This window comes from Scyliorhinus torazame, chromosome 5 (genome assembly GCF_047496885.1).
Source record: "Scyliorhinus torazame isolate Kashiwa2021f chromosome 5, sScyTor2.1, whole genome shotgun sequence".
NCBI classification, from domain to species: domain Eukaryota; kingdom Metazoa; phylum Chordata; class Chondrichthyes; order Carcharhiniformes; family Scyliorhinidae; genus Scyliorhinus; species Scyliorhinus torazame.
Genome location: NC_092711.1, coordinates 216446096 through 216734453, shown reverse-complemented (window position 1 = coordinate 216734453; position 288358 = coordinate 216446096). Strand labels below are relative to the sequence as shown.

The 288358-nt window shown below is 47.6% G+C and overlaps 2 long non-coding RNA genes across 2 annotated transcripts; one reads left to right on the top strand and one right to left on the bottom strand.

Moving 5' to 3' along the window:
- Positions 1–51139: 51139 nt before the first annotated feature.
- On the bottom strand, positions 51140–75233 carry LOC140420944 (uncharacterized). The gene is made up of 3 exons (XR_011946642.1): positions 75133–75233; positions 52079–52277; positions 51140–51350 (listed from the first exon to the last, which is right to left on the bottom strand). It is a non-coding gene; the product is annotated as an uncharacterized lncRNA (long non-coding RNA).
- Positions 64664–190067, top strand: LOC140420943 (uncharacterized). Its single transcript, XR_011946641.1, has 3 exons — positions 64664–64876; positions 188471–188618; positions 188815–190067. It is a non-coding gene; the product is annotated as an uncharacterized lncRNA (long non-coding RNA).
- Positions 190068–288358: the final 98291 nt, after the last annotated feature.

Here is a 288358-nt window from a genome sequence, read left to right as displayed (position 1 = left end):
TTGGTAGCTGGGGAGGAATGTTGTCCATGTGCCTCCTGAATCAGGATGGAGGTGAGAAGGTGGAGGGGTCCACGCCCGCCTGATTAAATGCCCCTCCCCTCCACCAAACACACCTTGATTGAGGACATGAAATAGGGCCCGATATTTCCACATCTTTAATTTCAATTTCTCTGAGTTGTGCGAGACAGTTTTCTCACATATTGAGATGTTTAATGAATTAATTCATTGGAATTGCACTGCACATTTTCATCATGCCTACAGTAAGTGGAGGGGAAATGACACCTTCCACAGGCTTATACTTGTATCCAAACTGTAAGGTCTTTGATTTTGTTACATTTAGCACATAGAGGAAATCAACCTGCCTTTATCATCAAGTGACACAGGATTCCAATATGTAAAGTCTACCCTGCAGTACACATCCTGTGCACCTGAAACTATAACGTTTTAAAGTGCTGCATTTCTACCTTGGCAATAGATAAGGGAAAAGAAACATCCATTCTGCCATGGCTTTCGTGATCTCAGGACATTACAAAGAGATTCACAGCCAGTGAAATGTAAGTGCTATTGTAATGCAGGAAATTTGATCACAAATTTACACACCTGATAGTCTCTCTAGAGCAACAATAATAATAACAAGAAGAATCTTTATTGTCACAAGTAAGCTCACATTAACACTGCAATGAAGTTACTGTGAAAATCCCCGAGTCGCCATATTCCAGCGCCTGTTCTGTACACGAGGGAGAATTCAGAATGTTCAATTCACCTAATATCACGGGCGGGATTCTCCAATAATGGGTAAGTGTTGCCACCGTCGTAAACGTCGGAGCGTTTTACGACGACGTCATCTGGCCGCTAGGAGCAGCAATCCCCCAACCCACAGGGGGCCAGCATAGCACCGGAGCACTTCACGCAGCTCCAGCTACTGAGACGTGCCACAGCACGGACGGCGCGGGTCAGCTCTTGCGTGTGGGTTGTGTTTCCACGCCGGTCCCCATGCAACATGGCGGAGCCCTACAGGGGCCCGACGCGGAGGAACATAGCCCTCCCCCCCCCCCTGGAATTAGCCCACTGGCCGATCGGTAGCCCCCGATCGTGGGCCTGGCCACCGTGGAGGCTCCCCCCAAGGAGTCGGGTCCCCCTTCCCCCCCGTAGGACGGTCCCCGCAGCCAGAATGCTGAGGTCCCACCGGGTAGGACCACACGCGAACGACGTTGGTGGGACTCGGCCGAACTCAGCCGGCCCGTCGAGCGCAGAGAATCGCCTGGCTCCGTGTGGGACGACCGGCGCCACGGCGACCGCGCTGGCGCCATTGGCGCCGATTCTCCAGTCGCCGGAGAATCGGCGGCCCGGTCTCGGAGCAGTGTCGTGGGATTTGCGCCCCCCCCCCCCACCCCGGGATTCTCCATCCCGGTGTGGGATCGGAGAATCTCGCCCCCGATCTTTTGGGACTTGTGGGAAGAAACCAGAGCACCCGGAGGAAACCCACGCAGACACGGGGAGAACGTACAGACTCCGCACAGACAGTGACCCAAGCCGGGAATCGAATCTGGGTTCCTGGCGCTATGAAGCAACAGTGCTAACCACTGTGCTACCATGCCGCCCACCATCCCAGGGATAAATTAAGGGATAAATATTAACCAGGGTACAGGGCAGAACTCCTCCTCTCTCCTTTGAAATAATGCATTGGAATTTTTATGTCGATCTGAGAGAACAGGGGCGAAGTTCTCCGGAAACGGCACAATGTCCGCCGACTGGCGCCCAAAACAGCGCAAATCAGATGGGCATCCGCCGCCCCAAAGGTGCGGAATGCTCCGCATCTTTGGGGGCCGAGCCCCAACCTTGAGGGGCTAGGTCGGCGCCGGACTAATTTCCGCCCCGCCAGCTGGCGGAAAAGGCCTTTGGTGCCCTGCCAGCTGGCACGGAAATGACATCTCCAGGCGGCGCATGCGCGGGAGCGTCAGCGGCCGCTGACGGCATTCCCGCGCATGCGCAGTGGAGGGAGTCTCTTTCGCCTCCGCCATGGTGGAGACCGTGGCGGAGGCGGAAGAGAAAGAGAGCCCCCAGGATGCCGCCTTGTCCACTAGGTGGTTTAATTTACGCCGGCGGGACAGGCATTTTAGCGGAGGGACCTCGGCCCATCCGGGCCGGAGAATCGAGCGGGGGGGGGCCCGCCAACCTGCGCAGCATGGGGGTCGGAGAATCTCGCCCCAGATTTATATTGATGTGTTTTTTTTTAACGATTGATTCCTTTCACAGGATACGGATTTCGCTGGCTCAGCCAAAATTTGTTGCAGGCCGCTAACTGAAGAGGTGTTAGCGAGCCGCCATTTTGAACCGCTGCAGGCCATGTAGTGCTCTTAGGGAGGGGGGGACTTCCAGGATGTTGGCCCAGTGACAGTGAAGGAACGGCGATGTATTTCCAAGTGAGGATGGTGAGTGGCTTGGAGGGGAACTTCCAGGTGGTAATGTTCCCAAACATCTGCTGCTCTTGTCCCTCTTGATGGTAGAGGTTGTGGGCTTGGAAGGCGTTGTCGAAGGAGCCTTGATGAGTCATTGCATCTTCAGCCATCAGGGAATTCAACGTCATAGGAGAACTGAAGTTAAATCTCCAATCTCAAGGGACAGAAATCACAAACCATTTTATGTGATTCAGATTCAGGGGGCGTCATTCTCTGACCCCCCAGCGGGTCGGAGAATGGCCGTTGGCCGCCGTGAATCACGCCCCCGCTGGTTGCCGAAGTCTCCGAAGGGAGAAAAGACGGCGGGGCGTTAATGGCACCGCTGACGTCGGAGAATGGCACGGGTCTGGGCAAGGCAGCTGATTTTGGGCCTGTCGATATTCTCCCTTCCGGATGGGCCGAAGTCCCGTCGACGTGATGACCGTTCACGTCGACGTAAATCAAACCTCCTTTTCATCGGCGTGAACCTGGGCTCCAGGTTCACGCCGACCAGCGTGGAGGTGAGTGACGGCCTGGGGGGTTGGCTGCTGGGCAGGCGATGGCGTGGCCGCAGTCTGAGTGTGTGAGGAGAGGTGTGTCTCGGGTTGTGTGTGTGTGTGTGTGCGGCGGGACGGGGGGGGTTAGAGTGGGATGGGCTCCGGGGGAGTGCCGGGAGGGGGGTCCGTGCCGGGGATGGGGATGGGGGGTGCGTGCCGGGGAGGGGGATGAGGGGGGGTCCGTGCCGGGGAGGGGGATGGGGGGGTCCGTGCCGAGGGGGATGGGGGGTCCGTGCCGGGGAGGGGGATGGGGGGCCCGTGCCGGGGAGGGGGATGGGGGGTCCGTGCCGGGGAAGGAGATGGGGGGCCCGTGCCGGGGAGGAGGTTGGGGTCCGTGCTGGGGAGGGGGATGGGGGGTCCGTGCCGGGGAGGGGGATGGGGGGGTGGCCGTGCCGGGGCGGAGGTTGTGGTCCGTGCCGGGGTGGGGGATGGGGGGTCCGTGCCGAGAAGGGGATGGGGGGTCCGTGCCGGGGAGGGGGATGGGGGGTCCGTGCCGGGGAGGGGGATGGGGGGTCCGTGCCGGGGAGGGGGATGGGGAGCCCGTGCCGTGGAGGGGGATGGGGGGGGGTCCGTGCCGGGGAGGGGGATGGGGGGTCCATGCCGGGGAGGTGGATGGGGGGGGGGCCGTGCCGGGGCGGAGGTTGTGGTCCGTGCCGGGGAGGGGGATGGGGGGTCCGTGCCGGGGAGGGGGATGGGGGGTCCGTGCCGGGGAGTGGGATGGGGAGCCCGTGCCGTGGAGGGGGATGGGGGGGGTCCGTGCCGGGGAGGGGGAGGGGGGGTCCATGCCGGGGAGGAGGATGGGGGGGGGGCCCATGCCGGGGAGGAGGATTGGGTCCGTGCCGGGGAGGGGGATGGGGGGTCCGTGCCGGGGAGGGGGATGGGGGGCCCGTGCCGGGGAGGAGGTTGGGGTCCGTGCCAGGGAGGGGGTTGGGGGTCCGTGCCGGGGAGGGGGATGGGGGGTCCGTGCCGGGGAGTGGGATGGGGGACCGTGCCTGGGAGGAGGATTGGGGAGGGCCGTGCCGGGGTGGAGGTAGGGGTCCGTGCCGGGGAGGGGGATGGGGGGTCCGTGCCGAGAAGGGGTTGGGGGGTCCGTGCCGGGGAGGGGGATGGGGGGTCCATGCCAGGGAGGGGGATGGGGGGCCCGTGCCGGGGAGGGGGGTGGGGGGGGTCCGTGCCGGGGAGGGGGATGGGGGGTCCATGCCGGGGAGGAGGATGGGGGGGGCCCATGCCGGGCAGGAGGTTGGGGTCCGTGCCAGGGAGGGGGATGGGGGGTCCGTGCCAGGGAGGGGGATGGGGGGCCCGTGCCGGGGAGGGGGGTGGGGGGGGTCCGTGCCGGGGAGGGGGATGGGGGGTCCGTGCCAGGGAGGGGGATGGGGGGCCCGTGCCGGGGAGGGGGGTGGGGGGGGTCCGTGCCGGGGAGGGGGATGGGGGGTCCATGCCGGGGAGGAGGATGGGGGGGGGCCCATGCCGGGCAGGAGGTTGGGGTCCGTGTCAGGGAGGGGGATGGGGGTTCCGTGCCGGGGAGGGGGATGGGGGGCCCGTGCCGGGGAGGAGGTTGGGGTCCGTGCCGGGGAGGGGGATGGGGGGTCCGTGCCGGGGAAGGGGATGGGGGGTCCGTGCCGGGGAGGGGGATGGGGGGTCCGTGCCGGGGAGGAGGATGGGGGGGGGCCGTGCCTGGGAGGAGGTTGGGGTCCGTGCCGGGAAGGGGGATTGGGGGTCCGTGCCGGGGAGGGGGATGGGAGGTCCATGCTGGGGAGGGGGTGGGGGGGTCCGTGCCGGGGAGGGGGATAAGAGGTCCGTGCCGGGGAGGGGGATGGGGTGCCCGTGCTGGGGAGGAGGTTGGGGTCCGTGCCGGGGAGGGGGATTCGGGTTCCGTGCCGGGGAGGGGGATGGGGGTTCCGTGCCGGGGAGGGGGATGGGGGGTCCGTGCCGGGGAGGAGGATGGGGGGGGCCCGTGCCGGGGAGGATGTTGTGGTCCGTGCCGGGGAGGGGGATGGGGGGTCCGTGCCGGGGAGGGGGGGTGCGAGGGCAAGTGAGTTGGTCCATCTGGCCAGGTGCCAGCCTCCAACAGTTGGACCCATGCGGTCCATGCCACCTGGCTGGGGGGAAGGAGGGGATATGGGCAATGATGACATGTCATCGTTTCCCCCCCCCCACCCCCCAACCAGGCCGTCATGTTTTCCGATCATCCAGCGATGTTGGCCGCCGTGGCGGCAGCCGCTAATGTCCATGTTGCCCTGGATGAGGAGGAGGAGCGTGCCAGAGAGGCGGCGCAGGCTGCCGCAGTGGGGCAGGCGGCAGCCGCCCAGGCTGGAGGGACACCTGACCGACAGGACGAGGAGGGGGAGGAGGACATCGCGGCCGCACGGCAACGGAGGCCCCCGAGGGCGCCCCGTGTGTACCGGCCCCGGCAGTCATACCAGGACCTCACGGACCGGGAATGCAGGAGGAGACTCCGGATGAGGCGGGAAACCGTGGCACACATCTGCCACCTGCTGGCACACCTGTCACCGCGTGGCACTGGCGGGGGACACCCTCTCCCCGTGTCCGTCAAGGTTACGGTGGCCCTGAACTTTTATGCAACGGGGTCATTCCAGGCACCGAGTGGGGACCTGTCCGGCATATCGCAGACATCGGTGCATCGGTGCATCCGGGCAGTGACAGATGCCCTATATGCCATTGCGCACCGCGACATCCGCTTCCCTGTGGACCGGGCCAGCCAAGATGCCCGGGCCTTGGGCTTCTCTGCCGTGGCTGGGTTCCCCATGGTCCAGGGCGCGATTGATGGGATGCACGTCGCCGTGCGGCCACCTGCAGATAACAGGGCCGTGTTCACCAATAGGAAGGGGACCTATTCGATGAACGTACAGGTGGTCTGCGACCGCCGCATGATGATCCTGCATGTCTGCGCCCGTTAACCAGGCAGTGTACACGACTCATACGTGTTGTCACGGTCATCCATCCCCATCATGTACGAGGGACGCCATTCCCGGCTGAGGGGCTGGTTGCTGGGCGACCCATTGCGATCGTGGCTGATGACGCCTATACGGAGGCCACGCAATGAGGCGGAGAACCGCTACAATGATGCCCATGTAGCGACAAGGGGAGTGATCGAGAGGTGCTTTGGCGTGCTGAAGATGCGTTTCAGGTGCCTGGACCTCTCTGGGGGTGCCCTCCAGTGTCGGTCAGATAGGGTCGGCCGCATCATTGTGGTGTGCTGCGTCCTGCACAACATAGCCCAGCAGAGGGGCGATGTGCCGCAGGCAGAGGAGGGCGGAGTGGAGGAGCAGCAGGAAGAGGCCCAGTCCTCCCCAGATGAGGGGGATGGGGGCAATGGTCAGGGCAGACGGGGTAGACACAGGCGGGTGGCTGTCCACCGTTACCGGCTGGCCCAGCGGGCACGGGACAGTCTGATAGCCGCCCGCTTCACTGACTAGATGGGCGTGGGAATCGGGTTGTATGGCCACAGACCGCACACCATGGCAACAGCCGACCACCCACATCTCCCACCCATCCACCCACCCAGCACCCTCACCCTCCTCCCTAACCCTACCCACCCCACCCGCATGCACACCACCCCCCCACTTTGCCGATCCACCTGCGGCACAACGGGCCGGGCTCACACAGTTGCGGGTGGACGCGTGTCTATTGCAGGCCATGGAGGATGATGACAACCCGCCCTGCGGTGAGCTCCTGGTCCACATCGTTGGACTATGTCTGACCCATGGCCACAGTACACCATCCACCCGGACCATCCCTGCATGCGGCTGTGACACTGCAGCGCACGGTCCCGTCCTCTGCCCGGGGGGATGTTGTTGGCGGCCCAGGGGGAAGGGGGCAGACTCACCTGGGGCTGAGGTAAGACCACCCCTCACACACACACTTGCGCTCAACGTACATGACACCCCCGCACACTTTGGACAGAGCACAAAGGCAGCTTCTGTAGGTGTAACATTGACTTTAATAACCAAAGGAGTTCATGCACGTGCCCTAGCCCCTAAAACTCATCTGTGCCCTGCACCCGTGCCAACTTACTCAGTGTCTAATTGTTTGGCCTTACGGGCCCTTTGACTACGTCTACGTGGTTCCCCAGACGGTACAGCAGAACTGGAGGTGGACTCCTGTGATTCCTGCCCTCTGACACTGGATCCCTTTGGCGGCCATTTCCTGGGGCGTCCTGGCCTAGATGGGCCAGGCTGCGGTCCGGGCGACTGGGATGGCGAGCTGCCAGCCTGTCCTGCCCATTGCCCACCCGATGCACCTGGGACGGAAGGGGGGAGTCCGAGGTGTCGCGGTGTTCCGGGATCTCCCCTACAGGGGGAGCCGGGACGGACCACACCACCTCCTCCTCCCTCGGGGTGCCCGATAGCCCCCAGGCCTCTACATGGGTGGGGGATGCGAACGGACTGGCCATCCGACGCCCCCCCGACATCTGGCGCTGCCAGTCCTGGAGGCCCGTGCTGGTATCGACAGGGGTCTGCAGGTTTGCAGCCATGGAGCCCAGGGGGTTGGCAAACCCTGTCTGTGACAGTGCGACGCCGGCTCGCACATGGCCACTGGCGCCGATGCCCTCAGCGATGGCCTGGTGAGACTGGGCCATGGCCTGCAGAGACTGGGCCATGGCCTGCAGAGACTGGGCTATGGCCTGCTGAGACTGGGCTATGGTGTTGAGCGCCCCTGCCATCTGGCGCTGGCACTGGCTCATGGCCTCCTGTGAGAGGGCAGCCATTTCCTGGGCCACAGACGCCGCCATGCAGGGAAAGCCCCAGGCCTCGCAAACTGTTCCCCATGTCTGACACCGTCGCACCCATTGCCTCCACCGCGGACGCCACCCGTGCGGTGTCGGCCTGGGTGGCACGCATGACCGGCACCACTTCCAGCTCCTGGACGCGGGTGGACTCCTCCACCTGCGACTGCAGCCGCCGCAAGCCAGCCGTCACCCTCTTCGCTCGTCTCCGGGTCGGTGGTTGCATCGGATCTATGTGTGGGTGTGGAAACTCCAGGAACCCGGGATCCATCTGGGCAGCAGATGTTCGCTTGGGCTGTGCTACCCTCCGACCGACCGGCCCCTCTGCTGCTCATACCTCCACCTGCTGTACCGGGACGGCTGTGTTGTGCGCACCAGTGAGCGTACCAGACGCTTCATGCGGTCCTGCGATACACAATGAAGCATGCATGGTGAGGCACGCAGGCAGTGATCAGGTGATATGGGGGAGGGGGGATATGGGGACGGGCTGTCGGTGGCTCACTTGCTAGTACGCCCCCGACCTCTGCATCAGCAACCTCCCGGTCGTCTGGTCCGCCAGCCATTCCAGGGCCCTTTCCTCGTGTTCGGTCAGTGGCCTCTCATCAGCGGGGCCTCCTCCAGTCCTCACATGCTCCCTATTGTTGTGTGCGCGCTTCTCCTATGGGGGGGGGGGGGTGGGTGGGGGTGGTGGCAGGGGTAAAAGGCAACACTGTTAGGCAGGTATATGAATGCACGCCATCGGTTGCGCGTGCATTGCAGAGGTTAAGGTTAGGGCTGGATTCACTTGGGGATATGGGGGATGGGGGATATGGGGAAGGGGGATATGGGGGAGGGGGGATATGGGGGAGGGGGGATATGGGGGAAGGGGGATATGGGGGAGGGGGGATATGGGGGAGGGTGGATATGGGGAGGGGGATATGGGGAGGGGGGTTATGGGGGAGGGGGTATATGGGGAGGGGGAATATGGGGGAGGGGGGATATGTGGGAGGGGGGATATGGGGAGGGGGAATATGGGGAGGGGGGATATTGGGAGGGTGATATGGGGACGGGGGATATGGGGGATATGGGGAGGGGGGATATGGGGGAGGGGGATATGGGGAGGGGGGATATGGGGGAAGGGGGGATATGGGGGAGGGGGATATGGGGGAGGGGGGATATGGGGGGAGGGGGGATATGGGGGAGGGGGATATGGGGGACGGGGGATATGGGGGAGGGGGGATATGGAGGAGGGGGGATATGGGGAGGGGGGATATGGGGAAGGGGGATATGGGGGAGGGGGGATATGGGGGAGTCTCACACTGCCTGCTCTGACGAGGTCGTTCACCTTCTTGTGGCACTGGGTGCCTGTCCGTGCTGTCAGGGCCACAGCGGTGACGGCCTCTGCCACTTCCCTCCACAGACGCCGGCTGTGGCGCGGGGCAACTCTGCGGCCGTGCCCGGGATACAGGGCGTCCCCCCTCTGCTCCACCGCGTCCAGGAGCGCCTCCACATCCCGTGACTCGAACCTCGGGGCTGAGCGGCGGCCAGCCATCCAGTCGGGTGTTGCGGTCGGGTGTTCCGGTCGGGTGGGGGGGGAGCAGCGCGGCCTTATGAGCCGTCACGCCGTGCGGCGCGTATGACGCTGCACGGCGTGAACCACTGCGCAAGCGCGGATCCCGTTATGTCGCTGCTAGCCCATTTCGGGCCGGAGACTTTTGACCCATTTTTCCGACGTGACGCAAGTCGGATTTGCGCCGTTTTTTGCGCCGATCGGCGGACTTTGTGCCGATAACGGAGAATTTCGCCCCTGGTTACAAACTTTGTCCTGTCTTGAATCAGCTGCGGGATTCTCCGCCGGCGGGATTCTCCATTTTGCCGGCGCCTGGGGGTTTCCCGACGGCTTTGGGCTGCCCCACAATGGGAAATCCCACTGACTGGCCGGCATAACGGAGACTCCCGCCGGCCAGTCGGGGCAGAAATGTGGCGTGGCGGGTAGGAGAATCCCGCCCCAGGTTTGCAGAGCAGATGCACTGGAAAACAGAGAAAATCAGCCCAAATGCTTTAAAGTTGTATTCTCACAGATGTTCACAGCACCATGAAAACTGAAGACAGCAACACCACATTACTGCATGTCCTGAAATGTCTATTTACACGCAGGGGCGTTCCTCATCCCCTCCTGTCAAAGATACAGAAGGAAATTGTCTCCATGTTGAATGGAGAAGCAAGGGATTATTTCACCTCTGACGGAACCAACAAGTTAGGATGGTGCCAATACCACAGTGCGCTAAGTAGCTGACTTGCAATGCAGAACAATGCCAGCAGCGCGGGTTCAATTTCCGTACCGGCCTCCCCGAACAGGCACCGGAATGTGGCGACTAGGGGCTTTTCACAGTTACTTCATTGAAGCCTACTTGTGACAATAAGCTATTATTATTATTATTATTACCAAAACCTGACAGATTGGTCAGAATGTCTGTAGATCACACCCAGTTTCACAAAGCATTTGAAAGTGAAGTTTATGTCATCTGTCGATGGGAACGTAGCAAAAGTCGGAACAAGTTCAATCTTCATGAAGCTCGATTCAAATCGTGGTTTTTGGTAACTTCCCCTCCATGGAAAGCCCATATTGCTCGCAACTTTCATGACTCCTTTTGGGAGGTTTTGTTTCCACAGATTACCCTTCGGCATTACATCAGTGCACAAAACCTTCCAGAGTAAAATGTCAAGTATCCAAGAAACACTGGATGGAATATGATGATGGATGATGTCCTGATCCAGGCAACCACTCAGCCCACTGTGGGCGGGATTCTTCATTGCCCGACGCTGAAATCTAAATCAGCGATCGGGTGGAGAACCGTTTCTGACGCCGGAATCGAGGCTGGCGCCGGTTAGATGGCAGTTTGCGATTCTCCGCCCCCACTAAACCGGCATCATCGTGACGTGCGCCACGCGCAGTCGCAAAGCCATTGTCGCTTCATCGGCCGGCCCACTCGCGATGCTCTGCCCCCGATGGGCCGAGTTCCCGATGGCGTGGGACATGTGCGCTCACACAAATCATGAACCCGGTGTGGCGGCTGCGGACTGTGTCCAGGGTCGCCACACTCAGCCGGCATCCGTGTCACTGGCAAGGGGGGCATCCGCGAGGGCTGAGCGGACTGATGGGAGGAGGTGGCCAGGGAGTGGGCTGTGGGGTTGAAGATGACGGTTTTGGTCTGCGCACTGTCGGCACCATGTTGTACCGCGTGACCTCTGCAGGTCATCAGCCACGCGCATGCACGGCCCGGGACCCGGCCATTCTCCGGCTGTTTTCGGTGCGGGAGGCGGGTGTTTTGGTCGGCGCAGGTGCTAGCCCCTCAGCGGTACTGGAATCAGTGAGGGAATTGCGCCAATTTTTTTCATGTAAACCTCCCGCAGATTCCCCGTTGGAGCTGGCACTTAGCCGCAGAAATGGAGAATCCAGCCCAGAACATTTTGCTGGAGCATCAGCACTGCTCCACCATCTGCAGGGAGCAAGATACACACTCAACAACTAATGTGAATTCTCAAAGCACTGTCAAGTTCCTTGGGCTTTGTAGCGCACAAAGACTCCCGAGAGACGAATAGAGGTGAAGTCGATGAGGTTTTATTAAGCGTGACTCGTTCCCCGCAGTTCAGCAACAGACTGGAGCTGCGGGGAGAATTCCTGGTTCTTATACTCCGCCTTCAGGACAGAGCTAGAGATCAACAGCCAACCAGGACCCGGGATCTGTCAGCCAATGACATCACGGCTTCACAGTCCCACATGACCCCTAATGCATACTACCACATTCAGCCCTTGTTAAAAATGAACCCGGCGGGGTGGTGCTTCGCATGGTGGTAGGGGTTTACAAGGCTGGTCCTGGGAGGAAAAAAACTTTTGCATGTCATTACAGTGCCCTACACTGGGCTATGTACAGGGTTTTTTTGTTTTGAACTATTTACAGTATTCATAAGAGGGAAAAGGAAAAAAAACCCATTCTCGTTAAAGTCCACAACATTCTAGTGTTACACCGATGCCACGAGTCGGACGGGCGGTCTGGTCGTCCTTGTCGATCGCCTCAGCCCCGGTGGTGGTGGTGCTTGTTCCAGTGTTGTCGCCTCCGGGAGCTTTACGGTTTCTGCTTCAGCTTCACTTCTGGTCGGACCTGGGAGGAGGACCGATCCTCCCGGGAAGGGGGCTGTCGCGGGGTGCGCCGGTGGCAGGGAGGGGGTGATTGGTGTCGAGGGGGTGTGTGTGTTGCCGGCGGGCGCCAGATCTCGCAGGGAGACCGTGTCCTGTCGGCCGTCGGGGTACTCCACGTAGGCGCACTGCGGGTTCGCATGGAGGAGGTGAACCCTCTCGACCAACGGGTCCGACTTGTGCGCCCGCACATGTTTCCGGAGCAAGATGGGTCCTGGGGCCGCCAGCCAGGTCGGCAGCGACGTTCCAGAGGAGGGCTTCCTGGGGAAGACAAGGAGGCGCTCATGAGGCGTTTGGTTAGTGGTGGTACACAGTAGCGACCGGATGGAGTGGAGGGCGTCTGGGAGGACCTCCTGCCACCGTGAAACTGGGAGATCCCTGGACCGTAGGGCCAGTAGGACGGTCTTCCAGACCGTGCCGTTCTCCCTCTCTACTTGCCCGTTCCCCCGGGGGTTGTAGCTGGTCGTCCTGCTCGAGGCTATACCCTTGCTGAGCAGGAACTGGCGCAGCTCGTCACTCATGAAGGAGGACCCCCTGTCGCTATGGACGTATGCGGGGAAACCGAACAGTGTGAATATGGTGCTAAGGGCTTTAATGACTGTGGCCGCTGTCATGTCAGGGCAGGGGATGGCGAAGGGGAAACGGGAGTACTCGTCCACCACGTTCAGGAAGTATGTGTTGCGGTCGGTGGAGGGGAGGGGCCCTTTGAAATCCAGACTGAGGCGTTCAAAGGGACGGGAAGCCCTGATCAGGTGCGCACTATCCGGCCTGAAAAAATGCGGTTTGCACTCTGCGCAGATGTGGCAGTTCCTTGTGACTGTACGGACCTCCTCCACGGAGTAGGGGAGGTTGCGGGACTTTATAAAATGGTAGAACCGAGTGACCCCCGGGTGGCAGAGGTCCTTGTGGAGGGTTTGGAGACGGTTAATTTGTGCGTTGGCACATGTGCCGCGGGATAGGGCATCGGACGGCTCGTTCAGCTTTCCGGGCTAGTACAAGATCTCATAGTTGAATGTGGAGAGCTCGATCCTCCACCTTAAGATCTTGTCATTTTTAATTTTGCCCCGCTGTGCATTATCGAACATGAAAGTTACCGACCGTTGGTCAGTGAGGAGAGTGAATCTCCTGCCGGCCAGGTAATGCCTCCAATGTCGCACAGCTTCCACTATGGCTTGGGCTTCCTTTTGCACTGAGGAGTGGCGGATTTCTGAGGCGTGGAGGGTTCGGGAGAAAAAGGCCACGGGTCTGCGCGCTTGGTTAAGGGTGGCCGCTAGAGCTACATCGGAGGCGTCGCTCTCGACCTGGAAGGGGAGGGACTCGTCGATGGCGCGCATCGTGGCCTTTGCGATATCCGCTTTGATGCGGCTGAAGGCCTGGCAAGCCTCTGTCGACAGAGGGAAGGTCGTGGTCTGTATTAGGGGGCGGGCCTTGTCTGCGTACTGGGGGACCCACTGGTCGTAATATGAAAAGAACCCCAGGCAGCGTTTTAGGGCTTTTGAGCAGTGAGGGAGGGGAAATTCCATGAGGGGGCGCATACGTTCGGGGTCGGGGCCTATTATCCCATTGCGCACTACATATCCCAAGATGGCTAGCCGGTTTGTGCTAAAAACGCACTTGTCCTCGTTGTATGTGAGGTTCAAGGCTTTAGCGGTCTGGAGGAATTTTTGGAGATTGGCGTCGTGGTCCTGCTGATCGTGGCCGCAGATGGTTACGTTGTCGAGATACAGGAACGTGGCCTGCAACCCGTGTTGATCAACCATTCGGTCCATCTCCCGTTGGAAGACCGAGACCCCGTTTGTGACGCCAAATGGGACCCTTAGGAAGTGGTATAATCGCCCGTCTGCCTCGAAGGCTGTGTACTTGCGGTCACTTGGGCGGATGGGGAGTTGATGGTAGGCGGACTTGAGGTCCACGGTGGAGAAGACCTTATATTGGGCAATCCGATTGACCATGTCGGATATGCGGGGGAGAGGGTACGCATCTAGCTGTGTGTACCTGTTGATGGTCTGGCTATAGTCTATGACCATCCTTTGCTTCTCCCCTGTCTTTACTACTACCACCTGTGCTCTCCAGGGACTATTGCTGGCCTGGATTATGCCTTCCTTCAGTAGCCGCTGGACTTCGGACCGAATAAATGTCCGGTCCTGGGCGCTGTACCGTCTGCTCCTAGTGGCGACGGGTTTGCAATCCGGGGTGAGGTTTGCAAACAAGGATGGGGGCTCAACCTTGAGGGTTGCGAGGCCGCAGATAGTGAGTGGGGGTATTGGGCCGCCGAATTGGAAAGTTAGGCTCTGCAGATTGCACTGGAAGTCTAATCCCAGTAATGTGGGCGCGCAGAGTTGGGGAAGGACGTAGAGCCTGTAGTTTTTAAACTCCCTCCCTTGCACCGTTAGGGTCACTATGCAAAAGCCTTTGATCTGTACGGAGTGGGATCCTGCAGCTAGGGAAATCTTTTGCGCACTGGGACGGATGGTCAAAAAACAGCGTCTTACCTTGTCGGGGTGGATGAAGCTTTCTGTGCTCCCGGAGTCGACCAGGCATGGTGTCTCGTGTCCGTTGATCAGCACCGTTGTTGTCGTCGTCTGGAGCGCCCGGGGCCGTGCTTGGTCCAGCGTCATTGAGGCCAGACGTGGTCGTAGTGCTTCAGCGTCTTCCTCGAGCCCCGTGGAGCCGTCGATGCTGGAGTCCATTGTTGCCGTCCAAGATGGCGGCAGGGGTGAACAAAATGGCCGCCCCCATGCATCGCACATGGCTGGGGGGTCACAGGTTGGCGGCGGGGGTGGACAAAATGGCCGCCCCCATGCGTCGCGCAGGGCTGGGGGGTCCCAAGATGGCGGCGCCCCTCCTCCCCTCGTGGTGGCCGGGACCCAAAATGGCGGCGCCTGCGGGTCGCACATGGGGCGCTGGGGGGGTTGGGGGGCGTTTGGAACGCACAGGACTCCTTCTTCTCCGGGGACAGCGGCGACCCCCCGGAACCGGCACACAGCCGCGAAATGGCCCTTTTTCCCGCAGCTCTTGCAAATCGCTGCGCGGGCCGGGCAGCGCTGCAGGGGGTGTTTCGCCTGGCCGCAGAAATAGCAGCGGGCTCCCCCGGGATGACTTGGCGTCTGAACCGCGCAAGCCTGTGGGGGGGGTTTGTTGCGACGGGGGTCCACGGAGCCCAAGGGGCTGCCGCGCGGTCGGGGCCGTAGGCGCGGGCGTTTCGCGCGGCCACATCTAGTGAGGCTGCAAGGGCCCGTGCCTCTGAGAGTCCTAGCGACTCTTTTTCTAAAAGTCTTTGGCGGATTTGGGGAGAGTTCATACCAGCCACAAACGCATCGCGAATTAACATGTCCGTGTGTTCAATCGAGTTTACCGGCGGGCAGCTGCAGGCCCGTCCCAAAATTAGCAGCGCGGCGTAGAATTCGTCTAGCGATTCTCCGGGACTTTGCCGTCTCGTTGCGAGTTGGTAGCGTGCGTAGATCTGGTTCACTGGGCGAACATAGATGCTCTTTAGTGCTGCGAACGCCGTCTGGAAATCCTCTGCGTCTTCTATGAGAGGGTAAATTTCCGGGCTTACCCTCGAGTGCAGGACCTGTAGTTTCTGGTCTTCTGTGACCCGGCCGGGGGCCGTTCCGAGGTAGGCTTCGAAACAAGTCTGCCAGTGTTTAAAAACTGCTGCTGAGTTCACTGCGTGGGGGCTGATCCTCAGGCATTCCGGGACGATCCTGAGCTCCATAGTCCTTTAAGCATGCTTAATAAATTGTAGCGCACAAAGACTCCCGAGAGACGAATAGAGGTGAAGTCGATGAGGCTTTATTAAGCGTGACTCGTTCCCCGCAGTTCAGCAACAGACTGGAGCTGCGGGGAGAATTCCTGGTTCTTATACTCCGCCTTCAGGGCGGAGCTAGAGATCAACAGCCAACCAGGACCCGGGATCTGTCAGCCAATGACACCACGGCTTCACAGTCCCACATGACCCCTAATGCATACTACCACAGGCTTATTGTGGATGTATCGGGTGTCAGAGTTCAAGGGTAATCAAGGAATTTCCACCTCCTTGGAATATGACTGAGCTCTGCAGATTGATGAGTATGGGGTAAGTCAAGTTGGAAAGATCCAACTGTCGTCAATGAGGTGCTAAGTTAACTGTTACGACAGGACAATACACGGTGCTGGTTGAAAACACAAGACAGGTCTTTTGAGAAATTCAAAGAGATGCAGAATTAGCTGATATTTTGATAAGCAAAACACTTGAAGTGGTGGAAGTATGAAACATCAACAGCAAATTTACATTTCGAGTGCATTTGACTCTTCATCAAGACTAAAGAGAGGGAGCAATGTGTTGGATATGAAACAGTAGCTGGGAGAGATTGCAACAAGATGTATCAAACTTAAGAACAAAAGACAGACGGCCCAGTGTCCGGTGTGGGTGGGGGGGGGGGGGGGGGGGGCGTTGAGGGGGTGGTTTGCCTTGAGACAAAAAGTGTATAGGATATTAAAGAAAGGGTTTAAGAGGGAGGAAAAGATCCAAATCTAAAGTGGTTGAGTTCAACATTGAGTTCCGAGGGCTGCAGTGGAAGCGGAGATGCTGCTCCTTCAGTTCATGTTGGGCTACACTGGAGCATTGTAGCAGGCCAAAATGTGGGCATGAGAGCAAGGTGCTGAGTTAAAATGGCAAGCAACCGGAAAGTTGGGGTCATGCTTGCCGACTGTGCAAAGGTGTTCCACAAAGCTGTCATCAACTCTACGATTGTCTCCCCAAAGTAGAGGAGACCACATTGAGAGCAATGAGAATAATAAAGCCCATCAATCAACGTATCCCTCTCCTTTGTGAATACCGATGCAAAATACTTATTAAGGACCTCACCTACTTCCTCTGGTTCTACACATAATTTCACTCCTTTCGTCTTGAGTGGCAGCACGGTAGCATAGTGGTTAGCACAATTGCTTCACAGCTCCAGGGTCCAGGTTCGCTTCCCCACTGGGTCACTGTCTGTGCGGAGTCTGCATGATCTCCCCGTGTGTGCGTGGGTTTCCTCCGGGTGCTCCGGTTTCCTCCCACATTCCAAAGACGTGCACGTTAGGTGGATTGGCCATGATAAATTGCCCTTAGTGTCCAAAATTGCCCTTAGTGTTGGGTGGGGTTACTGGGTTATGGGGATGGGGTGGGATTGTGGGCTTTGGTAGGGTGCTCTTTACAAGAGCCGGTGCAGACTCGCTGGGCCGAATGGCCTCCTTCTGCACTGTAAATTCTATGATATGAAATTAAAGGAGATGCAAGTAAAACACTGCTCAACTAGAACAACATGGCCGCACAGTGGTTAGCACTACTGCCTCACAGCTTCAGGTGACCAGGTTCGTTTCCGGCCTTGAGTGACTGCCTGTGTGGAGTTTGGGGGGGGCGATTCTCCGAGCCCCCGTGCCGGGCCGGAGAATCACCGCAACCGCGCCCCGACGCCGGCGTGCGATTCTCCGAGGTGCGGAGAATTGGCGCATTTGAAGCGGCGCTGGCCGCTGGAATCGTCGGGGCCTCCGATTCTGTGGCCCGGATGGGCCGAGCGGCCGCCCCGATACGACAGAGTCCCGCCGGCGCCGTTCACCCCTGGTCGCTGCCAGCGGGAACTCTGTGGGAACGTTTGGGGGGCGGCCTGTGGGAAGGGGAGGGGGGCTTCATCACCGGGGGGGGGGCCTCCGATGGAGTCTGGCCCGCGATCGGGGCCCACTGATTGGCGGGCCGGCCTCTCCCCCCCCCCAACTCCCCCCTCCCGGGCGTACTTTCTGGCGCAGCCGGCCCCTGACCACCGACCCCATGTTGGGTCGGGGCCGGCGCGCGTAAGACGTTCCCCGCGCATGCGTAGGATTGAGCTGGCCCAACTGCTCATGCGCGGGGTGGCACGGCACTCATTTGGTACTGCGTAAGGAGGCTGGAGCGGCGTGAACCGCTCCAGCGCCATGTTGGCCCCCTGTGGGGGCCAGAATAGGTCGTGCCCAGGCCCTATTCGCGCCATCGTGAAACGCGACAGCGTTCACAGTGGCGCGAACACTTGGCCTCAATATCAGAGAATCGCCCTCTACATGTTCTCCCATGTGTCTGGCTGTGTTTCCTCCGGGTGCTCTGGTTTACTCCCACAGTCCAAAGATATACAGGTTAGGTGGACTGGCCATGATGTGCTTTGTTACGGGGATTAGGCGGGGGAATGGGGGAGTGGGCCCAGGTAGAGTGTTCTTTCAGAGGGTTGGTGCAGATTCAATGGGCTGAGTGGTCTCCTCCTGCACAGTAGGGGTTCTATCAGAATGGCGAGCAGGTAAATGAGTAGTTGTTGCACCTTCTGCGACTGCAAGGGAAGGTGCTGTGGGAAGGGGATGGGGAGTCGGGCATGGTTAAATAGTGGACAGCTTGTCACAGAGGGAGTGGTCAGTGTGGAATACCGATGGGGAAGGTGTGTTCCGTGGTAGCATAATGTTGCAGATGGCGAAATGGCGAAGGGTGATCCATTGAATGCGGAGGCTGTTGGAAAGTGAGGATGAGGGCGGACCCTATCATGGTTCTGGGAAGGAGGGGAATAGGTGAGGACAGAAGTGCGGGAGATGGGTCAGGCACGATTGGGTGCCCTATCAGACACTGTCAAGAAAAATGCAGAGGCGTTCGAAGCACCATTTTCGAAGGTAGCTTCATCAAAACAGATTCGATGCAGGCAGAGAAACTGGGAGAATGGGATGGAGTTTTACAGGACGTGGGGTGTGAGGAGTAGTCGAGATAGCTTTGGGAGTCGGCGGGAGGGAAGCGAAGTGTCTGAGATGGACCACATGAAGGTTAGAGAGGTGTGGAAATTGGAAGCAAAATTAATAAATCTGGGATATACAATGCTCTTTGGACTGTTGTTCTTGCCGAATTCTGAGATCCACACTCAGTGCAATACACTGCCATATGTAAACACTCAACCTTTCATTTCATTTTCAACCTCTCTCTCCAGCAGCACTGACGCACCCTCTCTCAAACCTGTCCTTGCACCCAATTCCTTTTTACTCTAAGGATTTGGCAAAGTTGCCTTCATCAGTACAATTCGGACTGAGGATAATAAGATTTGACGCAAAGACAGAGTATGTTCCAGGAAAGTAGTAGTATATATCAGATGCTTTGCCCGTAATCCAGTCGCAAGGCCCAAACAAGGTGATCTAGCCCTTAAAGAGAAGATAGAAATGTTTGCCTTAACAACCACAATTTTACCAGTAAGAACTCAGTGACGAAATCAAATCGGAGAGGCACAATCTGATGAGGAATGTACTCAGAGAACATTGTGTCACAAGATGGCCAGCATACATGCCGCACAATCCCATTCCTAACAATGCTGTGAACAGAGAGGACACCTCAGTGTAGTTGATCTTTTCCTCATCTCTGAAAAGGGAGTGGCCATTCCGACAATTCTGAGACTTGACATGCTACAACGGTTGCACCATAGATATTTGGGCATTGCAAAATATCGAGCCAAAGCAAGATGTTCCATTTGGTCGCCAGCTCGCTAGATGTCACTGAAGGAGATAATATCCTCCTGTATTACTTGTGCTGTTCATAGCCAGGAGACAAGGGAACTGTTGATTTTAGCTTTCTTTCCCATCAAGATCATCACTATCGTGGGATGGACCACAGGGGTAAGATGTTCTTGCTTATGGAAGGTTACTACTCCAAGTGGATAGAAGTCAAGCAACCGCTGGGTCACACTTCGGAGCAGCGAATACACCAGCAAAGGAGAAATTTGCAACACATGGGATCTCAGATCTTGCAATTTTGGACAGTGGAAGGCAGTTTGCCAGTGAAAAATTTAAGAAGTTAATGACATTGTATAGATTTGTCCATAGTACCATCTCACCAAGTGTAGCTCAAGCCAATGGTAAAGCTGCGAGGAGCTTGTGCAGTGGAAGTATTACAGAAGCAGAACAATGACATTGAAATTGTACTTCAAAATGGCTTCGCACATGTGCATGGGAAGATAATTGAGAAGTGAAAGATAACACACACACGCATGCACACAGGCACACACACACATACATGCAGGCACACATTCACACCTCGGACAAGTAGTTGAACACATACCACATCCGCAGTTCTACCTCATCCCAACTGAGCACGGTATGGGAAGGCAGAACATGCATGCATTGATCGCCATACGCAAATCAGCTTTCTACCCCGCGGAAGCAGTCTCTGACCAGCCAGGGATGCTGCATTCATCCACCAATCTGGATGACAACCTGCCTGGTGAACTTGAGTCATCTACCATTTCCCCCTGCTGTCCTCCTGGAAACATCCATAGGATTCAAGCGCCCAATCCCCTCCAAAGGAAAAGAGGGCCCTTTCTATTAGACTCGTCAAATTGTCACAGAGATTGCCCATATAAAAACGAGGAAGGTAAGAAGAAACCTGAGAAGAAAACAAGACTAAGGACACCAGAAGTTAAAGTTGTGCTTTGTTTGATCTCCACAATATAGAAATGGGAATCAGATGGGGGGAGATGTAGTGTAATATGCTAAATTGGATACAGGGTGGTTAATGGGTTAATTTTAAATGTTTAAAATGCGAACCAAAAACTGCATCGATAATAATAATTTTTATTGTCACAAGTAAGCTTACATTAACACTGCAATGAAATTACTGTGAAAAGCCCCTAGTTATTCACAGGAAGTGATGCAACATCACATGATTTGGTCTTTCATTCATCCTTGTGGAAGATGCAAGCCAGAGGAGTAAGATATGTTCCAATAAGGCCTCTGTTTCATATACCTCTGAAGAGCCATTAAATATTTTTTATTCCTCTAACAAAGCAAGAATATTGTATCTGGTTCCTGAATCATTTCCTGATAGCACAAAGAGTGAATCGAATTTACCAAAAATTGTAATCTGTGATGCTGGGCACCTCAGGAGTAGGCCGAGATAGATCAACCACACGGCACTTCTTGCTGAAGGTGTTTACAAATGCTTCAGCCTTTGTATTGTACACAGAATTCAGGGCAGGATTTACTGGTTGTTTACGCCGGTGGAAAATTCAGTCCCAATCCGCCGCACGGGTTTCCCACCGACGAGGGGGTGCCGTCAATGGGAAATTCTGTTGAAAACAGCGGGACTGGTAGATCCCGCTGGCAGGCCGCCTCCAACACCGACAAACATGCAGCAGAGTAGTGGGAAAATCCCGCCTTCAGTTTATGCTGTGGAATTTGGACCAAATTCTTCAAGACTCCAGAATACAAGATTTAAAACATATATCAAAGACATATGTGCCTAAAACATTCAATGCAGTCTATTATTCAGTGCATTTATGAAGTTAAGAAAATGCATTGGAATAGTCCAGAAACATTTATATAATAATAATAATAATCTTAATATTGTCACAAGTAGGCTTACATTAACACTGCAATGAAGTTACTGTGAAAAGCCCCAAGTCGCCACATTCTGGCACCTGTTTAGGTGCACAGAGCTGGTACAGAAATTGAACCTGCGTTGCTGGCCTTGTTCTGCATCACAAAACAGCTGTCTAGTCCACTGAGCTAAACTGTGACCTACAAAAGTAATTTTTATATGTTAATTCACTTTGCTGCAGGGGCAGAACGGTGGTGCAGTGGTTAGCACTGCTGCCTCACAGTGCTGAGGCCCGTGGTTCGATCCCAGCCTCGGATCACTGTCCGTGTCAAGTTTGCACATTCTCCCTATGTCTGCGTGGGTCTCACCCTCCCAACCCAAAGCTGTGCAGGGTAGGTGGATTGTCCACATTAAATTGCCCCTTAAAAAAACAATTGGATACATTAAATTAAAAAAAAATATTGTTGCATATATAACATATTGTGCCACACCAGAGGAGTGTAAGACAAAACTGGAACTTGTAACACAGAAACCTAGAAACCTAGAAACGTAGAAAATAGAAACAGGTGGAGGCCATTCAACCCTTCAAGACTGTTCTGCCATCCATTATGAACATGGCTAATCACCCAACTCAATACCTTAATCCCGACTTCCCCTCATATCCTTTGATCCCCTTCTCCCCAAGACCTATATCTAACTGTTTGAAAACATACTGTTTCGGCCTTAACTACTTCCTGTGGTAACAAATTCCACAAGCTCACCACTCTCTGGGTGAAGAAATTTCTCCTCGTCTCTGTCCTAAATGGTCTATCCCATATCCTCAGACTGTGACCCTTGGTTCTGGATACACCCACCATCGGGAACATCCTTCTTGCATCTACCCTGCCTAGCCCTGTTAGAATTTTGGAACACTGCTCTCACTTTGGGACAGTGCTTTCTTGCCTGACTTTGAGGGGATCTTGCAGGTGTCTACTGCCCCTGTCCTCCTCGATAAGATGCAGGTTTGAAAGGTGCTGCTGAAGAAACCCTGTCAAATTACAGGAGCTTTGACAAAGAGTCATTGGACTCGAAACGTTAGCTCTTTTCTCTCCCTACAGATGCTGCCAGACCTGCTGAGATTTTCCAGCATTTTCTCTTTCGTTTCAAATTACAGCAGTGCTTCTTGAATATGAGACACACTGCAGGCACTGTGTAGGTAAGCGCATGTTTAAAATGGCAGATGGGTTGCCGATCAAGCTGGGCTGCATTGTCCTGGAAATTGTTGCGATCCTTCTGTTTTGTTGGAGCTGCACTCACCCAGGCAAGTGGACAGCATTCCATCACCTGCCCTGCATTCTAGATGGTGGAAAGAGGTAGGTTTTAAGGAGGAATGAAAGTAGGAGAGAGAGGTAGGGGATAGAGGAAGCAGAGGAAGGGAGTTCTGGAACCTAGGGAGTAGAAAGCTGAGTCAATGGTGGAGCAAAGAATGAGCAAGAGTCCAGAATTGGAGGAGCACGGATACCCTGGGGGAGGGGGGAGGAGGGGCTGCGGCTATAGGGCCGGATGAGTTCATAGATATTAGGAGGGGTGAGGCCACAAATAGATTTAACACAATGAGGCATTGCCAGATTGGGAGACAATGTCAGGTAGCAAAAGCAAGCGTGATAGGTGAACGGGATTCGATGAGTAAGGGCACGGATGCAGAGTTTTGATGAGTTCAGATTTATGGAAGCATAGAAATACAGAAAATAGGAGCAGGCTGAGACCATTTGGATCTTCGAGCCCGCTCCACCATTCATTAAGATCAAGGTTGATCATCCAACTCAATAGCCTAATCCGCCTTCACCTCATATCCTTTTATCCCCTTCACCCTAAGTGTTATATCTAACTGTTTCTTGAAAACATACAATATTTTGGCCTCAACTACTTCCTGTGATAACGAATTCCACAGGCTCACCACTCTCTGAGTGAAGAGATTTCTCCTCATCTCTGTCCGAAATGGTCTACCCCATATCCTCAGTGGCAGCAGTGTCTACCATCTCCAAGATGCACTCCAGGAACTCACCAAGGCTCCCTCGGCAGCATCTTCCAAACCCGTGATCACTACCATCGAGAAGGACAAGGGCAGCAGATATATGGGGAACACCACCACCTGGAAGTTCCCCACCAAGCCACTCACCACCCTGACTTGGAAATATATCGCCGCTCCTTCACTGTCACTGGGTTGAAATCCTGGAACTCCCTCCCTATCAGCACCATGGGTGTATCTACACCACAGCGACTGCAGCAGATCAATAAGGCAGCTCACCACCACCTTCTCAAGGGCAATTAGGGATGGGTAACAAATGCTGGACTCATCAGAGTCGCCCATATCCTGTAAAAATTATTTTTTAAATTAAATTACGAGAATTTCAAAAATGAGCATTGTTACATACAGTAAATAGAAAACGTTGTGTGGTGTTAAATAGACATTTTTGTCATAAATGGATGAGGTTAGGTGGATTGGCCATGATAAATTGCCCTTAATGTCCAAAATTGCCCTTAGTGTTGGGTGGGGTTACTGGGTTATGGGGATAGGGTGGAGGTGTTGACTTTGGGTAGGGTGCTCTTTCCAAGAGCCGGTGCAGACTCGATGGGCCGAATGGCTTCCTTCTGCACTGTAAATCCTATGAGTGTGAAGTCAATTGGGAAGTAAAGCAGATTTTCACATTTATAGTTTACTGAATTATATGTAGAAGGCTGAGTCTTTTTCTAGAAATGTAACTTTGTACTAAAATTCATGGGTTTGGGCACTTAAATATTTATTTGTCGATGATGAATGGTTTCTGTTTTATGTTGAATGGTACCTTAATATTATTAGAATTCAGACTGGAACAAAACAGAAATAAAAAGAGTGAGGATAGCGAAAGAGGGGGGAAGAGGGGTGAGAGGAGAAAGAATTGGGGATGGGAGGGAAAAAGAGAGAGTGTGGTTAAGGGAGTGAGAACTCTAAACTTTTGTGAAACCACACTTCAATTTGGCCGAGAGATTTCTTAGCTACAAAGGCCAGCATCCTGGAAGAGAGGGGGCTGGTACTTTGTTGCTGCTTCAACCTAGATCAAGCGAGATTAACTAAACTGCTGAAAGGCAAGCCTACCACAGCAGCCTTGTCAATCAAGCAGATACTACAATGGAGAGCTGGCCTTTTTTATTCAGTTCAAGTTAACCTCGGTCAGCGTGTCTTTATTAACATTAATTGTGGTCAATGAAATAAGAGAACGAATAGAAGTGTCACCTTCTTGGTTATCAAAAGAGTATCAAAAACAGACGTACATTGTTGGAGAAAGAATACAGAGCATTCGTAACTAATACCTGTACATGGCTGATTTACACTAAGTATAATTTCACCATTTCACATTACTGCATAAAATAAAGACCATGCGGCAGTCTGGCCAAGCGGTGCAAAACAATCTGCATTGAGCAAACAAAAACAAATCGTACCACTGTTCATTCAACAGGCACCTGCTGTTTATCATGCGTGGGCATCCTGTTGTATAGTGTGCATTTTAAAAAAATATTGTACATGTTTATTTTCCTGGGGGCTGAGAAATAAAAGGTTTAAGTGCAATTGTTCTGTCGATCAGAGAGTTGTGCTATTGCCTGAAACTCGTGGGTGTTATTGGAAAAGGTTCTGGCAGTTTCTGTTGCCTGGCTATACTTTGTTGAATTTATGTTAGCTGTGTTGCTTTGCAACCCACCTACCATGTTCAATAGCTGCGTTGTTGCCGCTCAGGTAATGGCAAATTTCAGGTCAGGTTTCAGTGCAGCCGCACTTTATATTCTTACCACTTAATTCTCAGCTTACAAGAAATAAAATTGTGTTACTTCCACTGAATTTCATGGGTCAAGTGTCACCAAAGGCACTTAACTGGACCATGGCAAGTGTCCCCCGGGGAGAAGTCGAATGTACGCTCGCAGTGATCTTTATCTCAGCTGCACCTGAATGAAGTGTTCAGTGGGAAGTGGTTTTCACTTACAAGAATTATATCAACTTTTACAAGGGCCCTTTTATTACAGTGTAGGCAAAGTACACCCCCTTTGGTTTGCAGACCAAATACAATATGGTGCATAGTTTTGCTCCTTTGATAAATTCAACAATGCACAAATATCTTTTACATCCTTTCGATTTGTTTCCCTGATTTAACCAATGGTAATTCAGGAACGAATGATTCTACTTTTAAAAACATCTGATTTTGGCTTGAATGTTTCCTACCGAATAAATGAATGCTATCAGCATACAAATCGGTGATCTTAATTTGTGGCACACAGTCCAAGGCCTATCGATACCCCTTTTCGTATGTGGAGTTGGCAGACTTCTCCCCTTAATGGCCCAATAATATCACAGTGATTATAATTTAGATTGGACTGAAGCACCCAGCATTTACCCAGCATAGCCGCTTCACTACAGATCCTTCTGTTACTGTCCAAGGTGTGAGTTCAGGATTATGCTGGTGTTAAAATGATTTTGAACTTTAGTTGAATGCCAATTGCCTCCTTTAAGTTCTGAACTCCAATACAATCTAGAATGGTAATAAAAGAACACACAAATACCGGAGCATTTGGCAAAATATAAAGATGAATTACGCAACTGAGGGCAGGGGCTGGAGGTCGCTGCAGTACTCTGAATGAGCATCCCCCACTTCTTTTTCCCACCCTGTCCCCACATCTCCCTATGCCCCTTCCCTCATGAACGCATCAAGCTTTGCCGTAACCCTGTCAATGCTACCTGCATCAACTATTCTATGTGGCAGTGAATTCCACATTCCAACCACACGCTGTGTCAAGAAATTGTAGAAGGCTCCTTCCGATTTATTCCCTGATTTCCCCTATCTTTGATTTTCGTCGTTACATTTTTTGATCCATGGATGATTAATGGGCCTGCCACTTTAAGACAAGAAGCCTGTAAGAAGCCTATATCTTTAATTCAAACAGAAGAATGCTGAAGCCTGTGTTGGTTTAAACTGGTGATTGCAGACTGGCCGGCAGCAGTGAGGACTCGGTTTGATTGACTCCGATTTTCTCCAGAAAGGCTGTGTTTCTGAACTGGCAGAGAGCCTGGATGAATCTATGTACAGGCAGAACCCAGAACCGACCAACTCTCTCTCCTGAAAGGCAAAAGCAGAACTGACCAACTCTCTCCACAGAGAGATACAGGCCTGAATGTGAACCTCGAACCAAAAGCAAAGTTTGAACAGTAATCAGGCAGCGGGATTCTCCGGCGCCGGGGATTTGGTGGGGGCAGGAATCGCTCTGGTCGGCGGCCGCGAGCAGCAGCCCCCCCCCCGGCGATTCTCCAGCCTGCAATGGGCCGAGTGGCCGCCTGTTTTAGGCCGGTCCCGCTGGCGTAAATTACAACAGGTACTTACCGGCAGGACCTGGCTGCCCGGGCGGCCTCCGGGGTCCTCGGGGGGGGGGTTCTGGCCCCAGGAGGTGTCCCCATGGTGGCCTGGCCCGTGATCAGGGCCCACCCATCCGCGGGCGGGCCTGTGCTGTGGGGGCACTCTATTCCTCCGGGTCGGCTGCTGTGGACCTCCGCGATGGCCGACGCGGAGATGAACCCCCCCCCCTGTCGGGAACTCGCTCTGGTGGCTGCGGACTCAGTCCAGCGCCGCCACAGTCGGGGGAGGGCCGATCCGCGGGCAGGGGGGGACTTTATTAAGGGCTTGGGGCACTGTGGGGGTGTGGTCCGGGGCGCGCGAGCCATCCAAAGCGGGGGCACTATTTTGAAGGCCGGGTCCGCGAGCAGCCTCCGCCATGTAACAGCATGGTCACTGCAGATTGACGCGTGCGCACGCGCGGCCACGGACCCGGCAATTCTCTGAGCCATATAGGCAGCTAGAGCCGAGTGCTGTACGCTGCCAGCATGCTAGCCCCCAGCAAAACGGGGAATCAGTAACCGTTTTACGGCATTTATTCTGACGTAAAACGCCACTGTTCTTACTCTGACGTGGGAACATAGCCCCAGAATTGGAGAATCAAGCCCAAGAACTTCACAGTACTCCAAAGCCAGAATTCTCCAGCCGTTCCCTGGGGCAGAATGCTCTGGTCCCACTGGCAGCGCACCCGCATCCGTGAGTTTCCTGGCTATGTGGGGTGGCTTCAATGAGAATTCCCATTGACAGTGACGGAAACAGAGAATCCCGCTGCCAGTGAACAGCACATCTCCCCCCCATCGAGAAACAGGTGGCTGGGAGGTTGGAGAATCCCGCTCCAATTGTGGGATGGCCAAGATTCTATATAAATGTAACATTACTTCTCTCCTTTTGTATTCTATTCCTCTTGAAATGAATCCGAGTACTTTGTTTATCACTCCCCATAGCTTTATTAACTTGTATTGTTATTTTTATTGATATATTTAACTGTATTTCTAGATCTATTTGCTTCTCTTCCCCATTTAATGTCTTACCTTCCAAGGAATAACTGGTCTCCATATTCCTCCTCCCAACAGCCCCAAACTTCACCATATTGAATTTAATCCCCATTTACCCGCTCACTCTTCAAATTTATTTATTCATTGAAATATTCTGGCACAGTCTAGCACATTATTGGCGCTAGCCCCTAATTTAGTTTCAACTGCAAATTCTGACACTATTCCTGAGTCCAGGTTATTTATTTGTATGGTAAAACAGCATTAGTCCCAGCACAGATCTCTGCAGGAATCATTATTCAATTAAATCATTAAATCACAAAGAAACAATGATAGCATAGGATAACTTTGTATTTTTGACACAAATTATTAAAATTCACATGATTTTTCTGTCCTGGTTCATTTTGTGCAGATAAATATTGTTAAATTTTCTAGTTGTGCCTTTGGGCTAAGAATGATTTGTTCGCATAAATTGCAAAAACTACAGCATGAGTTTATATGGCAACTGTACCACAGGAAAATGTCCAAAGGGACTTCGCAGATTTGTAATCAAAAAGAAAAGTAATGCATTTTCTGCCAAAGAAAGAGATAGTGATCAAAAGTTTGATCAGAGGTGGGCTTTAATGTGAGTCTTAAAGGAGGAGGAAGAGATGGAGGGTTTTTGCTGCTCACTAGCCAATGGGTATACATTGGGATAGGACACAAGGTCCTCTGTGGTCAAACAGCCTACCAGCACTAGCCGGTGTCATGATATTCAGGTAAACATCAGCACATACATACTGATGGACAGATCAACGGACCAATCAACACACACACAACACCACAGCCAATCACAGGCAAGAGCATACACAGTACAAAACAGGGAACACTACACTTCCTGGGCATTCCAGCAGGAGACAGTTCAGGGCACAGAGCTCATAGCAAGCCACTCAGACATCCACCATGTGCTGAGTGCCACTACAAGATAGTATTAGGAATAGGTCCACAGATTCTAGGGTTATGATCGAACCTCAGTAACCAGTTTACCACTGTAAATAAATGTTATCAATAAAACTGAGTTGTACCATTCGCAACCGTGTTGGTTCGTCTGTGTAGCAGAGTACCCAACACATCATAGTACCAGGAGTAACTGTGGGACCTACCTACGGATCCTCCAGAATCTGCCATCCTGTGCCATGGACACCGTCAGCACACCACAGCCGCTACAAGTCGCTGGAAACCTCGGCGTAAATTGGAAGCTGTTCAAACAGCGCTTCCAGCTCTTCCTGGAAGCCAACGAAAAGGAGAGCACTTTGGACACCAGAAATATCGCCATCCTCCTCTCCACAGCAGGTCAACATGCCATCCATGTCTACAACTCCCTGGTTTCGCGGAAGGTGAGGACAAGACCAAGTACAAGACGGTCCTTCTCAAACTCGACAAACACTTCAACGTCGAGGTCAACGAGAGTTTCGAGAGGTAGCTCTTCCAGCAGCGCCTGCAGGGTAAGGATGAGCCTTTTCAATCCTCCCTTAGGCATCTCCGTATCCTCGCGCAGTCCTGCGGTTAAGACACCACCTCCGATTCCATGATTCGGGACCAGATCGTTTTTGGAGTCACCTCGGGCACCCTACGCCAGCAGCTCTTAAAAATAAAAGGCCTCACTCTAGCCTCCGCAATCGAAGCCTGTGTCCTGCATGAAAACGCGACTAGCCACTATTCCCAATTTCAGGCGGCCGAATCGGCGCGGCAGGGGTCCTACGCGGCCAGATCGGCGAGGCAGGCGTCCTACGAGGCAGAACGGGTCCAGGTGATCAAGTTCCGCCTGGACGAGGGCGGCCATTTTGCGCGCTTTTCGAGGCCTCCCGTGTTTGTGCGTGCCAAAAACGACGTCGACACAGAGGGATGCGATGCGCTGGCGCGCTCAATGCAAGACCGAACTGCGCATGCGTGGTGGCGCAACGAACTCCATGACATCACGACGTGCAGCAACTGCGGAGCCGCACATTTAAAGCGGCAATGTCCCGCAAGAAACCGACAATGCCTCCACTGTGGCAAGATGGGCCACTACACTGCCTGCTGTCGAGCAGCTCAACCTGCCAATGTTCCCCAATTCCGACAACCTCGCAGGGACGTGCGGACCATTCATCCTCCTTACTACAAGTCGTGCCCAGACGATATCCAGACCAGTGACACAGATGACCGGGATGCCTTCCGTGTTGTGGTCATTGATGGGAACCAGATGTCTCCAGCCAGGACCCACCAGCCGTTGCAAGTGAACACTGTCAATCCGGGTGATGAATGGCGTGCCACCCTAACGGTCAACCCAAATTCGTCGCCCACCTACTAGACTGCACTTATGAGCCTGTCTGTACATTGAACTCATAATACTACTGTGTTAATCTGTTTCTGTTCTTCCTTGTCGTTACAGGAGTTCGTTTTTGTCGTTCAACATTTCCCCGTTCTTTCTTTATGGTACAACCTCGTTGTTATGTCGCACCCGACATCGCCCCTTGTATATAGTTTAGCCCCATGTACATGCTGTAGATATTGCAGACACACACATTCAGCTGCACTCAGTACACATCTCTATTTATAACCACATAGGCACATGTTCTTGTACAAAAGGGGGGAATGTCATGATATTCAGGTAAACATCATAGCACATACATACTGATGGACAGATCAACAGACCAATCAACACACACACCACACCACAGCCAATCACAGGCAAGAACATACACAGTACAAAACAGTGAACACTACACTTCCTGGGCATTCCAGCAGGAGACAGCTCAGGGCACAGAGCTCATAGCAAGCCACTCAGACATCCACCATGTGCTGAGTGCCACTACAAGATAGTATTAGGAATAGGTCCACAGGTTCTAGGGTTATGATCGAACCTCAGTAACCAGTTTACCACTGTAAATAAATGTTAGCAATAAAACTGAGTTGTACCATTTGCAACCGTGTTGGTTCGTCTGTGTAGCAGAGCACCCAACACATCAGCCGGGATATCTCATACCTGAGCAATTGTAACTTTGGTAGGACGCAAGAGGAAAATGACCCAGAAAAAGGTCAATACCTTTCGGAGAGGGAAGATGTTATTAACCAAAGTATAACATCTAACTATCAATGAATACACCTTCAGCAAAATGAAACTTAACAACAGTGGTATATCAATGCTAAGATTCCTTCACGCCTTCACATATATTATGGGAAGAAAAATTGGATTTGGACTTCAGGTAGTTAAAGGCAACTTGGGCAAGGGCGAAAAAACAGGCAACAATGAGTGAAACACACATTATACATGCTATCTGCTGGTTCTTTCTATTGAAGCCAATTGAAAAGAAAGTCAGGAAGCGTGTACAATGGTCATCTGATCCTCTATTGCCTGTTTAAACCCTCCTTCCTTCAGAGGTCTAGAGGAATATCTGACTATCAGGATTTGAATAAAATTTCAGTCTGAAGTCAAACCACAGGTTTGCGTTCCTTAAGCACATCACCCGCATATGGCTCATATGCAGTTACACTTAGAGCTCATGGTCAGTTTATACGCTGACAATTCTATTTCATTTGATCTACTTAATAAAGTATCATAACCAAAAGTCCCTTCTTCTACCGAAGAATATTTGGAAGTGTAATTGCCTCTACCTGGATGACAATGTAGAAACACACAATGTCGTACAAGCGGCACTTGAGGGAATTCATCAGCCTAGGTTTGGAAATTGGAGACCTATCTCGATGTCAATGCATTCCAAATTCAATTTGCTAAGCTGTAATTAAAAGCTATAATTAGTCACACCTATTTTACAATTCTTTGAATGATGTTTTAATAAATGCGGCATTGTTTAAAGGAGAATTCTTCTTGCAAGCAATTCCAGAGGATTAGTCTGACAATTTATTTCAAATGCTGATTTTGCTTTCACATCTCTTTTGAGAGCTGGCAGGTTTTTTTCCCTCTCTATTTGTATCTCTCTATTTGTAATCAATGGGAAATGCAGAGAAGCAGGTCCCAGTCAGATTGCAGACTCCATCTGTAACTTTGGACAGCAAAGCTATTCATTCCAGGAACAAGAGAAAGCACAAGTACACTTTCTGGCGAGTCACAGTCAGTGGCCCCGATGGACGATTTAGGAATTTGCAGGACAATTTCAAACTGATGAATTACGGCTAGTTTAAAGAGAGCAAGTCATTACTTGTGCTCCAATTCATAGTCTCATGATGCAGGCATTTTAACTACCGAGCTACGAAGGTAATTAAAAGGTGATTTTTTTTTTTGTTACTTTAATGCGGTCCTTTTTGTCTTTGCTTTCTGTAGAATCGCTGCGTTTCCCAAACTACAGCAAATTTTGTCAGTGCCTTCCCTTTCAGAGTTCTGATGTCAGAGCATGGGAAAATGCCCGGTCGTCTATTACAGCTCCCACCCTTGTCCATTGGAGTCAGTTAAAATGACACCAACACTGACCCAAACAGCACACCAGTCTCATGTTCCCCACCACTGTGACAGGCTGTGTGTGGCTGGAAACTGTTGCCGAATCATTGTTCAGCTCAAATGATCTATAAACTGCAAGGAATGAATGCTGAACTATGCAGAACAAGAGAAAGGAACTATTTAGAGGTGACAGGGCATCAAAGGCCAGCAATAGAACTCACTATTTGTGATGAATGGGGAATAAAATGGATGAACTTATAAGATTCTGTGTGGTGAACTTTAATTCGTACAAAGTTTCCTGTTTCATGTATTATAAAATCAGGCGATTGTTTTGAAGGGAGAGTGAATATTTTAATTGTTTTAACAATGTGGAATCAGCACAACTGTAAAATAGTTTCAACTAGAAATGAGATATATAATACATTTGCATTGAGGTTCAATTTATGCGTCCTATAGTTTACCTTAGTAAAGTTCAAAGAATCTCTGGAGTAAAATCTCTTACTTTTGCATGCTACTGCAATGCAATTCCTCGCTTCTTCAATGAATTATTTTTGTCGGGGAAAGGTGGGTTGAGACGTAGCTCAAAAAAGCAACAAGTATTTCAAATGGCTTAGTCTTCCCCACTGTGCTAGAAAACTCAAGTTTGTACAGGAGACTGAGAGTAATGTTTGGGATCAAGTGTTCAATTGGCCAGGAGAGTTCAAAAGGACAATTAAAAAATTATCAACCTAAAACTTTTTGTTCATCTGTAGCTGGTTCATTTGGTTATATTTTTATCTCAGTATGTAGCAGTTAATGATGGTGTTCAATTATGGCTTGTGGGGAGGGAAAAATAATGAAGAGTTGAGCAACACCGCGTCTGAACATATCACCACAAAGGATCATTGACATTGCTTCTTTTTTAAGCGGGTGGAAGAGGAAGATTGGGAACATTGATGCAGATTTTACTAATGAGCAGAGGTTCATGGAACACGGATTTGTATGTGAAATTCAAATATGGATGTCAGCACATCCAGTCTGTTTTCTAGATATTAATCAGCACCTTCCAAACCCCCAATCTTTACCACTGAGAAGGACACAGGCAGCAGACACCACTTGCCCCTTCAAACCACACATCATCCTGATGTGTAACTGTATCGTCCTTCCTTCATTGTCACGGTGTCAAAGTCCTGGAACTCCCTCCCTAACAGCACTGCAGGTGTACCTACACCACATGGACTGCAGCAGTTTAAGAAGGCAGCCCACCACCATCTTCTCAAGGGCAAATAAGGGTGGGACAAATGTCCGCCTAGCCAGTGATGCCTACATCCCACGAAAAAATGTGTTCATATTTTAGCAACGGAATTCAGAGAAGTGTACAACACAAAAGGAAGTCATTTGGTCCATCAAGCTTATGTCAGCTCCTTGAAAAAAGCTACCCAATTCATCCAATTCCCCTGCTCTCTTTCCAGACTTGCCTTTTGTAAGTTGGTGTTGAATCTGCTGACTTGATCTTTTCAGACAATGCACTCCAAATCATAACAACTCACATTGTAAGAAAAAAATCTTCCCAGAACCTTTAGAAGTAATTTTGCCAATTATCTTAAATCTGTATCGTCTGGTTACCAACTCTAGCAAAAAAACAATTAAATCTCAATCAAAACCCTTTATCATTTTGAACACCTCTATTAAATCTCCCCTTTGCTCAAAGGGCAACAATACCAGTTTCTGTAGACCCTCCACATAACTGAAGTCTTTCATTAATTCCTGATGTGTTCAATCATTGCACAAAGCTCTCTGGTGTAAAATTGACCCTGATACTTGGATGAAAAGGAACACCCAGTTGCCATATAATGCATCAGGTTTGAGGCCAGACATATACTTTGGAGCCTGGATTGCTAATACGTGGTCTTATCTTTAAGGTGATAGCATTTAATGATCACAAATTGCTGGAGAGTTTGAACACTTCTGGAGACATGTTTATTGGAGCTGCGCTGGTTCATTAAATATGATACCACTGCTTGCAAATTGTAATCGACAGAAAAATTAAACAATTGACTAATCAGCTTGTTAACAGTTTAAGGGATGCAATACTGCTTATACCTCATTTGGGCTTTAAGAAAACCAATTACATGATTTCAATAACACAACAGTGAAATGCACGGTTAGTAGCTGAACCTGACATGGGTATTAGCTGGGAAATGCATACTGAATGAGAATGAGCCAGGGCCTTTTTAATGTAATGTCAGCATCCTTTAATTGCAAAACAAGAAATAACTGGTATACAAGTAATTTTTTAAAATTAATTTCTGGGATGTGGGCATTGCTGGCTGGGCCAGCATTTATTGCCCTGCCCTCATCACCCTTGAACTGAGTGGTTTGCTACACCATTTCAGAGGCGATTTAAGAGTCAACTACTTTGCTGTGGGTCTGGAGTCACATGTAGGCCAGACCAGGTAAGCACAGCAGATTTCCTTCCCCAAAGGACATGAGTGAACCAGGTGGTTTTTTACAACAATCAACAATGGTTTCATAGTCATCATTATATTTTTAATTCCAGACTTTTTCTATTGAATTCAAATTTCACCGCCTGCCATGGCGGGATTTGAAACTGGGTCCCAAGAGCATTACCCTGGGATTTTTATTACTAATCCAGTAACAATAGGACTATGCCACTACCTCCCCCAAATGCATTTGGACAAAACAGGTCAAGGCACTGCTGAGATATTACATTAATACTGCAATGAAGTTATTGTGAAAATCCCACAGTTGCCACACTCCGGCGCCTGTTCGGGTACACAGAGGGAGAATTCAGAATGTCCAATTCAGCTAAAAAGCATGTTGTTTCGGAACTTGTGGGAGGAAACCGGAACACCCGGAGGAAACCCACGCAGTCACGGGGAGAACATGCAAACTCCAGACAGACAGTGAGCCAAGCGGGAATGGAACACGGAACCCTGGCGCTGTGAAGCAACAGTGCTAACCACTGTGCTACCGTGCCGCCCATACTTATATCGTATTTAATGGGCGGGATTCTCTGATCCTGAGACTGAGTGTTGACGCCGTCGTAAACGCCGTCGCGTTTCTCGACGGCATCAACATGCCCTCAGGAGCAGGATTCTGACCCCTACAGGGGGCCAGCACGGCACTGGAGCAACCCACGCCGCTCTAGCTGCCGATGCCGGCGTCAGATGGGCGCCACGGGTCTGCCCATGTGCAGTGGGACCGGTGCCAATGCGCACATGCGCAGTGGCTCCCTTCTCCTCGCCGGCACCGACGCAACATGGCATAGGGCTGCAGGGAGCGGCGCGGAACAAAAGAGGCTCCCAGCCTGAGAGGCCGGCCTGCCGATCGGTAGGCCCTGATCGCGGGCCAGGCCACAGCGGAGGCCCCCCCCCGGGTCGGGCACCCCTCCCCCCTCCCACCAGGCCACCCCCGGATGCATGCACGCCGAGGTCCCGCTGGGTAAGACCGGACGGCCGCTTGGCCCATCGCGGGCGGAGAATCGCGGCGCCGATTCTCTGCCCTCTGGCGAATCGGCAGACCGGCGTCGGGGCGGCATCACGTGATTCGCGCCCATCCCAGTGATTCTCCGTCCTGGCCTGGGCTGAGAGAATTCCGCCCAATGTATCTAAACATGGCATTAACTTATTTCCCAACTAGTCAAGTTTCTCAGCATGGTTCATGAAGGTGCACAACGCACAAATGTTTTCATTGGAAAATGCTGAATTATCTATCACTGGTCCTTTGATACCTTTTGCTTTGGAACCTATACCCCACATTACCACCCCCACCTTTCCTTCACCAATATCGTGGCACTCCTCTAATTCTGACCTCTTACGCAGTTTCAATTTTAATCGCTTTACCCATTGATGACTGTGTCTTCAGCTACCTTAGCCTTCTGTTCTGGAATTACCCTGCTCAACCTCTGTCTCTCAAACTCTTTCTTTTCTTTGAAGATGCTCCGAAAACCTATCACTTTGAGCAAGCTTTTCGCGTCTGCCCTGATATTTCTCCATATGTCGATCTTTGCCTTGTAACGCTCCTGTGGAGTGCATTGGCTTGGTTTCACTTGGAAACATCTCAAGACATCCAAATAAAAGTTCCACCTAAATACAAGTTGTTGCAGTTGAATTGTAGAATGCGAATTGTGATCAGGCTTTTTAGTCTTGTGCGAATACCCTGCTGCCCGCCGCCAGTAACAGAGTTCCCACCCATTCACATCCTATTTAAGTCTAGGCGACTTAAAACTGATGAAGCTTTGGAGGAATATCGAGAAAGTAGGACAAATCTCAAACGCGCAATAAAGAGGGCTAAAAGGGATCATGAAATATCTTTGGCTAACAGGGTTAAGGAAAATCCCAAAGCCTTTTATTTGTATGTAAGGAGCAAGAGGGTAACTAGAGAAAGAATTGGCCCACTCAAAGACATAAGAGGGAATTTATGCGTGGAGTCAGAGGAAATGGGTGAGATTCTTAATGAGTACTTTGCATTGGTATTCACCAAGGAGAGGGACATAACGGATGCTGAGGCTAGGGATGGATGTTTAAATACTCTAGGTCAAGTCGGCATAAAGAAGGGGGAAGCTTTGGGTATTCTAAAAGGCATTAAGGATGACAAGTCCCCAGGTCCGGATGGGATCTATCCCAGGTTACTGAGGGAAGAGAGGGACAAAATAGCTGGGGCCTTAACATATATCTTTGCAGCATCCTTGAGCATGGGTGAGGTCCCGGAGGACTGGAGAATTGCTAATGTTGCCCCTTTGTTTAAGAAGGGTAGCAGGGATAATCCAGGGAATTATAGACCTGTGAGCTTGACGTCAGTGGTAGGCAAACTGTTGGAGAAGATACTGAGGGATAGGATCTATCCACATTTGGAAGAAAATAGACGTATCAGTGATAGGCAGCATGGTTTTGTACAGGGAAGGTCATGTCTTACAAACCTAATAGTATTCTTTCAGGAAGTGACAAAGTTAATTGATGAGGGAAGGGCTGTAGATGTCATATACATGGACTTCAGTAAGGCGTTTGATAAAGCTTCCCATGGCAGGTTGATGGAAAAAGTGGTCGTATGAGGTTCAGGGTGTACTAGCTAGATGGATAAAGAACTGGCTGGGCAACAGGAGACAGAGAGTAGTGGTGGAAGGGAGTGTCTCAAAATGGAGAAAGGTGACTAGTGGTGTTCCACAGGAATCCGTGCTCGGACCACTGTTGTTTGTGATATACATAAATGATCTGGACCAAGGTATAGGTGGTCTGATTAGCAAATTTGCAGATGATACTAAGATTGGTGGAGTTGCAGATAGCGAGGAGGACTGTCAGAGAATACAGCAAAATATAGATAGATTGGAGAGTTGGGCAGAGAAATGGCAGATGGAGTTCAATCCAGCCAAATGCGAGGTGATGCATTTTGGAAGATCTAATTCAAGAGTGGACTATACGGTCAATGGAAGAGCCCTGGGGAAAATTGATGTACAGAGAGATCTGGGAGTTCAGGTCCATTGTACCCTGAAGGTGGCAACGCAGGTCGATAGAGTGGTCAAGAAGGCATACAGCATGCTTGCCTTCATCGGACGGGGTATTGAGTACAAGAGTTGGCAGGTCATGTTACAGGTGTATAGGACTTTGGTTAGGCCACATTTGGAATACTGCGTGCAGTTCTAGTCGCCACATTACCAGAAGGATGCGGATGCTTTAGAGAGGGTGCAGAGGAGGTTCATCAGGATGTTGCCTGGTATGGAGGGTGCTAGCTATGAAGAAAGGTTGTGTAGATTAGGATTGTTTTTGTTGGAAAGACGGAGGTTGAGGGGGGAACCTGATTGAGGTCTACAAAATTATGAGAGGTATGGACAGGGTGGATAGCAACAAGCTTTTTCCAAGAGTGGGGGTGTCAATTACAAAGGGTCACGATTTCAAGGTGAGAGGGGGAAAGTTTAAGGGAGATCTGCGTGGAAAGTTTTTTACGCAGAGGGTGGTGGGTGCCTGGAACGCTTTGCCAGCGGAGGTGGTAGAGGCGGGCACGATAGCATCACTTAAGATGCATCCAGACAGATATATGAACTGGCGGGGAACAGAGGGAAGTAGATCCTTGGAAAATAGAAGACAGGTTTAGATAAAGGATCTGGATCGGCGCAGGTTGGGAGAGCTGAAGGGCCTGTTCCTGTGCTGTAATTATCTTTGTTCTTTCTTTGACAAAGGTTCGGGCATCATTTTTAAAAGAAAGCTGGACAGAATGTAGCCTGGAGCTCTGCACTGTTCTTGGTGCCTTCAGCATTGCCTTTCGCTCAGCTCTAGATAAACCCACAATACACCCATGGCAGGGCCAATGCTCATCGTTGCAGTAATCAATGTTCGCCAACAACTTGACCTTATCGAGGCCTGCTGACTCTTGCTGCTCAGGCCCTTGCTCCTCCTGGCACTGTGCCAACCAACAACGGGCTCTCCTTCTCATCTGGATGAGCATCATAATGGGAGCCACGTTTACCTGCTGCCTGCATCATCAACCCCTCTGTGGATGTGTGAACAAAATGAAGTGATAAATTAAGTGAGCATGTCCTTCAAGGGTTTCCTTCCATCTCAAAGCCAGCAAGTCAGTGCTAAGCCCTTCACCTGGCCTCCATCTGGACATCACATCCCCAGCCTGTCCCTTCCAGATATAGGACATCCTGGGGGACCAGATATGGAGTCCTCCTTTTCAAATGGGAATGCATATGGAAGCATTTCCCTTTGATCAGGGTGATGAGAACTGAGTGTAAGAAGCCTCACATGGACATATTTTCACTTGTCTCCACTGCTCTCAAAACTCTAAGGGGAGACCATTGCCTTGACAGCAGAGAAAAGGATAACTGCGTGATCCCCTGTCAGCCATGACCATCCACCAGGAATGATGGTGGTTTGGAGTTGTGAGTTGGCAGCCGCCCATCATCTGTGCCCCGTGGAGGCATCCCCCAAGAGAACACCTCGGAGGACAGCTCCAGGAATGCTGCCGTTATCGCAGCACAGCTGTCATCCCCACCCTCCACCAGAGCAGAGACACACACCTCGGTGGGCGACAGTAGTAGTCAGGCTTCTGGGGCACATTCTGGTGAGCACCACACAATTGCAGATGCACATCAGGCGGAGGTAGGAATGCCCAGGCAAGACAGCAGTCGGAGGTCTGCTGGATCCCAGGACCCAGTTCGGTACCAGTCCAATGTCGAGCTCTGGACTAGGTATATCCGGAGTGATGCAGATGATAGGGTGCAGCCGTGAGATTCAGAGGGGGGGGATGTCAGTAACACTCCAGCCGGCCCATAGCCGATTGGAGGAGTCCCAGGAGCTCTGGACATAGGAGATGGCGACGGCAATTGGTGGCACTGAGGCCAACACAGCTATGATGGTGATGGGAGTGGAGAGCCTGGATGAAGCATGACATCGGTGACATGAATAGAGGTGTTCAAGGCGTGGCTCAGTCAGTGACAAACATGGCTGAGCGCCTCGACAGCATGTCCGAGTCGCTAGGGGCGTCACCCAGGTGGACCTCGGAGCATGTCGTGGTCCCGGGTGGGCATTGCCGAAGTGTTGCAGAGCAGGTCCCAGTCACAGGTTGGTATTGCTGAGGCATTGCCGAACATGTCACAGTTACTGAAGAGTATCGCCGAGGGCATTAACACAATGCTGCAGACATTGGGGAGCCACCAGGCCTGGCAGAGCCAGATGATGCAGGGGCAGCCGGGGCTCAATCCAGCTGCCCCTCTGTCCAAGGTGAACCCCAGGGGCCGATGGGCACCGACAAGGAGGAGGAGGTGCTGGGGGTCGACACGGAGCCATCCCCCGAAGTGGCGATGGTGGCCACCAGCTCCCCCGAGTTCCACCCCACTGACAACGGCACGTCTCGGAGTCAGCACAGTGGGACATGTGTCACCAGCAAGAGCACCAGAGCCCTCCAGTCCCAGAGCTCCCAGAGGATGCTTACCAGGGGCAACAAAGACCATGGGATACAGTATGCAGCTGGCTGCCTCCACCTCTGACGTGCATCCTTTGGACACACCTAGACGCAGCGGTAGAGCACGTAAGGCTAAGCACGTTGAGGATCAGTAAGAGGGCACTGGGGGAGGGGGGGGAGATAGAGGAGAGCCAGAGAAAGGGAGGAGGGAGGATCTGGGAGGGATGGGGAGAATGGGGCGATACCATCGGGAGATTGGCCCAGTCAAGGACACTTTTGTACATCATTAAAATCTGAATCATTAAAACCAATATGACGCCTCTGGCACTTTCGTCCGCAATGTGGGTTGAGCAGCAATCCCATGCCCATCTCCCATCCTGGACTCCTCCCACCCCCAGCCTCTCCCACGGCACACCATGTGTAGATGATGGGTGTGAGGGAGCACTCAGATGGTATCGCCCCATTCTCCCCACCTCTCCCAGACTGTGGCATTGAATGTGGCGCACCAGTGCTCAGCTCTCTGCAGGTTATCAACCCCCTGCCCTCGACCATGACCCACGGACAGGGTGGATATAGTCCCATCACCCTGGAGTGATGAGACACAGACCCTGGGAGGGTGGTAATTGGGTGGGGGAAGGTGAGGACGGTGAAGTGGGGGAGGGGGAAGGCAGAGGTATGAAAGGGTGGCAAGGGGGTGGCGGGGAGAGGGGGAATGACGGACGAGGTCATGTCCTATGTGAACCATCAGTCACCAGCCTCTGTACTGGTGTCATTAGTCAGGTCCTCAGTGGGTATCCCTTATTCCCCAAGAGTCAACCAGCCATCCTGGGGTGGCCCTCGAAGAGGCTGGGGATCTCCGACTGCCCCAGGATGTAGCTGTCGTGCACACTCACAGGGAAGTGTGCAAACACATACATGATCTTCATGTGGTGGTCGCACATGTACTGGATATTCAGGGAGTGGAACACCTTCCTGTTGATGTAGGGAGACGGCTCGGTACACGTAAGGCCATCTATTAGCCCTTAGACTTGGAGCATTCAATCAATTGCAGAGAATCCTGCTGCCCAGGCATCTTGTTGAACAGGTTATATGGTTTTCTGCCCAGGCAAACAGGGCATCTGTGACCTCACGAATGCACATGTCGGCTGTAGCTTGTGGGATTCCGCAAAAGTCCCCGCTCGAGCCCTGGGATGATCTTGAGGCATAGAAGCTCATGGCCATTGGGAGTGGGTATCCTTTTCCTCGAAGTGATGCCAGGTCTGCAAGGACATGGCACAGGTGCCGCACTGTGCCCTTGTTGAAGTAGAGCCTCTTGCTGCACACACTGTCCACCATCTGTTCGAAAGGCCAGTGACACCTGTACACCAGGGGCCATCGCGGGCATCCCCTCTGCCTCCCTCCTGGCCAGATGGGTGCCCGTGTCCTCAGGGTTTGGGTCCCTCCAGGGTCTGGCCACCTGACCTGCCAGCAGCACCACAACAGCAAGTTCCGCCAGGGTCTAAGATATCGTCCATCCCGATACGGCTACCCATGGGGATCCACTTGGGATGTGTGAAGTGCTTACTTAAGATCGCCATTTCCCAATTATCAATTCCCTTCAGCCGTGCGGCCAGAGGCCTCTGTGGTCTGTGGGAGTTATGGATGGTTTATGGGGCAGGCAGGCAGGCAGGCAAGGGCTGGGGCTGTCCTGGAATGTGACTACACAGTCCAGCGATTGGCATGGCAGACCCCCCGGGTGATGGGAGACCCATCCCCCTCCAAGCCTAGCCTAGACGATGGGCAGCCACCATCCCACCCTACCCATGCTCTGCAACCACTTCCCTCCCCACCGAGCACCTGGGAAGCAACCCAGTGTTCCCAGGCTCTTTGTCTATGAGCAAAGATGGCTACTCTCCTTGTGTCCTCGTAGCAGCCCGTTTTTAAAAAGGAGTACTAATTGGCACCCATGCTGGGGAGGTCATTCGATCACGGGGGTCCGTTGTCACACCTGTTAATTGTATGGAGATTGCACTTAAGTGTCGATTATTGGTTTTGTCATGTTATTCACCCTGGAGTAACATGGACTGCAACACAATGCAGTTAAATGATCAAGCATACACCAAACGTAGGCGTTGGTTCAGTAAGATTTATTGAACTTCAGTAACGAAGCACACAGCTGCCTGTGGGTTGACTCTCAACTACTCTAAGTAAACTATCTAGATCAGGCTAGCTCTGATCCACGTGTAGAAGGTGTTGAATGATTTGTACACCCTGACTGTCACTCCAGTTGTCACCAGTGGAAAGAGGCAGAACGCTGATGCCTCGTGTGTTTTATAGTTGGAAGCCCCCCTCTGGTGTTCTGTCTGGTGATTGGTCGTGTTCTGTTCTGTGTGTTGGTTGGCTCACCTGGGTGTCTGTCACTGCCTGCTTTTACCTCATGATGTGCATGGGTGCATATTATGACATCCCCCCTTTTTAAAAAAAATTATTGGCTGCTTAGAGCATAGAATCATAGAATTTACAATGCAGAAGGAGGCCATTCGGCCCATCGGGTCTACACCGGCTCTTGGAAAGAGCACCCTATCTAAGGTCCACACCTCCATAACCTATCTCCATAACCCACCCAACCCAATACTAAGGGAAATTTTGGACACTAAGGGAAATTTATCATGGCCAATCCACCTAACCTGCACATCTTTGGACTGTGGGAGGAAACCGGAGCACCCGGAGGAAACCCACGCACACACGGGGAGAATGTGCAGACTCCGCACAAACAGTGATCCAAGTCGGGAATCGAACCTGGGACCCTGGAGCTGTGAAACAATTGTGCTATCCACAATGCTACCGTGCTGCCCTCGACACATGCTCGGTGGGGAGGGAAGTGGTTGCAGAGCATGGGTAGGGTGGGATGGTGGCTGCCCATCGTCTAGGCTAGGCTTGGAGGGGGATGGGTCTCCCAGCACCCGGGGGGTCTGCCATGCCAATCGCTGGACTGTGTAGTCACATTCCAGGACAGCCCCAGCCCTTGCCTGCCTGCCTGCCTGCCCCATAAACCATCCATAACTCCCACAGCATATACGACATATTTACAAAAGTAACTATATACAGCAATTGGTGAGTGAATGGATATGTACATGTAAGATGTCTAGCGTGTAGAAACATAACAGTATATGTACAAAGGAACTATTTATAAGTCCAGTCACTGGGGCTGTCGCCAGATTCTTGTGGACCGCCTGAGAGGTGGAGGCGGGGATGATGGTGTCTTGACAGGTTGGCATGCAGCCAGATCGGTGGCCTCATGGAGCGAGGTGTCCGGATAAGGCAGAACGACATCTGGGAACGTGAGATCCGGTGGTGGGCAGGCAAGTTTGCGTCGTGCCCTTCTGTTGCGCCGGACAATGGATCCATCAGCCATGCGAATCACGAACGATCTGGGAGCAGCCTGTCGAACAACAGCTGGAGCTGACCAGCCTCCACCAGGCAACTTGATGCGAACTGGGTCCTTCGGAGAGAGCACGGGCAGATCAGTAGCATGAGCATCATATGTCAGCTTTTGCCGGGTTCTGATCTGCTGCATCTTTTGCAGCACTGGAAGGTGATCCAGGTCAGGTACATAAATGGCCAGAACAGTGGTCCGCAGGTTACGATTCATAAGGAGTTGTGCCGGAGACATACCGTTGGACAGAGGGATTGCCCTGTACACCAGAAGAGCCAGATTAAAGTCCGAAGCTGTGTCCGCAGCCTTACAGAGCATCTGCTTCACGATATGGACCCCTTTTTCGACATTCCCATTAGATTGCGGGTAATGCGGGCTCAAGGTGATGTGCTGGAATGTATTGCTTTGCGAAGTTGGACCATTCATGACTATAGAAACAGGGACCGTTGTCGCTCATAGCCGTGAGCGGGATTCCATGCCTGGCAAATAAATGCTCACGCAGATACAAGAGGGACACCTCGGTATTGAGAAGTGTAGGAGCATACCTTTCTGACAGTCCTGGATGTTAGGTCAGACAGTTTCACTACCTCGGGTAACTGGAGACGTAATCAATTATCAGGATGTAGTCACGCCCGTTGGTGTGAAAAAGGTCAATGCCGACCTTAGACACGGAGAGGTCATGATCGCGTGCTGCTGGAGCGTTTCTTGGGGCTGAGCAGGCTGGAAGCGCTGGCATGTCACGCAATTGAGGACCATGTTTAATATATCCTCATTGATGCCGGGCCAATAGACAGCCTGCCGGGCCCCGCTCCTACACTTCTCAATACCGAGGTGTCCCTCTTATATCTGCGTGAGCACCAAGCTCTGAAGGCTGAATGACGATGCGATCCAATTTCAGGAGGATCCCCTCGACAACAGTTAGGTCATCCTTTACATTATAGTATTGGGGGCATTGCCCTTTCTGCCAGCCATTCGTGAGGTGATGTATGACCTACTGCAGAAGAGGGTCCTTGGCGGTCTCTTCCCGAATGATGACGAGGCGTTCGTCGGATGTCGGGAGGGTGCTGGAACACAGTTGCACCTGTGCCTCAATGTCATGTTGAGGTCTACCTGCTCACATGGCGAGGTGATGGCACGCGACAGGGCATCCGCGATGAATAGCTCCTTTCCAGGTGTATAAATCATACCTGCGGAGTCGAAGGAGAATGCGCTGGAGCCTGGGTGTCATGACATTTAAGTCCTTGTGTATAATGTGCACGAGGGGTCTGTGGTCTGTCTCTACTGTAAAGGTCGGGAGACCATAGACATAATCGTGGAATTTCACGATGCCAGTGAGAAGGCCCAGGCATTCTTTCTCTATTTGAGCATATCGGTGCTCAGTGGGTGTCATGGCCCTTGACGCGTAGGCCAGTGGGGCCCAGGACAAGGTGTCGTCCTTCTGGAGAAGCACCGCCCCAATGCCATCCTGGCTGGCGTCTGTGGAGATTTTAGTCTCCCTCGCTGGGTCAAAAAAAGCTAGAACAGGAGCGGTGGTTAGCTTCGCTTTCAACTCGAGCCACTCTGCTTGATGTGCGGGTAACCACTGGAAAGTGGTGGGCTTCTTCACCAGGTGTCTGAGGGCCGTGGTGTGTGACGCGAGGTTGGAAATGAACTTCCCCAAAATATTTACCATCCCCAGGAAGCGGAGGACCGCCTTCTTGTCCTCTGGGGTCTTCACTGTGTTGATGGTCTTGACTTTGTCCGAGTCTGGTTGCACACCCTGCTGGGAGATCTGATCACCCAGAAACTTAATTGACGACATGCCAAAGGAGCATTTGGTTTTATTTAATTTCAGGCCGTTGGCATGTATGCGCCTGAAGGCTTGCTGCAGACGAGAAATATGTTTCTCCGGGGTCATGGACCATATGATGACGTCGTCAACATAAACCCGCACACCGTCAATGCCTTCTAGCATTTGCTCCATTATTCGATGAAAGACTTTGGAGGCTGAAACATTACCAAACGGTATGTGGTTGTAACCGTACCTTCCGAAAGGTGTATTAAACGTGCAGAGCTTCCTGCTGGACTCGTCCAGTTGTGTCTGCCAGAAGCCACGCGATGCATCCAGCTTTGTAAAGAATTTGGCATGTGCCATCTCACTCGTCAGCTCCTCCCGCTTCGGGATCGGGTAGTGTTCCCTCATAATGTTGCGGTTCAGATCCTTAGGATCGATACAAATGCAGTTCTCCAGAGGGCTTCTTGACACAGACCATCGAGTTGACCCAGTTAGTTGGTTCTGTCACCTTGGATATTAATCCCTGGTTTTGGAGCTCCTGCAGCTGCACCTTTCGACGGTCTTTTAGGGGCGCCGGCACCCGGCGTGGCGCACGGATGACAGGCATGGCAACAGCAGAATTTTATAGCGGTAGGGCAGCGTACCCATCCCACTGAACACATCCGGGTATTGCAATAGTAGCTCCTCAATGTCGGCCTGAAGAGTGCTGTTGGCAGAGGACATGGCATGTACACACTGGATGAGATGGAGTAGCGTGCATGCATGGGCACCAACCAGAGAAGCCTTGCCGGGCTTGACGATCTCAAACCGCAAAGTTCCTTGATGGCCTTGTTCGGTACATGCAGGTGACAGGACCTAATGCAGTGATGGCATTTCCATTGTAGTCGAGAAACTGGCAGGCCGGCGGAAGAATTGTTGGCTGCCTTTGGGTACGAGCAAGATCTGCTTGGGATATCAGATTGACCGAAGCACCGGTGTCCAGCTTAAACCGGATGCTACAATCGTTGACTTGTCCGCATAATCTACATTGAGGATGGGTGTGTGTGTTGCTGAATGCGAGGAGGCCTTGTCATGCATGGTGATGATGCCTATTCGATATGGGGACTCCGGGCAGTCGTCCTCTGAAACCGTGACGGGATCAGGTTCCAAATCCAGCAGCCCTTGCTGCTCACTTCGAATGCGTCTGCGTTGGAACTGGGATCGCTGGCCCCCTATCGGAGGGGCAGACCTGCGCAAAGCCGCATAATGGCCAAGCTTCTTGCAGTTGAGACATCGCCTGCCTCTTGCAGGGCATTGCCACTTTAAATGGGTGGTGCCGCAGTTGGGGCACGCCATCACGTTGACGTTGTGACGCTCGGTGCATCGTCGCACATGCGCAGTGCGGTCAGCCACTGCTCGCCCCTGCGCAGTGTAGTCTTCTGCCGCTTCATTCTCCCGACCGTGTTGCGCATGCGTGGGACCCCTGGAAAAGCACGCGAAGTGGCCGTGTTCATCGATGCTCAGTGTAGCCACCTGGGTTGGCCAAGTCCCGATTTAAAATGGAGAACAGCAAAGGCTGAAGGGAAATTCAGCCAACACAGGCAGAAACCAACAGGTGAAGTTACTGTGTACTAAACTCTGCAAAAGCCCAGACAGCAGCCATCTGCATATTAATGTAGCAGCCATCTACATACTAATAAGCGATCCCCGGGAACAATCGCAACATTTGGGTCAAACAAAGCTAAGCCATACTCCCCGGCGCCAGCAGGAGCCAACACAAAAGAGGTTGACGGACACCTCAAGACCGCCCATCGATCACGGGAACCCCTCCAGTATTGGAGAAATCGAACCAAGCGATTGGAATGAAGTCCAATCACCTGGAACCAGGTACAGGGTCTGCACTGAAAGGCGGAAAGCCCCTGGGGACTATAAAGTTAAACCCCCAAGTTCAAATCGTTCTTCTTGACCGGGTCACTCAGCAACGCGAACCAACCTTGACCGTGACCGGTTCAACTGCCGCCAATATCCAGTAAGTCTTAAGTCAACGCTCGCTATGAGATAGGTGCTCCTAGCTACCAATCCGTACCAACTTCGAATCCCGCAGACTCAGAACCCGAACGAAAGGCCATTTGTTCCCCTGACCTGGTGGGCCAGTCCGAAGCTAAGTATAGGCCTGTTAGTCGTAGAAGTAGCTTAGACGTAGAATTTGTGCATGAGTAGCGATTACTGTGTATAATGAATGTGCTTTGATTTGAATCGGTGTATTGAGTTATTGATCATTACTTGAACTTGAACCTCGTAGCGGTATCATAAAGATACCTGGCGACTCGAGAGCAAAGTTTATAAAACAGAGCCAATTGAACCAAACAAAAGTTAGCAACACTCAGGCTCTGCATTTGGGCAATGGCCTGTACACTCTCAGCCTCGTGGGAGGCTAGTTGGTCCTGCTCTGCCGACTTCAGGCGGGAATAGCGACTTTGTGCCTGTTCGATGGCCACTGGCAGGGTCATATTTTTTATTTTTAGGAGCTGCTCCTGCAGGGCGTCAATGCCAAAGTGGATGCCAAACACGATCTGATCCCTGAAGAGGGAGTCAGCAGTGTCACTGTAGTTGCAGGATTGCGCTAGAATGCGAAGATGAATGAGAAAAGACTGGAAAGGCTCATCCTTACCCTGAAGGCGCTGCTGGAAGACATAATGCTCAAAGCTTTCGTTCGTCTCGACCTAACAGTGACTGAGCGAATTGAAGATTTGGATGGCCTGTTCCCCTGCAGTCGACAATAGCAGCGCGATTTTTCGGGCATTGGACGCACTTTCAATGGCCCGAGGCCTCAAGGTATAGACTGAATTTCTGCTTGAAGACCTGCCAGTTGGCGCCAAGATTCCCGGAGATCCGGAGCTGTGGAGGGGCCTGGATCTTTTCCATGCCGCTGACAGGCAGTTGCTGGTCGTCAGTGAATTTTCGAAGGTAAATTACTTAGAAGCAGTAGCCACTCCTGGTATCATGTCGTGTTATTCACCCTGGGATAACACGGACTGCAACACAACGCAGTTAAATGATCAAGCATACACCAAACGTAGGCATTGGTTCAATAAGATTTATTGAACTTCAGTAACGAAGCACACAGCTGCCTGTGGGTTGACTCTCTACTACTCTAAGTAAACTAACATTAACTATCTAGACCAGGCTAGCTCTGATCCACGTGTAGAAGGTGTTGAATGATTTGTACATCCTGACTGTCACGACAGTTGTCACCAGTGAAAGAGGCAGAGTGCTGATGCCTCGTGTGTTTTATAGTTGGAAGCCCCCCTCTGGTGTTCTGTCTGGTGATTGGTCATGTTCTGTTCTGTATGTTGATTGGCTCACCTGGGTGTCTGTCACTGCTTGCCTTTACCTCATGATGTGCATGGGTGCATATTATGACAGATTTCTCGCCACACTACAGCAAGACCCTGATTTCACCAAGTGGAGCGGGCCGGTTAGATTGCAAACAGATTGGTGCCCAGCGCAGTTCTCGATTTTTCCCTCTTCCACGACTTAACGGCCTCATCGCACTCTCGTTCAGTGCTACATGGCCATTCAATCATACCCTTGATCTTCCTGCTCATTAACATCAACTTCTGTTTCCACATCTATCATATGCACATTCATGGATTTCCAGCCTCCTGCACTAGGTTTCAATCTCCCACAACCTTGACCTGATTTATGGCTGTGAACTGTTTCTCTACCATGCATTACTGTTCCCTCTACTTTTACATGTCACTTAGCTATGACCAATTTTCCCACAGGTTTCCCACTTGGCAGTGGTAGTATTTAAATAGTTGGTGGCTACCATAGCAACCATAGCATCTAAACTTCTGACTCTGCGCCTGTGAATTTGGTTGCCGTGTCAGTATCTTGCTGTAATCCAGTGGACCTCCACTGCTGGCTCAAGGGCTTCCTTACAATTTGCATCTATCTCTCTTCTGGCATTTCCAAGACTTTGACCTCTTTGCAGGCCTCCTTCCATATCAGCTTATCATCATGGCTCAACATGTGGCTTTCAGAATAGTCCATCATACTGGGGTTTCACAGGCAATAGCAGTTAGATGCCACCTCAACAGTGGCTGACACCATCATGGCGAGGAAAATATTGACTCTAATTATGCCAGTCTTCTTTGTTCGAGTTGAATTCCTCCATTGTCCCCAAATATGTTTTCAATGCACATTCTTGTTCATAGCGGTAGAATTTGGATATTGGTTCCTTTTCCTGAGGTACTACTCTCATTTCCAAAACAACCATCATTGGTTCATTCCTCAAAAGATTTAAGCCTTGCTAATGATTGCCTCCATCTCCAACCTCTCCAGTGTCTCTGAATGTATCTATTGACCCTGAAATGCCTGATTTCCATTGCTCCAAAATTTACCCTAAGAATGACCTTGATTGATATTCCCATTTCTCTCACCATACCATGCTGCATTAGTCCTCTTCGATCTCTCTGCACTGATACTACTTATTGCACAGTGCTCCTCCAATGTCCCACTTCCATTATCTAGCTTGGTAAAACTGTATAATTTGATTCCATTCATACATATTTATTCACCATCAAATCCCCTTCAACAATAGCTTCTCCTCCCACCCCTATCTCATCACCTCAAGAATTCCTGAAGCACATATCCTTGACAGATTGCCCTTTAGACAAGGAAGTCTGCCATCCTTACCCGGTCTTTCCCACACGAGATTCTGGGTCCAGAGCATTGTGGTTGACTCTGAAAGGTTTAGCAAGCCAGTCAATTCTAGGGCAATTAGGGATAGGAAATAAATGCTGACACAGCCAGCGTCACCCACATTCCATGAACAAAAAAAAACATTTCCTCATCTATGCGCTTCCTCTTAGTGACATTATCATGCAGACACAGAGTTAGCAGAAGGATAACCAAAGTGTCTTATTTTATGGGATCATCTCATCGCTCAGTCTGCTGTCTCATGTCCCTGATTGCATGCTGCCAAGTCACTGTTTGCCCTGTAATTAGGACCTCTACATGCTGCACAAGCGTAGTACCCGCTCTCCACCTGTTTGTGCCCTCCAACAGGTTAGATAAACGCACCCGCCCTGCTTTTATTTCTCTGGAACCGACCCCCAACTGTGGTAACCTCTTCCTCCTAAAGACTATTCCTTACTATTTTCCGCAAAAGTCGATCGCCCCGGTCAGCGGCCACTTGTATTCTGATGAAATCCAAATCCGTCAGCACTTCCATAAATCTTTCTGCTGTCTCCTTGCTGTATTCCAGCTAAACATTGGAAGATTCCAGCTCGACATTGGAAGGTCCAACCTCATTGTTTTTAGCCCCCCAGTACAAACTCCATCCCCTTACCACTGGCTCCATTTCCCTCACTGGCCATTTTCTCAGGTTCGAGGAGACTGCAATTCCAGCATCCTGTTCGCTCCCAAGAGGAATTTCCAATCCTATATCCTCTCAAAAACAAAGACCCTTCACTCCCGTAACATTTCATGCCTCCATTGGTACCTGAACCCGAAAATCTCATTCATAGATCTGACACCTCCAAACCCAATTGTTCCAATGGTCTCTTACTTACCTTTCATTCTATCTCAAGCTTTAGCTGATTCAAAACTCTACTGCCTCGATTCCATTCCATACCTAGTCACAGTTGTCCATCAGGCCTCGCTGTTCTCACCCAGGTTGTTCCCAGTTACATAACAGTTCAAATTTAAAATTCATATTCCCGTGTTGAAATCCCTCTCACATTTCACCCTTCCTCATCTCTGTTACTTCCTTCTTTTCTACAGCCTCCTCTCTGAACACTCAGTCCTGTTGCATTTGCTTTTTATGCATGACTCCAGCTGCACTGGACTGAAATGTCAACTTAGATTTTATGCTGAAATCTCTGGTATATGATGTGACCCTTCTGATTCAGAGGTGAGAGCCTTAACAATGAGCTAGGGCTGACATCACAAGAGAATGCTTCTGTTTGGACATTCAAAGCAAATTTAATTAAATTTTTTCTGCCATTACAATGTTGCGATAAGTGTCGCATTTCAGGACAGTCGCCACACGATAGCTGCACTGGATCCAACTAATCTTCGTTAATGTGTTTTTCTTCAGGAACTGTCCAAATATTTCCAGGCAAAACAATGACTGAGTCAAAGGCCTTGACTTTAGACCCTGTATTCATTCATCCAAAGTTATGTAGCACTGTGGTATTTATCCTCTCTTGTTGAAGACTCCAGCTGTAAGATATAGATGATCTCACACCATGTTCCAGGAATGAAACGTCAACATTTACTCAGCTCTTAAACTGTAACAGCGTGTGATAGTCAAGTAAAATTTATACATTTCAATTTCACCAGCAATTAAGCCATCCTGGCACAGTTCCTTTGAGCAATTTACTATTATGGTTTTAATGTTAAACTAACAGAGCGGAGGTAATTGCGTGAAAACTGTAGAACTTGGATAAACTTTTAATGGACGGTCAGGTTAACAATAAACACATTTGGTAGGAGGCTTCCCACTGGAAAAATCCAATGATCGCCAGCAGTCAATGATACCAGGCATTTAATTCTAATTTTGGGACTGAGATGGAAATTGGCCATAACTTTACAGTTTTATGGAAACTACTGCCAGGTTGCGGCAGTCACCAAGTGCAGGAATTCACCATCGCACATGCCCTTTCCCGTTTTCCAGTTTCTGAATACATGTTCCAGGGAAAAGTCGGCAGTGCTTCTCTTTACTATGCTAAAATATTCAATGTTAAGTATAGACTGTTTCATCGGCATTTTACTTCATAATTCATATTCTAAACCGCTGGAAATGGTAATAGAAAGAGAGTAATTGTGGTAAAATTTATAAAACCCAGCTATTGTTTATTCATGTCAATTGAATGTTGGCTAATATTGTCACTCCTATCACGTATCTCTCTTTGTTTGCAAAAATACACAGGGTTTGTGTAGATACTTACTGGTCAGGCAGTTATAATATTCAAGGATGTGCAAAGATAGCTTAACTCCTTCCAATCCTTGTGGCTCAAAGCTCGCATTTCAGCATAACAAGCAACAAAGATGTTCTTTTTTTCTTAAACAAAGCAAGGGTCTTTCATCAGTGGAATTCTTTTGTCACAACAACACTTCTTTGTATCAGATGATAATGGTTTTACTGACCTGCAGATGAAACGGAAAAAACAAATACAGTTCCTGTAGCGAGTCAAGCTCAGCAGCACAAACTTTCAGTCATGTTGCTATGCCGGAGTACAGTTGAACCCTGAGATGGTGTGGCTTTGATATTTTGCTGTGAGAGACTCTTATGGGGGAAGTGGAGCCCAGAGACTGAAAGTATATGGATCAAGTATTTCACAGAATCGCAGAAAATGTTCAGCGCAAAATGCCATTTGGCCCATTGAGTCTGCACTGGCTGACTGAAAGAACATTCTACCTAATTCCACACCCCTGCCTTGTCCCCGTAACGTTACGCATTCTTTTTTTTCAGATATCAATCCAATTCCTCTTTGAATGCCTTGATCGAACCTACCTTTACCACCATCTCAGGAAGCTCATTCCAGACTCCAACCTCCCCCTGGTTAAAAAACATTCCCCTCACATCATCTCTGCTCTTTTTGCACATTATTTTGAATCTGTGCTTCTTGCTAGTTCTTACTGCTCCCTTGAGTGGGAACAGTTTCTCACCATTTACCCTGCCCATACCCCTCAGAACCTTGAATACATCTATCAAATCTCATTTCAGCCTTCTTTTTGATGTGTTGGGTACTCTGGATGTGTGGGGACTGCGTTTACCTTAGCAGTAACATAGACAGGCTACCAACACTTGTAATAGTACAACTCTATTTTATTTAACTAAGAGCTGTTAAACATACTTGCACTGTGGGTCAACACTATGTTAGATTGACTGAAGACCTATGCCTAACCTGACCAGCCTATACTGCTAGCACATGGTGGATGTTTGTGCTACTGACTGCGGGCTCTGTCTGTCTCAGAGGCTGCATCCCGAATGAGTGGGAAAACTAGTGCCCTCTGCCTTTATAGTGACTGTGCCCTAACTGGTGATTGGCTGCTGTGTTGTGTGTTGATTGGTCTTGCAGTGTGTGTCTGCACCATCATATACTGATGTGTATATTATGACACTTTTCTCCGAGGAAAACAGTCCCACTCCCTCTAATCTAATTTCATAGCTACAGTTGTTTAGCCCTGGAGTCTTTCTTGTGAATCGCCTCTGTACTCTCTCTAATACCTTCACATCTTTCCTCAAGTATGGTGCCCAGAACTGGATGCGGTCTCCAGATGAGGGCAAACTAGTGTCTTACACATGATCTGCTTACTCTTGTACCCAATGCCTCTATTAACAAAACCTAGAAAACCTAGAATACCATATCCTTTGTTAACTCCTTTCTCAACATGTCCTCAACATTAAGGTTTAAGTGTCACAAATTTTGACATGAAATGGTACAAGATACTATCTTGCAAGATCTCAGTCCTGATGGAGGCCATTCTTGTTAGGATGAGAGACTACAGGTGTTTACAGCACTGAAGGAGGCAGTTTGACCCAAGGTGGTGGATTTTCAGTTTGCAGATCTGGAAGTACGACTGGCATTGTGGATAGGTCAAGTGTTATAGAAAGCTTTTGGATGATTCATGTAGGAGTGGCCAGTTCACAACTTCATTGTGTCTGTGTCAGACCGATGTAAAACTAATCCCATTGTCCCATCCTCTTCACTTGCATTCTTCCTTTATCATCTTAGGGTTGAAAATATTTGTTGATTTTGCTCTTAAATATTGCAGCGCTCCCCACCTTAACCCCAATGCATTTTGTGTCCTGCAAACTTCTGCGCAATTGAAGTTTCTTCTAACTTAGTAACCATTTTAAAATGATGATACCGTATCACTGACTCCTCAGCCAAAGTAAATAGTCTTCGCCTAATTGCTCAGTCAAGATCTGGATCTGAACTGGAATGAACACTCAAAGTTTATTGCTCTTAACTGATTTATAGGCAACATGTAAATTATTGCAAGATCATTTACATTAGGCAAAAGTTGACAATTACCATTTCCGAATTCAAAAGCATTTGCCAAACATTAGCGATAATGAGAGACAGTTTGTTTTTTGAAAGAGCTTTTTGAAAATGAATACTATGGTTCCATTATCCACATGGTTTGTGAGGTGTTCTTCAGTGCAAAAGGTTTGCAAAATAATTTCCAGCACCGTTCACCCCAAATTCTCGACTGACGGTGTTTAGTGGCTTTAATCTTGGAAAATAAAAAGTTTTGGCATCAAGGGATTTGGCAGGTAAGCAAATTGTGGACCTTATTCTGTTACATTTTCCTAAATTCAAATATAGTGGAGTGCCATTTTCTATCACAATAAAACTGGCCTCTTGGTAAATAATGGGCAATCAAGATCCACAGGATTAAAGCAAATTACTGCGGATGCTGGAATCTGAAGCGAAAGAGAAAATGCTGGAAAATCTCAGCAAGTCTGGCAGCATCTGTAGGAAGAGAAAAGAACTAATGTTTCGAGTCCGATGACTCTTTGTCAAAGCTTTGACAAAGCTAATCCGCAGGATTAGCTATGCTAAATTGCCCAATGTGTCCAAAGATTTGCAGGTTAGGTGGGGTTACGGGGATAGGGCAGAGGAGTGGGCCTAAGTAGGGTGCTGTTTCGGAGGGTCGGTACAGACTCGATGGGGTGAATGGCCTCCTTCTACTCTAGGAATTCTATGGTTCTAGGAGGTCACAAATTCTGGTGCTACACGTATCCTGAAGCAGTGAAGACAAAACCCCTCAAAAAACAACAAAAAACATACTCTGGATGCATTAAACCTGAAATAAAAACAGAAAGTGTTAGCAATGATCAGCAGGTCTGGCAACATCTGTGGAAGGTGAAGCAAAGTTGACTTTATCAGAAATGGTAAATGTTCTGTTGTTTTATTCATCAATTAAAGCCTACATTCTGCATTTGCCGTTCATACCACCAAAATGGCTGTCCTCCCCGATTTATTATATCATCCATTACAAGTGGTAGCCTAATCAGTGAGGAAAGCAAATTTGTAAACATCGCCAACAACTGAATGTCTCAAAGTACACTCGATGAATTACTTTTTATAAATGTTGTAACTTTGTAATGTTGGAAAAAAGGTGATATCAAGAAATGGCTGAAGGCTGGATACAGCAAAGAGTATGGACCCTGACAACATTGTGGCTGTAGTGCTAAAGACTTGTGCTCCAGAACCAGCTGTGTGCCCTAGTCAAGGTGTTCCGGTACAACGGCAACACTGGCAACTGCCCGGGAATGTGGAAAATAGTCCAGATATGTCCTGTCCCCAAAGAGGAAAATCCAATTCTGTCCCATCAGTCTACTCTCAATCATCAGCAAAGTAATGGAAGGGGTTGTTGGCAGTGCTAGCGAGAGGCAAAAACCTGCTCAGTGATGTTTCGTTTGGGTCTCATTTGGGCCACTCGGCTCATGGTTTCATTACAGTCTTGGCCCAAACGTGAACAAAAGAGCTGAATTCCAGAGGTGAGGTGAACTTGACATCAAGGCAACATTTGACCAAGCGTGGCAACAAGGAAACCTCACAAAATTGAAGTAAATGCGAACCAGAGAGAAAATTCTCCACAGATTGGAGTCAAATCTAGCACAAAGGAAGATTGTTGTGGTTGTTGGAGGTCCATTAATTCAGCCCTGGGACGTGATTGCAGCGTTCCCTCAGAGTAATGTCCTCGGCCTAAACATTTTCAAGTGCTTTCCTCCATCATAAATTCAGATGGTAGGGGATGTTGACTGATGAGTGCACATTTACGACTCCTCATATAATGAAGTAGTCCATGTCCATATGCAGCAAAACCTGGACAACATTCGAGCATGTGCTGATAAATGGCAAGTCACACAAGTACCAGGCAATGACCATCTCCATCAAGAGAGAATCTAACCATCATCCCTTGATGTTGAATGGCATTACCATCCCCTATCATCTTGCTACCATTGGCCAGAAACTGAATTGGACCAGTCATAAAATACTGTGACGACAAAGGCAAATTCTGCAGTGAGTAAATCACCTCCTGACTCCCGAAGCCTGTCCAGCATCTCGAAGACACAAGTAAAACAAATCTATCTCAAAAGGTGAGAGTTCTATGCTTTGAGTCATGACTAATACATGTCTTTACAAAACAACAGTGACTACATGTCAAAAGTATTTAGTGGCTTTAAGCGTTTCAGTGTGACCCGAAATGTGTATGCAAGTGCAATTTCTTACCTTCTCCTTTCTTTAGAGGATTCGCCAGTGTTATATTGCGCGATGGTGTTAAAACATAACAGAGATAGATTGAATGAAGAACTATATACGCAGAACAGCACAACTACTCCACTGGTCTTGTTCTCTGGAATCCCGGACTAACTCTAGCTAAGCTCCAGCAACCAGAACCACACCTAAACCCCTCATAGACTAACATTCGAGCACTCAGTCCCCGTAGGCTCTAGGCCCGTCACGTGGCCCTTACATTATCGTTCCTTAAAGGGGTCACTCTACCACATTCCTCCCCCTAATGTTCCCTGACAGATTCCTGAAATGCAAAACAGAACATCTCCATTTACAGTTATATACAGTTACAGAGAGTTAAAGTGAGGGAGCTCAAAACAAAGTTCATAAGGTAAGTCGATCCAGTGACTTCCTAACTCTTGCTGAACATCTCAACTTGGCAACTGGCTCTTCCAGGCATCCGACTCGACAGCAAGGGTAGGCTGTCCTTATGTGCTGGATTCCATTAGGCTTAACCAAGAAACTTAAGCTGTGAAGGCAGTACCATTATCTGAGATGATCACCTCTGGAAGATCATGAATGGCAAAGATTTGGTGCAGCTTGTCCACCCTAGCTGCTGCAGAGATTGAATGCATAGGCTGGACATCTAGCAGCTTCGAGTGGGCATCTATTGCAGTCAAAAACATCAAACCCAAAAAGGAACCTGCAAAGTCTATGTGGAGTCTCGGCTTTGGTCGCCCAGCCACTCCCAAGGGTGCAAACCTGTTGCAGGCGAAAGTATGTGTTGAGACTGCCAGAGGTCACACCAATTGACCATGCTTGTCAATCTCTGGCCAGTACCTTCATTTTAGATTATCCCATTGTGCAATTCTTGAAGAGGCTGCCACCCAGGGTGTGGTACCATTATTCTGCAACCCCGTCTTCGCAAGTGATTTTGTCCACATGTTGCATACACAACTAATCTGTTCTGATTTCTCAAAATATCAGCCTTTAAGAACCATCCTTTTGGTCTTGACAACACATGTCTCTGTTGGTCCACGCATTAATGTGGCCGGATGAAATAGGAAAGTTATCACGAAAATTTAGAGCTAGGATGATGTCCTGTAGAGTGGAAAATTGTTTGTGGCAGTGGAAGCCTGCTCAAAGCATCCGCATTTGATATCTGGGTCCCTGGTCTATACTGAAAGGTATACAAGTATGCGGCCAAGAGCAGTACCCATCTTTGTACATTTAGGTCGCTGCTATTGACGTGATGGGTATATCTTCACAAAAAATCCCAAGTAATAGTTTATGGTCTGAGACGAAAATGAAGTATTGACCATAAACATATTGAAGAATTTTTTTTAACAGCATAATGACCGCCAGGTTTTCGTTGCCAATCTGAGAATATTTCCTTTCAGCATTTGTCAGTGTTGTGGATGCGGAAGCAACAGATCTTTCCATGCCAACTTCCATTTTGTGTGAGGGTACTTCATCGGTACTATAGCTAATGCACCACAGGCAACAACGATGGGTTTATCTGGTTTGAAATAGACCAGTAAGGCTGCCAACTGCAGAGCCTGTTAGACCTGATCAAAAAACTTCCTCTGGGAGTTTTCCCGCTTCCAACGTTGATGCTTTTTTAGCAGTTGATGCAAGGGTGTCAAAATGGTCGACAGGTTGGGCTAAAAGCGGGCGTAATAATTGACCATCCGTAGAAAGGACTTCAATTCCGATGCATTCCTTGGTTCTGTGTCCCCTTTTATTGCCTTTATCTTATCTTCGAGTAGGTGCAATCCCTTCCCACCAATCCTAAAACGTGACCTCATCAGCCTGAAACGTGCGCTTGTCTCGCTTCAACCGAATACCGACTTCTTTAAATCTCTTCAGGACTTCTTCCAGTTTATCTCTGTGTACCTCTGGTGCTGCCCCCGTCATCAGAACATCATCGAGATACATGACAACCTTTGGTATTACAAGAAAAAGGCTCTCCATTGTAGCTGGAAAATCGCACAAGCCAATGATTCTGCGGGAATCGGCGGGCGGGCAACTACGGCGCGAAGGAGTGGCATGGGCCACTCCGGCATCGGGCCACCCCAAAGGTGTGGAATCCTCTGCACCTTCAGGGGCTAGGCCGGCGGCGGAGAGGTTTGCGTCGCGCCGGCCGGTGGGGAAGGGGCTTAGCGCCATGCCAACCGGCGCCAAAGGGCCTCCGCCACCAATGCGAGTTGGTGCATGCGCGGGAGTGCCAGCGTGTGTTGGCGTCATCCCAGCGCATTCGCAGTGGGGGATCATCTCCACGTCGGTCATCGCGGAGGACCACAGCAGCCGACGCGGAGGAAGAGAGTGCCCCCACGGCACAGGCCCGCCCGCGGACTGGTGGACCCCCGACCCCGATCGTGGGCCAGGCCACTGTGAGGGCACCGCCCGGGGTCAGATCCCCCCGCGGCCTCCCGAGGGCCCCGGTGGCCGCCCGTGCAGCCAGGTCCCGCACGTAAGTACCTACTCTAATTTACGCCGGCGAGACCAGCCAAAAACGAGCGGCCACTCGGCCCATCGCGGGCCGGAGAATCGCTGGGGGGGGGGGGGCGACCGGCGCGGCACAATTGCTGTCCCTGCCAGTGAATTTGGCAGCCGGTGGGGGCGGGATTCACGCCGCCCCCCCCGCCGGCGATTCTCCGACCCGGCGGGGGTCGGAGAATCCCGCCCAAGGTGTCTGGTGTCTGGCGCGAAAATATTTTGGTGTTGCTTCCAGCGCTACATAGACTTTGCCTTCATACCTTTGATGCATCCTCACTCTCTAGAAGACCTTGTGGTATTTCCGCAGAAACTCCTGCAAATGGCTAAGATAGCTGAATACTGTTGAGATTCACAAACAGCATCCCTCCCTGCAGGTACTCATATGTCTACTCATCCACTGCTGTGACAGCCGCTCCTGTGTCAACCTCCATTTTAAGTGGACGGCCATTGGCGATGAGGATAATCTCACCATATTAAGCTAGGATACTTCTGATGATTTTTCAGGGAACCCAAGCTTGTTCATTGGTGCCAAACTCATTTTTTGGGAAACTTGTAGTAGGCTGTCTGCCTTTGCATCTCGCTTGCAAATGACCTTTCTTATTACATCTGAAACAGCTGAATTCATTATACCTGCTTCTGTCCTTGGAGTGTACTCCCCCACAAAAGTAACAAACCTCTAAGCCTTGTGACTGCTGGTTACTTTTCTTCTTTTCAGGCTCTGCTGCTCCCTCGCTTCGGGAACCTTGAGCGGCCATCGCTTCCCACCATAATTGCTTCATCTCGGTCTGCACACTTTGCAATTGGAAAGCGCTTTGCTCAGTGCTTTCAGCCACTTGAGCAAACTCAACCTGTTTCTGCCAGAAACTGATGTGTTATGCAGGTAGGTTCGATGTGGACTGCACTCGATGCAGGGAAACTATAAATAGATGTCCAACACTGTAGAAGATCCAACACTGTTTTATTCAATGATAAAACTGATATACATATTCAGCTGTGGGTCGACACTATACTGAACTGACTGGAGACCTTTTAGTAGCCTGACCAGACTTACTAGCTACCGCATGGTGTTTGCACTTGCTAGCTCGTGGACTCTGTGGCTGGGTCCCGAGAGAGCATGAAACCTAGTGCCCTCTGTCTTTATCGTGGTAGTGTCTTGTCTGGTGATTGGCTGCACTGTGTTGTGTGCTTACTGGTCATCCTGTGTGCCAATCACTGCCTGTCTGCATCTCATTATATACATGAGTGGCTATTATGACATCTCCCCTTTTTTGTTTTCAGATAAATAAATACTAAGGTGTGCGTGCGTATATATACATATATATATATATGTATATATATATATACATATATACATATATATGCCTGACTATATACAAAAGGTGTCTAAATGAACGTATATACATAGGAAGGTGTCGATAGTGCAGATACATGTCAAATAAAACAATATTTACAGATGTTAGATCGATGAAGTCACAAAATGTACAAACGTTCAGTCTACAGATTCAGTCTTTGTGGTGGGCACCTGCACGTGGATAGGCAGGATCGCTGCCATCGCGATGGTTACATGGGCCGGCAGGATTGCTGGTAGATCAGTGGCCTCGTGGCAGGGTACGTCTGGAGGAAGCATCGTAGGCGGCGGGGCACCTCGGTCAGGTAGCGGACGAGGAACACTTCGCAATGCCCGTCTGTTGCGCCATAGCAGGGAGCCATCAGCCATGCGGACAAGGAATGATCTTGGGGCCACTTGTTTGATCACAACAACTGTGGCTGACCAGCCGCCTCGAGTAGCTCCGTGGCATGAGCATCGTATGTGGCCTTCTGTTGGGCTCGTGACTGCTGCATTTTCTGTAAGACTGTGAGGTGGTCAAGGTCTGGAACATGGATGGCTGGAACTGTGGTCCTCAGAATGCAATTCATAAGCATCTGCGCTGGAGACAACCCAGTGGACAGTGGGGTTGCCCTGTATGCCAGCATCGCCAGGTTGAAGTCGGTGCCTGAGTCTGCAGCTTTGCACAGCAACTGCTTTACGATATGGACCCCTTTCTCGGCCTTCCCGTTTGACTGCGGGTAGTGGGGACTGGAGGTTACGTGAAGGAAGTTGTAGGACTGTGCAAAATAAGACCATTCCCGGCTGTAAAAGCAAGGACCGTTGTGGCTCATTACCGTGAGCAGAATCCCATGCCTGGCGAACGTTTCTTTGCATTCTTTGATGACCGCCTGATGCGCTAAGCGTCAAGAACCACAAAGACATGTGAGACTTTAACTCAGGCTTTAATATACTACAAGGGAGGCTTACCCGACACAGACGACCCCAGAAAGAATGGGGGCTGTCCCAAAGAGGTTCTTATACTGACTCCCGGGGGAGTGGCTAAGGCGGAGCTCTCCGTGGCCAGGTCGGGTTACCTACCAGTGACCGAACCTCTGCAGAGTTACAGTACAATACACAGTATTACAGGGCCACGTTACGCACAACTATTATATACTATGTACAATGGTAGGGAGGTACAGTGGTGTATCACCACATTCACCCCTTGTTTAGAAGGAAGTCCGGTGTGAAAATTCGGAGCAGTGAACAGAGTCCATCAGGAGGTTCCGTGTCGTCAAAGGTCGAGACGAACGATGGGTTTGGTCGATCTCTTTGAACGTCGGAGCTGCGGCGCTGAGGTAGTGTCCGGCGGTATCCGTGCGGTCGGTGGTGCTGGTTCGCGAGGCGGCATGACTTCCCCCACCGCTTCGGCTGGCTCGAGGCGAAACTGCGGGATGACAGCGGCTGGCACGGAGTAGTAACAGGCCGAGGGATCGAAGGGAGCAGAGAGGGAGTGGGGTGGAGGTTGCGGGGCGAGGGCGGCAGGGGCCCCAGAGGGGGCCAGGTCCTTGATGGAGACGGTCTCCTCACGCCCGTCGGGGTACGCTATGTACGCGTACTGTGGGTTGGCGTGGAGGAGACGGACTCTCTCCACCAGTGGCTCCGCCTTAGAGGTCCGCACGTGCTTGCGGAGCAGGACGTCTCCCGGGGACAGGAGCCAGGATGGAAGCGATGTCACGGATGCCGATCTCCTGGAGAAGAGAAACATCCGCTCATGAGGGGTAGCATTCGTTGCAGTACACAAAAGAGACCGGATGGAGTGGAGTGCGGACGGGAGGGCCTCCTGCCAACGGGAGACTGGTAGGCCTTTGGACTTGAGGGCTAGCAGCACGGCCTTCCAAACAGTCGCGTTCTCCCTCTCCACCTGTCCGTTCCCCCGGGGGTTGTAGCTGGTCGTCCTGCTCGAGGCAACGCCCCTGGCGAGCAGGTACCGACGCAGCTCCTCGCTCATGAAGGAGGAGCCCCGGTCACTGTGGACGTAATTGGGATAACCGAACAGCATGAAGAGGTCGTGCAACGCTTTGATGACGGTGGCGGAGGTCGTGTCGGGGCAGGGAATGGCGAAGGGGAACCGCGAGTACTCGTCGATGACGTTGAGGAAGTACGTGTTGCGGTTGTGGGTGGGGAGGGGCCCTTTGAAGTCAATGCTGAGACGTTCAAAGGGGCGGGTGGCCTTGATTAGGTGCGCCTTGTCTGGCTTGTAGAATTGCGGCTTGCACTCCGCACAGACTTGGCAGTCCCTAGTCATGGCCTTGACCTCCTCGACTGAGAAGGGTAGGTTGTGGCCCTTGATGTAGTGGTAGAGCCGCCTGACGCCCGGGTGGCAGAGGTCATTATGTAGTGCCCGCAGCCGGTCATCCTGTGCGTTGGCACAAGTACTACGGGACAGGGCATCAGGAGGATCATTGAGCTTACCTGGCCGGTATAAGATAGTATAATTGTAGGTGGAGAGTTCGATCCTCCACCGTAATATCTTATCATTTTTGATTTTACCTCGTTGTTTGTTGTCGAACATGAACGCAACTGATCGTTGGTCAGTAACGAGGGTAAATGGTTTTCCGGCCAGGTAGTGCCTCCAGTGCCGGACGGCTTCCACTATGGCTTGTGCCTCCTTCTCAACAGAGGAGTGGCTGATCTCGGGGCCTTGGAGTGTGCGGGAAAAGAAGGCGATGGGCCTGCCCGCCTGGTTGAGGGTGGCACCCAGGGCAAAGTCGGAGGCATCGCTCTCGACTTGGAATGGTGCAGACTCGTCTACCGCATGCATGGCGGCTCTGGCAATAGTAGTTTTTAGGAGGTGGAAGGCCTGGCAGGCCTCGGGCTGGAGGGGGAATGAGGGGGAACGGAGGAGGGGTCGGGCCTTGTCAGCGTACTCGGGCACCCACTGGGCATAGTAGGCAAAGAGTCCGAGGCATCGCCTCAGTTCTTTGGGGCAGGTGGGAATGGGGAGTTCGAGAAGGGGGCGCAGACGGTCGGGATCGGGGCCGAGGACACCGTTCTCCACCACGTAGCCGAGTATGGCGAGGCGGGTGGTGCCGAAAACACATTTTGCCTCGTTGTACGTGAGGTTGAGGCGTTTGGCAGTTTGGAGGAATTTCGTGAGGTTGACGTCATGGTCCTGCTGGTTGTGGCCGCAGATGGTGACGTTGTCCAGATACGGGAAGGTAGCCCGCAGTCTGTTCTGGTCCACCATTTGGTCCATCTGCCGTTGGAAGACCGAGACTCCATTGGTGACGCCAAAGGGTACCCTAAGGAAGTGGTAGAGGCGGCCGTCCGCCTCGAAGGCCGTGAAGTTACGGTCCTCCGGGCGGATAGGGAGCTGGTGGTAGGCGGATTTCAAGTCTATGGTGGAGAACACCCGGTACTGTGCAATCTGGTTGACCATGTCAGATATGCGGGGGAGGGGATACGCATCAAGCAGCGTGTACCGGTTGATGGTCTGACTGTAGTCAATGACCATGCGGTGTTTCTCACCAGACTTGACTACCACCACTTGGGCTCGCCAGGGGCTGGTGCTGGGAGCAATGATATTTTCCGAGAGAAGGCGCTTAATCTCCGCTCGAATGAATTGGCGGTCCCCGAAACTGTAACGCCGACTTTTAGTAGCCACGGGCTTGCAGTCGGGGGTGAGATTAGCAAACAGTGAAGGGGGGGGGATCCTGAGCGTGGAGAGACTACAGGTGGGACCCGGGGGGGAATCAGGGAAGAACTGGGGGTTGGAGACCGAGAGGGGGGGGAGGGGGCCGTTAAAATGCAAGGTGAGGCTGCGCAGGTGGCATTGGAAGTCCAGGCCGAGGATCGCGGCGGCGCAGAGGTGAGGGAGGACCATGAATTTGAAATCCTGGAACACCGCGCCGTTCACTGAGAGGGTGACGACGCAGTAGCCCAAAACCTCGGCCGACTGGGAGTTGGAGGCCATGAAAATATGCCTGCGCGTGGGTAGTACCTTGAGGGAGCAGCGGCGCACGGTGTCTGGGTGTAGGAAGCTCTCCGTGCTGCCGCTGTCGAAGAGGCAGGTAACAGTGAAACAGTTTACCTGAACCTCCATGGTGGATCTGGCGAGCTGATGCGGTCGGTCCTGGTCGAGGACGATGGATGCGATGGTGGAGCTGTTGGAGAAGGGTTCCGGATCCGAGGAGCGGCCTGTGGGAGAAGGTGGCAGCGCCCAGACGTCGTAGGCTGCTGCTGGAGGCCAGGTTGCTGTTGGTGGCTGCATCTCCTTTGTTTGCAGCATTTCGGTCCAGTGCGCAGGACCGGAAGTGACGAGCGGCGGTGGACCGGAAGTGACGCAATTCGGTGACGGAAGGGACCCGGAAGCGACGATCGGCGACGGACCGGAAGTGACGATCGGCAACGGACCGGAAGTGAAGAGCGGCGAACCGGAAGTGACGATCTGTGGACCGGAAGTGACGATCGGCGAACCGGAAGTGACGATCGGCGAACCGGGAGTGAAGTGAGCCGGGCCGGGGATGATCAAAGATGGCGGCGCCCTTGCGTCGCACATGTTGAGCAGCGAGCCGGGAACGGAGGACGGCGGCACCCCGGAGTAGCAGACCGCGGCGTTGGACCCCGAGGCAGCAGTGGAGCGGCAGACGTTTGCAAAGTGGCCTTTCTTGCCACAGGCTGAACAGGTAACATCTCTAGCAGGGCAGCGTTTCCTGGGGTGTTTTGCCTGGCCACAAAAATAACACTGGGGCCCAGGCATTAGTTTTACTGCTGGTGTGGCTGGGTGGGCCCTGACTTGCAGGGGTTGTTGCTGGGAGGTAGCGGCCACGTAGGGAGCGTGGACAGGAGCAAAGGAAGTTTGTGCAGGCGTGTAGGACGCATTATTGTCGTAGGCTGCCTGTTGGGCCTCTGCCATAGTGACTGCCGTGTCCAGAGTCAGGGTAGTTTGTGTCAGAAGGAGTTGGCGAATCGGGACGGAAGCAATGCCAGCTACAAAGGCATCAAGCGCCAGGGCCTCAGTGTTCTGCTCAGCGGAGACTGCTGGCGCGTTGCAGGTGAGCGCGAGGGCACGGAGGTCCCGAACAAACACGGATAGGGGTTCACCCGGCTGCTGGTGCCGGGAGGCAAGGCGGTGGCGGGCGTAAATAGAATTAACAGTTCGTGCATACCGGCTTTTGAGCTTCACGATGGCATCGGCGTAGGTCGTTGTTCCCGTGATGAGGTCGAAAAGCCCGTAGTCGAGCCGTGAGCACAGGAGGTTGAGTCGGTCGGCGTCCGTTTTGGCGAAGGCGGAGGATGCTTCCAGGTAGGCCTCGAAACACCGGAGCCAGCAGTTGAAAAGGTGATCTGCGCGTGGAGCGTGGGGGTCGAGCGAGAGCTTGTCGGGTTTCAGAGCAGCCTCCATTATAACTGTAGTATATTAAATTGATGCGCTAAGCGTCAAGAACCACAAAGACATGTGAGACTTTAACTCAGGCTTTAATATACTACAAGGGAGGCTTACCCGACACAGACGACCCCAGAAAGAATGGGGGCTGTCCCAAAGAGGTTCTTATACTGACTCCCGGGGGAGTGGCTAAGGCGGAGCTCTCCGTGGCCAGGTCGGGTTACCTACCAGTGACCGAACCTCTGCAGAGTTACAGTACAATACACAGTATTACAGGGCCACGTTACGCACAACTATTATATACTATGTACAATGGTAGGGAGGTACAGTGGTGTATCACCACACCGCCTTCGATGTGAGGTCGGACAGTTTCACCACTTCTGGGTAACTGAAGAAGTAGTCGACCAGGAGTATGTAGTCACGCCCCTTGGCATGGAAAAGGTCCACACCTACTTTGGACCACGGAGAGGTCTTGATCTCGAGCTGTTGCTGCATTTCCTTGGGTTGAGCTGGTTGAATCTTCTGACAGGTAGGGCAGTTGAGGACTGTGTCGGCCATGTCTTGGTTGATGCCCGGCCAATAGACCGCCTCCCGAGCTCTGCGTCAGCATTTCTCAACCCCAAGGTGACCCTCATAGAGTTGGCCCAGCACCATAGCCCACATGCTCTGGGGAATTACGATCCTGTCGAGTTTCAGAAGGATTCCCTCCACCACCGTCAGGTCGTCTTTTACGTTATAGAACTGGGGACATTGTCCCTTCTGCCAGCTATTGGTAAGGTGCTGCATCACGCACTGTAGCAGAGGATCCTAGGCCGTCTCCTCACGAATTTGGACCACCCATTCATCAGAGGCACACAACTGCACTTGCGCTTCAATATGGCAGATGAAGTCACTTTGTTCACATAGTGTGGTAATGGACCTGGATAGGGCATCTGCAACGATCAGCTCTTTGCCTGACATGTAGACAAGTTTGAAGTCTTGGCGGCGTAGCTTAAGAAGAATTCGCTGTAACCGAGGTGTCATGTCATTTAAATCCTTTAGATTATATGGACTAGAGGCCTGTGGTACGTTTCTACCGTGAATTTTGGCCGGCCGTAAACGTAGTCGTGAAACTTGACTGTCCCTGTCAGGAGGCACAGACACTCCTTCTCAATCTGAGCGTACCGTTGCTCAGTGGGCGTCATGGCCCAGGAGGCATACGCCACTGGAGCCCAGGACGAGGAGTCATCTCGTTGAAGGAGCACCGCCCCAATGTCGTCCTGGCTTGCATCAGTCGATATCTTGGTTTCCTTGGTTGGTTCGAAGAATGCTAGAACCGGGGCTGTGGTGAGCTTTGCTTTCAGCTCACGCCATTCCTCTTCATGCGTGGGCAGCCACTGGAATTCCGTCGACTTCTTGACAAGATGGTGGAGGGCCGTGGTGTGGGATGCCACATTGGGAATGAATTTCCCAAGGAAGTTGACCATCCCGAGGAAGCGGAAGACCGCCTTCTTGTCCTCCGGGGTCTTCATGGCGTTGATCGCCGAGACCTTGTCGGCATCTGGCCGCACACCCTGCTGCGAGATGTGGTCACCCGGGAACTTAATATCTGATTGACCAAATGAGCACTTGGCCCTGTTGAGCTGGAGACCATGTTCATGAATTCTCTGGAATACCTTCTTGAGGTGAGCGATGTGTTCCTGGGGTGTTGTGGACCAGATAATTACATCGTCAACATATACTCGCACCCCCTCGATGCCCTCCATCATCTGCTCCATGATGTGGTGAAATACTTCGGAGGCAGATATGATCCCAAAAGGCATCCGGTTGTAGCAGTAGCGACCGAACGGGGTGTTGAACGTGCACAGCTTGCGACTGGACACGTCCAGCTGTATTTGCCAAAAACTCTTGGAGGCGTCCAGCTTAGTAAAGAATTTGGCATGAGCCATCTCACTGGTCAACTCTTCACGTTTTGGTATTGGGTAATGCTCCCGCATGATGTTGCGGTTTAGATCCTTAGGGTCAATGCAAATGCGAAGCTTCCATGACGGCTTCTTTACGCAGACCATGGAGCTGACCCGGTCTGTTGGATCTGTGACCTTCGATGTGATGCCCTGATCTTGGAGATCCTGTAATTGCTTCTTCAGATGATCCTTGAGGGGTGCCGGCACCCGGCGTGGTGCATGAATTACAGGGGTGGCGTTCGGCTTGAGCAGGATTTTATATCGGTATGGGAGCGTGCCCATTCCATCGAATATGCTGTGGTACTGCGTGATAATGTCATCTATGTCGGCTTGCAAGTTTCCATCAGGCGAGGCCGTCGCCGGTGATGGTGTGGATTCGCTGAACCAGGTTCAGGAGCTTGCAGGCTCGAGCACCGAGCAGGGACGCCCTGTCAGGCCCGACGATTTCAAACCGCAGTGTTGCCTTGATCGCCTTGTTGGATACCCCTAGTTGACAAGATCCCCTGGGAGCTATGGCATTGCCATTGTAGTCAAGGAGCTGGCAGGTCGGTGGAAGAATGCTTGGTCTGGCACGGATGGTGTCGAGGTTGGATTTTGAGATGAGGTTCGCTGATGCGCTGGTGTCCAGTTTAAATCGGATGCGAGCCTTGTTCACTGTGAGGACAGCAGACCACTCGTCGTCGGGATCCACACTAAGGATTGAGAGGCGTTTCGCCGTTGTGGTGGAAGGCAGCGCATGTGTAGTCATGATGCCCACCCAATCTGGGGACTTTAGGCACTCAGCATCAGGGTCTGTTGGGCTGTCGGGATCGGAATCGGGCATGCCTTGTTGTATTGAGCGGACATTTCTGCGCCGCAGCTGGGATCGCTGGCTGCTGAGCGGTGGACCAGATCTGCAAAGGGCTGCGTAGTGGCCAAGCTTGCCACACTGTACACACCGGCGTCCTTTTGCCGGATATAGCCGCTTTAAATGGGCGGTGCCACAATTCAGACACGTCATGACGCCGACGTCAGCGCGTTCTGTGTGCCATCGCGCATGTGCAGTGCGGTCGGTCGACGTACGCACCTGCACAGTCGGATTGTCAGGCTCGTCGTCCACTCAGCGCATGCACAGGGACCCGGAAAATGCGTGCGAAACGGCCACTCTCCTCGATGCTCAGGCCCTGCATTTGTGCAATGGCCTGCACCCGTTCCGCCTCGGGGAGGCCAGCTTTGCAGTTTCTGCCGCCCTGATGTGGGAGTAACGATTCTTGGCATGCTCATGGACAATGCACGTCTCGATAGCGACAGAGAGGGTCAACTGTTTGACTTTCAGGAGCTGCTGCCGAAGGGAGTCGGAGTGGACCCCGAAAACCATCTGATCCCGGATCATGGAATCAGCCGTCAAGTCATAGTTACATGACTGCGTTAGGATGCGGAGATGGGTCACGAAGGACTGAAAAGGTTCATCCTTACCCTGAAGCCTCTGCTGGAAAACGTACCGTTCAAAGCTCTCATTCACCTCAATGTCGCAGTGGCTGTCAAACTTCAGCAGGATTGTTTTGAATTTTGTTTTTTCGCTGTCAGGGAGTTGTAGATGTGGATGGCGTGGTCCCCCGCGGTGGAGAGAAATAGCGCGATCTTCCTGGCATCCGATGCTGCTTCGAGGTCGGAGGCCTCGATGTACAAGAGGAACTTTTGCTTGAAGATTTTCCAATTGGCGTCGAGGTTGCCGGAGATGCGGAGCTGCGGAGGAGGCTGGCTGTTTTACATTTCATCGGATGGCTGCTTGCTGGTCAATGCTGATTCACTCGAGGTAGGTCCGTTAAGATCAGTATCACTCTGGTAACATGATGTGTTAGGCAGGTAATTTTGACTCGATGCAGGGAAGCTAGAAACAGGCGTCTAACACTGAAGGAGATCCAACACTGTTTTATTCAATGATAGAACTGATATTCATATTCAGCTGTGGGTCAACACTATACTTAACTGACTGGACACCTTTTAGTAGCCTGACCAGACTTACTAGCTACCGCATGGTGTTTGCACTTGCTAGCTCGTGGACTCTGACTGTCTCAGTGGCTGGGTCCCGAGAGAGCATGAAACCTAGTGCCCTCTGGCTTTATAGTGGTAGTGTCTTGTCTGGTGATTGGCTGCACTGTGTTGTGTGCTTACTGGTCATCCTGTGTGTCAATCACTGCCTGTCTGCATCTCATTATATACATGAGTGGATATTATGACAGAAACTTCATCTGAATATTTCGGTTGTTGATCCCACAGGCTAACCGGTCATGCAGCATGACATTGAGAGATCTACCAAATTCACAATGTTCAGACATTTGTTGAAGTCTGGCTACGAAAACAGATACCGTTTCACCCGGACCTCTGATAGATGTATGAAATTTAGAGTGCTGCATAATGATGGAGAGTCGGGAATTATAATGGTCCCTCACTAACTATACCAATTGATCAAAGGAATTGGAGTCCGGAACCTCCGGGGATGTTAAACTTAGAACAAGGTTTGTTTCTCTTCTGCCATTATTTCATTGGCAGTGAAAAAGTATCAAAGCATATCAACATATTGGTCCCAACTTCCAACCTCTGGATGAAATGGATCAATTTTTACAAATAATGGCATCGCTATTCAACTGCAGACGATCTTTTACCTTTTCAGTATTCTGAGAGACTCTTGCCCCCATTCCAAATTTTCGGCGAGTTTCCTTCGACTGGCTTGATTTATTCTTGTTGTCAGTGTTATCTTGTGAGGTGAGTGATGAGGCAGTGCTAAACCACAACAGGACTTTATTGAACTAAGAAAAACTATAAAGACAGGACAGCACAACTAGTACACAAAGCTTGTTCCCACGACTCCTGGACTAACTCTGGCCAATCCCCAACAGTCAAAACCGCGCCTAAACTACTGATAGGATAAAGTTTGCACGCTCTGCCCCCAAAGGCTCTGGGCGCATCATGTGGCGCTCGAAGTATCGCCTTTTAAAGGGGTCTTGCTGCCACATTCTTGGATATCTCCCTGATCTGAATGATTTTTAGCATTAACCTGATTGGTTCCTTTGCTGTCTTCTACACCTGAGTGCTGCCTGCTGTATCGGTGCAAAGCAAGGGAGCATGGCAGCATTGTTTGCACACCAGGTGTTAATGTCAGCCTGCTCTTCTTAAAGACAAGCTATCCGTCTGCAAGGAACATTAGTGCTTTAATTTAAATTATAACAAACTGAACACCAGGGCACAGAAAGGATTCTAAAGTAATGGCTGCAACACTGGTGGCATTCATGGTAGGGGAAGACAGGAGGAGAAGTGTCACAGTTGCATAGGAGGCTAGAGGCTAAGGAGAATGTGGGATAAAAGGCTAAGGGAAAGATAGGGTGAAAGAATAAGGGAATGTGGCATGGGGCAGGGCTATGGGATGGAAGGGACAAACGGCAAAGAAGGGAGGGTGAAGATGGTGATGGAGCTGCCGGTCTTTTGGCCTCCTAGTCGGCAAATTGGGAGCTGATCAGGTTCGACAGCCCTGAAGATCTTGTTCCGCAGCCAGCTCCTGGTCCTTACCTGGCTCATCCTGACATAATCCTCGTCCGACACGGTCTGCTGCCCTCATCTAGCATGTCGCCCCGCTGCCGCACAATGTTGGGCAGGACGGAGCAGACTACCATGATGCGTGCGACCCTTAAGGGCTGTACTGGAGATCCCCACCAGAGCAGTCCAGGCAGCGGAAGTGCATCTTTAGAAGCTAGATGCATGCTCGATGGCGATGCTGGTTGTTGAGTGTGCGTAATTATATTGCCTCTCCGCCTCGGTCTGCAGCCACTGCACAAGCATCATCAGCCATGACCTCAGTGGGCAGGCCCTGTTATCCACTCGCCAACTCCTCACCCGAGGGAGTACCTCAAAGGTGCCGGGAACCTCTGAGTGCATCAGGAAGAATACATTGTTCAGGGAGTGGAACCCCCTCCTGTTAATTTTGAGCCAGTGCTGTAAGGGTGAAATGAGTGCCATCAATAACCCCCTGGATCGAAGGTATGCCAACGATGGTCTTGGTGGGCCTGGTCCTGGTTAAAGTGGATGTAGATAGCTTCTTGGACATCTTGGATGCACCTGGTCATGGATGTTTGCGAAATCCCACAATGCAATGTCCCTGTTCGAGCCCTGGAATGAGTCAGAGGCATAGACTTTGAGGGAAGCCTCCTCCTAACCCAGCATGACTCCCGGCTGGGAAAAGTGGACATGGAGATTTGGGCTTCTGGCCCTTAATCGCAATCAAATAAATGCAAAGGAGCGAGGAGCGGTCAGCATGTTTCTGCCCGTCCGGGGTGGGGAGCCCGCTACAGCCAATGGGGGCGCCAGTGCTTGGCTCCAACCCTGTTTTTGGGCTGAATCTGGGTTCTCCGGTCAACATGAATTTCCGATCTTAATGTCGGGGAGCGGAGAATCCCACCTATCCTGGCATTGGAGGCAAGAAGGGTCACTAATTTGATCCAGGGTATGGAGGGAGGTTGAGTAGATTGGGCCTGTAGTCATTGGAGTTCAGAAGAATGAGAGGCGGCCTTATTGAGACATATAGGATTTTCAGAGGGCTTGAGGTTATTTCCCTTTGTGGTAGAGTCTAGGACCAGAGGACATAATCTCAGAGTAAGAGGTCACTCATTTAAGACAGTTCAGAGGGTAGTGAGTCTGTGGAATTCTTTACCACAGAGAGCTGTAGAGGCTGGGTCATTAAGTTGTTCAAGTCTGAGATAGACAGATTTTTAATCAGTAAGAGAACGGAATAGTTATGGGGATAAGGCGGGAGAGTGGGGTTGAGGATTATAGCAAAGCAGTCATCACTGTAGAGTTTGCAAATTCTCCCCATGTCTGCATGGGTCTCACCCTCACAACACAAAAGATGTGCAGGGCAGGTGGATTGGCCATGCCAAATTATTCCTTAATTGGAAAAATTAGAAAAACATATATGATCTCACTGAATGGTGGTGCAGATTCGATGGGCAGTCTGATGGAACACAAGGCAAGTTTGTACAATCTGCCCTCATAATCTAATGGTCTGAACTCAGAATAATTCTGGCAAATCTGCACTTTGTCCACTGAGATGCTTGTATACCCTCTCGGAGGTGGGATGCCCAGAACTGCCTCGTGCCACAAAACTCATGGCCATTATGAACTCAGCCAAACAATTTAGCTTCCACATCACCTCAAGTAACTCCAACTCAACAAAGAGTCGCATTCTTACCCCATCAGTTCGAGTTTCTTCAGGGGAAAACAGCCGCTTCTTTTTCTGCAATGCAATCAAAAATGACTTTGCAAGCAAATGATGATTTTTCCATACAAAATGCCACCAGAGAAGGGAGGAATCTGGGAAGTTTCCATTTTTCTACTGGTTTTTCTGCCAGTTTTTATGTCCATCATGAATGTTCACTTCCTAGTGTGAATGAGCCCAATATTTGCTTTCTCAATAACGGCAAGGCGAATGGTGTGCTTGGTGTTATTTTTGCCTCGATAACAGGGCAGAAGTGAGATTAAAGATGGAATTCAAAACATTACTGTCTGAGTTTCCTTTTTCTGCCATTGCTTTTCGAAAATCTTGCTGTGTGGCTTGTCACTACACCATATGACACTGCTGGACTTGCACAGTAGATATGAAACAAACTCGCCATTAAATCTTACCCAAATTGACATTCAATTTGCATTTCTGCCGTCCTTGTGCTTGTCAATTTTATAATCCCTTAATTTGGTTGGTTAAAGAGATATTCTGTTGCTTGCCCTGTTCGTTTTGATAGCAGGTGTCCTGTGAAGAGTGCTACACCATCTCCAATGCCCACCTCCAGGGCTGGAGAGTAAACATACAAGGGCAAATCTAACTAACGGCATGCACATTAGGGTCACACTAATTTGACTCTAATTAGTTTGTTAATGAACTAATTAGTTTGTCAAATCAAGGCCATGGATTTATCACCATCTGATTGGCATCTAACTTCCTCCACAGGCTCCATGGTAAACAATTCAGCCACATGCTCCGCACTTGGAGATTTTAGCACCTTTCCTCCATATTGCCTTAAGGTTAAAGGTCATTCCTTCCTTCACTCTTTTCTTTGTGAGGTAATCTTGTTTTGAAGATACGAGGCAAAATGGCCACGCGGCTGTTTTGTGTGTGACTTGTACCAAATGCACCTCAACACCTTTCCTATAGTGGACCATACAGTGAAGTATGCTTTTCTGGTGGTTCTGGCTGGTTTGTCACTGTGTCCAAAACTGGGATGGTGGTATCAAAATGCATAATGTCGAAAGTCTAAGTTGACCATTTGGAACTGGTTCAGTTGCTAAATATTTGGAAACGTCAATCATTAAATGCCTTAACTTACTTCTAATTATGTGAATAAACAGTTACTATTTTTGTTCCTTAACGGGATATGGGCATTGCTGGCTAGGTCAAATTTTTTTTATTGCCATTCCTAATTGCCCTTGTGAAGGTGGTGGTGAGCCACTTTATTGAACTCCTGCAGTCCTTGTGCTGTTAGGGAGGGTGTTCTCGGATTTTGACCCAGCAACAGTGAAGGAATGGCGACATAGTTCAAAGTCAGGATGCTGTGTGGCTTGGAGGGGATCTTGCAGGTGATGGTGTTTGCATGCATCTGCTGCTGGTGGAGGGAAGATCAATGATGAAGCAGTTGAAGATGGTTGGGCCAAGCACACTACCCTGAGGGACTTCTGATGTCCTGGATTGAGCTGATTGACCTACAGCAACCACAACCATCTACTTTTGAGCCAGGCATGACTCCAACCAGTGGAGACGTTTTCCGCTGATTCCCAGTGTCTCCAGTTTTGCTAGGGCTCCTTGATACAACATCAGGTTGAATGATGCCTTGATGTCACTCTCACCTCACTTCTTGAGTTCTGCTCTTTTGTCCATGTTTGAACCAAGGTCAGAAGCTCAGTGGCCCTGGTGGAACCCAAACTGAGAGTCCATGAGCATGTTGTTGCTGAGTCAGTGTTTTTAACGACCCCTTCCACCACTTTGCTGATAATCTATAATAGACTCATGGGGAGGTAATTGACTAGGTTGGATTGTTCTTCTTTTTGTGGACAGAACATACCTGGGCAGTTTTCCACATTTCCGCTTTGTTCATGATTGTGGGCAATAACCCCATGTCTTTCACCCACATAACTACAATACATATGGACAGGACGATTCCACTCAGAGTGATTTTGTTCACTTCATTGATCCATGAGCAGCAATAAGCTCCTTCAGTATTTGAGATCCATATCTAGGTTACTGTGTTAATTTATTCATTCATCCATCAAAGATTTATTCATTGTATCACTCTCAGGCAGCGTGTATAGTCCATGCAAAATCTCTTGCAATTATGATTACGCCTCAAGTGAGGGGAAATGTAGAGAGAATGTTAAAGAATGTGTCCAGCTCAAAAACAACTTGCTTGGGTTCACCCACTCACTCAGTTGCAGAAACTGCACTCCAGGAAAATTAAAGGGCCCACTCTTAGTCCCCTTTCCGAGCTAACTGTGCTAAGGCACTTACATTGGGTGGGTATCAATTTGTTTCCGAAAGGACTGTACTTGAAAACTAGACCAAGACACAGGATTTTTAATTTAAATGTAGTTCTACCTTGCCTGTTGAAGCTGCGCCTATTTCCTCAGACATTTCTGCCGTTGCTCTACCAGTGTGAGATTGAGATTGCTTCCGATCTGCCAGTGGACTCCAGGCACTCCTGCATGATGCAATATCTTTTCAAAAGAGAACCCATGGCGCAGTGAGAAGGTCAATGAGAAGGTCAATCAGAGAGACAATGGAACAATGAAGTTGAGCACAAACCATTTGAAGCAAAGAAGCCAATAATGAGTCACCTTCAGGCAAAATAAAGAATCATTGGTAAATATGAAATTGCACAGCCCACCATAAGGATATAAAGTCAGATACGTTGACTGTCTCCTCTCTGTGGGAGTCAAATATGTTTCTTTTCTTTCAGTTCCAAGAATGCTCTCTGTCTGTTTGTGCCATGGGCTCAAGGTCATGCTTCACCATTGATGGCCGTGCCTTCAGCTGTCTGGGTCACAATCTTTAGAATTCCCTTTCCAAACCTCCCTGACTCTCTTTCCTCCATTAAGACCCTCCTTAAAATCTACTCCTTTGATCAAGCTGTTTGCCACCTGCCTCAAGATCTCCAATGGATTCACTGTCAAAGAGCATTCCTGTGAAGCACTGAAGGAGCCATGTTAAAGGTGCTGTATAGATGCAAGCTATTTTGTACTAGAACATGCTAAAACACACCGACTGTCAACGTGCAGGATTAGAAACATTGCAGCCATGTGTGGTTCAACCACTACGTGCAGCGTAGTAATGTGTAGTCATAATGGATTCATTCAGGTAGTGGCTTTATCAGTGCGATTACAGACAGGTTTAACAGAATGCTTTATCCCCTTTCTTGGATGGGTGTTTTGAATTGTATGGAGAGAAAAAAAAGCAAGCTTTAGCCTTTCAGAACCCAAAGACTAATCATCTGTCATTTTGGACTAAAAGCTCTCAAGGTAAACAGCAATGACCCCAAATGAATTTAAGTGCAGTAACTCACTTCGTTCCTGTAAGCTTTAAGTGCAATTAATGTGTTCGCTGATACTTATGAGTTAATCATAAGTATCATTGAATAAATAGCTTAACTTCTTATAACTGTAACCATTAGCAACTTTTTGTGTTTAATGGGTCCCCTGTAGTAATCTTACTGATTTATTTAATTATATCAGCGTTTGATCTCTGTTGGTGTCCTTGAAAAAAGCATGTTAAGGAGACAACATTCTGGAAAAAGTCCTTTTATTCCTTTAACAGTGGCAGGTCACATTAACACTGCAGATGTATCACAGCAGACATTAGGACAGACTCTCAGATAATTGCTCATTTAAATCATTTAACTTGTCATATTACAAAAAGTCAAAGGTGCCAGTTTCCATTACTGGCTAGAAATAAAACCAAAATTACAGAGGATAAAACATATTTATGATAGAAATGACTTTCTGTACTTAATTAGTGTATGATGCAGTGTTCAATGATTGCCAATTAACCCAATCTCCGTTGAGTTTTTCTCTCGTCGTCACTGATATTAACACCACCATTTTGGATATAGAGAACCATTTTCCCTTTGGACTTCTCTTACTTGGTATAAAATTCACTAACGATTTATCCCTAGTAAAATATTAGACTGCAGTTATGTGAATCAGAGGAAGATTTTAATCAGAAGTCCACTAATATCGTTAACATTTGTTGATACATCACAGACTCCAGCAATAAAACTTGCATTCTAACTCATAAATTCTCACCGTTCCACCTCAGGATATATGCAAAGCCTTGTGTATTGGGCTAGAAATAAACCAGTTTTACAGTTGAAGGCATGATTTACCTTCCTTATTAGCATTCAGTCTCGTATTATTATAAATGTGTGCGAGGGAAACGCCAACTGATTTTGCTCGAGGTACATTCCGAACATATTTTGCAAAGCTGCACCAAAGGCATTTGAGTTTGAAATAATGTAACACATTCCTAAGTATATGGTTATTCTTGTGTTCATCGAGGAGTCCATACAAGAGGCATGAAGAAATTGGTTATTTATTATTCAAGTAACTGTATACATGGTGTACGCAGGCTCCCACTGGGGCCGGGCCTTTATACGTATTGTCATTGCTCCGCTGATGGGGCATCCCTTTGCCTGTGACTGAGCTTCATGCACATGTGGAGCTGGATCAGATGGTCTCTATCTAGATGGCGAATGCCGTTTCCTCACTGATCAGCGTGGCTGGATGGCCGCTTGTCGATCCGTTTGTCATCGGAAACGTCTGATGCCTGGGTCTCCATGTCAGAGTCGGAATCCTCGACCTCCTTCATTTCTGCCAATGTTGGCCCCTGTATAATATTATATGGTGAACTTTGGACAACAGGGGGTCAGTTTGTGTCCACTCACGTGGGCTTCCATAACTGGCAACCTATCCATCAAGTGCGGCTATAACCTCATCGGTTCTGGGGAGGTTTTGCTGGTCTCATCGACTCCGGGACTTGACTCAACACATCCGCGTTTGTGATCTGCATCGCCGACCAATGCTCCGACGTGTATTTGTATGCCACCAGTAGGAGGGCCCATCTCTGGATTCTGGCCGATGCTATGGGTGGAATGGTCCACCTGGGCGATATCTGGACTGATACCTGAAGAGACTGCCTCAGTAAGAAAGGTAGTGCTGAATTCTGACTAATTATTCCTATTCAATAGTTTAGTGGAAAATTCCATTTGCAGGTGGCGGGAACAGAGAATCCCGCTAACAGCGAGGACGCGCGCCGAGGAACACGCAGTAGGCGGACCGGAGAACTCGCCGACCATCTTTCAGAGGAGATATTAAACCATGACCCTATCTGCCCTCTCAGAGGGATGTAAATTTGAATGTTCCTTTTAAGGAAAGGAACTGCTTTTCTGCCAACACCAAAGGAACAGAAATAATCTTTGCAAGACACGAACAGACAAGTTAAGAGCAGGCTAGGCCACTCGGCCCCTCGAGTCTGCTCCACCATTCACTAAGATCATGACTGATGTTATGGACTAAGGTTTATAAAACTCCAAAGTATATCATGGAGTTTATCTGACCTACAACTGTTTATAGATTTTGGTTATGAAGAGCATAAGTGCCTACCTTATTCAACAAAGGCCTTAAGCACTTTTAATCAAAAACAAAGTTTATTCTATGAATTCAGTTAATATTTCTATAAACACACACAGTAAGCATTTTTATCAACTACAAACATAAATACCCACACAGCTGCAGTTCTCTATACATATAACCCTTACTAACTTCCCTTTCAACTGTTTCAATTTGATAACAACATCCAATAAACCAGACAAACCCTTTTTACCAAAACAGTAGGTTTGAATTCTTTACAGAAAACAGTTATCACTTTTAAGTTATCAAGTGATCTGGACACCTTTTAGCATGCAGAGAGAGAGAGAGAGAGAGATAAAGATAAAGAGAAGCCTTCTTTGTCTGAATCCAGCTTCCAACTGTGTAAATCGAAAGTAAAATTCAGAGCCACAGCCAGATCCCAGCTCAAAACAAAAGTAAAAGCCAGAGCCACAGCCCAGCTCCACCCACACAATGACATCACTGAAGCCATTTGATAAACACACATTTCTTAAAGGGACACTCCCATGACACTGATCTGATTGTAACCTCAACCCAACATTCCTGCATCACCTGATTATCTTTTACCCCGGTTGCTTATCAGGAATCTATCTGGCTCTGCCTTAAAAATATACAAAGTCTCTTTTTCAATTGCCTTTTGAGGGAGAGAATTCCAAAGACTCATGACCCTCTGAGAGAAAAGAATTCTCCTCATCTCTGATTTAAATGGGTAATGCCTTATATTTAAACAGTGTCCCCTAGTTCTAGATTCTCCCACAAAAGGAATCACCTTCTCCACATCCACCCTGGCAATACCCCCCACGGTTTCAATCAAGTCAGCCCTACTCTTCTAAACTCCAGTGAATACAAGCTAAGTCTGTCCAACCTTTCCTCATAAGACAACTTTACTATTCCTGTTATTAGTCTAGTAAACCGTCTCTGAACTGCTTCCAAAGCATTCACATTTTTCCTTTAATCAGGAGCCCCATACGGTACACAGTACTTCAGATGCCCTGTACAACTGAAGCATAACCTCCCTACTTGTGTAATAAATTCCCCTCACACTAAGCAATAGCATTCTATTAGCTTTCCTAATTATTGCTGTACCTGCATACTAGCCTTTTGTGATTCGTGCACTATGACACCCAGATCCCTCTGCACCTCAGAGCTCTGCAATCTCTCACCATTTAGATAATAAGCTTCCTGCCAAAATGGGCAATTTCACATTTGCCCACTTTATACTCCCAATTGCCAGATATTTGTCCGCTCACTTAACTGATCTATGTCCCTTTGTAGCCTCCTTATACCCTCTTCACAATTCACATTCCTTCTCTTTTTCATCAGCAAATTTAGCAACCATACCTCCAGTCCCTTCATCCAAGTAATCTATATAAATTGTAAAATCGTGAGAGCCCAGCCCTGAACCCTGTGGCACATGACCCATTACACCTTGTCAACCAAGCAAATACCCATGTATACCAACTCTCTGTTTCCTGTTAGCTAGCCAATCTTCTATCCATGCCAATAGGTAACCCACTACACCATGAGCTTTTATTTCCAACAATAACCTTTGAGGTGGAACCTTTTCAAATGCCTTCTGGAAATCTAAGTTTAGTATATCCTCCAGTTCCCCTTTATCCACAGCACATGTGACTCCTTTATGAACTGCAATAATTTGGTTAAATATGATTTCCCTTTCTCAAAACCATGTTGACTCTGCCTGATTGCCTTGTATGTTTCCAAGTGCCATACTATAACATCTTTAGCATCAGCTTCCATCATTTTCCCTCTGTCAGATGGAATTCTAACTGATCCACAGTTTTCTGCTTGCTGTCTCTGTCTCTTTTTGAATAAAGGAGTTACGTTTGCTGTTTTCCAATCCAATAGACCCTACCCCAAATCGAGGGAATTTTGGAAAATTAAAACCAAGGCATCAACTATCTCACTGGACACTTCAAGACCAGAGGCTAAAGGCCATCAGGAACCGAGGATTTGTCAACCCACAGCTCCAACAATTTGCTTAATACTAATTCCCTGGTGATTGTAATTTTCCTAAATTCCTCTCTCCCTTCCTTCTTCTTTTCTTCATCTTGGGAAGTCCCTTAGGGTCGAGGAGGATTTGCTTCCACTCTGGTTAGGTGGGTTCCCAGGTGGCTGAATAGTCCAATTCTGGATCCGCAAATTCTGCCACAGTTTTGGAAGGTGGTGTTTGATGAGGTGGGTGGGTGGGACACTCTGCATTCTGCGCTTTCATTCCACTGTTTACGCATGGCCTTCGCATGCTCTACCCTGCGACATTTGAGGTGATGGATACCTTCGCGGATGCTTTTTCTCCAGTTTATGCATTCTAAGGCAAGCGATTCCCATGTCGATGTGTCAATGGGGATGTTTGCATTTATTTAGAGACACCTCCAGAGTGTCCTTGGGCATTTCCTCTGCCCTCCTAGTGATCACATGCCATTGCGGAGCTTGGAGTAGAGTACTTGTTTCGAGATCTTGTGTTGGGCATGCCCATCGCAGCTGGCTGAGGATGACCAGTGCCTCAATACTGGGGACGTTGGCCTAGGAGAGGATGTTGGTAAGCCTATCCTGCCAGTGGATTTGTAGGATTATGGGGAGGCAATGTTGATATCTCTCTATGGATTTGAGGTATCTGCTGTACATTGTCCATGTTTCTGATGCATAGAGGGCAGGGACCACGGCTGCTCTGTAGAGAATGAGCTGGGTTTGAGGTCTCAGTCTTTGAATACCCTGCTCCTCAGGCATCCAAAGACCGCACTGACACACTGGAGTCAATGCTGGGTTTCATCGTCAATCTCTGCTTGTGCCGAGAGGAGGCTCCCGAGGTATGGGAAATTATCGACATTTTCCAGGGGCTCACTGTGGATTTTGATGGCTGGGGGGAAGTTTGTGTGGCAAGAGTAGGCTAGTAGTAGGCTAGTGTTTTCTGGATGTTTAGTCTGAGGCCCATTCTCTCATATGCCTCGGTGAATGTGTCGATGATAATTTGTAGATCAGCCTCTGCATGTGCGCACACACAGGCATCATTGGTGTACTGCAGCTCAATGACAGAGGTTGAGGTGATCTTGGTTCTGGCCTGGCGGCGTCGGAGGTTGACCAGTTTCCTGCTTGTCTAGCAGGTTAGCTCTAATACAGCAGGGAGCTTCATGGTGATGGGTGGAATGTTGCAGCAAGGAAGATGAAGAGCGTTGGTGCGATGACGCAGCCCTGTTTGACCCCAGTTTGCACACGTATTGGGTTTGTGATGGTTCCGTTGGTGAGGATCTCGGCTTGCATGTCATCATGGAGCAGGCAGGGAATGGTGACGAATTCCTCCGGGCAGCCGAATTTGAGGAGAGTGGTCCACAATCCCTCACGGTTGACAAAGTCGAAGGCCTTTTTGAGATCGAAGAAGTCCATGAACAGAGATTGATGCTGCTCCTGCACTTTTCCTGGACATATCCCATGATGAAGATGATGTCCATTGAGTCTCTTGATTGGTGGAAACCGCACCGAGTCTCAGGGAAGACCTCTTCAGCCATGGGAGGAGACGGTTTGAGGAGTATTCTCTCGATGACCTTTCCTGTAGCAGAGGGTAGGGAAATCCCTCTGTAATTTCCGCAGTCGAACCTGTCTCCTTTCTTGAAGGTGGTCACAATTAAGTTGTCTCGGAGATTACCTAGCATGCTCTCTTCCTTCCAGGCAAGGGTGATGAGGTTATGGATTCTTGTCAAGAGTGACTCACCACTGCATTTTACTACATCTGCGGGGATTCCATCTGCGCCAGAGACCTTGTTGTTTTCAGATGTCAGATGGCTATTTAGATCTCACAGCTGAGATGGTAGCGGGTAGCATATTGCAGGATGGTATCGAGGGTACTTGTGTCGGAGGCTGTGACTTGGTTGAAGAGGTTCTCAAAGTGCTCTCTCCAGTGGGCATTGACTGCCTCTCTGTCTTTGATGAGCGCCTCCTTGTTTTTGGCTCTCAGTGGGGTGGATACATGGTTACTTGGACCAAAGATGGTTTTAATAGCGCTAAAGAAGCCGTGCAAATCGGGGTTGGCAGCGAGTTGCTGAGTCTCCTGCATTCTTTCCACTGTTTTTAGGTCACGAGTTCTTCCGTTGCCTGTAGGTTTGTTCCCTCTCTCCTAAGTTCCTCTCTCCCTTCCTTGTGTCCTCTATAATGAAGACCGATGAAAGCACCTGTTTCTCAGTGGGCACACATTAGCACAGTGGTTAGCACTGTGGCTTCACAGCTCCAGGGACCTGGGTTCAATTCCCGGCTTGGATCACTGTCCGTACAGAGTCTATACGTTCTCCGCGGGTTTCCTCCGGGTGCTCCGGTTTCCTCCCACAAAGATCTGGAAGGCTTGTGAATTGGACATTATGAATTCTCCCTCAGTGCATCTGAACTGGCGCTGGAGAGTGTCGACTCGGGGCTTTTTACAGTAGCTTTATTGCAGTGTTAATGTAAGCCTAATAAAGATAATAAAGATTATTATGATTATTCAATTGATCTGCCATCTCCTTACTTCCATTATTAATTCTCACACCCACTTTCTATAGGATCAATGTTCACTTTGTTAATTCTGTTCTTATTCAAATATCTGTAGAAACTCACATGATCCGTTTTTATATTTCTAGCTAGCTTTCTTTTGTACTCCAATTTTACCTCATTGATCTTTTTGTTATTCTTTGCTGTTCTTTATTCTGTCCAATCTTCTGACCTGCCATCTGTCTTTGAGCAATGAAATACATTTTCTTTAAGTTTGATACTGTCTTTAATTTCTTTGGTTAAACACGGATGGGGGGTTCTCCCCTGTGGAATTGGTCTTTCTCATTATAATGTGTATAGTGTGTATTCTTAAATAACCCTATACATGTATGCCACTGTATCTTTATTGCTCTATCCCTTAACTGCATTTGCAGTTTAGTTTAGCAATCCCAGCTTTCATGCCCTCATCTGCCCTTATTCAAGTTTCAAATATTAGTCTTGGACCCACTCTTCTCTCCCTCAAACGGAATGTAAAATGCTTGGCCATTGTTGAATGGGTGTGTATATCATCTCTGCGCATTGCTCAGCCAGGCAAGGTCTTTTTTAAGAGAAGAATTAAACTAGGTAGGCATCTGCACTCTTTAGAACGAGGTCAACTGCTCGGTGCCTACTGGCTGACTATGGCTAAATATCACACAACAACTAGTCCAAATGTTTAAGTGTCAGGTGTGGCCTCTATGTTAGAATGCTATAGCTTCAACTCCAACATACAAAATCTAGCCTGATAGTCCAATGCAGTATTGAGAGAGTGCTGCACTGTTGGAAGCTTCATTTCGATGAGACATTAAAGACATAAAATACCTCATGTGAAAATAGAACAGGGGAGTTCTCCTGGTGTGTATTAGATTTTGAGTTCCATATTTTTATTGAATTCAGTTTTCACCATTTGCCAGGGTCGGATTCGAACTCAGGTCCCCAGGGCATTATCGTCCAGTGACAATACTTCTAGGTCACTGTCTGCCCATTTGAAAAGTAGGTACAAGTATCATGGGATGACTGGCCTCCTTGTGTGATGCATTATTCCACAAGTCAGAAGGGATGATGATCGTACATTACAGTGGTCTAATCAAGTCCACTTTCAGTATTGAATACAGTTCTGCTTGCCAACAAATAAGAGATGCTCTTAGAAACATTGCAATCAAGAATCATAATGTGTTATGACCCAGTTATGGACCAGTAGGCAAAGTTGGAAATCCAAGTGACCCACAAGGAGAATTTAGACACCAGCTTCCGCAGTTTTAAACATGGAAAATAAAATTTACAATACAAAGTCAGAAAAGTAAAATAGCTTACTACATCTGTCGTATAATCTATAATTTAAAATTAACGTGGTAATCGTGAATTAACAGGCGAACTGTAGTCAAACAAATCACACTACAAATTAAATGGCAGATGCAACCAAGACAGACGGCACAATTTTGTCCGCTACCCACCCAAGCTTCAGTGATCACTGTGAGTCAAAAAACCTCATTAAAACTATGTCTACCTCACAAAGGGTTTCAACTCCTCATTTTTGAAGCTATTCCAATTCGGACTGCCTCAACAACTGCTCACCCCGATGGTTCAATCTCTTCTTCTGAGATTACATTCGATGGGATTCGCACAGCTGCACTCCCGCCTCTGGTTACTTGCTACATTTCAGCTCTTTTGTGGACTGCTAACTTCACGAAGGTGTCAGTGTCCTCCGGTTTCTCTGAACTTCAGTCTCCTGGCGGTGTCAAGCCACAAAAAACTCCCAGGATCTCCTGATCACTAATTGCTTCCAGCACAGCACCAGTGATCTTCAACTCCCTTCTCAGCTCCCCAGGATTTCTCTGAGCCCTTACTATCTGGAGCCTGTTAACAGGAGCAGCTTTTTTGTATGGAGCTTCTTCCCCTGCTGCACTTGAAATCAAAGAACATTCTTAGGCTCCACCCACCCCCATGGCGATGTAGCATTTCAGGATTCACGGAAAGCATTTAAACTAATTGAGCTCTAACTCGTAAAATAAATCATCTCTCTGGACTGTACTCCTTTTCAAGCAGTGCAGACATCATGCCTCCAGTTCTCCAGCTAAGTAAGTCCACCTGCTGTTTTATGGCTCTCACCTCTCTTGCTATAGGCTCCTTATGTGGCCCCTACCTTTTAAGTGTAATGGACTTCAAGCTGCTTTAACTGCCTCTATCCCAATTCCTACAGTTAAACTTTAATCTTCCCAGGACTAAACTCAAGTGTGTGATTGCAATGCACTTACCTCTCTTTAATGTGGTCAATATTTGTAAACATCAGTGTTTCACCACTTAAAGTCACTGATCCATGAATGAATCAAAGCTGCAGTTGGTTTGTGGAAGCTGTCAATCATAGCTCAAGACCAGAAAGTTTTAAATGACTTGCAGCTAACAGTGTGTAGCATGTGGAAAATTCAACTGCCTTGCTTGTATTTAAACACCATCACCAAAAATCAACTGCTTATACAATTACCAGCAGAAGGATGTCATGTTTGCATGTCACAGCAAAAGTGAGAGGATGTAGCCAATGTCGAGGTGGTGACCCTGAATATACTGGGTGACCACTTTGCGAACACTTTCACTCAGTCCACAAGCGTGACCCCAAACTTCTTGTTGCTTGACATTTCAACTCAGTATTTTGGACTCATACCCACAGGTCCGTGGCCTTCTGCAATAGAACTTGGAATTCTTACAGTGTAGAAGGAGGCCATTCGACCCATCAAATCTGCACTGACCCTCTGAAAGAGAATCTTACATAGGCCCACTCCCCTGCCCTATCCCCATAATCCTATTTGACTTGCACATCTTTGCACACTAAGGGGCGATTCAGCAGAGCCAATCTGCCTAACCTGCATATCTTGGGACTGTGGGAAGAAACTGGAGCACCCGGAGGAATCCCATGCAGATACGGAGAGAATGTGCAAACTCCACACAGACTGTCATCCAAGGTCGGAAATGAACCTGGGCACTGTGAGGCAGCTGTGCCACTGTGCTGCCCTGACCAAAACTGTACAAATTGCTCCAGGAGCGGCTCTATACAGCTGCAGCAAGATGTCTTTACACCGGTACTCAAATCCTTTTGCAATAATGGTTGACATACCCTTCATCCTCCGAATTGCTTTCTGCACCAATATGACTTATGAACATGGACACCCAGGTCCTTTTGGACATCCAGACTTCCCAATCTCTCACTGTTTCAGAAATACTCTGCATTTCTGTTTTTCCAAGCAAACTGAATAACTTCGCAATTTTCCACATTAAATTCCAGTTGCCATGATCTTGCCCATTCACTTAGCCTGTTTAACTCCTAACTTCACTCTCCATGTTGTGTCAACACCAGACTTGGAAATATTGGCTGGGATTCTCCGATCCGAGTTCACCCTGCCACCAGCGAGAACGGAGAATTTGGCGCACAGCCAAAACTCCCTTCGCTTCAGCGGGACCAGAGAATCCCCTTGGCATGAACAGACAGAAAATACCATTTGGACCCCACATCCAAAGCATTGATGTAGCATAGATCCTTGCGTACCTCACAAGTCACAGCCTGCCAACCTGAGAATGGTTCATTTATTCCTATTCTCTGTTTTCTGCCCATTAACCAATTCTCAGTCCATGCCAAGATGTTACCCAATCCCATGGGCTCTAACCTTGCATGTTGTGTGATACATCACATCCACTGGTTCTCCCTTATTTATTCTGTTTGTTGCATCCTCAAAAATTTCTAAGTGGCTTGTCAAATAAGATTTCACTTTCATAAATCTATGTTGGCTCTGCCCAAACCTACCCTCATTTTCGAATATCCAATTATTACATCATTTGTAATAGATTTTCCCCACTACTGATACCAGGTTTACAGATCTGTAGTGCCTCATTTTCTCTCTCCTTACTTAGTTTTTGTCTTTATAGGGACATAGGAATTAAGAGCAGAAGTAGGCAATTTAGCCCCCCCAGTCTGCTCTGCCATTCAATCAGATCATGGCTGACCTCTTCCTGGTCTCAAATCCACCTCCCCACCTGTTGCCAATATCCCTTTAACCCGTTTTTAAATCAGAAATGTATCGATCTCCTTGAAATCATTTAATGACTCAGATTCCACCACATTATTGGGCACCTCTGCGCGAAGTAGTTTCTCCTCATCTCAGTTCTAAATCTACCGCCTCTCAACCTATATCCATAACCTCGCATTCTAGATTGCCCCACAAGGGCAATTTTGTCTATGTTTACTTCAACAATCCCTTTTAATATGTTATATACCAGATCCCTTCTCATCCTTCTAAACTCCAGCGAGTATCAGCCCAAACTGTTTAATCTCTCCTCACACGTCAACCCTTTCATCCCTGGAATCTATCTGGTGAACCTTCTCTGTACTGCCTCCAAAGCCACCGCATCCTTCCTCAAATAAAGAGATCAAAACTGGATGCAATACTCCAGGTGTGGTCTCACTAATGCCCTAGACAATTGCAACAACACTTCTCTACTTTTATACCCCAGACCTTCTGCAGTAAACCCTAACATTCTATTTATGTTTTTAATTACATGCTCTACCTGCATAATGACTTTCTGCGATTCGCGAACAAAGACATCCAGATCCCTCTGCCCAGGTGCATTTTGAATCTGCTTTCTATTTCCATAATAATTTGCTTTTCTATTTTTTGGCCAGAATGGATAACCTCACAGTTATCCACATTGAACTCCATCTGCCAATTTTTTGTCCAATCTCCTAGCCTATCTACCTCCATCAGTAAAATGTTTATCTCCTCTTCACTACCTGCTTTTCCACCTATTTTTATATCATCCGCAAATTTTGCTCTGGTACACTCTGTCCCTGCCTGCAGATCATTAATGTAAATTGTAAACATTTGTGGCCCGAGGACTGACCCCTACGGCACCCCGCTAGTTACAGTTCACCAGCCAGAGAAGGACACATTTATCCTACCCTCTGCTTTATGTCAGTCAGCCAATCCTGAATCCAATCTAATACTCTAACCCCAACCCCTGCGATATTGTCCTTAACCTCCTTGTTATGGATTTTTAAAAAAATCTCTCTAACTCCTTGTCTTCCTCTCTGGAATATTTTTTAGTTGTGAGGAATTGAGTGTCTCCTCAAACAAATGCCACTGCTCATCAGCTGTCCTACCTTTTAGCCTTCCTGCCCACCCTACTTGGGACAAATCTGTCCTCAGGCCTGTGTAGTAACCTTTGTTAATTCCAGAGCACTGGTGTGGGATTCCACTTTCTCACCCGCAAACTGAATTTGAATTTTATCATACTATGGCTCACCAAATTAATCCCTCCTCATTCCACAATACCAAATCCAGAGTGTCCTGCTCCCTGGTTAGTTCCACAACATATTGTTCCAAGAAACAACCTCTAATAAATTCAATGAACTCTCTCTCTCGAGACTATCCTTGCCAATTTGATTAATCCAGGCTATGCGCATATTAAAATTACCCATCATTATAGCTGTACTTTTCTTACAAGTTTCCAGTATTTCCTGGCTAATACTGTGCCCCACTGTTGACTTACTGTTTAGGGACCTATAGATTACTTCTACCAGGGACTTCTTCCCTTCTTATTTCTTATTTCCACCCAGACTGATTCCTCATCTTGATCTCCAGTGCATATATCATTTCTCGTTACAACACTGATTCCTTTCTTCACCAGTAAAGGTACACCACCTCCTTTTCCTTTCACTATATCTTTCCGAAATACTGAGTGCCCTTGGATATTCAATTCCCAAACCTGGTCTCCTTGTAACCATGTCTCAGTAATCGCCACCAAATCATACCCTTTTGTCTCTTTTTGCACCGTTAACTCATTAATCTTGTTCCAAATGCTTTGCGCATTGAGATACAAATGTTTTTAATTATTTCTATTGTCAAATTTTCCAGCTCTTTTATAGCTCCCCTTTTGTCTCTCACCTTTATTTCCTGGTAACCATCCGCCACATTGCGAACCTGCACTCCTACCTCCTCCTTTGATTTTGGTTTTCTAATTTTCCCTGTAACTGAATCGTCCCCCTACCCCCTCCCCCTCCCCATTCAGTTTAAAGCCGAGTCTACAGCCTTAGTTATGCAATTCACCAGGACCCTAGTCCCAGCATGATTCAAGTAAAGACTGTCCCATCAGAACAGGTCCTTCCTCCTTACCCAGTACTGGTGCCAATGTCCCATGAATTCGAACCAATTTCTGACACATCAATCTTTGAGTCACGCATTTATCTTCTTTATCTTATTGACCCTGTGCCAACTAGCTCTTGGCTCAAGTAGAAATCCAGAGATTATTACCTTCTTCGTTCTGCTTTTTAATTTAGCCCCTAACTGCTCACATTCCCTTAGCAGAACCTCTGTCCTTGTTCTACCTATATTGTGGGTAGCAATGTGGACAATGAAACCTGGATCTTTACCCTCCCACTCCAGGTTCCTCTGCAGCCCAGATGAGATATCCAATCCGGGGCACCAGGTAACACAGCCTTGCGGGGTTTCGATCCTGTTTTCAGAGAGCAGTGTCTACACCCCTAACTATACTATCCCCAATTACAACTACGCTTCTTTTCTCTCCCCCACTTGAATGGCTCCCTATACCGTGGTGCCTGCAATAATAATAATAATCGTTATTAGTGTCACAAGTAGGTTTACATTAACACTGCAGTGAAGTTACTGTGAAAAGCCCCTAGTTGCCACACTCCGGCGCCTGTTCAGGTACACTGGGGGAGAATTCAGAATGCCCATTTCACTTGTGGGAGGAAACCGAAGCACCCGGAGGAAACCAACGCAGACACAGGGAGAACATACAGACTCCACACAGCCAGTGACCCAAGCCAGGAATCGAACCTGGGACCCTGGCGCTATGAAGCAACAGTGCTAACCACTGTGCTGCGGTGCCACAGTTCCCGGACCTTGTGTACAATGGCTGAGGCTACTGCAACCCTACCTCTTGGATCCCTCTATCTGCTTCACTCGCAGCCACACTCTCCTGTCCCTGGCCACTGGCCAAATTCACGGTAATAAGTCTAAGAATGTTTACTTTCATGTCCTATTTCTTCTTTCCTTATCATTTGCTTGGTCCTTGTTTGATGAATTCTAAAATGCTCCCAATCATAGACCACCGACAGTGCGAAGGAGGCTATTCTGCCCATCAAGTCCACCGACCCTACCTCAGCCCAATCCCCCACCCTATCCCCATAACCCCATAACCCCTAAGGGCAATCTAGCATAGCCAATCCACATAACCTGCACATCTTTTGACTGTGGGGAGAAACCGGAGCACCCGGAGGAAACCCACGCTGACACGGGGAGAGTGTGGAATCTCCACACAGACAGTCACCTGAGGTTGGAATCGAATCCGGGTCTCTAACTTTGTGAGGCAACATTGCTAACTGCTGTACCATAATGCCACCCTCTGTGTTATGACCTTTATTGTAATTTTATACGCCTCTTCCTTTGATCTAATACAATTTTTAACTTCACTTGTTAGCCACTGTTGGATCCCTTTTCCTGCTGGGTTTCTGTGCCCCAAAAGAATGTAAATGTGTTTTAAACCACATAGTAACTCTTTAAGTGCTACCCATTACTTGTCTGTTGTCATATCTTTTAAAATAGTTTCCCAATCTATCACAGCCAATTTTCCCTTCATACAATCATAGTATCCTTTGTTTAGATTTAAGACCATGGTTTAGGATTGAACTACATCACTTTCAAACTGCTGTATAAAATGCCAAAATATTATGATCACTCTTCCCTAAAGGCTGCTTGACAATGAGATTATTAATTAGCCCTTTCTAATTGTATTACACTAGATCTAAAGTAGAAATATAAACATAGAAAATAGGAACAGGAACCAGCCATTCGGCCCATCGAGCCTAGTCCATCATTCAATGTGATAATGGCCGAGCCTTCATCTCAATGCCGTTTTCCTACTATCTCTCCAGACCCCTTAATGTCTTTAGTGTCAACAAAACTCTCTTTTTTAAATGCATTCAGTGACTTGGCCACCACAGCCTTATGTAAAAGAAAATTCCACAGGTTCACCACGCTCTGAGTAAAACATTTCTCCTCATCTCAGTCCTAAATGGCCTATCCCATACTCTGAGATAATGGACCCTAGTTCTCGACCCTCCCGCCAGAGGAAACAACATCCCTGCATCCAGTATTGTCAGAACTTTATACATTTCAATGAAATCCACTCTGATTCTTCTAAACTCCAGTGAATACAGACCTGGTCATTCCAATCTCTCCTCATAATACAATCCTGCCATCCCAAAAATCAGTCTGGTGAACCATCACTGCACATCCTCCATGGCAAGAATATATTTTCTTAAATTAGCCCCTTCTCTAGTTGGTTCCTCAACATCCTGTTCCAGAAATCATTCTCGTGTGCTCTCCATCTCAGTGCTACGGAGAGGGGGAAGGGAGCGATATACAGGTTACAGGAGAGGTGGAGGATGAAAGGGGGATAGAGAGAGAGAGCGAGATGAAGAAAAAGAGTTTGTTGGAGAGAGCAAGGATTTGGGAGAGAGGGAGATGGAGGGAGGGGGGCTATGATGTGAGGGAAAGGGGAGGATGAAAGAGAGGGGAAGAGTGAGGGAGAGGGAAAGAGAGAAAAGATAAGAGACAGGGCAGATAAGAAAAAGGTAATGAGGTGAAAGAGCAAGAGGATGATAGAATCATCTTTGGATAGAGGGGGGACAATGTGAGAAAGGAAGTCTGAGAGAGAGGGAGGAAGACAGAGAGAGAGAAATGGAGAATGTGGGATAGAATGACACAGAGAGACAGAGAGACAGAAAGAGACAGAGAGAGAGACATACAGAGACACAGACCAAATGAGGGGGGAACATTGAGAGAGGGACGATGTGGGATGAGAGAGGGGGATTGAAAGTGAGAATATAAGACTGAGAAAGAAAGGTAAATGATGAGAGAGAAGATGGATTAAAAGATATGGTTGTGAGAGAGGAAGACTGAAAGAGAGTAAAACATTGAGAGAGGGAGGATTTGGGATCAGAGAGGGAGATTGGGAGTGAGAACATAAGACTGAGAGAGGAAGGGGCATGATGAGAGAGAGGGCGCATTAAAAAGATGAGGATGTGTGAGAGAGGAAGAGGGAGGCTGAGAGAGATAGGAATGATGAGAGAGTGAGGGAGAACAAGGATGATAGAGAAAAGGTCAAAAGAGTGAGGCAAGGGTAAGAGAGTGAAGGTGAGGAAAGCAGGGAGAAAGGAAGAGTGAAAGAGTAGAAGGAGTAGAGACAAAGAAAATTAAGGGGGGAATTGAGGGAAGAGCTCAATTTACTGTAACATGTGTTCTAATGCAACAGCATCCTAAGAAGCGTCAGTCCTGGCCATGAGAATATCTATTCATTTAGCAGTAGTAAATTTCTGGATGCTTGACTCCATGCTTTGAATGTGGCCCTGACATTGGGGAGTAACATCTGTCTATACATCATTTAAAAAAAATACATTCCCAACAATAGACTAACGTGCAGCTTTGTAATTTACTGTAATAATAACACTGAACGTGCAGCAATTGGAGGGTGAAATCAGATCCGGAATTTGTTCCATCTTCTGGTTAACAGAAGCCAGACATGTGAGCTTTTTAAAATCATTACATCTTTAGAGCAATTTATATAATTGTAATTACATCCACTTTGGAAGACAACAATCAAAGCTTCTACATTTTCAAGTGGGAAAACTATGGAAAACTTATGGTTCTTGACTCACAAATTGTATTGCAACCTTTGATGATATCTTAAAAGTAGATCATGCCAGCAATTAGTAATATAAACAATGTGCATAAGCACAAATCTTAAAACCTTCAGCACAATTTCACTTGCTGATATACTCCAAGCACTGCTGTCTGAATAGCTCCTCTTGCAAAGCAAAATAATTCTTGGAATAGTAATTGCATGCATGTCAAGAGCTAATAATCACAATCTTCACATTTTCAAGCACAGCATTATGAAAATATTATAAATGTATTATTCTTTAACTGTTGAATTATGCTTCTGCCTGTGATGGTGCTTTCAAAAAGATTGAAGAAGGAAGTTGCTTTTTAATTATGAAGTGCATTCAAAGACGATCAGCCAGGAAGTACAAAACCTTCAGCAGAATCTCACATTTGTATAATACAGCTTTCAGATGGATTCAAAAACACCATTTATTATCGCTTCTTCAACTTATTTTAATATTGCATTCCAACAGCAAGCTAATTGCACTTATTATGAAGGTCGTGAGATTTTATTTTATCAGAAACTTGAATGTCATCGTAACTTTGAACAAACTTTTCATTCGCGTGTCTCCGTGGTACATGGCAGTGGTGGGTAAACCTTGGCCTGGGATTCACATGCGGCCCATCAGGGTTCTGAATGCAGCCCACAAGACATTGCAGGGTTGTCACACTCCGTTGGTTACCATCCGTGTAGTTTTGTTTCCTACCGGAATGACTGAAGTGATCCACACATAAAGCAACGGCAAATGAAGTGACGTGCGTGCTGATTGCCCACAACATTGACTGTAAGAGTTGTCCCTCTGTGTCCAAAGTGAAAATATTTGTTTTCGCCATTTCAAGTTGATGATAGTTCTATTAATATATAAATGATTAAGCATTTTCTGTAATTTGCGAAATATTTAGGGTGTATGAAATGTATTTAATCTTACTGATGGGGTCACGGTTAGTGAACAAGCCCGATTTCAATCTTGTGGCCCACTGAGATTAAGGAGGGCCACTCATGCGGCCCACTCACAGACTAGATTGCCCATCACTGTATATGGCGATTACTTTGAAATGGGAACAAGACCTTCCAAGATTGAATTGGAGGCCAAATGAACAGGCTGTGAAGGCTATTCACTTTAGTTGGGCTGTTATATCTGCCTACCGAACACAATACCACAGGCGTGATTCATAATACCGTAAGACATAAGAGCAGAATTAGGCCATTGGGCCTATCATGGCTGTTATGATTCTCATCCCCATTCTCCAGCCTTCTCCTCATAACTCCTGATCCCCTTGTTAATGAAGAACTTATCTATCTCTGTCTTAAAGACGCTCAGTGATTTGGCCTCCACAGTCTTCTGCAAGCAAAGAGTTCCACAGATTCACCACCCTCTGGCTGAAGAAATTCCTCCTCATCTCAGTTTTAAAGGATTGTCCCTTCAGTCTGACACTGTGCCCTCAGATTGTAGTTTCTCCTACCAGTAGAAACATCCTCTTCACGTCCACTCTATCTAGGCTTTTCAGTATCCTGTACGTTTCAATCAGATCCCTCTTCACCCTTCTAAACTCCAACGAGTACAGACCCAGAGTCCTCAACTGCTCCTCAAATGACAAGCTCTTCATTCCATGGATCATTCTTGTGATGCTTCTTTGGACCCTTTTCAAGACCAGCAGATACGGGGCCCAAAACTGCTCATAATACTCCAAATAGGGTCTGAGCAGAACCTAATGCAGCCTCAGAAGTACATCCCTGTCCTTGTATTCTAACCCTCTCAACATGAATAGCTAACATTGCATTTGCCTTCTTCACTGCCAACTGAACTTGCCGGTTCATCGATTGAGAATCTTGATCTAGGGCTCCTAAGTCCCTTTGTGCTTCTGATTTTCTCAGTCTTTTCCCATTTAGAAAATACTCTATTTCTCCATTCCTCCTTCCAAAGTGCATAACCTCACACTTTTCCACATTGTATTCCATCTGCCACTTTTTTGCCCACTCTCCCAACCTGTCCAAGTCCTTCTGCAGCCCCCCTGCTTCCTCAATACTACCTGTCCCTCTGCATACCTTTGTATCATCTGCAAACTTAGCAACAGTGCCTTCAGTTCCTTCTTCCAGATCATTAATGTATATTGTGAAAAGATGTGGTCCCAGCACAGACCCCTGAGGCATACCACTAATAACCGGCTGCCAGCTTGAAAAAGACCCCTTTATCCCCACTCTCTGCCTTCTGCCACTCAGCCAATCCTCTATCCATGCCAATATCTTACCCTAAACACCTATTATTTATGGGCTATTATTTATTTAACAGTCTCTTATACGGCACCTTGTCAAAGGTCTCCTGGAAATCCAAAGAGATCATGTCCACTGGTTCTCCTTTGTCTAACTTCATTGTTAACTCCACAAAGATTTCTAACAGATTTGTCAGACATGACCTCCCCTTGACCTCATGCACTTCCAAGTAGTCCGCAATCGCATCTTTAATAATGGACTCTTAAAATCTTTCCAGTGACCGAAGTCAGGCTAACCAGTCTTGTGCCTCCCTCCCTTCTTAAACTGGAGTGTTTCATTAGCCATTTTCCAGTTGTCTTGGACCCCCCCTGCCTCCAGTGATTCCTGAAAGATCACCAGCAATGCCTCCACAATCTCCTCAGTTATCTCCTTTAGAACCCTGGGGTGTAGTCCATCTGGCCCAGGGGATTTATCTCTTCAGACCTTTCAATTTCCCCAGAACTTTCTCCTTCGTGATGGCCACTACACTCACCTGTACTCATGATTATCCTGGAGTTCTAGTATCCCACTGGTGTCTTCCACCATGAAGACTAATGCAAAGTAACTATTCAGTTCCACTGTTATTTCTTTGTTTCCTATTGCTACTTCTCCTGCCTCATTTTCCAGTGGTCCAATGTTTATTTTGCTTCTCTCTTACATTTCATATAATTTAAAAAACTCTTACTATCTGCTTTTATATTACCAGCTAGCTTACTCTCAGATTTCATCTCCTTGCCCCCTTATTGTTTTTTTTGTTGTCCTCTGCTCGCTTTTAAAAGCTTCCAAATCCTCTGGCTTCCCAATAATTCTCGCCACCTTGCACACTTTTTATTTTGTGTTCATGCTGTCCTTAACTTCCTCCTCAGCCATTGATGCCTCATCCTCCCCTTAGCATGTTTCCTCCTCCTTGGGATGAATTTCTGTTGTGCCTCCCGAATAACCCCCCAAAACTCCTGCCATTGCTGTTCCACTGTGTTCCCTGCTAGGCTCCTTTTCCAATCAACTCTGGCCAGCCCTCCCTCATGTCTTTGTAGTTCAGATCTGATATGGTTTAATAGTGATCATTTTAATGTGACAGATTTCCATTCCATTCCCCTTCTCTATGGAAAGTGACCTCACCAGTGCCCCCACTTTGTGCTCCTCACTCTTCTTGGTCGTCTGTGGTCTCCTGCTACATCTAAGTGTGTCCCCAGGATGCACATCAGGGGCGTCATTCTCCGACCCCCCCCCGCCGGGTTGGAGAATCGCCGGGGGCTGCCGTGAATCCCGCCCCCGCCGGTTGCTGAAGTCTCCGGCACTGGATATTCGGCGGGGGCGGGAATCGGGCCGTGCCGGTTGGCGGGCTCCCCCGCTTGATTCTCCGGCCCGGATGGGCCGAAGTCCCGCCGATAAATTGCCTGTCCCGCCGGCGTGGATTAAACCACCTTTTGAACGGCGGGACAAGGCGGCGTGGGCGGGCTCCGGGGTCCTGGGTGGGGCGCGGGGCAATCTGGCCCTGGGGGGTGCCCCCACGGTGGCATGGCCCGCGATCGGGGCCCACCGATCCGTGGGCGGGCCTGTGCCATGGGGGCACTCTTTCCCTTCCGTCTCCGCCACGGTCTCCACCATGGCGGAGGCGGAAGAGACATCCTCCACTGCGCATGCGTGGGAAACTGTCAGCGGCCGCTGACGCTCCTGCGCATGCATCGCCCGGAGATGTCATTTCCGTGCCAGCTGGCGGGGCAACAAAGGCCGTTTCCGCCAGCTGGCGGGGCGGAAATTCCTCCGGCGTCGGCCTAGCCCCTCAATGTTGGGGCTCGGCCCCCAAAGATGCGGAGCATTCCGCACCTTTGGGGCGGCACGATGCCTGTCTGATTGGCGCCGTTTTGGGAGAATTTCGCCCCAGAAGTGGTGGCAACCTGCTGCCTTCCACGCCCTGTGGCCTTCGATGCCCTTGGCGAACGTCCCCTGGAGGGCCTGGAGCCGGAGGGCCCCACCTGACTTATCAGTGTCACAGGCGTTGCCATTCCACCCTGCTCTGCCTGCTGCCCTTGGAATGCGGGGCGTCAGGAGGGGACGAATTGGAGACCACCATTGTCTACTTGGTGGCAAGCCGTAGGTTGGCTTCCAGCGCTTCTTCCTCCCTGAGGATGCCCATAGGGTCCTGGGGCACTCCATAGGATGGAGGGGCATTTGAAGTGTGCACCATAAGCCTCTAAGCCATCTGGCGCTGCCAGTCCTGGAGGCTCACCATTGTTTGCACCTCAACGATGGTCCTGAGAGGTTGGAACAATCTAGAATGCCTCGGCAATGTCCTTCTGCGTTTGACACATGTACCTCAGCGACTGGGGCATGAGGCCCCCAGCCATAGTGATGACAGACTGAGCCATGCCTTGGAAACCACTACTCATGGTGCGGATGTCGTGCTCCAGGTTTTCCATGGCGGTTGCCACCCTAGCAGTGTTGGCCTCGGTGCCATGTATTGTCAACGCCATACCTTTGGGACCCCTCCAATCGCCCTTTCAGTCACTGGAATGTCGCTGACACACCCGCCTGATTCTCACATCTCTTGCCTTTCATCTGCATCAGATCTGGGATAACCTTGTCCAAAGGCTTTGCATCTGTTTGGGACCCAGCTGTGTCCTGGGATCCAGCAGATCTCCGGCTGCTGACTCCCTCGGATGCTCCTGCCTCCACCTGATTTGCATCAGAAACTGTGTGGTGCTCATCAGTTAGCACCTCGAAGCTGTCCACTAATGTAGCACATTGAGGTGTGCGTCTCTACGTTGGTGGAAGGTGTGGGTGACAGCTGTGATGCCTTGCCAGTGTTTTCCTCGGAGGCCTCCTTCAAGGTAATCTCTTGGGTGGCGGGGGGCAATATGATTCTGGATGGCCTGGCCTCATCAGATGGTGATCCTGCAAGAAAATGGACATGTGGTCAGTGAAGGGAAAGATTAATTTTGTGAGATAGCAACAACAGAGACAGATCATCTAGGTGAAGGGGCAGTGGAACCTCACCTCTCTCGCACAGACCAACCTCGCTGTCGGTCACTGCTGTCTCCTTGGGCAACCCCATGAATTCCAGGGCCCGTTCTTCATCGGGGGCGAGGACTCATTTCTTTTGGAGACCCCCGTCTTCACCCTTTCCCTCATAATCTGGGCTATCTTCTCCTGTGGAGACAAAGGGAGGACATTGTGAGCCACACACGTGATCGTTCAGGGGGTCTATTGCAGGTGGATGGGTGGGCACCGCACCTAGGCATGAGGTGGTTGTGCTGGAAGGTACTAGGGTGTTCTGAGGAGCAAGCTTGAAGATTGGATGTTGGGAGAGTGCAAGGTGTCAGTCAGTCAATTTGAGCAGGGGGGGGAGTGGTGGCGGTGGCGGGATGGATGTCAGTGGGGGTTGGGAACTTGAGGATGGCAGGCGGGACTGATGCCAGGAGAGAGGTGGTAACTTACCCTTGCAGCTCGTTGGAGGTGATTTGTCTTCTGACATTTGATGGGGTCCTCTGGTCATGCTGCCCGCACTGTCAGCAGCTGCTATTGCCTCCCAGGTGGCATTGCTGACCCTGCTCCTGGTCCTCCGACCCCCTCAGATGAACAGGGTGCCCTCCCTCTCATCGATGGCATTGAGAATCCTTGCCAGGTTGGCACCCCCAAGGCAAGGAGCAGCTCTGCGCGCTGCGATGCCTGTGTGTTGACTCGGAGTGAGTGGTGACGGCGCGTTTAAAAGCAGCTCCCCCTTGGTGACAGGGAGCAGCTGAGGCACAAGTCGGGCGAATCAGACAGCGAGGGAGCCAGGAATGGCAAGATTCACGAGCGGGCTAATTTTTGGCACTAAGTGCCTTTGAATGCGGCCCGCGATCTCGCCAACGCGGCCACCGAGGGACACCCTGCCAATCGTGCCCAAATGCGAACTTAGAATTGTTTCTGCTGAATCGTGCCCCACATCTTTTCAATTGTTCAAAGGATTTGTGCCAACAATATTTCAGTCGAGGTCAGTAGAGCTTCTATAAATTTGACCATTTAAAATGAGCTTGGTCTTTTTTTTAAAAATGTCAATAAGTTTAAAAAAAGGTCATGCTTCGCAATCCTCATGGTGGCAAGCATTGACCATCAAACGTTTGCAATTACTTAAGCTTCGTAAAAGAAAAAGAAAATTGGCAATGTATACCAGCAAGAACTGAATTCGGGCATTCAACCTTAAGGGAAAACAAGCTCTGAATATGAAACATAAAATCGGAATTGTGTGCAGATGTGCGCTGGCCTCAGACACGGTACCAGGTTGGCAGTCCTCTGTAACTCTTGGCTGCGCTGTTTTGGAAGCTGGCCGGCTGTTCTCTGTGTGAGTCAGGTTGCATGTCACAGGCATTCTATTCAATTACCAGAATACCCACACTGTTTATAAGCCACTCTGTACCACTTCTGTGCTGCAGATGGCCTTTGCATCTGGCAAGGGCTGGATTTCTGCAGACAAGACGATAATTCAGTTTGAACAGCTGTCTGTTTTGACAAGCTCGCAGTGTCACACACACTGAAAAGACAAGTGGTGACAGATTTTCTGTCTTGTAACACTGCACAGATTAATAATAAGATGGGGGACTGACTAACACAGTTTTCAGAGAAAGGAAAAAAAGCCATATTGATCTGAGGCGTCCACTTACATTTTTACGATTTGTATTGTCCGTGGCATACGCCGCTTATCAAATCATCAATTTCCAAACACTTTAATCAATCCTAAACCATGGACAGAATGTTTTATTAAAGTCAGAGGAATTCTGGCATCTGCATCTTCAAGCATTCACTCAAAGAAGTGTGGTTGGTAATATTGCAATTACAGGCTGCATAAAATATCAACTATTCGGCAGTGACAAGATTTCGAAAATACTTAATTGGCTATAAAGAGCTTTGGGGATATCTCAAGGTTGTGAAAAGTGTATTACAAATCCAATTTTTTTTTCTCTATCTCAATGTTTAGCCGTCAACGGGGAAAGATTCAATGGCCCTTGAGTAACTGTGGGAGAGCTAATAAGCAATGCAGCTTAATGCAGTGGGAGACTGACGTGACTCAGGGTCACTGTGAATGGTGTAGTCCTAGTTCTAAGTCAGGTATTATGAAACAAGGTCAACCTAACCATGCCACTGCCGGGTAATTTGCTAAAAGCAATCTTTAAAACTGGTGGGCCCACCGTAAAACTAAAACCTTGAATATTTCACCAACCTTTTAATATGAACAGACAAACTCCTCATCCATCTATTGAGCAACAGCAGCCCTTACAATGTATGGGTCAAATTAGCCCTTAGCAAATAGACCCTTAAACACAATTACATAGAATTACATTGTATTTACAGCACACAAACAGCATTCAATTTAGCTGATTCATGTCAGTGCTTATACTCCACAAAACCTCCTCGCAACTTCCCCTCATCATCATCTCCTCCTATTCCTTTCTCCCTCAAGTATGTACCAGCTCCCCTTTACATGTTTCCATGATTCTCACCTCATACGCTCCATTTGGTAGCAAATTCCACATGCAAACAACTCTCTAAGTAAAGTTGCATTTCAATATTGGATTATAATTTCTATCTTACATCTACTTTCGGACTCTGTATCTTAAATGTCCGCCCAACAGAATCCCTTGTTAATTTTAAAAACCTCTTGAGAAAATAGACCCAGCTTGTTCAGTGTTTCCTGATAGTTACAACCTCACACACCTGGTAATTCGCTTTGGTATCTTTGTGCCTTCTTCAGTGCCACTATACAGGCTTTGTAATATGGAGACCAGAACTATGCATGCTGCTCTAATGCGGTTTCCCTAAGGATCTATATCAGTGTTTTTAAAACTTTGTTTCCTGTTTTCTACTTTTGCCAACCGGCCGACCTTTAGGACCCAGCTGGCCGACCTTCGCAACACAATGTCATGTTCACTTATCTTTAATGCGAAAGGTGAGCCTGCTTGGTCCTCACAATCTCACTCCAATCAGGTTCACTCCAATCAGGAGGAGAGGGCAATGTGAACACGAGGTGCAGACTTCAGCCAGTTCCTTTGTGCCGTCTTCATCTTTGTGAGAACGAAAAATCTAATCTCGCACATGTAGGTCATTGTGAAGAACAATAGCAACAAAATGCTTGCTTTACTCATGGTGCTCGATCAATGACTCCAGAAGCGAGATTGGATGAAAATTTAAGGCTTTATTGGACTAGATGTTTCGTCCAGCAGTGCAGGTACAGAATGCAGCTGCTAGGGAGACACAGACTCTTATACTCCGCCTTACTGGGCGGAACCAGCTGCTAGGGATACACAGACTCTTATACTCTACCTTACTGGGCGGAGCCAGCAGGCAGGCTTCACCAATGATCTTCCTGTCTCAGGTACCTCCCACACCAATGATCTTACAGCCTCAACCTTGGTACCGTAATACCCCTAATACCGACTACCACAACTCAGCACTGGATACTCCTGGGAAATACTACTCCAGAATGGTGACAAACTCATGGGGCGGGATTCTCCATCCTGCCAGACCCATTTTCTGGCGCAGCGCGTCCCTGCCGGCAGCCGGATCCTCCTTCCCAGCAGCCGGCCAATGGGGTTTCCCAATGTGGCCACCCCTATGCCATTTGGAAATCTGCGGGCATGAGTGCGCTGCCGGCGCAGCGGAGGATCCCGCCGATGGAGAATCCCGCCCATGGGATTTTAGTGCACTTTTAATGTGCTGTCACAGGTCAGGTACAGCAGCGTAGTCTTTTCATTTGAAGTCAGCTGTAAGTTAATAACTGACTCTGGGGTCTCAACCTCAAAAGGAATTTTTCACCCCCCACTTCGCTTTCAAAATCTGAAACGCCTCTCATTTATCCCAGTACTTCCCTTTATATAACAAGCATGGGCTTTGCATCCTTAATTGCATTGGCACAATTGACAAAACCATACCTTAAGTAATCATCTTTATACTGCTTTGTTCTTCATAAGTTAAGTTTCTTCTTCATAGGCTGTTAACCTGAGACCCTGGAGCTCTGTACAGAGCTAACACTAGCACTGCTCTGTCCTGTCCTGGACTCTCCTGTGCAGCAGATTCGGATGTAAGGTCATGGCCAGTAGGTACTCTGCCTATTTGTGTCTCTGATCATCTCTTTCTTGTAACAAAACTTCACACTCTTCTTGCCTTGCATGCCAGCAGCTAGAAAATGGAAGAAGCTCTCCTCTATTATTTGCTGCCAAAAATACAAACATACAGGATGCTGGATGTCAACTGTAACTTGCAAGGCGAGCGACCTGCTCACTGCTGCCACTTATGGCTGGAAGACAGCACAGGCTCATTTCCTTCTCCTTTAAAAGGTGTCAGTGACCGACATTCTCGATACAAATGCCAGTACCGGCCATTGGCCGTTCTCCCGTGATTGGAACAATCGTGGGAACACCGCGACTAATCGCTCTGTGTCCCTCCCGTGTTTTGAAAATCCCTGATCTGTATAACTTTAATGTAGCTTCTCTACTTTTCAATTCTATTCCTCTGGAGATGAGCCCCCGTGGTGTTGTTCCTTCTTTGTGGCTAGATTCACCTGCGTTTCTAATTTGAATGATTTGTGAATCAGTAACCTGGATCCCTTTGCTCCTCTACCTCACTTAGACTTCCGATTTCCAAGGTGGCTTCCTTATTCCTCCTACCAAAGTGCACCACCTCTTACTTATTTATATCAAAATGAATTTACTATTTACACATTCGGTGGCTCTGTTGACGTCTTCTTGTATTTTGTCACAGTCTTCCTCTGAATTAAATTTACCCCCACAATTGTTCCCACGAGAAATCACAACCCCTGAGTATTGTCGATGTTGCAACAAGTGACAATACAAGGCTCTGTTCGCAATACACTAATTATCTTCTGATCGTAAAGTTTTACTTTGGAAAACTACATCCCTATGTTTTGAATGTTGCGGCATGTGATGCATGAAAGTGAATCTTTGGCTGACTGAAACTTGGGGATTTAACCTAGCTAGCATATACAAGGCTTGGTATCAACCCTGATAGTACGCTGCCCACACCATAACATGTTTAATAGGTTTGTTTCAAATCACTAGCTTTCGGAGCAGTGCCCCTTCCTCAGATGAATGAAGAGGTAGGTTCCAGAAACATACATATAGACAAAGTCAAAGATGCAAGGCGATACTTTGAATGCGAGCATTTGCAGGTAATTAAGTCTTTACAGATTCAGAGAGAGGGGTAACCCCAGGTTAAAGAGGTGGATCTGTAAAGACTTACAGACTTACTCTCTCTGGATCTGTAAAGACTTAATTACCTGCAAATGCTCACATTCAAAGCATCGTCTTGCAGCTTTCACTTTGTCTGTATATATGTTTCTGGAACCTACCTCTTCATTCACTTGAGGAAGGAGCAGCGCTCCGAAAGCTAGTTAGTGATTTGAAACAAACCTGTTGGACTTTAACCTGGTGTTGTAAGACTTCTTACTGTGCCCTCCCCAGTCCAAGGCCGGCATCTCCACATCATGCATAACATGTTTGGCATGGGCAGCCAGATGTGAGGGGGCAGCCCGATTCTTTAAAGAGAACCATCAAGAATGGCAGGGAAAGTGCAGACCGAGGTGGCCCCCCCTTAAGATAAAACCTCCCCCCTTCTTAAATTCCCTCACTAGCCTTAAATCCAACCACCCCACCACTCGCACCCCTGTCCGCAAACATCCCTGGCCAATTGAAATACTCCCATGCCAAGATCCCAGACTTAACAGCTGTGGGGTGCCCAGGGCCTTCTCTATCTTATTCTTGCAGCCCCAAAATGGGCACTAATGTGCCCTTGGCACTGCCGGGATTGAGGGAACTTCCAACTAATCCAATAGGCTGGAAGCTCCAGAGGGTGGGATTTCCACTTCAATGTGGACTGCCTTTTGGTAAGCTCGCCCATCATGCGTTTTGGCTGCAGGGCAGGCTGCTGTGGAGTGGGTCAGCTCCACAGTGATTTTATTTATGGGAGAGGAGGGGAGAGGGGAGGGGGGTCGAGCTGTCCACACTACTCCCACTGCCTGCCCAACCACCCACTATATTCAAACCAATATGTTGAGATAACCTTCCATCATGAACAGTCATCGACCCGAAACATTAAGTCTGTTTGTCTCCACAGATGCTGCCTGACCTACTGAGTAGTTCTAGCAGTTTTTGTTTTGATTTCAGGTTTCCAGCATCTACAGTATTTTCATTTAGTGCAAGGATAAGTGTGTTGATTCAGGGGTGACACAATTTGTTGTTGATCACTGGGCTTGGGGGCTCAGGACGAGATCTTATTGAAGTGGTGTGGTCACACCTCGCCCACTTCGGTCAAGGGCTACAGTTTGCTCAAACTTTTCCAGTGGTGGTTTATTTCTCCCTCTTTGAGGGTTGGTCTTAGCAAATATGGAGGAGCTTCCATTGTGTAGACTGTTGGGAAGATATTCCTGACAGTGCAGCACTTTCTAAGGCCAGGTGGAGCCCATACATTAGCCATTCTGATTGGTACGTTACAGAGTACTTCACTTCCCCATGATGAGGGAATATACCTTCTTGACGGTAGCAGTGAGGTGACTAACTCGTGTGTTGCATTGCCGGTTATGTTTTCTTGTGGGAAGCTACATTGGCTTTACACTAGGATGCGTACATATGCATTTGGAGTTTGTTGTGGCTTTTGGAATTGACGGTAACTTGCTGGATTTGTGTTCATGACCAGAATGTGGATCAATGTATACTTTTCTCCCCAACGACCCCCCCCCCCCCCCCCCATCCCCCCACCTCCAACTGGGTCTTTTCCTAGAGGAAGAGCTTGATAATGACAATGGAGGACATTAACTAGATCAGGCAAGGTGGCTCTCCTCCAGGAACTCAGAAAATTGGCACTTTTAGCACAAAAATAGGCCACTAAACCTGATGAAACCCCCCCAACCCTCATCCACCACATCCACCAAGAAATGCCCAGAAATAACTCCAGGACTGGATAAAATGGTAGAATCAGCAAAAGCCTAGCGGGAAAGAATGGGACGTCAGCGAGCACATAGGACATAGGACGACTCGGAGCCGACTGCACCCGAGCAGGCTGGGTCGGCGAGGTTCACGCCGGACTATCAATAAGCGAGTGGATGGATCTCCTGAAACAGGTGATACTAAAACGCAGAGACACCATCAAGCTCGAAATGATGGCACTCAAAATAACAGTCAACAGTTGGAGGCACAGGAAGCAACAATCAGACACCTGGAGAAAACGTTGACTGACCAGAGTGACCAAATCACCTCCTTGAAGACAGAAATGGCAAGGTTGGTGGCGACACAAGGGAAGGGGAAGGATGAGGACCAGGAGAACCAGTCGCTCCACCAAAACCTCCGCATTGTACGCTTACTGGAAGGTATCGAGGGCAGGAACTCTACGGAATATGTGGTCAAGATGCTGGACAAGCTGGTCGAGAGGGACAGCATTCCCAAACTCCCGTAGATAGACAGAGCCCACAGGTCAATCAAGCTAAAGCTTAAAGCGGGAGGACAAGCAAGGGCCAACATAGCGCAACTTCACTGGTACCAGGATGGGGAGAAGATCCTGAAATGAACAAGGCACACAGAGTTCTGCCAGTGGGAAAGACACTCGAATTGTGTTGACCAGGACATTGGCCGAGTACCACGCTGAATTTAACGCAGCCAAGGCGGCACTTTGCAAGAGTGGGGTGCGGTTTGGAATGCTGTACCTGGCCAAACTGTGGGCGACCTTCCAGGCGAAGGAGTACAAGTTCACCACGGCGGCAGAGATGGATGGGTTTGTGCACAGACACGGGCTGGGAAGGCAGCAGCTATAGCAGCAACAGTAAAAACAAACTCTGTGTAAAGAAAAGTAAAGGACAATTGCGCGGGACAGACCTTCCTCGCTTTCAACCTTTCTTTGAGTCCCAGTAAGGAGGGGGTGATAGCGTTAAAATGCAGAGACAGGTGAGGGAAGATGGGTGGGGGGAAGAACACAATAGGTAGGGGAGGACATGAATTGCTCCCAGGGGAGGCTATCACTCTAGCGAGCAAGCCAGCTCAGAGGAGTACGGGTGAGTGGGGCGCTGCGGCACAGCTTCTGACAAGGAGGGAATGCCTGGCAGAAGGGGGGGAAAGGTAGACAATGGGTGGAAGGGGGGCCCACAGGGCACAGGGGGGACAAAAGGAGTAGATATACCCAAGAGGGGAAATTGGGGGTAGGAGAGAGGGGGGAGTGGGTAGAATTCTGGCTACGATAGATCGCACATGGCAGCAATGTAAACAACAATGCCAAGAAGGACCATCTTGGCAGACCCCCAAACAAATAGAAACGCAGAAGCACAGGGGCTCAGCCACATGGTGAGTATGGTTGACCCAGCAGGAGGGTGGGGGGGAAATGGAAACCCCCATCGGGATAGTCACCTGGAATGCCAGGGGACTTAACGGCCCAGTTAAAAGATCCAGAGTCTATGCCCATCTGAAAAGTCTGAGGGTTGATGCTATCTTCCTCCAGGAAATACACCTGAAGGAGAAGGACCGACTGCGGGTAAGAAAGAGCTGGGTGGGTCAGACGTACCAATCATGTTGCGAGACAAGGGTGAGGGGCTAGCCATACTATGAAACATGAGGACAGCCTTCACAGTGACAAAGATGGTTACGGACCCAGGTGTTGGTATGTTATGGTTAGTGCTGTCCTGGAAGGGGCATAGTGGTCCCTGTAAATGTGTACGCTCCCAAATGGGATGATGCGGAATTCATGGAAAAATCATGGCCAACATAGACACACAGCGACCCGTCACTGGGGGGGGACGTTAACTGCGTACGGGACCCACGAGCAGACAGATCCAGCCCCAAATTGGGAAAACTAACAAATATGGTGAGAGAGAGATGAACATCTTCATGAAGCAGATGGGGGCAGCGGACCCCTGGGGGTTCACGTACCGAAGGGAGGAGGAGTTGTCCTTCTTCTCCCAGACGACTCCTTAGTAGTGGGGAAGTGAGTGCTTCCAGGGGTAGAAGGAATGGAATACTCTGCAATTGCAATCTCCTGCCACATTCCACACCTCGTGGATGTGAGGTTGGAGACAGACCAGGCTCAATGCCCTCCCATGGGGGTTAAACACAGCCTTCCTTGACGAGAAGGCATTTTGCGATCGGTTATCACAGGCCACAGACGGGTATGTAACCAACAACCAGAAATGGGAAAGTCTCCCCCTCCACATTCTGGGAGTCGTTGAAGGCGGTGTTAATGGGGGAAATTATTGCATTCAATGCACACAAAGATAGGAAGGAGAGGGCAGCCAGATAACAGCTGGTAGGTTCCATACTGGATCGGCGGTACTCCACGGCCCCAACGTGGAACTACTGGCAGAGAGGAAAAATCTACAAATGGATTTTGACCTGCCCACCACCAGGAAAGCAGTGCACCAGCTCCACCAGACACGGGAGATCTTTTATGAGCAAGGAGACAAAGCCAGTCACCAGTTTGGTTACGAGCTGAGGAAGCAGGCAGCCATAAGGGTAATAGCTCAGGTCAAAGATGGGTGTGGCAAGTAGTCGCCGGAACATATCACCGAAGCCTTTGGACCGGAACTTGTACACTTCCGAGCCCCCGGAGGAAGACTCGAAGATGAAGCAGTTCCTCGACGGACTGGACATGCCGGTTGGGGGGGAAAGATAGGAATTTGGGCCTTGAAGAATCATTAGAACTGAGAGAAGTCTTGGAGAGTTTCAACTCCATGCTGGAGGGGAAGACGCCAGGGTCAGATGGATTCCCGGCGAACTTCTACAAAACATTTGCGCCAGCACTGGCCCCACACTTGTGGGAGATGTTCGCTGGCCAAGCCTCAGTATCGCTGATACCCAAAAAAAGACAAAGACCCGACGGAGTACGGATCCTGCAGACCCACCTCGTTCCTCAAAATGTGAAAACTCACGAGAATATATATTTTTGAAACTTTAGAAATGTTAAATTTCGAGCAGCACGGTTGCACAATGGTTAGCACTGCTGTCTCACATAGCCAGGGACCCAGGTTCAATTCTAGCCTTGGGTGACGATGTGAAGCGTGCATGTTCTTCCCGTGTCTGCGTGAGTTTCCACCATGTGCTCCGTTTTCCTCCCAAAGTCCAAAGATGTGCAGGTTAGGTGGATGTTAAGTTGCCCCTCAGTGTCCAAAGATGTGTAGGTTATGCGGAGTTATGGACAGGGGGACTGGGCCTCTGTGGTGTGCTCTTTTCGAGGCTCAGTGCAGACTTGATGGGGCAAATGGCCTGCTCTGCACTCCAGGGATTCTATGAAGAAGATTATATAAAGTAAATATGTTTAGATATGGATAAATCAAAGGGTGGAAAGGGTAGTTCTACTGTGTCTGGTGTTTGTTGCTTCATTTGGTATATGCTGAGTTAGTAAGTATCTGTACACTGAATATGATCTGATCTTATTCGTGGAGATGGCTCAATTTGCTTTCACGTATCTCATTGAGTTTGGAATCATTCTGTGCACAAATTATCTACTGTACTTGCCTATATTACAATAGTGAATACACTTCAAAAGTGCTTTGAACATCAAAGATGAAGAATGCGGAAAATACAAATGGAATCTCGTCAAAGAAAAGAGCAGAACTCCTTCAAGATAGGAATTCCTGGAAGATAAGTGGCAATGATTTAAAGACAAATACAAAACCAGAATACTGTGAATGCTGGAAAGCTGAAATAAAATAAAATAACGGAAATACTCAGCAGATCTGCAGCATCTGTGGTGAGAGGAACAAAATCAATAGGCTGGATTTTCGCCATCAAAGTTGGAAACTTGAGTTGAGTTAATCTATTTGTGAGTCTTGGAACTCTGCCAAGCATTCATAACAAGGCCAACTAAACAAACAATGTCTGGCTATCTGTTTCTGTTGATACAGTTCATCTGGCATGGAGGATGCCTGGAGGGCTTGGAGGGTGTATGGTGTAGCCATGTAAAATGGCTAACTCCCGATTAGAATGGCCAAACCCCGATTTAAAATGGTGAACGGAAGAGGCTGATGGGAAAATCAGCCAACAGGACTCAAACAGACAGCTGCAGGTAAAACAGTGTATTTGCCTCTGGGGACGGCAGACAGAATCGATACCTGCAGCCATCAACACAACAACACACCAGCCATCTGCAGAGTAAGTAGCAATCCCGGGAACAATATGCTACAAAATTAGTAACACAAAGCCGACCCTGACTTTTCGGCGCCAGCAGGAGCTTACACAAAGAGAGGTGAGTGACCACCCCTCGATCAAGGAATCGCTCCAGCATTGGAGAATATCGAACCAAGTGATTGGGACCAAGTCCACTTAGAACATAGAACATAGAACATTACAGCGCAGAACATTTTCGGCCCTCGATGTTGTGCCGACCTGTATAACCACTCTAAAGCCCATCTACACTATTCCCTTATCGTCCATATGTCTATCCAATGACCATTTGAATTCCCTTAGTGTTGGCGAGTCCACTACTGTTGCAGGCAGGACATTTCACACCCTTACTACTTGGGCTGTGCTGATGCTTAGTTGGAATGCGCTTGTACTCGTTTGTAATAAAACCTTTCAGCTATGGAATGGACGATTTTGTGTAAAATGGCCACGCGCAATTCCGAAAGTAATCCACTGAAACCCTTTACATGGCTATGAACTGTGTTATGAAGAAACAGCGAATACAGGGGTATGATCTTCAAAGCAGGATGAGGAAATGAAAATGATGGCAAAACGTGATTGACAATGTTCGCTCCGTGTCCACTACTGTCAGCAGAGCGCACAATAGAAGTGAGGCAAAGTAGCAACATGGACCATACATGGGAATGAGGGAAAATGGTTGCTATTAGATCTCTGCCCATACATGTTGAAAGGATTTCACAAGTAATTTTGACAAATTAAATGATTGCAAAAAAGCGATACCAATGATTGATATCACCTACACTCAATCGGCACCAATTGTACTGAATCCTACTCACACAGTACTCCTCAGTTGTATCTCTGTGATCAACCCAGTTATAACTAAAACTCTTCCCTTTGCCAGGTCCATCCTCAATGCCCATGCTCTCTTTGGTTACGTTCTTCACTTCCTGCTACATGAAAAGACACCAGCAGTGAATGACAGCTGCATCCAGACACTGAGGTCGAAACCTGTGTTTATTCATGACTTTCACTGCTGCCATCCTTTGAGATTTTGGTCTTTTACAGCAGATCTGATGTGAAATTAAATCCTCCTTTCCAATTATCACCATCGTCCCACCCTCCTATTAATAGTTTTGTTTTTACAAAACTGCTCTTTGAAAAGGGCTTGCTCTTCATTTTTATGAACTCATTTAACGAGCAGGAACAAGCTCAGGGGGAATAGTCCGTCAGTACTTTCACAGTGTTTTCTCGCATCCTTTTGCAGTAGAATCGGTGAAATATGGCTCTTTGATCTTGAAAGTGCACCAAGGGTTACCACCGAGTGAGTGCTTAATGCATTTCTTCTCTCTGCCACACCTCTGAAAGCATTAACCCAGTTAAAAATATCTGTATTTCTTTGGTTTGAGATGCTTACATCTCATCAGCTCCTACAATATTAGTCCCTCGAAAGCGCAGCACGGTGGTGCAGTGGTTAGCCCTGCTGCCTCACGGTGCCGAGGACCCGGGTCACTGTCCATGCGGAGTTTGCACATTCTCTCCTTGTCTGCGTGGGTCTTACCCCCACAATCCCAAAGATGTGCATCTTTGGCCATGCTAAATTGTCCCTTAATTAGAAAATGAAAAGAATTAGGTACTCTAAATTTAAATATATATATATATTATTCTCTGCAATGTCTATACATGGTAAAAGCATCAGCCAGAAATTAAATTGGAGATCAGCTTGGATCAGTTGGCAGCACTGTCACCTCTGGGTCTGAATGTTATGGAATTAAACTCCCCTCACTAGGCCCTGAGCAGATTAACCAGGTGACATTAAGGTCAAGTATTGATAAAGTGCTTCATTGTTGCAGGCGCAGTCCTTTAATTTCATAGATTTTACAGTGCAGAAGGAGGCCATTCAGTCCATTGAGTCTGCACCGGCCCTTGGAAAGAGCTCCCTACCCAAGCCCACACCCACCCTCCCCGTAACTCCACCCAACCTTTTTGAACACTAAGGGCAATTTAGCATGGCCAATCCATCTAACCTGCACATCTTTGGACTGTGGGAGGAAACCAGAAAACCCGGAGGAAACCCAAGCACACACGGGGAGAACGTGCAGACTCCGCACAAACAGTAACCCAAGCCGGGAATCGAACCTGGGACCCTGGAGCTGTGAAGCAACTGTGCTAACCACTATGCTACGTGCTGTCCGTAAGGTAAGATTTTAAACCAAAGTTCCATCTGTCTGTTCAAGTGGATGCAAAAGTCATAATATGAAGACAGGCGGCACTCTCAATCGATGAAAGCAAATAGCCTCCTTCATTAAAAATTATTTCTACGAAGCTTTCTGTGCAAGCAGCTAACGTTGTCTCCTGGCATCAATGCTGCCGACTGAATTATTATTCATATCTCAATCACAATCAGCAAACTATCCCTAAAAATAGATAGTGGAAAAACAAATTGGAATGTATTTTAAAGCTGGTGGAGCACTGGCAGGAAGCTCACCCTTAATGGCTTCTTTGTTTAGCCCAGCTACCAGGGGAAGACTGCAAGTAATTGTGGTTTCATCTTCATTGCAAAACTCAACAGGAGAACCATCAATGCAAGATAGTTTCTAACCAATTGTAAAATCATGTCCCAGCCTTCATGTATGAAGAGTCATTGGAGCGTGGAATGCTTTACCACAGGGAGAGGTTGAGACGGAGAACACTGCTTCACTTAAAGGAAGCGTAGATAAACTATTTGCAGACACAGGGCTTTGAGGAGAGTGTGGCCTTTCATATCTTAACCATGCCTTGCATCTTTTTCTTTTGCAGACCGGGACAACTATTAAGATCATAGATTGACTGACAATTCTTAATATAAAGATTAATAATATGTATTACTATTTAATTTATATGCTATAGAATACTTTTAAAGAGAGAACAGGACTGTAAGTTTAATTTTGAATTGTTCCAGCTCAGAGCCAAAGCAGATACACAGAGACAAATAAATATCAAAAGATTCCATGACATACAGTCGTTTGATCAACCACAGAGGTGGCTGAAGTAAGCTGGGCACTGTCAGTGGTCTACTAAAATATTGGGACAGATTTTGATGGAAGTTAATAGTCCTCAAAGTTATTTGTGGTTAAATGATGCAGCACTTTAGACACGAGGCAGATGCGTGGTTAAATGTCAATACCCAATCGTTGTTGTCTGATTTGTGCCACTCTGCCACTAGCATCACAGAAACAGCATCCTGCTATCTGCCTAGCCATTGAAAGGTACTGAAGAGAGACATTACTGCATTTCAAAGTGGATATTAATGAAACTCACCAAAGAAGGTTAAGTCCTGGCATTTCAACCTATGTTTCCATTTAACAATATGTTAATTATTGTCAAACAACCCCACAGACTCTAGAATTTAGCCATTATGAATTTATAATCTCATTCCATCAGCTTTTAATTGTTGTTGGAAATTTTAAAAACATGAAATTCTACATTTTAAAAACATAAAATTCTAAATTTGATTTACTTTTTCTTTCTGTCTCTCAATTGATGATTTCTTTCTTTTTGGGTCAAATTTTCATCCACGAAGCGGGAATCAGTTGGGAATTTTCCTGCTTCCATCCTGACCGTACATTCCTGCCTTATTTCTACACGCTGGAGATGGACCCTCCATCTCTCGAAGCAAGCCTGAAATGGAAAAAGAAGCAGGTGAATGCGGGAGCGAGCAGGTTAGAAGGCTGACTTCCATCCATTGGGACATCAGCCCAGCTCTCAACATAATTTCTCGGCCCGCTTGCCTGCATCAACATCATATCCCCCTCAATGTTACCATACCCCTCCCAGGCACCCCCCACCCCATGGAAGCACCTTACCCACTTCCAGCATCTAATAGCTACCAAACAATGCATTTTATAATAACAATAGTACGTCTCTGAAATGCTCATAAAACTGTTAAAATAAACAAACATCCATTCAAAAATGCTTCAAAGAAACATAGTTCTCTCTGCAGCTCATTCTCACATTGAGAAAGGCTTTTAATTCCCTTAGTGCCTCTTGTCTAATTAACACATAGGCATTAAAAAACTATTTCACAAAAGGACAAATTCATGACAATATCATAAAACTGTCAATTGAACAAAGCTAATACTCCCTTTGACAATTAGGTAAACAAAGCTGAATCAATTAATGTGCTTAGAGATCAGCCAAATATTCATAATGCGATCCCATTGCACAGTTGACAAAAGTTCAAAAGCTCGATACATTGAAACAACTGAAGCAGGCTGACCAGGTGACAGACGTGTCAACTAAAGAAGAAGCCATGTGGCCACCTGTTCAGTTAGTCTGGGCATCATCAATGATTCATGACTCCGCTGAGGAGCATTGAACCACAGCTCCTGCAAAAGCCTGCCCAACCCCATTCAAATTGAGAAGGTTCCGAAATGCCCACCCCCACAGGCAAATCTGTTAGAGTGAGATTGCCGAGCGCAGGTTTACTATCCTCACCATTATCCTGGGACCATCTTTATCCAACAAGACAAGAATGGGGGCAGAAATCCTGGAATCACGTCCCATCTGCCAGTCCTAAAACTCCCGCTCCACCTCTATTCCAGCATGGATACAGAGATGAAAATCTGTCTCTCTCTCTTTCTGTGCTTTATTTGACATCAAATAAATTCAATAACACTTCCTTCTCAGTCCCAGGGAAGTTCACTTCACATTGGGTACGAAGTTACACAGTAGCTTGGCCTGTTTACTCAGGTCCCAGATACCTGCTTGCTCTTTACTGGGCCATTTTCAGCTCACACTTTCAGCAACCTGCCATGCTAAATATTCAAAGACTCAAATGTCCAAGGGTGAGTCTAACAACAGCAAACACCACAGAAAAATTTGGGTCATTGTGGTAGCCAAATTTTATTGCAACTGTTGTTATCAGAAACCGTTCCTTCACTGTCGCTGGGTTAAAATCCTGGAACTCCCTCCCCAACAGCACCGTGAGTGCACCTCACACCTTGGGGACTGCACAGCTCCCCACTTCCTTCTCAAGGGCAATTAGGGATGGCCAATAAATGCTGGCCCAGCCAGTGATGCCCACGTCCCAGAATGAATTTTCTTTTTTAAGTTACCAATTACCATTAAGTCCTTATTCGTTGTTGAACTCAGACACTTTGACAAGGCCATTCATCTGGTCCTATTACCAGTGGGAATTTATATGCTAAATTACACTTCTAGAACATATCTACAACAATATTCTACATTAACAAAAAGTGTAATAGCACAAGTCACACAGTAGGAATGCAATATTCACAAAATAAGAATGGAATGGTGCAAAATTGGTTCAATTGGATAGATTAATCATTTGATCAGGTTGCAATGTGTTGGCAAAATAAAAATTGTTATATTTGTATGGGCTGGTTTAGCACAGTGGGCTAAACAGTTGACTTGTAATGCAGAACAATGCCAGCAGGGCGGGTTCAATTCCCGTACTGGCCTCCCCGAACAGGCCTCGGAATGTGGAGACTAGGGGCTTTTCACAGTAACTTCATTGAAACCTACTTGTGACAATAAGCGATTATTACTATTATTAGTGACCACAGATGAGTTTGCAGCGACTAGATAAAGAGAAACTAGTTTATTGCAAAGTAATATGCACAATACTCTTCAAATCCAAGCCAGGCCTGAGTTGTCTGGCCGACTTTTCCCATCAAAGTCTATTACTGTGCTCATGCGCTCTCCGCCCCTCAGCATGGAAGCTCATACTCAACAAGGCTTTCGGGAGGACAAATTGCTCCAACCCCGTCAGTCTCATGCGGATTCTAACTTTATAAGTAAGGATAAAACACTGTGGGGCGGCGTGTGGGGTAGTGGTTAGCACTACAGCCTACGGCGCTGAGGACCTGGGTTCGATCCCAGCTCTGGGTCACTGTCCGTGTGGAGTTTGCACATTCTCCCTGTGTCTGCGTGGGTTTCACCCCCACAACCCAAAGATGTGTAGGTTAGGTGGATTGGCTACGCTAAATTGCCCCTTCATTGGAAAAAGAATTAATCGGGTACTCTAAATTTATTTTTAAAAAAAGAATAAAACACTGAATCACCACAGGTGTACGGAACATTTACCAAAACATTTTTCCCTTCAAAATTTCAAGGGAGTTACCAATTAAATGACATTAGAACAAAAATATTTCCGTAATGTAAATTTTGGTAGTGACATGGTGTACTATACAGTTTGAATATCAGTCTAAGTGAACATTGTTGAATTGTCAGGCATCCTCACACGATACATAGAAACGTAGGACTTCGGAGCAGGGATAGACGTTTTGGTCGTTGGAACCCGCTCTGTCATTTGATAAAATCATGTCTGATCAGTTTGTGATCTCAATTCCACTTCTATTTCTGCCCTACCCATAATCCTTGACTTTATTAAAAATGTCCCAGCCTCCACTGCTCTCGGGGGGGGGGGAGAGAATACCACATGCTAACAACCCCATGAGAGAAAAATAAATTCATTATCTCAGTCTTAAAATGGAGATTTCTTATACTTAAACTGTCTCTCCTAGTTCTAGACTTCCCCACAAGAGGAAACAGCCTCCCAGTAGCCACCTTAAGAATTCCCCTCAGGATCTTACATGTTTCAATATGACAATAAAATCATATATGGTTCATAGTTGCAAAAAATATACACCTTCACCAGTTCTGAAGATCCCATTGACAATAAAAATTACATTATATGGTCATTATTGGCGGGGGTGGGTGGGAATCAGGACATAAGCCAGCAAGTGTAGATACTGGGGATGAGCACGGTATCAGGGTCAGGCTGGCTAAGAGCAAGGAGAGGCTGGGGGAGGTCGAACTCAGTGGGCCTGGAGGTCTGGAGTGTATCTACTTCAATGCACAGAGTATAACAGGTAAGACAGGTGAACGTAAAGCCTTGATTCACACGCAAAATTTGGATGTGGTTGCTGTAATGGAGACTTGGTTAAAAAAGGGACAGGACTGGCAGCTAAATATTCCAAGATGTAGGTGTTTTAGGCGAAATAAAACAGGGAGGAATAAAAGAGGTGGGGGAGTTGCAATACCGGTTAGTACAGCTGTACAGAGGGAGGACACCGTGGAAGAATCAAGTAACAAGGCACTGTGGGTAGAGCTCAGAATCAGGAAGGGGGCAGTCACTATGATGGGGGTGTATTACAGACCTCCCAACAGCCCACGGGAAGTTGAGGAACAGATATGTGAGCAGATTCTGGATAGATGCAGAAATAATAGGGTTGTTGTGGGAGACTTTAAATTTCCTCATTTTGATTGGAAATCCCTTTTAGGCTAGGGGTCTGGATGGTGAGGAATTTGTTAAGTGTGTCCAAGAAGGTTTTTTGGAACAACATGTGGATAGTCCGACTAGAGATGGGGCTATATTGGACCTAGTACTAGGGAATGAGTCCAGCCAGGTCATCAACGTTGCAGTGGGAGAACATATGGTGAACAGTGACCACAATTCCGTAAGCTTTTGGATACCCATGGAAAAGGACGAATGTTGTCCTTGGGTTAAGGTACTAAATTGGGGGGATTACGCAGGCATTGGAGCCGTTTGGGAGAGGCTGTTTGAGGGTAAATCCACATTTTGCATGTGGGAGTCTGGTAAAGAGCAGTTGATGGGAGTGCAGGACAGGCATGAACAACAACGAACAAAGAACAAAGAAAAGTACAGCACAGGAACAGGCTCTTAGGCCCTCCAAGCCTGCGCCAACCATGCTGCCCGTCTAAACTAAAATCTTCCACACTTCCGGGGAGTGTATCCCTCTATTCCCATCCTATTCATGTCTTTGTCAAGACGCCCCTTAAATGCCACTATCGTCCCTGCCTACACCACCTCCAGGCACCCACTACCCTCTGTGTAAAAAACTTGTCTCGTACATCTCCTCTAAACCTTGCCCCTCGCACCTTAAACCTATGCCCCCTAGTAATTGACCCCTCTACACTGGGAAAAAGCCTCTGACTATCCACTCTGTCTATGCCCCTCATAATTTTGTAGACTTCTATAGGTCGCCCCTCAACCTCCGTCAGTGAGAAAAAACCGAGTTTATTCAACCTCTCCTCATAGCTAATGCCCTCCATACCAGGCAACATCCTGGTAAATCTCTTCTGCACCCTCTCTAAAGCCTCCACATACTTCTGGTAGTGTGGCGACCAGAATTGAACGCTATACTCCAAGTGTGGCCTAACTAAGGTTCTATAAAGCTGCAACATGACTTGCCAATTTTTATACTCAATGCCCCGGCCAATGAAGGCAAGCATACCATATGCCTTCTTGAATACCTTCTCCACCTGTGTTGCCACTTTCAATGACCTGTGGACCTGTACACCTAGATCTCTCTAACTGTCAATGCTCTTGAGGGTTCTACCATTCACTGTACATTCCCTACCTGTATTAGACCTTCCAAAATGCATTACCTCACATTTGTCCAGATTAAACTCCATCTGCCACCTCTCCGCCCAAGTCTCCAAACAATCTAAATCCTGCTGTATCCTCTGACAGTCCTCATCGCTATCCGCAATTCCACCAACCTTTGTGTCTTTCTCAAACTTACTAATCAGACCAGTTACATTTTCCTCCGAATCACTTATGTATACTAAGAACAGCAAAGTCCCAGCACTGAACCCTGTGGAACACTTCCATTGCTACCCTCTGCCTTCTATGACCTAGCCAGTTCTGCATCCATTTTGTCAGCTCATCTCTGATCCCGTGTGACTTCACCTTTTGTACAAGTCTGCCATGAGAGGCCTTACTGAAGTCCATATAGACAACAACCACTGCCCTACCTGCATCAATCATCTTTGTGACCTCCTTGAAAAGCTCTATCGATAGTGAGACACGACCTCCCCTTCACAAAACCGTGCTGCCTCTCGCTAATACTCTGACAATCTTCATCACTATCCGCAACTCCTGCAATCTTAGTATCATGTGCCGGTAAAAAGAAAGGACAGGAAAGGCAGGATTCGGGAACCACGGACGACTAGGAAAATTGAGAAACTTGTCAAAAAGAAAAAAGATGGATATGTAAGGTACAGGCATCTAAGAACAGATAAAGCACTTAAGGAATACAGGGAAAGTAGAAAAGAGCTCAAGGAGGGAGTTAGGAGGGCAAAAAGGGTCACGAAATGTCCTTGGTAGACAGGATTAAGTAGGATCCCAAGGCATTTTATACGTATATTAGGAACAAGAGGTTAGCTAGAGAAAGAGTTAGTCCACTTAAGGACAAAGAAGGGAAATTAAGTGTAGAACCAGAGGAAGTAGGTGAGGTCCTTAATGAGTATCTTGCATCAGGATTCACAAAGGAGAGAGAGAGAGACACGTTGATTGATGGTGTCTCAGAGGGATGTGTAAATATTTTAGAACAGGTCGTTATTACGAGGGAGGAAGTGTTAGGTGTGTTAAAAAGCATTACGGTAGACAAATCTTCAAGGCCAGGTGGCATCTATCCCAGATTACTAAGGGAGACAAGAGATGAAATTGCTGGGCCTCTAACAGAAATCTTTGTGTCCTCATTTGCCACAGGTGAGATCCCAGAGGATTGGAGGACTACCAATGTTGTACCGTCATTTAAGAAGGGTTGCAAGGATAACCCGGGTAATTATAGACCAGTGAGCTTGATGCCAATAGTGAAATTGTTGGAAAAGATTCTCAGAGATAGGTACACATTTGGAAGTGAATGGCCTTATTAGCGACATGATGTGCAGATGCCACCTTTGAACTGGGGTGAGCACAGTAAGAAGTCTTACAACACCAGTTTAAAGTCCAACAGGTTTGTTTCAAGCACTAGCTTTTGGAGCACTGCTCCTTCCTCAGGTGAATGAAGTGGTATCATCTGCAAACTCATAGATTGAATTGGACTTGAATCTTGCCGCACAGTCGTGTGTGTATAGGGAGTACAGTAGACGACTGAGCACACATCTTTGCAGGTTACCAGTGTTGAGGACTATTGTGGAGGAGGTGTTGTTACCTATCCTGACAGATTGCGGTCTGTTGGTGAGGAAGTGAAGGATCTAGCTGCACAGGGAGGGGTCAAGTTTGAAGTTGCAGAGTTTGGTTATTAGTCTTGTTGGGATAATGGTGTTGAAGGTGGAGCTGTAGTCTATGAACAGCAGTCTGACATAGGTGTCCTTGATATCGAGATCTTCAAGAGTTGATTGTAGGGCCAGATAGATAGCATCTGCTGTGGATTGTTTGCTGCGGTAGGCAAACTGCAATGGATCAAGACCATCTGGGAGGCTGACGTTGATCTGTCTCATTTCTATCCGCTTGAAGCATTTCATGGTAATCAGGGTCACTGGTCGGTAGTCGTTGAGGCGCGCTACCTTGTTCTTCTTTGGTACTGGTAATGTGGTGGTCTTCTTGAAGCAGATAGGTACATCGGAGTGGAGAAGTGAGGTGTTGAAGATATCTGCGAATACACTCGCCAGCTGGTCAGCGCAGGCTCTGAGTGATCGCCAAGGGACTCCGTCGGGGTCCCTCGCTTTCCGCGGGTTTACTTTCAAGAAAGCAGCTCTTACCCCCACGGCTGTAATAGTGGATATGGGTGCGTGCAAGGCTGCTGGGGTGGGTGGCACTGATGTATTGGCTGACTGTTCATAGCGGCCATAGAACTTGTTCAGTTTATCGGGGAGGGTGCTCCAGCCCCAGAGATTCCGCCTGGCCTTGCTTTGTAGCCTATGATCTCATGTAAGCCTGGGACTCTAGTTTGGTGCGGTATTGTCTTTTGGCGTCCCTGATGGCTTTCCGTATGTCGTACCTGGATTTCTTATATAGATCAGGGTCGTCAGACTTGAACGCCTCTGTCTGGGACTTTAGTAGGGTATGGATCCTTTGGTTGAGCTAGGGTTTCCGAATGAAGAACACCCGTATTGTCTTCTTTGGTACACAGTCCTCAACACACTTGGTGATGAAGTCTGTGACGGTGGTTGCGCACTCGTCCAGGTTAGCTGCCGCGGCCTTGAATATGGACCAGTCCACAGACTCCAAACAATCGTGGAGCGTATCCTCTGATACCTCGGACCAGCACTGCACGGTTTTCTCGACCGGTTCAGCACGCTTGAGTTGCTGTTTGTATGCCGAAAGTAGGAGTACCGACTTGTGGTCGGATTTGCCAAAGTGTGGTCGGGAAATGGAGCGGTAGGCACCTCTGATGCTCATGTAGCAATGGTCCAGGTACATCACTGACCACTGTAGCAGTGGTCCAGGGTGTTTGCACCTCTGGTGGGGCAGGAGGCATTTTGATGGAGTTTCCTGAGGTAGGCCTGCTTGAAGTCTCCAACCATGATTGTCAAGGCTTCAGGGTGATTTTTTTCTTGGCAGTTGATGGTGGAGTGTATTTCGTTAAGTGCTTTAGTGCTTTCTTCACTTCACCCAGGGTGGGCTGTAGACTGCTGTGATGAGTGCGCAGGTGAATTCACGTGGGAGGTAGAAAGCGTGACACTTCACGGTCGGGTATTCTAGGTCTGGGGAACAGTGGCACACTAGGGACACCATATCCGAGCACCAGGAGGTGTTGATGAGGGGGCAAACACCCCCGTCCGTCGACTTGCCTGAGGCCATTGTGTGGTCCATCCGGTGGATCGAGAATCCTTCGGGTTGGATGGCGCAGTCTGGTGTGGCCGTAAGTGGAGTAAGCCATGTCTCGGTGAAGCAGAGCACACAGCAGCTCCTCACTTCCCTCTGGGAGGTAAGTCTAGCGTTGAGGTCATCCAGCTTGTTCTCGCTTGAATGTTCACCAGGGTATGCAGAAGGGGGCATAGTACCTGTTTTAGGGTATGTAGAAGGGGGCCTAGTACCTGGTTTAGCCCTCCCTAACTAGTTAACATTAACAAAATATGAATTGAAAACCTTTGCATGCCAAGGGAAACTTACTCTGCAGATCTTTCAGCAGGGTAGGCAAGATGGACAATGCAGCTCACTGCATTAAACTAGCTTTAGATTCACAGAATCCTGGAAGGTGAAACCTCTTAGAAATATTTCCACAGACAGCATTACAGGTTTATTTAGGGAAACGTAAGTGCTTGTGTTCCCTCAAAACTGAAAAGTTGGCGCGGGGGAGTGGATTTCCCACCCCACCCCTCCCTCCCAAGGCATGTTTCTCGGCAATGGGAGGCAGCCCACCATTGGCCCATGGCAAGATCTTCTGGTTCCGTCATTGTCAATGGGATTTCCCATTGAATCCACCCCCACCCCTCGTGAGGGTTCACCGTCAGTGGGACCAGAAGATCCCGCTGGCGAGAACAGCTGTAACATCCACCCTCCTCCCCCAGTTGTTTATAAACTGTTGTATAACAAATGTCATTTATACAGCTATATAATTTAGCTCGATTAAGAACAAAAAAGAGTGGCTGGAACCATTTTGAGGAAAAAATTAAATGCATTAATGTTGATCTTTCAAGCAGCCGTTTCTCTGGGAACGTCGCTGATCTATGTTTCAATCAGCTATTGCTTATTTACATCAATGGGAAAATTGTACCATTGGATTTTTCTTTCCACTATGGCAAACGTTATGAGCCACTCACACATTTAATGCAAAATGTGCTGTACTCGAGACGTATAATTGCGGAGATATCATGTTTTATAACATTGAAAGTCATTGGATCCTAAGTAAATATCATTGTTTCAAAAACGTATTAAGCATAGGCAGCAGTAATTTATTGCTGACAGCAGTTTCAAGTGGAAAGTGGTCTGAACACAATTTGAGGAAATGATGTATTCCTCAACTATTTCATCAGTTCAATTACATAATGGATGTACATATCACTTCTTTAAATGTATTTTGCCCTGAAAATTAAGTTGCAGGCTACATTTTATTGAACAAAGTTCACATAAACATTCATTTTTCATTCTGCCAATTGTAGATTTTAAACTTAAAAAGGTGACAGACAAATTACTATATTCATATACGATCAGAAAATAAATATTTGCATAGCATCTTTCACTACCACAGAGCTGCCCACAAAACCATTGTATTGTCATTACTGTTGTAATATAGGGAACATGACAGCCAATTTGTACGTAGTAAGTTCCCACATAGGTAGAATTCTTCCAATTGGAACTATGTCCTGTGGCGGGGGCGGGATTGGAGGATGATTCCCGCTGTGGAGGCCAGTGAGAAAACACACGGAATCTTTCGGCTCCTACCTCATGAATTGCGCAACCGGGTATTTGGCGCTGTATTGCAGGGCGAGCCTGATGGCACATGGTCCATCATCGTATCCAAGCGCCACATTGAAAAGGCACCCAACATCAATGGGCCACTATTGAAGAAAGAATATGGATCTCCTGAGAAAGAAGAAGGATCTCCAGGAATACGCTGAGGCTGGAAGTTGGATCTCCTTGATGCCACAGAATCTCAAAGATCCACCTATAGCTGCTGCCCCAACCCATTGCTGTGTTGGTGGCCCGGGGTCTAGGGTTGCCAGCGGCCTCCATCCCAAACTCCGGAGGCAGCCCTGTGCATTGTTCAGGTGAGTGCCAATGTCTGCATGCTGCATTGTTGCAGCTGGGTTTTCCCCCGGTGTGTTTTCCCGCTGGTGCCTTGGAGAATTGGGTGTGGGTGGTTGACCCTCCTCCATCTGAATTCCCTTAGCGAGATGCAAACCATGTTCACGCCAGCTACCAGCAAATTTCCCGATCCATCATTGCAGGCACCAGCAGAAGATCCCGTGGGATATTCATGCCAGGGTAAAACAGATTTTTGGCCCTCGCGTCAAATTTTCCCCACCCTTTCATTGAACCTGCCATTGAATCCACCAGCAGGAACATGGGAGAACACCACCAATTAATGGTGGTAATGACCATATAATCTGGTTTTCCCACGTCGAGTAAGGGAGCTGGTCACTTAGCTCAGTTAGCTGGACGGCTGGTTTGTGACATAGAGTTAACGCCAACAGTGTGCGTTCAATTCCTGTACGGGCTAAGGTTGTTCATAAAGGTCTTGCCTTCTCAAACTTTTCCCTCGCCTGAGTGACCCTCAGATTAAATCACCACCAGTCAGCTCTCAAAGGAGAAAGCAGCCTATATGGTCCTTTGGGACTGTGGCGATATTTACATTGACCAAGAAACTTGATGTTCTTCAAAATAGTGCTGTGGAATCTTCCACATCCACCTGAAACTGCACTGCCAACAGCGCAGTTCAGTCACTGTCCGTGTGGAGTTTGCACATTCTCCCCATGTCTAAGTGGGTTTCACCCCCACAACCCAAAGATATGCAGGTTAGGTGGATTGGCCATGCTAAATTGCCCCTTAATTGGAGAAAAAATAATTGGGTACTCTAATTTTATATTAAAAAAAACAGTGTAGTTCAGTGTCAATCTTGCTATTTTTTTGATGCTCAAGTCCTGGAAGAGGACTTGACGAGTCCTGGAAGAGGACTTGACGAGTCCTGGAAGAGGACTTGACGAGTCCTGGAAGAGGACTTGACGAGTCCTGGAAGAGGACTTGAACCCAAAACTTCTGCTTTGGAGAGAAATGTGTTACCTACTGAGCCAGAGCTGATATCACATGGAGGTGATTATATATGTGTGTGTGCGTATCTATTATATGTATATGTAAATAAATTTAAATATATATATATGTTTAGATATGCACTTAATATATATAATGTATATACACATTACATATACATAGATGGAATGGAAGATGGCAGTCAGATTTTAGATATTTCTGTATCTGTCTGCCTGTAAAGTTTCTTTGTAACCTTTGCGCAACACTCAATTTCTAAGGAAATGACAGAACTAAAAGAACTGTAAAGGCAGTTGCACAATAACTGTGTCAAAGAACAGAGAACCCAACAGGAAAGGAAAACCATCTTCTAAAGAATTTAGTACAAGACTTGAAAAAAGGAGAGACTTGATTCGTGTTGAATTATTTAAATAAACATGGGGTTTTATGAAAATTTTCTCTGCAGGTCAAATTACATATTAATGGCTTATCCTCCTTAAAACATTCAAACTGAGAAATGGATGAGGCACTGCTTACAAAGACCCCATTACTTCACACTGGGACCTTGGGGACGTACAAAGGAATTAGTTCCTTTCATCGTCTAGAAGATGTGCAGTCCCCTATTTATTTTTTCATTTGTTACAAACATTGCCCTGTTTTATTTGGCTGTCACGGGACATGTATCTGTTTGTGTAATGAAAGAATATTTCTGTTCCCTTTCTCTCTGTTGATTTGTAATGCTCTGGTAGCTATTCTGTGCCCAGTGTGCCGTAGTTATTGGAAGGCGGGTGTTGTTAATATTGGCTCACAAAGGCTCTCCAAGAGAAGGTTCAGAAAGTGCAAGAGTATAGATGTTGTGTAAGGATAAGCCTGCTGTTAAAACAGTCAGCCTATCCTCATCCACACAAGGAATCTAGATGTTTTAACCTCTATGAACATTAATGACTGAGAGAGTGAGGCAGAGTGGGGAGGTGGGGGGGAGGGGAGGAGGCGGTGATTAGCAGGAAGAATGAATTATCAGTCAGAAGAATGAGTTTGGAATATTAAATGTCAGATGGAACAACATGGGTCCTGATTTAGTTCCTAGTTTCCAATGTCAACTCTTTGAAGCAAAGCGTAAGTATAATGTTATCCTGGATTTGTGTTTTATCAGATTTGAGAGTTGCCAAATGGTTGCCAAGTGCTCATTCACCCTTATCAGAAGCTTCAAAGAGTCTCTGACAATGTGAACTTAATGTGAGTGTTGCAAAAATGTAGGCTGAATGGCCATTTCTCACCCCAAATTTAATTGAATGCCAGCAAATTTCTTGTGGCATTGCTGGCAGTGAGTCAGAGGATATGCTGTTTAATTGGTACCAAAGGATCGTGCCAGGCAATGTAAATTATTTTATTGCTTATGTGCAGGTTGAGCTGTCCAGTTTAGGCATGATCAAACGGCTCGAAAATCCCATGATCAATTGGGGGGTCTATTGGTTCCATGTCATTTTCCTCATCTAGAGATTTCTCAATGCCCTTCCCTGCAAATGGATCTGCATCATGTTCCTACATGTAGCCTCCACTCTAAAGGCACCAGCCTTTTTTCCATCCCCTCTTCTCTCTTTCTGAATGCTTCAGGAATACTATCGCTGATACCCAGCACAGGTGGAAAAAAACTGCCCACGTTTTCATGTAGTTATTTATTTCCACCACTGCAAAATACTTTGGAACATTTGCTGTATTAAAAGGCACTGTGGACATATGGGACGTGATTTGCCGACCGGAGAATCGGCGGGGGGGGGGGGGGGGGGTGCGCATCACGCGATGCCACTCCGACGCCGGTCCCCTAATTCTCTTCCAGCAACCGGAGAGTCGTCGCCATTGCGCCCCCCCCCCCCCCCCCCCCCCCCCCCCGCCGAGTCGTGCCGGCGTCGTTCTCGAATGGTCCTACCCAGCGTGACCTCACCGTTTATGTTGCGGGGGTGGGTCTGGTGGAGGGGAGGGGGGGATCCGACCCCGGGGGGCCCTCCACGGTGGCCTTGGGCCTGCCGATCGGCGGGCGGGCTTATCCCGGTGTGGGCCTATATTCCTCCGTGCCGGGACCCTGTAGATCTCCGCCATGTTGCGTTGGGGCCGGCGTGGTGAAGGCAACCCACGAAGCGAGTGTGTGCGTGAACTCGCTTTGGCCATGGCGCGTATGTGTGAACTCGCGCTGGCCGTGGCGCACATGCGCCGACCCGCGGCGCCCATCCTGACGCCCATATCGGCAGTTGGAGCTGCGGGAGTCGCTCCAGGGCCATGCTGGCCCCCTGTGTGGCACAGTATCGCTGATCCTAGGGACCTGTTGACGCCGTCATAAAATGCTCCGAGTGGCGCAGTGGGTAGCACTGCTGCCTTACGGCACTGAGGTCCCAGGTTCGATCCCTGCTCTGGGTCATTGTCCGTGCAGAGTTTGCACATTCTTCCCATGTTTGCGTGGGTTTCACCCCCATAACCCAAAGATGTGCAGGCTAGGTGGATTGGCCATGCTAAATTGCACCTTAATTGGAAAAGAAATTGGGTACTCTAAATTTAAAAAAAACACTTAGCCCCAGGATCGGAGAATCCCGCCAATGGTGTCAGCTGTGGCTCAGTGCAGGATACACTCTTGAATAAAAGTTTGAAAGTTCTAGGTTGAGCTCCATCTTCAGAGACTTGAACGCAAGATCTAAACTCTCAATTCAGCGAGAGAGTTCTGCATCATTGAAGAGCCATCTTTCAAACAAGGTATTACATGCTTCAAACTGATGTCAAATATTTGTTACGGACAGGAAACAAGTTGATTTAAACAGCACTTTCTCCTTTCACTACCCATCTGTAAACAGAAAGGTGTTTTTGATTTGCCTAGCTCTTTATAAGAGGTGACGTGTTTCCAAACCCCTTGGTTTTTGTGTGATCCAATTTTTTATCAATAAGCCCACAGCAAACACGAGGTAGAGTTAACTCAAAAGGTTAGTTTATTTGCACACACTCAAAATGCAGGAGGGTCACGAAATTTCTGGCCCCCTTTGCATTCATACTGCAAAAGAGGGATAGAGAAAAGAAAGGTTGTAGTAGAGGTAACAGAGAAAAGAATGTTGTTTCACATGGGGCCTGAGTCCAGAATAAAGTCCAATGAGGCATTCCTTCACGGACATTATCAGGTTGAAAAGTGATGCCGGATAATTCATTTTTTTCCAATGGAGTTGACGCCACATAATGAGATACGGCACGCAGAGATGAATCAGCCTTGAAGGCAATGGTATAGAAGTTCCAACAGAAACAAATGTGGATAGACCCAGGTATTCAGCCTAGGCAGAGCTTCTTTTCTGCGATGCTGATAGTTAGATGGCAAAATAGCAGACTGAGCAAGGCAATATAATTGGTTCCACAAGCTAGAGGACCATGTCACGTGACTTCCACCTTTCCTGATTGTCTTTGACAAGGGATGTGTATAGAACATAAAACATACAGTGCAGAAGGAGGCCATTCGGACCATTGAGTCTGCACCGACCCATTTAAGCCCTCACTTCCACCCTATCCCCGTAACCCAATAGCCCCTCCTACCCTTTTTGGTCACTAAGGGCAATTTATCATGGCCAATCCACCTAACCTGCACGCCTTTGGACTGTGGGAGGAAACTGGAGCACCCGGAGAAACCTACGCAGACACGGGGAGAACGTGCAAACTCCGCACAGACAGTGACCCAGCGGGGAATCGAACCTGGGACCCTGGCGCTGTGAAGCCACAGTGCTAGCCACTTGTGCTACTGTGCTGCCCACGCCCATCTGGGTCTGCGAAATTGTTAAATGTCCCAACCATTAAGAATTGAAAGGAAGTTTGCAGCCCTTTTGCCCGAGCAAATGAGTAGACTCTGGTTGGTCAGCCTGGTTTTTGCAATGCAGATAGTCTTTGTATATTTTTCTTTGAATTTGGCCCCCCAAGGGAGTTGTTGACATATCTTCAGAGATAACAAGGTGTGAGCTTTCCTGATTGAACCAGAGAGCTCCTTTTGATTGAGGGGCACAAGCTGACATCATTCAGCCATTTTAAAAAGATTTTTGTACAGTTGATTTTGTTAGAAATTTTAGAAAAAGGCATGAGGATCTCTGTATTTATTTTATTAAAAGTATACAGCGCGCGATTTTATGACAGATCTCACGACAGATCCTATAACACATTATTTTGAAGAAGAACAGGGCCATTCTCATGGTTGTCTTCATTAATCTTTGTCCTTTAAGGGGGTTGGTGAAGAATTAAGAAGTCTGAATGCCTTAGAGTAGTTTCCATAGCTCGGTCCTGTATTTTACAAACTACCACAGCTACCAGAGAAACAAAACCATTTTGAGGCTGTGACATATCTCATAGCATATGTCTGAGATTTACAGTCGATGTGTAGAGAGAAGGTAAGTGGTGTCCCTTATCTTATACGTGAAGGCACCCAGTGAACAGTGAAATTCGTTGTTTTATGCTATATTCCTATTATTTGGCCATTTAATTTTAATAATTTATTGATTTCGGGCCTGTATATTGTTCTGATAGAGTTTCTATTTATAGTTCACCTTTTGGGTGCTATTGCCGGTCGGAATGCTGGCGTGGCGGCTGCGGACTCAGCCCGTGGCCACCTTGGTGGGGGGCGGGGGGATCAGACACTGGGGGGGACCTTTTAGGCGGCCGGGAAGTGCTTGTGCGCGGTTAGATGCTCGGGTGCGCGGCCGATTAGAGAGGTCTCATTTTTGCGTCTGGCTCCGTGGTGCGAGTCCGCCATGGAGCTCGGCGCAGCCGCTGGAGGCCGTTGCCGTGCACATGCGCATACTCAAAACCGGAAGTGCGGGGGTCCGTATCCACAGCTAAAGCTGCGAGATTTACTCCAGGTCCCTGCTAGCCCTTGCAGGGCATTGAATTAGCTGTACTTTTTTTACAGGAATCTCTGGAGTAAAACTCCAGCGTTTTTACGCTGGTGTAGGGACATAATCCCATTTTGGATGAATCCAGCCCGTGCTGTTTGGTGAATTGGACATTCCGAATTCTCCCTCTGTACCTGAATAGGCGCCAGAGTGTGGCGATTAGGGGCTTTTCACAGTAACTTCACTGCAGTATTAATGTAAGTCTACTTGTGACAATAAAGATTATTATGTTTTTTCAGTTGGATAGTTGAATGAACAATAATTATTTTTAAAATAAATTTAGAGTACCCAATTATTAGTTTTTTTTATCCAATTAAGGGGAAATTTAGCGTGGCCAATCCACCTACCCTGCACATCTTTAGATTGTGGGGGTGAAGCCCACGCAGACACGGGGAGAATGTGCAAACTCCATTGAACCATGACCCAGGGCCGGGATTCGACCCGGGTCCTCAGCACCTTAGTCCCAGGGCTAGCCACTGCACTATGTGCCGCCCCGTGAATGAACAATAACAGGAGCCCTACAGCCGCACCACTATGAGCATGTCTAAACTTACCTAACCTCCGAAGCTAAGCAGTGTCACGCCTGGTTAGCTGGTTAATAGGGGGCCGTATGTAACCTTTGATGTCTTCACCATGGCTCAGTTGGAGCCCCATGCCAGGATTTGAGCATAATCAAAGGCACACTTATGAGTTAACTTATGTAACAGCTTGTCACCAAACTCAATGATCTCCCCGTAACATTCAAGAGGAAAATTGGATACCCATAACTCAGTGTGTCATAAAATATTATGGGGTAGCTTGGGAGGGGACTGAGATAAAATCTGATGCTATATTTTGAATGGCAGAGCAGGGCCTAGTATGATTTGTGATAACTTATTGATACAGATTTTTAAGTTCCTATATATATATTTCTTTTGCAAACAAAAATGTTGACATTTATTTTAAGATTCCCAAAATAGAAAGTTTGATTGACCAGATTGTAATATCAAATGTGATTGGAGTCCGCCAGTTTGATTGACCAGACCCCAACATCGAATGTGATTGCCTGAAATATAAATTTGGGTTTAATATTTAAAACTTCCAATTTACTCCAATTCTGGTCTAAGCATTAAAAGTACAAAGTGTTGATCGCAGTGTGAAACATTTCATAATTATTTATCCATTGATGGAAGCACAATAAATATAGTGTTCTGTTGAATATTCATGTATGGCAACAACATTTTAGAAGACCATAATTTCTGAATAAATTATGTGCCTTGGTTAAAGAGGCTGTCCGTTGATGTCTACAAGGCAGAAATGGCCAAAACTGTTTATCATTTGAATCACTATGTCATACAAAAGAGGCATTTTTGTGGTATAACATTGCATTTTAAAGTTTGCCAAAGAAATAAGAGGATTTGGCCGAGTGTTTTTTAAATTAAAGATTGTGCATTTTGAGAGAGATCCTAGTCACATTATTGTTGGATTGAATTTGCTGAATGATTGACCAAATGAGCTACAAGGACAATGATTTGCAAATGGGTTATTTAGATCGGCAGTTTTGGAAATCCTGAAAGCGCATTACTGCTCCAAGGATAATATTCTATGAGTGAAGGAGCTGCACATTTATCACAGGTTTATTTCCAACATCTTCGGCAGCAACAGTCACCCGAGAATTGTTTTATTCCTCCCCCAACATCTTAAAACGTCGAATGAAAATCTGTCATGGCTTTCACAAGTTTTATTGACAAAAGATGTAATAAACTCTGAAATGAATTGAACACAGGATTATAAAATCCAGCGAAACTATCACAAGGTAGCATGAATTAATCCATTATTTGTAGCAGGATAAGAACAAAGCTCCACAAAATGTGTCTCTATAACCTACTTAAGCAGCCCAGCCTTCTTCTCAATTCAAGATGGTAATAGTGTAGCACAGAACATATATTATTTAAAATTTGACTAGCTAAGATATGCCCACTGGATGATTAAATTGACAGACCGCAAGATGCTTTTGACAGATAGATAGTTATTGTAACATCTAATGCAGCCTTTATTTTCTGTTTCTTTTGATGGAAGTTGGGAATGTGGGGGCTGTGACACTCTTGATAGATACACAAATTGAATATCCCTGTACTGGATGCCTCGTCCAACTATTTATATTATGCGTCGCATTGGTATTAACTAAAGACTAAAATCTAAATAAAATTGCCATGTGAGCATTGTACAAGGAGGAGGTGACTGTGGTGAGAGCAGAATGCAAAGGATGCTGGGGAAAAAGCAAAAAAAAAAAATGATGCAAATTGAAGTCACATGGTTAACTATAAACCTGATTGCAGTGTATGAGTAAGTCTGAGTAGGGTGTAGCCTGTTAAGGCATAGTCTTTTTAAGTAGCACTTGGGAACTCAAGTGACTGATTGAAACCAGACTGTCTGGAGCTGTGGAGAACTGTGTTTAGTTTCACTTTCTCCTCTCACAGGAAGAATAAGTTACATCAAAGTGGCCTGTGGCAGTGAGTGAAGGTGTTGTGCAAGTTGCTTAGAAGTAAAATATCAACACTTTGACCATACCTTCTGCAGTATCGTGCATTGATCCATTCCAATCATAAACTTATTAATGTCCAATACTGCTGTAACAGGTTTAATTACAATTAAAGAATACTCATTTGTGGTAGCTGAGCAGATTGATTCATCTTCCCTTTTGGGGGGAAAATGAACAAAAAGTATTGTTTCTGTTGGAGAGGCCTGAACATAAAAGCATCACCCCCTTGTTATATTCAATGACGTAGATGTTTATCATCAACATTAACAGAAGCTCTGTTTCACTATACCTTCCAAAGACCTTTGATAATGTAATTTTCCCCCGCCCCACCAGTCGCCAACCTCCAACTAACCTTCCCCCCCATCGTCCCTCCCTCCCTGCCCCCAACCCCATCCCCCACCCCTCCCTGTCCCCAACCCCCACCCCTCCCTGTCCCCAACCCCCGCCCCTCCCTGCCCCCAACCCCCGCCCCTCCCTGCCCCCAACCCCCGCCCCTCCCTGCCCCCAACCCCCGCCCCTCCCTGCCCCCAACCCCCGCCCCTCCCTGCCCCCAACCCCCGCCCCTCCCTGCCCCCAACCCCCGCCCCTCCCTGCCCCCAACCCCCGCCCCCCGCCCCTCCCTGCCCCCAACCCCCGCCCCTCCCTGCCCCCAACCCCCGCCCCTCCCTGCCCCCAACCCCCGCCCCTCCCTGCCCCCAACCCCCGCCCCTCCCTGCCCCCAACCCCCACCCCTCCCTGCCCCCAACCCCATCCCTCCCTGCCCCCAACCCCATTCCTCCCTGCCCCCAACCCCATCCCTCCCTGCTTCCAACCGCATCCCCCATTGCCCCGAACCCCATCCCCCACCCCTCCTCCACCATCCCCCACCCCTCCCCCACCATCCCCCACCCCTCCCCCACCCCTCCCCCACCATCCCCCACCCCTCCCCCACCATCCCCCACCCCTCCCCCACCATCCCCCACCCCTCCCCCACCATCCCCCACCCCTCCCCCACCATCCCCCACCCCTCCCCCACCATCCCCCACCCCTCCCCACCATCCCCCACCCCTCCCCCACTGTCCCCCACCCCTCCCCCACTGTCCCCCACCCCTCCTAATGCAGGCATGGTGATAGTGGGAAGTCAGTAATTGAAGTGAATTTATGTTCTTAGATGGTTCTTACTGTATTGGGAAAGAGGCATTAATTACCATTGTAAAAGTTAAGATGAGGTGCTATAATGTCCTTTTATTCCATAGGTCTACAAACTGGGCGCCATGGAGCTGGGATAGGCAGTGTGATGAATGGAGAAATTGTTATACATCATATATTTCAGATGTGTGGCAGTAGTGTTATTAAACACCTAGGTTTAAAACACATATCGGCAGTGTTTCTACTAAAGCTGTAATTAAGCAGTCATAAAAGGTGAGATAGTGATTGATTTTAATAATTTACTTCTTTACAGAGAGATGGTGAATGGGATAGAATTTTGCTTACTGGAGATTCCCTAGAGAGTAGATACATTTTGAGCGATTGCATTTTGTCCTCGCTAAGGGTCTGATAAAACAGAAGCATCTGCATGTGCGATTTGAACTGTATTGGGTTGGAATTAGTGGCAGGTGTAGATAGTAAATGAATTTTTTCCTTTCATTTAAGAACTATTGAACTGTTAATAGTAAAGCTATATCTTTGTTGTTAATGTGGTTATTTCCCTGTTTAAATTAAAGCTTGTTTTGACATAAAAGGTCCAAGTAATCACTCCTGCGGTGAAATATCCCTTTACAAATTGAAAAATAGTTGGGGTTTCTCATCCAATACCCTAATATAAATTGGTCTGGTCTGGTATCCTAACAGGAGTAAGGACAGAATGATGGTCCCATGATGGTGGTGACATTATTAGAATGTTTTTCTATGTAGGGTTGGACATCCAAATGCCAGAGCAAAGAGTGGGACAGTTTAACCTAACCCAACCATTGGAAAGCTGACAGGATTGGGTGTAACACTGGTTTTGCTCCTGAAGAGGACAATTTGGACATCCTGAGATACTAGATGGCATACTGCAGCCATTTTAAAACCTACACTTCCATCATTTTACTGAAGAAGCTGAATTCTTCAATTCGGACTGTGTCTGACATGCATAACAGACATTACAAGGCACAATTCTTTGAGAGGCCAGTTTTCAGGCCAAGAAACTGCATGTGTTATAATTCAAGGTCTATTCTGCAATGTGTGACAAGGTACCATTGTGATGGCTCAGTATGTCTGCTGATAGCAATTGGGGAAAGAAAATGAATGATGGCTACACCCCAGATAATGGACTACCAATATCACAAATTTTGAGACAACATATGTGCCTTTGTAACGATTGGATAGTTTAATTATGCATGCGGACCTTTAATATGGATAAAAGCAATTACTACGGATGTTGGAATCTGAAACCGAAGAGAAAATGCTGGAAAACCTCAGCAGATCTGGCAGCATCTGTAGGGAGAGAAAAGAGCTAACGTTTTGAGTCTAGATCACCCTTTGTCAAAATTGACAAAGGGTCACCTGGACTTGAAACGTTAGTTCTTTTCTCTGCCTACAGATGCTGCCAGACCTGTTGAGATTTTCCAGTATTTTCTCTTTGGACCTTTAATATGATTGGTTAATTACTTTATATACTATGCATGATGTAACCTTAATCAATAGTCATGATTGGACATAGATAACTAGTAACACATGATTGGTATATGCTAATTTCTTGTCATCGAATCTTGAGGTATAAGTGCCTGTATTATTATTAAATAAGGGCTTTTGGTGTCCTAATCAAAATGCTGAAAGTCCTCACTATAGCTTGTAAATAAAGACTAGTTTCTCACTCAAGAGTCTTCTTCTAGTCTCTCATGAGAGTAAGGGTGAAGTACCCTACAGTCAAATCACTGTATACTTTTTCCCTCACCAGCTTCCCACCCAATTTTATTCCTCATTGAAGTCAATGGACAGAAATATTGAGCAGGCTGTCGCCAGACAGTCAATTCCACGGGATTCCCACTTGGTGAGGCAAGTTAAAGTGATCCTCAGATTCTTGAAGATTTTGTGATATAGGTTTTGGGTTTTTTTTGTAATGAACTGATTTCTGTGATCAGCTCTGAGTCACATGTTTGTGCATTCAAACCCTGCTCCAAAGACTTGTGAAATACTGAGAGGGGGCAGCATTGCCAGAGGTGCCGACTTTTAGAATTCTCCGGCACCGGATATTTGGCGGGGGTGGGAATCGCGCCGTGCCGGTCGGCGAGCCCCCCCCCCCCCCGGCGATTCTCCGGCCCGCGATGGGCTGATGTCCCGCTACTGGAATGGCTGTCCCGCCGGCGAGGATCAAACCACCTCTCTTCCCGGTGGGACTAGGTGGCGCGGGTGGGCTCCGGGGTCCTGGGGGGGGGCGCGGGGCGATCTGGCCCCAGCGGTGCCCTCACGGTGGCCTGGCCCGCGATCGGGGCCCACCGATCCGCGGGAGGGCCTGTGCCGTGGGGGCACTCTTTTCCCTCCGCCTCTTCACCATGGCTGATGCGGAAGAGACCCCCCCCCGCCCCCCCCCCCCCCCCCCGCGCATGTGCGGAGATGACGTCAGCAGCCGCTGACGTTCCTGCACATGCGCAGACTTCCGCCGCCTGGCGAAGTCCTTTTGGCCCTGGCTGGCGTGGCGCCAAAGGCCTTTCCCGCTGGCTGGCGACGGGCCAACCACTCCGGCACGGGGCTAGCCCCTCAAGGTGAGGGCTTGGCCCCTAAAGGTGCGGACCTTTGGGGCGGCCCAACGCCGGAGTGGTTCACGCCACTCCATCCCGCCGGGACCCCCCACCCCACCGGGTAGGGGAGAATCCCGCCCCCTGTCTGCCTGCTCTGGTCAATTATAAAAGATCCTCATGTCACTATTTTGAAGCAGAGCAGGAAGGTATTCCTGATGCCCTGGTTAATCTTTATTCCTCAATCTACATTACCAATATCTGGTCATTGTCGCATTGCTGTTTGTGGGACCTTGCTGTGTAGAATCTGGCTGTTATGTTTCTTACATTAAAACCGTGATGACATGTCAAGTAGTATTTGATTGGTTGACAAGCACTTTGTGATGTCCTCATGTTGTGTAAGATGCTATATAAATGCAAGTCTTTTTATCTTTGCAATGACGTAACGTACTTCCTTTGAGGAGTTGACGGTTTCATCTTTAAGACGTTGATATCTGGAATCCTGGGAGGTTTGTCCACATTCGCACAGCACCAAGTTAGGCAACTAGTGCCGGAACCCGTACAACACTGACAAAGAATGCCAGTGGATAAGTGACAAATGCAGAAGGATAAATGGATAATGATTCCGCTACCTTGTCAATGTGTACGCAATAGGAGATCAATGAGAGATGTTCAAAACAGATTTTAAGGTGACACAAAACCAATTTATACCCCTAAGGGGCAAGAGCTTTACTTGCCAAAACAAAATGGACAACTAAAGAGAGAAGGGAAAACATAAAATGAAAGGAAAACGCAGACATAAATGCAGAAAGTAGCACAACTCCGTGTAAAGGGGAAAGGTATAGGTAACAGCAGAGGGTGATAAAACAGATAGTAAGAGCTATACAAAGGCAGTACAACAAGCAACATGCAAGGGATCAACACAAAATTATTTTCCAATTATATTCAGGATAAAAGATGGGTTATGTCAAATGTGGGTCCGTTAACAATTGACAATGCTGATGCAATAAGTGAAAGCCAGGAAGGTTAAATAATTACTTTACATCATTGTTTACAGTAGTTAAAGACATCTCAAGGAAACTAACACTAAATCTGGGTCGGGGACTCTTCAAAATTAACATAAGAAAATAACAGCATTGAAAAAAAAAAATGGCTCGAGAGTGACAAAGGCATTTGATAGATTTCCTTGTAAGGGATTGTGAGCTGAAGTTGAAGCTCAGAGAACTGAGGGCAGATTATTGATCTGGTTCGGAGATTAGTCAAACGACAGGAGAGAATGAGCAGGGATAATGGGCAGGTACTCTAATTGGCAGAATGTGAGTGGCATCCCACAGGGATCTGTGTTAGAGCCTCAACTATTCCTTGTATTTATTAACAACTTAAATAATGGAATAGGAAGCACATATTCACATTTGCCGATGACACAAAAGCAGTCTAAAATTACAAAGAGATATTAAAAGACAAGTGAATAGGCAAGACTGTGGCAACCAGATTTCAATAGCGGCAAGTATGAGGTCTGCAAAGTTTTTGATCTATAAAGGATAGACAGGATACTTTCTAAATGGTGAAAAGTTAGAAGCAGAGGAGATCCAAAGTGTCCAGATACATTGGTCATTGAAATGCCATGAATAGGTACACAAAATAATTGTCAAGGCTAATGGAATTCTGGCCTTTACAAGCAGAGGATGAGAATACAAGGAGGTAGCGGTCAGTTGCACAAAGCCATGGTTACGCCAGGTCTGGAGTTGTGAGCTTATTTCCGAGCACCACACCTTGGGAAGGATATATGAGCTTTAGAGGGACTGCAGTTTAGGGTTACTAGAATGATATTGATGGTTAAATTACAAGGAGAGCTTACACAAACTGGAACTTAGAGGATTAAAGGATGATTTGACCAAAGTTTTCAGAATGTTAAGGGGCAACAGATAGGTTAGATAGAGAGAAATTATTTCCGCCGGTCAGCGAATCTACAAGGCGGGGACAGAGTTTAAAATTTACAAACAGACCATTCAAGAGTGGTGGGATGTACCGCAGAACCCACCCCGTGTTTTGCGCCGGTGGGAAGCGGCAGGATCTTCTTGTCCCGCTGTTGTCAATGGGAGTTCCTGTTGAATGCACCCCTCGCTGACAGGGATCCCGCAAAGGGGGTGCACCATCGGCGGGACCAGAATATGCCAGCATGAACAACTGGAAAGTCCCAGCCAAAGGGTGGTAGAAGTTGGAATTCTCTTCGCAAATGTAACGGATGCTGGATCAGTTGCCAGTTTGAAATCTGAGATTGGTAGTTTCAAAGGATAGGGCCAAATGCAGATGTTACTGATCAACCAAGATTTTCATTGAATGGTGGAATAGACTCAGGGTTAAAGAATCTACACCAGGTTTAGGATACAGTAGGATTATATTCATTGGAGTTTTGAAAAGTGAGGGGGGACCTCATTGAAATTTATAAAATTCTAACAGGATTAGACATGGTAAATTCAGAAAGAATGATCCCGATGGGGAAGTCTAGAACTAGAAATCATAGTTTGAGGATAAGGGGTAAACCTTTTAGGATGGAGATGAGGAAAAATGTCTTCACCCACAGAGTGGTGAATCTGTGGAATTAACTACCACAGAAAGTAGTTGAGGTCAAAACATTGTGTAATTTCAAGGAGGAATTAGATATAGCTCTTGAGGCTAAAGGGATCAAGAGACATGGGGGAAGGTGGGAACAGGGTATTGAATTTGATGATCAACATCATCATAATGAATGGCGGAGCAGGCTCAAAGGGCCAAATGGCCTGGTCCTGCTTCTATTTCCTATGTATGCATCTATTTAAGTTCCTATGAAATGCTATTAGAAAGAGCAAATCAGATACATATATACATGTGAAAAGAGAGCTGCAATTGCAAACTGAACTCAATCCACCCTGAAGACAGAAAAAGCTTCAAGCCAAGTCATGTTACAAAATAGAATAGAGGAAATATATTTACTTCATTCAAAACCAACAATTAAAAAAAATCCCTGCTGCAAGTTCTGAATTGAATATCCTACCTTAACCCTAATTACCAACCTCAAATATTCATCATCAGCCCACTGTCTCCCACAGCAACCTTGACTATACTTCTCTACACTCAACACCCTGTAAGGACTCCATTCCATTCTTCAAATTACTCCATTTGAAGAGATCTACCATGCGGATTTAGTGAAGTCTTGCGACACTAAAACTCAGTAGAAATTTGAGTTAAATTTCTCGGATGCAAACAAGAATCTTTTATTGCCTCTATTTGATTACAATTAAGAGAAACTTAAATCTATTCTCAATAAAGTCCGGCTGGCAAAGGACTTAAAGAGAAGTAACTTATAAACTATTTCACTTTCAAAATAATACGGAAATGGCTACTTGCTTACGGCAAACAGCTTGCATTTACTTCAAGACTTAGAGTGGAAAAGTGAAAATATGAAAATAGAGATAGTGAATAGCTAGGTCAAAGTATAGGATGATCCCAGAATAAAGATGGCCGTGCAGACTGTCATGTTTAAAGAGAGTTTTATCAGTCGGAAGCCATCTGTCGACACCTCTATGTCGTCCTAATTGGTTTGGATGAGAATCAAATACATTTGATTCGATGGTTAACTGTCAATCCTTAATGTGCAACATAAGTTCTGAATGTTTCATGTTTGAATATTTGTGTATGTTATGGAATGCGATTCTGTGCTTTTATCAAGACTGGTTTTTACTAGTTTTCTGCTGACTTTGCTTTAGCCACATTCTGGACAATGGTGTCTTCATATTGCTCTGGTGCTTACTTAACCTTGATCTCGATTACTGGTACAGCTTATTTCTTAATGTCAAACTGACTTTGAAAATCTGTTTATTAGAACAATAGCTTGTTCATTTTGTCAACAGAGATGTTGTTTTAATCTACAATTTGTTTATGCATGTGTCTGGCTTTTGTGCTTCTGTTGAGGTTATGTGTTTTGTCATGGCCTGAGGTTATGAGTACTGAAATCCTTATTTTAAAATGGGTATTAAAACTGGGCTTTAATATTTACATTAAAATAGCCTGTTTTTACCTATCAGATCATATACCTATCAGAAAATAGTTGATTACTATCAGTCTGCCCTTTGATAAATTGAAAGATTAAGTGAGATATATCACAATAAGATAAAACTAAGGAGTAAATGCGATAGAATAGGTTAAAGCACGAAGAAGAACTCACTCATATTGTCATTGCAGTTTTCAACAATAGAGTGGGCAAGCTTTGCATTACAAGCATTACAGCAAAAAATTATTAAAATTCGTAAAGAATTATTATTATAAAACACCAATTAATCAATTAATCGAATTTGATTGTACTGATTCAGTATTAATCTATTAGCAATATGTTAATAATAGTCAAATAATTGATAGATCAGTAACATTTCAACAATAATATTGCAGTTCTATTTCATCTAATGGTGGTGCAATGGGATTAGTGAGAATCATTCTGACTGTTGGGCCCTTGCGTTTAGTGAATAGTTGCTTAATGCATTAGATCACCAGGAATGTCATGTAAATAATGAATCCTGCTACACAGAAGAAAAAGATTATTCTTACTGTGGACATTCCTGTGGGTCCCAACCATCCGCAAAGTTTCTCCCAGATAGAGGTGTCTGAGGGTGTATCAAGTTTTTGACTTCCTTTTGAATGTGTGCTGCCAGGTCTTTAACTTCCTTTGAGTTATCTGGAATAAAAGTGCAACACTCCGCACCAATCAGGGCACAGGTGCCACCTTTTCCGGTGAGCACATAGTCAAGTGCCATTCGATTTTGTAATGCCACAGTTCGAATTGCTCGCATTTCATCAGAAATGTTATCTAGGGCAGTGGCGGTGTAATCGGCTCTGTTTTGTATGATGGTTGTTATTTTATTCAATTCATTGGCAACCCTTGTCCCCCAATAAAAAAGAATAAGCTTAGCATAAATTGCGTCCGTAAGGTTATAGCACATTTATTTCTTCGAGTGGTTGGTCCTGAAACATAAGGGAAGTGAGGGAGATGACGGATGGCAGGTACTATGTATCCTAAATAGCAAGATCCTGACCAGTATTTTGGGAGCCAGGAATATGATTTGTCATTACAAATAAAATAACTTCCATTATAAGCAGAGTATAAGTAAATATCTTCTAAGTACCAATGATCTGAAAATGTTTTATTATTTGTGATGTTGTGTTGCCTGTTATTGTTGAGGACCATTCAGTTCTCTGTAATAAAACACAATAAATTTTGTTAACATTCAAATAATTAGTACAAACACTATTGTCCATTTTCAGCCCTTTAGAGTGATTACTAGTGAGGCATATTGATCCTTTTTGTTTAATATTAGTTGGAAGGCTAATATATTTAGGATTTTTGTTAGGGTTATGTTTAAGTTGGTGCCATCCTGAAAAGGTGTTTAGTGGATAGCCTGCAGATTTCGATAAGTTAATAAATTTCTTTAGATAAATCTTGTACTTTCCTTTTTCACATGAATATGCTCCAGAATGGACCACTACAGAGCGAGAGATACTTTGATAGATGTACCATTCTGCTGTTTCTGAAGCATTAAAGGGGATAGTTCAGAAAGGAATACCTTCTCCTGAGTTAGTAGGGGTTGCAATGCATACCCAACAATTGGAAATGTTGAAATTTTTAGCATATATCTTAGATGTGTAAAGGAATGTGGTCTCATTCAGTTCTGGTACAGCATTTAGAAAGCCAATCATAAAACTGAAAATGAATATTACAGCAAACATTTTTACAGATCTTAATACTTATACGCACACTTCACATGTGATGCTTGGATCCAACTTTTCTTTCCTTAGTATTGCTTAAAACATTAATATACTGATTAAAAATTGATATCATAATTACATAATTCAGTAACAAATAATTAATAAGAATAATTTCATGTATACAAATAAAATGATTATACAGTAAAATAACTGAAGTTGAGTATATGATTTAATAATAATTGGTAAAATTATTATCAAAATTGATTATGTAATTCAGTAATAAAATTATTAATAATAAATCATTAATAAATGAATAATAATGCAGTAAATAATGGTTCAACAGAAACTTTCGATTTTGATGTTATTGGCTAGTGGTGCATATGAATTAATATGAACCATGTGGATTGGTGGGGCACTATGGGTAGGTATGCATTAGCCAAAGTATCTGATCAGCAACATTAGTACGTAAATGATAAGTCCAAATATACAAAATAGGAAAAGGTCCCTGAATGATGTTAATTCCTGTGCCACCCAACCAATTGGAAAGCCAACCCCAAAGAGTGAAATCAAAGAGTTGGTCAAGTTTTTTTAACTTTGTATTGGATGTGAATTGCCAAGTCTTTGACATCTTCTGGATTATACACAAATGCCTGTTGAAAGGGTTAACTTTCCTGCAGAAACAAAAAGGGGCGTACAGCTTGGAATGATGCCATTTGCATCTTTCTCAAACTTTAAAAAAATATATATGTCACCCAAATGGACTGGGAGTAAAAGTTGGATTGCTGCCAAATTACTGCTTATCAATTGTCTTAGAACGGTGTGTTCTCAAACATAGATTTGCTTTTAATCAGAGTTACTTTTCTTAAAAACAGCTTCCACATTGTCTGTAGTTTTATTTCCAAGCTAATTTTAAACATTTATTTTAAAATATCAAACGCAATAACTTATTGAATATATGACTGAACCAATCTTGCACTGAATGAACTTGGTTTTCTGTAGATGAATTCGCCGGCTGTTAAAGAAAGTACAGTTCACAAGATTTGTTAATTTCTTAAAATTAATAAAGCAGCATTCAAAATAATGACAGTTTTCTCAAGTTAACAGTTCTTGGCAACTTTTTGGTGATATGTGACTTAGGGCATATCCCTATAGCCAGGAGGTGGGCCTTCATCATTGGAGTCCAGTTTGTAATCAGGAAATCTGAAATAGGCAAAATGGCCACCTTCAGCATGAGAAAGGAATTTCATATCTTTTCTGGAATTCTTTTTCGAAGTAAGTACAGGGGTCGGATTTGTCATTAACGGAGGAGGAGAAGCAATGATTGATGTGCTATTTTTAGCAGTTACTGTTTCGGACTGGGACTGAGGACTGAGTCGGATCAAGTTTAAAAGCTGCAGACAGTTCTGGTTTTAAACCAGTGACAAAATGGGTTTTAGATGATAGATCGTCTAAATGGTTTAAAACGCAGGCTGTTGACTTTATCACTACAACTCCAAGCTGTTTGATGCTTAATGGGTTAAGTTGTATTACACTTTGTTTGCCACTAAGCTCGTTGCTCAACCGAACAGGCTTTTCTTGTTTAAAAATCTCAGTCTATTAAAGCTGCCATGAGAGGCTTTTGGATCGGGGCCAGCAGCATGTCGTGGTCGGTCGCAGAGTACGATAACGTTTTTTTCTGGGGTAAAAGTGTCCTTGAACCCAGAACGGACAGATAGTCCATTTGGCCAGACTCCCCCTGTGGAACTTCAATCAGTGTATTCATTGTTTTCATGTCAGTAGCAGCTTGCAATAATTTAGGATTTGATTTAGATATCACTGGTACATCTTGGGCCTTAGTTAAAATCATTTCAACTCTTGCCGTTGGTGGGACTGTTTGCTTTGGAGAGTTCAGCTGAGTTTCTAAAGACAGATTTGAAGGCTTTTGAGCTTTTAATTTGTCTGTCAGTAATTTGTTATGATATTTCATGGTGTCCATGTCACTTTCCAAACTACATTTTTCCTCAAATAACTGGCAATTTTGACTTTTAAGGCCATCATTTTCTGATATTAACTGTTGAAGTTTGGATTCTGAGTCAGTATTTTTACATTGTAATTCATCAATTTGAAATGATTGTTGTTGAACTTTAAAGGTTTCATTTTCCAATAATGTTTTAATCTGATCACATTGTTCAAGTTTAGATTTTGCATCTTGTAATTGTTCAACAACTGCTGCTAGTTGGTCTTTCGTGTACTTAAGATCATGATCGTTTTTAGTTTTTGCGATTGTCTCTTGATGTTTGCAGAGCTGTGCCATTACTGCAAAAGACTATTTCATAAGTTTCTTTTTGGTCAATCGTGTGGTTTTTCCAAACTTTTTTGATGTCGTCAAGGGACCACTGCCCTTTAGGGGTGTTATATTTTGATTCAATTTTTGTGGACACTTTAGACAGTCCAAAATGACTATAAATCAAAGATCTAAGATCTCCCAATATATCATCAACAGAGACATTCGGTACAGCGTGACCTCCCTTGGAAGTTGTGGGAAGTAGTTCTCTACTATTTGAAGGTTCTGAATCTATTTTAGGATTCATGTCTGTAGCCATCTGGGAAGGCCACTTACAAAGGATCCCGGGAAATATGGCCACCTGCAAAGAACCATGGGAAGTATGGTCAACCCAGGACTCAGCCGCTCAGAGCTTATGTATATTGGCAACTCAGATAACTAGACACTATCGAAACTCCTAGCTACTTTGCATTCTAATGGCCCATTTTCCAAGAACAAAGGACCTGTACTCAGGTAACAGATACAGAAAGAGACTCATCGGCATCACTCCCTTTGCTCAGGGAGCCCAAAAGCCAAGGTCAATGACCGCTCAGGACACGCCCCGCCATCAAGGCACCCGCCCCTTTATTGGCCAAAATCAAAGGCAGTAATCAAAACCTGCCGAATTATTGGGTACAAAGCTAAGGACCGCCCAAAAGAGCGCGAAACACACAAAGGATAAAGAGAGACACTGCCATGTGTACAGTCTCTCTTGGCCCTGGTGCTTGGTCTCTCTTGACCCCGACCTACGCCTAAAACCAAGTGCAGCATCACGACCAGAAGACCAGTCCAAGACCAACAATCGCTACCAGACGGATGAGCCCAGCAGAAACGAAGTCACTTCTCCAGACTCACTGCTCACAAGGTGGTCTCTACATTGGGCAGACCAAACGCAGATTGGGTGAATACTTTGCGGAACACCTCTGCATGACTTCGCGTCTCTGATGGCTTGTCATTTTAATTCTCCACCTTACTTTCACACTGGCATCTCTGTTCTTGGCCTTCTGCACTGTTCTGGTGCAGAACAGGATTCAGGAGCAGCATCTCATTTTTTTAATTAGGTATTTTACAGCCTTCCTCACTCAACAATGAGTTCAAGAATTCCAGACCATAAACATTGCCCCCCACCCCCTATTTAATTCATAGCTAACCTTTGAATAATGTCATGGGAATTTTTACTTCCACTTGGTAAATGGAGCCTCAGTTTAACACCTCATTTGAAAGACAACCCCCCCCCCCTTCCCCACCCGACAATGCAGCATTCCTTCAGTACTTCACTGAAATATCAGCCTACACTACGTTCTCAAAATCTCTGGAGAACATACAACTTTCTGACTCAAGAAAGAGTGCTATTACAGAATACAGCTCTCTCTCTATATATATATATATGTGTATATATGTGCATATATACATATGTACATTACGGGTGTGTTTCAGCGGACTCAAGTTAACAGCACGTTTAGTGTGATGTTTCCCGGTGGCTGCAGCACCAAGAAATATCCCCGATCCAACTTGCCGTTTTGTTTTGGTTTCTGGGACTTTCACCCCGCTGACGCTGCACTGAGACGGATTTTCTGATCGAGTCTGCATTTTGCAAGGCTGCATTGATCTTTCCCTCTCCCCCACCCCTTTTCGATCCTACATGCTCTTTTGAGCCCCCTCATTCTTCCAACCTTGAGGAAGCCACCAGGGTCACCCCCCTCCGCCCCTCACCACCCCTCTAGTTGGCATGTCCCCCCAGGCCTGATGCCTGGCAGTGCCAACCTGGCACACAGTCACCCTTACACTGTCATCCTGGCACCCTGACAGTTCTGCTTGGGAACCGTGGCTGTGTCACCTGGGCACACCAGGAGTGCCAGCCTGACACCCTGACACTCAGCACCCTGGCACTGCCAGCCAGGCACCCTGGCACTGTCAGTGCCAACCAGGCTGTAAGCACACAATATATAAAATATATGCATATGTAATTAACAGAATTAAATTTCAGACTGAGGAGGACTCCTGATTATTACGTAACAACTTTATTTTGTTACGGATAGATTTATTACTCATGACCTTTATCAGCCTTCATAAAGACTAAATTGAATTTAGGTCTTCAAATTTAAATATTAGCATGTCATTACTTGACATAATAATTAAGAATAGTTTATTGCCTCCTGAAAACCCCTCTGTTAATTACAATGAGGTGAGGTTATCTGGACTGTTTGCTTCATCGAGATGTCTTTGTCCATCACTCAGATCATCCCAGAAGCTTCCAGAATAACAATTCAAACACTGGACAGGCAACGCAACCTTTGGAAACCTTGGTTGCGGCTACACAAATAGTATCTATCCCCCTGACTACACTGTCCCTTAACACTACCACATTTCTTTCCACTCCCCTCACTTGCTTTGCTTTTTGCACCATGTTGCTGCGGTCAGTTTTCCCATCCACCCAGAGTACTTATGCTTGTTTACACGGATAGCAATATACCTGTTATGGGGAAATAAAAGCTTCATTTATATAGCACTTCTCAGGACCACCAGAACCATCAACGTGCATTACAGCCAATGAAGTATTTTTCAGGCTGTAATGTCAGACACACCAATTTTGTGCACAGCAAGCTCCCACAAACAGCAATGCGATGGTAATCAGATAATCTGTATTAAAAACAGAAAATGCTGGATCGGCTCAGACGGTATGCCAGCATCTGTCTAAAGAGAAATATAGTCAAAATATGATGCTTTACAGAATCTGTTTTTATGTTATTGATTGAGGGATGAATGTTGGTCTGATCGCAGGAAATAACTCTTCCGCTATTCTTCAAACAGTGCCGTGGGATCTTTGACATCCACCCAAGTAAGCAGATTGGCTGTCCTAACATCTCATTGAAAAAAATGCATCTCCAACAGTGCAGCACATCCTCCACCTTGATTTTGTCAGCAAATCTCTGGCTTGAGACTCAGAGGCAAGAGTCCTACCAACTTAGCCAGCTGCTTAAAAATCAAGGTTAAAGACCCCTCCCCCATAACTACAAGATCTTGAATCACCATACCTTCATGATCTTCTGTCCCTGAACAACCCAAAAATTCTACAGAACCTAAAAAGTGTAAACCATCCTGGAAGAAAGCTTCCCAGTAAATCTAGCACAGTCAACTCTCACAGACGTTGAGGCTGAGGGGGTTCCAGATTGTTATTACATTAAGAATGGAGTTCTGATGAGGAAATGGGGACATTCTCATAGACCTGGAGGTGAGGATTGGACGTTTGTTCATCAGGTAGTGGTACCGCCCAATTATTGTAGGGAAGTACTGTGGATAGCACATGAGATACCAATGGCAGGACATGTGGGAATTTGGAAAATTCAGGCAACAGTCAACAAGCATTGTCCCTGGCCAGGACTGCTTAAGGATGTAGTGCAATTCTGTAGACCCTGTCATACCTGTCAAGTAATAGGCAAACCACAGCATGTGATTAGACCAACACCTTTGAAAACCATACCAGACTTTAAAGAACCATTTAGTCTGGTATTGGCAGTTTTTGTAGGACCATTGGCTAAAACTAAGACAAGGAATAGTACATTCTTACGGTCATAGATATGACTGCCCGATTTCTAGAAGCTATACCTTTAAGAACAATTAAAGCTAAGTAGTAGTGGAAAAATTAACAGTTTTTCACACGCTATAGCCTATCCTCAGAAGTACTGTCTGACCAGAGTTCTAACTTTATGTCTAACTTTTCCAGGGCATAATTCACAGTTTCGGTATCAAGCAACTCAAATCGACTGCCTATCACCCAAAGACTCAGAGAGCTTTGGAGAGATATTATTGAAGTGTTGGGTACTCTGCTACACAGACGAACCAACACGGTTGTGAATGGTACAACACAGTTTTATTTCCAACATCTATTTACACTGGTAAACTGGTTACTGAGGTTCAATCATGACCCTTGATTCTGTGGACCTATTCCTAATTCTATCGTGTAGTGACACTCAGCACATGGTGGATGTCTGAGTGGCTTGTAATGAGCTCTGTGCCCTGAGCCGTCTCCTGCTCGAGTGCCCGGGAAGTGTCGTGTTCCCTGTTTTGTACTGTGTATGCTCTTGCCTGTGATTGGCTGTCGTGTTGTGTGTGGTGATTGACCCGTTGATCTGTCCATCAGTATGTATGTATGTGCTATGATGTTTACCTGAATATCATGACACCCCCCATTTTTACAAGAACATGTGCCTACGTGGTCATAAATAGAGATGTGTACTGAGTGTAGCTAATTGTGTGTGTGTGCAATATCTACAGCATGTACATGGGGCTAAACTATATACAAGGGGCGATGTCGGGTGCGACATAACAACGAGGTTGTACCATAAACAAAGAACGGGGAAATGTTGAACGACAAAACGAATTCCTGTAACGATAAGAACAGAAACATATTGACACAGTGATAGTATGAGTTCAATGTACAGGCAGTCTCATAAGTCCAGTCTAGTAGGTGGGCGACGAATTCGGGTTGACCGTTAGGGTGGCACGCCATTCATCACCCGGATTGATCGTGTTAACTTGCACCGGCTGGTGGGTCCTGGCTGGAGACATTCGGTTCCCATCAATGACCGCAACACGGAAGGCGTCCCGGTCGTCTGCGTCACTGGTCTGGATATAGTCTGGGCACGACTCTTAATAAGGAGGCTGAATGGTCCGCACGTCCCTGCGAGGTTATCGGAGTTGGGGAACATTGACAGGTTGAGCTGCTCGACAGCAGGCAGCGTAGTGGCCCATCTTGCCACAGCGGAGGCATTGTCGGTTTCTTGCGGGCCATTGCCACTTTAAATGTGCGGCTCCACAGTTGCCGCACATCGTGACGTCATGGCGTTTGTTGCGCCACTGCGCATGCGCAGTTCGGTCTTGCGTCGAGCGCGCCTGCGCATCACGTCCTCAGTTTTGCCGTAGTTTTTGGCGCGTACAAGCATGCGAGGCCTCGAAAAGCGCGCGAAATGGCCGCCCTCGTCCGAGCTGCGGGACGGGAGGAACTCGATCGCCTGGACAAGTTCAGCCTTGTAGGGCGCCTGCCTCACCGATCCGGCTGCGTAGGACCCCTGCTGCGCCGATTCGGCCGCCTGAAATTGGGTATAGCGACTAGTCGAGTTTTCGTGCAGGACACAGGCTTCGATTGCGGAGGCTAAGGTGAGGCCTTTTATTTTTAAGAGCTGCTGGCGTAGGGTGCCCGAGGTGACCCCAAAAACGATCTGGTCCCGAATCATGGAATCGGAGGTGGTGTCGTAACCGCAGGACTGCGCGAGGATGCGGAGATGCGCCAGGAATGACTGAAAGGGCTCATCCTTCCCTTGCAGGTGCTGCTGGAAGAGATACCTCTCGAAGCTCTCGTTGACCTCGACGTTGAAGTGTTGGTCGAGCTTGAGAAGGACCGTCTTGTATTTGGTCTTGTCCTCGCCGTCCGCGAACACCAGGGAGTTGTAGACATGGATGGCATGTTGACCTGCGGTGGTGAGGAAGATGGCGACCTTTCTGGTGTCCGAGGCGCTTTCCTTTTTGTTGGCTTCCAGGAAGAACTGGAAGCGCTGTTTGAACAGCTTCCAATTAACGCCGAGGATTCCAGCGACTTGCAGCGGCTGCGGTGTGTTGACGATGTCCATGGCACAGGCTGGCAGATTCCGGAGGATTTGTAGGTAGGTACCAAACTCACTCCTGGTACTATGAAGTGTTGGGTACTCTGCTACACAGACGAACCAACACGGTTGCGAATGGTACAACGCAGTTTTATTTCCAACATCTATTTACACTGGTAAACTATTTACTGTGGTTCGATCATGACCCTTGATTCTGTGGACCTATTCCTAATTCTATCGTGTAGTGGCACTCAGCACATGGTGGATGTCTGAGTGGCTTGTAATGAGCTCTGTGCCCTGAGCCGTCTCCTGCTCGAGTGCCCGGGAAGTGTCGTGTTCCCTGTTTTGTGCTGTGTATGCTCTTGCCTGTGATTGGCTGTCGTGTTGTGTGTGGTGATTGACCCGTTGATCTGTCCATCAGTATGTATGTATGTGCTATGATGTTTACCTGAATATCATGACACCCCCCTTTTTTACAAGAACATGTGCCTACGTGGTCATAAATAGAGATGTGCACTGAGTGCAGCTAATTGTGTGTGTGTGCAATATTTACAGCATGTACATGGGGCTAAACTATATACAAGGGGCGATGTCGGGTGCGGCATAACAACGAGGTTGTACCATAAACAAAGAACGGGGAAATGTTGAACAACAAAACGAATTCCTGTAACGATAAGAACAAAAACATATTAACACAGTGGTAGTATGAGTTCAAAGTACAGGCAGTCTCATAAGTCCAGTCTAGTAGGTGGGCGACAAATTCAGGTTGACCGTTAGGGTGGCACGCCATTCATCACCCGTCATGGCGTTCGTTGCGCCACTGCGCATGCGCAGTTCGGTCTTGCGTCGAGCGCGCCTGCGCATCACGTCCTCAGTTTTGCCGTATTCTTTGGCGCGTACAAGCATGCGAGGCCTCGAAAAGCGCGCGAAATGGCCGCCCTCGTCCGAGCCGCGGGCCGGGAGGAACTCGATCGCCTGGACAAGTTCAGCCTTGTAGGGCGTCTGCCTCACCGATCCGGCTGCGTAGGACCCCCTGCCGCGCCGATTCGGCCACCTGAAATTGGGTATAGCGACTAGTCGAGTTTTCGTGCAGGACACAGGCTTCGATTGCGGAGGCTAAGGTGAGGCCTTTTATTTTTAAGAGCTGCTGGCGTAGGGTGCCCGAGGTGACCCCAAAAACGATCTGGTCCCGAATCATGGAATCAACATCGACAACAGCATCCATATCGACTGGACCCACAGAAACTCGTCAGATAGAAGCAGAAAAATACATGGTGTAGAATTATTTAATTGATTTGAGTAAGTATAGCTGGAGTTCACCGGTTGTGTTAGCACCTAAGCTGGATGGGGCAACCCACGTCTGGTAAAGACTACTGGAAGGTCAATGTCGTCACCAAAATGAATTTGTATCCGATTCCAGGGTTGGAAATTATATCGATCGCATAGACAGTGCCTCATGCCATTCAAAAATTGATTTGTTAAAAGGGTATTGGCAGGTTCCTTTAACACCCAGGGCTAGGGTGCCTAACTATGTGGTCTATTTAGACGACATGGTAGCTTACAGTGACACATGGAAGGAGCATGTAGAACAATTTGGAGGAGTTATTTAAACAACTGCAATTGGCCAATTTAGTCATCAATTTGGCTTTGGTGAACCACCGTAATAGGAGATGTAAGGTAGGACCTGCACTACAGGTTCGCCGGGAGCTCCTGCCGGCTGGCTCTGCCCAGGGAGAGCTGTATAAATATGCATGATCTCCAGTGCCCTGCCATTTTGCCAGCTGCAGCAGGAGGCCACGCATCTGACTGTAATAAAGCCACAGTTGTACCCAACTTTAGTCTTTGTGCAATTGATCGTGCATCAATTTATTAGTCAGATTTTCCACAGAATGGATATCAAAATTAAGCCCGATCGCCTGCAGCTGGATCCGCACTCGCCCGACGCCAGGAAATACTTTACTCACTGGCTAGCATGTTTTGAGACCTACATCAAGGCTGCGGACCCCGAGCCAACGGAGGCTCAGGAGATAAACGTCCTGTACTCCAGACTGAGCTCCAGCGTGTTCCTGTTGATCCAAGACGCCAACGAATTACACAAAAGCAATGGAACTCCTTAAGGAACACTACGCGCAGAAGGCGAACACGCTCTTCGCCAGGCATGTACTCGCCACCCGCTCGCAACTACCTGGTGAGTCCATCGAAGACTTCTGGCGGGTCCTAATTCCACTCGTCCGGGACTGTGACTGTCAGGCCGTTACGGCCACCGAACTCGCAAATCTCCTCATGCGCGATGCCTTCGTGACAGGGATTGCGTCAGACCGCATCCGAGAACGATTACTGGAAGTGGCCACGTTCGAACTGGCGGAGACGAAAACCTTGGCGCTCTCCATGACGGTCGCATCCCGTAACGTACAATCGTACCACTCCCGCCGCGTTATCCACCCTTCTACTCCTTCCTACCCCTCCTGGACCCCGCCGACGACCTCCTCAGCCGGGACCCTGCCTTCCCAATACGCCTGCGCCATACGCCGATCCGCGCACCCTGGAGGTCCCCGCTGCTACTTCTGCGGTCAGCAGAAGCACCCCCGCCAACACTGCCCGGCCCGCACTGCAGTTTGTAAAGCCTGCAGTAAAAAGGGCCACTTCGTGGCTGTGTGCCAGGCCCGCGCAGTCGCTGCGATCGCGCCCGCAATCGCTCCCTCCCCCACGCCAGATGCACAATGGGAGCCGCCATCTTCTCCTCCCGGGTCCATGTGCGACCAATGGGCGCCGCCATCTTGTCCCCCTTCGGCCACGTGCTCCCCATGGGTGCCGCCATCTTGTCCCAACCCCGCAATGTGCGCACCATGGGCGCCATCATCTTGTCCCGACCCCGCAATGTGCGCACCATGGGCGCCGCCATCTTGTCCCCCACAGGGTCTCCGGACATCCCGACATCGGAACCGCGAACGCTCACCACCTGAAGCATCCGATGGCTACACACAGCTCGCTTCGATGACGCTGGACCAATCTCGCCCGCACAACCTGGCCACCGCTTCGACGACGGTTAAAATCAACGGCCACGCAACCTTGTGCGTGCTGGACTCCGGGAGCACCGAAAGCTTTGTTCACCCAGATACGGTAATGCGCTGCTCCCTCGCAGTCCACCCTGCCAATCAAAGGATCTCCATAGCATCCGGATCCCACTCCGTCCCGATCGAGGCTTTTGTACAGTCACCTTCACGGTCCAGGGCGTAGAATTTAGTAACTTCCGCCTCTATGTCCTTCCAAATCTCTGCGCTGCACTCCTGTTGGGCCTGGACTTCCAGTGCAACCTCCAGAACCTCACCCTCAAATTCGACGGGCCCTTACCCCCCTTACCATTTGCGGCCTTGCGACCCTCAAGTCGATCCCCCCTCCCTTTTTGCCAATCTAACAGCGGATTGCAAGCCCGTTGCCACGAGGAGCAGTACGTACAGCACACAGGACAAGACCTTCATCAGGTCCGAAGTCCAGCAGCTGCTTAAGGAGGTGTAGCACTGTCAATATGACACGAGGCAGGTTGAGGTAATGTCAATTGAAGGCTTTATTAAGCAGAACTTTATCCCCAGCAGCGTGGTTACAGAATGCAGCTGTTGAGGGAAATGGAGGGAAAAGCTGGGTTCTTATACCGGCATTTCTGGGTGGAGTCCAGTCGGTGGCAGATCCTATCAGGACCTGGCATCCCTCCACCAATAGCCTGTCGACACGTGGTGTACCGTATTACCCCTAATACATACCACCACATTCACCCTTGTTGAAAAAGAACCCGGCGGGATGGTGGTTCGCATGATGGTAGGGGTTTACAGAGTCGGCACTGTGCCGTAACTTTGAACAAAACACAAAATTATTGCTTCAACTGGGCCAACGGGCCAAACAGGGTCGGCATGTTGCCATAACTATAACAAGACACAATAACTGAAAACGTTGAGAGTTAAAATGATTCGATGAGCCGGATGGGCGCCCTGGTCGTCCTTTCCGATCGTCTGGGGCGTAGCGCTGTCCCCTGTGTCCTTACACCTGGGCGGGTCTGGGAGGAGAACCGAACCCCCCGGGGAGGGGGTGGCTGCGGGATGAACCGGCGGGAGTGAGGAGGTGGTGATTGGCGCTGGGGGTGTGTGGGTAGCTCCAGCGGGCGCTATGTCTCGCAGGGAGACCGTGTCCTGTCGGCCATCGGGGTACTCCACATAGGCGTATTGCGGGTTGGCGTGATGGAGATGCACCCGTCCCACCAACAGATCTGTCTTGTGCGCCCACACATGTTTCCGGAGCAGAATGGGTCCCGGAGCTGCTAGCCAGGTCGGAAGTGGCATTCCAGAGGAGGACTTCCTGGGAAAGAGGAGCAGGCGCTCGTGAGGCATTTGATTCGTGGTGGTGCACAGCAGGGACCGGATAGAGTGAAGGGCATCCGGGAGGACTTCCTGCCAGTGGGAAATTGGGAGACTCCTAGACCGGAGGGCCAGCAGGACGGCCTTCCAGACCGTTCCATTCTCCCTTTACCTGCCCGTTCCCCCAACGGTTGTAACTGGTCGTCCTGCTCGAGGCTATGCCCTTGCTGAGCAGGAATTGACGCAGTTCGTCACTCATAAAGGAGGACCCCCTGTCACTATGGATATAGTCGGGGAAACCGAACAGTGTAAAAATGGTACCGAGGGCTTTAATGACCGTGGACGCTGTCATGTCGGGGCAGGGGATGGCGAAAGGGAAACGGGAGTATTCGTCAACGACGTTCAGGAAGTACGCATTGCGATCGGTGGAGGGGAGGGGGCCTTTGAAATCCAAACTGAGGCGTTCAAAGGGTCGAGAGGCCTTAACCAGGTGCGCTCTATCTGGCCTGAAAAAGTGCGGTTTGCACTCAGCGCAGATCTGGCAGTTTCTGGTGACTGTTCGGACGTCCTAGACGGAGTAAGGGAGGTTGCGGGCCTTAAGGAAGTGGTAGAAACGAGTGACCCCCGGGTGGCAGAGGTCCTCGTGGAGGGCTTGTAGACGGTCCACTTGTACATTGGCACATGTGCCGCGAGATAGGGCATTGGATGGCTCGTTCAGCTTTCCGGGACGATGCAAGATCTCATAATTGAAGGTGGAGAGTTCGATCCTCCACCGCAAGATCTTGTCGTTCTTGATCTTTCCCCACTCTGCATTATCGAACATGAAGGCAACCGACCGTTGGTCAGTGAGGAGAGTGAATCTCCTACTGGCCAGGTAATGCCTCCAGTGTCGCACAGCTTCCACTATTGCATGTGCCTCCTTTTCCACTGAGGACTGGCGGATTTCTGAAGCGTGGAGGGTTCGGGAGAAGAAGGCCACGGGTCTGCCTGCTTGGTTGAGGGTGGCCGCCAGAGCTACATCCGAAGCGTTGCTCTCGACCTGGAAGGGGAGGGACTCGTCGATGGCGCGCATCGTGGCCTTTGCGATATCCGCTTTGATGCGGCTAAAGGCCTGGCATGCCTCTGTCGACAGGGGAAAAGTAGTGGACTAGATTAGCGCACGGGCCTTGTCGGCGTATTGTGGAACCCACTGGGCGTAATAAGAAAAGAAGCCCAGGCAACGTTTCAGGGCTTTGGCACAGTGGGAGAGAGGGAACTCCATGAGGGGGCGCATGCGTTCAGGGTCGGGGCTTATCACTCCATTACGCACTACGTAGCCTAGGATGGCTAGACGATCGGTGCGGAACACACATTTTTCTTTGTTGTAAGTGAGACTCAGGGCGTGAGCGGTCTGGAGGAATTTTTGGAGGTTGGCGTCCTGGTCCTGCTGGTCGTGGCCGCAGATGGTGACGTTGTCGAGATACGGGAACGCGGCCCGTAAACCGTGCTGGTCAACCATTCGGTCCATCTCTCGTTGGAAGACCGAGACTACGTTCGTGACGCCGAATGGAACCCTTAAAAAGTGGTATAACCGCCCGTCTGCTTCGAAGGCAGTATAGTTGCAGTCAGCGGGACGGATGGGGAGCTGGTGGTAGGCGGACTTGAGGTCCACGGTGGAAAAGACCGTGTGCTGTGCAATCCGATTGACCATGTCGGATATGCGGGGGAGTGGGTACGCATCTAGCTGAGTGTACCTGTTGATGGTCTGACTATAGTCGATGACCATCCTCTGTTTCTCCCCGGTCTTAACGACTACCACCTGGGCTCTCCAGGGACTGTTGCTAGCCTGGATGATGCCTTCCTTCAGCAGCCTCTGGACTTCGGACCGGATAAATGCTCGGTCCTGGGCGCTGTACCGTCTGCTCCTTGTGGCGACGGGTTTGCAATCTGGGGTGAGGTTCGCAAACAAGGAAGGCGGTTCAACCTTGAGGGTCGCGAGGCCGCAGGCAGTCAGTGGGGGTATAGGGCCGCCAAATTTAAATGCTAAACTCTGGAGGTTGCATTGGAAGTCCAACCCTAGGAGTGTGGGCGCACAGAGATGGGGGAGGACACACAGCCGGTAATTTCGGAACTCCCTCCCCTGCACCGTTAGGTTAGCGATGCAGAACCCCATGATCTGAACGGAGTGGGATCCCGCCGCCAGGAAAATTTTCTGGGTGCTTGGCTGAATTACGAGGGAACAGTGCCTTACCGTGTCCGGATGAATGAAGCTCTCCGTGATCCCAGAGTCGATAAGACACGGCGTCTCGTAGCCATTCATTAGGACTGTAGTGGTTGCAGTCTGGAGCTTCCGGGGTCGCGACTGGTCGAGGGTCGTCGAAGCCAGACGTGGTTGTTGAAGTTGAGCATCGTAATCAGGCAGTATGTGGCCGTCTGTGTCGGGGTCCTTCAGCCAAGATGGCGGCATCCACGGATCGAGCGCGGTCGGGGGTGGACAAAATGGCGGCGCCCATCTCTCCCTCATGGCGTCCGGGGTCTAAAATGGCAGCATCCGTTGGTCGCATGTGGATCGCTGGGGGGGCTGGGTCTGTGGTCCCGTTTCTTCCCCGGAGATAGCGGCAACCCCGCGGGACTTGCACACCGTCGCGTAGTGGCCCTTCTTCCCGCAGCTTTTGCAGGTAGCCGCGCGGGCCGGGCAGCGCTGCCGAGGGTGTTTCGGCTGGCCGCAAAAATAGCAGCGGGGCCCCCCCGGTTGGTCTGGTGTTTTCGCCGCGCAGGTTTGCGGGGGTGGGGGGGTGCCGGAGGGTCGATCGCAACGGGGGTCCTCGGAGCCCAAGGGGCTGAAGTGCGGTCGGGGGCGTAGGCGCGGGCGTTACGCGAGGCCACATCGAGGGATGCTGCCAGGGCCCGAGCTTCTGTAAGTCCCAGAGATTCTTTCTCCAGAAACCTCTGGCGGATCTGGGAAGAGGCCAAACCTGCCACATACGCATCGCGGACCAGGAGCTCTGTGTGTTCATTCGCTGTTACCGCCGGGCAGTTGCAGTTTCGACCCAGGATCTGCAGGGCATTATAAAACTCGTCCAGCGATTCCCCCGGAAATTGCCGTCGTGTGGCGAGCTGGTAGCGAGCAAAAACCTGGTTGGCGGGCCGGATATAAATATCCTTCAGCGCGGCGATGGCACCGGCGAAACCGTCCTCGTCCTCGATAAGGGAGTAGACGTCAGGACTCACCCTGGAATAGAGGACCTGCATCTTGTGTTCGTCTGTCGGTGTGCCGGGGGCCGTTCAGAGGTAGCCCTCAAAGCATGCCAGCCAGTGCTTGAAAATAGATGTCGAGTTAGCTGCTTGGGGTGTGATGCGCAGGCACTCCGGGGTGATTCGGAGCTCCATGTTCCCACGTCGTTTTCTTCAATTTAAATTCTGCTTAATAAATTGTAGCACTGTCAATATGACGTGAGGCAGGTTGAGGTACTGTCAATTGAAGGCTTTATTAAGCAGAACTTTATCCCCAGCAGCGTGGTTACAGAATGCAGCTGCTGAGAGAAATGGAGGGAAAAGCTGGGTTCTTATACCGGCATTTCTGGGTGGAGTCCAGTAGGTGGCAGATCCTATCAGGACCTGGCATCCCTCCACCAATAGCCTGTCGACACGTGGTGTACCGTATTACCCCTAATACATACCACCACAGGAGGGTATTATCGAGGCCAGCAACAGCCCCTGGAGAGCCCAAGTGGTAGTGGTTAAAACTGGGGAGAAACATAGGATGGTCGTGGACTACAGTCAGACCATCAATCGATACATGCAGCTCGACACATACCCCCTCCCACGCATATTTGATATGGTCAATCAGATTGCGCAGTACTGGGTCTTCTCAACAATTGACCTGAAATCCGCCTACCACCAGCTCCCCATCCGGAAGTCGGACCGGCCATACACTGCCTTCGAGGCGGACGGTCGCCTCTACCACTTCTTTAGGGTCCCTTTCGGTGTCACAAATGGGGTCTCGGTCTTCCAAAGAGAGATGGACCGAATGGTCGACCAGTATGGTTTGCGGGCCATCTTTCCGTACTTAGATAATGTCACCATCTGTGGCCATGACCAGCAAGACCACGATGCCAACCTCGATAAATTCCTCCGCACTGCCACTCTTCTCAGCCTGACCTACAACAAAGAGAAGTGTGTGTTCAGCACGACCCGGTTAGCCATTCTCGGCTATATAGTCCAAAACGGACTTCTCGGGCCCGAACCCGACCGCATGCGCCCCCTCATGGAACTTCCCCTCCCCCACTGCCCCAAGGCCCTCAAACGCTGCCTGGGGTTCTTTTCCTACTACGCTCAGTGGGTCCCAAACTATGCGGACAAGGCCCGCCCACTCATTCAGTCCACCCAATTCCCCCTCGCGGCCGAGTCACAACACGCTTTCGCCCGCATCAGAGCAGACATCGCCAAGGCCGGGATGCGCGCAGTGGACGAGTCACTGCCTTTCCAAGTAGAAAGCGACGCTTCAGACGTCGCCCTTGCCGCCACTCTAAACCAGGCAGGCAGACCCGTGGCACTCTTTTCCCGCACCCTTCATGCCTCTGATATTCGACACTCATCCGTCAAAAAGGAGGCCCAAGCTATCACTGAAGCTGTGCGGCATTGGAGGCATTACCTGGCCGGTAAGAGATTCACTCATTCACTCTCCTTACGGACAAACGGTCGGTAGCCTTCATGTTCAATAACACACAGCGGGGCAAGATCAAAAATGATAAAATCTTGTGGTGGAGAATCGAGCTCTCCACCTATAATTACGAGATCTTGTATCGCTCCGGTAAACTCAATGAGCCCCCAGACGCCCTCTCCCGAGTTACATGTGCCAGCGCACAAGTGGACCAACTCCGGGCCCTACACGACAGCCTTTGTCACCCGGGGTCACTCGATTGTACCATCTGGTCAAAGCTCGCAATCTGCCCTACTGCCCAATCAGCACGGTAGCATTGTGGATAGCACAATTGCTTCACAGCTCCAGGGTCCCAGGTTCGATACCGGCTTGGGTCACTGTCTGTGCGGAGTCTGCATATCCTCCCCGTGTGTGCGTGGGTTTCCTCCGGGTGCTCCAGTTTCCTCCCACAGTCCAAAGATGTGCAGGTTAGGTGGATTGGCCATGATAAATTGCCCTTCGTGTCCAAAATTGCTCTTAGTGTTGGGTGGGGTTGCTGGGTTGTGGTGATGGGGTGGAGGTGTTGACCTTGGGTAGGGTGCTCTTTCCAAGAGCAGGTGCAGACTCGATGGGCCAAATGGCCTCCTTCTGCACTGTAAATTCTATGATAATCTATGATATGACAGTCACAAGGGACTGCCAGGCCTGTGCGGAGTGCAAGCCGCACTTCTACCGGCCAGACCATGCGCGCCTGGTGAAGGCTTCCCGCCCCTTTGAATGCCTCAGCGTGGATTTCAAAGGGCCCCTTCCCTCCACCGACCGTAACACGTAAATTCTCAATATGGTCTTTGAGTACTCCAGATTCCCCTTCGCCATCCCATGCCCCGATATGACGTCTGCCACCGTCATCAAGGCCCTCAGCACCATCTTCGCCCTGTTCGGTTTCCCCGCCTACAGTGACAGGGGATCCTCATTCATGAGCGATGAGCTGCTCAGTTCCTGCTCAGCAGGGGTATAGCCTCCAGCAGGACGACCAACTGCAACCCCTGGGGAAACGGGCAAGTAGAACAGGAGAATGGGACGGTTTGTAGGGCTGTCCAGCTGGCCCTACGGTCCAGGAACCTCCCAGCCTCTCACTGGCAGGAGGTCCTCCCTGACGCTCTACACTCCATCCGGTCACTATTGTGCACCGCCACGAATAACACACAATATGAACGTGTTTTTACCTTCCCCAGGAAGACCACATCCGGGGTGTCGCTCGCGACTTGGCTCGCTGCTCCAGGACCGGTCCTTCTCCTTTGGCATGTCCCACTCCACAAGGCGGACCCCTTGGTGGACAGGGTTCACCTGCTCCACGCCAACCCTCAATATGCCTACGTTGAGTTCCCCGACGGCTGCCAAAATACTGTCTCACTCGGACCTGGCACTGTCAGGTCCCACCCCAACACACACCCCCACCCATGCGCGATCCCCCCCCTCCCACCGCGCCGCCAATATTGACCCCACCAGACCACCTCCCCCTCCCCTTTTCCGCACAAGAGGACGAAGAGGACTTTGTCATGTTCCCGGAGTTCCCCGATTACTGGCCAGCATCAGCACCGCCACCACCGCCATCGGTGCCACCTCCACCGCTGCCAGCACCGACTTCGCCGCCACCATTACGCCGCTCCCAACGACGCACCAAAGCACCGGACCGGCTGAACCTTTGACGGACTCCGGACCGTCAACACGGACTTTTCTGTCCCTACCACTGTACATAATTGCACTAATTGTATCTAGTTTCACGTCACCCCTGCCGGACTAATTTTTAACAGGGGGTGAATGTGGTGAACCCCTGTAATAGGAGATGTAAGGTAGGAACTACAGGTTCGCCGGTAGCTCCTGCCGGCTGGCTCCGCCCACGGAGAACTGTATAAATATGCATGACCTCCAGTGCCCTGCCATTTCGCCAGCTGCAACAGGAGGCCACGCATCTGACTGTAATAAAGCCACAGTTGTACCCAACTTTAGTCTTTATGCAATTGATTGTGCATCATTGGCCAAAACTAAGTTTGCCAAAGCATGGGTGCCCTGCATTATGGGACAGGATCGAGTGGTGCCTAAGATGACTGAGGTAGGAGTGTTACTAGGTTTGCCGTTCCCAAATCAAAATGAGATTATGAGGTTCCTGGGCGCGGGTTCTATGGAAAATTTGTACCTCACTTTAGTGCCCGAGCGGTACCTTTGACTAAAGTATTGCAGAATTAAGAAAAAATGGTATGGTCCACAGAATGCCAAGCAGCTTTTGAAAAATTGAGGGCTATATTGTTAAGTGAACCAGTGTTATCCACCCCTGATGCCAGCGACCTGGGGGTGGGGACGATGTTACTACAGGATGGTGAGTCAGGAATGGTGAGGCCGGTGGGATACTTTTCAAAGAAACTATGTCCACACCAAACAAAGTAATCCACCATTGAGAAGGAAACTTTGACATTGTTACTCGCCCTGCAGCATTTTGAAGTTTATGTCTGTCTTGATCATCAACAAAGCCTAGTCTATACTGACCATAACCCACTTGTGTTTGTGAAAATATTCAAATCTAGGATTGCAAGATTGTTCCATTGGAGTTTATTGTTGCAAACTTTCGATGTAAAAATTGTTCATAGTGCTGGATCATTGTCACGCGTGAAAGCGCCAGTAAGTGGCAGATATACAAATTGGGGAAACTTATGGAGTGGAAGGATGAATTATGTGAGTTTTGTGGTTTTGTCACATTCCTTGTGATGAAACGTCCTTGCAAAGATGTTTCATCCCTCTAAGGAGGGAGGAAAAAGAGAGAGCATTTGAAAAGGAAATTGAAATGAGGAAACTTGACGTGGAAATGAAATGATTAGCTGGAGAAGACAATCAAAAGAGAAAGAGATAGCATTTCAATTGAAAATGCTGGAATTAAAGGGTCCTTCCTGTTTATTTCCTTTGTTGCCAATTCTTATATATCATTTTATTATTATTTATTATTTTGGTGCATGGACCCATAATCAGAATGCGCCTTTCAGCAGAAGAACCCTCTGGGCAGCACGGTAGCATTGTGGGGCAGCACGGTAGCATTGTGGATAGCACAATTGCTTCACAGCTCCAGGGTCCCAGGTTCGATTCCCGGCTGGGTCACTGTCAGTGTGGAGTCTGCACGTTCTCCCCGTGTGTGCGTGGGTTTTCTCCGGGTGCTCCGGTTTCCTCCCACAGTCCAAAGATGTGCGGGTTAGGTGGATTGGCCATGCTAAATTGCCCTTCGTGTCCAAAATTGCCCTTAGTGTTGGGTGGGGTTACTGGGTTGTGGGGATAGGGTGGAGGTGTGGGCTTGGGTAGGGTGCTCTTTCAAAGAGCCGGTGCGGACTCGATGGGCCGAATGGCCTCCTTCTGCACTGTAAATTCTCTGAAAAAAAAGACTCAAAGTTGAAGCAGCCTGTTTGTCAGTGCTCTCAGTTGAGTTTGGGAGAGGGAGCAGCCAGATCCCTGGGCACCGACTCAATTTTACGAACCAGTTTTGGAGTCAAATTGATTGGTTAAGTAGCAACTGGTGGTTGGCCAAGGACTGTGTTCTATAGTTCCTGCGTGATGCTTTCTATATATGAGTGTGGGGGTAGTTAGGAAGGGGGGTGGGTTGTGGAAAGAGGTTATATATATATATAGTCAGTTACATTTTCTGTCCATTTAATTATAATATTATACATTATAAAAGGTTATTTGTGTTAACGTTACAAACCCCGTGACTGTAGTTTATTGTTTCAACCAAGGACCTTGGGTATTTTAAATAAAATCTTATTTCACCTGTGTTGCTATTCTGGGTCAAGTGGGGCTGGAATTGACTGCGCAGCAGCCAAGGTTGTCATGACATAACAGAGGCGCTACAGCAGGGTGGAGAAGAGAACAGTTCTAGACATGAACCCAGTGGGGTTTAGATTTGTATAAGCATTTCCAAAATTTGATGAAAAGGATGTTGGGACATTTTTAGTTCATTTGAGAAAATTGCAAGACAAATGAAATGGTCACAAACAAAGAACAAAGAAATGTACAGCACAGGAACCGGCCCTCCAAGCCCGTGCCGACCATGCTGCCCGACTAAACTACAATCTTCTACACTTCCTGGGTCCATATCCCTCTATTCCCATCCTATTCATGTATTTGTCAAGATGCCCTTAAATGTCACTATCGTCCCTGCTTCCACCACCTCCTCCGGTAGCGGGTTCCAGGCACCCACTACCCTCTGCGTAAAAAACCTGTCTCGTACATCTACTCTAAACCTTGCCCCTCTCACCTTAAACCTATGCCCCCTAGTAATTGACCCCTCTACCCCGGGGAAAAGCCTCTGACTATCCACTCTGTCTATGCCCCTCATAATTTTGTAGACCTCTATCAGGTCGCCCCTCAACCTCCTTCGTTCCAGTGAGAACAAACCGAGTTTATTCAACCGCTCCTCATAGCTAATGCTGCAGGAGCCAGTCAATCGCTAATGTTGTGGGATGAAAATATTTGTTGTCCAGAAGGGATATTGAAGGAAGAGGTTCTGGTTAGCAGTATTTATGGCGAGACAAGAAAAATTCCTCTGGTGAAGATAAACTTAAGGAGTAGCTTAAAGATGGAAGAAGTGATTGCAGGAGTGGTAGAAACGTGGTCCATTGCACAGATTAAATGAATTCAAGGGAATGATATAGCTGGATTGCAGACCATGATGCCAGGTTGAATAGCCAGTAGAAAATCGAGCTGGAGAAAATTTGCAAACAGACCATCCTGGGGTGTTTCCTAATTTTGTAGTAACAGGCACATAAGATGAGACAAGAGAAGGATGAATTAAGATCACAGGATGAGAAAAGTGAAATAGGTTTATCTGATACTGGGCAGGATTCTCCATTTCGGAGACTAAGCGTTGATGTTGGGATTGAATTGAGTGTGGTTCAGATTTCCAATGGGAGTGCTATACGGTAAGAGAGTCAGGACATGCAAATGGGCTAGAACTCTGGAAGTGCAAACTCAGAGCAATTCCGGTCCAACGAGCATTCTAATAATAATTTTTATAATAATAATATTGTTAACCGTTGGTGCCGAAGTTAGTGCTAAAGAGCTTGGTGCTTGGAGCTATTTTTAAGCTGTTTTTAAGCACTCCACTTGTCACACACTTACTGCAGCCATGAAGGTAGCTCAGAAAAGACCTGCCTCACAAGTTCGGGAGTCTGAGGTGGACCCACCGTCCATGCCAGTGAAAGTGCAGAGGAACACCCTCTTCCACAGAGTGAGCCGCAGACTCATGCTGCCCTCCTGAACAGAACCTGGGAGCTGGTGGCAGTCAGAGCTGCCAGCCCTGCCAAGAAGAGACACCTGGTGATCCAGAGGGGTGGCAGACCACTAGTGAGGCCTTTACCCTGAATGGGACAGAAAACCAAAGTCCGTGGTGCAGGTGTCCTCTTGTTGGGGTGAGACCTGCTGAACCCTGCTTCCTCTGCAATGGGGGCAGCGCTTCTGAGTGGGCCCTCGATTGTGCTTTGCCACACCCATCCCCTTAATTATACAGCTGGGGTATGAGGGTATCCCTGGGGCGGCCTGGGTGGGCTGCCAGGTGACCAAACGCCTTCTGAGCATTCAAATGATACAGGCAGCGCTCAGCAGTGTGAGCAGGCAGGAACTTGTAAGTAGCATGAAAGGGGTTCATTTAAAAGACAGACTACAGCAATGGTGGTCTGAGCCAGGACACCTTGATCCAGAGGGGGACACCCAGATCCCTGGAGTCGCCACCAAGTCATTCCCCGCTACTGCCCCCGACCCAGGAAACCACCCTCCAGCACGCCCGACAGTTTTCAATGGTTTTTCAGTGTTTTTTTCAATGAACCTTGTGCCTCACAGGAGGACGCCATCTTTGACGGTCAATTCTGACATTTTGGTCGGAAAAGTCTTCAACTCCAGTGGAAGCCGTCAGCTTGATCCATCGGATAAAACCAAAAGAGCGGATCATACTGTGTCTAATCGTGGATGAAAGTATCCGTTGTAGTGATATTCAGATATCAATATACATGATCAATGTATGTAAATGTAGTACAGTCATTTCAACACTAGATGGCTCACAGTCAGATACTATAAGAACTGGTTTCCCGCCTTTCCTAAGTCAGATGATTCAGATGATGATGTGATTCAGAACAGTGAACAAGCAGGACATAGAATAGCTAGAATGAAAGAAGTTAGAACTAGTTTGCTATAATAGTGTATATAATTATCTGTATTGTACTTTAATTCTTTATTGTTAGTTTAGTATTGAGTAAAAGGACTCACAGTTTATTATTTTATGACTCATTAAATAGTTCATCTTTCAACAAGAAGACTATTGGTAATTTTATCATCCTGGTGGATTCAAGAGTAATATATATATCTGAGATAAGCCATTATTTAAAATATAACAGCCGTCATTGGTAAGGTGACCATGAAATGGAGGACTGCCACGAGACAGTGGGTCTTGGACGACTCCACTGAGACAACCAGCAATGGGAGTCGATTTAACGTGTTGGAATTTAACATAATCTAATAATCTTTATTAGTGTCACAAGTAGGCTTATATTAACACTGCAATGAAGTTACTGTGAAAATCCCCTAGTCGCCACATGATGACGCCTGTTTGGGTACACTGAGGGAGAATTCAGAATGTCCAATTCACCTAACAGGCACGTCTTGTGGGAGGAAACCGGAGCACCTGGAGGAAACCGTCACAGACACAGGGAGAACGTGCAGACTCTGCACAGACAGTGACCCAAGTGGGGAATCGAACCTGGGTCCCTGGCGTGGTGAAGCAACAGTGCTAACCACTGTGCTATGTGCTGCCCTGGTTTCCTCCGGGTGCCCTGGTTTCGTCCCACAGTCCAAAGAACATAGAATTATAGAATTTACAGTGCAGAAGGCCATTCAGTCCATCGAGTCTGCACCAGCTCTTGGAAAGCGCAGCTTACTTAAGTCCACACCTCCACCCTATCCCCATAACCCAGTAACCCCACCTAACCTTTTTGGACACTGAGGAAAATTTAGCGTGGCCAATCCACCTAACCTGCACATCTTTGGACTGTTGAAGGAAACCCACGCAGATACGGGGAGAATGTGCAAACTCTGAACAGACAGTGACCCAAGCCAGGAATCGAATCTGGGACCCTGGAGCTGTGTCGCAACAGTGCTAACCACTGTGCTACCGTGCCCCCCAAGATGCAAAGCTTAGGTGGTTTGGCCATGCTAAATTGCCCCTAAGTGTCCAAAGATGTGCAAGTTAGGTGGGGTTACGGGGATAGGGCCTAAGTATGATGCTCTTTCAGTGGGTCGGTGCAGACTCTATGGGTCGACTGGCCTCTTTCTGTACTGTGCGAATTCTATTCTATTCTTTTCTATTCTATGGACAATGTTCAAATAGGTATTGCTACACAGCTTATAGGAGAGCCCACCTCTGGATCCGGGCTGGTGCAATCTGCGGCACCACTTTATGCTCGCGAAAGAGGCCAAGCCATGGCTTTGATCTGAAATTATGAAAAAATGGCGGCTATAATGGTTTTGGTGAAAGCGTTTAACTATGAAGACGATTTCTGAAAAATGCTGCAAAACTGCCTCAAAGATTTTATGGTATTCCATCTCCATTGCCCCACAATTAACACATCTTTAAGATAGTTAGCAACGTGAGGGAGATCTCACAAATACCTTCCATTACTCTGAAATATGGTGCAAGCTGAAGAGACGCCAAATGGAAGTGGGTTACACTCATAAAGCCCTTGTGGGTATTGATCATAATGTATTTCCGCGAGGCCTCGTGCAGTTTGAGGGGCAAACAAGCATTGCTCATGTCTAATTTTGTGAAGGCGGAGCAACCTGCCAGCGTGGCGTATAGGTCTTCGATACGAGGGAGCGGGTAGCGATCTAAATGTGAAGCCATATTTACGGTTAATTTGTAATCGTCACAGGCACGGACAGTCCGGTCTGGTTTCATCACTGAGACCACCGGTGCTGCCCAGTCGGCAAAACAAACCGGTCGAATGATCGAGGCTGTCTAATCGCTGGAGCTCAGCTTCAACCTTGCCTACAATTGCATAGGGGACTGGTTGAGCATGAAAAAAACGAGGCTGGGCCTGTGGATCTACATGAATTTTCGCTATGGCCCCTTTTGTTTTCCAAAGGCTGGGTTGAAAACGATGGGGAATTTCTGCAGCACCACATATAAACTGCCAGTATCTGCCTTCAGGTTACATTGCTAGTTGAGCTGCAAATGGTTCAGCCAATCCCAACCCAGCAGGTGTGGACCGTCTCCCTGCACCACGATAAGGGGAAGACGAAAATTCCGAAATCGGTAAACCACCGGGGTAAGTGTGGAATCCACAATCGACAAACACTCCCTGGTATACATAGCAAGGTGGGCAGCTGAATAGGCTAAAGACAATGTACTCGCTCCGTGTCAGATCCAATCGAACACGCGACGAGGGAGCATGGAAACGGCAGCACCTATAATTCCATCTGAATTAAGTGGCCGTTTACACATACAGGGATGCGGATAGGGGCTACTAATGGGGCAGCCCCACAGTTCAGCTGCATTTCAGATTCATCTCCCGCTTCTTTGCGATTGGCTAAGTGAAGGGCCCGCACAGGGAAACGACGTCCATCTCGTCCCAAGCGTCGTTCCCCACACTTCTCACAGGGGCGGAGTGTTCCCCTCACGAATCTGGAGAGGGCTTTTGCAGCAGCTTAGGTCCCCAAGTCTTTGGGCCTGTTGCCTTGCAGCTTTCCATTCTAGCTGAAGAAAAGTGGCAAGGAGGGGTGGCGCCAAATGACATTAACCTCCATACTTGGAGCTCCTTTCCACCCTGAGCGGCACTCTCCTGTGATAGAGAAAGCTGCAAGGCCTGCTGGAACATTAGGGAAGCTTCTCCTAGAAGTCCTTTTTTGGATGGCGACATTGTTAAGACCGCAAACCAAGCAGTCACAAACTTTATCCGCGAACACAGCCCCATATTCACAATACTCTGCAATTATCCGCAACTGATTCCCCTTCAGACCTTTCTGCCATATTAAATCCATACTGTTGCACAATGATGGACGGTGTCGGGTTAAAATGATTGACCACCAGTCCAATGAGCATGTTGAATGCGACCACATCCAGCATTGCCAGAAATGTGAGACCCCGAATGATGCCGAATGTTTGCGCACTGCAGGCCATTAACAATATAACAGTCTGGTGCTAATTTTCGGTTATGTTGTTGGCATGGAAAAAGTATCGTAAATGTTCAGCATACTGGTTCCATGACTCAACCGTAGGGTCAAATGCATCCAATTGAACAAACAAAGGCATAGTGAAGACACAACGCTGTACCTTAATCCCAGGCGATACAAAGTCACGGAGAGATGGCATAGGTGGCAGAGTAGTATGTCGACTACTCGGCGCTTGGGTTATCTTCATTGCCAGTTTAATAAACGCGAGAGGAGTCGAACAAGTAACATAAATTAGACGTTTATTTATAATATGTACTATTTGCAAAGGGGCCCCGTTCGACTTCACCAAGGGGCCCGGTTAAACTTCACGGGGTCCTCTCTCTCTCTGTTGGTCAGTCCCTATCTGGCCGACCTTATATATACATGGTAATAACCCCGTAGATAGAGGGGAAGCTCATATTCCTCGGGCCACACGTGGAAGACAATCAAGCCAGCCTCATGTGCTCTGTGCAATTTATTACATCATGCGCATTGACAAATCGGCAGAAATACATCAAATTATAGCACTTCCTGGATATAGGAAAGGAATTTGAAGGATAGCTCATGAAATTCCGTTCGGAGGACATTTAGAAATATAGAAAACACAAGCAAAGATACAGCAACAGTTTTACTAGCTGGGTCTACATAAAGATGTAGTTAAATTTTGTTGTCTATGTCACACATGTCAATTAATAGGGAAACCACAAGCTGCAGTAAATCAAGCACTTTTGATCCCTCTTCCAGCTTTCAAAGAACCTTTTGCAAGTGTTTTTGTTGAATGTGTTGGACCACTTTTGAGAATGCAAAGTGGAAATCAATACTTGTTAACTATTATGGATATAGCCACTAGATTTCCTGAAGGCATACCACGAAGAAACATTACAAAGGGGGCTCTTTGTAAGGGCCGGTGTAGACTCGATGGGCCAAATGGTCTCCTTCTGCACATTCAAGAGAGTGTTCGAGGATTAACTAAGTTTTTTACGAGCCATGACTTAACGAAAGAGATACAATCAGATTACGGATTAGATTTATTTTTTTTTTAATTTGGTGTACCCAATTAATTTTTTCCAATTAAGGGGCAATTTATTGTGGCCAATCCACTTAGCCTGCACATCTTTGCTGAGGACTTGACAGAAATCTTTGGATCCTCGCTGTCTTCAGGGGATGTCCCGGAGGACTGGAGAATAGCCAATGTTGTTCCTCTGTTTAAGAAGGGTAGCAAGGATAATCCCGGAAACTACAGGCCGGTGAGCCTTACTTCAGTGGTAGGGAAATTACTGGAGAGAATTCTTCGAGACAGGATCTACTCCCATTTGGAAGCAAATGGACGTATTAGTGAGAGGCAGCAGTTTTGTGAAGGGGAGGTCGTGTCTCACTAACTTGATAGAGTTTTCTGAGGAGGTCACTAAGATGATTGATGCAGGTAGGGCAGTGGATGTTGTCTATATGGACTTCAGTAAGGCCTTTGACAAGGTCCCTCATGGTAGACTAGTACAAAAGGTGAAGTCACACGGGATCAGGGGTGAGTTGGCAAGGTGGATACAGAACTGGCTAGGCCATAGAAGGCAGAGAGTAGCAATGGAGTGTTGCTTTTCTCATTGGAGGGCTGTGACCAGTGGTGTTCCACAGGGATCAGTGCTGGGACCTTTGCTCTTTGTAGTATATATAAATGATTTGGAGGAAAATGTAACTGGTCTGATTAGTAAGTTTGCAGACGACATAAAGGTTGGTGGAATTGCGGATAGCGATGAGGACTGTCGGAGGATACAGCAGGATTTAGATTGTCTGGAGACTTGGGCGGAGAGATGGCAGATGGAGTTTAATCCGGACAAATGTGAGGTAATGCATTTTGGAAGGTCTAATGCAGGTAGGGAATATACAGTGAATGGTAGAACCCTCAAGAGTATTGAAAGTCAAAGAGATCTAGGAGTACAGGTCCACGGTGGGCAACACAGGTGGAGAAGGTAGTCAAGAAGGCATACGGCATGCTTGCCTTCATTGGCCGGGGCATTGAGTATAAGAATTGGCAAGTCATGTTGCAGCTGTATAGAACCTTAGTTAGACCACACTTGGAGTTTCGTGTTCAATTCTGGTCGCCACACTACCAGAGGGATGTGGAGGCTTTAGAGAGGGTGCAGAAGAGATTTACCAGAATGTTGCCTGGTATGGAGGGCATTAGCTATGAGGAGCGGTTGAATAAACTCGGTTTGTTCTCACTGGAACGAAGGAGGTTGAGGGGAGACCTGATAGAGGTCTACAAAATTATGAGGGGCATAGACAGAGTGGATAGTCAGAGGCTTTTCCCCAGGGTAGAGTGGTCAATTACTAGGGGGCATAGGTTTAAGGTGAGAGGGGCAAGGTTTAGAGTAGATGTACGAGGCAAGTTTTTTACGCAGAGGGTAGTGGGTGCCTGGAACTCGCTACCGGAGGAGGTGGTGGAAGCAGGGACGATAGGGACATTTAAGGGGCACCTTGACAAATATATGAATAGGATGGGAATAGAGGGATGCGGACCCAGGAAGTGTAGAAGATTGTAGTTTAGTCGGGCAGCATGGTCGGCATGGGCTTGGAGGGCCGAAGGGCCTGTTCCTGTGCTGTACATTTCTTTGTTCTTTGTTCTTTGTTCTTTGGCTTGTGGGGGGTGAAACCCAAGCAAACACGGGGAGAATGTGCAAACTCCACACGGACAGTGACCCAGAGCCGGGATCAAACCTGGGACCTCGGCACCGTGAGGCTGCAGGGCTAACCCATTGCGCCACCGTGATGCCCACCGGATTAAATTTCATGTCAGGATTATTTAAAGAGGCTATAAATAGCCTGAAAAGAAAACACTATAAATCATCGGTATATCATCCAGATTCATATTTTTGGACTACGTATCGAATTTCAGCAAAATACTGAATGGGTCTATACCATGGTAAGGAAACATTTATAGATGGCACAACAGGGAATGAAAGCAATGGCTTATCAGAGTTTTGTAGCATGGGGAAATAGTGCTAGTAATATTGCTTGTGCTGGGTGAACTGTTGAAAGCAAGATTTAGTGGACCGTATCAGATTTAAATAAAACTAAGAGAAGTAAATTATCTGGTACGCACACCAGATAGACGTAAATCTCAGAGAGTATGTAATATTGGATTGGATTGGATTGGATTTGTTTATTGTCGCGTGTACCGAGGTACCGTGAAAACTATTTTTCTGCGAGCAGATCACTAAGTACATGGGAAGCAAGGGGAATAAAAGAAAATACATAAAAGAGCAATACAAGATAGACAATGTAACTACATAAGCACTGGCATTGGGTGAAGCATACAGGGTGTAGTGTTAATGAGATCAGTCCATAAGAGGGTCATTTAGGAGTCTGGTGACAGTGGGGAAGAAGTTGTTTTTGTGTCTGTTCGTGCGTGTTCTCAGACTTCTGTATCTCCTGCCCGACGGAAGAAGTTGGAAGAGTGAGTAAGCCGGGTGGGAGGGATCTTTGATTATGCTGCCCACTTTCCCCAGGCAGCGGGAGGTGTAGATGGATTCAATGGATAAGAGGCAGGTTCATGTGATGAACTGGGCTCTGAAGTTTCTTGCGGTCCTGGGCCGAGCAATTGCCGTACCAGGCTGTGATGCAGCCCGATAGGATGCTTTCTATGGTGCATCTGTAAAAGTTGGTAAGGGTTAATGTGGACATGCCGAATTTCCTTAGTTTCCTGAGGAAGTATCGGCGTTGTTGTGCTTTCTTGGTGGTAGCATCGACGTGGGTGGACCAGGACAGATGTTTGGAGATGTGCACCCCTAGGAATTTGAAACTGCTAACCATCTCCACCTCGGCCCCATTGATGCTGACAGGGGTGTGCACAGTACTTTGCTTCCTGAAGTCAATGACCAGCTCTTTAGTTTTGCTGACACTGAGGGAGAGGTTGTTGTCGCTACACCACTCCACTGGTTCTCTATCTCCCACCTGTATTCTGACTCATCGTTATTCGAGATCCGGCCTACTATGGTCATATCGTCAGCAAACGTGTAGATGGAGTTGGAACCAAGTTTTGCCACACAGTTGTGTGTGTACAGGGAGTAGAGTCGGGCTACGTACGCAGCCTTGTGGGGCCCCGGTATTGAGGACTATTGTGAAGGAGGTGTTGTTGTTCATTCTTACTGATTGTGGTCTGTTGGTCAGAAAATCGAGGATCCAGTTGCAGAGTGGTGAGCCAAGTCCTAGGTTTTGGAGCTTTGATATGAGCGTGGCTGGGATTATGGTGTTGAAGGCGGAGCTGTAGTCAATAAATAGGAGTCTGATGTAGGAGTCCTTTTTTTCAAGATGCTCTCGGGATGAGTGTAGGGCCAGGGAAATGGTATCTGATGTGGACCGGTTGCAGCGGTATGCGAATTGCAGTGGATCAAGGCGATCTGGGAGTATGGAGGTGATGTGCTTCATGATCAACCTCTCAAAGCACTTCATGACGACTGAAATCAGGACCACCGGACGGTAGTCATTGAGGCACGTTGCCTGGTTCTTCTTTGGTACCGGTATGATGATGGTCTTCTTGAAGCAGGTGGTGACCTCGGAGTGGAGTAGGGACAGGTTAAGGAAGTCTGTGAATACCTCTGCCAGCTGGCCCACGCAGGCCCTGAGTGCACGACCAGGGATCCCTTCCGGGCCCGTCGCCTTCCGAGGGTTCACTTTCAGGAAGGCCGATCTGACTTCAGAAGCTGTGATGGTGGGTGTGGGTGTGGGGCACTCGACAGCGGATTGTTGGTTACCTGCTCGAACCGAGCATAGAATGCATTGAGTTTATCGAGGAGGGGTGCGCTGCTGCCAGAGATACTGCTCGGTTTCGCTTTGTAGCCCATTATGTTGTTTAGTCCTTGCCACAACCGCCGAAAGTCTGTCTGTGACTCTAGCTTGGTTTGATATTCTCTCTTGGCATCTCGGATGGCTTTGCGGAGGTCATACCTGGATTTCTTGTATAGGTCAAGGTCATCTGCCTTGAACGCCTCAGATCTGTCCTTCAGTAGGGAGTCAATCTCGCGATTGAGCCATGGTTTCCGGTTGTGGAACTTACGTACTGCTTTCTTTGGCACGCAGTCGTCCACACTCTTGCTGATGAAGTCTGTGACGGTGGTGGCATACTCATTTAAGTTGGTCGCTGATTTCTTAAATATGGACCAGTCCACTGTCTCTAAGCAGTCACGTAATAGCTCTTCTGTCTCCTCGGACCAGCACTGCACAACCTTCTTAGCTGGATTCTCCCATTTGAGTTTCAGCTTGTATGCCGGGAGAAGGAGCACGGTCTTATGGTCTGATTTCCCAAAGTGCGGTCGGGGGATGGAACGGTAGGCGCCCTTGATTTTTGAGTAGCAGTGGTCAAGAGTGTTGTCACCCCTGGTGGGACAGGAGATGTGCTGGTGGAATTTTGGCAGTACACTCTTGAGGTTGGCCTTATTGAAGTCGCCGGCCATGATGAACAAGGCCTCCGGGTGGTCTGTTTCGTAGTTGTTTACAACTGTGTACAGGTCGTCCAGCACCTTTTTCACTTCTGCCTGGGGTGGGATGTAGACCGCTGTGATAATGGCTGAAGTGAACTCACGTGGAAGATAGTATGGGCGGCACTTCACGGTCAGGTATTCCAGGTCTGGGGAGCAGTAGGTCGCCAGGGTCGTCACATCCAAGCACCACGAGGAGTTGATGAGGAGGCACACCCCTCCACCCTTCGCTTTGCCTGATGATGCCGTGCGGTCCGCCCGGTGAATTGAGAAGCCTTCAGGTTGTATGGCACAGTCCAGTGAGGCAGGGGTGAGCCATGTCTCTGTCAAACAGAGCATACAGCAGTCTCTTACTTCCCTCTGAGAGGTAAGTCTGGCGTTAAGTTCATCCAGCTTGTTTTCGATCGCTTGGGCGTTTGACAGGTGTATGCTGGGGAGAGGGGTCTTGAAACCGCGTTGCTTCAGTCTAACCTGCGGACCGCCACGTTTCCCTCGCTTCCTCAGTCGGCGGCTGCTGCTGGATGATCCTGGGATCTGATGGGATACTCAGCCCTTGGTGGTTGCGTCTGGCAGGGTCCAGGGCGCTGGCGGGTACCAGGGCGCTGTTTGTGTATCCGAGGTCGCGTCTGGCAGGGTCCCGAGCACTGGTTGAGGTAGAGGGGATGCTAGGGGGGCGAGTTTGCGATCCGACTGAAGCCAGATGGAACACAAAGGGCGGAATTCTCCAATTGCAATCGCGTTCGGCGATCAGCCAGAGCGTCCGTTTTTGCGCCGCATTCAGGGGCGGTGCCATTTTTTGGATGCTCTACCCCCTCAAAAACGGCGTACTCGAGGAGTACCCCGTACTCCACTGATACCATGTTGTACGGCGCAGCCACTGCATGCTGCCCCTGTGCGCATGCGCGGCCATGGACCCGGCCATTCTGCGTCCGTATTTACTGGTTATATGGCGCAGCGTCAAGCCCCCTCGGCCACATTTTACGTCCTAAGACTAGACGCATCCTCCGGACATAGCCACAAAATCGGAGAATCCAGCCAAAAGACCTGTGTAGCCTACCAAAGTGAATGCCATCTCCAAGAGAGACTCATTTTTGATACCAAAGTTGGAGGATTGCATTGAAAGAGTTGGACTGTCTACATTAATCACAAAGGTAGACTTGCGAAAGGGATATTGTCCAAGTGGGTAAATTAAATTTTGTGACACCAAATGGACGTTATTAATTAATGGTTATGCCATTCAGGATGAAGAACGCAAAACTTCAGAGATAAATGAATAAAGTTATTCAAGGACTGAGTCACTCTGCAGTGCACACTGATGATTTAGTGGCACTTAGTCGAATTTGGGAAGAACATCTGCAACACTTAAAAGAACTGTTAGAATGCTGAAAAGCTCTTTTAGTCATGAATTTAGCAAAAGGTGAATTTGTTGAAGCTCAAATTTTATATTTAGGACATATCAGTGGGACATCGTCAAATAGCTTCACAAAATTTAAAAATACAGGCCATTTGTGATTTTCCAGAACCGACAACAAGAATTGGATTGGATTGGATTGGGTTTGTTTATTGTCACGTGTACCGAGGTACAGTGAAAAGTATTTTTCTGCGAGCAGCTCAACAGATCATTAAGTACACGAGAAGAAAAGGGAATAAAAGAAAATATGGCAACACAACATATACAATAAGCACTGGTATCAGATGAAGCATACAGGGTGTAGTGTTAATGAGGTCAGTCCATAAGAGGGTCATTTAGGAGTCTGGTGACAGCGGGGAAGAAGCTGTTTTTGAGTCTGTTCGTGCATGTTCTCAAACTTCTGTATCTCCTGCCCGATGGAAGAAGTTGAATTTAAGATTTCTGGGAAAGAGTGGATTTTCCAGATGTTCCTGCCAAAACTTTGTGGTGGTACCACGAAGAGAGCTCTTGATGAAGAACAAGAAATGTAACTAGACGGAGTTGCCACACTGCATTCCAACATTTCAAACTATATAACGCCAGTGTTAACTGCACCAAATTATGACAGACAGTTTTTAAACTGGATGGGGATGCTGGAGACATTGGTGTGGGGGCTGTACTGTTACAGGAAGATAATTTGGAATTGAGAAGCCTGCGGGTTATTTCTCAAAGAAATTAAATTCTTATCAACAGAAATATTCTACAATTGAAAAAGAGACTAAGTTTGGTCTTGACATTACAACATTTTGAGATTTAGGTTGCCAGTAATTTAGAAACAGCCATTTATACAGATCATAATGCCCTAAAATTTCTGGACAGGTTCCAAAATCCGAACACTAGGTTATTTAAATGAAGTTCGTTACTATAACCATTTGTTACTTTCACCATTTAATTTGAAAATAATTCATCTGGTCGGGAGCAAAAACACCATTGCTGATGCCTTGTCACTAGTGTAAAAGTGACTATCGGGAACATTGTGTGTAAACACTTTGGGGTATATGTCATATTAATGCATGTTTGTAAATCTTTGTAATGTTCGATAAGGTACAACTGATAAATGATTGAGAAATGAAATTATCTTTCAAATTGGGATGTACCATTTTAAAAAAGAGTAAACATGTTAAGAATTGGTAAAACTAAGATTAAAAAATTAAATAGGGATAAAATAAAATAAAAAGGGAGTTGATAATGTCAGCTGCCTGAAGGGATTTTAATATGCAAATTAGCATGTCAGTGAGGAAGGCAAGAGTTTTCCTATGTGTCTAGGAAATGGGGTATAGGGGTGAGGAAATTGACATGTCTATTTTAAAACCGGATCCACAGGGTAGGTCACATCAAAGGAAATGAATAATATATCCATAGCACAATAACTGGAGAGACACTTACAGTAGTAGCAGGCATCACAGCAACACCCAGCTGCCGAAACAGACTCCTGAAAACAAGTTATTGCTAAACAGGCAATAGGCTAAGATTAAAATTGAAAACTCAAACCGAGAAGGTTTCAAATTCCCTGAAACTGAAGACGGTTTTCCCAAACGCAGCCAAATAACCTATGCTTGGTAATTATCTGCTGGATTTGGCTTTGATGCAACCATCAATTCACACGAGACGGAGAGTTGAAGTGAACAGTGGTTTGGATCAGCGAGAACTATGCCTGCATGCGACTGCTCTGTACTGAGTGCAGCCTACAGGCTACAGATCTATATACCTCCCCCGAGGGGGCGGAGCAATAGGCGGAGTCCACAAGGCCACCAACATAATACAATGTAATGTAACACAATGGTGAATGGTCGCAGTAATACATTCACCACAGGATTATAAAGTATATATCATATTGGATGTTGTTCAGAAATAAAGGGACGTCTCAGAGTTCAGAAAATGTAGCAGTTGGGAACCAAGAGGTAACTTCATGTGTGTGGATAGCCATCAGTGTAATTAAGTGGTCTAGTGTATTATTAGCCTTCTTGTCATGACTTTATTTCTTTTAAGTTAATAAATATTCTCTACCAATTGATCACACAATGACTGGACTATTCCTCCCTGGTTTGCATATCTTTTCTTACAGTATACCAAATGGAAACCGGTGTTCCAAGTTACCTTTCTGGGTTTGGGATGCCCTCATATTTAACATCAGCAGGATTTTTAACACTGTTAACTCAATTCCTAAACTAGCTGACAGTTTATTTTACAGTTCCAAGTCAAATTCTAAACTGTTAAGCTAAATTTCAGCTTGAGAGATACTTACCAGAGAAATCCCACTCTCAGCAAAGTCCCGACTTCAGCACATAATATGAAGTACTCAGTTCCTCAACCGCTCTGTACTCCAGGAGTGTCTGAAGGGGGAGAGAAAGGTGGAGAGAGGACAAGGTTTAAGAATGGAACTGAAGAGCTTGAGGCTTAGACAGCTGAAGGCTTATTCATCATTGGTGAAGTGGAAGAAATCCAAGATGGAAAACGAGGCCGGAACTGGAGGGATGTGGAGCTGGATGTTATGGAGATAGGGAGAGATGAGGCCACGCAGCAATTTCAACACAATGATGAGAATTTTCAATTTCAGACATTGCTCAATGGAAGCCAGTGTAGATCAACAAGCATGGGGATCATGGGGAAAACAGGTCTTGGTATGGGTTTGGACACAGGCAGCAGATCTGGGTGAGATTGTGCATACAGAGGATGGAAGATGGGAGGGCTGGCTCGGTGAGCATTGGAGTAGTCAAGTCTGGATGAAGGCTTCAGCAGAAGTTGGAATGAAGTTGGGCCAAAGATGGCTGACTGAATAGAGTTGGAGGTAGTCAGTCTTGGTGAGGGGGAGAATAAAAGGCCGAGTTTTATTCTCTGGCCCAATATTGGTTCCTTGGGAGAGTGGGATGGGCAGGGTGGGTGGTGAAATTAGGAACTGCCCCTAATTTCTATTCAGTGAATATTGAATTTGACCTTGATATCAAACAGACTGTTGATTGAAGTTAAATAGCAACTGAAAAAAACTTGCTTTAGTGTTGTGCCTTTTCTGGCCCCAAAGTGCTCCGCACGCAATGTTTATAGTCACTGTTATAACGTCAGGAAATAGAGCAGCCAATTGGTGTGAAGTAAGGCCCCTCAGAAGTGAAATAAATTATCAGATCATTTGTTTTTCAGATGTTGGTTGAAGGATAAATGTTGGCCAGGCCATCAGGAATAATACCTTGTTGCTCTTCAAAATAGATTTCTGCAATATTGTATATCCACCTGAGACAGAAGATAGGGCCTCCCTTTAACAGCTCATTTGAAAGACAGCGGGTTGGATTTTCAATCGGCGGGATCCCCCGTTTTGCCAGCAGCACACACTCATGCCCGCGGATTTTCTGACGGCGTGGGGGTATCCGCAATGGGAAACCCCATTGGCCTGCTGCCGGATCGGAGGATCCCGCTGCCAGTGGGGGCGAGCCGCACCAGAAAACGGGTGCGGCGGGTTGGAGAATCCCATCCAGCACCTATAACAGCGGAGAACTCCTTCAATACTGCACTGGAGAACTAACCTAGATTGTACTCTGGAGCAAGGCTTGAACCTATAATCACTCACCTGAGGAAGGAGCTGCGCGCCGAAAACTAGTGACTCCAAACAAATCTGTTAGACTTTAACCTGATGTTGTAAGACCTCTTATTGTGCCCACCCCAGTCCAACGCCGGCATCTCAACATCATGGCTATAATCTTCTGACTTAGAAGTGAGAGTGCTATCATAGACCCAGAGCTGAAATCTACGATGTGAGGCACAAAATATACCTCAACAATAAGTAAGAGTATGAGGAGAGAGATGAGGGAACATTGCTTTCAAAGTGTAAAAGTTTCTGAAAATCAAGTCTTTGTTCAGGCGATGAAAAGTTAAAATTACTGGCCCATGCTGCTTAAAGTCATGTTCTACTCATGGAATCCACATGTTCTTAGATTCAAGGCACAAGTCTACTTCACATATCTCCGAATCCTAAGTCTTTGATCTTCCAGCATGCACTCAACATTATGAAAATTAATAACTCCAAAAATAAAGTCAACTTTTGGAGTAAAAAGGGAATAATGTAAAGCTCTTATACGTGCAGCTTCAAAGCATGCATTTTCCTCTGAGATTTAAGTAGAGGTTCTCCCTTTTATAGGGTTTTGGGGCAAGGTTGATTGAATTTTAGTTTTCTTTAAATTGTTTTAATTTTTCTCCTGTGGTGCATTCCGAAGCAACAACTGCTCATTACAGTAGCAAAATGAAAAAGCTAAAATGCATAAAGCATTAAAAACTCAAACATCCAACTAATCATAAACATTCCAAAGGTCATGAGAATTAGGGGTAGCCTGTTCAGGCCCTCGAGCCTGCTCTGCCAATTAATAAGATCTGTTTGTGGCCTTAACTCCACTTTGTTGGCCAACCCTTCCATAGCCACAGACTCCCTTGTTGAACAAAAATCAAATCCAGCCTTGAATATATTTAATGATCCCCCCACCACCACCACCACTGCTCTCCCTGGTGCCAGGGTCCAGGATGTCTCCGAACAGGTAGAGGGCATCCTGAAGGGTGAGGGCAAACAGGCAGAGGTCGTTGTACATATTGGTACTAACGACATAGGCAGGAAGGGGCATGAGGTCCTGTAGCAGGAGTTCAGGGAGCTAGGCAGAAAGTTAAAAGACAGGACCTCTAGGGTTGTAATCTCGGGATTACTCCCTGTGCCACGTGCCAGTGAGGCTAGAAATAGGAAGCTAGAGCAGCTAAACACGTGGCTAAACAGCTGGTGTAGGAGGGAGGGTTTCCGTTATCTGGACCACTGGGAGCTCTTGCGGGGCAGGTGTGACTTATATAAGAAGGACGGGTTGCATCTAAACTGGAGAGGCATAAATATCCTGGCCGCGAGGTTTGATAGTGTCACACGGAAGGGTTCAAACTAGTCTGGAAGGGGGTGGGCATGGGAGCAACAGGTCAGAAGGTGAGAGCATTGAGGGAGAACTAGGGAATAGGGACAGTATGGCTCTGAGGCAGAGCAGACAGGGTGAAGTTGCTGGTGGCCTGAAGTGCATATATTTTAATGCAAGAAGTATTACGAGTAAGGCAGATGAACTTAGAGCTTGGATTAGTACTTGGAACTATGATGTTGTTGCCATTACAGAGACCTGGTTGAGGGAAGGGCAGGATTGGCAGCTAAACGTTCCAGGATTTAGATGTTTCAGGCAGGATAGAGGGGGATGTAAAAGGGGTAGCGGAGTTGCGCTACTGGTTAGGGAGGATATCACAGCTGTACTACGGGAGGACACCTCCGAGGGTAGTGAGGCTATATAGGGAGAGATCAGGAATAAGAAGGGTGCAGTCACAATGTTGGGGATTTACTACAGGACTCCCAACAGCCAGCGGGAGATAGAGGAGCAGATAGGTAGACAGATTTTGGAAAAGAGTAAAAACAACAGGGTTGTGGTGATGGGAGACTTCAACTTCCCCAATATTGACTGGGACTCACTTAGTGCCAGGGGCTGAGACGGGCAGAGTTTGTAAGGAGCATCCAGGAGGGCTTCTCAAAACAATATGTAGGCAGTCCAACTAGGGAAGGGGCAGTACTGGACCTGGTATTGGGGAATGAGCCCGGCAAGGTGGTAGAAGTTTCAGTAGGGGAGCATTTCGGGAACAGTGACCACAATTCAGTAAGTATTAAAGTGCTGGTGGACAAGGATAAGAGTGGTCCTAGGGTGAATGTGCTAAATTGGGGGAAGGCTAATTATAACAATATTAGGCGGGAACTGAAGAACCTAGATTGGGGGCGGATGTTTGAGGGTAAATCAACATCTAACATGTGGGAGGCTTTCAAGTGTCAGTTGAAAGGAATTCAGGAGCGGCATGTTCCTGTGAGGAAGAAGGATAAATACGTCAATTTTTGGGAATTTTGGATAACGAGAGATATTGTAGGCCTCATCAAAAAAAAAAGGAGGCATTTGTCAGGGCTAAAAGGCTGGGAACAGACGAAGCCTGTGTGGAATATAAGGAAAGTAGGAAGGCACTTAAGCAAGGAGTCAGGAGGGCTAGAAAGGGTCATGAAAAATCATTGGCAAATAGGGTTAAGGAAAATCCCTAGGCTTTTTACACGTACATAAAAAGCAAGAGGGTAGCCAGGGAAAGGGTTGGCCCACTGAAGGATAGGCAAGGGAATTTATGTGTGGAGCCAGAGGAAATGGGTGAGGTACTAAATGAATACTTTGCATCAGTATTCACCAAAGAGAAGGAATTGGTAGATGTTGAGTCTGGAGAAGGGTGTGTAGATAGCCTGGGTCACATTGAGATCCAAAAAGACGACGTGTTGGGTGTCTTAAAAAATATTAAGGTAGATAAGTCTCCAGGGCCTGATGGGATCTACCCCAGAATACTGAAGGAGGCTAGAGAGGAAATTGCTGAGGCCTTGACAGAAATCTTTGGATCCTTACTGTCTTCAGGTGATGTCCCGGAGGACTGGAGAATAGCCAATGTTGTTCCTCTGTTTAAGAAGGGTAGCAAGGATAATCCAGGGAACTACAGGCCGGTGAGCCTTACGTCAATGGTCGGGAAATTACTGGAGAGAATTCTTCGAGACAGGATCTACTCCCATTTGGAAGCAAATGGATGTATTAGTGAGAGGCAGCATGGTTTTGTGAAGGGGAGGTCGTGTCTCACTAACTTGATAGAGTTTTTCGAGGAGGTCACAAAGATGATTGATGCAGGTAGGGCAGTGGATGTTGTCTATATGGACTAGTAAGGCTTTTGACAAGGTCCCTCATGGTAGACTAGTACAAAAGGTGAAGTCACACGGGTTAAGGGGTGAGCTGCAAGGTGGATACAGAACTGGCTAGGTCATAGAAGGCAGAGAGTAGCAATGGAAGGATGCTTTTCTAATTGGAGGGCTGTGACCAGTGGTGTTCTGCAGGGAACAGTACTGGGACCTTTGCTGTTTGTAGTATATATAAATGATTTGGAGGAAAATGTAACTGGTCTGATTAGTAAGTTTGCAGACGACACAAAGGTTGGTGGAACTGCGGATAGCGATGAGGACTGTCAGAGGATACAGCAGGATTTAGATTGTTTGGAGACTTGGGCGGAGAGATGGCAGATGAAGTTTAATCCGGACAAATGTGAGGTAATGCATTTTGGAAGGTCGAATGTAGGTAGGGAATATACAGTGAATGGTAGAACCCTCAAGAGTATTGAAAGTCAGAGAGATCTAGGTGTACAGGTCCACAGATCACTGAAAGTGGCAACACAGGTGGAGAAGGGAGTCAAGAAGGCATACGGCATGCTTGCCTTCATTGGCCGGGACATTGAGTATAAGAATTGGCAAGTCATGTTGCAGCTCTATAGAACCATAGATAGGCCACACTTGGATAATAGTGTTCAATTCTGGTCGCCACACTACCAGAAGGATATGGAGGCTTTAGAGAGGGTGCAGAAGAGATTTACCAGAATGTTGCCTGGTATGGAGGGCATTAGCTCTGAGGAGCGGTTGAATAAACTCGGTTTGTTCTCACTGGAAAGATGGAGGTTGAGGGGTGACCTGATAGAGGTGTACAAAATTATGAGGGACATAGACAGAGTGGACAGTCAGAGGCTTTTCCCCAGGGTAGAGGGGTCAATTGCTAGGGGGCATAGGTTTAAGATGAGAGGGGCAAGGTTTAGAGTAGATGTACGAGGCAAGTTTTTTACACAGAGGGTAGTGGGTGCCTGGAACTCGCTACCGGAGGAGGTGGTGGAAGCAGGGACGATAGTGACGTTTAAGGGGTATCTTGACAAATACATGAATAGGATGGGAATAGAGGTACACGGACCCAGGAAGTGTAGAAGATTGTAGTTTAGTCGGGCAGCATGGTCGGCATGGGCTTGGAGGGTCGAAGGGCCTGTTCCTTTGCTGTACATTTCTTTGTTCTTTGTTCTATGGAAGAGAATTCCAAAGGCCAATGATCATTTTGTTAGGCCACAGCTAAAGTAATGTGTTCAGTTCTGGAATCCACATTATAAGAGGGATATGATAGCCCTGGAAAAGGGTGCAGTGGAGATTTACCAGGATGTTGCCTGGGCTGGAGATTTTTCGCTATTAAGAGGGATTGATAGACTGGGTTGTTTTCCTTAGAGCAGACTGAGGGGGACATTATTGACATGCATAAAATTGTATTAAAAATTGGACGTGGTCGACGGCACGGGGGAGAGGGAGGTCGCCTAGTCGTGGATCCTCATGATACATGTGTTCCCACCACCCCACCCCACCAGCCCCCCACCCCCACGCCCATCCCATTGATGGGTGAGCTGGGGGCAGAGGTACCTTGTAGGATGGCCTGGGGGGAGGGGGGCATCCAGCCCATAGCGCTAGGTGTACAAGTGGGCAGTCAGCGGCCTGTGCGGCTGCATGGCTGCCGTGCCGGCTGTTGCAAAGGTGTTCCGTGCCCATCCACTCCGACCCCACAGCCCAAGTCCTGGTCACCGTTCCACTACTCCCTCTGGCCCTGGCAGAAGCTCCCCAACCAGCGGCACAACTGTCAGCACAATATGGCGATATTGGACACTTTCCGCACCCCCTTATCAGCTGCTGCACCTGTTTCACGACTTCTGAAAGCACATGTGAACCTCGCCATCAGGAATTATTCCGCCCCCACCCCACCCCCCCCCACCCCCCCCACCCCCCCACCCCCCCCCCCCCCAACCCCCCCCCCCGGGAGGTGGAGGATCGTGGAGGCCCAGGAGAATACCGGGACAGGCCGGCTAACGATATGCCAATGGTGTTTAGTGTACGTGCGCATTGATGCCGCTGTCGAGGCACCGGAGAATTGCGATTTGGTAAATCCGTCACCCACCACGATTCTGGCGTCAAAACCGATTCTCCGCACAATCGCCTTTCCCGATTTTGGCATCGGCCGACGGAGAATTGTTGCTAACTTCTGGTTGGTTCACTTGGCTCTGTTTTATAACCTTTGCTCTTGAGTCGCCAGGTATCTTTATGATACCGCCACGAGGTTCAAGTTCGTGTAATGACCAATAACTCAATACACCGATTAGTAAGATCTAAATCAAAGCACATTTATTATACACAGTATATCCCATGCATTGGCCGAGTGAACTTTCTCTGAACCATTTCCAATGCAACTATTTCCCTCTTTAAGTTAAGCCTAACCTACCCTGGCAGAAGTGCTCAGATACACACAATTTTTGTTCCGTGGAGAGGCTGGGTTAGAATTGGGCTTGGCGAACCTGGAAGCAGAGCATCGACAGCCACACAGGCGGGTGAGTGTCGAGGTGGGCTACTAAGCAGGGCCACCTCGGTTTTCTGAGACTTTGAGCCAGTTGCCTGTGATGATTTTAGCCCCTCCAACCGTCAACCCTTGTAACCTCTTACTGCCCACAGCAACCCCCAATGGCTCACCCACACTCTCATCCTGCACCAGCAACAATTGGGAGTACTGGGAGTGGTGGGGTGGGAGGAATGTCAGAATTGGGTCCTGCCCACCATTTCTAAATGACTCCAGAATCGTTCTGACTTTGCAAAACTCTGGGTCCAAGTGTCATTTTCCCTTCCCTGATGCCCCGCAGTGACTGAAACTCTGACTCCTACTCAACAACTTTGAGCCGAAGTTCCTCAGATGAGGACCTTGAAGGGGCAGCAAAAAGTAGAGCCCTGATGGACATGCACATCCAGTTGCTCAACACATTGATGGCCTGTCAGACAACTCTCTCCCAGTCAGGGTGCAGGGAATTTGGCAAAGGTATGACCCAGAGTTTGTCCACTCTGCAGTTTCTGTTCCATTTCTCTGTCATGCTGTAGATGCAGAGGCCAGTAGTGCCACACGAATTCCAAGATTCGTTTTGGAATTTTAGTGCGGAAAGGTTACCAAATCCTCTCGCTGTCTGGAAGGATGCTGCAAGGCTCAATGGCAAATCCAGAAACTCATCAGGACACCTCCAGAAACATGACCGAATACTTTCAGGGACTTTGCAATGGTAGAAGTTATTCTAAATCGCGGAAAATCTGAGGTACTTTTTTCAGGCCAATGGCATTTTGTGGGAAGACCTGCAATAAATGATTGCCCTAACAGCCTACAGCCCCAACCTTTGGAATTATAAAGAGTCTTACCTATCCAGCTGCTCCAGATTCCAAATAATTCAATGAGTTGGTTGTACTAGAGACTGACCATATGATCCAAAGCCATCCATTATAATGCAACGTTACAGGTTCATCATGGTTGTGTGGACTCCAGGTGAGTCAGTGACTGACGTTTTGACCCAGCTAGTGGAACAGCGAGTTCAGGTTGTCCTTTAGGAAATGCTTGTTTGTGGAACAAATAACACAGCCACGCAAAGGAAGCTGTGGAGCACACATTCGACTTAAGTCGAGCCTTTAAGTTGGCACTGCCCTGCGAAAACACAGAAAAAGGAATACAGGAACTCCAGTCCATTGACTATGGGGTCCATAGTTTGACCCACCCACCGTATCGGACTTACGCAACATCCCATGGCTGTGCCAGAATTGCCTTATCACCTCCCAAGAGGCAGCCGAAGGTGCCACTATAGATCTGTAAGATACCTTCCTCGGGGCGAGGGAGACAGCCGACCACATTGCCAAATGTGTGGACGGGGAAGATGCAGTAGTCAGGGCCAGCAGAACCGGCGGAGAGAACGCTTCCGGGGCAGACGATGAGGTCACCATGAGCCAGGGTCTTGCACATAGCCCCACCAAGGAAGACAATATGATGCAGCTAAAGGTAGCGCAGATCCGGGTCACACTACAGGTAAATAAACACCTTCTGAAGTTAGCAATGGTTACAGAAGCCGCCGTCTCTATCGTTGGTGAATAGATCTTGCCACTAACCCTGTGATACATCAAGGTCAGATTGGCGACCTACACAGTATCGTGGGGACCACTGTGACCCACGAGCAGCAGACAGTTAGGCTACCCTTAGGCGTGGTGCAGGAACCGGGACCTAATCTTCTGCGGTGTAATTGGTAAGTCCTCTGTTTTGATTGCCTGCAGATTTTCCGAATGGCCACTGGAAACATGCATGAAGCCCTTGGCAAATATCCGGAGGTCCTGGTGACTGACCAAGGAATGCCGTCCATGGGTGAAGAGTTTGCCACATTCACAAAATGAATGGAATCCGACACATCAGAACTGGCCCATACCATCGCTCAACTAATGGCCTGGCTGAACAGGCAGTTCAGACATTCAAAAGAGACATGAAGAAACAGACCGTGGGCTCCTTAGACACGTGACTGACAAGTTCTCTTTTTAATTACAGGACTACGCTATATGCAACAACAGCGGTCGCACCAGCAAAGCAGCTGATTGGCCCCAGGCTCAGCACCCGGTTAAGCCTGACTTTCCCAAACCTGAGTAGGAAAGTGGAAGTGCAGCAAGAAGTGCAGAAACGGCATCATGACCATCAGGTGCTAGGGGAGAAGTTCCAACCAGGAGCCATGATCTACTCCCGTAATTTTGGAACCTCCTCAGCCAGGGCATACATCCGACCATGGCCCGAAGACCTGACAGACAGGAAGAAGGTGACTGTTTCAGACGTGGACACAGAGCACAGAGGCATCCAGCAGGCGGACAATGTTGTGTTTCGGGCCAGGATCCCGACAAGAGCCCTCTGGAGGTCAGCCTGGAAAAGACGGTCCATCAGCTGGCACGCACCACCCAACCCAAACCCACTTTAGGCAGAAGCTCAGCCTCAGGCAAAACGGCACAGAAGGCCTCTTCAGGTGACTGAAGACGGGGCACTTTCAGACTGGCGGGGGGGGGGGGGGGGGGTGGGGGTGGGGTCAGTGGAAGGGTGCCATAACCCCCACGGGTCCCGGGGAAACCATTATTGATCTCCCCATAGGGCTTGCGGAGTACGTGCTTCCCCCGTAGTGGGTGGAGGCCCACTCAGCTGGGACTTGTTAAACGAGCATAAAAGACGGCCTGAGCAGAGATCGGCATGTTGGTTGCCCCAACGGACACTGTGATTGTGGATCGTTACTGCCATGGGAAGACCGTGGCAACACAAATAGTGTGACATTCCTTTGTACTCTTATTTTGAAGTGAGCTGATTGTTTCAACCAGTTTACGTCAAACACTTTGAAATAGCAGAAGAGTGTCACATGAATATTTTTAACTTGGCTCACATTAATTACAAGCCTAATTGTAACCCAGCATTTATTGCAAGCTGATCAGGCCAGTGAAACTGATACTGCAAATGTCGAGTTAAATAGCTGAAGGTAAAATTGCAGCCATGTGCAAAACGGACACTTACTTCCCGTGTACCTTTGAATAGGACGCTGTGGCTTTGTGCAGCCTGCCATTACAATCTCTTTCGCGAAAGGACCACCTGCTATGAGAGAGACCACCATTTTCAAATCACAAAAGATTACTTTCAAGCCAGTGTTAATGTTGCAGCCAATTCGTTCCAAAAACCATTTGCTTCAGGGCCTTTAGGCAGTCATAATTTCACTGTAGGCTGCACAGGGGTTATTGAGCATGTAAATGAGGTTTTTGATATCACATGCCATTTACGACGTAATGAAAACAAAGACTAGAAAATGCCACACAAACAAATATAAAAGGTTTGAATCAAATCCACAGAGCCTCAGATTATATCTAATATTGTGTGACGCCTTACATTTTTTCACACCTTCCAATCCAGCATCCTGATGCCCTTCAGGCAGACAGCATAACTGTTTGCCTTTCTTCTTTAATAAAGTTCCCTTCAGTACTTGCCAGAAAATAAATTAATAAGAGGTAGGGGGAGAAATCAAGTGCAGATGTAGAATGGTTGTTTGAAAGGAAATTGCATCTTTGGCGTAAATTTTTTAAAATAACTTCTTCGGATAGAAGCTGAAAATAATCTCGCTCTTGAGCGAAAGATCTCGCCCAGTGAGGAGCCTAATACTGCCTGATGCTAGAGTTTGCTGGTCAAAGTCTAGGTGGCACAGTTTAATTTCCATCATTCGATCTTCTCTTTTCTGTTGGCACTTAGTTCACTGCGATCTGTGTCCTGAATGTAAAAGGGAATTAAACTGAGCCTTAGAAGAGAGAGTATCCTACAGCCTCCCCGAACAGGTGCCAGAATGTGGCGACTAGGGGCTTTTCACAGTAACTTCATTGAAGCCTACTTGTGACAATAAGCGATTTTCATTTCATCTGTGTACACTGACCTTTGTTACTAGTCACACCTCTTTTAAAATCATCTCCAAACCTTTTCTCTTCTAAGGATGACAATCACAGCTTCACCACTCTCCACACAAGTGAAGACCCCGGCACAGAGGTAAATCGTGCCTCCACTCTCTCCGAAATTAAAAATAATTTCTGAAGAAGTTAAAGATAGGGAGCCTGTGTATACTGTAATCTAATCCAAAATTTCGGGAAGAGTAATACAGTAATCACAACTCCAAGATTGAAAGCTCAGGTCCAATGGTTGCCAATCATTTCATGGTACTTAGCTGTGTTGGGTTAACATGCTCATCTCTGATGGCACACTGGGCAGAACCAGCAATTGTGGCAAGGTAATATTCCTAGTCAGGGGAAGCAACAGGTGACATTTTCTGCTGTCACCATATGCAAAGTATATTCATTCAACAATCATATGAGCAGCAATAGCAGAATCCAGCAGCTTTTGTAACTTTCAATGTTAGGGGCAGCCCACCTAAGGGACAATTTTGAAAACGTATTGACAGACAATTTTTATTGGTTACATTCCCCGGGTGAAACAAAAACAGAACATGCTGGACAATCACAGCAGGTCTGACAGCATCTGGGGAGAGAGAAGGGGGCGAACGTTTCGAGCTTGGATGTCTTTTGTCAAAGCTGGGTGGCTACTTCACTTTGTCGTACCCTGGATGGCTACTTAAGTGATTTAGAGAAGAAAACAGGGAAAAACAAAACTACCGACCTGCATACCGACATTCCCATTTATATGACAGAGTTGAGAACTCCAACTATTTGCAATTTGTAAAACTGTGAGGAAAGGTGACTGCACCACAGGAGTGGCAACACTGACCAATAGGTATTGTTTGTGTTTAAAAAAAACCTTAATTTAAACACAGAATCAATCACATTAGCAATAATGTGATAGCTCTACAGTTAACAATTAAAACACTTCTTAAATAAAAGAAAAAACTTTAACTTACATCCTACACCTAAACTATGCATTTATTCCAATTAAACAAACCAATATAGTTCAAATACAACTTACAATTCAAGTTAACAGTCAGGTTTACTTGTTTTTTTCTGTACAGAGACCTTGGAGAGAATCTTTCAGGAACTAACTCAAGACACTTCTGTTCAACTTAAAATCGTATGACAAACTTAAACTACAGACAGACCTGGCTCATCCCCTTAATTACATCATCTCTATTCTAAGAATAAGGCATTCTAATGTCTCCTCCCAAAAGATGTCCCATGACCTGGTTAGCCAGGACCAAAACACTCAGGGATCCTCCAAAGCCCAAAATTTGCAAACTATCTGTAAACAAGTACATGGTTAACATCAATGATTGCCTCACTTTTGCAATGCCTTAATCACAGCTTTAGCAGACATACTACCTCAATACACCTTAAACCCATTTTTTAATAATATTGTTATGGGCCAGGGTTAGAAAATTCCAAAGTATATCATGGAGTTCACCTGACCTACAACTGTTTATCGATTTTGGTTGTGGTGAACACAAGGGCCCGTCTTTCAGGTGTTATTCAACAAAGGCCTTCAGCACTTTTAATCAAAAACAAGCTCCCAGAGCAAAAACAAAAGTAAAAACCAAGAGCCACAGCCCAGCTCCACCTACAGAATGGCATCACTGAAGCCATGTGCTAAGACAAAAACATTTCTTAAAGGGACACTCCCATTTCAATATTACTGCAAGAAATATAAAATATAACAATTTCTCACATTCACCACACAGTAAAGGTGTATGGTACACTACCAGGTCAAGCCATACTTTATGACCTCAATGCAAAATCTAGGTTCTTGCCTAAATCCCAAAGCAACATTGAGGGACTGCTGCATTATTGGATGGTTTATCTTTTGATTGAGATATTAAACTGAGGACCACGCGGAATATTTTAGTGGCACATGTTAAAGATCCTCAGGGAAGGGGGACCAGGGAATTCTCGAGTCCTGTCCAACAATCCAGAGCCAAACCATCAAAAGCTGACAAGCCGGACCAGACCACTCTGTTTGCTTAGATTTTAATAGCAAATGAATAGTGTTTCGAGGTGATTCTGGGAGACATTAAAAGTTTTTATATATGTTAATCCCAGTGAAGGCACATCCTAATTAATCATGTCAACCATGGACTGTATTTGTATTGTAAAGGTTCTTCCTCCTGATTCCTTTATTTCCCCTTTCTTTATTTTTGCAGTTATCAGTTTTGATCCATGGATGCTTAATGGACATGTATCTTTAAGTCAAGCAGCAGAGCTAATGAGGAATTCAAAGAAGTTGCAACATAGTATTTGGTGCTAGTGTCCGAACAGGAGAACTCAGACTTTGTGGCGCTGGAGAGATGGGTAAGAGTCGTTTCAATTGGTTGGCGGTGGCCAATGAATTGGCCAAAAGGCCATATTCCACCCGGCAACAGGTGGCGATTGAATCTTCCTCGAGTGGACGGATTTTCAGAGAGCCAGTACATTTTAATTTGAATCCTGGACACTCAGAGGAAATCACCTGCTCTCTCTTTCTCTCTTTCTCATATGTTTTCTCCAGAAAGGCTGCTGTTTTTCTGAAACTGCAGAGACTTGAATGAATCTACAGTGAAAGACATTCAGACTGGAAAGCATAAATCTCGAACTGAGAGCTTGGTTTGAAGGAAAGTCTCCTACAAAGGACCATCTGAAACAAAGACTCTTGTCTTTTACTTATTATTTTCACCCCTCTCTTCCCCTCTGTGCTTGTTTGTCTTGTGTGTGTATGCATGTGTGTGTGGGTGTGTGTGGAGGGTGGGGGAGAGAAGTTAAAGTGGAGGATTAGGAATTAGATGATAGTTAACCAATTGTATTTGCCGCATATTTCATTATAGCTCTTGTTATTAATGAAAAGTAATTGTGTTTAAACTGAAAAAACCTGGTGACTGTAATTATTGGGCAGCTAAGGTCCAAAGACTTTGAATATTTTCACAAGAATTATTTGTTAATTCAACTATGTTGCAACTCTGGATCAAGGGGGCTGGAATTGACTGCATCCTAGCCCAGAGTGCCGTAACAGTATAAAACCAATGGAACTCATGTTTTTTTTAAATGGACACCAACATGGTAGTTAAGATGGCTGTCAAGGGCCAGATGACTTTTTCAAATTCAACACAGACTTCCTCGAGCTTCTGGAAGATACTAACCTGGAATCAGGCATCTCCCTTGAATGGGTTTATCCACACAGAATCCCGCTGTCGAATTTACACCTGGCACTGTTGTGGTTTACTCCAACTCAAATCAATTGACTTCCAGAATTCACGTCACCAAGTTCGCAACCCAATAAAAGAGAACTGCAGAAAACCAGTTAACCACAAGAAGGTGTGAATGGCCATCATCTATCGTCATTGCATAGCAATGATTTCAAGCAATTCTGAGTCAGAGATAGCCACTTATCAGGTGACCGAAACTGGCTTCTGATTCCAAAATCCTTGATTATCCCAAGAACGAGAAACGGCCAGTTTGCAGAACATACCACTGCAGGATATCAGCTGCAGACCAAGGCAGTATCATTGAAGCCTTTTTAAATGTGGGGACTGCTGTATCTTGCATGACTCGCAGACCGATTCCAAATCCAAGTCCACCTTCTGGTAAGAAAATCTACAAGTGAACAACAATGTAACATGGTTAATGCCCATCTCTTCCCACTCCTGACATGTCCTTTTTACCCGAACAGGCTCCGGAGTGTGGTGACTAGGGAATTTTAAAAGTAACTTCATTGCAGTGTTAATATAAGTCTACTTGTGACACTAATAAAGATTATTATCAAGGAAACCTACAGTAATCCTGATATTCTACTCAAGCCATTGAAACCACCCAGACTACTCTTTCGGAGTGAAATGTTTCTTTTCTGGGCCCACAATGCTTTTCCTCTGATGAGCCAAACACATAGAACTATTTTTTCATTTACAACTTGCAAAAAATATACTATTTTCTTTAATTGTATCTTCCTCAAGTGTCTGTGTACATGACTGGTGTGACATTTAGCCTTTCAGTTCAATATCTGAATGCATACTCCTCTTGATGTGAACACTCAAAAGTTGGCTGCTGATATTCAATTGACCGCACCCTCAGGGATGCTGAGGGACACACTTCCTTTTCCAAAAACATACTGATTACAACCAAGTGAGGGTACAAAGGCTTCCGTTATCTCCTGCCCCGATCTAACATATAAATAACATTTATTTTCAAGTGAGTTGACTGAACTCTGAATGCACATCATCAGAAATGCACAAATTATAAAATGAAAGATCCTTTGATACGTATTAAGGCCAACCTAGTCAAGAAAAATATAGGTTTACACACCGCCCACCACAGTCCAGTGTTCGTAGGGTTAATTTATACACCTTCATTATTTAATTCCTTTTTATGCTCTTGTGGCGAGTTAAAGATTGCATTTTCACCAGATGTTATATTGAATTGTATTAAATGATGGCACAGGCCCAGAAACATAACACAAACATGCGACACGCAGTAATGTAGCAGTCCAGTGACTTCTCATGCTGTGTAACAAAGGGACCCTGTTTTACACCTAGTTAACAGTATCAGTGAATATGGAGATGCAAAAGCCTATTAATTACTTGGTGCCAAATCACATAGCGCAGTACACTGTGCAGGATTAATGAAGGCTCTTCCAGTAACTGATGTGTGTAGCCTTGGGGGAGGAAGATTGGGAGCCTGTGTAGGATCTGTATCTTCCAGCCAAAAATACAGCCTGTAATTAAATACTAGTCTCTCGCAGAATGCTTCATACTGTCTAATGAGTCTTAACTGCAAACTGCATTTTTCCTCTCTGCAGACCTATATCTGCAGTTATTAAAGAATATCACCAAGCTGTGATTCCTGCAGAGTGTCTGCATTTGTTTTAATCATTTTCATTTTGAGGATACAGTGAAAATTAATAGAGAAATTATTTGGGTTGTTAGGTTTCCACTTAGAGAAGAGATTGAATAGCATAACAGAGACTGACCAGTACACTACCAGTGCAGGATTATTGCTGAGCTTTTCCTGCTTTACAAACATTTTATAGACTGAATTAGATTTTTTCCTTCGACCACGGAAGGTTATCATTTGGCTCCTCGGTGCTGCTGCTAGCTCTCCAATGCCATGGAATTTGTGGCTCAATTGGAAGCACCCTTGCTTAGGAATCAAACAGTTAGCGATTCACGGCCCATTTCAGAGATTTGAATATATAATCCACGTGAGCACCCCAGTGCTGGACGTGGGGCGTACAGTCTTTTGTTTGTTATGTTGAAGTGTGATGTTGAAATCAGGTCAACTAAAATATCTCACGTCACTCTTATAAAGAAGGTTAAGAGCACTCTCCTGGTGAGCTAGCTAATATTTATACCTCAATCACAGAATAGTTACAGTGTCTGAATCAGTTCCTCAATCAAGCATCATGACTTAGAGCCATTCCCCTGCCTTTTCTCTGTATCCCTGTACATTGTTTCTATTTAAGTAATCATCCACTGCCCTCTTGAATGCCTCGATTGAACCTGTCCCCACCACACTCGCAGCAAGTTCATTCCAGACTGGAGCCATGAGCTCTGTGTCAAAGTTTTTTCTCACATCACGTTTATTTATCTTGCAAATCACCTTAAATCTGTGCCCTCTTGTTCCTGGCCCTTTTACGAGCGGGAACTGTTTCTCACTATCTACTGAGTAGATAGGGAGAAACTGTTCCCGCTCATGAAACATCATTTTGAACACCTCGATCAAATCTCCTCTTGCCCTTCTTCTCTCCAGGGAGAACAGTCCCAACCTCCCCAATCTATCCTCATAACTGAAGTTTCTCATCCCTGAAACCATTCTTGTAAACCTCTTCTGCATTCTCCCCAATGTGTTCACAACCGTCCTGTAGCGTGGCATCCAGATTTGTACACAATATTCCAGCTGAGGACGAACTAGTATCTTATACAAGTTCAGCCATCCCTTCTTGCTCTTGCACTGCAAGAATCACAGCAAAGAAATCTGTGAATCTTCACATTGCTATTGGTGATGGTTCACTGTGTGCAAATTGGCTGCCGCATTTCCTTCATTACATTAGTGATTGCATTTCAAAAATATTCCATTAGCCTTAAAGAATATTGGGATATCGAGGTCATGAAAGGCACTCTATAAATGTAAATCTTTCTTTCTTGGCCTCATTCAATTTTTCTGCCTTTTTGTTATATTCAAAAAACTCAGATTTAATTTCGAATAATACAAATAGAACAAAATTGGCACAAATCACACAATTGGTTATCAATTCTTTTACCAAGTTTGAAATGACTTTCAACGATTATTTTGCAAAAAAACCTCTACTTACCCTTTCCTCCCAACCTCACAACAATTGTCTGGCAACATGATAATACTTTAGCTAATTATTCATTAAATTTTCGAATTGTGCAGATCTTTGTAAAATGCCCCATTTTGCACAAACGACCAGGATAATGACATTTTGCTTTATTGCATTGGGAGTCTGAACTTGGAAACAAACCTGGACTAATCCCTTTGTACTTACCATCGTTCATTTCAACATTATTTTTAGCTGAAGTAAAACTGCATTTTTAATGGCTGAGTAATTCAACAGGTTTTTAATTTCCTCAAATGACAAGCAATGAGAAATTGCGCCAGTTCGCAAAATAAGGGCTTCAGTTGAAACTGAACTCTAAACATAACAAACACTTACTTATGTCAAAACCTATTGAATAGTCAATTAGTCCAGCAAGGATAACTTTAAACTTATTTCACCTCGAGCTAATTGTTTAATTATTTGAGACGATTTGGAGTGCTCAAGCCAAAACTATCTGGAGAATTCCAAATTTAGAAGACTCCTAATATCAGTGCAAGACAGTCCTCTGCAGATTGTTGGATTCCCAAGACTTTGCAGCTTTTGCACTGTCGTGGAAACATGTGAAACATCTAAATTGTGGAGCAGTAATAAGTATTGGCAGACAGACCTGGGATTGAAGTGGGATCTCCACTTCACACAATGAAATCACGGTTGACAGTTGCTTTCCCCAGTGTTGTGTTACTTGCTGACAGACAAAAAGAGGTGCCCAGGTGATTCTATCAGGCACGCGAATCATTTCTGAAGGATCAAAGCAATTGTTCAGCTCAAACTCCCTCCATCCCACATAGTGCAAGCAAAGCAACTGACAGAAAGGGGATATCGGGAACAAATTCTTAGTATAAAAACCTGCCCGAAATGAATATTTTACAACTGAAATCAAGTAAAACATGTAAACAGTATATTAGTATGGCTGGCTGCTGTTCAATTCAGCAGCTGGACATGTCTAAAAGTATATTGGATAATTAGATTCTATTTTTGTAATTAAGTGTTAAGGAAAATCAAGTGGAAATTAGATTTAAATATGAATGTCTCAACTGAGTTGTGGCTACCTTGTTCCGTGCTGGTCAATATTGCTGACATACTTGCATTTGTTTGGGCTATTGATGAATAAATTGTTGACATATTTAGTATATTCAAAGACATAAAAACAGCAATGCTGAGATCGATCCCACTATTAAACAGGTCTCTGCTTAATTTCTGGACCTTAGAGATGAACGACCTGCCGAGGTCGCATTTAGCCCTGTTTCCTCCACTAACAAAATCCGCTCGGCAGCCTGGAATCGTGGCAGTGCCAGGGTGGCAGCCAGGTCGCACAGCCAGGGTGCCAGGGCATCAGAGGCCCCTGTCCAGTTGATAACTTGGAATGTGAGGGTGTTAAATGGACCAGTGGAAAGGTCCAGGCCAATGTGGATTTATAGGAGACCCAGCACGGGAATCAAGGATCAAACAAGGTTGCGGAAGGGTGGGGCAGTTATATCACTCGAATTTTGATTGGCGGGCTTGGGGGGATAACGCTGTGTTGATTAATAAGAGAGTGGCGGTTAACATATTTGCAGACCCGGGTAGGAGGTGCGTAAACATCTGTGGGTTGTTGGTTTTGGTCAATGTGTATGCACCGAACTGGGATGACACTGTATTCATTAATAAGATGCTGCCGTCTATCCCAGATCTTGATTCACATAAGCTAATTATTGGTGGGGTGGGGGGAGGAGGGGGGAACTTCAAGTGTGTTTTGGATCCTAGGTTGGATAGGTTGAACCCTAAGTCTCTGAGTCCATCAGGCAAGGGATTTATTGGTGTTCATAGAACAGATGGGTGGGACAGACCCATGGAAATTTAGATTTCCGAGTGATTTTTTTTTTTCCAATTAAGGAGCAATTTAGCATGGCCAGTCCACCTACCCTGCACATCTTTGGGTTGTGGTGGTGAGACCCACGTGGACACAGGGGGAATGCGCAAACTCCACACGGACAGTGACCCGGCGCCAGGACGGCAACCGGGTCCTCGGTGCTGTGAGGCAGCAGTGCTCACCATTGCGCCACCATGCTACCCTAGGTTTCTGAATGATTCCTACCTCCACCTGCTGCGCCACTGCATGAGTGCATCAGGTAGTGCCCCAGAAGCACTGCTATGCACCTGCAGCTTGTCAGACCTGAGTAGTGAAGGATCTCCAGAGTAAGACTGGAGGTTGAGGAAACTAATCCTGTGTTGGAGCTGTGTCAACCTGTAAATCATAGAATCCCTACAGTGCAGAAGGAGACCATTCTGCCCATGGAAGCTGCGCTGACCGAAAGAGCACCCTACCCAGGCCCAATCCCCCACCCTATCCCTGTAACCCATCTAGGGACAATTTAGCATGTTCAATCCACCTAACATGCACATTTCTGGACTGTGGGAGGAAACTGGAGCACCCGGAGAAAGCCCATGCAGACACGGGGAGAATGTGCAAACTCCACACAGACTGCAACCCGAGGTAGGAATTGAACCTGGGTCTCTGGTACTGTGAGGCAGCTCTGTGTTACCATGCTGCCCAAAGTTCTTCCTTTGTTAGTAAATCACTGTTGTGATTCATCACTGCATCATCGTATTGCGCTGCGCTACAACATTAGCGGCGAGAATAAATCAGTCCAGTCAAAAGGAAAGTCATCAACTTTTGGGAAGGGAAAGAAAAACGAGTGGCCTCTTGGTGCTCTGCAAAAATCACAAGGCGGGATTCTCCACTCCCACGCCGAAGTGGCCGCGCCGTCGTGAACGCTGTCGAGGTTCACAACGGCACGGAACGGCCCCGGTCCCGACCGATTCAGGCCCTGACAATGGGCCAGAATCGGGGCCGCGTCATCTACACGCGCCAGGCCTTGTCGCCCGCGTAAAAGCGGCGCCGCTTAGATGACGCGGCCGGCGCCGTATAACGGGCGTCATCCGCGCATGCGTGGTTGCCGTCCTCCCTAAGTCCGCCCCGCAAGAAGATTGGGGACGGATTTTGTGGGGCCGCGGAAGGAAGGAGTTCCTCCTTCAGAGGCGACGGCCCGACGATCGGCGGGCACCGATCGCGGGCCACCCCACATTCCAGGTAAAGCCCGGTGCAGGATCCCCCTTCGCCCCCCCCACAGGCCGCCCCCCCCCCAGCGTTCACGCACGGCCCACGACTGCAGCGACCAGGTGTGGACGGCGCCGGGGGGAACCCGCCGTTTTGGCCTGGCCGCTCAGCCCATCCGGGCCTCAGAATCGCGGGGGTGTTGGAGAATCGCCATTTTGGGTGTCTCCGGCGATTCTCCGGCCTGCGGCCCACGAAACCCGACCGGGACGTACCCGCCACTTGGGAGAATCGCGGGAGGGCGTCGGACCAGTGTCCCCGGAAAGTTTGGCGGCCCAGGCGATTCTCCCAATCGGCGTGGGAGTGGAGAATCGCGCCCACAGTCTCTATTCGGGAAAATGGATCGATTTGATCCAGGACGTTGAATGTTGGGGCCAATATGTGGAAAGACATCGATACTTATTCACTGCCAATGAAGTCACAGCAAGAAGACAGGCAAAAAGTTATACAACTCAGTTAGCGGTATGCAAACATATAGCTTTGTGAGAAGCCCAAATATCCTGAGGCTCCGGACACCAAGCCCTTTAATCGTTTAGTGGAGAAACAGTATCCGCTTTTGTAGCCAGTCTTCGCCAGATGGCTGAACACTGTGAATTTGTTCCGACTTTCGTGATATGTTACGTGACCGCTTGGCCTGCGATATCAATAACTTAAATATTCTGAAGAAGTTGCTGGTAGAAACCAGAATATCATTGGACAAAAAGGTTGAGTTGGCACAGTAAAGATTTGCGGCGATTACAAGATGACTGTGAACAAGGCTGCTAAAGTGGATAGATATCCTAGTTTTATGATAGAGGACCTCTATGCAAAATTGGCAGGAGGCCTCAAGAACAATAAATTGGATCTAAATCATGCGTAAGAGTAGCTTGAGTTGGAGAAACAATCAAGGAAATTTGTCGCCATAAACACAAAGGCTTATTCTAATAAATTAGGTTGCCCTTCGGCATTTCACCTGCCTCTGCTATATTTCAGCCCACGATGGAGAGCCTTTTACAGGAGATCCCAAACGTTGTCATGTATTTGAATGTGTATCCGGTTAGTGAGGAATCTTCAGAGTAAGCCTGGGAGTTGAAAGAATTAGTCCTTTGATGGAGTTGTGTTGATCTGTAAATATAAATTTCTTCCTTTGTTAATAAATCACTGTTGTGATTTAACACTATCTCACAACACCAACAATGTGCAATAAACTTTCCCAGTATGTCCTGGTCACAAAAAGCAGAAAAATCCAACCTGGCCAGTTATTACCCCATTGGCCTACTCTCCGTCCAGCAAAATAATGGAAGATATCATTTGACAGTTATAAATGGCTTTTCTCAGCACTAACCTGCTCACTACAGGTCACTTTGGATTCCGCCAAGGTTAATCACCTCAAGACCAAACATGGACTAGAGTGATGAAGTCCAGTGGTGAGGTGAGGTGTGACAGTCCTTGACATCACAGCAACATTTGACCGAGTATGGCGTCAAAGAGCCCTCTCAAAATGGAGGTCAATAGGAATCAACATACCACTGGTTGAAGTCATACCTAACAAAGAAAGACAGTAGTGGTTCTTGGGGGTTTGATGAATCACCTCAGTTGCAAGGGTTCCTCAGGGTAGTATCCCAGGTCCAACTATCAATGACCCTCCAACTCCATCATGAGGACAGAAGTAGAGGTGTTTGCTGTTGATGATTGGACAATGGTCAGCACCATTTGTGGCTCTTGAGGTACTAAAGCAACCCCTGCCAACATTCAAGCTTGCAATGATAAGTGGCAAACAATAGCCATGGCACACATTACCAGGCAATGGTCATCTCCCATATGGGAGAATCTAACCATCTCCCCTTGACACTCAATATCATTGCCATCACTAAAATCAATGTCACATTGACCAGAAATCGAACTGGACCAGCCATATAAATAGTGTGGCCATAAGAGCAAATCAGAGGTTGACAAAAACTAATTTTGTGATTCTGCAAAACCTGTCCATCATCTACAAGATACAAGTCAGGAGTGTGATAGAGTGTGTGAGTGTCAATCAACCTCTGTGACCCAGAAAATGAAAATAAATAATTTAAATGATGGAAACTGAATTCAGGTGCTATTTGCGACTTCAAAATGTCAAGTTTAAAAAATATATTTTTCTTATTTTTCCTTCCAGTCTATTTTCTTTCAATCCATTCATTCATTTTCACGTTTTATTTATCTTTGACTGACAACTTTTATTTATCTTCTTTCTCCATCGTTCCTCTCTTTCTCAACCCATCCTGCTTGCTGATTACTGTTGCCCCGCATGCCCTGTTGCCCTCACTATGCTATTATTAGTTTATATTTCCAGCAAGTTAGGGGCAAAGACCTTTGAGCTAAAGGGTGCGGGTGAAGTCTAAATAACATGTGGTGAGATGTCCCGTTCCAGCAACATCCAGCTCATATTCGGCAAGTGATTGTGACATTTAATAAATGGCTTCCAGAATATCATTGTGTGACATTTATTTCTGCATGTGACTGAAAACTTCCTGTTGTAACTATAACGCCTATGAGCTGATCGGCTGCGGTATTTGCTAGTGGCGAGTCTGGGGATGCATGAGGGCTGATATTGGCTTTGGTTGGTCATGCTAAATGGGTCATTGCCTTCAATGGAAAAGAAAGTTGGGCAGAGTGAAAAACTGACTGCCAATTTGCAATCACCTGTTCTGCGGTGTTACCCGAGATAAACACCCCTCAAAGTATTTTGTAACAATATGGGGCGTTATCATCATAATGTGACACGGGAAAGTGTGAGAGGCAAAGGATAAGTGTGACATAGGTGGTACACATGTTGTGCAATATTTCTAACATGTTTTACATAATAAAAAGATTTGGATCTAATGTGTATTCATTATTTTTCAGGTGTTATATTCTAATGCCAGGAGTTTGAAAAATTTAAAGGGAAATGAAGACAGTAATTACTGCCTGATAACTCATCCAAAGGCCAGGGTCAGAAATTTCGAAGCTAAGTCAATGTGGAGCCAATTCCTTCAGAAATCAGCATCTAATAATGGGATGTTCACTTACACATACCACTGCACCATGGATGGTACTGATGTTGTGGCCATCAGAGGGCTAGCCAACATCAGCTTATCAGCTAAGCATCAGGGCACATTCCAGATCCCAGACTACCCACAAGCCATGCAACAGGAGATTGGCTCGTATTGTGTAAAGTCTAGTGTGGTCAATAGTTGGTCTGAGTAAACTGATAAAAAATGAAAGATTAACTGTAAATGTCATAGCTACTTTCAAATCTTCAGTGTAAGTTTGTTTGCAACATTTTTTGACTCCTTTAATTTAAACTTCAATTTTGTTTTAGTTGGCACGGTGGTACAGTGGTTGGCACTGCTGCCTCACAGCACCAGGGACCTGGGTACAATTTAAGCCTTGCGTGCCTGTCTGTGTGGAAAGTGTACATTCTCTCCGTGTCTGCCTGGGTTTTCTCCGGGTGCTCCGGTTTTCTCCCACAGCCCAAAGATGGGAGGGTTAGGTGGATTTACCATGATTAATTGCCCCTTTGTGTCCAAAAGGTTAAGTGGGGTTACTGGGTTGCGGGGATAGGGTGGTGGGGGGGGAGGGGGGGTTGTTTAGATAGGTGCTCTTTCGGAGGGTCAGTGCTGACTCGATGGGCTGAATGGCCTCCTTCTCCACTGTAGGATTCCATGATTCTATTCTATGATTCTATGAACTGACAATTCCAAAAGGAAGAGGCGATAAGAGAACACATTCTTCCAGTTATAATAAGCTCTGATAGCTTATTACAAGACCAAGCCAAAACTTATAAACAAATAATGACACTGCATCATGTGGAACTCATCATCTCCAACAAAACTAATATTGATATATCAGTGCAATTTATCTGTCACTGAATTGTTATGGTGCAGAAGGCACCATTCGGTCCATCGTGTCTGCAGCAGCTCTCGAAAAAGCCAGGAGACATTCCCAGTCTCCTCGTTTGGAGATTAGTTACCCTTCAAAGCAACCATCATAAGCAGGAGGGCACCTTCAAAGAGTCATGGGGCTCAATACAAGATCAAATCATGACCGTGGTATCAGCCTAATGGCACTGCATACGTAAAGGAACTGGCGAAGGCTTTAATCAGAAGATAGGACCAAAATCCAATTAATCAACTGAAAAGAAATGCCCTGATGGAGATGGTGATGGGGACGCAGCATATGTCTTCACTGCTTTGGTTCAGCGCTGGTTTCTTATAATGTATTGATGAACATCATTGACAGCTGATCGATTAACATTCTCAGATATTTTCTCTGTCTAAAACATGAGCTAGGCAACAGTGCTATTTCATATGGACATCTCCACAACTCTGTAAAGAAATACACTTGCTGAGAGAATGTGGAATTTTTAATCAGGAAGCCCCTTCTGGCATGAACTATTCTTTTCTTGTTAATGAACAATCACTTCACAGTTTTGTGAAGCTGGGCAAAGCAATGTCAAAGGGCTTACTTCCACATTATTACGTCGCTGATTTTCCACGAACACTTTCTCACTTCGGCTGTTTTGTGGTAATGAATTTGTTCAGTGTGGGAGTGGAAGGTATTGGGGACAAATCGATAAAATGATACTTACTAGCAGTATATGGATCCCGACTCATCAGTGGCTTTTGAGTATCCCATGAGAAAGGTTTAAAGGGTCTTCTTGAAGGGTGGCATGTGGCGCAGTGGTTAGCACTGGGACTGCGGCGCTGAGGGCCTGGGTTCGAATCCCGGCCCTGGGTCACTGTCCGTGCGGAGTTTACAGATTCCCCCCATGTCTGCGTGGATTTCACCCCCACAACCCAAAGAGGATCTGGGTAGGTAGATTAGCCAGGCTAAATTGCCCTTAATTGGAAAAAAAAGAAAAATAATTGGCTACTCTGAATTTATTTTTTAAAAAGCGTCTTCTTGAACAGGACGTAGAGTGTACATTACTGAATTGTTGAAGGGCTTCAACATTTCTAATTATCAGCCTCAGATGGGTATTTGGGAGGTTATCTCTGGTTTGTTCGAGCACAGTGGTTAGTACTGCTGCATCACAGTGCCAGGGTCCCAGGTTCGATTCCCGGCTTGGGTCACTGTCTGTGTGGAGTCTGCACATTCTCCCCGTGTGTCTACTCCGGGTGCTCCGGTTTCCTACCACAGTCCAAAGATGTGCTGATTAGGTGGATTTGCCATCCTAAATTGCCCTTAATGTCCAAAATGGTTAGGTGGCGTTACTGGGGTACGGAGCTAGGGTGGAGGTATGGGCTTAAGTAGGGTGCTCTTTCCCCGAGTCGGTGCAGACGCGATGGGCTGAATGGCCTCCTTCTGCACTGTAAATTCTATATGTTAGTTGGTCTACAAGTAAAATCAATCTGCTCAAACACAATGAACTGAAGAATAGAATTGTTTCCAACCGGAAACAACTATTGAAGCAAGAAATTAATTTTATTGTACTGACTTGCTTTGCGTAAAGGAAGTTAACTTAAGTAGCAAGGTGCCATCAATGAATCACTGTGAATGGTTCCCCAGCACAAACAAACCCACATCCACCTCGCTGTTAAGTCGGCTGGGGCCAGGATGTCCCACTTTTTCAGTATGTGGTTTACTCCTCCTTAGGTGGTCCCGGTGTTTTTGTAAACCTCTTCCCTTGAACCTCTGCATCGTATGATAATGGATCTGTTCTGGCCACGATCATTCTCGGGACCCAATTAGAGCCAGCACCAAAATTCTTCAAGTATAACTAAATCACTCATCACAATCAATTTTCTTTGAATCGCGGTGTATTTTCTATTCATCTTTTTAGCTCCGCCAAATTTGTAAATATAGGATTCAACCGCATTCTAATGCCTCGGCTCATTAGCAGCTCAAGTGTTGTAGCCCCTGTCGTGGCGTAGATCGATACGTGAGCAGGAACTGGGCCAGTCTGACTGCTTTTCCATGTGGCTTTGAATGTTTGGACTGCTCTTTCAGCTAGTCCATTTGAAGCAGGGTGTTCAAATATGTTGAATGCCATTAGTCCTCATAAAATATTCAATTTCTTCACTTGTAAAAGCATTCGCAACATCTAAGACCAGAACCTCGGGCAACCCATGAATGGCGAATATCTGTCACAATTTCTCTACCATCGCTAATGAGGTCATGGGACTTCATTTTGTGTATTTCCAACCACTTGGAGTGAGTATCTACGATAAGCAGGAACCATGGAGTCCACATATGGGCCAACGAAGCGAATGTGGATTCTCACCCAGGGGCCACCTGCCACTCCCAAGGGTACATGAGGACCGCAGATGGCAAGTATTGCTGCATTTGACACTGGTCACATTGCTTGACCGGATTCTCTATGTTGATGTCCATCCAGGGCCACCACACGTAACTGCTTGTGAGCATCTTGATTTTTGGGTTAAAAGAGGTTAAAGATATATTGGGAATAGGCAGGGAGGTGGATTTGAGACCAGGAAGAGTTCAGCCATAATCTGATTGAATGGCAGAGCAGGGGCGAAGGGCTGAATTGCCTACTTCTCCTAATTCCTATGTTCCTATGTTCGTCAGCCCAGAGTGGGCTCAGCGTAGCTCCTGTAACAATAGCTCTCTATCGGGGATGGGAGCCACCATCCTAGCTCCCCACAATAATGCGCCATCTTCGCAACTTAACTCGGGTTTTCTTATCTGAAGTCCTTATGTTGCCTTAACCTCCCTAAATAACCCCAACAGGGGTTTGTGGTCAGTAAAGACAACAAAATATCACCCATTGTGGAACTTTGTGACTCCAAATATCATAGCCAGTCCCTCCTATTCAATTTGGGAATAAGCTTGTTCAGCATTGGTCAAAGTCCTCGAAGCATAGGTAATAGACCTTTCAGTACCCTCTTCCATCTCATGGGCCAAAATCGCCCCTGTTCCGTAAGGGGACACGTTCAGGTAAGGGTCATCTCTTTTGACGTGTCAAAGTGGATGAACAGATTGGATGACTGTAAGACTAACTTGTTCAAAGGCCCCTTTCTGATGCTCTTCTAATACCTCTAGTGCTTCTTGAGTAGTGTGTAAGGGTGCCAACAATGTGGAATGATTGGGAATAAATCTACCATAATAGTTTACCATTTTTGCAAAGGATTTCAATTCAGAGGTATTTTTCATGGCTGGTGCGCCTTTAGTCACTTTGATCTTCTCCTGCAGTCCTTTGGCATCTACCCTAAATCCTAAGTATGTGATGGATCTCTGTGTCTATTCGGAACCCTGAATATGCGTTATCCCTTCTTCGTTCCCAAATAACAGAGATTCAGGCTGTGCTTTTTGGCAAAGTTTTGTTGAACTTTATTTGTCAACTTTAGTGTCTACTGGTAAACTTTGGTTACAATACAAACTTAGGTCAGATTGATTGTCTTTAGCGAATACAGTGGTTGAGTTTAAAATAGAATTACAGATCAAGGTAATTCCTTCAAATCATGATACACAGTACAAAATTACATGTTGATTTAAACAAAAGAAAAATGGCAATTTAGCAAAAGCAAGCAGCAAAGACATAGGTTTCAGAAAGTGATAGATTGATTCCGGAATGGATTTTTCCATCCCGACAAGTGATTTTTAAGAAGATCACTATCTTAAAGTTTTGCCTCCTTTACAGCTGTGATTGGCTTTAACTAATTTATAATTCTTTCAATTCGGCCAAACTGTCTGTCTGTCAATTTAAGAGATAAATGTTTTGGTGTAATTTTCCATACCCTGGCTTGCCAATTATGCCTCTAACATTAATTAGATTAACACAGCTTTCGAAAAGTCATTGTGATCCTGACTGACTGTTACCATGGAAACAGAACTGTCTAGGCTTGAGAAGGCAGCTGCATACAATGGAGTCTTTTGGGCCAGTTGACGTCACTGGCCTTGGATTTTCTGGCAAGTCTCCAGCAACTTGCAAAATGTGAAAATTTAGAGTCTTATCTGATTAGTTCCCAGCTATTCGGCTTTCCTCACTCTCATGGTTAATATGATTTAGGTAATTACTCCTAATGATTTCTCAATTAAACCTTTTATCTATCTCATCTATAGCTCACCAGAAAAGTTGATTTCTATCAGTATGTCACTTCCTAAGCTTGAAAAGTGCACTTTTCTCATTTCAGCTTTACTCTGGCCTTAAATCTCTTTAAGACTTCCTCAAGATTTGCTAGGTGATCCTCTTCAGACACTCCTCTGATTAGGACATCATCTAAATCAGGGTTTTTCTAAGTGCGGGTCACAACCCGTGGGTGGGTCATGGGCGGGTGTCAGAAGGGTCGCAGATCTAAGGTATGCATGTGATTAGATGAGGTGGATGGTAGAATTAAAGTGTTTTTGTGTACTTGGAAGCATTGCCGTGCGATCATTTGCGTCCTCCTAACAGGGCTGATAGAAATATAGGTTTCTTGTCTCCACAAAAAAAATGGTGCACTTCCCCAGCATCGGCAAGATGATAATCATACAATTTCTCATTTTGAATATACCACTGCAAAGGAGCACAACTGATGTACCACGAGAAGACAAAGGAAAACAAATCACTTCCTAGTCATAGTTGGCATCCAATTCAGAAACCTATCTATCAGGAAATTATGGGCACAATCTACCGGCTGCATCCCGCCAGAACCGGGGCATCCCGATAGCCATTAGGCTCCGCGAGAACTAACCAGATCTCGTGAGACATCGCAGTCTGAGTCGCGCCCACAATGGGCTGGACCCAGTCTCTCTGGGCTAAGTGAGTTTAAAACACCACCTAGCCGTTGGCTACCCAGCATCTATTGGCAGTGGAGATCCTAGCCGGGTGCCGTTGAATACCAGACCCCACAAACGGGAGCCAGTCCAAATGGTACCGGGGTGGGGGGGGGAGGTGTCTCACCAGGGGATTGGAGGCCCCCGGGTGGTCAGCCTTGAGGCTGATGCCACTCGGGCACCTTACCACTGCCAGCCTGGCACACTGGCAGTGCCACACTGACACCCTGGCAGTGCTACTGGGTGCCAGCCTGACACTGCTAGGTTGCCCAGGTGGCACTGCCAGGGTGCCTGGGATACCATAAGACCATACGACATAGGGGCAGAATTAGGCCACTTGGCCAATCTAGTCTGCTCCGCCATTCAATCATGTCTGATATTTTTCTCATCCCTATTCTCCTGCCTTCTCCCCATAGCCTCTTATCCCCTGATCAATCAAGAACCTATCTACCTCAGTCTTAAAGACAATCAGTAATTTGGCCTCCACAGCTTTCTGCGGCAAAGAGTTCCACAGATTCACCACCATCTGGCTGAAGAAATTCCTCCTCATCTCTGTTTTAAAGGATCGTCCCTTAAGTCTGAGAGTGTGTCCTCTGCTTCTAGCGTTTCCCACCAGTGGAACAATCCTCTCCACGTCCACTGTATACAGGCCATGCAGTATCCTGTAAGTTTCAATAAGGTCCCACCTCATCCTTCTAAACACCAATGAGTACAGACCTAGAGTACTCAACCATTCCTCATACAACAAGCTCTTCATTCCAGGGATCATTCTTGTGAACCTCCTCTGGACCTTTTCCAAGGCCAGCACATCCTTCCTAAGATAGAGGGTCCAAAACTACTCACAAATGGGGTATGACCAGAGCATTTTATAGCCTCCGAAGTACATCCCAGGTCTTCTATCTAGCCCTCTCGACATGAATGCTAACATTGCATTTGCCTTCCTAACTGCTGACTGAACCTACATGTTCATCTTAAAAGAATCGTGAACAAGGACTCCCAAGTCCCTTGTGCTTCTGATTTCCGAAGCATCTGCCCAATTCGAAAATAGTCTATACCTCTATTTCGCCTTCCAAAGTGCATAACCTCATATTTTTCCACATTGTATTCCATCTGCCACTTCTTTGCCCACTGTCCTAGCCTGTCCAAGTCCTTCTGCAGCCCACCTGCTTCCTCAATACTACCTGTCCCTCTACAGATCTTTGTATTATCTGCAAACTTAGCAACAGTGCCTTCAATTCCTTCTTCCAGATCATTAATGTAAATTGTGAAAAGTTGTGGTCCCAGCAACGACCCCTGAGGCACACCACTAGTCACCAGCTGTCATACTGAAAAAGACCCCTTTATCCCTACTCTCTGCATTCTGCCAGTCAGCCATTCCTCTATCCATGCCAGGATCTGACCCTCAACACCATGGGCTCTTAACTTATTTAACTGGCTCCTATGCGGCACCTTGTCAAAGGCCTTCTGGAAATCTAAATAAATCATGTCCACGGGTGATTTTTGTCTAAACTTCCTTGTTACTTCCTCAAAGAACTCTAAAAGATTTGTCAGACATGACCTCCCCTTGACGAAGCCGTTCCCGACTCAGTCCTATTTTATCATGCATTTCCAAGTTCTCCGCAATCTCATCTTTAATAATGGACTCTAAAATCTTACCAATGACCAAAGTCAGGCTAACCGGCCTATAGTTTCCTGTCTTCTGCCTCCCTCCCTTCTTAAATAGTGGTGTTACATTAGCCACTTTCCAGTCCTCTGGGACCCTTCTTGTCTCCAGTGATTCCTGAAAGATTGCTTTTTTAGTTGTCCTCAGCTTGCTTTTAAAGGCATCCCAATCCTCTGGCTTCCCACTATTTCTCGCCACTGTGTATGCTTTTTCTTTGCTTTTATGCTGTCCTTGACTTCCCTCGTCAGCCATGGATGCCTTGTCCTCCCTTTAGCATGTTTCCTCCTCCTTGGGATGAATTTCTGTTGTGCCTCCTGAATAACCCCCCAAAACTCCTGCCATTTCTGTTCCACTGTCTTCCCTGCTAGGCTTCTTTTCCAATCAACTCTGGCCAGCTCCTCCCTCATGTCTTTGTGGTTCCCATATTTAATTGTAATACCGTTACATCTGATTGCAGCTTCTGTCTCTCAAACTGCAGGGTAAATCCTATCATATTGTGGTCACTGCTCCCTAAGGGATCCTTCACCCTAAGTTCCCTAATCAAGTCTGCCTCATTACACATCACCAAATCCAGAATTGCCTGTTCCCTAGTAGGCTCTGTCACATGCTCCAAAAAAACATCTCTGCCAGAGATGGGATGCCAGAGTGCCATGCTGACATTTTTCCCACACAGGGAATGCGCCCGGAAGTGGCCTATCCATGTTAGGTGCGGTGGGGGTAGGCTCAATGACCCCCTTATAGGTAAATTGGGGTGTTGGGAGGTCCAAGGGTTGCTTCAGGGGGTCAAGAGATCGGGTCGACATTTAAGCATTCCCTGCACGGAAGTTTCTCAGTGCAGGAAATTATGCTGAATGCAGCTTCGTGGGTGTGTTCCCCACTGTTTTATAGCAGTATCGTTTCGGACGTTACAAGTATCGGTAATACTAAACCCACTAATCCCACCCTAAAAACTCTATTTTTTTTTTTAGTTAGATCACACCCTGTATCACCAGCAAAATAACTTCACTGGAAATCTTGCTAAAAAGTACTATTGTGTTATCTAATAATAATCTTTATTAGTCTCACAAGTAGGCTTACATTAACAGTGCAATGAAGTTATTGTGAATATCCCCTAGTTGCTACACTCTGGCGCCTGTTCGAGTACACTGAGGGAGAATTCAGAATGTCCAGCTCACCTAACAAGCACGTCTTTTGGGACTTGTGGGAGAAAACCGGAGCACCCGGCGGAAATCCGTGCAGACACAGGGAGAATGTGCAGACTCCGCACAGAGAGTGACCCAAGCCGGGAATCGAACCTGGGACTCTGGCGCGGTGAAGCAACTGTGCTAACCACAGTGCTACTGTGCCGTCCATCTTTTGTGAAAACGCACTCTCGCATCTGCAGCAGCCAGCCAGGAAATAAATATCAATGGCCGCATAAACTCTATGGTCTTTGATTAAACTTTACTCAGAGATGGAGGATGTTAAAAGCTTCAAGCTTGCACACAAAGGCAACGTAATCATTCTATAGTTTTTGTAATGTGCTCAGTTTTGCAGAAGGTTATCACTGCACATGTAGAACGGGCTTCCAAGACACGGAGGGAATTTTTGAGGATAATATTGGCAGCGAAATATAAATAAGTAGCCATCAATTAACTCCATAATTCACTGGTTGGTGGAAATACCAGAGTGAGTGACTATTTAATGTCCATCGCAAGTCAAAGTTGAGAATTTGATAGCAGCTCCCAAATGTCTGTTAACATCATCTGCTGCAGTTATTCCACAACAAATGGTGAGAGGCAGAAGGACTTTTATCCAACTCTCACAACTGGTCACATTTTTGTGGCAGGAGAAAATCAACGATTACATTTGATGTTAAATAGGCATCTACTTACCGGTCTCGATCCTCCGGCCACGCTGCAGCGGAAAAGCAGCTCGCCGCGAGGCAACATGATTGGTGAAAGCCGGGAGACCCTGCTCCTGGAATCTATCCAGCTCGCAATGGGGCGTGAGATTCAACGCAATCTCACGAGACGTTGCAAGGGGAATCCCGCCCAAAATTGACGGGATCACTTATTGGCAAAGTTGCATATTAGAGTGAGGCAGCAAGCTTACCCTAATGTGCAGATTCCCAAGGCTTTGGGATTCAATCCCTTCACCTCGGGGGCCTCGGGCGAGCGCCATTTGGTACCGGTCGCCACAAACGTGGACCAGACAGAACGTGGTCCAGACAGAGACACATCGGGGTCTCTAAGGGGATCGGAGGTCCCCAGCTGCATGCCTTTTGGGCAAGGTTGTACCCTGGCACTGCTCTTGTCACCTGGGTACCCTGGCAGTGCCAGTATAGGTGCCAGCCTGGCGGTGCTCAGGTGGCACTGCCAGGGTGCCAGGTTGGTACTGTATATTTTGCACGGGCGCGCGATCGGGCTGTGGTTGCCCGGTGTGGGGTTTGAAGTACTCGGGGAAGGAGCGGGGGATCCTCCCATGTTGTGTTCGGCATGGGGACCCTCCCATGTTGTGTTTGGGCTGGGGAGTGGTTGGGGATTTTTTGGTGGTGCCTCGGAGATTGGGACACCATTTAAAATTGGCGTCCCGATCATTCACTACAATGGGGAGTTCCAGCGAGCGGAGATCCCCATTGTAAAAATTGGGGCGATGTGCAGCCTCGGCCGCACGCTCCCCTTTCAGGCCTCTTATTCAAAGCGAGTCGCGTTGAATAGCCATGTGTTTCTCGGCACAGCGAGTGCTGGGAAAAAAGCAGCAAAACGCGCTCGCTGTGGGACTTTGTTCCCCTTTAGGAAGATTGCGCCCACCGATTCAGTTACAACACTTAACATGGACGTATTTTTAATGAATTGCTGCATTTACTCGGCAAAACTGAACAACCTCTCGATTTAGTGTCTGGACATCAATAAAATATTAACGGTTAAGTCATCATTTTTATTTACAGAAATGGTGAGGTTATGAGTGTGCAGTGTCATTACTTGGGAAAACTGAAAAGAAATTGGGAGAGTGCAGCATAGTTGTAACGTTACTAGACGAGCAAACTAGTCGAGCCAAATGGTCTGGTGGCACATGTTCAAATTCAGCTATGGCAGCTGGTGGAATTTAATTTTGCGTGGCACAGTGGGGAGTTTATGTTCTCCCTGTGAGTGCATGGGTTTCAAAAAGTGTAGGTTAGTTGGATTGACCATGCTGAATTGCCCCTTAGTGTCCAAAGATGTGCAGGTTCGGCAGTGTTGCGGAGATAGAGCTGGAATAGGCCTAGCTTGAGTGCTCTTTCAGAGAGGGTCAGTGCAGACTCAATGGGCCAAATGGCCTCCTTCTGTGTTGTAGGTATTTTATGGATTCTATAACCTGATGCAGATGTTAACTCACTTAAGTGGGAAAATGTAACTGAGGTAAAGTCATCTATCGAATGAAAAATCAGGCTGGATGGGTGAACTGGTCTATGTCTGTTCCTGTTTACAATGAACAAGACAACATCAAAACAGAAAGAATGGCAGAGGCGCATACTGAGTGTGGCTGTTTGTCAACAATATCATGTTTCAGATGCCCTTATTTCATAGGTATCTGTAGTAATCCAGGAGACACGAAGATGTAAGTTAAACTATTTTTATTTAAAATCAAAAGTAAAGTCAGGCCTGTTCAAACAGTTGCCCGAGGGTCATATGTTGACCCCCTCCGGCCCAAGGAACTGAGCCCTCGAAGCCCAGTCACGTTCGTTCTTGCATTTGTTATTGACCAGTTTGTTGCCTGTCTCATTTCTGTGGGCCTTCATATCTCCTCAAAGTTGAACATAGAATGACATTGAAAAATGGAAATGAATGGTCATGCATTTAAAATATATACCCTGCCATTGGTGACACAGACTATGAGGATAAGAAAACCTTGGATACTGTGATAACCCTCAGAAGGAGCACAAGGGATAACTCATCGATTTCCCCATAAGGCTGGTGGAGGACGGGTTCCCATGGTAACAGACGGAGACCCGTCCAGCTGATACTCATGATCAAGCCCTTTAAATACCGTCCCAGACCTAGACCATCTGTTTCTGTTGGTCCGGGGCTGGGTCACTAGTGTTGTACGCCACGAGTGCTGCTTTACTTTTGATTTTAAATAAAAATAGTTTAACTTACATCTTCGTGTCTCCTGGATTACTACAGATACCTATGAAATAAGGGCATCTGAAACATGATATTGTCTCTTGCGGAGCAAAATTTACATTCCAGCCAATATAGGGAATGCAAGAGGTAGTACATTGCAAGAGATACTACATTGGGTATGGGTACAGAATGGAGGCCAGGTCCTTCCGAGAACACGAGTCACAGATCTAATGCTAGAGTGGATAGGGGGCTGCGAGAGTGGATGCAGTGACAATCATGAGAGTCGTTTAACGTGCGGTCCGGAGTAACGGTCCCTCTCATTCCTATTCCACACACACAAGTAACTTGGTTTACAGTTGCAGGTGATCTGCAGGCCTGGGTTCCAGGGTGCCACCTTTGATGACCCCCACCAAGCTGGGGGCAAACCAGTGTTGCAGCAGGAACCTCAACGAGGCAAGAGGTGCCTGATTTATATTTAGAAAAGGCCTAATGGCTGCAATCAGAAGTGAGTATTGGATGCTTCTTGTTCTTCCTTACTTAAAATGGCCGATGCACTGTGCCATTCGGGAGTTTTACGAACTTAGGGGTTGGTGAAGCACCTGAAGAATGGACGCTGCGAGCCTCAATTTCTAAGTCAATCTGTTTTATTTTGGCCCTGCCACAAGATCTGGGTTGCTCCTCTTGTTCTGACTACCCTGAATCACACTCAGTACGACATGGTCTAATGTCAAACTGAAGCAGCACGGCTCCCAGTTTTCAATGCAAATCATGCTACAGAACTTCAGCTTGATGAGTCAATGAACACTTTCCAACAATCCAAGTGTTCACAGAGCCCTGCTTCATGCTCTCCTTACATCATCTTGCCCATTCTATACTCCCAACAAAAATCACAAAACATTATAAAATGTTTTTAAAAATGTACACGTTAAACACATTCCTGTTTGGTCTGCCAGGAAGCAGACATTACAACAACAAGAAATTATTCACCTAAAAGGAATCATATATTTTGCAAAAGTCCAATGAAAAGGGTGTCATGTGGCAGTGGTTAGCACTGGGACTGTGGCGCTGAGGACTCGGGTTTGAATCCCGGCCCTGGGTCACTGTCCATGTGGAGTTTGCACATTCTCCCCGTGTCTGCGTGGGTTTTACCCCCACAACCCAAAGATGTGCTGGTTAGGTGGATTGGCCATGCTAAAGTTGCCCCTTCATTGGAAAAAGAAAAATAATTGGCTACTCTAAATTTATTTTTTAAAAAGTCAGATGAAAGTTAAGCAGATGATAAAATAGTGCGGTTCAGAATTATCAATACAGACTTGTTCGTCCGGCCTGAATTTCGGGGTTCAGAAGGCACAAATCAGGTTAATGAAATTGTCACCACATTGGTAATTTATGTATCTCCAAAATGTAGAAAGCAGAATGCATTTCACTGCAAAAGAAAAGCCCGTGCTAACCTTCAGAATGTTATCTTCTAACTTAGCAAGCCTTTATGTAGAACTACTGCAATTATGAGGGAAACTTATTTATTAGAATTATTATTCCCTCATATAGCAAAGCAGGGATAATAAAAAGATAACGGAAAATAAGGGGACCTTGGCTTTTTGTGAAAGTGGAAAAAGCGAATGATAGCAAGTTACCAGCCCATTTCAGACCTCTCCCCATTGACATCAATAGAAAGAAAAACGAAGCAAGATGTAGATGTCATATCAGGTGGTCTGAATTAGCCCTTCTATCAAAGCTAATTTTCATATACATACAGCCTCCCCCTTAATCAAAGTTGGTTAATTTGAAATAGCTGATAACTGTCTAAAGCACAGAATTCCTACTTTCCTCTTAATTTACACCTTTTATTTTGAATTATTGGATAGCTCAACAATTCTAATGCAAAGAGCTTCAAATTGTCAATTACAAAAGTCTCTTTTGATTTAACCCTAGGTTAAATTAAAAAAACATTCCTCAGAAACATAGATTTAAAAATGTTTTTTGCTCCTTGCTACTCCAAAATATATATATATTTAATTCTCAACTTGTGGTGCCGATAATAAGCCGGACTAATAACATTGGATCTTTTCCCGGCTCGGATCCTGATGTGCGTTCTAAATTAGATATAAATACAGAAATAAATATTGCTTTTGAATGTTCTGAAGTAAGCAGTCTCTCTATCTATCAATCTCTGCTTAGAATGAATGCTTGCCACCTGTCCTCTAAAGTACCTTGAGAAATTCCAAGGGAGGAAATTGCAGACTGCACCACACACATTCTAGCTTGACCTCCTACTGTGAGAGCCCACTGCTTTGTTTTTAATAAGGGAAACCATCAGTCCATAGAGGTATGTCCTGTTTTCCATGCTTGAGCGTCTGGCATTAGAAACAGAGAGAGAGAAAAAAAAATCAGTTCATGTTCTTATCCTTCAAACCGCAGTGTGCTTGTAAGCATTTATTCCTGTGCTGTGCATCACTTTCACACACAAAATTTAATTAATTAGCATTGTCCATGTTCTGAGAGAGGGCCGCACAAATTCAATCATATCGCTGCATTTATGTGGCAAACAATGATCCTACGAGTTAACCAACAGACCACCCCTTTGAACTGCCCAAAAGAAAATCTAGATTCACCTCTACCTTCTAAACAACGGTCACGGGAGTTTCTAAACGTACATACATCAGAAAAGACTGTTTCCAGAGTCGATTCAGATAAACTGCTTCCACCAGCAGGAGGGCACACATTTAAGATAATTGACAACAGAACAAGAGGAGATGAGGAGTTTAAAAAAAAAAGACGCTGAGAGTTATGATGATTGGGAGGGCACTGCCTGGAAGGCTCATGGAGGCATAGTCAATAATAACTTGGGGGCAGGATAAATATGGAAAAAGGAGGAATTGTACAGCGCTGTGAAAAGAACAGGGAAGTGGGAATAATGGAATAAAAAAAACTTGTAAAAAGATGTCACAGTTGCAATGGATCATGTAACCTCCTTTTTCATTGTGTGATTTGATTAACTTAAATATTTAAATTTTCAACAAAGGTTCAAATACATGAATACTGTCACTATTATTAGTGGGCTAACACTTAATGGTATTGTTGCAATTTGTTAATCTGCTATTTTAATGGTGCCCTCAACCTGTTTATTTTATTATTCATCATACTAATGTCACTGACAGTGACATTAGATCATCTTACCATGCAACCCTTTAATAAACATGGCTTCAACATCACTAAAAATAGAGTTGGATGTTAAAATTCAGCTCCACTTTCATTTGCATAAGTCCTGAAAAGGCACATGTTGTTCATTAACACAGAACTGGTTTAATTTACTTTTCATAAAATGGCAAAGCCATTGTCTGCATTTTTGCCCATAAACATCTGTCGTGGACAACTGACAATTATATTTTTCAGAGAAATTACAGAATCCTTCCAAATTGTAGACCTGGAGCTGAACTAGTTTGATGGAGCACTTGTCTTAACAGCAAGATGATCCCAAAATTCAACAAGCTTTCACTATGCCTCAATTACTTATATCCATGGCTGTCAATGCAAATCGGGTATCAAGCATTGATTTCCAAGGCACTTTTAATAGTAGTTCTGCCTCAGCGCAACAAGACCTTTCTGAATAAATTGAGAAAGTTGTACTGCTTTTACAGCTCAGTTTGATGGCTTCACCCTGTAACCCTGTCTTTCACTTTACTCATGGTATTGTTGATTACAAACGCTATTTAATTCATTTCTTCTCCCCTCCAGGATATAAATTCTTCCAAATTTTGACAAAACCACTCATGAGCCCCCTTTCCTTATATGCGGTCCATAATGCTCTCGATTGTTTGACCACCAAGAGGTGCACTTCTAGCATTGTCTCAGTGGGTAGCACTCTCGCACTTCGAAAGGTCAGCTCTCAAGAAATTTGAACCCATAATCAAGGCAGACTCTCCGGTGCAGTACTGAGGCAGGACTGCACTGTTCGAGGTGCCATCAGTCAGGTGAGGCAAGAAACTGAGGCTCCATCTGCTATCTCAAGTGCATTTAAAAGACCCCACAACACTAATAAAAGAGGAAGAAGGGAGCTCTATACACTGTCTTGGCCAACAATAAATCCTCAACTAACACCAAAACAAAAGGCCCATCTGTTCATTTATTTCATTCGTGTTTACAGTATGCAAGATTGGCTACCATATTCCTACAAGAAAATAGTGACAATCCCAGTAGAATTCTGTAAGATAATGGCGGATCAGCTGGCCCCATTGGTGTTCGGGATGTTCGATGATTCACTGGCATGGGGTTCTCTCCCGGAGATTCTGGGGTAGGCATCTATCTCCCTCCTCCTGAAGAAGGATAAAGACCCCAAGGAGTGAGGGTCATACTTCCCGATTTTGTTGCTGAAGCCTTTGGTTAAGGTCTTTGTTATAACCTGCCTGCTTACCATTGGCTGGGGACTAATGACAATCCCACAATCCTGTGGGAGTATGAGCTTCCCCAATGAGGGGGGCGGAGAAACCATTAGTAAACTCCATGTATAAATAAAGCTGGCCAGTTTGGAACCAGCAGGAAGGATTTTGCAGCAAGGGAAATTGCTGCTATATATATATGTTATTGTAAATAAATGTTATTACTTTGTATCCTTAAAACTCGTGCTGGATTCTTCATGGCCCTTACAAAACTCTTATTGTCGAAGTTGAATCCCTGTCTCCCAGAGATAGCGGGGGAGGATCAGACGGGTTTTGTGAAGGGCAGGAAATTATCATCCATTGTGGCATAGTGCCAGGGACCCGGGTTCAATTTCAGCCTTGGGTGACTCTCTGTGCGGAGTTTGTACGTTCTCCCTGTATCTGCGTGGGTAGCCTCCGGGTCCTCCGGTTTCCTCCCACAGACAGGTTAGGTGAATTGGCTATGCTAAATTGTCCCTTAGTGTCCAAAACGTTAGGTGTGGTTACTGGGTTACGAGATAGGATGGAGGCGTGGGCCTAGATAGGGCGCTCTTTCAGAGGGTCGGTGCAGACTCGATGGGCCAAATGGCCTCCTTCTGCACTAGGGATTCTATGATTTTATGATTCTATGACAACAATTCAAAAAGTAATTGCTTGGCTGTAAAGCACTTTGTGATGGCCTGGGGCTGCTTAAGGTGCTATATAAATGCAGGGACTTTCTCTCAAATGTTTGCTTTCCTCTCACCTCCAGTCGTGCAGCCAGCCTCATGTGTCCACCTTAGAAATGTGGCCAAGGAATGAACTGCAGCAATCACCAGGCAGGTCGATAGATCCATGCGTCAGGAAAGCTTTCTTTAGATTGACCCCATGACCTCGGGATTGTTTAAATGGAAATGGTTGCTCCTAACAACCAGTCATCAGGGCATGACTCAAACCTTCCTTCATATGGGAAGTTGATTATAGGGTTCAGTACACAGAAGGACTGCTAAAGTGAAGCTGGATGCCAAAACAAACCATGACATCCCACCAAAAAAATAACAGCAATAAAGACCAATCCATCAGTTTGTTACCACAGTATAGGTACAGTTGCCACGATTCTAAAGTACTATTTTGCTGCTGCCAACTCTACACAAGGGAAATGGCTACAATGAAGATGAATTAATGTTCGTGCAGCAGATCCTTAGCTGCCTTTATGGCCGTTGTGTAGCTTTCTGCCATTGGGGTACATGGATGCATTTAATATTCAGCAAAAAAATAAATGTTGTGCCAGGTTGAGCTCCCCCAATGAGGGGTGGGGTGGGGGAGGGGGACAATCATTATCTTTGCAGCTGTATAAATAGAGCTAGCCAGTGTGGAACCAACAAGAGAGGGAACCAGTAGTGAACTGCTGGTGCTGTGAAAATGTTGTAGCAAATAAAGTTACTTTCTGTTTGACTCCACTAACTCTTGCTGGATTCTTCATGGCCCTCACAAGAACTTTCTCTTAACCTATTCTTCCCTTTGCATCTGAGGTTCTACTTTCGGTATTCAAGCCTTCATTGCGAGAGAATTCGAGTGCAGGTGTAGGGATGACTTGCTGCAGTTATACAGGGCCTTAGTGAGGCCACACCCGGAATATTGTGTCCCGCTTTGGTCTCCTTATCTGAGGAAGGATGTTCTTGCTCTCGAGGGAGTGCAGCGAAGTTTTACCAGACTGATTCCTGGGATGGCAGGACTGACGTATGAGAAGAGATTGAATCGGTTAGGATAGTATTCGCTAAGAGCAGTTCGGTGGTACAGCGGGTTAGCCCTGCTGCCTCACGGCGCCGTGGTCCCAGGTTCGATCCCGGCTCTGGGTCACTGTCCGTGTGGAGTTTGCACATTCTCTCCGTGTTTACGTGGGTTTCGCCCCCACAACCCAAAGATGTGCAGGATAGGTAGATTGGCCATGCTAAATTGCCCCTTGTCATGTTAGGCACACTGGTATAACACTGGCTGCAACTGGATGCAGCTTAGATCAAAAAGATACTCCAGACCTTGAAGTTAGTTCAATCAGGTTTATTGAACTAATAGCACAATTCGCACAGTTCTCTGTGAGTTCGACTCTCTGCTAACTTATGTGTGGTTACTCTGTCTGACTAAACCAGACTAGCTCTTAGCCACGTGGTGGAGGTGTGAGGTTGTAACAACACCCTTGACTGACTCTCTAGATGTTCATCAGTGGAAAGAGGTGGAGTGCGAGTGCCTCGTGTCTTTTATAGTCAGATCCCACCCATGAGTTTCCTGCCTGCTTATTGGTCATGTCCTGTTCTCTGTGTCCATTAGGTCCATGCCTGCCTGTATATCATTATGTGTGTCTGCATATCATGACATCTCCCCTTTTTTATGTTTGGATGACATATGTGAATGTATTTACAAAAATAGGCCAATATACATGCAGTGGATGTGAGCATATGTACATGTCAAAACAGCTGTCTAATGCGAGAACACAGAACACAGCAAGCAGAACAAATGTTCATAAGTCCAGTCTCTGTGGCTTGCGTCTGATCCTGGTCGACCGCTGGAGAGGTGATGGTAGGGATGACAGCGCCTTGATGGGCGGGATTGAAGCCTGACTGGTGCCCTCATGAGTCGAGGTATCAGGAGGTAGCAAAACAACAGAAGGAAACGGAGAAGAATGTGGTTGCGGGCAGGCAACTTTGCGCAGTGCCCGTCTGTTTCGTCGCACAACTGAACCATCAGCCAGACGCACAACGTACGAGCGGGGGGCATCCTGTCGAACAACGACAGCTGGAGCTGACCAGCCTCCATCAGGGATCTGGATCCGAACAGTGTCTGACGGGGATAACACGGGGAAATCGGTGGCATGAGCATCATAGCCCTGTTTTTGCCGGTCTCGGAGTTGCTGCACCTTCGGCAGCACCGGGAGGTGATCCAGGTTGGGCAAGTGTATGGCTGGAAGTATCGTTTACAGGTCCCTGTTCATCAGGAGTTGAGCCGGCGACATGCCAGTGGACAGTGGGGTCGCCCTGTACGCAAGCAGCGCAAGGTGAATGTCAGACGCAGAATCCGCGGCCTTGCAGATGAGCTGCTTCATTATGTGCACCCCTTTCTCAACTTTTCCATTTGACTGCGGATAGTGCGGGCTGGAAGTGACGTGTTTGAACTGATACGACTGGGCAAACAGAGACCATTCATGGCTGCTGAAGCACGGGCCATTGTCACTCATGACAGTGAGTGGGATACCATGCCTGGAGAACACCTCCTTACAGGCCTTGATGACGGTCCGAGATGTGAGGTCTGAGAGCTTCATGACTTCAGGGTAATTGAAAAATAATCAATGACTAACACATAATCACGACCATTTGCATGAAAGAGGTTGATGCCAACCTTGGACCACGGAGAGGTTTCGATTTCATGCTGCTGAAGTGTCTCCTTACTCTGTGCTGGCTGGAAGCGTCGACAGGTCGCACAGTTAAGGACCATGTTCGCGATGTCCTGGCTAATCCCGGGCCAGTAGATAGCCTGCCTGGCTCTGCGTCTGCACTGTTCCACACCCAGATGGCCCTCATGGATTTGACGGAGCACCAAGCTCTGGAGGCTGCGTGGAATTCCAATCCGGTCCAGTTTGAGGAAGACACCATCAACCACTGTCAGGTCGTCCTTTACATTGAAAAATTGAGGGCACTGCCCTTTTGTCAGCCATTGGCTAGGTGTTGCACAACATGCTGCAAGAGAGTGTCTTTGGCTGTCTCCTCACGGATACGAATCACCTTCTCATCAGATGCCGGGAGGGTGCTAGCACACAGCTGCACCTGTGACTCAATTTGTGACTCAATTTGCCGGATAACGTTCAGTGGTTCACTAGGCACGGTGATGGAGCAGGACGGTGTATCGGCAATGATGGGCTCCTTGCCAGGTGTGTAGATCTGGTCAAAGTCGTACCTTCTGCGTTAGAGGAGGAGGCGCTGCAACCGAGGCGTCATGTCATTAAGGTCCTTGTGGATAATGTGGACCAGGGGCCTGTGATCCGTCTTGACTGTGAATGGCGGCAGTCTGTAGACATAGTCATGATACTTGAGAATGCCAGTGAGGAGGCCGAGTCATTCGTTCTCTATTTGTGCGGTGGGCGTCATTGCCCTTGATGCGTAGACAACCGGTGCCCAGGAAGAGGTGTCATCGCGCTGCAGCAGGACTGCACCGATGCCATTCCGGCTCGCATCTGTCGAGATTTTCGTTTCCCTTTCTTGGGCGTAAAATGCCAATACGGGTGCAGTGGTGAGCTTGGCTTTCAGCTCCAACCACTCTGCCTGATGGGCCGCCTTCCAGTCGAAGACAGTGGACTTCTTCACTAGGTTTCGTAGCGCCGTGGTGTGTGAGGCCATGTTTGGGATGAACTTGCCCAGAAAATTGACCATGCCCAGGAAGCGCAATACAGCCTTCTTGTCTTCCGGGACCTTCATGGCTGCGAGGCCTTGACCTTGTCTGTATCGGGACTCACGCCCTGCTGAGAGACCTGGTCTCCCAGGAACTTGAGTGTCGACATGCCAAAGCAACATTTGGTCCTGTTCAGCTTCAGGCCATTGGCGTGGACACGGTGGAATATCTGCTGGAGACGGGAAACATGCTCCTCAGGAGTCGTGGGCCATATGATGACGTCGTCCACGTACACATGAACCCCTTCGAAGCCCTCCATGATGAGATGAAATATCTCCGATGCCGAGACGATGCCGAACGGCATACGGTTATAGCAGTACCTGCCAAACGGTGTGTTGAAGGTGCAGAGCCTTCTGCTGGACTCATCCAGCTGGATTTGCCAGAATCCATGTGACGCATCTAACTTCGTGAAAACCTTGCATGTGCCATCTCACCGGTGACGACCTTCCGTTTCGGGATGGGGTACTGTTCATGCATTATATTCTGGTTGAGATCCTTGGGATCAATGCATGACTTATCTTGACTTCCAAAAGGCCTTTGATAAGGTGCCTCACGGGAGACTGCTGAGTAAAATAAGGGCCCATGGTATTCGAGGCAAGGTAATAACATGGATTGATGATTGGCTGTCAGGCAGAAGGCAGAGAGTTGGGATAAAAGGTTCTTTTTCGGAATGGCAACCGGTGACGAGTGGTGTCCTGCAGGGTTCAGTGTTGGGGCCACAGCTGTTCTCTTTATATATTAACGATCTAGATGACGGGACTGGGGCATTCTGGCTAAGTTTGCCGATGATACAAAGATAGGTGGAGGGGCAGGTAGTATGGAGGAGGTGGGGAGGCTGCAGAAAGATGTAGACAGTTTAGGAGAGTAGTCCAAGAAATGGCTGATGAAATTCAACGTGGGCAAGTGCGAGGTCTTGCACTTTGGAAAAAAGAATAGAGGCATGGACTATTTTCTAAACGGTGACAAAATTCATAATGCTGAAGTGCAAAGGGACTTGATAGTCCTAGTCCAAGATTCTCTAAAGGTAAACTTGGAGGTTGAGTCCGTAATTAAGAAAGCAAATGCAATGTTGTCATTTATCTCAAGAGGCTTGGAATATAAAAGCAGGGATGTACTTCTGAAGCCTTATAAAGCATTAGTTAGGCCCCATTTAGAATACTGTGCGCCATTTTGGGCCCCAAACCTCAGGAAGGACATACTGGCACTGGAGCGGGTCCAGCGGAGATTCACACGGATGATCCCAGGAATGGTAGGCCTAACATACGATGAACGTCTGAGGATCCTGGGATTATATTCAATGGAGTTTAGGAGGTTGAGGGGAGATCTAATAGAAACTTACAAGATAATGAATGGCTTAGATAGGGTGGACGTAGGGACGTTGTTTCCATTAGCAGGGGACTAGGACCCGGGGGCACAGCCTTAGAATAAAAGGGAGTCACTTTAGAACAGAGATGAGGAGAAATTTCTTCAGCCTGAGAGTGGTGGGTCTGTGGAATTCATTGCCACAGAGGGCGGTGGAGGCCGGTGTCATGATATTCAAACACACACATCATGATAGACACACCAACAGACAAATCAGAACACACCACCACAACCAATCACAGAAAGATATAAAAGCACAAACACGACACCTGGTGGTCAGTATTAGCTGGAGAGGAGGACCAGGACAGACCTGCTACACGACACACTCAGGGAGACAGCACGTGCAGAGTATCCAGAACGAACTGTATTATAAGAGTTAAAATAAAATAGAGTTGTACCACATACAACTGTGTTGGCTCATCTGTGCACCAGAGCACCCAACACCACATGGTACAGGAGTGGATCGATACCTGCCGGCATACCTCAGTGTACACAGACAACCAGCAGTGCCCAGGCAAAATGATAGAGCTCCCGGTTCCGCAGCCGCTCCAGTGCTACGGCGATCTCCGCGAAAACTGGCGGCGATTCCGGCAAGTGTTCGAATTGTTCCTGGTGGCAGCTGAACTCCAAGACCTGGATGATAGCGAAAAATTTGAATTTCTCCTCACCATCGCCGGTGCAAGGGCAAGAGAAATATTCACAAGGTTCAGGTTCTTCAGGAGGCAGCAAAGGTACGATTACCAGGCACTCCTGGACAAATTCTCCAAGTACTGTGAAGAAAACGCAATCCAATCGGCAAGTAAAGGTAAGAAAAGCGGCAGTACTCACCTTGTGGCTGGGATCCCGGAGCCCGAATTCCCAGAGGCCGAAATCCCGGGCCTGAGAGAGCGCTGGGTCGGCGGCCATCTTGCTAAAGGTATCACGCTAGCACAGTTGCGCGAGCAGTGCGCAGAACCGGAAGCTTCGTTTGCGCATGCGCGAGATGCTGCGCATGCGCAGTCAAGAAAACGGCCATCGGTAAAGGAACAGCGATCTGAGCATGCGCAGTCGCTTCCTATGTGCTACATACCGAGCGTCAGGATGTCAGAGGCCCCAGATTGTACCAATTTAAAGGGGAAACGTCCCAAATCCAATTTAAAAGGGAAACGTCCCAAATCAAAAAAACAAAAATCTGTTAAAGCTGTAAAACAACCTTCCCTCACCTGGAATGACAGCACATTGCCGCAAATTGACCCAGGAGATGAATTTGACCTCCGAAGAACCCTCCAACAAGCAGTTACCTACGCACAAGCCGATGATTCCGACCTCGAATACTTCGATGATGATCTTTACAGTGTTTCCGGACCTCGCGAGCCCAATGATAGCTCCGTGGTCCTATACGACTATGACTCGGACGAACCTTTCGTGTTGCACATTGGCGGCCCCCACATTGAATCCGACGCAGATGCGGATTCATTTTTCGGATTTGAGGATCTTCAATCCAGCAGATATGACGTCCCAACTTATCAGTACCGGATGATGCTGCAGCCTGACATTAACAGACAGGGAGCGGTGCAAGCACACGGAGAGCGCCCTGCTGCCACACAGAGCGTGGTCCACGTCCCGCTCAACGTTCCCGACTCTATGAAAGAAGACATGCAAGACTCCAGAGCACAGTCCTCGCATGAACCAGAAGTGACTCCAGTGTCACAAGCCTCCACAGCAAGCTTGTGGACAGATTCCACAATTGCAGAAACGCAAGACTCCAGAGCGCAGTCCTTGCATGAACAAGAAGTGACTCCAGAGTCACAAGCCTCCACAGGGAGCAGGTGGACAGCCTCCACGATAGAAGCAACGCAAGACTCCAGAGCGCAGTCCTTGCACGAACAAGAAGTGACTCCAGTGTCACAAGCCTCCAGAGAGAGCTCGTGGACAGCCTCCACGATAGAAGCAACGCAAGACTCCAATGTGCGGTCCTTGCAGGAACAAGACCATGAGGGTCTAGCAACCTCTCCTGACCAACCAGCGGCAGACGATGCAAGTCTGCCATGCTCACGTGAACAGCAAGAAGGCTATAACAGCCTACCATGCTCCACTACACAGCAGCATGACCATGACGGTCTCTCATGCTACAATGAAGGGCACAGCGCTGAAGACTGTTCAAGCCCAACTGAAGACAAGCCAAAGGAATCGCCTCTTCCAAGCCCGAAGAAAAAAGGTTTATGCGCTGACCTTCAGGATCATTATAGCCGAACAGAGATTAATAATGCTGCACGGTCACAGAAGGATGCTGAGGATTTGCTAAAGAAATTAATTGAATGTTTAACTTGCAAGGAGCAGACTGAGAATTGCCAGTGTTTTAGTACGGATCGAAAAAATGGACAAGACATTGAGCCTCAGGTAATGGAAATAACACAACCTGAATCATATCTACAGCAGGGACAAATGTCTCCCTTCAACACAACGCCGCAAAGTCCCAACTTCGGAGACCAGCAGTTAGTCAGTAATGACTCTTCAAACCTTGAGGGGAACATTAATTGCATTGAATCTATACACACTCCACTGATAAATGATCAGAACATTGGAGCAAGAATCCTGAGGACACCGACATCGAGTAGCCAGATAACGAATTTAAAACCCACAGCAGTTTCAAGTGAACCAAGTGTGCTTTCCACTAATGGTGAAGATGCAGATAAGGTCGACCCGATTATCCATTGTACCACACTAACCCCAGTGATTAAGCAGTTATGTATGGGGAGTATAATGTGGGCAATTGAGAACAGTAAAAGAGAGACTGTGACCATGCCAGTCCCAGCAAAATCAGACCCAGAGACCATGAAGGCATGTACATTAGACAAAGATACATATGAGGTACCTGAGAAGAAAAGTGAAACGGAATGTTCTTTGGAAAATAGTACAATGTCGATAGAAACATTGGATCCTATATTCGAGACCATACATATGGGAGAATTTGGGGGTAATAAACAAGGTTCTGCAATGTCTGGGGGAAGATTTAAAATTCCAAAGAAGAAAAGCCCAAATGAAGGACAACGGCAAGACAATGACAGTCCACCGACATGGTGTGCACCACCAGATGAAAACTCTGACAATTTACCCAACCCTAGTGAACAGCAAGCTGCTAATGAGCATCTATCCACGGGATGTGAGACGAGTGACGACAGCATCCCACTTCCCATGCAAAAGGTGCAAGGTGACAGACCTCGCCTAGTGCGTACCGAGGCACTCGACGATCACGGTGGGACCACTGACGACTGCGGTGGCGGCGCACCGCTTCCACCCTCGATGGCTCGAGCCTCTCCACTGGTTGGTGCATTCCTGCATGTTCCGACTCCAGAAGTGCAGCTTCAGGGAATCTCGGCTGCCTCCAGTGAACCTGTTGGGACTCCGGACGGGGAGAATCGACGGAAGGCAGACCGGTCTCCAGATGGGGAGCAGCCAAGCGCCGACTCTGATTCGCGCACGCCAGACCTTGCTCCGGACGGGCGGTGTCGCGGCCTCGGTGATGGCACGCTCATGGTGACGGCGGATGCCACGGCGACAGGGAATGGATCGCGTGGCAGTCTCACTGGGTCGGCAGTGGCGACCAGCACCGGCGGTCCAAGACGGACACACCAATTCGCGCCATCGCCAGATGTTGATGCGAGCAACAATTCTCTCTCCAAGGCGACATGCTTCGACGTTTCTCTGCGGAGTCACCCTTCCGGCACAGCAGGTGGCCGGAACCAGCGTGCACGGTCTCGGCCAACTTCCACATCTGGCACAGTCATCGCCTTGCATGATATTAGTGATGGTGCTACTTCGATGGCAACGACCCATCGGCTACAAGATGCCGTCCACCACAAACATAAAAAGAAAAAAGACTCCACCTTGTTCCTGGCATGCAGGGCGGATGGATTGGTGCGTAGGCGCAATCAGCGAGCTTTGCGCCGCCTTCCACACTCGCAACTGAACCGTACACACACGCCGGATCCTCCACTGGTTCCCAAGGATGACTTTGTGGAGATGCCACGGATCATGCCCCTTCCATCGCCACCAGAACCAAACCACAGCCAAGGCAACACTAACAAAGATGTTGAATGTTATATTTGCACGAATGAAAAACCAAGCACTGCACGAAGTACAACAAATGGAAAAGTAGAGACTTCGGCAACAGCATCACCTCCAACAGTCCAAGGTTAACCAGTGTGAACCCAAATCTCCACAGCTGAACCGGCTTGAGGACCAGCCTATTCTTGAGGCGGTCACCCATTAGACTGGACTTATAACGCTGTTCATACGTTCAAAAAGTCAAACACTTCTGTATTATAACCTGTTGTTGTTTATCGTTCCAGATATCGTCTGACCGGACCACTGTTCAAGTTTTTTTTTTCTCGCATTCATGTTTTGTTATGGTACAACCTTGTTAGTGTGACGCACCCGACATCACCCCATGTAAATAGTTACGTCATATACACACGCTGTACACAACACACACACACACTCTTAGATGCACTCACGACACGATTATATTTATAACCACGTAGGCACATATCTTTGTAAAAAGGGGGGATGTCATGATATTCAAACACACACATCATGATAGACACACCAACAGACAAATCAGAACACACACCACCACAACCAATCACAGAAAGATATAAAAGCACAAACACGACACCTGGTGGTCAGTATTAGCTGGAGAGGAGGACCAGGACAGACCTGCTACACGACACACTCAGGGAGACAGCACGTGCAGAGTATCCAGAACGAACTGTATTATAAGAGTTAAAATAAAATAGAGTTGTACCACATACAACTGTGTTGGCTCATCTGTGCACCAGAGCACCCAACACCACGTTGAGTGTCTTTAAGACAGAAGTTGATAAATTCTTGATTTCTCGAGGAATTAAGGGCTATGGAGAGAGAGTGGGTAAATGGAGTTGAAATCAGCCATGATTGAATGGAGGAGTGGACTCGATGGACCGAATGGCTTTACTTCCGCTCCTATGTCTTATGGTCTTATGGTCTTAATACAGATGTGCAGGTTTCCAGAGGGTTTTTTAACACACACTATCGTGCTGACCCAGTCAGTCGGTTCGGTTACCCAGGAAATGATTCCCTGCTTCTGCAGCTCCTTGAGCTGTTCCTCCAGGCACTCCTTCAGCGGAGCCGGGACCCGGCGTGGTGCATGGAATATTGGCTTGGCATCAGGTCGCAGTAGGATCTTGTACCGATATGGCAAAGCGCCATCCCATCAAACACATCTGGATACTGAGCGAGGATGTCGTCAATGCCAGCCTGAAGATCCATGTTGGAGGATGTCATTGAATAAACCCGCTGCACCAGGTTTAGCTTTTTGCAGGCATGCGCGCCCAGTAGGGATGCCCTGTCTGGCTTGACAATTTCAAACCTTAGCCGTGCATGGGTGCTCTGGTTGGAGACGAGTAGATGGCAGGACCCCAGTGCCGTGATGGCAGTACCGTTATAGCCCAGGTGCGGGCAGGCTACTGGAAGGACTTTGGGGGCTTCTTGATGCGTTTGAAGTCTGCCTGTGAGAGGAGGTTGGCAAAAGCACCTGTGTCCAGCTTGAACTGGATTGGGCAGCGTTTGACCTTCATCACCGCGCGCCATTCGTCCTCCGAATCCACAGCGAGGATGGACTTAATGCGAGATGAGTCAGGTGTGGCATGTTCACGTGTGGTAATGACGCCCACTCGGTAGGCGGACTCCAGGCACTCGTCCTCTGGATCCGTTGTACTGCCTGGATCAGAATCCTGTAATCGTCGCTGCACATTCTGTGGTGTTGGGTGTTCTAACACACAGAAGAGCCAACACAGTTGCATATGGTACAACGCTTGTTTATTTAAACTCACTGTTTACAACTTGGTCTTTGCACTCTGCACGTGGGGGGCTCCCTGCTTGTGGTGTTTCAACAGCTCTTTCATGCTTCCTTCTCCCCAGACCTACTGACCTCCAGGTGTCGTGCTCGTGCTTTTTATGTGGTTGGTGTTCTTGTCTGTGATTGGTTGTGGTGTTGTGTACTCTGATTTGCCTGTTAGTGTGTCCATCATGATGTGTGTGTTTGAATATCATGACATCCCCCCTTTTTACAAAGATATGTGCCTACGTGGTAATAAATATGATCGTGACGTGAGTGCATCTAAGAGTGTGTGTGTGTCGTGTGCAGCATGTGTCTATGACGGAACTATGTACATGGGGCGATGTCGAGTGCGTCACATGAATCCAGTTGTACCATAACATAACAGAAATGCGAACGAGAGAAGAAGAAAAAAAATTTTGAACAGTTGTCCAGTCAGACGACGTCTGGAACGATAAACAACAACAGGTTATCATGTAAAATTGTCCAACTTATTAAACATATGAACTGTATTATAAGTCCATTCTAATGGGTTTGCGACGAATTCGGGTTGACCGCCTTAAGGGTGGATCAAGAACCACCGGCTGCTGTGCAGGCATGGCCATGGGTGGCGATGGAAAGGGCGTGATGTGCGGCAGCTCCACAAAGTCATCCTCGGAAGCCTGTTGAGGATCTGGCGTGTTGTGTGGCTGTGAACGTGGAAGTCGGCGAAGGGCGCGCCGATTGCGGCGACGCACGGAACCATCCGGCATGCGAACCAGGAACGAGCGGGGAGCCACTTGTCGGAGGACTTCGGCCGGTGCTGACCAGCCACCATACGGTTGATGGACGCGTACTTTGTCTCCGGAGGACAGGGGGGGCAGGTCCGTCGCTCGTGTGTCGTACCGACCTTTCTGGCGATCACGCTGCAGTTGCATGTCCCGAAGAACCGCCTCATGGTCTGTTGTCGGTGCCAGGACGGAAGGTACCGTCGTCCTGAGGGAGCGACCCATTAGTAGCTGCGCTGGCGAGAGGCCCGTGGATAACGGGGCCGATCGATAGGCCAGCAAGGCAAGGTTAAAGTCCGATCCGGCATCAGCCGCCTTGCACAGGAGCCGCTTTGCGATGTGGACACCCTTTTCAGCCTTCCCGTTCGATTGTGGATGCAGAGGGCTGGATGTCACATGAGTGAAACCATATGCTGCGGCAAAGGACGACCATTCACGGCTGGCAAAACAAGGTCCATTGTCTGACATGACAGTCCTTGGAATGCCATGGCGAGCAAACGTTTCCTTGCAGGCCCCAATGACTGCGGACGACGTCAGATCATGGAGAGGCATGACTTCCGGGTAGTTTGAGAAGTAGTCTATAATAACAATGTAATCTCTGCCGAGCGCGTGAAATAGGTCAACACCCACCTTCGCCCAGGGGGACGTCACCATCTCGTGTGGTAGAAGTGTTTCCGGAGGTTGCGCCGGCTGAAACCTCTGACAGGTTGTGCAGTTGAGCACCATGTTGGCTATGTCTTCATTAATACCCGGCCAATATACCGCCGCCCGGGCCCTTCGTCTGCATTTTTCGACACCCAAGTGGCCTTCGTGTAGTTGACGAAGAATCATCTGGCGCACACTGTGTGGAATGACGATCCTATGCGATTTCATAAGGACCCCGTCTATATTGGTGAGATCATCTCGCACATTATAAAACTGGGGGCACTGCCCTTTTAGCCACCCTTCCGTCATGTGGCGCATCACTCGCTGCAGCAGAGGGTCAGTCGCCGTCTCTGCGCGTATGTGGGCCAGACAAGGATCATCAGCTGGCATATTTGCTGCTGTCAGAGTCACGTGTGCCTCAATTTGACGCACGAACCCCTCCGCATCTGGTGGTGTGCTCACTGCTCGGGAAAGAGTGTCCGCCACTATGAGTTCCTTCCCCGGAGTGTAGATCAGTTCAAAATCGTACCTCCTGAGTTTGAGTAAGATGCGCTGGAGGCGAGGAGTCATGTCGTTCAGGTCTTTGTTAATGATGTTGACCAGGGGGCGGTGGTCAGTTTCGACCGTGAATCGTGGCAGGCCATACACATAGTCGTGGAACTTGTCCAGTCCAGTTAACAAGCCCAGGCATTCTTTTTCGATTTGCGCGTAGCGCTGTTCGGTAGGGGTCATGGCTCGTGAGGCATACGCAACCGGGGCCCATGATGACGTGCTGTCTTTTTGCAGGAGTACCGCTCCAATACCAGATTGGCTGGCGTCTGTTGAGATCTTTGTAGGGCGAGTCGCGTCAAAGAAGGCCAGCACTGGTGCCGTGACCAGTTTGTGCTTGAGCTCCTCCCATTCCTGCTGATGCGACTGGTGCCAGTTGAATTCCGTCGATTTTTTTACGAGATGGCGCATGTTTGTTGTATGAGAAGCCAGGTTGGGAATGAACTTCCCAAGGAAGTTGACCATGCCCAGGAATCTTAAGACAGCCTTCTTGTCAGCCGGTCGTGGCATGGCTGTGATGGCGCTAACCTTGTCTGCATCGGGACGGACCCCGGACCTTGAGATGTGGTCCCCGAGGAATTTCAGCTCCGTCTGGCCGAAAGCACACTTCGCACGGTTGAGACGCAGGCCATTTTGCCGTATGCGGGTGAAGACACGTCGAAGACGATGCATGTGTTCCTGCGGAGTGGTGGACCAAATGATGATATCGTCCACATATACACGTACCCCTTCGATGCCTTCCATCATCTGCTCCATAATGCGGTGGAATACTTCAGATGCCGAAATGATGCCGAATGGCATCCGGTTGTAGCAGAATCTGCCAAAAGGGGTGTTGAATGTGCATAGTCTTCGGCTGGCCGGGTCCAGTTGGATCTGCCAGAATCCTTTGGACGCATCCAATTTAGTGAATATGTTGGCTCGCGCCATCTCGCTGGTGAGGTCTTCTCGTTTCGGGATGGGATAGTGTTCCCGCATGATGTTGTTGTTCAGATCTTTTGGATCTATACATATACGGAGCTCGCCAGAGGGCTTCTTTACACAGACCATGGAGCTGACCCATGGCGTGGGCTCCGTGACCTTGGATAGGACCCCTTGGTCCTGAAGAATCTGCAGTTGTGCCTTGAGGCGGTCTTTGAGAGGCGCAGGAACCCTGCGAGGTGCGTGAACGACAGGGATGGCGTCCGGTCTGAGTCGAATCTTGTACGTGTGTGGCAATGTCCCCATGCCTTCAAAAACCTCCTGGTTGTGAGCGAGGAGGGAATGGAGATTCGCGTGGAACTCAGCATCCGGGAAGTCGGATATCTCATCTGGAGAGAGAGACATGATGCGCTGTACCAGGTGAAGGACCTTACACGCTTGTGCGCCCAGTAACGAGTCCTTTGATGAGCCCACAACTTCGAAGGGGAGTGTGGCCGTGTACCTCTTGTGAGTCACCTGTAGCTGGCAAGATCCTACGGACGGGATAACGTTCCCGTTATAGTCAACCATCTTAAGCCGGGATGGTGTGATGAGTGGTTTGACCTTCATGGCCTGGACTGCAGAGTAAGCAATCAGGTTGGCGGATGCGCCGGTGTCCAGACGGAAGGCGACGCGCGATCGGTTGACCGTCAGGGTGGCACACCACTCATCGTCTGGATTGATGGCATTGACCTTGTTGACATCAATGACGGCAACTCTGAAGTCATCCTGGTCATCTGCATCACTTAACTGGAAGTCTTGATGCGTGGGCTGGACGGTCCTGACTCGTGTGCGAGGTTGTCGAGGATGCGCCGGATCCATGGGTTGAGCCGCACGACAGCGGGCTGCGTAGTGGCCTATCATGGCACATCTGTTGCACTGTTGGTATTTTGCAGGACATTGCCCTTTTAAGTGTAGACCTCCACACTTGCTGCACGTCATGACGTCACGGCGTTCGTTGCGCCACTGCGCATGCGCAGTGCGATCTTGCGGTGGGCGCGCCTGCGCAGTGCGTCCCTCGTTGTGGCCGTTATTCTTGGCGCGCACCTGCGCGGGAGACCGCGAAAAGCGCGGGAAGCGGCCGCTGTCGTCCGGGCCGTGGGGCGGGAAGAAATCGACGGCCTGGATGCGTTCAACGTCGTGGGCGGCCTGGCTTGCCGATTCGACGGCTGGGGACCCCCTCCGTGCCAACTCGGACGCCTGAAATCGGGCAAAACGGCAGGCAGCATTCTCATGGAGGACACAGGCTTCCACAGCAGACGCTAAGGTGAGGCTCTTTATTTTAAGAAGCTGCTGGCGTAGGCCACTGGAGGCAACGCCAAAAACAATCTGGTCCCTGATCATGGACTCTGTGGTGGTGCCGTAACCGCAGGACTGCGCCAGAATCCGGAGGTGCGTCAAAAAGGGTTGAAAAAGCTCCTCCTTACCTTGCAGGCGTTGCTGAAAGATGTATCTTTCGAAAGTTTCGTTTACTTCAGTTTGAAAGTGCTGGTCCATTTTGAGGATGACCGTGTCATATTTGGCCTGGTTTTCGCCTTCCTCGAACACCAGTGAATTAAAGACATCATTTGGGTGGGGGCCTGCGTAGAAGAGGAGCATTGCAATCTTCGAATCATCCGAGACATTCTGTTTTTCGGTGGCACGGATGTACAGGTCAAATCGCTGCCTGTAGAGCTTCCAGTTGGTGCCTAGGTTCCCCGTGACTTGCATCGGCTGCGGTTTGCCGGTGTGGTCCATGTCCAGAATGGCAGGTTGGTAGGCAGGTATCGATCCACTCCTGTACCATGTGGTGTTGGGTGTTCTAACACACAGAAGAGCCAACACAGTTGCATATGGTACAACGCTTGTTTATTTAAACTCACTGTTTACAACTTGGTCTTTGCACTCTGCACGTGGGGGGCTCCCTGCTTGTGGTGTTTCAACAGCTCTTTCATGCTTCCTTCTCCCCAGACCTACTGACCTCCAGGTGTCGTGCTCGTGCTTTTTATGTGGTTGGTGTTCTTGTCTGTGATTGGTTGTGGTGTTGTGTACTCTGATTTGCCTGTTAGTGTGTCCATCATGATGTGTGTGTTTGAATATCATGACACATTCTGGACGCACCGTCGTCGGAATTGGGAGCTCTGGCCTCTGACTGGTGGTGCAGGCCTGCACAAGGCTGCATAGTGTCCAGGCTTCCCGCAGTTTAAACATTGCCTGCCTCTTGCAGGGCAGTGTCCCTTTAAGTGGGCATTGCCGCACTTCGGGCACATCATGACGTCGGCGGCGTGACGAGGTGTACGTCGTCGCACATGCGCAGTGCGGTCGGCAGACGTCTGCACCTGCGCAGTGTGGGTGTCGGCCGCTTCGTTATCCTGGGGCTCCAGGAAAAGCGCGCGAGATGGCCGCCATCTTCAATGCTGAGGTGCTGCATCCGGGAGATGGCAAGTTTCTCATTTTCAGCCGATTTGTATTGGGAATACCGATTTTTTGCGTGCTCATACACTGTACATGTTTCAATTGCGACTGGCAGGGTCATATGCTTGATTTTTAAGATCTGCTCTCTCAGAGGATCAGAGTGAACTCCAAACATGATATGTGCTCTGATCATGGAGTCAGCAATATCACCAAAGTTGCAGGACAGCGTTCGCAGGTGGAGGTTAGTAAAGAAGACATTGAAAGATTCATCTTTACCTTGACGACGTTGTTTTAATATGAAGCGCTCAAAGATTTCATGGGTGTCCACTTCACAGTGACTATCGAACATGTCCAGGATGACCTGAAACTTTGTCTTGTCCTGGCCTTCGGTGAAGTTAAACGAGTTGAAGAGTTGGATGTCTTGATCCTCCGCTGTTGAGAGGAGAAGCGCGATCTTTCTTGCATCAGACGCACCCTTGAGGTCTGAGGCTGGGATGTACAGCAGAAACCTTTGCTTGAATGACGCCAGTTGCCACTGAGATTGCCGGAGGTCCTGAGCTGGTGAGGAGCCTGAATCGTCTCCCTGCTGCCGTGATACATTTGCTGGTGGTCACGGAACGGATGAGGTAGGCCACCTTAAATTAGTAATCTCCTGGTATCATGTTATGTTCGGCACACTGGTGTAGCACTGGCTGCAACTGGATGCAGCTTAGATCAAAAAGATACTCCAGACCTTGAAGTTAGTTCCATCAGGTTTATTGAACTAATAGCAGTTAGCACAGTTCTCTGTGAGTTCGACTCTCTGCTAACTTAAGTGTGGTTACTCTGTCTGACTGAGCCAGACTAGCTCTTAGCCACGTGGTGGAGGTGTGAGGTTGTAACAACACCCTTGACTGACTCTCCAGACGTTCATCAGTGGAAAGAGGCGGAGTGTGAGTGCCTCGTGTCTTTTATAGTCAGATCCCACCCCTGAGTGTCCTGCCTGCTTATTGGTCATGTCCCATTCTCTGTGTCCATTAGCTGCTTGTCTGTGCATGCCTGTATATCATTATGTGTGTGTCTGCATATCATGACACCCTTTAATTGCAAAAAATTAATTGGATACTCTAAATTTATTTTTAAAAAGGATTGTATTCGCTGGAGTTCAGAAGAATGAGGGGACCTTATAGAAACCTATAAAATTCTAACAGGACTAAAAAGGTTGGGATATTCCTGATGGTGGGGGTGTCCAGAACCAGGGGTCACAGTTTGAGGATACGGTGTAGACCATTTAGGACAGAGATGAGGAGAAATGTCTTCACCCAGAAGAGTGGTCGCCCTTTGGAAATCGTTACCACAGAAAGTAGTTGAGACCAAAACATTGTGGGCTGGATTCTCCGCTATCGGGATTCTCCACTTCATCGGCAGCCCGGGGATTTTGTGACGGCGTGGGGTTGCCCACATTGGGAAACCCCATTGGCCGGCTGGCGAGAGGGAGAATCCCGGGGACCCGCCGCACCAGAAATCTGGTGCAGCGGGACGGGGAATCCCGCCTTATATGTTTCCAAGAAGTAGTTAGATATAGCACTTATGGCGAAGGGGATCAAAGGATATGGGGGGAAGCGGGATTAGGTTATTGAGTTGGACGATTAGCCATGCCCATATTGGATGGCAGAGCAGGCTCGACAGGCCAAATGGCCGCTTTCTATTTGCTATATACTATTGATTTTAAAATCAGAACTCTGCTGTCAAAGAGACGTAACACTGTGGGCTAAAGGGGTCGGTGCAGAAGAAAGGAGGCCCCCAGCCCGAGAGGCTGGCCCGCCGAGCCGAGAATCCCGCCCGTTTCTTTCACCCTCGTCGACAAGAATGCCCAACTGAGCAGAACTGTACCTGTGGTCAAATCTATTCTCAGTCCCCATTCCATTTTTATATCTTCGTTTTTTTCTCTAATCTCAGCACCTTGTAGTTCAGGAAGCGATTACTTTGAAGTCTCAATGTTACGTATCATTTAATCTATTTCCACTTTGAATATTTGAGGTTTGCAATCTTTGCTGAGGCGTTACACTACACAGATACTGACCCCCAGGCCAAGTTCTGTTCCTTTTTAAAGTACAAATGCCTGAAGGGTTTGTGAGTTTATTAAAAGTTAAAGTTTAACAGCAACGGCAATCAAAAAGATTTTTTTTGTTAAACCGTGTCAGCAGGCTGAAGAGTTAGTTTACCAAGACACAGATGTTTTTCGTGTACAATGCTCATCATTGATGTGATGTTTGTAGAATTTAGTGACAGGAAACAGATATCAGCATATCAAAACTGGGAATCAAAGCATTAAATATGACAGTTTTTGACATTAACAGTTATATCTCTTTCATTCATTTTCAGAACTTGTCAAGGAAAATGTCAATAAGCAAACATTTTTAAAAAACGTCGAATCCTGTCTGACAAGGATTTCAAAAAGAAGTTGCCTTTTCACAAAGATGTATCTGAGCTCTCATTAGTGTCACTTGCAGCAGCGTTATGTTTTATTTTTGATTTTGTAATTTTCAGCACTTAACAAGACAAAAGTGCCCTCCAACTGACGGATCAAAATAAGGTCTTTAAAATTGACGATTTAGAGACTATTTTGTAACCAGCGAGATGATGATGTTTGCGGCCCTATCAAAGCCAAAGAGGTGGTGATACGCAAAGGTTAATAGGGGCCGGCCACTCTGCTGTGGCATTGAGAGGCCTCAGGAGCAATGTTTCTCTCCAGTCTACTACACACACCACCTTCCTGAGCAAGCAGCAGGATACCAACAACAGGAGCTCCGAGAGAATTCACCAACATCTCGGAGCCAGCATCAATGACGCAATGGTTGCTATAAGCCTCAGCTTGTGGCACTCAATGTATCCAATCGGAGCCTGTTATTCAATCAAAACATGCTCATCGAGTAACTTTGCTTCATTTCACATCTCGTCACCTTAAGCAGCAGCATGAACCAAATTGAAGCATTGTACTCCAGCTGTGCATCACAATGTCTAAGGAGTTAAATAACTAATGCTTAAAAAGAAAGAGAAAAGCGAGGTAGAACATGCAAACATATGGACATTTGACATTTTTAAAAATTCATTTATGAGATGTGGGCAATTCTGGCTAGGCCAGTATTTATTGCCCATCCCTAGTTGCCCTTGAGAAGGGTACCTTTAGCATCTTTCACAGACGCAGGACATCCCAAAGTACTTTGCAACCAATGCAACAAGTGCAATGGGGGTCCCCCAAACAGCAATGTGTTAATGAGGCGATAATATGCCTTAGTGAACTAGGTTGTCATGGACACTTTGTTCTGCTAGCATCATGGGATCTTTTAAGTTCTCCTGAGAGGGCGGACAGAGCCTCAATTTATTACCTGATTTGGTAGATGACACCTCTGACAGTGAAAATAAATGAAAAATGAAATGAAACTCCCTCAGTACTGCACTGGAGTGTCAGTCTGGATTATGTTCTCCGTGGATTAGGAGTTTGAACCCACATCCTTCTGCTTTAGACAAGGCAAACCACGGCTACTATTGCCACCTTCAAGCATTTTCAGTGACTTAAACCATTTAGGACAAAAGAAAATTGTTCACTGAATAAATATGCAGGTAGTTGGCAAAAAAGCAGGGCAGCCAGTGTAACTCCTGTGCTTTCTAGATCAGGTCATGAATTGTGTCCCATTGATTGGATCGCTGTTTTCTGCCTAACAGATCTGATGGAAGTAAGTCCGCCTTGTGGAGAATCTCTAAATAGTTGTTTGTTTTTCAAAAAAAATCTAAATCTTACAATTATTCCCTACCTTGTGCAGATGACAGTACTTGTGACCTGAAGGTCTGGCTACAAGCTGCCAATTGCAATGCCAAGGTTGTTGCACACGGGAAACAGGACAAGGTATAACTACATGATCGAATATATTACTGAGAGGGCTTCTCACCTCTTAAAATATTTCAACAACCCAGCAGAGAGAACGTTACAATTTCCCAGCACAATGTACCTAATGAAACACTGCTGTTGGATTGGATAATGGTGAGGTCAATATCTATGATGATGTTTCAAGGATTCCCGGTGGTGCAGACGCTAATCTGAATTGAAGTCCTAGGCCAGTTGAGGAGTACCTTTGTAGCCACTTAAAATGGCTAACTCCCGATTTAAAATGGTGAACGGCAAAGGCTGATGGGAAAGTCAGCCAACAGGACAAAAATTAGCAGCTGCAGGTTGACTGTGTATTTACCTCTGGAAAGGCCAGACAAGATCGATACCAGCAACCATCAGCATAACAAAACACCAGCCATCTGCATACTAATGAGCAATCCCCGGGAACAATGAGCAACATTTAGACACATAAAGCAAAACCAGACTCTTCGGCACCAGCCGAAGCCTACACAAAGGGAGGTGAACGACCACCTCAGGACCGCCCACCGATCAGGGAACCGCTCCAGCATTGGAGAAAACCGAACCAAGTGATTGGGACAAAGTCCAATCACTTGGAACCAGGTACAGGGTCCGCCCCGAAAGGCGGGAAGCCCCTGGGGACTATAAGAATTAAGCCCCAGGTTCAAATCGTTCTTCTTGACCGGGTCACTCAGCAACGCGAACCAACCCTTGACAGTGACCGGTTCAGCCGCCGCCAATATCCAGTAAGTCTTATTTCAACGCTCGCTACGAGATAGGCGCTCCGAGCTACCAATCTGTACCAACTTCGAATCCCGCAGGCTCAGAACCCGAACGAAAGGCCATTCGTTTCCCTGACCTGGTGGGCCAGTTCCAAGTTAAGTATTGGCCTGTTAGCTGTAGAAGTAGCTTAGAATTTGTACATGAGTAGTGATTACTGTGTATAATAAATGTGCTTTGATTTAAATCTTACTAAGCGGTGCATTGGATTATTAATCATTACTCGGACTTGAACCACGTGGCGGTATCATACAGATACCTGCCGACTCAAGAGCAAAGGTGATAAAACAGAACAATTAAACTAATGCAAAAGTTAGCAACACCTTGTAAAATTACCATTATTATACAAAACATGTTAGAAATTATCCCACCTTAATCAGCTTTCCTTACGTAATCGTGTTCTCACCTCTTGGTCATGGATTGGAGCCCACATCAAAGGTTTGAATACATTTGCATTCCAATCTTGGACTGAGGGCATCCTGCACCATTGGGAGGTGCTATCATTGGGATATGATGGTAACCTTTGGTCCTCCCTAACTATTCTCATGGACATTAAAAATTCCACAACTCTGTACAAAACAAACAAGAAGTTCTTCAAGTGTTTGGTGTCCCTCAGCCACAGTCCACCTGAAATAGTTGATGATGAATTTGTTTTTGACCGCTTCTGGGATGTTGTTGGCGTTTATGGGAAGTGCTGCAACAGCCACCATATTAGTCTAAAAACCAACAAACATCATCCTTCAAAAATAAATTAACTCTAACTAATTTTGTTAAATGTTGCTTTACAAGTGCATTTTCAAATTTATAATGCAAATAACTTTTATTTAATATCTTTCCATTTTTCCTTCCTTGATTTCATGGTAACCTCCATTGCGTTTCAAGTGGATCAAAAAAATAAGTTACCATGCAGTCAGCCATGTACCTCGTCATGGCAGAATAAACAATTGTGTGATTAATTTAGACTCCCATACAAAGGCATCTGCCCCGATTAGGTGAGTCACTGTGCAAACCTTCTAAATGCGGCAATAGTCACTTCAGATGTCCAAGCCCTGGGAGAAATGCAGAAAGCATTGTTTGTGAATGGTAAGGTTATATGCTAGATTGTTGAGGAGTATAATGCTTTCCTTATCACCTTTTGTCATGGCAAGAGTCTAGCAGGTTGAGATTTAGACTTTAAAATGAGCAAATACAGAGCAATATGCCAATAACAAACTTAACCTAAATAATTAGACTTCATAATTAGAACTCAAACACCCATAATGGATTGGCCAACATGAATAAGGGGGTGGGGGAGGGGCGTGTACATAGATTAGATGCAAAGCCATGGCCCAGTTTGCCCAGTGGTGATTGTAAAAAATCCCTTGGCACTATTGTGAGATGACTTGGGAATTCTCCTGGTGCCCTGACCAATACTTATCCCGTATTCAAAAGAGAGATTGACTGGTGATTTAGCTTGTTTGTGCTTGTGGGATATTTGCTGTGACACTATCTTACATCATAGCCAGTAAGTGTTGAATCTATTAATTTGCTGCAAAGTGCTTGATGGACTATTGGATAAGTTCAGATCAAAATAAGGTTCATGGACGGAAAGAAAATAAGTCCCTTTCATTCATTTTACCTTCTTGAATATAGGGGCATATTTGCAAACACATTTTCAGCCTGCTTGAATTTTATTAATGAATCTCCATCCATGCCTGAACAAAAGGTCTTAAAACAATGATGGAGTATCACTAACAGAATACATTTTGAAATGACCCATCTATCTATTTATATAGATAAATGCCTCATATCCTTCACTCATCCATAGCTTCACAGGATATAAAGGGGTCACACTCTGCCACTGATTTGAACAGGTCTAGCTCCCAATTCAAGATATGCAGAGATAGTCATTCAGTGGTACAGAACTTGACTACTGAGGATGCGTGGGGCGCAAGCTGGAGATTGGCCCAAGAAAGGTGATGGCGGATCGGCGGGGGGGGGGATGAGCCCCGCCCAACTAGGCTGATCTGATCACATGGAATGTGAGAGGGCTAAATGGGCCAGTTGAGAGGGCACGCGTGTTCGCGCATTTGAGAGGACTGAAGGCGGAAGTGGTAATGCTACAGGAGATGCACCTTCGAGTAACTGCTCAGATCAGATTAAGGAAGGGATGGGTCGGACGGACAGGTTTTTCACTCGGGGCTGGACTCGAAGACTAAAGGGGTCGCAATCCTGATTAATAAGCAAGTGGTATTAGAGGCGGGAAGAGTAGTTGCGGATATGGGAGGCCGATACATTATGGTCAGTGGGAAACTGGAGTGGTTGCAGGTGGCACTAGTAAATGTGTACGCGCCAAATTGGGATGATGTGGAGTTTATAAAGAGGATGCTGGGGAAGATCCCGGACCAGGGGCGAGATTCTCCGCCCCACGCCGGGCCAGAGAATCGCCGGGGGCTGGCGTGAATCCCGCCCCCGCCGGTTGCCGAATTCTCCGGCACCGGAGATTCGGCGGGGGCAGGAATCGCGCCGTGCCGGTTGGCGGCCCCCCCCCCCGCGATTCTCTGGCCCGGATGGGCCGAAGTCCCGCTGCTAGAATGCCTGTCCCGCCGGCGTGGATTAAACCACGTCTCTTACCGGCCGGACAAGGCAGCGCGGGTGGGCTCCGGGGTCCTGGGGGGGGGGGCGCGGTGCCCCCCCGGTGGCCTGGCCAGCGGTCGGGGCCCACCAATCCGCGAGCGGGCCTGTGCCGTGGGGGCACTCTTTTCCTTCCGCCTTTGCCACGGTCTCCACCATGGCGGAGGCGGAAGAGATTCCCTCCACAGTGCATACGCGGGGATGCCGTGAGCAACCGCTAACGCTCCCACGCATGCGCCGCCCGGAGATGTCATTTCCGGGCTAGCTGGCAGGACACCAAAGGTCTTTTCCGCCATCTGGTGCGGCGGAAATCAGTCCGGCGCGGGCCTAGCACCTTAAGGTTAGGGCTCGGCCCCCCAAGATGCGGAGGATTCCGCACCTTTGGGGCGGCGCAATGCCGGACAGATTTGCGCCGTTTTTGGCACTGGCCGGCGGACATCACGCCGATACCGGAGAATTTCTCCCTTGGATTCGCATAAGGTGGTCACAGGAGGAGACTTTTACACAGTATTGACCCTGGGTTAGACCGGTCGAGCTTAAGGACAGGCAGGGTGCCAGCAATGGCAAAGGAGCTAAAGGGGTTTATGCAGCAGATGGGGCGGGTGGACCCATGGAGATTTGGGCAGCCAAGAGTGAAGGAGTTCTCCTTCTAGTCTTACGTGCATAAAGTATACTCCCGGATTGATTTTTAAATTTTGAATAGGGCTCTAACGACGGGGGTAGTGGACACGGGGTATTCGCCGATCACAATCTCAGATCATGCCCCACACTCGGTTGACCTACAGGTTAATAAGGAGAGTAGCCAGCACCCACACTGGAGGCTGGACGTGGGACTTTTAGCTGACAAAGAGGTGTGCGGGCGACTGAGGAAATGTATTCAGAACTACCTGGAAGTCAACGACACGGGTGAAGTTTCAACGGCGGTGGTCTAGGAGGCATTGAAGGCGGTGGTTAGAGGGAGCTGATCTCCATACGGGCCCATAGGGAGAAGGCAAACAGAGCAGAGACCGTCCCCACTGGGGCCCCGATCGGGTTGGAAGAGATAGCAGTTGAGTAAAGCCCCGGGGCCGGATGGGTACCCAGTGGAGTTTGAGAAAAAGTTCTCTGGGATATTGGGGTCGCTGTTGATGAGGACATTCAATGAGGCAAGGGAGCCTAGTGTGCTTCCCCCGATGATGTCACAGGCCACAATCTCATTGATCTTGAAGTGGGACAAGGACCCGGAGCTATGTGGGTCCTACAGGCCGATATCCCTATTGAATGTGGATGCCAAACTCCTGGCCAAAACCTTGTCCTCTAGGTTCCGGACATGATTGGGGAGGACCAGGCGGGGTTCATTAAGGGTAGGCAGTTGGTGGCCAATGTAAGACGGTTATTAAATGTGATCATGATGCCCCCAGATGGTAGGGATGTGGAGGTAGTGGTCGCAATGGACGCAGAGAAGGCTTTTGATTGGGTGGAATGGGAATATCTGAGGCAGGTTCTGGGATGGTTTGGATTTGGGCAGGGCTTTATTGACTGGGTCAGATTGCTGTATCAGGCTCCTGTCGCGAGCATATGGATGAATAGGATAACATCGGACTATTTCAGGCTGCATCGGGGGACGAGACAGGGATGTCCCCTCTCCCCACTGTTGTTCGCGTTAGCCATAGAGCCGCTGGCAATTGTGCTGAGAGCCTCAAGAGACTGGAAGGGGCTGATCCGGGGGTGAGTGGAACACAGAGTCTCGCTTTACGCAGACGACCTGCTCCTGTATGTATCGGACCCACTGGAGGGGATCGAAGAAATTATTAGGATTCTGGGGGAATTTGGCTGGTTTTCGGGGTATAAACTAAATATGGGGAAAAGTGAGATGTTCGCGGTCCAGGCAAGGGGGCAGGAGAGGCGATTGGGGGAACTGCCGTTTAGGGTGGTAGGGGAAGTTTTCGGTACCTAGGCGTCCAAGTGGCACGGGAATGGGAAAGGCTACACAAGTTAAATTTGGCCCGATTAGTAGACCAAATGAAGGACGATTTTCGGAGGTGGGACTCCCGTTGTCACTGGCTGGAAGGGTTCAGACAGTGAAGATGACGGTCCTCCTGAGATTCCTGTTTGTATTTCAGTGTCTCCCCATCTTTATTCCACGGTCCTTTTTTTAAACAGGTCAATAAGGTAATCACGGGCTTTTATGGGCGGGTAAAACCCAGCGAGTAAAAAAGGGGATCCTTGAGCAGAGCCGGGGGGGAGGCTGGGCTGGCACTGCTGAACTTTAGGAATTATTATTGGGCGGTGAATATAGCCATGATTAGGAAATGGGTGGTGGGGGGGAGGGTCGGTCTGGGAGCGTGTTGAGGCGGCTTCATGCAAGGGCACCAGTTTGGGGGCGTTGGTAACGGGTCTGCCATTCCCACCGGCACGGTACTCCACCAGCCCCGTGGTAGTGGCGGCCCTGAGAGTCTGGGGGCAATGGAGGAGGCAGAGGGAGCATAGGTGCGGTCTCCAATCTGTAATAATCATTGGTTCATCCCAGGAAGGATGAATGGAGGGTTTCGGAGATGGCAGAGAGCAGGGATTGAGAGGGTTGGGGATATGTTTATAGAGGGGAGCTTTTCCAGTCTGAGGGAGCTGGAGGAGAAATTTGGATTGACAAGGGGAAATGAATTTTGGTACCTGCAGGTGCGGGACTTCCTACGCAGGCAGATCTCAACCTTCCCGCTCCTACCACCAAGGAGAATACAGGACAGGGTAGTTTCTGGCATGTGGGTGGGAGAAGGGAGGGTTTTTGACATTTACAAGGAACTCATGGGGTCAGAGGAGATGCAGACCGAGGAGTTGAAACACAAGTGGGAAGAGGAGTTAGGAGGAGAGATAGAGGATGGTCTCTGGGCAGACGCGTTGAGTAGCGCCCACAACATGTGCCAGGCTCAGCCTGATACAATTTAAGGTTGTTCACCGGGCCCACATGACAGTGGCCCGGATGAGCAGGTTCTTTGGGGTAGAAGATAAGTGCACAAGGTGTGCGGGAGGGTCAGCGAACCATGTCCGTACATTCTGGGCATGCCCGAAGCTTAGGGGATTCTGGCAGGGGTTTGTGGAGGTCACGTCCAAGGTCTTAAAAACAATGTTGGCACCGAGTCCAGAGGTGGCGATTTTCGGAGTGTCGGAGGACCCGGGAATACAGGCAGACGTTCTTGCTTTTGCTTTCCTGGTAGCCCGGAGACGGATTCTCTTAGCTTGGAGGGACCCAAAGCCCCCGACAACGGAGACCTAGCTAACTGACATGGCTAGCTTTCTCTGTCTGGAGAAAATCAAGTTTGCCTTGAGAGGGTCACAGTTAGGGTTCACCCGGAGGTGGCAGACGTTCGTCGACTTCTTTGCGGAAAATTAACGGTCAGCAGAAGGGGGGGTGGGGAATGGGGGTTAGATTAGTTTAGAGTAGGGGTTAGTAAAGGTGGGACCTGTAAGGAAGGAAGATGACTTTTGCACTATGTTTATAAATTCATGTACATTGTTTATTTTGTTGTTGTAAAACCATAAATACATCAATAAAATGTTTATAAAAAAAAGGTGTGCAGGTTAGGTGGATTGGCCATGCTAAATTGCCCCTTAGTGTCCAAAGGTTAGCTGGGTTACTGAGTTACCGGGATAGGGTGAAGGTGTGGGCTTAAGTAGGGTGCAGATTCAATGGGCCGAAGGGCCTCCTTCTGCACTGTAAATTCTATGATCTCACTGTGAGCCCAACTGACAATTTTAAGTTGGTTGTCAGCACAATTCTTAGCACAATAATAATAATCTTTATTATTGTCGCAAGCAGGCTTACACTAACACTGCAATGAAGTTACCGTGAAAAGCCCCTAGTCGCCACACTACAGTGCCTGTTCAGGTATACTGAGGGAGAATTCAGAATGTCCAAACTACCTAATAGCATGTCTTTTGGGACATGTGGGAGAAAACCGGAGCACCCGGAGGAAACCCACGCAGACACGGGGAGAACGTGCAAACTCCGCACAGAGAGTGACCCATGCTGGGAATCGAACATGGGACCCTGATGCTGTGGAGCAACAGTACTAACCACTGTGCTACCGTGATGCGCATAACTCCTCTCTCACCCTCAGCAGCCACGGCACCCGGTACCCGTTTTAAATACCATTTCAGCATGGCGGAGGCGAACACAACCGGGTCGGGCCCGTTAATGATATGTTAATGGCCGTTACTGTACAATATCCATGCCCATACCGGCGGAGGGCGGGGGTTGCATTGCTGCCACTGTCAAGGTGCCGGTGCATGGCGTTCCATTGGACGCCTGGCGCTGACCTCTTTTTTTGGCTGACGTGAGATTCTCCGCCCAGTCGCAATTCCGGCGTCACTGGACGATGAAACCCGCCCCTACAGTGCGAAATGATCTGATCAAGGTTACCACTGGATGTTTCTTTGGGCCCTATTTCAACATCAAGCTTGCACAGTTCTGATTCTAATTACAAGGTAGCCAATAAGACCAATCGTATAACGTGTGGAACTGTAAGAAAGCAGATAATGACCAGAGAAGCTGGGCTCACAGTAGACAGTTTTAGAGCACCTCTTGGCATATTTCGGAACTGCAAAATTAAGGAAAGGGGGTAATTTGATTGCTCCATTTCAAAGGTGAATTTGCGCACAGGTGGAGCCCATTAAGACATGCAAGGAAATTATTAAGGATTTAAATGCAGCAAACGTACCATCCACCTATTGAAAATATGCAAGGGGTAGGAGTTTCGGTGTCATTCCGTCAAAGACACATTTCTTATGGAACCCAACAGAAGATGTTTGCGAGATCTGGGACGAGGGTTGGTCCCAGAGAAACACTGGGCTGGATTCTGCGGTCGCCGATGCCGAAATCGCGTTTGATGATCGGCTGGAGAATCATAGTCCCTGACCAAATCGGGTGGGGAACATCGCAAAAGTGGCGCAGTTGCAGAGTATGCCGCGTGACATATTGACGACCTCAGGACATTGCCTGAGGCCCACCCCCGATGCTCCGCACCCGACATGCCAAGTTCCCGGGTCTCTCATGGTCCCATCCAGCGGGAACTCGGTGTGGCGGCTGCGGACTCTGTCCAGCATCGCCACAGTCGGGGGAGGGCTGATCCATAGGCAGGGGGAACTTTATCAGGGGCTGGAGGCACTGTGGGGGGGTGGTCAGGGGCGCACGGGCCGGCCAAAGGGGGCACTATTTTGCGGGCCGGGTCCGTGAGTAGCTGCCGCCATGTAGCATAGCACGTCCACTGCAGACCACCGCCGTGCGCATGGACAGCCATGGAGCTGGCAATTCTCCAGGTCATATCAGCAGCTAGAGCCTGGTGCTCTTCACTGCCGGCATGCTAGCTCCCAGCCAAACGGAGGATCGGTGGCCATTTTACGCCATTTCTTCGGGCATAAAACGCCACCATTCCCACACCGGCTTGGGGACGTAACCTCAGAAGCGGAGAATCCAGCTATCTATTTGGGCATATATGGCGCTAATAATGCCGAACTCTATTCCACGAGCTGCTGAGTTTAAGCTCAATGAATACAAGTTCAACCAATGGTGATGAGTCTAGATTGTCATGATAGAATGCTGCAGTGCAAATCTCTATGGCATCCTTAAGTGAAACATTGGCAAATAATCTAGCAATGTCAAATGAACACATGGACACAGCTGTGTTCCTGCATGGGAAAGTCTGGAACCAGATTAATATTTGCCAGTTAGGCCACGAGAGGCCTCTTGAGCATTAGTTAATTTAACACAACCTGCAGGTCCCTTAATTGTCAATCATGTACAAGTTCAGAGTTTGGGAGGAATGTTATGAGATTGGATCATTCTTTTAATCCTAATCTGCAATTAATGTAGAAACAATGCAGATTTATTTTTGGACACATGTAAAGAGCTAGGTTTCTGCAGAGCACTGTGCAATAGTTCTCACATCCCCAAGTGGAAGGCCTGGGCCTAGTATTCTTGAGCAGCACGTCACTCAGAGCCATCATTTGGATTCAAGGCAGCCATGGTTTTCCATGGGGCTTCCAAATACAAGGCCTTGTACAAAAAACAAAGCTATCCTCAGGCAGAATCTTTTGGGCTCATATCTGCTGCAAGCCTAATATATTGGCATTCATGGTTGTCATGGTGATATCCGTGGCCCACGTTGTCCCATTCTGCTAGCCACAAATGGCACAAACTGATGAAAGGCCGAAAGAATAAAATGGGGGTTAAGGGGGAAAGGGTGGAATAATGGCACGTAAAAAAACATTCATTTACCTGACAAACGGCACTTCCATTCTCGCAGTTTAATTTAATCGAGACCTCAGTAGATGGAAGATATGAATAACAAACACTTACTTAAAATCTTGCACGATGATCTACTGATGATCTATTTATATGCACGGTCCAAAGAGGTTTACAAGAATTTTATTGAGGTATAGTTGCAGAATTAGTCGCTGTTTTAGAGCATTTCTGCTTCTCTGCAATTGGAGGTCTGCTTGTTTTTAGGTGTCAATGCTACCTCAGGAATCTGGGCCTCAGTGGGTCTTCGGTCTGATTGACATCGAAGGTTGTCAGCCCCCGCTAATGACTGCCAGTGTTAGTTTGCCAGCATAGTTCTACTACCTAGTTTATCATGGATATCATTAGTGCAAAAATAATCACTTTGCATAAAGACATGGACCTAGAAATTTGTTTAGACCCAATTGCAGGCACCTAATTGCAGGTTGTAGTGAATGATCTTGATGCCTGAAGATGGAGGATCGTGAGAAATTAGGCTGCTTTCAGAAAAAGCAGCACTTGCTCAGATCTGTGCTCGCATGTCAGCCTTCATCAGCTCAAGTCCTGGACTGAGAGGTTTTGAACCCATGACCTCATGATTTAAAGGTCAAAGTTCAACAACTGAGTCAAGCTGATGCATCCTAAATCACGATTGTTTTTTTCTTAATATCACATTGGTGAATAATTTGTTAGAAACAGAGGAAGACAAAAAGAATGCAGTAGAACTTCACTTCAAGCACACAGTCTCTTCTGTTACTTTCAATAAGATATACAAAGAGTTTCTTTCCTGAAGGAAAAGATCTTTTGCCCATTATTTTCTTTACATATCGGTATGTTTTCTGAGATGTAATAGGTTATTTTCCATTAACGAATTCCCAGAGGCAATATACTGATGTCACATGACCCTCCCCTCCCCCTTCCAGAGTCATACATGCATCACTGACATTTCTGGTTGCTAAACGAATGAGTTAATTAACATATCCCACAAAGCAGTCACTATAAATAGAATTGGGATTGGTGATATCTGAGACATAATTCAACATGCGACACTGGGAGCCCATGAGCATGAAGTGCAAGTAGGTTATATGCTTCCTGTCACCGTGAGTTCAGTCGCGTCTCACAGCTCCCATCAATCATCCTGTACCAGGATATGTATTACTCCATTAATATCATATGACAGGAAGCAGGTGAACAACAACAATGTGATGGAGAACATGGCTATAGTATACACTAGAAAAGAATAATGTTTATGGGGACAGTTTCAACTGTGACACAATGATGTATAAACTGGGCAGTCATCATTGGTCAGGAAGAAATAACAGGTTGCAATGTGGGAAGGAATGTGTCGTATGACCTGGAAGAGTTACTGGTGCAAAAGCTCGCACAATAATCAACTCCCCTTTTCTGTGCCTAACTTGACATAACCCATGGAGCCGTCACAGAGAGATTATAATGGTGGAATGCGGAAAATAAAAAGGGGCTGTGGGATCCTAATAATTTGCGGTTCGCAGATGGTCAGGTCGCAGATTAAATTCACATGTTAGAAAGACTGACGGTTCATTTACTATGGATTGTAGAAAGCCTAGTACTTGCAAATGTGGTGAATGAGGGGCATAAGGGAGAGTGAAAAGGGAAAGATAAACTTCCATTCACATTTTTCTTTCATGACCTCAAGATGTCCCACAGACAATAAAGATGGTTGTGGCTGTTGGAGGTCAATCGTCTCAACCCAGGACAACATTCCTGATGTAGTATCCTAGACCCAATCATCTTCTGCTGCTTCATCAATGTTTAAAGGTGTTAAATCTCTTGGAAGTTTGAAGGAACATTTTGAGGAATTATTTACTGTTACAATATTTTCTGAGTTATCTTTGAAGTAAGGGGTGTTAAGAGATCCAATGTTTATTTCAGCTGTTAAGTGTCTATAATTGTAATCCCACACCTAGGGAACAAGCCGTGTGCTAGGAAAAGCAACAAATCCATTAAAGGGGAGGTTGGTGGAACTCCATGATACATTTTGAGGTTCTGAAAACACCTCGCCCATAACACAACCAATATACATCTCCAACAAGAAAGTCTAACCATTTTCCCTAGACATCCACAGGCTCTTCATTGCTGCATATGCAATCATCAACAGCCTGGGGCTTGCCATTGACCACAAACTTCACCAGGCCAGCTATATGAATACAGTAGCTACACCAGCAGATCAAATGCTGGCAGTGTCAGTTGTGATGTACAAATAGGGACGTGAGGAGGTGAAAAGATGGAGAGCTAGGAGTGTACTAGGGTAGGCTTGAGTCCACAGACTGGGAGATTAGGATGATACACCCTATGTGCTATTGCTTTCACCTTTCCTGCCATGAATTGGTTATTGTTAGGGAAGAGTATCTCTCTCCAGCTTCCCATCGCACTGAGAAGCAACATTTGAATGGTCCACTTTTGTTTCTGACCATTCTCCTCTCTTCTTCCCAATGTTCCAGCTCCCTGGGCGAGTGTGCAGTCAATTCTAGCCCCACAGACCCTGGAGTCCCAACATTTGTGAATTAACCAATAATTCATATGTTTTCCTGAGATCTTTGACCCGTGACTGCTCCAATGACTTACAGGCACCAGATTTATAAGTACAACATTCAAAAACTGTTTATTTATAAGAGAAGAGATAAACATGTAATGGAAATAATAGAACAATAGCCTACTAATCTAACTATTCCCCAAACAATGTACCACCAAGGCACATTTAATCCTGTGTCCACCAAGACACATTTAAGATAGATGCATGGTAGAGAGGGTAGGAAACGTTAAAAAATAACAGGGATTAAAAGGGCTGAGATGAATCTTTGCTGCAATTAGTCTTTGTAGTTGCCGATCTTGAAATCATCGGCTGGTTTGGATCTTTTAGAATTGGCCTTCAGGAAGTCCTCTGGAGATTCACATTCACTTGTACAAGCCTCCGCCAGATTGACTCTCAGTCTCACTGAAATAGTACTAGAATTCTCCAGGGAGGTTAAAGGAGGGGTATTCTGTCCACTCTGCCTTTGGAATGCTTGTCTGCTCTTTGTGCAAGGTTTCTGGCTGCCGTATAGAGAAAGAGAATAGGCCTGGAATTTAGGACTCTTTTTGGATTTGCAGGAGATCTTTTCCCAACCTTTCTCACAGAGGTTTAAATCAGGAGTTAAACCTGCACAGGCCTGGCTAGATAGAGAATGCTTGTAACAATTAAATCAGGAGTTAAGCCTTCACAGTTCTAATAGTGTATCCAGACCTGCTCACCCCAGCCGAGATATCAGAGAGAGAAGTTCCAGCCTTTCTGGGAGAGATACTTAATAGGCTTCTGCCCAGCTCCTTCTCAAAATGAAACTCAAAGCAAAGATGGAGCCTGCCTGCTGCTCAAGAATCTGCTGAAAGGCTCTACCAATCTCAATTGAAAACAGAAAATGTTCCAAAGTTTCAGAAGAGGAGACTGGCTGCTAGCCAAGTCCACCAAAATGACTCCACGAGCTGTACCACAGAACACACTGCATCAAGGTGTGTGCCTGGGCCAGTTCAAATAGCATCTTGCAGCAGAGGAGATGGGGGGTGAGTTTCGGTTCAAAACCAAAAGTTTGTTGTTTTCAAAACAGCCAGCAGAATAGGTATTAAAAAGGACACGATCAGGCAAGGATTTAAAAGAGGTTCCTTACACCAACTTGCACATTTGGTGAGTTCCTTTAAGTACAGAAATTTAGATCATTTCTTGCTGGTCATCACCACACCCACTAATATTGATTGGATAGGAAATCCAGAATTAAAAATCCACTAACAGGCACTTGACATATTTAGGGGTTACCTACCTGCTATCAAGCGCAAGCAACTCTCCCCATTCCCGCTCACAACCCTGACTCCATCTGCGGGATTCTCCTTTTCGGGAACTAAGTCCCCACACCGGCGGAAGAACCTGCGCCAAGCAGTCCAGCATCAATAGCCCCCGAAAGTGCGGAATTCACGCACTTTCAGGGGCTAGGTGGACGCCGGAGGGGTTGGCGCCGCTCCGACCAGCGGCGAAGGGACTGCACGAGTTTGCGCATGCACCGAAGGGCCGGCATGATCTCGCGCATGTGTGGGACCATCGGCGTGGTTCAGTGCAAGCGAGACCGGCCGGCGTATTCTGCCACATACGCAGACCGTGGCGGAGCCCTATAGGCCGGCGTGGAAGAAAGGAGTGCCCCCACGGCACAGGCCCGCCCGCAGATCGGTGGGACACAATCGCGGTCCAGGCAATCATGGGGGCCCCCCCCTGGGGTCAGATCCCCCTGCGCCCCCCGCCCCCCAAGGACCACCCCAGCTAACTTACCTGCCATGCCCACGCCGGCGGGACTGGCCCAAAACGGACTGCCGCTCGGCCCATCGGATCCCGAAGAATTGCCGGGGGGGCCGCTGCTAACGGCCCCTGACCGGCGTGGCGTGAACCCCAGACCCGCCCAAAAACTGCGCCGGCGAGGCCAAAACGGCGGGTTCCCCCCGGCGCCGTCCACACCTGGTTGCTGCAGTCGTGAACGGTGCGTGAACGCTAGGGGGGCGGCCTGCGGGGGGTCCAGGGGGGATCCTGCACCGGGGGGAACCTCAAATGTGGGGTGGCCCGCGATCGGTGCCCACCGATCGTCGGGCCTCCCTCTCTGAAGGAGGACCTCCTTCCTTCCGCGGCCCCGCAAGATCCGTCAGACATCTTCTTGCAGGGCGGACTTAGAGAGGACGGCAACCGCGTATGCGCGGATGACGCCCGTTATGCGGTGCCGGTCGCGTCATCTATGCAGCGCCGCCTTTACGCGGGCGACAAGGCCTGGCGCGTGTAGATGATGCGGTCCCGATCCTAGCTCATTGTCAGGGCCTGAATCGGTCGGGATCGGGGCCATTTCGCGCCGTCGTGAACCTCGACGGCGTTCACGACGACGTGGGCACTTCGGCGCGGGAGTGGAGAATCCCCCCCACATACCTTTACTCTTATCACCTGTGAAGAGACGCCCGTGAGTACTTCAACAGTGGAACAAATTCCAATTACTGCATATTTAGGCCAATTATCCCAAACTAGATTTTATTAAATGCACTTGTAATTGAAAGGAACAGCTACGCAAACAGTTATGCACCAAATGCTAGTTTGCAGTAAAACCGTGCCCATTTCCAGGGCTGCTAAATGCTACATTCACATGGTTCCTTTCATAGGCATGCAAGATGGTTGTAGATGCAAAGCAGCTCAATAGTGGCGCTACAATTAAGCATATCAAAAACCCAGGATTTAGGATTCACTGAAAGGTGTTTTTTTGCAGTTTATATTATTTGTTCCAACCTCGTTATGACTCTGCAGTACTGTTCCTCAGTCACAGAGAGCTAATATGAGAGGCCTGGTGGAGGTAGTATCAGTCCAGGTGACAGCGGCCCAACTTTGCACAAAATACTTAAATGATAGAATCATTGAATCCCTACAGTGCAGAAGGAGGCCATTCGGCCCATTGGATCTGCACCCGCCCTTGGAAAGTGCACCCTCTTTAAGCTTAAGCCCACCCTATCCCCGTAACCCCATCTCACCTTTTGCACACTAAGGGACAATTTAACATGCCCAATCCACCTAACCTGCGCAATCTTGGACTGGGGGAGGAAACCTGATCACCCGGAGGAAACCCACGCAGACACGGGGAGAAAATGCAAACACCACACAGACAGCCACCCGAGGCCAGAATTGAAGCCGGGTCCCTGGAGCTGTGAGACACTCCAGTGCTAACCACTGTGCCACCGTGTTGCCTATGCTACCTCTGAGGCTTGGGCACTTATGAAACTTGCCCAATGTTCCCGGGGCGTGGGGCGTTTCTCGACTGTTATCTTTTCACTCCATCGAAAGCTCCTGAACAGAAGACTTCCAGTTGGAGCTATGCAGCTTAAACCGGCAAAGTATTGTTCTGAATCAGCTTGAGACACTCTCAGTTTTGAGTCGCGAGCTCCGCTCCAGGACTTGAGCGTATAAAACTGGATTGACAATGTTTGAAGCTGTTTTCACTCAGTTGAGATGGTATATTGAGGTCCTGAGTAGGGTGTTCTGGCTAACACTTGTCCCTTAACTAACTGATTAAAGATAAGCTGTTGATCATGGGACCTTGCTGTGCATGAATTGGTTGTCAAGTTTGACAATTTAAAACTAGTGCCGATATTCCCAAGTACCTCATCGATTGAGAAGCATTTTAGAACACTCGGGGGATAGAAAAGGCACAACAATTGCAAGTTATTTCTTACTGTTTGACTACCAGTGTGATAATGCAATATAACTAGCGGTGTCAATACTTAATATTACCTAAAGTAGCAGCAACAGCTAATGACCACCAATACCCAACATTCAATAACAATGGAGAACAATCCTGAAAATATATACGCACTCTGCCTACCGAATTAGCATATATATTTACAATAGAGTCTTTCCAGGATCATAAATTATTCATACACTCAGCTCATTATATAACTCCAGCTCTCTTCAATAAACTTTCGAATTAATCAGCAAATTAGCATATTGCACAATGCCAACATTCCTCTGTATTATAATACCATTCATCTAATTATAATATTGCACACTCCAACCATTGCTATTAGTGAAAGCCAACCCTGAGCATGTTCTCAAAACTTTACAAAGTATACCCCACAATTGTCAGCTATCCATGTGCAATTATGTAGCAGCAACACCAGCCAATTGGAAAATTACCATGCTGAACACAAGTGACTTACTGCGGCCTAAATTCAATGGTGCTCAATGAAGGACGCAAGACAATTTGTACTCATATTATTGCGTTGTTGGGTTGGAGTAGTTTCAATAACTCCAGAAGACTGGCAGCTGCAAACATGCTAACTTTGTTGTAGCGTACTTGTATGGACATTCCGTCACACTCTTCTCTTCACACCTCTTTCTCCTCGGCTCTCAGAACACATGACCATATGTCACTTCCTTCTATGACATCACGGACTGTTATAGTTAACTCCTTTGTGGGAGTTAGTCCAACAAGCTCCATTATGCCACTGCTTCAGAGATCTAAAGGTGGAATCCTGAGAACTATGCCGAATTTATCTTTGCACCTCACTGGAATAGATAAGGCACCAATTAAGGCCCTTCAAATTTTGTCTGACTCAGGTTTAGCAGGTAAGTTATAGGAGGAACAAGGCAAATGAGTCCGGAGTGAGTGTGGACAATTAACAGCCTACCATATTAAAGTGTAACGTGGAGAAGGAAGAATTTCCTCACTGCCTCGGGCTCCAGCTTGAGGTAAGTTAAGAAACATAACCTGCTGATTGCCCGCGGCCTCCTGCAGTTCCTTTGAGCAAGCAGCTACAGTTTCTGACAAAAGAATCAATGCACGCAGTTCAATTCTAGCTGGTCTTACCGCATCTCCTGGCAATGAGCGCAGGACCTTCATTTCAGATGCATGTAGCAGCAGCCCAAACTCCAGCACATACTGAAAGTGGGCCATCAGTTAAGTTAGGCGAAACAATGTTGAAATTTGTTACCAATGGCATGGATAACTTGACAATCAATTTGCCAGTGAAATAAAAGCAAAATACGGCGGATGCTTGAAATCTGCAATAAAGACAGAAAATTCTGGAGTGCAACAACAATGGAGAAAGAGTTAACGGCCATAATTCTCCAGTTCACCTTTCCCACTGGTAGTGCATCCCCACCAGCAGACTCCGTGGTGGCGTGGGGTAGTTACAATGGGAAACCCCAGCGACAAGCGGCGAGAAGATAGAATCCCGTCGCCAGTGAACAGCGTGCCGCCGAGAAACATGTGGTTGGGGGACCGGAGAATCCCTCCCAACGTTTCAAGTCTATGTGACTCGTGAAATGTTGACTCTTTTTCTCTCTCTTCAGGTGCTGCCGGATCTGCTGAGGCTTTCCAGCATTTTCTGTTTTTCTTTAACCAGAACACGGGGTCATAGTTTGAGGTAAGGGGTAAACCTTTTAGGACTGAGGTGAGGAGAAATTTCTTGACCCAGAGAGTGGTGGATCTGTGGAATTCACTACCACCGAAAGGAGTTGAGGTGAAAATATTGTGTAATTTCAAGAAGGAATTAGATGTAGCTCTTGGGGCAAAAGGGATCAAAGGGTATTGGGAGGAAGGCGGGGTATTGAGCGATGATCAGCCATGATCATAATGAATGGTGGACAGGCTCGAAGGGTTGAATGGCCTCCTCCTGCTTCTATTTTCTATGTTTCTATATGTTTCGATATGTGCTGATGGAGCAACTGACTAATTTTAGCTCCCAAAGTCAACATCATGCATCACAGGTCAGATGTGGTTCTCATTTAACATTATCTTGAAGCACTGATCTTAGAAGAGCAGTCCACCCTATTCCTTCCCACACCTGTCCAGTTTGTGGCCTCTTTGAAAGATCACCAGTTTGTGCTAAATCAGTGGTGGTTTTATGCTGTGAACCCACATCAAAAAGGTTGCAAATTCATTTTGTGCTGGGCACTTAAGGCAGTAGCTGGCAGCATTCCATCCCAGCGCTGCAGACCGGCCTAGGTTTCCAGCTTCCACAGGTGCAAAGACAACATATTCATCTCATGCACCGTCTGGTCACCCAGAGAAGGAGCGTGTTACAAAGCCCAACCAACCGTCTCTTCCCCACTGTTTAGTTATCAGACACAGGTCACAAGGAGGGAGTTTATTTACATAATTGGCGAGCTAAGGCATGCATTTCATGCTGGATACTGTTTGAATCCCTGGAGCTACTGGGAATGGTGCCATTATTGGCCAGTTGTGTCACCCACCTTTGAGAATTGGTTCCCAATGGTGTCAAGTTGGTATAAAGGGATTAAAGAGATTAACTTGCATGCTGGTATTGTTTGTTTTAAAATTTCACATCTCCTGTGTTGAGGGAGGATGTTTATTAAGAGTTCAAAAAAGCTACAGATGTTCATCGGGAACAGGCAATGGGCTGAAAACAGTTTCACGAAAAGGTGAAATCCTGCTAACGTTGTAATGTTGTGTTTTTTTAACTCTTATTATGTAAGTGTTTTACCTTTTATTCAATTGGATATTGTCGGACTGTGCCAAGAGCAAGCACATACAACCATTGATGAATGCAATTTCTCACTCAGTCTGAAAAAGTAGCCAGCTCCAAGCTCTGTTTTATCAAGCTTGCCCCATATAATCTCAATATTTACCCTGAGTCAGGGTGGAGCAGATGTTGACTGCGTAATTGTGTGAACCAGCTGACTGGGAGGTGGCTGTCTGTTTTACTGCTTTCCCAGTTTTCATTTCCGCCGACTTCAATCCGGGGAGATGTAAAATGGGTTGGTGACTCGCGTTCATCATCGTTGCACTGGCACACAAAGGACACAATCCTCCTCTTGGGAGAGGGCGGGATTCTCCGACACCCCGCCGGGTCGGGGGCGGGAATCGCGCCTCGCCGGTTGGCGGCCCACCCCCCGGTGGTTCTCCGGCCCGTGATGGGCCGAAGTTCCATTGCTGTCATGCCAGTCCTGCCGGCGTGAATCAAACCACCTCCCTTATCGACGGGACTGGTGGCACGGGCGGGCTCCGGGGTCCTGGGGGGAGGGGTGCGGGGCGATCTGGCCCCGGGGGGTGCCCCCATGGTGGCCTGGCCCGTGATCAGGGACCACCGATTCGCAGGCGGGCCTGTACCGTGGGAGCACTCTTTTCCTTCCGCCTCGGCCTCAGCCTCCGCGATGGCCAACGTGGAAATGACCACCCCCGCGCCTCGCCGGGTAGGGGAGAATCCCGGCCTGTGTTCTCCTGCCGGAGCTGAATTTTACCTGATTTGCACTCCGGCTGGGAGCGATTCCCAGTGCGGGATTCTCCCGAATCCCCCGATGGCCCGACGCCGGCGGAGAAAAATGGTGTGAACTACTCCGGCGTCGGGCCAACCAGAAGTTGCAGAATCCGCCGCACTTCCGGGGGCGAGGCCAGCGGTGGAGTGGTTGGCGCCGTGCCAACCAGCACCAAAGGGCTGTCATAAGTTAGCACACGCGCAGAACCGCTGCCGTGGTTCTGCGCATGCGCAGACCGGCCAGCGTATTCTTGCGTATTCGTAGGGGGTGTCTTCTCCGCGTCGGCCATGGTGGAGCCCTACAGAGGCCAGCGCGGAAGGAAGGAGTGCAAAGTCCCGCCCGCAGATCGGTGGGCCCCGATCTCGAGCCAGGCCACCATGCCCCACCCCCCACCCCCCCGGGACAGGATCCCCCCGCGCCCCCCCCGAGGACCGCACCAGCCAACTTATCTGCTAGGTCCCGCCCTGTGGGACCATGCCCATTTCACGTCGGCGGGACTGGCCAGAAACTGACAGCCGCTCGGCCCATTGGAGCCGGTCCCCGACCGGCGTGGCGTGATCCCCGACCCGCCTGAAAACCGGTGCCAGAGAATACGGCAGCCGGCGTCGGAGCGGCAGGGTGGGATTCTCTGACCCGGCGGGGGGCCGGAGAATCCCGCTTCCAATCCTTCGCCGTGTAATATTATGCTTGTCGAGGTTTGCAAGGGATTCCTGAGGGAATCCCGCTGCCGGGCCACCATTTTGAGTGAACAGCATGATAGTGATGTCCCGCGGCTGACCAACCCAATTCAGCCCTCCCCCCGCCCACCTGTAGGAGGGGGTGACCCGATTCACCCCCAAACAGAGACCCCTAAATAAAGAGACCCTCCCAGAGACCCCCTAAATAAAGAGACCCCCCAGAATACTTAAGTGCTGTTAATTTCTATTTCCCTTAAATATAGGGACCCTCACATAGACCCCTTAAATAGGGAGCCCCCCCCCCCCTCCCTCAGAACACTTAAATGCTGTCAATTTCTAGTTGATCACTTCAAAGTCACTCAACCATGAAGGGAGGTGATTGGAAAACACTTAATTCTGTTTGAAGTGGTCCAGGAGCTGTCAATCAAAGCTTGATATTTATAAACATTGCAGTTAGTCCACTTCAAAGTCACTCAACTGTAAAGGAAAATGAATGGAACAATGCTGACAGCTGGGGGTGTGTGGAAGCTGTTAACCACAGCCTACTAATATCAAAGGGAAGTTAAATGAATGGCTGATGGGTTTTAAACCTAGCTGACTGATGTTCTCTTTCCGGGAACTGACAGTGGCTGCTTTCTGTTTCTGAGCTAGCAGGTGTATTACCCAGATGAGTATTAAAGCAGTGATTTTTTTCTGCACTGCTCTCTAGTTTCCAGCCAGGTGTCCCTTTTCTGGGCGGCTTCCTGACAGGAGTCTCTCTCTTCTGGAGGTCTCCTTATAAAGGAGGTCTCTGGGGAGGTATTTTTATTTAGGAGGTCTCTGGGCTCTGTGGGGGATCTCTTTATTTTGAGGGTCTCTCTGATTATCATAGAATTTACAGTGTAGAAGGAGGCCATTCGGCCCATCGAGTCTGCATCGGCTCTTGGAAAGAGCACCCTACCCAAAGTCAACACCTCCACCCTATCCCCATAACCCAGTAACCCCACCCAACACTAAGGGCAATTTTGGACACTAAGGGCAATTTATCATGGCCAATCCACCTAACCTGCACATCTTTGGACTGTGGGAGGAAACCGGAGCACCCGGAGGAAAACCCACGCACACACGGGGAGGATGTGCAGACTCCGCACAGACAGTGACCCAAGCCGGAATCGAACCTGGGACCCTGGAGCTGGGAAGCAATTGTGAAATCCACAAGGCTACCGTGCTGCACTTTGGGGGCAGTGGGGGGTCTGGTGGGAGTGGGGTGGGCAGGTCTTACATTGTCAGGGGGAGGGTGGTCCTCCCATTGGCTTTGGGGGCAGCTCCCTTAAAGAGTTACCCACTTGGCCCACCGCGAGGTCCACTACAACAGTGCCACATTTGTCAGTACCAGTATTAATTCTCATCCATGTGATTCCCAACCCAGAGGAATGGATAGTCACACGGGCCCGGTGAAAATGGTGCCCGGCCTATTAAGTGTGGGCCGCGCACCTCAATCTCCATGCCAGCAAGGGGGGGGAGAGAGAACTGGAGCATCCGAAAGGCGCCGATCCTGTCTTCCCCCCGCCTCATGGGTAATCTGCTCCTGGTGGCGCGAGCACAGAATTCAACCCGAAGTCAGCATGCATGAGTCAAAGAGGAACCCAATGATGCACGAATGACAGGAAGGTATAACAGAGAAAAATTAGCTGATGAGAAACTTCAGTTATGAGGCTAGATTGGAGAGGTTGGGACGGTTCTTCTTTGAGAGACGAAGGCTAAGAGGAGATTTGATAGAGATGGTTCAAAATCATGAGGGGGCTAGACAGAGTAAATAGGGAGAAAGGCTCATAAAAGGATCAGGATTGAGAGGCCACAGATTTAAAGGATCAGGAATTAGAGGACACAGATTTGCAAAAGAAGCTGATGGTATGGGAGGCCGCATGCGCAGTCCCACCAGTGCGATTTCCGCGCATGCACAGTGTCTCCCTTGTCCGCGCCGGCCCCGACCCAACATGGCGCAGGAGTACAGGCGCCAGGGCGGAAGAAAGGAGGCCGGGAGACAGGGAAGCCGGCCCGCCGATCGGTGGGCCCCGATCGCGGGCCAAGCCACATCAGAGGCCCCCCCCCCCCCCCGGGATCGGAACCCTTCATCCCCTCCCCCCACACAGGCAGACACCCGACCCTTCAACGCTGAGTTCCCGCCGGCTGAGAGCAGGTTAGAACGGCGGCGGCGGGACTCTGCATTTCCACGATGGCCTCTTGGCCCATCCCGGCCCGAGAATCGGCCGGCCGGCCGCGTAGAGCCGGTCTTGGAGATTCTCTGGCCCGGCGCCGGGCTGAGAGAATCCTGGCCTCTGTCCTCTCCGTTCCCAAAACTGCCTATTTCTACCTTTGTAACATTGCCTGTCTCCTTCCGGCTCATCTGATCTGCTGCTGAAACCCACATCCATGCCATTGTTACCTCGAGACTTAAATATTTCAGTGCTCTCCAGGCTGGCCTCCAACTGTTCACCTTTCATAAACATGTGGTTGCCCAAGCCAGTGTGTCAACATCCTAACTATCACCAAGTCCTGTTTGTCCATCGCCCTGGGTACACTGGCCCATGTAGGTTCCCTCTCTGGCAATTAATATTCTCACTCTTGTTTGCAAATGCCAATGGCTTTACCCTTCCCTTTCCAGCCCCATAGCCACTACCATCTAGAAGGACAAGGGCAGCAGACACAAGGGAACACCACCGACTGGAAGTTCCACTTCAAACCAATCCTGACTTGCAACTATATCATCGTTCCTTCACTGTCACTGGATCGAAATCTTGGAACTGACCCACCAACAGCACTGCGGGTGTACCTACACCACATCGTCAAGAAGGCAGCTCACCACCACCTTCTCAAGGGCAACTGGGGATGGGCAATAAATGCTGACCTAGCCAGCGACGCCCACATTCCATGAGTGAATATTTAAAATCAGCTTTGTAGAGCCCTGCAAGATCTCAGGCCTCTTGCCCCTCCCCAATTTTCACCACTTCACCTTTGATGCTGTGATTTCAGTTGCCAGGGCATACCTTGGAGTGCCCTCCCTAAACCTTTCTGTCTCTCCTTCACTCTTCTCCTCCTTTAAGCCATTCCGTAAAAGTGGCCAGTTTGACCACCTTTGTGATCATCTCCTATTACCAGCTTATGTGACTCAGTGTCAAACGTTGTTTAATAATGCTCTTGTGAAGCATCGTGGGACATTTTACTCTGTTAAAACTGTTAAGTCAGTGCAAGTTGTTATAGTTTCTGGTTGTTCAGTTGTGACTTGTTAACCTTTACAGGTAAGTGCAACGCAGAATGAGATACCTAACAGGCGATGACTGGCGACACTGGCACAATCAAAACCTTTATATAAATAGACAAAAAACAGCTAAGATGATGGTAAACGTTATGATCTAAAAACAGAAATCAAATGGCAGAATTACTCTCATCACTAAATTAACTTGGAGCAAACAAGCATAAAACATAGGAATTGCTCGATGAAACGAAGGCCACCACATTCCACCAACCGATAGCATCATATTTCGCACCAATATTGGAGTTTTCTCTAATTAAGCTTTTTACAATCTCGTGGACATTTTAAAAATATATTCTAATCTTTTCTCCACAATCGGTGATGCTGATTCATTGCAAAACGTTACTAGCGGCTGGGAAAACTCTTGTCCTTTACTCCTTCTGTGCTCAGTTTGCTGATGGTCTTGATATTTGGTGTCAGTCGTTAGGTTAACGCAGAGTTTTTCCCAACACACACTATAAATGCGAACTGTTAACATTTCCATTTTGGACTTACAGGTTGACTGGAAGGGGCAATGTGCACGGTGTCAATCATCAGCGTTTGCAACGAGCACCTCTCAACATGAAGCAAATAATTCTTTAAAATGCTGGACTAGGCATCGCATAAAGTGCCGCAAACGTAGGACCACAAAGCATAGCGTGCTTGAGCGAATGCTGATGAACGATGACCACAGGCCAACATGAGGCAAATCTTGAGGACCTTGCTGTTAGCAATGCTTCCCCCCCGCCCCCCACCCCCCACCCCCCACCCCCGCTCCCCAAAACCTGTCTCACTCTTTCTATATTCCACAGAATAAAAGATATATGCTTTGGTTGTCGACTCTTACCTTATTAAGGACATGAGTTATTCGTTGAAAACAATGCTTTAAAAGTAGATACTTCTTTATACCTTACAACACTATGTCAGTTCTGGAATTATCTTATTTGCAGCCTGACAAAGTTTTATCTGATACCAAAGAAGCAATTAAAATAGCTGCATGGGGCATCAGTCACGCTGGCTGAGCTTGATTTCAACTGGCACATCCCCTGGAATGAACCTTGCTGTACTTTGTTAGCATTGCGGTTGCAATTATAATTAAAATTATCTTTTGAAACAGTGCCAGGTATGGCAAACACTTTATGCCGATAGAAATTCTGGGAGTAGAGTATGGCACTGAGCTACATCACTGTACACACATTCAATGCTGAATGGGTCATTCCAAATTTGGATGCGATGCAAATAGTGCTCAATGGGCTGCTAAAAATATGCACAGCAGGCACTTTTCTGGGTTTGAGATCAAATGCCTATTGCACGCTAACATTTTACAAAGACTCTTCCTCATGATACCAGTAGCAACTTCTTCACCACTCACCTGTCTCTGGTGGTGTTGCTGATGTCTCTTTAGAGCTGGGGGATGATGCTGGAGGAGGGTTAACCATTGAATTTGTCTCTCCTTCCATTCAGCAGCTGACAGCAGTTATCAGTAGCTGTTATCCGATCATGTTGCTCGGTGGCTCAATCAAGTGACCACTTTCTCAAACAAACCCCGCGTGGAGTATTCATCATTCCCCCACCCTAACACTTGCCTCTCACTATCTTTCCTACCTCACCTCACCTCCCCACTATTTCACCACAGCACAGCTAGCATTTTGGTGGGCATGTCAATTCGACGCTCACCTGTATTCCGCCCCGTTGAGGTCCTCCGCTGAGTCCCCTGTCTCAGTATAGTAGTCGTCTGCCACCTCACCCTCCAATGAGCTGACACACGAACCAGTCTTTCCTGCAGTCTTGCTTTGTCTCTTCACATGTTGACCTGAGATCTGGCCTAGTCAGTATCTGAGCTGGTGGCTTCAAGCATCAAATGGAGTGGCGGGGCCCCTCCATCTGTGCTGTACTGTTACTCTCTCTCTCTCCCTCTCTCTCTCATGGGATTGCTGTAGCTGGAAAGTGATCATTCTTGAGAATCAAAGCATTCTTGGGAATCAATGCAGAAAAATCAGAAAGGGAAAGCTTAGTGTTGAGGGACCGGGGTTCCGTTGAGAAGGAAGAGGTCCATAGTTACACCACTAGCAGCTTGCGCATCATGTTGGATGGTAGGATGAGGGTGAGCTGTGAGTTGAGAAGGGGCATGAGGCATCATTCTCAACTTCTCAGTGATGCAGGATTACACAGGGCCTGTTGAAGCTGATGCTATGATGCTGAGAACATTGCCCTCCATTGGGCCCAGGAGATTCAGGCATTCCCATTCACCTGCCCCAGCTCTGCTTCCCTCTATTCTGCGTCACTTGGTCCATGCAAGCGAGAGGGGAAAGATGTCCATGATACACTGTGTTTAGATGATGTGCCTGCCATAGCGGAATAGCTGTAGGTATGTGGATGCATTGAGAGGTGGGCATAAGGCTGGCAGCATTAGTGGGTGTGAGGGTGCGGTCGAATTTGGGTTAAGTATGAATAGTAAGCGAGTGCTGCTGGGGCAGTGATGTGGGTGTGGTGCGTTGCAAAGTGTGAGTGGTTTATGGTGTGGAGAGTAGAAGGTGCCACGTGAAATTACATTCGCTGACCTTGACCACCCATTTCAACCCATTAGATCATTTGTGACACTGCTGCCAGGTGCTCAGCTCCAGGCTCCATGAGTCAGTCTCCTGGCCTTGCTTCTCCCAAACCCTGCCTGGTAGTGGCATTGAGGGTCTCCTGTTCACATCCCCCAACAGCCATTCCCTGACACCCACACCCCCCATGGACCAGCAACATCTCTCCATCTGTTTACCTTGAGCCATCTCCTGGATTTCCTGCTTGGCCTGGTTTTTACATTCCATTCCATTGCAACAACCATTTTTTGCAGCTACCCTTTAAGAGGCAGCCTGCCTTTAACAACAATATGTCTTTATATAGCACCATTAATAATATGATAAAACCTCCTTAGGTGATTCACAAGACAGTTCCAAAGCAAAATTTGACACGGAGCCACAGAGGTGATATTAGGGCAGGTGACCAAAGAGGTAGGTGTTAAGGAGTATCTTAAAGGAGGAAAGAAAGTTGGACAGTTAGCAAAATTTAGAGAGGGGATTTCAGAACTCAAGGCCAAAGCATCTGAAGGCCTATCGGCCAATGGTGGAGTGATAAAAATTAGGGATGCTCAAGAATTAGGAAAGTGGAGATGCCTTGGAGGGTTGTTCGGCTGGAGAAGGTGACAGTGAGGCCATAGAGAGATATAAAACCAAGAATGAGAATTTTCAAATCAAGGCATTTCTTAGCCAGGAACCAATGTAGGACAACGAGCACAGAGGTAAATGGGACTCGATGCGAATAAGGACATGGGCAGCCGAGATTTGGATGTCCTCAAGTTTGCAAGGATAGAATAATGGGAGGCTAGTCCGAAATGCGCTGGAATACTCAAAAGTTTTGAAGTATTAAAGTCTTAGCAACAATTAAACTGAGGCAGGGCCAGAGTCGGACAGTGTTACGTCGGTGAAAACAGGCGATCTTAATGATGGTATGCATATTTGGTCCGAAGGTCACCTCGAGGTTAAATATGAGACCAAAGTTGTGAATAGCCTGGTTCAGTTTTCAGAACGAACTTGGTGTTTGTACCATGATCATCAGACATCTGGGGCCTCCCACAGTGTGCAGAGATTATTGACAGTGACGAGGACCAGAAAACAGTACTGGAGGTTCACCAGCTAGTGCCACAATCATGCAGACAAGTGGAGACGCAAGTTTGTGTCCTACCCACCTCGATGTGAATGGGCACAGCAGGCTGCAAACTATGGGCCCCATTACCTAAAATCAGGGCAGCTGAATTTCCAACCCAATTTTCCAATTGCTGGTGAAGTTAAATAATTTTTGTCACATTTTGCAGAACAATTTGAAACACCAAAGAAACAAGTTGCCTTTTGAGATTATTTTCTGTGTTCAAGGGTGTCTTTCATGTGGCTCGGTTCTGCATCTTTTAATAACTTCTTTGTTAAGAACAGGGGGCGAAATTCTCCCCAAATGGCACGATGTCCGCCGACTGCCGCCCAAAACGGCGCCAATCAGACGGGCATCGCGCCGCCACAAAGGTGCAGAATGCTCCGCATCTTTGGGGGCCGAGCCCCAACATTGAGGGGCTAGGCCGGCGCCGGAGGGATTTCCGCCCTGCCAGCTGGCGGAAACGGCCTTTGTTGCCCCGCCAGCTGGCGCGGAAATGACATGTCGGGGAGGCGCATGCGCGGGAGCGTCAGCGGCCGCTGACAGTTTCCCGCGCATGCGCAGTGGGGAGAGTCTCTTCCGCCTCCGCCATGGTGGAGACCGTTGCGGAGGCGGAAGGGAAAGAGTGCCCCCACGGCACAGGGCCCCGATCGCGGGCCAGGCCACCCTGGGGGCACCCCCCGGGGTCAGATCGCCGCCCGCGCCCAATCTCCGGTACCGGAGACTTCGGCAACCAGCGGGGGCGGGATTCACGGCAGCCCCCGGCGATTCTCCAACCCGGCGGGGGGTCGGAGAATGACGCCCCTGATATATGGGCGGCACGATGGTGCAATGGTTTGCGCTTGCTGCCTCACGGCGCCAAGGACCCGGGTTCAATCTTGGCCCTAGGTCACTGCCCATGTAAAGTATGCACATTCACCCCTTGCCTGCATGGGTCTCACCTCCACAACCCAAAAATGTGCAGGGTAGGTGGATTGGCCACACTAAATTGCCCCATAATTGGGATTTTAAAAAAAAGACAGGATATATGAGATATTAGACTAACGAATACAGCATACAGGTTAATTGTGACAGAATAATATTGTTCATGTTCTTCTGTAATTTATTCATCATCCTCTTGATTGTGTTGTTCATGTTTCTCCAAGTGACCTTTGCCCTTCATTTGTGCTTCTAGAATAGCACTTTTCTTATTCAATTCCACTTGGAATGATCATTTATAAAACCACAGCAACACAACGAAGCGGTATATGTTTTACACTGAATACTATTGAGAGTAACATTGCTTCAAAGGTTAAGGAGCAGCTAAAGCTGATATATCACTGCACACTAGGGATCTTGGCATGACTGGATGGTGAGTAATTTCATGTCTGGACACTCATTTTTCAAAATGACTCAACTTATATCAGGTGCATTTATCTGAAACTCTCATCCACTCAGCCAGAAGGCACCTGGGTATGACACCTTGAAGATAGTACGAGGCAACCATTGAAATGGGGGAGTCGAATACTTTGCCAACTTTCCATTTTAAAAAAACCACCTCTGCCGAGGAGAGCTGAGAGGGGTTATTTTGAGTCAGAATTAACTGCCTGAAAGGCTGGCGGAGATTGGATAAATACTTGGAAAGGGAAAGGTTTCCAGGAATATGGAGAAAGAGTGGGAGGGGTAGGTGGGTGGACTAATGGGCTAGCTTTTTCAAAGGTGGGTCACAGACATGATAGACCAAATACCTTCTATGTTGCATTTTTCTATGATTAACCCAAAGGATGCCCCTGAGTGAAACATGACAATTTATTCACATCCATGGGTCTATAACCTCTTTGTGTCTCAATGATAATTCATGCATTTGACACTGTGGGTAGAATTTAATTCCCTACCCCATGGCTTGAGGGAGCTTCTATTTAATCAGGGAGGAGGGCAGCTGATGGGGACACTCTGGCTTTCCTGTCTCTACCCAGATTAGAGCTGGGAGAGGGATGCCCATGTCTCACCACCAATTGAGGCAATAGGCAATTAATGCCTGATTAAGGGACCTGGCATCGGGAAGTAATGCCGACTGAGAGTCACCCTCCCCCCCCACAGCTTTGTTGTCAACCCCACTCCTTCGCGACCCTCACCTCATGACTCCGCTCCCACCATCACTCATCTGTGCCTTTGTCCCACCAAGATCCTAAACCTCAGCTGGTGCCATACCGGCAGAGGCCACCCCTTCTCTGGTAGCTCCTCTGAGCAATGGTCAGCTGCCCGCCTCTGATTGGCCAGCAGCTCCAAGCGGGTGTTCTTGATCCCGGGGAAGGCCCACCGCTGCCCAGTTATGTGTCTGATGGGCACTTAAAATGGAGGACCTTCCCAAAAAGAGGCGATGCGGGATTCTTGCCACCTCTCCAGCTGGCAGGCAAGGGCATCTTCATTCAGCCCCACCCTGTATATTGGGTTAATGTTTGGCGCCAGTGGTAGTCAGAAGATTTTGGGTTTCAAGATCTCCCCAGGGATTTGAACAAATGTTCGCCTCATGTCAATGCAAGCTATGATGATGAAGACACTTGAATGTGATGTTAAACCAAGGATCTATATGCCTGCTAAAGTAAAGTAAATAAAACACAAATTGAAGAATTACAGGAAGCTCTAGTCTCTGCCTAGTATACCTCCCTCAGTGCACAGCACTAAAATAACCAGATGAGTTGCAAGTTTATCTCACTGCTGTTTGTGGGATCTTGCGATGTACACATTGGCTGGTCCATCCTAATAAAGAGTAAATGCACATCAGAAAGTAACTGAACAGCTGCATGGCTCTTTGTGAGGTACTGCTGGGGATGAGGAAGACACTCTATTAACCCAAATTATTTCTCTTGTTTATAACTGAGGGTCTGATAGCTGAGAGTGGGAGCAGGACTCTTGAGCAATCAATACTTCTGTAAGAAATTATTTGCAGCTCGCATTTGACATGTGTGCGTCACCATGAACTTCTATCAAACCTGCATTTTATGTTCAGTCCATTGGGAAAATACGCTGGAGAGCCACTTTGCTGTTTGGGATTTTATCGTCTGGCGAGAATCTGACAGATGTAATAGGGTAGAAGAAGGGGATGGCGCCAGAATGTGTGACACGGCAGTCAGTAGACAGAGGAAACTCTGGGGTACGGTGGCTTCCAGAGAAATAGGCAGTAGAAACGATAATCGGACTATTCCCAGCGTGACGCTAAATCAGTCACAACCCACACACCCACTTCATCGGAGAAGGTGGCTTGGAGGCACAGCACTGTTTGGGGAGATCAGCACATTTTGTCGCACAGATTGGCAGTGTCACAGCATCCGCAGCAAAACCACCAGCCCTCCCTGTCACAGGAGGGGTGCCAACAGGACAAAGTGCACTCAAACACATTTATTCGCTGCGGTACAAAAGCTTTCAGACCAGAATATGAGCAGATAATATTTGAAAAGCTCAAGCCGTAACACTAATCCCGCTGTTGCAATCCATTATCAGCCACAGACAAGAAGCGGTGACGTGTATTATGCTCCTCAGTTGAAAATCCGAACAGCAGTCTCTAAGACATGGTGATGTGACATGCAGGAGTGGCTTATTTTTTCTCTCTCCTGCACGGCAACACCAGGAAAGGCATGCATGGGGTTTCCCCCCTCCCCTCCCCCCCTCATGAATGGAATCTTATCCAGCACACAAACCATTTCACTTGTGGCCACTTCCAGGGGTCAGTCACAAGGTCTAATCATTGACCCAAAAAAGATGTGAAGTGAAAACATTAAAGGTGATGAACCACAGGATCTCAGAGGAGAGAGAGAGGGAGAGGCCATTCAGTCCATCGAGTCAGTGCTGGCTCTCTGAAACAGCTGTCCAATCAATCCCACTCTGTCCTCATCACCCTGCATATATGTACATATTTTAAAAATTCATACACAATCAATTGACTTTTGGATCTAGCGAGTGACTCTGTTTCCACTGGCCTCACAGGCATTGGTGGCCCAGTTCACAAAGAACTCGCCCCATAAAATGAATTTGAATGACCGTTTGAAAATGAATTTTTTTTTGACAATTGTCTTCTCAAAATAAACAAAAAAGCAAGGAACAAGTGAAGAAAAGACTTTTGTATCCTACAGCGCAAGCTATTTCTCCAAGGTACTCCCTGAGGTAATTTACAGAGCGTGTGGTTAACGTACACATCCCAATAGCCCCAGGGTAGGTTTAAAACCAACAATGAATACAATTTTCTGGCAACAGCACTGTGTCTGTAATATTTCTCTGTGCAAGTGCTACATTTTACATCAATGACACACACTTCGCAGTCCTGGTGTTATTTCTAGACAATCAATTTTACTATGTTGTGGTTTTATAAGGCACGAGATGTATCTGCAGGGGGAAATTGTTGTGATTTAATGTTCCCAGTACTAAGCTTTGTGCAACAGGAGCACAGTATTGGAACTCTAGAATGGAGATTGGCATGTCTGACTCACAGCCTGCACTGCTTTAACGATGGAGGTTTGATTGGACAGCCCATTGAATACACCAACCTCAGTGTCCGAATGCCCAAAATGCAATTCCTGTCACACAGAACTCTGCAGCAGGAGAATTGAACGATAGAAGCCTATCTCCCCTCCACTGTTGCGAACATAGAGGCACCTGAGTTTTGTATTATCTACAAAGCATAGACATAGATCTATGCAGCATCTGACACATCAAAGTGAGCTCCAGCCAATGTATTTTTTTCCCCACATCGCTGTTTAGCCAACAGTGTGAACAGCAAGATCCCACAAACAGCCGCAAGAAATAATGAATAGATATATATTAGAGCTGTTTTGCAAGTTACAGATTTGAAGAGCTGCTCCAAATCAAGATGGCATCGATGCCTGGATCCCGTGACAAGGCGTGATGGGAATACCCTGATTCTGTCTGCAACCCCCCCTCCCCGTTTTTCTGATAAGTGCCTGAGTGTCTCACTGAATGACCCATTTTCACATCCTGTTGCCAAGGGACAGCAGGACGAACCCACCTCACATCACGAAGAAGGCCTGCATGGAGGTGGCAGCCCTGGTCAGCGGCCACGATGTAGGATGCAGAACCTGGATCCAGTGCCAGAAAAGGTGCCTCATATCCCCTCTGTATCTTTCGCTCTAAACCTGAAATCTGGGATAGGACTGTAATTATGTTACCTGGTTTATTTTAACACTACCACAGAAATGAAACTATTTCTTGAAGCGTGCTTCCCATTAATATTGTGGTGTGTATGGTCACCTGTCACATGAGAGACTAGGGCTCAATCAACTGATACAGTCTTTAAACAGAGAAGTGAAGGGTTATTTGATCAAGGGTAATGGAAGAGGGCAGGGGAAATAAATGTAAGCAGCAAAGGAAAAAAATGGGCGAGTTCTTTAAGTCAATAAAAAAGGAATTTAGCTAAAGGAATAGCCTGCAGAAGGAATAAAGGAGGCAGATGAGAAAAAGCAAAGGTTAGAAATAAGCAAAGTTGTTATTTAATAATATTAATTAGAACAATAAAAAGAGAATTGTTCAATGTAAGGTGAGAGTACATTATTAACATTTAGCCAAACAACTGAGTTTTAAGGAACAACTTAAAGGAGAAGATAGAGACAGATAGAATACAGAGAGAGTCGTAGAGGTTTAGGGTGGCAATTCCTGGGATGAAGAACTTCAGTTATGAAGATAGATTGGAGATGTTTGGGCTGTTTGCATTAGATGAAAGAAGGTTGAAGGGAGATTTGTTAGAGATGTTCAAAGTCATGAAGTGTCTGGACAAAGTAGACCGGGAATAACTCGGCCCACTCGTGAAAGGATCGAAAATGAGGGGGCACAGATTTAAGGATATTTATGGAAAAGAAACAATAGTGATATGAGGGAAAATATCCTCATGCAGCGAGTGATTGAAGTCTAGAATGCATGGGCTGAGAATATGGGGGAGGCAGGTTGCATTGAAGCATTCAAAATGGAATTAGACAGTTATATGAAAAGAAAGAATGTGCAGAGTTATGGGGGGGCAAGGTGGGAGAATGGAACTAGTTGCTCATTCGGGGAGTTGGTGCAGACAAAATGGGCCAAATAGTCTCCTTCTGAGCCTTAGCTGTTCTGTGTTTCTGTGATTCCAAAGCTAAGGCCCGAGGAAGTTATAAGCACAGCCACCAATAGTAGAGCTACAATTGGCAATGTCATGAGGCCAGAATGTGTGTAGGGCAGATACCTCAGAGGGGTTTAGCTCTGGAAGAGGTCATGTTGATAGAGGGATGAGGCCATGATGGGATTTGAAAGCAGGGATAATAATTTTAAGACTGCACATTGTAAGACCGGCAGCAAATGTAGGTCAGTAAGCAAAGTGGCATTGGGTGAACGGGGCTTGGCGCAAACTAAGATTAGGGCAGCAGACTATTTCCTTACCACATACCTTACACTGAGGATGCTTCCCTGCAGTTTCCTGGGCAGAGGTCAGCAATTCTGAACCTTGACTTTAACATGCCATAGAATTGCTGCGGTATTTGGCCCACCGTGTCTGCACCAGCTCTGCAAACGGGTGTTAAGACTTAGTGCCATTTTCCTGTCTTTTCCCTCTGCCTCTGCACATTGTTTCTATTCATATAATCATTTGCTGCCCTCTCGAATGCCTCCATTGAACCTCCCTCCACCACATTCCCAGGCAGTGCATTCCCAGAACTGAACCACTCGTTGTGTGAAAAAGCTTTTTCTCACATCACATTTGCTTATTTTGCAAATCTCTTTAAATCGGTGCCTTCTCGTTCTTGACCCTTTTATGAGCTGGAACAATTTCTCCTTATCTACTCTGTCCAGCCCCCTCATGATTTTGAACATCTCTATCAAATCTCCTCTGAACCTTCTTATCCCCAAGAAGAACATTCCCAACCTCTCCAATCTATCCTCATAACTGAAGTTTCGCATCCTTGGAACCATTCTTGTGAACCTCTTCTGCGCTCTCTCCAATGTGTTCACATCCTTCCGCCAGAGTGGATGTCCCAAGCTTTTTGAGTGCCAGAAGAGCATATTGGCAAAGATGTAACATCATGTTCTCCCTTCCTTTCTTTTATCCATTCCTCGGAAGGCTGTCTCTAATCTACCAATTGGGACGTACATTCCAACCCCAAAGCATGGGCCTGCCTTTCCTCTTCCTGTTAATTAGGTGTTAATTAGGGTTGCCAACCCTCCAGAATAGGCTTGCCGTCTCCAGAAATTGAAGATCAATCTCCAGGACACTGCTGTGTACGACCCTGGAGAAATTAAAAAGGATTGTGGACGAGATTTTCTGATCCTTCCCCATTTCGGGATCTTCCGACCCCTCGTGGTGCGTTCTCTGGCGGTGGAGGGTGCAGAGCATGCAAACTCCTGGAGACATCGGCAGGACCGGAATATCGTGCCGGGGGCCAATGGCAGGCTGCTGCCAGAAAATACGGCATGGGAGAGAGCGATAACCCCCGCCCTGTGTGTTTCAACATTTGCTGTTGGCATTCTTGTTTCTAATTGGTGTAGGTAGGCAGCGCATTACAAGGATGGATGTGTTGGCTGACTAATGGCTGGAGAATGGGGGAAGTCATGTGCTTAAATCTCCATGCATACATTTAATGATGGTTGGCAACTCTAGTGTTGATGGACCTGTCACGTCCTGGAAAGGTATTTGTTGTGTTCTGTGTTCGTTGTCTAGCAAGGAATCTAAAGAACTGCTGGAGAGTTGTCTAAACCAGGATTTTTATTAATGTGCACGTGGTAAGGTAATGATCAGATACAGAGCAAGTTATCATGGTTTCTGCAGTCGACCTCTATGCTAGACTGTCCTCATATACATCTTACAACTTTCGGAGGATATGGCCTGTGTCATGCGAGAGTGCCTTTAAGAGCTTGATGTTTAAGCAATGTACCTTTAAGAAAATAGTGATGTCATAGAGTGGGTGGAGCTCAGCTCAGTTCAGCCATTTTGCAGGTTTTTTAGTTTCAGTTTGGAAAGGGCTTGGCTGGTTTTGCTGAGAGCAGTTTAAAAGTGTCTGGCTGTTTTGCTGTGATCTGATTAAAAGGAGAAAGCCAGTTTGAGACAGCAGCTTGGGTGTGTGTGTGTGTGTGTCCAGAGAGTTTTGAAAAGAAAGCAAGGTGCTGGAGCTGAAATCACCCAGGCTAATATATCCCTGCCATTCTACAGAAAATATATATATCCTTTAACCTGATGTGATTCTGTTTGGAGGTGTTAAGTCTCTTGGAAGTTTGAAGGAACATTTTAAGGAGTTATTTACTGTTGCAATATTTTCTGAATGATCTCTGAAGCAAGGGGTGTTAAGAGATCCAATGTTTATTTAAGATGTTAAGTTGAGTTCATGGAATAAACCGTGTTTTGTGTTTAAAAACCCACGTGTCCATAATTGTAATCCCACACCTAGGGAAAAAGCCGTGTGTTCGGAAAAGCAACAAATCCATTAAAGGGCGAGGTTGGTTGAACTCCATGATACATTTTGGGGTTCTGAAATCACCTCACCCATAACAATTGGGGGCTCGAGGGGGGATAAAAGTCTATCTATTAGGTTGGCTTTTGTGAACTTAAAGACAGTGAAGGATTGTTGCTTTTCCGGTGTGGTATTTTAGTTTAAGTGAGGAGAGTGTTGTGAACAATGGCTCTTTCAGAGGCTCAGAAGTTTTTGGGGGTGGAGAATGTCACACGTAGTACTTTACGGACAGAAACGAAAAGCAGACTTTTGGATTTGGCAAGAACATTGCAGTTAACATTACCTGACAAAATGTGAAAAGATGAGGTTATTATGGCGGTGGTTAAGCATTTAAAGTTGCCTGAAATAGAGTTTGACTCATTGGAAATGGCAAAAATTCAGTTGCAAATTAAACAAATGGAACATGAGAAAGAATTAAAACAGCTGGCATACGAGAGTGAGAGAGAGAAAAGAGAAAGAGAGAGAGAGGAAAAATAAACAGAAAGAGAGAGAAAGGAAAAAGAAAAGGAGAGAGAAGAAAAGAGAAAAGAAAGAATAGCCTTCGCAGAACAAAAAGAAAAAGAAAGGGTGATACAGATCAGGGAAAAAGATAAAGGGAGGGAGTTTGAACTTCAGAAAATGGCCATGAAACATGACAATCAGTTAAAATTGGCAGACGTAAAGGGAAACCTACAGTTGGATGATAGTGATGAGGATAGTGAGAAAGAGCATCATAGTCGAAGGCTTGGTGGGAATCTATTTGCCAAGGTTTGACGAGAAGGAAGTGGAAGCCTTTTTCATTTCATTTGAGAAGATAGCTAAACAAATGAAATGGCCACAGGACATGTGTGTGTTACTGATTCAAACAAAGCTGGTCCGTAGAGCTAGTGAAGTGTTTGCATCACTACCGGAGGAGGTATTTGGAACATATGAGGAGGTGAAGAAATCCATCTTAAGTGCATATGAGCTAGTGCCTGAAGTTTACAGACAAAGGTTTAGAAATTTAAGGAAAGAATTTGGTCAAACAAACATGGAGTTTGAAAGGCTCAGAGTAATTTTGATAGGTGGATAAGGGCTTGAAAATAGACCAAACGTATGAAGCTCTCAGAGAAATTATACTTTTGGAGGAGTTTAAAAATTCAATTCCTGATGTAGTGAGAACTCATGTGGAAGAACAGAGGGTTAAAACTGCGAGATTAGCAGCGGAAATGACAGATGATTATGAATTAGTTCATAAATCAAAGATTGGTTTCCGACATCAGTTTCAGCCGGTGAGGCATAGAAACTGGGGACATGAGAAATACTCAAGTGGTAAAGGTAAAGGTAATCTGTTAGGAGACAATAAAGAGAGTGTACCTCAGATTTAAAAAGAAATCCAGGAGGGTGGAAAAGAAATGAAAAGTTTCAAATGTTTTCACTGTAATAAAGTAGGCCATGTAAAGTCACAGTGTTGGTGGTTGAAGAGAAGCACTGGGAAGGCTGATGTGGTAAAACAGGATAAGACAGTGGGGTTTGTTAGAGCGGTAAAGGAAAGCCGAAGGGAAGTGAAGGAGGTGCAAACGATTGTACAGCCTGTTCAAGAAGTAATTGTTAAGAAGGTGCCAGATGTATTTAAAGAATTTACTTGTGTGGGTAAAGTTTACTCATGTGTATCAGGAGGAGCAGGTAAAGAAGTCACAATTTTAAGAGATACAGGGTCTAGTCAATCTTTAATGATAAGAGATGAGGAATTATGTAGTTTGGGAACAATGTTGCCAGAAAAGGTGGTGATATGGAGAATTCAGGGTGAGAGAAATAGCGTTCCATTATATAAGGTAAGGTTGGAAAGTCCAGTGAAGAGTGGTGAAGTGGAAGTAGGAGTAATAGATAAACTATCTTGTCCAGGAATACAGTTTATCTTCGGTAATGATATAGCTGGATCGCAGGTGGGAGTGATGCCTACTGTGGTTGATAAGCCTGTGAAATTCAGTCAACTGAGGGGTTGAAGGACGAATATCCTGGGATTTTTCCGGATTGTGTAGTAACAAGGTCGCAAAGTCACAGGTTAAGACAAGAGGAGAAATCAAAGAGTAAAGATGAAGTTGAAGTGCAATTATCAGAAACGATTTTTGATCAGATGGTTGAAAAAGAACGAGAACAGGTGGAGGATGAGATGGATATTTATAGTTCAGGAAAATTGGCGGAGTTACAACAGAAAGATGTAGAAATAAAACGGATATATCAGAAAACATATACGGAAGAGGAATCTGAGAGTATACCAAAGTGTTATTACCGTAAAAATGATGTCTTGATGAGAAAATGGAGACCTGTACGTTTGCAGGCGGATGAAAAGTGGGTAGAAGTGCCGGTAGGGTATAGAAAGGAGGTGTTGCAAGTTGCACATGAGGTACCAGTGGGAGGTCATTTGGGAATAAAAAAAGCTCAAGCTAAAATCCAGAAACATTTTTATTGGCCTGGACTACATAAAGATGTAGTAAAATTTTCAATCATGTCACACATGTCAAGTGATAGGGAAACCTCAAGCAGTGATAAAACCAGAGCCCTTAATGCCCATTCCAGCATTGGAGGAACCTTTTACAAGGGTCCTAATCGATGGTGTAGGACCGCTTCCTAAAACAAAAAGTGGGAAGCAATATCTTTTGACTGTAATGGATAAAAGAGGTTATGGATAGCTTAGGGATAAAACAATTTAAATCAACTGCGCCAAAGTCGCAGGGAGCATTAGAAAGGTGGTATCAGACATTAAAGACAATGTTGAGGGCGTTTTGAACTAATATTTGGTCATGACGTGAGAGGACCACTTAAATTGATCAAGGAAAAATTGGTGCGTGAGAAATAGGAAATTACACTATTGGATTACGTGTCAAATTTTAGGGAACGATTAAATAGAGCAGGTGAATTGGCTAGACAACATTTGAAAATTGCACAAAATGTGATGAAACGGGTAGCGGACAAGAAATCCAAAGTTCGTAGTTTTGCCAGTGGGGATAAAGTTTTAGTGTTGTTACCAGTAGTAGGGGAGCCTTTAAAAGCTAGGTTTTGTGGACCGTATCAGATTGAAAGGAAATTAAGTGAGGTGAATTATGTGGTAAAAACACCAGGTAGAAGGAAGACTCACCGAGTGTGTCATGTGAATATGCTTAAAAAATACTTTGAAAGAGAAGGAGAGAAAAAGGAGGTTTTAATGATTCTAACTCTCAAAGTGACGAACCAAATCCAGATGACTGTGAATTTGACATACCTCAAATTAAATTGGAAAATGAGGATGTTCTTAAAAATTGGGATGAATTGTTAAATTACCTTCCAGAGGAAAAACGAACTGACTTGAAAGAGTTATTGATATCACATGGGCAAGTCTGTAGAGATAAATTGGGAAGTACTAAAATGGCTATACATGATGTAGATGTGGGAAATGCTGTTCCTATCAAACAACATCCATATAGACTTAATCCTTTAAAATTGGCACAGGTTAACAGAGAGATTGAGAGTATGCTGAAGAATGGCATAATTGAAGTGGGTTGCAGCCAATGGAGCTCACCCATAGTGATGGTACCTAAACCAGATGGTAACCAACGGTTGTGTGTGGACTATCAAAAGGTGAACGCAGTTACAAGAACGGACTCTTATCCTGTCCCACCATTGAACGATTGCATGGAGAAAGTGGGACAATCTGCTTTTATTTTCAACTTCCAGACAGGGAAAGAACATTTAAAACATTGTCTGAAGTTCTTTGATCGACTTCAGGAGGCGGGTTTGGTGATGAACCTAGCCGAAAGTGAATTTGGAGAAGCCCGAATCACTTTCTTTGTGGAGTTTCCGTTATCCTCAAGATGAAGGGAAATAATGCGATTTCTTAGCATGAATGGCTTTGCTCGAACAGCTGTGCAAAAGTTTTGTGGCGTGATTACTCCACTGATGGAATTGCTGAAGAAACGTAAAAAAAACTCAATGGACAGCGGACGTTCAACAGGCATTGGACTGCCTGAAAGCTGTGATCACCAATGTTCCTGTATTGGAGAATTTCAAGGGACTCTATGGTCAGATTGAACTAAAGTATCTAATTCTGAAGAGAAATGCCGAGGAGTTGAGGAATGGATGGATCGTGCAGAGACTTTGTTCAAAGAGACTGTCAATCGAGAAGGATTTTGGTTGGAGGAAGAAGATCAAAGAAAAATGGACTATATTATTATACCTGTTTGCATGTGGCTTTTTTTGTGAAACGTTAAAATATATTTACTGTGTACATTTCTTAGTGGATAGTGCAAAAGTGAAAAATGAAACAATCTTGAAGTTGATGGTTTATTTTTTATCTTGGGGGGAGGTGTCATACGAGAGTGCCTTTAAGAACTTGATGTTTAAGCAATGTTCCTTTAAGAAAACAGTGATGTCATAGAGTGGGTGGAGCTCAGCTCAGTTCAGCCATTTTGCAGGTTTTTTAGTTTCAGTTTGGAAAGTGCTTGGCTGGTTTTGCTGAGAGCAGTTTAAAAGTGTCTGGCTGTTTTGCTGTGATCTGATTAAAAGGACAAAGCCAGTTTGAGACAGCAGCTTGGGCGTGTCTGTGTGTCCAGAGAGTTCTGAAAAGAAAGCAAGGTGCTGGAGCTGAAATCACCCAGGCTAATATATCTCTGCCATTCCACAGAAAATATATATATCCTTTAACCTGATGTGATTCTGTTTGGAGGTGTTAAGTCTCTTGGAAGTTTGAAGGAACATTTTAAGGAGTTATTTACTGTTGCAATATTTTCTGAGTTATCTCTGAAGTAAGGGGTGTTAAGAGATCCAATGTTTATTTCAGATGTTAAGTTGACTTCATGGAATAAACAGTGTTTTGTGTTTAAAAACCCACGTGTCCATAATTGTAATCCCACAGCTAGGGAAAAAGCCGTGTGCTCGGAAAAGCAACAAATCCATTAAAGGGAGAGGTTAGTTGAGCTCCATGATACATTTTGGGGTTCTGAAAACACCCCGCCCATAACACCTGACTTATATCTGATGCCACCTGCTGATGGGAGTTCACACTGCTGAATACATGCAATATTATCGACATGCATATCACCACAGTATAGATCTATTTATTTTATTTAACTTATATTTAGCCAGTCAGTCATTTGAGAACCAATTCGCATTTACAATAACGACCAGGCCAAGAGGCTATTTAATTCAAACGCGAAAAGCAACAAAATACAAATTAGCAGTGCAAGAGGATTGTTAATTTAGTATGCCATAAGCTTTGCTTTAAAGCAAAAAGCTGCAGAAGACCAATTGTTTGCGTCCTGTGGCACCCCCCCCATTAATCTGCAACATCTTAGCTGTCATTTCAGGCTCGGCTTTTAAAGGGAAATCGAGAGCTATTTACTTGCACTTGGGGTTGAGAGGCTGGACAGGTGAGTCAAGGTTTGAAAAATCCCAACCCCATGTCTAAACAGCTTGTCTTGCAATCCATATGGTAAGCCAAACAACATTGAAAAAGACGCTGCATTGCATGATACGACTTCCACAATGTGCAGAATATAAAATTCATGATTTCTATTGCCTCTGCAGATATACTAAGTGATCCACAAAGGGTTTCAAAAGTCTACTACAGCTGGTGGTTGTGTGTTGCATTGAAATCATTAAAGCCATGCCTGATGCCATTAATCAATATACCAAGTGTTTAGCAGGGTCAATGCATCTGAACTTTCTAACTGTGATTTATCATCGGTAGAAGTCACTTGTTACTTGACTAAGCCTGGATCCTGAAACACTGCAGAGATACCCCTCAGGATCCAGATACTATTAAAATATTTTATTCCCAATTTCTAAAATAAAGCACAACGGACTGCTGGAAGATTAGAAGAAATCTTTCCAAAAAATAAGACTGATAGTTTACGGCTATCAGGGCTACATGGTGCAACAACCATGACAACCGGATCAAAGGTTATGTTTAACCCTATTATCCTTACACTGCCACTACTGAATCCTAATGTGACAGATACAATCACACAGAGGATGAGGGTCCACTGGACTGTGACCATTTGAGATGGATTGCTACATATACTGAACTTTACATCACAGAAGTCCACTCGAGTTGATTTACTGATGTTAGAGGTGTAGTACCGTCAATATGACGCAAGGCAGGTTGAGGTAATGTCAATTGAAGGCTTTATTAAGCAGAACTTTATCCCCAGCAGCGTGGTTACAGAATGCAGCTGCTGAGGGAAATGGAGGGAAAAGCTGGGTTCTTAAGCCGGCATTTCTGGGTGGAGTCCAGTAGGTGGCAGATCCTATCAGGACCTGGCATCCCTCCACCAATAGCCTGTCGGCACGTGGTGTACCGTATTACCCCTAATACATACCACCACATTCACCCCTTGTTAAAAAAGAACACGGCGGCATGGTGGTTCGTACGGTCGTAGGGGTTTACAGAGTCGGTACTGTGCCGTAACTTTGAACAAAACACAAAATTATCGCTTCATCTGGGCCAACGGGCCAAACAGGGTCAGCATGATGCCATAACTATAACAAGACACAATAACTAAAAACGTTGAGAATTAAAGTGATTCGATGAGCCGGATGGGTGCCCTGGCCGTCCTTTCCGATCGTCTCGGGCGTGGTGGTGATGGCGCTGTCTCGAGTCCCATCGACTCTGGGAGCGTAGCGCTGTCCCCTGTGTCCTTACTCCTGGGCGGGTCTGGGAGGAGAACCGAACCCCCCGGGAAGGGGGTGGCTGCGGGATGAGCCGGCGGGAGTGAGGAGGTGGTGATTGGCGTTGGGGGGGTGTGGGTAGCTCCGGCGGGCGCCAGGTCTCGCAGGGAGACCGTATCCTGTCGGCCATCGGGGTACTCCACATAGGCGTATTGCGGGTTGGCGTGAAGGAGATACACCCCTTCCACAAACGGATCTGAATTGTGCGCCCGCACATGTTTCCGGAGCAGAATGGGTCCCGGAGCTGCTAGCCAGGTGGGAAGTGGCGTTCCAGAGGAGGACTTCTTAGGAAAGAGAAGGAGGCGCTCGTGAGGCGTTTGATTCGTTGTGGCGCACAGCAGGGACCGGATCGAGTGAAGGGCATCCGGGAGGACTTCCTGCCAGTGGGAAATTGGGAGACTCCTAGACCGGAGGGCCAGCAGGACAGCCTTCCAGACCGTTCCATTCTCCCTTTCTACCTGCCCGTTCCCCCGGGGGTTGTAACTGGTCGTCCTGCTTGAGGCTATGCCCTTGCTGAGCAGGAATTGACGCAGTTCGTCACTCATAAAGGAGGACACCCTGTCGCTATGGATATAGTCGGGGAAACCGAACAGTGTAAAAATGGTACCGAGGGCTTTAATGACCGTGGACGCTGTCATGTCGGGGCAGGGAATGGCGAAAGGGAAACGGGAGTATTCGTCAACGATGTTCAGGAAGTACGCGTTGCGATCGGTGGAGGGGAGGGGGCCTTTGAAATCCAAACAGAGGCGTTCAAAGGGTCGAGAGGCCTTAACCAGGTGCGCTCTATCTGGCCTGAAAAAGTGCGGTTTGCACTCAGCGCAGATCTGGCAGTTTCTGGTGACTGTTCGGACGTCCTCGACGGATAAGGGAGGTTGCATGCCTTAAGGAAGTGGTAGAAACGAGTGACCCCCGGGTGGCAGAGGTCCTCGTGGAGGGCTTGTAGACGGTCCACTTGTACATTGGCACATGTGCCGCGAGATAGGGCATCGGATGGCTCGTTCAGCTTTCCGGGATGGTACAAGATCTCATAATTGAAGGTGGAGAGTTCGATCCTCCACCGCAAGATCTTGTCGTTCTTGATCTTTCCCCACTCTGCATTATCGAACATGAAGGCAACCGACCGTTGGTCAGTGAGGAGAGTGAATCTCCTACCGGCCAGGTAGTGCCTCCAGTGTCGCACAGCTTCCACTATTGCTTGTGCCTCCTTTTCCACTGAGGAGTGGCAGATTTCTGAAGCGTGGAGGGTTCGGGAGAAGAAGGCCACGGGTCTGCCTGCTTGGTTGAGGGTGGCCGCCAGAGCTACATCCGAAGCGTCGCTCTCGACCTGGAAGGGGAGGGACTCGTCGATGGCGCGCGTCGTGGCCTTTGCGATATCCGCTTTGATGCGGCTAAAGGCCTGGCATGCCTCTGTCGACAGGGGAAAAGTAGTGGACTGGATTAGCGCACGGGCCTTGTCGGCGTATTGTGGAACCCACTGGGCGTAATAAGAAAAGAAGCCCAGGCAACGTTTCAGGGCTTTGGCACAGTGGGAGAGAGGGAACTCCATGAGGGGGCGCATGCGTTTGGGGTCAGGGCCTATCACTCCATTACGCACTACGTAGCCCAGGATGGCTAGACGATCGGTGCGGAACACGCATTTTTCTTTTTGTAAGTGAGGTTCAGGGCGTGAGCAGTCTGGAGGAATTTTTGGAGGTTGGCGTCGTGGTCCTGCTGGTCGTGGCCGCATTTGGTGACGTTGTCGAGATACGGGAACGCGGCCCGTAAACTGTGCTGGTCAACCATTCGGTCCATCTCTCGTTGGAAGACAGAGACTCCATTCGTGACGCCGAATGGAACCCTTAAAAAGTGGTATAACCGCCCGTCTGCTTCGAAGGCAGTATAGTTGCGGTCACCGGGACGGATGGGGAGCTGGTGGTAGGCGGACTTGAGGTCCACGGTTGGAAAGACCTTGTACTGTGCAATCCGATTGACCATATCGGATATGCGGGGGAGAGGGTACGCATCTAGCTGAGTGTACCTGTTGATGGTCTGACTACAGTCGATGACCATCCTCTGTTTCTCCCCGGTCTTAACGACTACCACCTGGGCTCTCCAGGGACTGTTGCTAGCCTGGATGATGCCTTCCTTCAGCAGCCTCTGGACTTCAGACCGGATAAATGCTCGGTCCTGGGCGCTGTACTGTCTGCTCCTTGTGGAGACGGGTTTGCAATCCGGGGTGAGGTTCACAAACAAGGAAGGTGGTTCAACCTTGAGGGTCGCGAGGCCGCAGACAGTCAGTGGGGGTATAGGGCCGCCAAATTTATATGTTAAACTCTGGAGGTTGCATTGGAAGTCCAACCATAGGATTGTGGGCGCACAGAAATGGGGGAGGACATACAGCCGGTAATTTCAGAACTCCCTCCCCTGCACCGTTAGGTTAGCGATGCAGAACACCGTGATCTGAACGGAGTGGGATCCCGCCGGCAGGAAAATTTTCTGGATGCTTTGCCGAATTACGAGGGAACAGCGCCTTACCGTGTCCGGATGGATGAAGCTCTCCGTGCTCCCAGAGTCGATGAGACACGGCGTCTCGTAGCCATTCACTAGGACTGTAGTGGTTGCAGTCTGGAGCGTCCGGGGTCGCGACTGGTCGAGGATCGTCGAAGCCAGACGTGGTTGTTGAAGTTGAGCATCGTAATCAGGCAGTATGTGGCCGTCTGTGTCGGGGTCCTTCAGCCAAGATGGCGGCGTCCACGGACCAAGCGCGGTCAGGGGTGGACAAAATGGCGGCGCCCATCTCTCCCTCCTGGCGTCCGGGGTCCAAAATGGCAGCGTCCATTGGTCGCACGTGGATCGCTGGGCGGGCTGGGTGTGTGGTGCCGTTTCTTCCCTGTAGATAGCGGCCACCCCGCGGGACTTGCACACCATCGCATAGTGGCCCTTCTTCCCGCAGCTTTTGCAGGTAGCCGCGCGGGCGGGGCAGCGCTGCCGAGGGTGTTTCGGCTGGCCGCAGAAATAGCAGCGGGGCCCCCCCGGTTGGTGAGGTGTTTTGGCCGCGCAGGTTTGCGGGGGTGGGGGGGTGTCGGAGAGTCGACCGCAGCGGGGGTCCACGGAGCCCCAGGGGCTGTAGTGCGGTCGGGGGCGTAGGTGCGGGCGTTACGCGAGGCCACATCGAGGGATGCCGCCAGGGCCCGAGCTTCTGTAAGTCCCAGAGATTCTTTCTCCAGAAGCCTCTGGCAGATCTGGGAAGAGGCCAAACCTGCCATATACGCATCGCGGACCAGGAGGTCTGTGTGTTCATTCGCTGTTACCGCCGGGCAGTTGCAGTTTTGACCCAGGATCTGCAGGGCATTATAAAACTCGTCCAGCGATTCCCCAGGAAATTGCCGCAAAAACCTGGTTGGCGGGCCGGATGTAGATATCCTTCAGCACGGCGATGGCACCGGTGAAACCATCCTCGTCCTCGATAAGGGAGTAGACGTCAGGACTCACCCTGGAATAGAGGACCTGCATCTTTTGTTCGTCAGTCGGTGTGCCGGGGGCCGTTCGGAGGTAGCCCTCAAAGCATGCCAACCAGTGCTTGAAGATAGAGGTCGAGTTAGCTGCTTGGGATGCGATGCGCAGGCACTCCGGGGAGATTCGGAGCTCCATGTTCCCACGTCGTTTTCTTCAATTTAAATTCTGCTTAATAAATTGTAGTATCGTCAATATGACGCAAGGCAGGTTGAGGTAATGTCAATTGAAGGCTTTATTAAGCAGAACTTTATCCCCAGCAGCGTGGTTACAGAATGCAGCTGCTGAGGGAAATGGAGGGAAAAGCTGGGTTCTTATATCGGCATTTCTGGGTGGAGTCCAGTAGGTGGCAGATCCTATCAGGACCTGGCATCCCTCCACCAATAGCCTGTCGGCACGTGGTGTACCGTATTACCCCTAATACATACCACCACAAGAGGATACACTTTCTCCATCAAAAACCCCCAAACATCATCCTCTACTAGAAGGAACGGTTCCCCCCCTCCACCCCGTGCAAGCAAGATAGAGCAACACCTCTTGTTCTTTGACTTTGCTGATGTTCTCTTGTCCATTTCCCTACACTTTTCATTGGCCTGTGTGTCTCCATGGCTACCTCTGTGTGTGACGTTATTCATTGGATTCCCTGGTGGTGAGTGTGAACAGGTGACTTGATCAAGAACCTCATCGCAGTCAAACACAATTCTATTCTCACCCAGAACCAACTTGAAGCAGCAGCTCACAGCAATTGGATGTTGCGGGAAAAGAGCAGGAGAATGGGACTATTTGACTACTTTCTTTTCCAGGTGTCAGAAGAGGCACAATTAGGGCCACAGGCTCTGGCCTTCCCTAAGCCAGTAGGCCTGAAACTAATTGTAGCAGAGATGGGCCAAGAGGTGCCAAACCACTGACTAACATCAAACGTGGGACCACCCTGACCTGTAAGACTCGAATACACACTGTATAAATGTCCAGAATACCAGGATATAGGTCCATTCCCCAATTTAGAAACTCCTAACATAAGAACCACTGGTCAGAAAACCTTAAGGTCACAGTCCCCAAAGAGACATTAGACGCAGATCATTTAGCATGATCTATTTTTCACTCAGTCTGGTATTTTTATTGTCTTCCATACATGGCAAGGTGATAAAGATTTGTTGTTGCATCACATAGCAAATATTTGGTCTTTAGTTTTACATATAATTATCAAAACCAAATAATTACCTCAGCATCAGAACAGAATCGGGCAGTGTAGAAGAAAGTTCAATTGGTTAATTGAGCCTCTGCTGGCTTTTCGAAGCAGCTATCCAATCAGTCCCTTCCCCTTGCCCTGCCTCAGGACGCTGTACACTTAAAATCTCCTTTTGAAATATACATCCAATTCCCATTTGAAAGTTACTATTGAAACTTCTATCAACACCCTTTCAGGCTGTGCATTCCACGTCATAACAACTTGCTGCGTTAACCTTTTCCTAATTTCTCCTCTTGTTTTTTGTTTTTGCAAAGGGTCTTAACTCTGAGACCTCTGTTAACTGACCCTCAAGTCAGTGGAAGCCGTTCTCCTTATCATCATAGAACCATAGGATCCCTACAATGCAGAACGAGGCCATTCAGTCCATCAAGTCTGCACCAACTCTCTGAAAGAGCACTCCACCTAGGCCCACTCCCCCGTAAACCCGTAACTCCACATAACCTTTGAGCACTAAGGGGCAATTTAGCACTGTCAATTTAGCACTGTCAATAACGTGCACATCTGTGGACTGTGGGAGGAAACCGGAGCACCCGGGGGAAACCCACACGGACACGGGGAGAATGTGCAAACTCCACACAGACAGTGGCCCGAGGCCGGAATTGAACCCGGGTCCCTGGCACTGTGAGGCAGCAGTGCTAATCGCTGTGCCACCGTGCCGCCCCTCTCTACCCTGTCAAAAACTCCTATCATTTTGGACGTCTCTCTCAAATTGCCCCTTAACCTTTTCTGCTCTCAGGACGACAATCTCTATTTTTTCAGTCACTACACATAATGAAGTTATTCATCCCTGGTACCATTCATATAAACCTCTGCCCGCTCTGTAAGGCCATAATGTCCATTCTAAAGTATGTTATCCAAAACTGGACACAATCCAGGATGGACCAGTGATTTGTGGACACTGTTCCTGCATTGGGACTTTTAATTTGTTTTATATTTGGTAGTTGTGTGTAAAGCACCGTCTCCAGTAGCAAATGATAAGAACATCTTGCTGGTAACCAACAATCACCAATCTCATTGTCTCCTTAATCTGTTGAAATTGTTCCAGTTCTCAGAGTCTCTCCATCAGTGGCACAGAATTGTGAGAGCAGTAGATAGGTTTCAGAAAATCAGCACCATGACTGTGTCCAATTTCCAATTTTCTTCCCGTACCTACTGGTGCAATAAGACAAACTTTTATCTGTTTCCATAGCTAGTAATTCCTGGAACAAGCCACTAGACTGGTGCTAGGGGCTTATAGCTTGATGGGCGCCACTGCACATCAAGCATGGCTGACCAGGAGTTTCCCTGCGCTCACTGCCAGCCATAGGCATGTTTGGTATTATTTTCAGGTTGGTACTCAACCTGTTTGGCCACATTGTGAATGCACCTTCCTTGGTCATCAAGTCCTGGGGTGGGACTTGAACCCAGAGCTTCTGGCTCAGAGGCAGGGATACTATCCACTGCTCCACAAGACCTCCTAAAACTGTGTGTGCCAGCATTAATTGTATCAATTGAAATTAGCTACATACAGATGGAGGAGGCCTTGTGAAACAGTGGGTAGCGCCCCCAGAATCTCCTGCCTCTGAGCTAGAAGCGCTAGATTTGAGTACCCGCTCCCTCCCCCAAATAGGACTTGATTGCCAAGGAAGATGCATTTATCACATGGCCAATCACGTTGAGCAGCAACCTGCCAAATCTTTTAGAAGTCTGCTGTCCTCACTTGGTCTGGCCTACATATGACTCCAGAACCACAGCAATGTGGTTGACTCTGAATTTCCCTCTGAAATGGCCTAGCAAACCACTCCGTTGAAGGAAAATTAAGGATGGGCAGCAAATTTTGACCTTGCCAGCGAAGCCCGCATCCCACCATAGAATAAAAGAAAACTCATTGTCACTTTCTCTGTGGAATGGAGGTATCAGGTGAAGAGGACATGTAACTGTTACTGGGCAGTAGACTTCTCTCCAGTGGAAAATTTTGCTGATGGCGCCTGTTATGACCCACTGGGAAGTAGAGGAGCGTGCACCATCCTGAGGTCCAACAAGAATGTCCTGGCTAATGTATACCAGTTTTAGGCACCTTTTAGCATAAGTTTGGAGAGGGATTGAAAATTTATCCTTTAATATCTGCTGCTTGCATTCTGACAAAATCAAGCCTATCCCCAAATCCTTGGCCTTCCCAAAGACCAGGGGCAGGATTCTACATTGGCTGACACCGAATCGGGAAATTGGGCAGAAAATCATGCGTCAGCTGAAAATCGAGGCAGTGGTGCCCGAAGGAATGGAATGCTCCAGTGCCTGGACAGTGGCGTAATACATTCTAGGCCGCACATATGGTAAACACCGTTGGCATATCATTAATGGGCCCGTCTAAGTATTCTCCGGGGCTCCTGTGCTACTGCGCCTCCGCCAGGAGGAAATACTGATGGCGAGGTTCACTTGTGGTTTTAAAGATCAGGAAATACGTGCAGTGGCTGCTGAGGGAGAGAGCTGAGGTAGGTCATGTTCCCAGAGGCATGACTGTGAAATGCCTTTCCTGCCATTGGCATGGCTAGCTGTGGTGGGTGGGTGGTGGTGGGGGGGGACTGCCAGCGTCAGGCGGGGCAACAGGGGGTGACCAGGGGCTGGGCTGGGTCGTTGGGGTGACCCCCGGACCGGGATGTCCAGGCACGGACCACCATTGTCATGGCCAGCAAGGGTGCCATCTTGCTGTGCACCCCACTAACCACCCTATGCGGCCTGTGGTTGCGTAGAGCGACACTGGCCGTATGGGTGCACCCACCACAACCCCTCCCTCCACACCTCACAAACACCCCACGACTTCACGCCACCTCCACCCCACCAACAACCCCCCATCCACAACCAGGCACCACCCGCTGGCAGGGCATCACATGACCCACCCAAGGGCAACACCCACGATAGCTCTAAAGGAGTAGTGGTCCCTTCTCAAAGACATCACATTAGCGAAGGCATCATAATCCAACATGGTGATCATTGATGATATGAAAGGTGTCATTTAAAATGCTGAAACTAGGACAGAATCCCAAGATATGAAAGACTAAAAGCAGCTGAAGCCGGCCCAGAGAGACATGCGCTGAGAAGAAAAATTGAAGGAACAGTTGAATAATCTTAGCTATGGACATGGAAATTGAGGAATCCACCAGTGTGTGGAAGTCTATTGTGAGATCCGTGAGTGACGCAGAGCTCAAAAAATCTGCTCAGGTCACAAAATGGATGTGCAAAGTTGCAAAAATAAAGTTATAATCTCAGGGATCAGCATCCAGCAGGCAGCTGAAAGAGAGCTGCAGAAGGAATCTACGGCAACATCATAACATGTGGTGGCCAGCCTGAAGTTAAAAAATGTCAATGACTGCAGGGCAAAGAGAGAAAACTGCAGAGTTGAAGAGAAAAGGTGAAAAAAAATGCTGCAGTTTTGAAGATTTTAAAAATGCATGGGGAGTACAATTTTGTTTTTAAACCTCCTTCACAGCAAGCACAAAACATGCTGAAATCTTGGTTTTAAAAGTGCCCTAAACTGAAAAGAAATAGCTTCAAACACTTTTATTTTAAAATAAGGAGAGTAGATTTTGTCCCAGAGGGTCAGACCAGCTTCAAGCCCAGTACCGTATAGTAGAAAAAAGCTGGAAAATACAGACACACTAAGGGGCAATTCAGAATGTCCAAATCACCTTTCGGAATTTGTGGAAGAAAACCGGAGCACCCGGAGCCACGCAGAAACGGGGAGAACGTGCAGACTCCGCACAGTCAGTGACCCAAGCCGGAAATCCAACCCGGGTCCCTGGCGCTGTAACGCAATAGTGCTAACCACTGTGTTAATTAGTGCTTTGGTGCATAATGGTCTTCTCATATTTTAATCAATTCCTGATATGTCTTATCCTGGATTTCTCGGGCTGAACCAGCTTGGTAACAAATTGAAAGTTTTGCTACCAATTGTACTTAAGAATGCAGGGGCCTTAATATCTCCCAATATCTTATTAGCTAGGATATAATATTGGAATCTTTCTGAGTATGGCTTTCAGTTCTCTGAGTCTTCATCAAATGAGCCATACCACCAAAATTTCCTGCCATTTTTCAGAGTATTGGAATGCTCCCCCAACTTCCTTTAAGTTAATGATCTAGTTAAATAAAGTTGAATTACCAATTTGCAACAGTTTTAACCCGCATCTTTTGTTCTCTGTCCCACTCTATCTCCTTGTCTTACCATACTGCCTGTGGCCTGAAGTCCTCGGATTGCCGGTTTAAAATTGGTACAGGCTCGTCCTTTGAACCTTTGCCCCAGAATCCATTCCCAGTTTCAGTGCCAGGTTTGCTTTCTGACCCCCAGATAATCTGTTAATCGATTGAACTGATCTCAAAGTCCTGCTTGACCGTTGAAGTTTGGCTTTTTCTCTTTGTTCTGGAAAATATTTTTTTCGTTGATTCGTTCACCATCGCCAGTTTTCTTTTTGTGAACTGTTTGTATCTTTGTATCTGTTTGTATCTTTGTACTAACAGTATAAAATAAATTAATTGCAAATGCATGCAGGTTGAAAACAACATTTGAAAGAGGTTTATTAACTAGATCTTCACTGTACAAAGGCTCGCACTAGATTAAGAGAAAAAGCCCGCGAAAAAGCCGATGATGTCACACATGTTATGTGACTCGGTTCACAAAGAGATATAAAACACAACTTCAATCACCCACAAATATAACAGTAGGAAAGTTTTATTTTGAGAAGAAACAGGGATGTTGCATTATGTGCCTACATACCATTGTAATAAAGTTGCTCAGCAAAGCAAGTATTAATGTCGGACTGGAGAATAGCATCATCCACAGTATGATTGTTAGAGTCGCATGATATTAGACTCAGACAGAACACTGGAAACAGACTGCATGCAAATGGCAGCACTGTGTATGACAAGGGTCTGTAAATAGTTAGTGATTAACAAGAAACAGTTCAATTTTAAAGATACAAAATCATAAACATACAGCTGAGCCATCAAACAAACCCATGTCACAACATGGTGCTCAGTGCTCTTTTTTTATTATTCATTTAGGGCAGATAGGCATCATCGAGCATTTATTGCCCATCCCTCATTGTCGTTGAGAAGGTGTTGGTGTGTTTGATACAACTGAGTGGCTTCCTAAGCTATTTCAGAGGGCATTTCAAAGTCAAACCTGCATTCACTGCAAATCTGGTGTCATCTGTAGGCCAGACCCAGTGAGGATGGCAGGTTTTCTTCCTGGAAGTGTATATCTCTGTATATGTTAATACATGATTAGTTAATGTGCAGTCAGTACAGTCAGATGATCACTGGATGGCAACACTAATAGGAACTATATAAGGAGTTTCCCGCTCTTTCTTAGTGTTAGCGTGTGTGTGTATTGCAGTTAGAGAATAGACGTGACCAGCTCAGAGTGTAGTGTATTATATTAATTGTTAATTTAGTCTAATCTTAGTTAATTCTATTACTGGACAAAGTGTTAAAGTAAAATAACTCACAAGTATATTATTTTGTTAATCAATAAATAATTTGTCATCAACTGGAAGACTCCGACTGTTTATCATCAAGTTAAATACAACTCGGCAAGACAAATGAGTAATATATATATTACATCTTTGTAATATACCAGGAAGAACATTAGTGAACGAGATAGGTTTTCATGACAATCATCAATGGCTTCATGGGCATCTAGATTTTTAATGAATTCAAATTCCACCATATGCCGTGGTGGATTTGAACTCAGGACACTGGAGCATTACCCTAGATCTTAGATTACTAGCCCAGTGACAATGCCACAACACAGCTGCCTCCCTCGTAATTCAACATAATACGACAGTAAGTTTTAAGGACAATCTTAAAAGAAGACTGCAGTAGAGAGGAAGTGGGGGATACACAAGCAGCCAGAATTAGAGGAGAACAGGGACTGAGGATGGGGTGTAATACACCTGTAAGAGTTACAGAGGTGGGTTGGGGTCCAAGAGGATGATTA